General features: G+C 40.8%; 1 protein-coding gene across 1 annotated transcript; it reads left to right on the top strand.

The window, feature by feature from the left end:
- The first annotated feature begins 67,563 nt into the window (after nt 1-67,563).
- LOC139696364 (pleckstrin homology domain-containing family G member 5) lies at nt 67,564-285,900 on the top strand. Its single transcript, XM_071595108.1, has 19 exons — nt 67,564-67,629; nt 222,454-222,744; nt 223,995-224,092; nt 241,463-241,602; nt 247,028-247,107; nt 251,155-251,304; nt 252,113-252,266; nt 254,254-254,411; nt 256,322-256,579; nt 260,295-260,405; nt 262,202-262,351; nt 265,488-265,598; nt 266,658-266,804; nt 271,288-271,632; nt 274,078-274,460; nt 276,189-276,497; nt 277,220-277,761; nt 282,854-283,065; nt 285,223-285,900. Exons 1-19 carry the CDS (start codon nt 67,585-67,587, stop codon nt 285,445-285,447), a joined length of 3,909 nt encoding a protein of 1,302 aa, XP_071451209.1. The 5' UTR covers nt 67,564-67,584; the 3' UTR covers nt 285,448-285,900.
- The last annotated feature ends 2,458 nt before the right edge of the window (nt 285,901-288,358 follow it).

The following is a 288,358-nucleotide window of genomic DNA, read 5'->3' as shown; positions in this document are numbered from 1 at the left end:
AGATTATTAAGTAATTGTAATGATAACTGCAACACATTTTGATTTTTGGATCCAGTCCCGATACTTATTGTACGGACCCTCTACATATTACCTAATGAGTACTGAATACCGAGAAATGAGAGAAAATCAAAACAAAATAATCAATTTAAAGCTGAATAATGCAGAGCAAGAGAGCTACCACTGTCGAAAAGAAGCTTCTGACAATTAGAAACATCGGAATGGACGTGAAGAAAAAATTCTTCAAGACCTAAATGTGATTTGATAAAGAACTTAAGAGCTAAAGGAAGATCTTGAAATGTGGTCTTTCCAGAGAATTGCTAAACTATACTGCTAATTGCTAAACGGTTTAAGGTTTCAAGTAAAAAAACTTTTAAATGGAGTTTAAGGAAAGAGAAGTATTGGGTATAGAATGGTTAGGAGAAGAAACAGAATGACCAGCCGTATAATGAGACATCAGGGTGTCCTTGTGACAATGATTTAAGAGGTTGAGTGAAGAAAAGGCGATATTTGTCGACTAAAAAATTAAATAATAAATTTATAAATCGGCCATAGAAATGTATATTATTAATTCGAATCCCGATCGCAACAGATGAAGATTTGGCTCAGGGAAGAGAGGATTAGTGATGCATGTCCTGGCAGCCGCGAAATTGTGGGTTGTGGAGAAAAATGAGAGATGATGAAGAATTATAAAACCCTCAAAGCGATTTCCGAGTGCTGCATATTGCCTCTCGTGTCCATCCCACTGCGAGCTGCTTCTTAACTTTAGGCTGGGACTGCGACAGGGAACCCACAGGTCTTCCTGAGGTAACCCCCGGCGAGGATATTGAATGGGGGTCTAGGGGATGGAACAGGTCGTGCCCCAGCCACCCTCTTAACTGCCTCTCGTTAAAGATCCCCAGGAAAGACGGCCGAGAGAGCAACCTGTGTTGGTAATGGTGACCGCCGATTGATGTGGGAAACTTTCCACAAAAGCCCTAAACTCTCACCAATCTTTGAGAGTCAGATACATGTTGATGGAGAACTTTTGGAATATAAAAGTAAAAAGAAACTGCGTCGGTGGGTTCAGGTAAAGAATGACGTTCAAACTTGACGTAAAACGTCACGCAACGACAAGTTGACTCTTCGGCTCTCTCTCCCTCTCTCTCTCTCTTGATACATTTCCGCTGCTGCGTTTTTTGGACTTATTTCTTGCAGATTATGCAAAACTCTTTTTCGCCTCCTTCTGCAGTTTTCTTGTTTTTTGAGACAATTAATCTGGGAAGCATAAAACCGGGAGGAAAAGTGTTGCGAAATATATTTTTTATTTTATTTTTTCAAAAAACAATTTAACTTTTGCACATTGTCCAAAATTGTCGAAGACTTTTTAAATTTCATTTTCTTTATAGAACATATTTTTCACGAGATTCATGACAAAGCGATTCCAGAGATATTTTAGAGATGTTTTAAATGAATAAGATATAACTTCGACGATGTCGTGAGAAAATTAGGTGAAGTTTTTGAACGATTCTTTAATGAGCGTGCGGGTATATTCCATTCATTATTTTTTTAAATATGTCAATCCCTGCTGAAGTACAGTTGGAGCATCGTAAAAAACGGAAGTAACTTTAAGTGTTAACACGACGGTTACCTCCTTCCCTCGTCTGCCGTAAAATTAGAGACATTTTACGCCAGACACTGAAAATGCCTTCAACATTCCCAGATGGATAATATCGCAACCGCTTCAAACTTTCTCCCGTGACAAACTTTAGGGAAAACTGAAAACAATATATATACCCAATAAGGGTAAACTGTAATTCATATTTATATTACGAAGTCAATTGTAGTTTGCATGCAAATAGATACGTTTGGTTGATTTCGGGAAAGGGGGAAAGTTTTGGAGGGGCGAAAGGGCGTTAAGAGGATTAAAGGGTTTCCCCTGTAGGGGGGCAGGCAGCCGCACCCCTTGTGAGTTCCCTGGAAATTGGAATGGTCTGCTGCTCTGCTCCCGCTAAGGCAAGAGCGCCTAGGGGTGTCCGCCGGAAAAGGATCGGTGGAGGGGGTGGTAGGGCGAAGGGGGGAGTGAGTGGGAGGGAGGCTTGGGCGGGGGTGCGAAAGGGTTTTGGGGTTCTGTCCTCCTGTGAAGGCATCTCTCCCCCACCCTCCCTTACCCTAGTTACGGAGACTCCTTAGCCCCTCTTTGCTGAACGTACCCTTTCCCTCCCGTTTCGCGCCCCTTTCGACGGTCGATATCCCGAGTAAAAGCCTCAGTCCTCTCCTCCCCCGCCCACACCCTCTCTTTCCCCCATTCCACCCCTCTCAATCCCCTCCCAACCACCGCACGCCGTCGTCTCAGGGTGAGCAGTTCCGAATCGCGGCGCATTAGCCTCTCATTCAGTCAATTATATCATGCTTACTAAGCAAGAGTCGTTCAATTACAAACTCTGATATATATTGAAGCATAACTCAATTTCAAAGATACATGTCCCATACAGGCCTGTTGCGTTATAATTAGCAAGAGTTATCTACGAGTCAAAGGGGGTTACGAGTGCCGTAAATAAGTGATGTCCTTCTTCGAATCCCCATCTGAAACGACGTTCAATAAATAATCTATAAAAACTCTGAATTATAATAACTAGTTCCACCATTTTTCCTCTTTCCTTAATTCCAATATATTTTTCTGTTTCCTTTTCCTTACTCGACCACAGTCCCTTCACCTTTTCCCTTCCTCCACTGTCTTCAACATGCCCCTCGACCATTATTGCTGTCCTCTTCGTGGTAGTCACCCGACAACAATCGCTCCTCCTCTCCTGTCGTGCCTCGGGGGTAAGTTTTAATTGGGAGGAGGTTTGTCTTTATTTCTGTCCGTTCCGCTTTTTCTATCCTCATCCACACCTGTCTATCTAATAAATACGCGATCTGGCGGCCATGACGCAAATGGAGGGATGAATTCGGAAAAGAATAAAATAAATAAAAAAAGAAACCAAGTGGGAAGAGTGGTCTGGATTTGTTAAAAGAATTGCAAGTGAGAGAGGATAGAGGGAAAGATTGAATTAATAGTCTCACACGTGTTATGGGACACATTTCGAAATGGCCGTGACGCACCTACTTGAAGCCTAGAATGGTGAGTATTATTATTATTATTATACGTGGTCCACCCAAAAAATACGCGAACTGGTGCAATCTGGCGGTCATGATGCAAACTATTGCCCACCCACTACCGTCGCTAGTTGCCCGAGCCGTCTGTGCTTGGCGGATCGTCGAGCTGTGCGTATGGTGCCAGTTATGTTAGTTTCTGTTTCCCTTGTTTTTACTCTTTGTCGAAAATGGAAATTGACGAAATCACGGAGCGACGAATCAACATCAAGTTTTTTGGTGAAGTGCGGAAAAAGTTATCAAGAAATTACGGAAAGGATGACATCTGCTTACAGTGATAATGCTCTGATTAAAACATCCATTTTCAAGTGGATTAAATCAAACCAAAAATCCAAGACAAAATTAACCAAAAATCAAAGCCATGCTCCTGGTTTCCTTTGATGTCGAAGGTGTTGTCCATCATGAATTTCTTCCTGAAGGACAAACAGTAAATGCGGAGTTCTACCTAACAGTTCTCACCCTTTTGAAAGGTCGCGTGCGTCGTGTGTGACCTACCTTGACTCAAGGCCATGGATGGATCGTCCTTCACCATGACAATGCATCTGAACATTCAGGATTGATTGCTCGCCAGTTTCTGGCAAAAAATTCAATCACTACCCTTGATCATCCTCCTTATTTGCCAGATCCCCTGCGACTTTTTTTCTATTCCCAAAATGCATAAATGTGATGAGGGGACATCACTGGGAAGATATGGACACAATAAAGCAAGAAACGACGAGAAAACTGAAAATCCAAACTGCCGAGGACTCCCAAGGGTGCTTTATTAACAGTGGAAAAGAAGAAGATGGAATAAGTGCATAGCCTACAAATGGAAAGTACTTAGATGAAGGGGAGAAAATCGATGTTGACTATATTTTACAAAATAAAGTTTTCATTGTCTCAGTTCTCGTATTTATTGGACATACTTCGTGCATCTAAAACAGGGTCCAAATCCACACTTATCATCTTGCCAAAAAAGCAAGCTTCTAGCATGTACAAGCATCATGCATACCTTGGGAATGTAATTAATTCCAAGAACTACGTAAGATGCCTCAGCAGATAATTAATTTATTGTTCCTCATGCAATTGAAATTGTTACTTGCATGGTCATTCGAGGAGTAAAGCGTGATTTAATATAGATTTCATGTTCATCATAATTATTGATTATCAATACAAGATTTAGTTCAAGCAGCTCAACGGATTAATCTGTTTCCTACCAGTCTCTTTATCCTGCCATAGATGATTGTATCAACATTTTCCACTTGTAGCTTTCTCTTGGCTCCTTCGCGGTCTTCTTATTCAATTCTGCCCCAATACATTTCTTTCAGCTGCGCTGCTCATTTAACTATCGAGGTTCAGGGCGAGTTCGACATGCATCTCCCTCCTCTCCCTCTTGCAAGTGTCTTCTGTAGGTTTCTCTCTCTTAAACTCACTCTTCGAAGTACTTCTTCTCTCTGTCTCTCTGTTTTGTTACCCTCATTCCGGGATATATTTCCCCAGCCTCCGATCTTCTTTTTATTGATTCTCTCATCATACACGTCTCATGATCATTAAAAAGTAAGCACCATACTTTTTGGATTAAGTTACAGTGTTTTAAAATGGTCATCAAACGTGAAATCTGGAGAACCTAAGGGAGAGTATGAGTTTAAAATAGGAAGAGTTGCAAATATATTTTAATCTCTAGTTACTTCTTCGTTTTTGTATTTTTCACATTCGAATTCCACCCCAGGGTCGATACAGAATCGATATTGATGTCTATGAACTGTAATGCTTATGTCTGTATGACCAGTTCTGTCGGCGAATAGTAGTTGCTATTTCTAATAGGAAGTCTTTTTCACCATTTCTATTCTCCATGCAACCTCGCTTGCCCCTCCAATCGATAGTTATTTCAATGATTAAGTTTATACAAGGTCTGTACCAAAATTAGTACGACTTATATTTTCCCGAGTAGACGGACGGACGGGCGGTGTTTTATCTGGCAGGCGTGGAGGTTGGGGAGACTCAGGAAAAGCTGGAGGCCTGTGACTGTTGGTTCCCAACCTTTACGGTGAGCGGATCGTTCGTTTGCGAAACCTCCATAACGTGACCTCGTTACGCTCCGTCATGAACCGGTAATTGCATATCGCAACGCCATCAAATTGTGCGTGAAATTCATCATTTGAATTCAACATCGCGAAAGAGACTCATAGCATGCCCAAGGCAGCTTATGGTGATAACGCAATGGGTAATAGATCGGGTGTTTGTGAGTGGCAGGCGATGTTTAAGAAAGGCAGAGAAGATGCTGAAGACGTCGAACGATCAGGACACTTTTCAACCTCAAATATTGACAAAAAACTTGCAAGAGTGACGGTTTTAATATAGGTATTCCAGATGAAGTGTTTCCATGGTTTTTAATTAACTTGGCATTGCTAAATGTGATGTGCATCAACTTTTGTCCATAAAACGTGTGAAAAAGGTGTGTGCGAATCTGGTGCCGCGAGCGTACTGAAACGACGTCAGCAAGGCTCGGTGGAATCGTCACATCAGGCTGTGACGAGCGAGCTTAGCAGCATTTCGAATCCTCCAGAAGCGTGAAAAACACACGCCGCTGGGAGCGTTGAGTGGATGCAAAAGGATGATATCATTCTTCGAAGACTTTGGAGTGAATGTATCAATTCTGGCAACTATTGTTTTTATTGGGTCAGTCTCATTACTTTTGAGATTGCAAGCATTGCTGAGTGAATTGGGAATTCAGAGCGATACGATAGATATGAGATGAAAATATAGACTAATATAACAAAGGTTATGCGATTTTCCAGAAAGAAAAAGGCGGAGGTAAAAATTGAAATAGGAGGGCGAAAATAGAGTAGTTAGAATAGTTTACGTATCTCGGAAGTGTTTTGGACCAACAATGCCAAAGTTGTAGGGACGTAAGGAGTAGAATGTGAAGAAGTGAAAACTTTGACATGGAGCGTAGCTATGTACGGCGCGGAAACGTGGTCATTGAAGCAGAAGGATAGACGTAGACTGGAGGCTTTTGAAAAGTGGGCGTGGAGAAGAATGGAGAAGGTGAAATGGACAGAGAAGAAAACAAATGAGGAAGTACTTGGTATGGTGGGCGAAGAGAGGGGTTTGTTAATCATATCTTTTCTTTCTCTTTTATTAGTTGAATTATTCATAATAAAACTGGATGTAGGATTATTTATGCTAATTGTTTTATGTTCAATTTTGCCAAACAGTTTCTAAAGATAAAGTTACTTTCTTTAAGTCTATCGTTAAAAATCTCGTTCATGTGCCAATATTTGACATACGTAAATGTTTCGTCTACGATGGTGCTTTGTTTATCTCTGTTACCCTTCAATCCTTAACTGCAGAATCAATCTCAGCCCTAAGACTACACTTCTCCTCTCCCCTTCATCAACATATTTAACTTTATTCTTTTTCAACGATGCATTTGCCTTTACTCCATTAAAATCTTTCAAAATAACATTTTAACCTCTTCGTTTTGTCTTTGGTGTCTTCATTTAGACTGCCACTTTTGCCAGTTATAACGCTATTAGCATTTACTGTAATATCCAAATAATGTGATGGCTCTAAAGTTTTCTATGCGTCAACGTTTACTCTATTTTAAGCAAAAATTCTTTCCGGAGGTTCTTTGTGAATTCTCTTGAGATATTTGTCGCTTTTCACCTACTTGTATATTTTTAAAATTGTGAAATTTTTGCCCTTATTGAATACTTGAATTTTTCTAACTTCCTCTCTCTTTTATACCTGATTATTTATTTCGTTCTTCATGCAAATTAATGCAATAATGCCCCGAACAGGAGGAAGCGCATCGTAAAATGCTTACTCGCGTTATATTTCATGGAATTTAATCCCTCAGAATGGGTTTTGAGAGAATATTATCATCGTGATGCAGCAGGTCGTTTGAAACCCTTGAAAGCCTGTTATATTACTTAGCGAAGAGTTTCTCGTACACTGGTGTGTTAAATTTGGGCACCTACGACCTCTCTTGATGTGCACCGCAATTAGTTTTGCTTTAATTCAATTAAGTGTCAGGCACTAGGAAAGGGCTATTGGTACGGTTAAATAACATGAAACAGCATAGTGATTTGCGCGCCTTTGATTCGTCATTTCTGGCAACCTTATGCGAATTGGGAATATAAATTCTGGAGTGACCAACATTTATAATTTTTTATAAAAGATTCAAAAATGTCAGAAATTTAAAACTGCAGGTTTGAAATTAAACAAATGAGTGAGTATTAATTCCCCTATGTCGTAAACACTCCTGGGATATACGAATTACGTAACTGAACTAAATTGAGTAGTTTCAGGCGTGATTTGGTGGAATTAAAACCCATTACAATAAAGGTAGCAACAATTTTCCGCTAGATAAGTTTAAACTTATCTAGTGGAAAATGGTCACTATCTTTTTTTATTAATGAATGAATTAAATATGAATTTAATGAAAACAGTCTTTATCACTGGAACAAACTGAAACACCAACAAAATGAAAAATCAAGACTTACAGGCAGAATGAAATCCTTGAAAAGCTTATCGTACTGAAGGCATTTATAATAGAATGGGGACATTTAGTCGGGATATGGGAGTTATCTTCATTGACCTGCGGCAATTCCTTTACGGAAACTCTTAATTTCTCTCGGGTACATTAAACAGTTGAGGCATCGCAGGAGATAGCGCTTAGGATACAGGAGCATATGAGTTTAGAATAGTTGGCTGGCAGGTTTAGAGAGCAGACCAACTAATGGGTATTCACTCAAAACGTATTCCACGAATCTTTCATGTAAAAATTGCGATAAAAATGATGGAAAGTGTAATGACTGGTTAGATTTAGTAATCGAGAATGAGGAGGCAAATATAATGCGTAGAGTAATTACTTTCTGGAAGGAACTTCACAGAAATTGGTCTGTCGATGAAGCTATCTCCGTATTAGTTACCAACTACCTAATTTTGAAAAACAAAATAACTGAATTTTACCATGAGATTTAAAGTACCGAAGCCGATGTAATTATAGGATAAAGAGCTAATTATTGCAATGCATTGGAGATGAGGAGATTTTTCCAAAAGACTTAGGCACTCATAGAAGGGACAGAGGATAAAGGATTGGATGAGGAGTGTTCATAATTATTAAGAATGCTCACGAAAGTAGAACTAATTCATTCTCGAATAGTTGGAGAAAGCGTTTTCTTCTTACTTAATCCCTCCCAATTCCAGAGATACATCAATTTTAGAACTAGAAAGAGAGGTCCCTAGTTTAAATTCTCATCACAACCATATGAGAGTGACTTAGGCTGTCCAGAAAGTAACTTACGTTTTGAGTATTAACATAGGGACAAGACAAAGTTTTATCATATAAATTTAAACTGCAATTCTTAAACTATTTTTCTACAACGTCGCCATTTAATTTGAGGTATTTATTAAAACGATGAACAAGCTTTTCAATTTCGTCTTTGAAGAAATCTCCCACCTTACATTTTAACCACTTGTTCACACCAGCATGCCATTCTGCTGCGAATTATGTCGAATCGCTGCGTTGCCACGTGTAGCGAAAGATTCGTAATCGTAAATCGGCGATTGTCGCGAATTATATCGTTCATTTTCACCGTCATCTTATCTGTCACTAAGCTAGACCAACCACTGAGGTGCCCTCGTCGTGACGATTGGTGCGGCCCTTTTTAAACTGAGAATGCAACAATGCTTCACTCCGTCTTCACTCATTACTATACCGTGTGCGTACACTTCCCAAAGTTGTCTATGAAATTTCATTGGCTAACGTTAGTTTTTTGCCAGTAAAAACCCATCACAGTTCGTATTTCTGAAATCGCGGGATATCGCGCTCATTTTAACAGTTCGCAGTGTGAGCAAAGAAGAAGAACCACAGTCTCCAGACATTACCACAACAGGATGCGTAGACAGCGTAGGGACATTTAGACACCAAGGTGGTGGCCCTAGCCCTACCCACCGCCACGCTGGTCCGAAACATAAGTTACATTCTTGAGAGCCCTTTTATAATTGGAGGGGATTTCAATCTCCCCAACATGGACTGGAAAAAATCTAGTTTTATATCAGGAGGTAAGGGCAAGGAGTAATGCGAGTCACTGCTTCGTGTTTTTAAATCAAACTCGTGTAAACAGTTAGTACTAAAACCTATCAGGATAAATAATAAACTTGATTTGTTGGCAACATATTTATCGCAAGACGTTCCAAATATACTAACATTAGAAGGATATAGTGACCATAGGAAAGTTCAAGTTAAATTAAATATGATTGCTGAGAAAAATCAGCAACCCAAAGGAAAGATATACATGTATTCATGTTCTCCGACGTAACTTTATGTAATTTACTTAGCATACTTATAAGAAGTGAAATTATTGACTTTGAAATTCCACGAACTTTATTAAGAACACAACTCAGGTTTTGGGTGATGATGACGTTCAACGTCAAAAATAAGATACATTTTCCCGTCCTGAACAACAACAAGACTACAGCTAGCCTGATATCTAAATGATTTTCCTTCACTTGTAAACGCCCCGCTAATTTACCTGGCATATCGAAATCCACTAAGTCCTTTTCTAATTCCTCCGATACCCACAAAACCACACCGACATCTTACATTCGACCCAGATGCAAAACCTCTCTCATAAGCACAACTCCTTCCCTCCCCTCACATAGAATCAGTAGTAGTAATAGTTTTGAGGGGAGGCGACCGACAGCTGAGGTCATTTGCGCCATAGGGGATGGATAGGAAAGGATAAAGGGTGGAGAGAAACCCGGCGTCGGCGTTAGCCTACTCTTAACGAAAGGCGCCAAGGGGTTCGCAGCTTAACGTCCCATCCGACGGACGGCGTACTCACTCAAAGTGCCCTCCACAAAGCACCTCAAGCAGGAATCGAGATACCTCTGAAAAATATTCAACACCGCCGGGATTTGAACCCGGGCCCTCTGGGTGGGAAGCCAGTACGCTAGCCCCGCACCATCTCGATCCCCCCCCATAGAATCAGTTCTTTCCCATCCCAAACAGTCTCATCACGTACCTTCCACAATGTAATTTAGCAACTGAATTGAAGACTGCACCTCCTTCTACTTGGGGTAATGCGCAACGGCCTTCATCATCCACAGAAACAATGACCGTACCTCCTGCATCCCTCTTTCTAATCAGTATGTCTACTAGTTTACAGGGTGCGTTCCAAAAGTTTTGGAGTTATTTTTTAAAAGTAATTTATTGAACAGATTTGCCCAAATACTTAAAATGCTTCAAAGTAGTTTCCTTGGGCCTATATACGAGGGTCATCCGGAAAGTAGTACCCGTTCGTGCCGCATGAAGTGCTGACGACGCGAGTAGCCGCTGGACGAGGTCAGATAGCTTCAGTGGCTTGTCTGCCTTCTCTGAGCCAAGTTGCGTGACGCTAGCATTGCCTGTGTTGTTTCTGTGATTGTTTACAATGTTTAAAAAAATTGAGAACGCCGCCAGTTGTGAAGTGAGGGCAGTGATTAAATTCCTCAATGCAAGAAACGTTCGCCCATGTGATATTCATCGCCAATTAAAGGAGGTGTATGGAGACAATGTAATGGACGAGTCGTCTGTTCGGCGGTGGTGTCGCAACTTCAACATGGGGAGGGGGAACACACACGACGATGAGCGTTCGGAGAGACCGTCTGTCATTACAGACCAACTGGTGAGCACAGTTGACGAATTCGTGAGGAACGATCGGCGCGTCACAATTGATGACATCTGTGAGCATTTTCCCAATGTTTCTCGAACAATTGTTCATTAAATTGTTAAACACCATCTGCATTATGCAAAAATTTGTGCAAGATGGGTCCCTCGCGTATCTCAATGAGCTGGCGGCGAAGGACTATGCAGCAGGAATACAGAAACTTGTCACACGTTATGACAAATGCCTTAATTTGCTTGGAGATTATGTTGAGAAGTAGTTTAAAGTATCCTCTTTCAAATAAAATGTTTTATGTTTGTTAATATTTACTTTTGTGTCTTTATTTCACGAACGGGTACTACTTTCCGGATGACCCTCGTACATTTTTCCCAGCGACTCTGCCATGACCGGTACGCGTCCTAGAAGGCGTCTTAGGGGACCTCTCGCAAGGTCTTCGTCACGGCTGATTCGATCTATCCTATGGAGGAAAAACGGGTTCCTTTCAGGGTCGCCTTAATTCGAGGGAACAGAAAGAAGTCCACTGGGGTGAAGTCAGGACTATAGGGGGAGGGGGTGGGGCAGCGTTGGCACCTGGTGTTTGGTCGGGAACTCGCGGACTCGTAGTGCATTGTGGCAAATACTTTGGGCACGAGCATACCATCTCTCTCTCTCGTGTGTCTGCATGGGAGTAAATTTATAGAAAAGTGTTTTCGTCGTGTGGAATCATTTTAGTGCATCTCTTTTTAAATGAAGTGGGTGGCTGGAAATTTTTATTGCTATTAGCCATTAAGTGCTTCGGAGTCTACAGGCTGTTAACATGAAAATATATGCTGCGAGTTACATTGTCGTGTCGAGGTATTAGATAGACACTTTGAAAAAATCGTTGAATTAAACATCATAAAGGATGGTATGTTGACGGAATGATAGGCAGACTACTATATTGCGGAAGAGGATTTGAAATGAGGTGCGGTAATTGTTGATGCATATGGATTTGATGATTGGCTTATAGTATTACGTGGTTCACGGTATTTAATGTCATATTGGGTGGGAATTCAATGTTCAGCAGAGCGTGGCCCACATTGGTCCATCCTAAAAGATATTTCTATCACCATTGATATTTTATTCTGTATCGCAATTTGAGTTTTTTGTATCCAAACAAATCTTAAATTGTTTTAAATACCATTGTGTGTTGGTGAGGGCAATGGCCACTATATTACGTATATTAAGGCACAAAGTTTATACCAAACATAACCGTGATGAATATCCAAAGCAAACGCATATGAATAATATATAGATGGACCGTTTTTATTTTTATATAGGCCTTGTTTAATTACTTACTTCGGTGTGTATTAATGTTTAAAATGTGTTAATACTCGTAAAAGAGATGGAGAAACGGGAAATTAAAGTTGTTCGACATGTTCTCAGAATTAGCAACAACCTAAAAAATATGATGGAGGGGAAAATAAAAGGAGAAAAAAAGGAAGAGAAAGAACAAGAAATATGATATAAAAAGTACAATGAGAGTAACAACATACGAGTAACTGGAAAGAGCGGCATAGAGGCCAGTGGCTGCAATGACAGGACTTCACCTTTAGAAGATGATGGTGAATACATTACTTAAGTATAACAACATATTTTAAATCATTCACGCTGAAAAGAATTTTTTAAAAATTGATTGCTAAAAAAATTTTTCAAATACAGGGTGCGGCAAAATAATTTCCTTTTTTGAAATGCGCGCCAATCAAGCGCGCTTAATTAAAAGTTTCTGTTTTATAAAATGGGTTTAATTGCGTTCTGAAAAAGCAAGTTGTATTTAGAATAATGCTTTTTTTATATCATTGAAGAGAAAAGTTAATTATTTTTAGTATCAATTTCGATGTCGATCTAAAAATAATAAAAAATATTTCTGTGCATTTCATATTTGCGTGCTTCCCTTTGACATCATAGTGCTGACAACCCTTCGTATGATTTCCATGGATTTATTTGCCTACAGCATTTAATGGTAATCAAAACTTTTAAAATAGTATCAAATTCAAATAGCATTTCAGAATTTAATAACTCCTGGTGTTCCATATATATCATTTGATTGATGAGACATGTCGATTTTTCAGAAAAATAAATGATACTCATTGCAACTGGAAGAGCCGCATCCAGCTATGCAAAATCACAGTGCATCAGAGTTGTTTATTTTCTGCCGAATGTACAATTTAAATCAGACAACACACTCTTCCATTGCCGAAAGAGAGAGTTGGGCGGGCATTTTCCTCCCCCAGAGTGAGTGCTCGGTTCCAATTACGATATACAGGTTTCGATGTAATTGAATTCGAACGGTGTTTGTTTGTCCGAAAACGGGACTCGTCTCCGATAGCCGTTCATTTGTTTGATTCGTACATTAACGTCAAGAGTTTAATTATAGAATATTTCATTTGAATTTAATATTTTTGGGAAAGTATCCTCATATTAACATACGGAATACAATTATTTGTTTTAGTGAACAAAATACGGTCTAAATTATGGAATACCAAGCAGGGTCGTGGGTAGAAACGTTTAGTAAAATAAAATTTTCGCCTAAATTTTTAGACTCAGTATTTAGTATTTTCCTCTGAATCATGATGTCCCACGCCACTGTAGCCATTAGGAGCATTAGGCGTGGGGGTTTAACGAATATTTTTAAGCCTCACTATACCGAATGCTACATATGTATCCGATAACCGGTAGCAGAGTTTAGGTAATATAAGAGAATTACATCTGTATATTTAGTAGGTTTTACATATTTCTAAAAAAAACACCTTAAGACTTAGGAAACGAATCGTCAATATAGGTTAGCGGACCTCTGAATGAGAAAGGGCGTTGGTGGACGTACATCTTGAGAAACATTGGCGTATAAGAGATGCAATGAAGACGCCGAGAGACGAAGCCATAAGACAAAAGCGACGTTATGCTTGTGAGAAAAAGGAATATAGAGAATCAGTAATAATAGCAATCCTGAGGTACGTATAAATTGTGACTTCAACCTCGTGGTCACTGAGATACAAAAATAAGAAGGAAATAACCCACAACTTGCTATTCAACAAGATAACTTCAGGTAACTAATAGAGAAATATTTGCTGCAATAAGATATCGATGAGAAAATGAAGACAGGAGCGGAGGCTGTGAGGTTTAGGGCAAGGGTGGATGTACAGTGGATCCGCATTGATAGGAACAGATCTTGAAGGCACCGAACTGTCTTTGAACTGACACACTCAGCAGTAGTAGCAGTTTGCAGGGGAGGCAAACGACAGCTGACGTCATCGCACCATTGGGAATAGTTTGGGAGAGGGTAATTCAGCAGAAATAGGGAATTGAGGTAGTGTGGAGAGAAGCCAGGCGTTGGTATTAGTCTAATTCCAACGACATGTGGCAATATTTCAAATAATTTAACATCCCAACCGGTTTATGGCGTATTCCACTTGAAATTCTCTCCAAATAGCAACCAAAGTTGAGATTGGGATACCACTGCAAACGGAGTCCAACTGCAGCATTCAAACCCGGGTCCTCGGGAAGGGAAGCCAATACTTAAGGCACCGATACATTCCGATCCCCTGTCGCACCCCCCGAGCACACATTGTTTACATCTAAACACCCTCTGTTGAATGACTCACTCAGAAGGCAATGAATTTCCATTGCTTTGACAGACCACGAAAGTGGAAAATATAGATGACCACGCTGTTCTTGTTCTCTATTTAACATGTTGAAAACGTTTCTCATTCTGGCCACAGCAGTACCTTACGACACAGCTATCTGATTGTATGTCTTGTATTCGTAAAGAGCTCCTATTCCCAGTCCCGGAAGAAAATTGGGTGATCTTTGAACTTGAACGCATTTCGTAATTAAAAAGAAATAAGGAGATGAGAGGAGAATATAATAGGTTGAATACAGGCCTGCTTACGGTGGGTGTTAAGTGAAAAATGAGGAAGTTATCTGTTGGGTATACGTTTGGTAAAGGAGAGGAAAATGCGATATGAAACACAATACGGAAAAGGTAAATCGAATGGATTTGGTATCCCTTCGCAAGCAAACCCTCAACTCTCTTAGTTGTCCATCGAGAGCAGTAGTAGTGGCATTTAGGGGAAGGAGGTGACCGACAGCTGAGGTCATTTGCGCTATTGAGGGTGGACAGGAAAGGATGAAGGGTGGAGAGAAACCCGGCGTCGGCAGTAACCTACTCTTAATGTCCGCAGTTTAACGTCCCATCCGACGGACGTCGTACTCTCTCAAAGTGTTATCCACAAAGAACCTCAAGTGGGGATCGAGATAGTACTGAAAAATATTCAATTACGCCGGGATTTGAACCCGGTCCCTCAGGGAGGGAAGCCAGCACGATACTCACCGCACCATCTCGATCCCCCTCCGTCAAGACCTTCTGGAAGATGAGTTTAGTGCAGATATTTCGCATTGGTAAATTTTCTGTGACAATGGTGTGTGCACTGTCATCTTGTATCAATGCCAATACGATATGTCTGAGATCATACGCACACTTACAACCGACGGTCTGAATTCAGTACTTCACGTACACGCGTCAGAAGAAAATTGTCGCCGATACTTTTTATGCAAACTTTGTATTCTGTCGTACGGCCAACATTTCCACTTCGGTCCAAGTCTCCGATACCCAAGAGTGTCGAACTCCACAGAAACGCTCACACTCGGCACTTTTTGTTTCAAAACATCCTTAACTTTCCAGTGATGTTTTCCGATGTCATCCTTTTGAGGTTTGCTGGGTATTAATGCTAGGCATGTTGTCCCGCGACTTTCGTCGCAATGCATGCGCCGCTCTTTGACCTCTCACGGGTCAGTCCGGCTTCATTCGGAGGTGGAATCGGCCGTTTGGGAAGTGGCGGTGCACGGGAGTGGCGCGGGCAAGTCTCTCCTCTGACACAAGACGCGTTTTGCAGCAGTCGGCGTAACGATGGCAACAGCGGCGGACGTCCCTGCGGACACGCCGGCAGCAGCTGCGGTCGTCTGGTGAAGCGGGCCAAGAGTCAAAGGTCGGTGAGGTGCCCGCGGTGCGAACAGGGACGGCCCTGGTCACTGGACGTCGCGGCCCTTGCAGAAGAGGACGAGGAAGAGTCGGGGGCGGCGGCGGATGACGACGACGCACAGGTAGGAGGGCCCTTATCTCTCCCCCTCTCCCATCCATTCGGGTGGCTTAGGTATGTCTTGGACACATCCGGGGCAAGGCCAAGGCCATGCAGGCCGCGTTCCGGTTCGCCAGTCAGCGGGCCAATGGCAGACTTACCCTCGGCAAGATTGACGAGGGGTTTTTTGCGTCAAAATATGCAACCAAAAACTTTATTATAGCAGTTTTTATTCTGACCGACTGAAATTCCAAGTAAATAAATTTGCTATGGTACCTGAGTCGATTATTAGATACGTAATCACTCTCTTCAATTTGTTTAAAATATTTGGGAATCGAATACTTCCGTTTCCCCCGAGCAATGATTTAAAATCGTAAAGAAATAAAGTGGAAGACTCCAGCACTTGAAACTTTATTTACATTTTCTGTTTATCACTCTTGAAAGTAGTTTTTTGAATGAACCCTATGTATTCCCATGGTAGAAATAAATTTCTAGGATTATAAATAATGCGAAACTTAGCCTCTCGATTTCATATAGTTTGTTTTCGAAAAGAGGAAAGAGTTCGAAAAATATTACTGAAGTACTCTCGAAGCAAAAATGATTCATACACATCTTGGGCCACTAGTTATTTACAATTAGCGCCAGTTGTGAAGAGTAATGGAAGGGTCATTTGAGGAAATCATTGATATTCCACGTCTGATATTCAAGGCCAACTTTGGAGGTTATAGGAATAGGAAGCGGTTGAAATGTCTCATATAAAATATAATTTTTGCATACATAATCCACGAATACGACCTCTTTTGAACATTTAACAGCTGAACATTCTATGTAGCTTTCAGTTTTGCTGAGGATAAATAACAGCTTTCTTCATTTTAATGAAAATATAAAAAAATATTTAATCATAAATCATATTATTCTAGCAAACCGTGTGAGTTTACTGGCCAAAGTCGTGCGGCTGGTTGAAAGAAAGTATAATGAACTTAGGTAGATGGATTGCAAGCTGGAGTCGTTTGATTAATCTGCGCGTATCGTCATTTTCACCGTAGAGGAAAAATATATTCAGCTTGATTGAGAGAAATAAAAGTTTAACGGAGTAGTGACAAAATGAATCATGTCAAGACTTGTGTAAATATTACTGTTGATGAAATGATGTGTAATAATATTGATGAAGAAACCCTCGAGGGGAGTGACTCTCAATAATAAATTTCAATGTAAATATGTAAAAAAAATTCTCCCAGATGATCGATTTTATTTCATTTTATAAAATATGAAATTTCAGACGCACGGACTATGATCTAAAATGGAAATTTAGCTACAATTTAAGATTTAATATTTTGTTCATTTTTTTATCGTATATTGCTCTAAAATACAAATAAATCCAATTTAAACGTGCCCTTTTCGTGATTTTGATAGACATTTTGCACTCGGAGTTTATGGCTTTCGGATTGTTTTCTTGTGATGCATCGTCAGTATTTAAATGACAAAGGGAAAATAGCATAAAATGGCTTTGCATGATTATTTTTTTTCAAGTTTCTGTCCACATTAGATTTTGTATCCGCTGCTGTGAACAAATAATAGTTTTACATGCGAATTTTCAATGAAAACCGAATAACATTAATTTAAAGCGTAGTACATTTCATTTTAATATATTTAAAATACAGCTGGGAATTCTGTAAAAACCATCAACATTACAATTGTGTTTTTATAAAGAAAAGGAAAGTGGCAGTGAATTCAAAAAGAATAAATTGATATAAGAAATGAGATTAATTAATCAATTCCTTGTCCTTGAACCGAATAATTGCGAGATTGTGGGTATAACCATAAAGCTCTATCCCATCACCCTAAAAGATCATGTTTGCCTATCAGAATTATACCCTAAAAAGGGTGTAATCATCATTTCAATTAACTCTTCCCACTATGAGTGTGATTTCATCATTATGGACGTTTGTCTTTTTAAAAATAATCATAATTTTCAATTTCAGTTAGTATTTCATATATTTTGGTCACATATTAGTTTGTCTACCATTTCCCATTTCATATTTGATTGTGGATAGCATTTGACATTACGTAACTCTTCATATGATAATCGGGGAATGGTTGAAATTAAAAGTTAATATGACCATCTGATATTTTGAGGTCAAAATGACGGAATTTGTAATGTTTATCAATCCTTCCCTGCATATTTTTATCGTGCTTTCAAACTGCAAACACCCATTTAATCCTATGAATATGAACTTACAGACATGCGGTACTATCAATCAGAATAATGCAATTATGAAGAGGATAATATGACCTCACAGTCATGCGTTTTCTGATTTATAATGCATATTTCTTTCAACTTTGTATCAAATTTATTTATAACTTAATCTTCAATGAACACGATTAGGAAGGGATGAAAGATTGAAGGAATGATTTGAAGAAATAAGTGGAGGAAATGCAAAAGCAGAAATGTGGATGCCTGCAACCTTTCTAGTCAAGTTAAATAATTGGATGACTGACCTTATCGATCCACCTGATTTATTCGGATATATCTCCAAGCTCACTTGAAATATCCCCATGCAATTAAGTGGGGAGCATGGGTTCTTGTAAATTTACGGAAATCGTTTGGCGTACTTGCTGTGAAATATAGCCCCTAATTCATTTCCCACTCATTTAAATATCTCTCTCTGCAAGATAGAGGTAGTAACGATCGTCTTCATTGTTTGCGTATCAATTAAACCTCAAATGGGTTAAAAGGGTTGGTGGGGTGAAGGAATTATAAGCCTTTGCCAATATTTCATTCTATTTTCAAAGCCTAGAAATTGTGATAAAAATGAGAGGGGAGAATGGAGCAACTCAGGATTTCGACTGTCGCAATCTCAGCTATATGGAAACTTGAAGAGAAGAAGATATATCACCATTTAGTTAGTCATATAGTTTATATGCATTTAAGGCAATTTTACATTCCATAATTCAATTTTATTACATCGCATTTGAGTCAAAGTAATGGATTCCGATCTTTATTGGTCCTAAAATACAGAAATTAAATTCCCGGCCCCCTTTTTTAGGATCGACCTTGGAGGAGGGCGCGATTGGGGGCAAAGGGGGCGGCACGGAGTGCGGTAACGCTCTCAATCGCGACGTTAGCGCGCTCTGTCTGTGCGACGTCCGCTTACGCGCGCGGCGCTGCCAGCGTCAAATTCGCCCGTTCGACCTTTTGGAGCGTATGGATGCCACAGCCCCAACGCCGGATTTGTAATTTCATAACATAGCGGTAAATGAAAAAAAGCATGAGGTCTTAGGTGCATATAAGATTTTTAAGAGCCTTCAAATCGATTATTTATGTTGACAAATAATATAATGATATTTCAAATGTTTAACTCTAGGACTTATATTAGCGCTCTCCTTGACAAAAGGTACGAAACGTTTGAGTGACGAAACGAAAACTAAACTTAAAACTTCCCCGTTGAGAAAATAAGAACGGTTCTTGTATATCACCTAACTGCATGCATCATTACGGGCGTATATTTATGGACAGGGTTCACTATAAAAGTAATGCGCATCCTCTTGGAAAAATAGATATATTGATCGTACTTGTTCAAAGGCTTAGAAGTGTTCAAAATACTCTCCCCCTGCATGAATAGCACACTTACGGAGACGAGTCTGCCACGCCTGAAAGTCACCCTGAAACTCTTCAACGGGAATGTCTCTCACGAACGTTATAACATGCTTTTGGATGTTTTCCACGGTCTAAAATAAGTCGCAAGGAACTAATCGGGACTGTAATGGGGTTGGGAGACCACCGGAATGGTGCTCCGGGCCAGGAAGTTGGTAACGATGAAGGAAGTGTGGCTGGGGGCATGTGGCGTGTGGCTGGGTGCTTCATCGCGCCATGTAACAAAGTCGAAAAGGACACTTCATACGGAGGCATGTCTGTCCGCTCAGACCACAAACTGGTAACCGGCTGCGTTGAAAGGACGGAATCCTCACCACATTTCCTCAACGGTTTTACCGCGCTGCCATGGATGGTCGCGTTACAATAAAATAATGCGTATTATTTTCATTAAGGAACTATGCGGATACTAGATGCCAGATGAATCTTCTGGAGGAATAGGATTATAAAAGTCAAATTTGGCTGGTCCTGTTGGCAGCTGGGCAACGTCCTAGCCTCCCCAGAGGTTGAGGATTAGATTCTTTCCTAGGTGGGGTTTTACCTAAATACAGGGTTCGTCCGGAAAATAAGTGTACTGAGCTCAGGAAAAAAAATTTATTACACTTTTACATATCTTAAGCTAATATTCCTCAAAATAGGACCCTTGTGAGTCGATACACTTGTTCCAGCGGCGTTCCCATTCCTGGAACGCTCCCGCGAAGGCATCATCGGGAACCTCTCGAAGACTCGTCGTCGACCTCTTCTCTGCCCTCCACGAACATCTTGTGCCACCGAAAGATCATGTGTCTGGACATGGCTGACTCCCCGTAAGCCTGGTTAATCATACCGACAGTTTCGGTAGACGATTTCCCAAGCTTTACCGCAAATTTGATGGAATAACGCTGCTTCGGCATCGCGTTCCGTGACGTGGGTCGAGCGTGGAGGTTCGCGTTAACAGAGCTCCTCACTACACCACAGCTCAGAGCCGACTGCCTTTTTCAGCGTCGCTTGCCAACATACCCCCCTCCAATCGCAGCCCGTCAGAGCGGTGCTGGGCGCGCCTGGAGCGGCGCGCCCAGCCCAGGAGTCAGTACACTTATTTTCCGGACGAACCCTGTAGACCTTGAGCGTTTCTGGTTGTCCTAGTTGCTTTTTCATGTTTATAGCTCGATGTTGAAGGTCGAAATTGGGATGTTTTCTGATTAGTAACAAATAAATTAATCTATTTCATCGCAACATTTACTTAAACACGGGTTACACAACCTTATAATCCTTTGAATTCTTATTCAGGATTAGATTAATGATTTCCTGCCTCCCAATGCAATACAATATGATCAGTGCATGTCGCTTCTGGCTCAGAGGATGCCTGAGGATGTGATCGTTATTTCTACCAAACGTAGGTCAGTGCTCCTCTCACGGTGCGAGCTGGCGAAAGGAAGCCGGATGCAAACTTACAAAACAAAGAGCAAAGTTTGAATTGGACTTCTGTACGCCTGGGGGGCATTTGCGAATAAATGATATTTAAAAATCAAAGAAAGGTTCATAAATGCAATTGAATGGTAACCTTTTTACGAATTCTTCAATATTTACATGTATGTTCACGTATTTACATTAATATACAAGCACTTTAAATAATTTTTTTTTATTTTTGTGACCACATGATAAGGTTTCCATTTCCGGGTGAAAAAAATATTTTAAAACATTTCCATGGTTTTTTTATTTTATTTACACAATTACGTTGCAATTAGGCAAATTTCCTGGTGGCAACGGTCAGGTTAGGTCAAAGATAACTACTAACAATGAAAATTACATACGAACACATAAAAACAGATAAGAGACAAAATATTTTTACATAATGACACTTCCACATCACATACAAACAAACTTCCACACCACATACAAAATGCCGTCCACATCACATACAAACAATATTTTCAAAACTACAATGAAGTTTATTACCCAGTGGCTAGTTTACATTTCAACTTAAAACTTCTAAAATTGGATGGAAAGGGCTCAAACAAACCTCCAGGCAGCTGGTTCCAATCAATAATAGTTCTATTTAAAAAAGAGTATTTTTTTTTAGTTTTGAAAGTGTGCAAAATGGGTGACGACGTGAGAATCATGAGGGATCTTTTTTTTGGCCGATATAAATATTAGTTAATCATTTTAACACTAACTATGCGTAAGCATTGCATCTGAGGTCATCTTAGTTTGAAAATTACATTACATTGCAAGCCGTTAGGCTTTATTGCACAGTTACCGTTTGGACGTTATGGAATATAACGTGGCAGTGTGTTACAAATCTGCGCTGGAAATAATGCTTGATCGGCCTCATGATAAGTCATATGACTCTGAATACAATGAAATACATTTGAGTTATTACTTCTTGTCTCATTTCACAGAAACCCCATTCAACATTTAAAAAAATGGATTTGTTATAAATATTGCTATCAAATGACTTATAATATTTAATGGGAAAGAATTTCCATTGATGTACGCATGATATGTGATACAATGGCCTATAAATGGAGTAGTTTCTACTAATTTGCTGTAAAATTTAAAGAGGTAAAATCTTAACTATATCAACCTTTCTGGGTGGAAACTAGTGTTGGATTCAAATGAATTGATGTGTACGCTCCCTTGACTTTAAAATTGACGTCAATGTCCCTCAAGTGTGTGACCAAGTGTACTTGGCAGAGGTTTCTTGACCTTTAACCTTGCCCTACCTTTGCGTTTCAAGACGCTCTGATCAGAAAGCGCAAGGCGACCCTGTTCAATAGTTTAAGGGCACAAAAGCCCTCCGGGTAACTCGGTTAAGTGTGTTCATTTTCGTGAACTCGAAAAAAAAATACATGTTGTTAAGAAAAATCAAAGGGCCTAGTTCCAGGTAAAGATGATTATTATTCAGGGTTTCCATGGCGAGGAAGACTTCCTTTTGGCCGTGTTCTCCATCACCTATCTTTCCGGCACGCCCACTTGTGAGAAGCTATTGCCATCTTTGGGCGAGAATGATAATTAAGTGATCTGCATTGGTTGAGACTTGTGGGGCCTTCTTAACGAATTCATTTGGAGGGGGTTAATGGAGGGTGCTTTTGGGGGGGGGGGGTTCGTGGGGAAGTAAGAGAAGGAGGGAGACGGGCAAAAGGAGGTCAAAAGTGGGGCGGGAGGTTCCCTCCTTTGAGCGAGAGTTAATGGCTCTGGAGTGAGGGTAAGGGAGGCATTGTTAAAAGGGAGAGGTTTGTCCCAGTTTAATTCCCTAAGAAAGCGGCCACTCCCCTCTCTCCTCCCGCCACCCCTCCCTCCCTCCCCAAAGGTTGTTTGAGCACCCCCTTCGACGGCAACACCCGCGTCGGGATATTACGGACGAAGGCAGGGGGGAGGGAGGCCAAAGGGCCCTTCGTTTGAGACAATTAGCAGGGCTCGCGAAGAGAGAGCTCCCCCTTGACCCTCCTCCCTCATTGTCCCCCCGCAGCCCTCGCTTGCCCCCCGCCCCCACTTGCAGAAAGGAAGCGCTTATCGTTTGGAGGCTATGATGGCCATTCTCTCCTTTAGCTGACCGGATTATTCATAGTAACTATAGCCGTAACGTTACCTGTTCATTTAATAAAATGTTTAACTATCTTAATCTTTTCTAATTCAAATTAAAACGTAATGGTTTTGCGTTGGAAATTTAGGAATGTTAACATTTTTAATGGCGAGGTGTTGAAGTTCCCGAAAATCACTACTCAACATTTATTTTAATTATAATATTACTTCTCGGATAATCAGAATATTACACAATGCAAGACAAAAACACTGACTACCAATACAGAGAACACTTGGAATTATTTCTGAAATATTTTACGCGAAGGCATGAAGACGTACATCCCGTCCAAACTCAAATGCGACAGTAAGAAACCTAGATGGTACAACGGGGAAGTCAGATCGGCATCAAGAAGGCAAAGAAAGCTACAGTCAAATTTCAAAAAGAGTTTCAAAAAGTGACAATATAGTTTATATGAATACATCCGAAGAGCAACTAAAAGAATGTCGTAGTAAGACGAAAAGTATTATGCGCACAGAACTACACTCTTTTAAATCTAAAATGCTAAGCATTTAATATAAATGCATGCACATTTATTACCAACAACAGTGATAGAAATAAAATCCTATCCTAATTTCATATCCTAAAGTGTAGACAACTAGCAATTACACTATCGTTACGCAAAATGCATCCCACAGGATAAACGTAAACTGCTGTCGTACTTACGAGCACACTATTTCCTCCTGTATTATTGAACATTTCAACGCCTGATTGCTTTCAATCACTGTTATCGAATTCAATCTCTGGTAACATGCTGGTAATTTTGTATTCAATTAAATGCGCCCGTTTCACCGAAGCCAATTTTATTGGTCTCAGAGCGACGGGCGCTCTTGCATCAAGTTATCGGACATGAAAAACGTTAATGCGATAAGAGCTTTAATAGGATGATTGGCACCGCAAAACCAATTTTCTAACTGCGAACAGTCAAATAATAGGAATTGAAATGAAATTGTGAGGTTTACAACGGTTAATATACATACCGCGAAATCTAAAGAAAAAAAGTGAAATGGAAATTTATCGCAGAGGTAATATGCCATAATTATGAAATAAAAGGACTCATAACTACCGGTCGACCGGACGATTACAGGATTGATTCTCTCACCGCTATTACGAATTAAATACTCGTCTCCAATTAAAGCTTACTGGATACAAAGATTTAGTTTCTCGTTTGCTGATGTACTTGCTCTTCCCAAATTTTTTATCATATATTTCTGTCAATAATTACAATGCCGTAAAATCAATGAGGCGACTGGTTTTTTCTTAGAAGGACATATGGAATTCGTAGAAATAAAAAAATCAAAGATGGCTATTTCTTTTAGTATCAAGTCAAATTATATATCCTTTGCTTGACAGGAATTTAAAAGCTTTCAGTACCACAGAAGGTCCATTTAGTTATATTTCTACTTTAGATCCCGTTGGCTGTGCAACATACTATCAACGTCAGGCCATAAAATTAACACTGAAAACAGATGCATAACATTTATTATTCACATCACATAACTACGCATCTCTACCATTTTTTTTTGCATACATGCCAAACAGATATAAACATTTGTCATGCATCTGAACTAGTTTAGGAATTCCCTCATCACAAAATTCTGCCGCCTGAGATCTCAGCCAACCGACGACGACGCCATCTTGAAGTTTTTAGTCGGAGTCAAAGCGTTTGGAGCCGTGCCACTTTTTCATATTTTGCATCAGCAGATGAAAATCACTTGGCACCAAGACTGGGCTGCTTTCTGGATCCTGGAAAACGTCCCAGTTAAGCCTTTTCTTCAATTTTCTGGAGAAATTCATTGTTCACCATCATACGGGTGGCCACTTTTATCATCATCTTGGACATTTGTCCGCCCAGTCTTAAACTAAAGACACCATCGACGAGCAAAACTGGTTTCTCGTCACATTTGGTCCGTACAAAGCACGAATTTCAGCAGCTTTGAAGTTTTTTTTGCCAGTTAACACGGTATTAACACGGTATTTTCAATTGTATTATAGCTCATATAAACTCGCCACTGTAAACAGACCACAAGCGACGAGACCTTTCGTTCACTGCAGCTCAAGGCGCACCGCAGCCCTACGCTGTGCGCCAATACAGCGACCATTCCTCTAACACGATAATTCTCACGCCAGTCGAAAACGGAGTTAAGTTTCTTGACAGCTTTCGCATAAGGAGGGAATGAGACGGCACCTTAAAGAAATAAAATGAGTTATGAAGACATTTTAGCTTGGAGACGTTAAAAAACGTCTGCATTCAAAGAAAGTATGGAGAATGTCGCACCTTCCATTAGGCCACCCGCGAGTTAGTGCTTATGAATGTGGAGAATTTCTAATTTGAAAAATTGATCTACTTCGGTCGACGTTCGAACTTGGATCCCTCAATTACCAGCTTTAACCATTTGAATCGTAAAGACGAAACTCGGGTTACACGGACACTTAGAGCCATAGTGACTACTTGCTGGAAATTATTTGGGTGTATGTACTACGGATAATGACACCTCTGCGTATATTCAATACCCAGCCATCTGCTCAAAAGTGAATTTCATCGCTACTTTAGCATTGCCGCACAGTTTATTTCAAGGCAGAGAAAGACAATTCCTTCTCAAGGTCTCACTATTCCTACACATTGATATAATTTTTCATGTAAATTAAAACTAAAAAGTGCTATAGTATTTGCTTGCAGCAAAGAAAGAGCTTTATTACTTCGCCATTGAATTGTTTATTTCATGTCTCTAAAACTATTTTACATGAAAATAATAGTGTATTATTACGCATATCATGTGATTGATTGCAGGAAATATAATTTAACTAGTCGATCAATTATTTTTCTAGAGAATTTATTCTATATTCTAAGGCTGATACTTAACTGAGATAATAAATAATCTCCTCCAACATATGGTATACTTTTTTATTCACGCAAATTGTCGTACTGTTAAAATTGATTCGTCTGAAATATTGGGAGTTTTGAAAAACCAATGACGAAGCCTCGTAGCTTGGAGGCCAAGGGCAGTCACATGCCACGTCACAGATTGCCATAATCTTGAATAAGAGCTCCAAGTCATTATGCTGGAAACGAAATGCCGTTCGCCGTGAGGTGGTCTGTTCTCTCTCCGTCAACAAGGCTGGTGAATTTCTTCGCCAAACGATTCGCTAAGCAAGAGGGAAATATTGTGAAGCCGGTAAATTGCCGCCCTGGCGTGTCTGAAAGTGCTCTCAGAAGGATAGGGTTTTTATTACCTTCACCTCACCGTACTTCTCGGTAACGATTCCACAATTTGCAAAAGGGGGAAGTACTTTCCAGATTTTAACTAGTAACCACAACCAAACGAATGCATGGGAAAATACTGGAACGGAAAGGATAGAAAATGAAAAAAATTCATAAAATTACAAATAAATATATCTAATCCTAAAGTTAAACTCATGTTACAAGAGTTTAACTCTGAAGATATGCATAAAAATTAATAATCACAATTTGTTGATATAAAAATTATTTTTTTTAAATTAATCGCTAATGTACGCACGTTCGGCAAGAGATGCTAAAAATATGATTGAAAATAAATTTTTTTACCGTCAACTATGAGACTAAAAATTTTATTACATTTATGCATTGAAAAAACTCCGTACAATTTTGCAATCAAAGTTCAAAGTCAGAATCCATGAGAGCAGGTTTTGAATCAGAGTCGCCAAAAATGGAGACGGGGTAAATACGTCAACATTTGCGACGGGAACAAATAAAATCGATTGAAATGGGACGTTGCCGCTGGAGAAATTTTTATTACAAATTTACCGCGGATAATCACCTACAAATTTGCCTCCTGTGGCAACCAGAAAAGAAGAATAAATTACATAAAACATATCGAGTTATTATTCCGAAATACTTATTCAAGAGCGTTACACTTTTTTGGCATAAATACAGAATAAAAAGTTTTAAATGTAAAAATATAATTTTTAAGTCTTTTTTTAAATAGAAAATAAAAATTCAAAAATGAACGTGAGCACTCTTGCGGTACATAAGTAGGAGTAATTGATATTAAATGCAGATAAATATTTACAAGATGGATGTAATGAAAACAAATTCATTTTCTCAAAAAGCGTTGAAATCGAGCGAACAATATTCAAGGAATGCCATCTGTGTTGCCTAGCAATAAGATGAAATTGGTGTTTTTTCGTGGAAACGATCGAAATTTGCATTATTCAGAAAATTGGTTTATTTTTCGCGGTACCAACTTTTTGAAGAGCTGCCAATGTTAATTTGATATGGCGATTGAATTATAAAATTTATACCCGAGTTTGTTTGTATTAATATATATAATGCAATATACGAGTGCATGGTAGTAAAAATGCGCGTGGGATAATTTTCATTGGCTATCTTGAAAAAGGAAAAACTATCAACGGCGAGTATGAAGCAAACTTATTGCAACATTTGTGCGAAGGAATCAAGGAAAAGTGGGCGTATTTGGCTAAGAAGAAATTGTTGTTTCATCAAGACAATCCTACTAGCTCACAAATCCGTTATTGCAATGGCAAAAATTCATGAATTAAAGTTTGAATTGCTACTTAATTCCCCGTATTCGCGAAATTTAACCCCCTTTAAATTTTTTTCTGTTCACGTACTTGAAAAAATGTTATGTTGATCAAATATTTTCCAAACGTGAAGAAGTGATGTCGGTAGTTTGTGGCTATTTTGAGGAGCTAGGCAGTTCTTGTTATAAAAAAGGTATCGAACTTATTGAACATCGCAGGGAAAAGGGTATAGAGCTGAAAGGAGATTATGTTGAAAAATAAATACTTTTTTTTCCAATTTTTTTGTGTTTTCTTTGTTGGGTCGGGTACTTCTGGGACCACCCTTGTGTATAATTTTCATTCCAAGTATATTTTTACTGTGGAATTAATATAAAAAAAGTTTGAGATCCAAATGCAATATTTAACTAGGCGTACACTAAAATTAGTTGGTTTCTCAACCTTATGAGGTTTGTGGCTCACATCGGGGAATACTATGAAACCTAAAACGATAAACTTTTACTAAAAAAAAACAAGGATGATTAGTGCAAAAAAATTATAAAACGCATTTTTTTTGTTTATTATCGAAAAGGTTTTAAGCATTACCTAGTTCTATTGTTTGTCGAATCCGGAAAAGAAAAAGTAAAGGAACGAGTCAAAATTAATTTAATATTTAACTATTTGTAATATGAAAAAAACGTATAACCTGCATGTATATATAATTGCTGGCCATGTTGCCAAACTGGGTGTGGTCAGACAGTTGCCACTCTCACGCAAACAAGCCGCAAGCAAGCGCGAAAACGAACATTCCTAAAATTCTCAAACCGCGACGCAGATAAATTTAATGAAGAGTGCAAAATTCTCGTACTTTTGAAATAGAAACTCTTGTGCCTTTTAATGACTGCAAAACCATTAATAACTCAGTTGAACGGGTTTTGATCCCATCTCCTGGAATTAATTTATCAGCCATTGTAACGCTTAATATCTTAATGTATAAACTTATTACTCATTAACTGATAAAATAGTTAAATAGATAAACAGAAAATGCTTGCACCCCAAGCAAATTAACATAAACTACTTCAGCATAAATAGTACCAATAACATGGAATGTGATTATAAAAAATGATTGGTATGAAATTAAAATTAATAAGAATATTAATCATCATTTGTGTGCAATATTAATCATCACATTGAATATACTGGTTTAAAAGGGCGCTTCATCGCAATACATCTTATATCCAAAATTATCATCCAATCATCTCTGTTTATTGTAGCCACAACTGCTCTCTTCCTCCAAGTATATAATAATAGCTTCCACGAGTTTCTCCGCCAAAAGGTCCTTGATCCGATATAATTCTTCCACATTTATCCCTTTTTCACAGCATCTTCCCACCACGGCATCAATGCAAGACCTAGGGATTGAACACGAAACCATAGAGCATACTTTATTTTGCATATTTAATTGATTTGTGCAACCCTGTTCTTTACTCACATCGGTTCGAATGTATTGAATTTACAGTTTGCAACAGGACAGTAAAAGGAATTTCACCCTGTCTCATGCATATAGAAGAGATAATTACGTGTAGCGTTTCAAAAATTGGGCTTTTTGAACTCGATGAACTCAGTGTATGTGAGTGATTCAAATGCACCCTGGATGTACCCACATCTCCATTCACAGCTGGATCGAGATGATTTACAATGAAACAGTCATGCCTGGTCCTCTTCCTGTCCCAAGTCTTTGTTTGGGAATTCTAAATCTTTGGATAGAGTGCCTGTCTGTTGCCAAAACTGATTTTTCAGACGCTCTGTTATCCTCCGGAATTGCCTCTTTAATTAGCAAAATATTCAAAACATTCATTTTGGAGCTATGATTTTCTTCTTCCCATCGAATATGAGTATTAGTACATGTGAAACTGGGATTGATCACTGTGACATCCCGAGTGCAAAATTGAAAATTCATATTTTTGAAGCTGTTGAAATTATCCCATTTATCTCTAAAAACAATAACTACTAATTTACTCATTGACCGTGATATTACTCACACTAAACAAGTAATGGATCAGTATTCCATTAGCATCAAGGCTAATTTGTAAAACGATATGAAATATTTATTGTATAGTATAGTATTTCACGATTGAAGTCTTTTCCTTGGCCTTTGACCTCTCGCTTCCATACATATTTTACCGTGTGGTTAGCATCACATCAAACTTGATCGAAAAAAACACCACGCCTACGTCTCGATTTACTTGCATTTATTTTTAATTATTAAGAGGATAAGGTAAAAGTCTCGCGAATTTTCCAAGACTACAGGTTTATTTTTTAATTTGCAAATGAAGTGCGGCCCATTTAACCCCGTCGTCATTAGATTGAGGGGCTGAAGTCGAGAAAATCCCACAAATCCAACTTAAACTCTTCGTGTTGTTTAAAATTCGTACGAAAGAGGCTGTTCTATGTGATGAAACGTGTGAAATACACGGCGAATAATCCTTCGAGTGCATGAGTCAAGAATGATACGACGTCATCTTTTTTTCTGTGGAGGCATTACACATTTAATGCTTTTTCGTCTTTTATTGTTAAATTCCTTGACTAAATTGAAAAAAAAACATTTTTAGCACTTTCCTATAGGGATATTTTAAATAAACATGAATATTTTTTAAAACTTTTTTTATGAAAAACTATTATAACTATTCTTTAATTATGACTTCATTCCACCACATCAAACCAAAAACTGTAAATCCAACACTTTTGACCTCTTCCTCACTCATATCAACACAAATCGCTAGTTAATGCACCCAATTATTAATATATATAATAACATCGCCAGACTGTTGACATTCGAAAAAGTCTTAGGTGAGCCTAGGCATACGTAGGGGCCATATTTAAGTTAATTAGGGGCTTTGGGGTGAAGGCAGGGCTGTATCATGTGTTTCGTTGCGTTTCCTATTGTGAGATGTGCCAGAAAGTGTAGAATAAATCTTCAGTAAGGTTTATTATTTCCTTATTTCAGACATTATTTGTGAAGACAGAATTTTTAATTATCCTTGATCTTAAAAAAATTATGATTTGTGCGAATTCTCACTATTGAAAATGTCGCTGCAGAAGTATTGAAACATGTATCCAACTCTTTCTAACAAATGCCTTGGTAAAATTTTCATGACATTGCAATTCTTTCAACGCATATAAAATTGATCAGTGAACAATTACCGTGAAAAACTTGCTCATTAAGCTTGAATTCATATTTTTAATTCTCTTCATGTACACGCATATATGTGACAGCGCCAAATGTTACGTAAGGTTTGACAAAGAGATGGGGTAATATTTTAAGAAAAATTCGCCCGATGGAGGATTGAAATAGAGTTAAATTGAACCGAAAATCGTCTCTCGCGTGATTTTAGGGTGTATCTTAATCTTATTAATTGACAAGTAAGTGGAGTATTTAGAAGATATAAGAAAGATAAACTCAAAAAATTAATAGCGAGATGAAGAAGTGGATATTGGAGCAAATGACGCAGGGAATAGATTCCAATACGATTAACGATCCTTGAATGTATTTTGCGAGATTCTAACATTTTGATGATAGGCATTTGAATGCATGAATATACTAAAACCAGAAATAGTGAGGGTCGAATTGATTCCTTGATCTAACAGTGGTTTATCGTACGAATTGTCAGTTGTCAGTCACCAAAGGTCGTGCACTGCAGCATGGTATGTCAGCCAGGGCCCTGGGAGGGGGGAGATGATTGCACGGGTGCACGCGGTATGTCGCGCCGGGGTAGCGACACGAGAGTCCGCGATGTCTGCGGTGAAGCAGGAGTGGATCCGAATGGGAGGTGAAAGGGCCCCCTAAAGAAAGGAAGGGGAAAAGATTGAAGAGAACCAATCCGCTGGCTCAGAGCATATGTAAATCCATCAAGTAACTATGTATATATGTACATATATATATATATATATATATATATATATATATATATATATACATATACATACATGTATATACATATATATATACACATGTATAATTATATATATATATATATATATATATATATATATATATATATATATATATATATATATACACATATATATATACTATATATATATATCTTCGAAATAGAACGCTCTTCGGCGACGCACAAATATATATATGAACACTGACATAGATTTTTAAAACGTAGGTACAGAAACAAAGCACATTCACAGATGTAGTTTTGACGCTTCGAAGGCACGGCCATCCTTGTCTCGGTATTCGAAAATTCACATAACTTGGGTAGAGCTGCAGGTGCCCGGAGAGGCTTGCCCGGGAGTCGACCCGGGCCCTTCGGTCAGTAGTCCAGCGTTATACCCCTGGACTACCACTACCCACACTCACATGTATATATATAAATATAATAAATATGTAAATATATATATATATATATATATTTAAAACATATTATGTATTTTATTATTATATATTAATGTATACAAACATACATGACATATAGGATATGTTATTTTCCACTCCGTTGTGTTGGTGCTGCCCTCATTCACCAAAATCCTGCCTACTATATGCCTCCATTGAGGACTTTAGGGGGGCGTACGCGCGGACTTCTTCCATTGTACTTCTAGTATTAGTAATTTGGTCTTCATTGTCGTACCTTTCCTTACACTTTCCTTTCTTCGTTATGTGTATCTATAACCAATCCATTTCGTTTATAGGTGTTTCTGCCAAATCCTTTCGGCTCTTCCCTTCCTAATAGTGCCCTCATCGTCTTATTCGCCTCCAATCTTCTGCATACTTATTGTTTCTAACTTTTCCATCGCATCGGCCTTTTCCATCCACTCCAGAGTCGGATTTTAAATTACATTCTGCTACAGATCTTTTAATCGGTGCACATATTTAATCCTTAAAATTTGACAATCAAGCAAATGCTTTCAAATATGTTTTCTGTATTTATCGCCGCTTCTTATTTGAGCAATTGGTAACGTCTTCAACGTGAAAGCATCTCTTTTGTTTGGCCTCTAATCATCTTCAAATTTATCAACATTTTTCTTGTCCATACTATTCTGCGTCCAAAGTGACAAATTCCTTTCGTTTTTTTTTTTAATCCTCCCAGATCCATATCTGCCTTCAGATTCTCTTTATTGTTTACTAGGAATAACAGTTTCAGTCATATGGACATGCTCTCTGCATCTAAGGCTAATTTTTTCCAGTGAAGATCCTTGAGATCATTAATGCCGTGGATTAAATTACAGCTCTAATCTCATGAATGAAAATTGAAAGTTCAGAAAATTAATTGCAATGCCCAAAAAAAGCAATCCGTTGCGAAAATTGAGGGCTGAGATTTCATAACCGCGTTAACCTATTTCTCGTATTCTCGTTTTCCCGCATTCATTTTTTAAAAATAACTCGCGTCATCGCGCCCCAATAATGTCTCCACTTATTGTTCCGCCTCTTGTTTTTCCATCCGCCCCCTGCTATGATCGCAGTGGTTTTCTTATTTGCTTCTCTTGGACCGACACATTCCCCCTCGGGGGATCCCCCGGCTGCCACGCCTCTCCTCCGCGCTCTCCCCGGAGGCATTATCGATCCATTTCGCCGAGGTTCCTCCGAGAATTCTCACTCTCACCACACGCGGATCTAATAAAATACAATTTTTATATAAATTTCAACTGATAAAATTTCCCCATTCGAGTTTTTCTTAGAGAATATAACAAATTAATCGTCTTAAAATTGCATTTTAATTGATTGATATAAAATATTTTGGAGAATAAAAATCATTTGAAAAATGTCATACGTAAAGACGAACAAAGTGATAGCTACATGTATTATATCATTTGCATAACAAAGTCACAGTTTAGAATATGTTGGAGACGATGGGAAATCAATTTACCCGTAAGTTGGAGACGAAACTGAAACAAACCTGCCCTAATAGGTTCATATATTTGAAGGACGCGTACTTAAAATATTCTAATGTTCTAGAAAAACAGATTTTTAAATGCCGTTCAACAACTACAATACTTAACAATACATGGCTATAGACCGATTCTCCGTCTCCGATTGGAAGCACTGAATGAACGGGCGATTCCTTTCAGTGGTGCGGGAGCACCGGAGGCATCCGCCCGGCAAGTGGAAAGATCCAGAGTTCATGTCCCGGGTCTAGGAAATATTATTGCACTCGTGATCTGTTTAATTCCGCCTTCCCCATCTCGACTGTGTTTGTCCTTTATGTGTGTTCCTATCCCTTTTCCTTCTATATATTTCCATGTGAATGAATATTTGTTCGCCGTTTGGCGGGATTTCGTATTTGAATGTGTGTGTGTGTGTATATATATGTATATTTGTATGTATGTATATATATATGTATATGTGTATGTATATATATATATATATATATATATATATATATGTAGTTTATCTCTTTCTCTCATTCGTTCGGTGTATGCAATGAGCGACTTCTTCAAGGACCGCTCGCGATCGCCGTGAACATAAAACACGATATTTTTCGCTTCCAATTACCAATCATGCTCTGGAACCGTTTCTCATATGCGCCCTTGCCTCAATTAATGCAATTTTTCCTCATTCGAACTACGCGACCCCTTACGCGCCATTCTAACCCCTCAACCCCCCAGGGCATCCATAGGCCGTGGACGTGGCCTATATTCTGAATCGACAAACATAACGCCTTTGCTCATTCCGTATTCCCGTGCTGTCGTCTTCCCTGGAAAACGTAAATCTCGTTAACCGTAACTAAAATTGAATCGCGGCCTCTCTTCCTCTCCTCACTTTTGCGGTCGACGGATTCTCGTTTTGGGAATTCCGGAGATGATGCGTTTTTTTTTCTTGCGCGTCGAGGGAGGATTATACGGGATGAGCGCGCGATTTGCTTGTGACGCATTTTTCCGTCGCCCTTCTTGACGGTCGACTCTGCCAGAAGGATCGATTGTTGTCATCGGGAGAGGGAAAAATGAATTTCTGGCAACTCCCTAGGCAACAATGCGTGCCTTAAAGGGGGGAAATGCATAATAGGCTGAGGATTGAAGAAGAATCGGATGCTCTTGGGATGTCAATGGATGAGTATGGAAGGCGAAAATATTTTGGATAAGGATGACGACGACTGACGACGAAATTTTGAATATGGTGATAGAAGTTTGGATGAAATCAGAAGGCAGAAAAAGTCAGCGAAAGAAATATCGAGAGGGATGGAGACACTGAAGGCCGTGATGAAGAAAGGATTGGCTGTCGGAGAAGGAGCAAAGGGGAAAGAAGAGGAAGACTTTTTTGTCGGTATATACTACTAAGTGTCAAGAAATAAAGGATTAACTTCACATAAATCAAACTAGAATAACGGCTCGGGATATGTAAATATATATATATATATATACAGACACATATATATAAATTTATTTTTTTATTTCTAAACACAGATGTATATTTTTAAAGCATGACAAAAACCTAAAAATTTTACATCTAGTGTGTAAATAAAATTAAACGACATATGTAGAATTAAAAAAGAAATCAGAATGATTCCGATGACGACGGTCGTTCCGTCGAAACGTCAAAACTACATATGTGAGTGTACTTTACTTGGTACCTATGTATATATTTATATTTATTTATATATGTATCATATGTTTCCCGAGCAGTAGCCATTAGTTAGCAGAAAATATCTTTAAACTATCTTTATATCTAAATCAGCGAGATCTTTAATTACGAGGGTCATCCGGAAAGTAGTACCCGTTCGTGAAATAAAGACACAAAAGTACTATTACACTTGATGATAATACTTGAAAGTAATACTCAACGTGGCACTCAAACTCGAGGAATTTCATTCAATAGGTGGACTTAGTTAAGTACTATTGTGGACAACTCCATCAAGCATTGTTTTATATTGTTAACAGAGGTAAGTTAAAAATTCAGTCCAAAAATATAAAGAACAATTTACTTGGAAAAGAATTGACCTTCGGTATGATATTTAAGATTATTAAGCATAAATATAATTATTCCCATGTCACAATCCTATGCCATAAAGGTCCATTTTTAAAATAAAAATAAAAAACGGACGGACGGACCCCTTCTCTGATTTTTAGGGGGCGTGCATTGTTGAAGTTATAGCCTTATTAATCCCTATTTAATTGTCTACATTAATAAAATATTATTAATTCGAGCAATCCCTTTCGTCGGAAGAATTAACTTCCAGCTTGACATATTTTGTGTAGGTTTTCTTTTATTTTTTTCTAATTAAAAAACGATTCACGTGGGACACAAAAAATAACTGATGACGTGTTACCAAAAAATTAACTGTTCCATTGAATGTATAACGCAACACTAGTATGTCTGCTTGCCAGGCAGTATTTATGCACGGACAGGTGAATTTATCAAACGCAATAAAAGCGAGGGCATCCGTATATTCTGTGTTGGCGTCTGCGCTACACATAACGCGATGTTGGAGTGGGGATCACTCGAAGATATACCGTCAGTTGAATAAAATATTATTCCAATAGCAATCCGAGAGGATCACATTAGTCGACTATTGAGGATTCTTATAATAAGAGTGAGGGGGAGAGAGCAATACTATTATGTAAACTGATTCCACCGCCCTCTCACCCCAGAAGAACTCCCTTCCGGCAGAAGAGGAGCGTCCGCCGAAAGAAAAGACGGGAGGGAAAGCCCTAAAGTGTTTTTCTCATTTGCTTTTAATATTTTGCACACATAAATCTACCTGCCATGATTGGTTTTGGATTGCTCCAGGTTGTAGGAAATTCCACTCGTTGAAACCCACAATGAGTGATAATGAACACCCAAACACCGTATATATTAATTTGTACTAATTGGGTCTCTAAACTCCGACCTCCCTTCATTTCATTCAACATGCTACCATTCCTTCCAGGAAAAATGTTAACCAAAAAGTACAGAAAGTTAGTCATAAGCGAGGCAATACCATATAATATAGTGGCATATGATGAAGGTTGTTGTGGCACCGAAATATTTAAAAAATGCATGTATCCAATTGGGATATATATATATATATATATATATATATATATATATATATATATATATGTATATAAATATATATATTTCCATGTAAATATGCATACATATATGCATGCATGTATACGTTTCTTGATAATTTCGAAATCATGAAGATATAACGTGTGTTCTTTTTATGTGTACCTATATTGTTTGTGCTACACGATTTTTTTATTCAACACTGTGGCGCTACTTCGACGAGATCATATATATATATATATATATATATATATATATATATATATATATATGAATATATGATCATATATATATATATATATATGATCATATAAATATATATATGTATATATATATATATAATTATATATGCTCATACATATATATACACACACACGCACAAAAGAGGGTTCCTCCTTTCGAAGATAAAGGTGATTGTACCGGAATAATTCCGGGACGCACCCAAAAGTGGTAGGACTGATTTTTTTACAAGAATTTTATTGACGATATACTTACATCGACTTAATAATCTTCAAAGTATGCTCCTTGAGCTGCTACACACTTAGTATAACGTTGCTCCAATTCCCCGTACGCCCGCTGGAAAATTTCTTTGGGGATGCCGTTGATGACCCTCGTCGAAGCCTTTTGAATGGCCTTTATCGAGTCAAAACGTCGTCCCTTGAGCTGTCTTTTCATCAGGGGGAAGAAGAAGAAGTCCGGTGGTGCCAGATCGGGAGAATAGGGCGGGTGCGGCAACGTGGCAACGCCGTATTTGTCCAGGAGCTGTCTGACAACGAGCGCGCCATGGCACGGCGCGTTGTCATGATGAAGCACCCAGCAGTTTGCGATAGCCGGTCGGACTCTTTTCACGCGTTCTCGGAGGAGGGTGAGCACCTGCACGTAAAATTTCGCATTCACAGTCTCCTCTGGTGGGACAAACTCCTTGTGAACCACTCCATGACGGTCGAAGAACACAATCAACATCGTTTTGATTTTTGATTTGCTCATGCGAGCCTTTTTTGGACGTGGGGACGCGGAAGTGTGCCATTCCGCGTAATGTCTTTTCGTTTCGGGGTCATATTGAAAAAGCCATGTTTCATCACCAGTTATCACATTGTCCAAACAATTTTCATCTCGGTGCAAATTGGCTAAAACTTCTTCGGAAATGCGTACACGCGTTGCTTGTTGGTCGACACTCGGTACCATCTTGGCGCACACCTTGCGCATGGCCAAATCCTGTGAAATAATGCGTTGGACGTTGGATGCAGACAGACCCAACTGGTCTGCAATTTCTCCACTGGTTAAGCGTCGGTCTGTGTTCAGCAGTGTCCTCACTCTGTCCACATTCGTGTCGGTTCTTGCCGTCGACGGCCGTCCGGAGCGATGGTCGTCTTCAACGAGCCCCCTACCCTCTTTAAACAACTTGTGCCACTCAAATACTGTGGAACGGCTTAAGGCAGTGTCCCCATAAGCCTGCTTGATCATATCGAGGGTCTCAGTTGCCGTCTTCCCGAGTTTCGCACAAAACTTCACGGAATAACGTTGCTCTAAATTCAGATTCATTTTGTTTTTCGACGCGGACAAAAAACTTGCTTCACTAAAAACGGTGTCCTCACTCAACGACAGCCCGCAGGCGACTGAGGTTGGTGTCAGTCTGTTGCTAAGAGCCCCCTCCACCTTACCCTGCCAGGCAAACCCCCCTCCACCGCTCCGTTCGCGCCAGAGAAAATCAGTCCTACCACTTTTGGGTGTACCCTTTACTTATAATACAAAATTATAAGCACTTAAACTTTTTGTATTTTGTGCAATTGTTATGACTGTTGCGATGGAATTCTCAAAACTCATATTCAATTTTGTGCAAATTCGGTCTTTGAAATCCCATCGTTCCTCTGAATCTTCTTTCCCTGGATTATCTCAATCTCTCTCAGCAACCCTGTCTCTTCCCCCGTAGAGCCTAACACTAAGTTTACTTTAACTACAGTGCCTATGACTTCGCTATATTCTGACTTGTAAATTTTTATTTACATTTTTCTCCATCACACATGTGTCCAAAAAGTCTCAATATCTTCTTGCCTTATTATACCTTAATGTACCACTGCGCTCAATGCCAAAATTATCGCGGAAGCTTTTTTTCATCAAAACTCTCCAGTAAAGAATTAATTACTTAATTCAATTCGTCATGTAGGCTTTGCCTCGTGTCAATCATTGTGCGAACAATTCCTAGATTGATTCCTCATGTTCTTGATTCTTAACTCATTCATTTCTTACTAGCTCACGTTTGCGTCACAAATATATATATATATATATATATATATATATATATATATATATATATATATATATATATATATATATATATATATATATATATAAAATATATATAATATATTATATATATAATATATATATATATATTATATATATATATATACACGAGATCTGTCAAAAAAATACGCGTTCTGAGGCCATGAAAACTTTATTTTGCAAATTTTTGCTACTTCAATTTTGTCCCCTTCTAACTACGAGTACTCTCCATTCGTAGGCTATGCACTTATTCCATCTTCTTTTCCACTGTTCAAAGAGCCCTCGGATGTCCTCGGCAGTTAGGCTTTTTAGCTTTTAGTTTTTAGTCGCTTTTTGCTTTACTGTGTCCACATCTTCCCAGTGATGTCCCCTCATCACAATTTTTGCATTTTGGGGGAATAGGAAAAAGTCGCAGGGGACGAGATGTGGCGAATAAGGAGGATGATTGAGGATGGCGATTCGTAAGATTCTATTTCTCTTTCATTGCATTAGTTTTCTTTTAATCAATTCTGAAGTCATACCTGAGCCATTAACTCTGCAATACGCTAAGTCGTGAATGAAATATTTTCGTTAACTATATTACACTATATAAACTATTGACAGTTTGTCGAGAGAAAAGGCTCGCCTGCGGGTGCACTTTCCGTTCGTCCAATGCTCATCGGCGGGAGAATCTAAAATTGGGCGAAGGAGCGAAGGTATTGACCCAAGGGCGACTTCTAGGGAGTTCGTTTTCTTATAAAAGCTGCATCAAGTCCCCTCGGGAGATGCGAATCGAGAGAAGGGGAGGAGAGACCGCTCCGAAGCCCCCTCGATCGCATTCCCAGGAGTATGGTCACCTCTCGGCATGTCGTAAAATCCATTGTCGCCCTCGCCCCCCGGGACGGTCGCGAAGGGAACACATGCAGGAATCCTCCTTCACCCCTCCAGCCCCTCCGCCCCGCGAAAAAGCGCGACGGGCACATTACACTTTCCCGCCCTGGGTTGAACATGAGGCCACCAGGGAGCGGAGCGAAAGCTTGTTCGGTTTGCGCCAGACTACCCGGAGGTAGGATTTGGTTCAGAGGTTCCAGATTGAAACTTTTTTGTCGGACCGTGTCGTGTTACTTCTTGCGGCTACAAGGAAATCACCGTGGGCCTCCTTTCAGCCTACACCTCTGAGGAACCCTTAACATGATTATGAGAATAGGTCTCTCCCGTTCCCTTTAAGGAATAGGTTTACTCCTATTTAGAAGTGCGGGGATAATATGGAAGGTGTTTGGGGCGGAGGGGGAATGAAAATATGTGAAAATCGGGGTTATTAATACCTAATATTAGTATCTTACATACATTACATTTTTAACATAGTATACATACATATTATTAAGTTACTGAAATTGAAATGATGATATTAATTATATTGACCACACATGAGGAGTAATGTGACACATAACATTAACTAAAAAATTGATGCAAACCTCTACTGCTTGAGATGACAAAAAAAAGGTAGATACAGTGATCTGTAAAGCAGCTGAGTGGAATGACGGAGGGTATACTGGTTAAGTTAAGTGCCTGAGGAAAATGAACTTTTGAAGTGCTCTTCTAAATGTTGTTGTGGGTGATGGAGAGTTTTTTTATGTCATCTGGGAGAGAGTTCCCCAGACGGCATGCTGTGATATGAAAATATTTGTGATACTCGATGATGATTACATAAAATTCAATAAAGCAAAATATGAGCAAATTTAAAGAAATAATATTTCATTGGAACGACCATTTTTTTCAACAGAAGACTGAGGCTGATACGGGTGAAAGACAAGGCGGAATGGGAAAGTGCAGGAGAGAAGAAAGGGAGGTTTTTGGGGGTGATCGGTGAGGGTGGGGATCGAGGGGAAGAAGGGTGCTATGCGCACTAAATATTGGTCGAGGTTTAGAAGCGCGCCCGAGCAAGCTCCAAGGAGTGAAAGGCATGAACCGTCGATGGTTTTTGAGCTTTCGCGGTGCATCTGAGAAGTGAAGAGAGGTATTCATAGAATCATTCTAGCAGTTACTAAAGGAGACGCTGTAGAAGGAGGCTTGCTTGGGAACTGGTAGAGGGGTTGATGAGGAGAAGGAAGGGTTGTAGGGGGTGCGGTGACTCTTTTATACGGATATTGAGGGGTATGTTGGTCTACTCGATGTAGAAGGAGGGGCAGTACTTGCAATTCATTTGTTAAATTAAATTGGAGGCGGTACATGGGGAACCAGATTAGTATGGGAGAGAAATAGTCATCCATGAAGGGAAAGGAGTTTTAAAGATGGGGCACTATTTACATTTGGGTGACTGCGAGAATTTGTGTATGGTGGAGGATTTATATACAGGGATTTAGTGGGTTTCAATATGGAAGAAAAATTGGCGGGTTGTTCAAAATTGGAGGAAGGACTTTTGGGTGGGAAGATTTGCCGTCGTTGTTGGCCAGAAAGGTTTTTGAGGAAATTTTAGGGAAACAGAATTTCTGGGAAGTAAGTCGTGTGATAGCGTGGGTGCGCGAGTAAATTTCGTGGAAAGGTTTGGAGGCGTCAAAGTTTCCAAGAATATTCATTTTTAAAAGGGACGCGGCGTATGGAGGAGGGCGTCGCTTAAATTGGTGAAAGATTTATCGAGAAAGTTATGATTTTTACAAATTCGGTGCCCTCGTATGCCGAGAGAGTGAGGAAGGGAGAGAGGGCCTAGCGTTCGATGAGTGGCAGGTATTAATATGACATTACTATTGTTTTTTGTGTGAGTTTTATGTGAACAGAGGTTTGGAATTTTATATTGGTGAGTGACACATTTGCGTAGAAGAGAGAAATTTTATTTAAGGAAGAACTATTGGAGGTGAAGGAGAGAAGAGAAAGCGTTGACGGGATCATCAAAACATTCCGCATGAAAACGCTCCAAACGCCGAATATATATTCATACGGATACAGATACAGGGGAAAGAGATCAAAGCATAAAAAAATGACGAATACAAGGCGAGTGGGGAAGGTAGAATCGTACAAATTCAAAAAAGAAGACATTTTCCTCCGCTTTCGGTTTTTTTAAAATTACTTTCGACGGACGGATTTTCAACTTGGCGAGCCTATACTCTACCAATCAAAATCTAACAATAACCTCGATCTTGCCACTTATATCTCTATTAATTTATTGATTTATATTTATATATGTATATATATGTATGTTTACACACACACACACACACACACATATATATATATATATATATATATATATATATATATATATATATATATATATATATATTCATTTATATTGAAACAGATATAAGAAAAAGGGATAGGAACACACTTCCCGGTCTAGGAAATATTTTTACATTCGTGATCTGCTTGATTCCGCCTTCCCCACCTCTCATGTGCTCGTCCTTTATGTGTGTTCCTATCCCTTTTCCTTGTTATCTGTTCCTATGTAAATGAGTATTTGTTCGCCGTTTGGCGGGATTTCGTGTTTGAATGTGTGTGTGTGTATATATATATATATATATATATATACATACAGGGATAGGGATAGTGGGGAGGGAAGGGAAGGGAAGTGTGGAGTGTGTATTGAGGGGAGTGTGTATTGGATCAATGGTTGTTTAAGGATCAGGAGTGAAAGATGCTATCTAATGAGAAAGGTTTAGTCCGGGGATTGGAGGGATTCAAAAATATAAACGCTAAACAGTTTTACTGTCCTTAATTGGATTGGTGTGGCTCTAGACAGGAGGAAGGGTGTTACATGCAGTTAGGTTGTGGCAATTACCATTGGAGTTGTGGTGGGTAGCTGCCTGTAAGGGGAACTTGAATGGAGATGAGTGGGCAGGACCTTGGTGATCGTTAATTCTTATATTGAGGGCATGGCGCATTTGATAATGTAAAAAGCCAGGAAAAGTTAACAACAGAGGAGGCAGACAACAGTTTTTTGAAAGACGGGAGATGTTTGATTTTCGGAAAGAATTCCGCAAGTAGTAGAATGCAGATTTTGTGTACGGAGTGCGCGCGCGCTGGATTTTGAGAGATTTTGGAAATTCAATTGGATTTAGAAAGGTGCCAAAACTTTTAAAAGGTTTGCGGCACGTTTAAATGTGCCAGAGGAGCATTTGGACAGCGGACTAAGAGATGCTTTTGTGTTTGGAAAGGATGGAGAGAAGACCAACAAGGAAGAGTTTTAGAAGCCGCACGCGAGGGATAAACACGTAGTTTGTGCACACGGAGAGATGACCGTTTTTGTTCTTTCAGGAAGTTTTACGGGGCTTTGTGGGTGGAAATGTTTTTGAGCTGGAGAAGTACGTTGGGAATGCGGGTAATTGGCGGTGAAAAGGAAAAAGAGAATAGGTTGTTGGTGAGATTGTGTAGTGTACATAGGATGTTAACTATTGAGGTGAAGGAACGGCTCTTTGTTCTTTGATTTTGTATTCACTGTCCGGTGGAATTTGTTCTTGAGGAGAAAGACTCGGACATCTAGAATGATGATTTGGGTGGAGCAAATGGTGGGCATGAAAGAATTAGAAGATGCTACTCGGGTATTCCACCGGCTTAGTGTCTCCAATGCTACCAAAGTTTCGAAAACCGACTCGGTTATCGTCCTCAAGTCCTCTATCTGCAGTTTTGTGAGAATCTGATAATGATGAGCCAGTCGGTGTTCGAAACGTTGACAGCAATGGAGATATTAACCCGGTGGAAGATCCGAGAAAATTTCACCCAACAGATACCCCGGGTAAACACGTTTTTCATAATCAGAGTATTATTTCTTTTGAGGGAGGTGATAAAGGCTTAAGGGGAGCCATAATATGAAACCAAAGGAGGATTATGAAAATTCCATATAACTTGGCCAAAATAAGGTTTACAGGGAATGGAGAGAGAGAATATTTTGCTCGAGGAGGCTGGGGTAGAGATGGAAATAATATGCGGCTGGTCCCGATTCCCATGGCGCAACTTCAGGATTTAATATGGTGAATGCTGTAAATTTGCAAGAACAGCGTGTCATAAAGATTTTGAAAAGTTTTTGAAGGAAATATCAGCTACTGACTAGTGAAGTGGGGTGTTTGCGGAGGAGATGTTGTCGGGAGTCGGGTCCTTTTTCAAGGGAATTGATGCATTGAGGGAGGTTAGGTCAACGGTGGCTATAGTTATGTCCGGCGAAAAAAATAATCATATTTTGGTGAAAGACGAAAGTTATATTCATATTTTTCTGAGGGGAAAAAATAATGTAGTTTATCTAGGAAATAGTGCTCTTTATAGACAACTACAGGGACTTGAAAAGGATTTAGAATTAGTAGAAAACAAAACCGACAATTCGTTCCGCCAAGAGTTTTATCATTATTTCAAGTTTCCCCATGGAGAGATTCTCACATATCATAGCCTCCTTCCACTCCTTAACAATTCCTTGCTCTCCTTCATACTACCCTGTCGAATAAGTACGCGAACTGAGGCCATAAAAACTTACTTTTGCGAAATTTAGTCTTCATCGATTTTGTCCCCTTCAAAGTACTCTCCATTCGTTGCTATGCACTTATTCCATCTTCTTTTCCGTTGTTTAAAGATTCCTTGAAAGTCCTCGGCAGTTTGGCTTTTTAGTTGTCTCGTCGTTTCTTGCTTTATTGTGCCCATATCCTCCCAGTGATGTCCCCTCATCACATTCTTACATTTTGGGAACAGGAAAAATTCGAAGGGGGCGAAATCTGGTGAATAAGGAGAATGATCTAGGGTGGTGATTGAATTTTTTTACCAGAAAGTGGCGAAACATCAATGCAGAATGTGCAGGTGTATTGTCATGGTGAAGGATCCATTCGTCATTTTCGGTTAAAATAGGGTGAACTGTTGATTTTCCCAAATTCAGTTCATCAGCTATCATTCGGGTAGTTTTTCGGTATGGTCGAGGACCGCACACGATCAATGTTTCCGTCAACACAGGCCGTTGAAGGTCATCTCGACCTAGCATCACCCGTGGCGTCTTGTTGGCCATCATTAAAACGCAGAATCCACTCGAAAACGGATGTTTTCCTCCGAGCATTATCACTGTAAACAACTGTCAACTTTTCAGTAATTTATTGATAACTTTTATTACAATTCACCAAAAACTTGATGTTGATTCGTTGCTCCGTGATTTCGTCAATTTCCATTTTCGACAAACAGTAAGGACAACAGAAACTAACATAACTGGCACCATACGCACAGCTCGACGAACCGCCAAGCACAGAAGGCTCAGGCAACTGGTGCCATTAGTGTGTGGGGCTATAGGCCGCGTCTTTGCCACCAGATTGCACAATTTCACGTATTTTTGGACAGATCACGCACAGTGCAGCCGAGATCCCCTCAACCGTCTTCATTCCGTCTCCCAATTCAATTCTGTTCACGGCTAAAATCGACATTGCCCCAACTCTACACATTCATACCCTCGATCGAGATTCAGTTACCCTGCATAACCCCCCCCCCCCCAGTCTTCTCTCTCTCCAGTTGTCCCTTTTGCAAAGACTGAGACGCCTCACCTTCCTCCCACGGAGCCTCCACTCGATATTTCAATTCTTTCACTAACTCCAAACTATAGAGTTTGGTGAGAGTATTCGCGCATGACTCCAGTATTTGACAACCTATTCATATATTAACTGGAACCAACTTTCCTCTCGAGCCAAACTGCCAAAACACCATTATGGGCACAATACATCGACGATGACACTTCCCCCTTCGGTCCCGTGGTATATCTTCTCTGAATGAGTTAGTTTCTTGCCTTAACTCATTTCTCTCCATTAAGTTCACCTCATCCACTTTTGAATCCGCATTCATAATCCTCGAAAACAATCCTATTCACTTTCATAATTATACGATCAATGTATAGGTACACATAGTTACCTATAGTCGAAAAATCAGCAGCAATATTTACACTACAGTTGTGCAGTGGTCATAGACTCTCTTCTATCGGAAGAAACAGAAGTACCGCAGTATAGTAGGTACCGTAGTAATTAGTATACATATATATATATATATATATATATATATATATATATATATATAATTAAGTAATCTACTGGTTAAGGTAGGTTTTTGGATGGACACAGCTTCTAAATAAATATTTTGTGACTCCTAGCAAAACACAACATTCAGCATCCTACTCTACATTAGGTCCCTCTTCATCTCTGAGTACCTTCTTCCTCCCTTCATCCCGCCCACATCCCTATCCTGTTCCTTCCCTTTTCTCGTTTGCTAAACATTCTCCCCTCTATCACAGTCTTCAACATCCCACTGCTGGACAATACCGCCTTCAACCACTTTTCCAGCCTCCATAGGATTTCTCTGAACAAACCCCTGTCCTCGCCGACCATACCAAGTACTTCCTCATTTGTTTTCTTAACTGTCCAATTCACCTTTTCCATTCTTCTCCACACCCACATTTCAAAAGCCTCCAATCTACGTCTATCCTCCTGCTTCAATGACCAAGTTTCCGCGCCGTACAGAGCTACGCTCCATGTTAAAGTTATACTAGTCTTTTCTTAATGTCCTTACTCAATGTCCCTCTCATCAACTCCCTACTTGTGGTGAAAGCCTCTTTGCCTAGCTCAATTCTTCTCCTTACGTCCCTACTACTTTGACCGTGTTGGTCCAAAACAATACCGAGATACGTAAACTGTTCTACCTGCTCTGGTTTTTTCCCTCTCATTTTAATGTTTAGCGTAGCCTTTTTCTTTCTAGAAAATCGCATTACCTTTGTTTTATTAACCTAACTGATTTCACGAATTCCCCGCCCACTTTCATTCCTACCTCCAGGTCTTCCCATGCCTCTTTAATCATTTCCTCTGCATACAGGTTGAACAGCAACGGTGAAAATGGGCAACCCTGCCTTACACCTCTTCCTAACACTGCCCAACCGGACTCCCCGTTTCCCACCCTCACCTGGGCAGTCTGAGACATGTACAGCTTGCGGATTAGCCTCCTTTCCCTCCAATCTATTCCTATTTTCTGCAATATACTCATTAGTTTTTCCCAATTTACTCTATCAAACGCTTTTTCGAAATCTACGAAACAGGCAAGTACCTCCTGGTTGTGTTCTATATTCCTCTCGATTAATAATCTCATTACTGCAATGGCATCACGCGTACCTCTCCCCTTCCTAAACCCAAACTGATCATCCCCTAAGTAATCATTTGCCCTACTCTCTATCCTTTTGTTTATGATCCTGAGAACAACTTTAGCTGCGTGGGATATCAATCTAATTGTCCTATAGTCCTCACATAACGTGGCCTTTACTTTTTTCGGAATAGGAACTAAAACTGATCTCACAAAGTCTTCTAGCAAGATTCCCTCCTCATAAATACTACGGATCAGCCCATATAGCCTCTTCCTCCCACATTTTCCTAAGCATTTTAAAAGTTCCACGGGAATGCTATCTACCCCCACGGCCTTATTTAGTTTCATCTCCCTTAATGCCCTTTCTATCTCATTGTCTAGTATGCCTGGACCTAAGCTGTCTTCCTCTACGTCATTTTCTTTTTCAATGTCTAACTTTGTTGGTCTGAGTTCTTTACTATACAGTTCTTCTATATACTCCTTCCATCTCTCTTGGATCTTTTCTGTGTCATCTATTACCTTACCTGCCTTATCTTTAACTGTTAGCATAGCTCTTCCTTTCTTACTTCCCGATAAATATTTAACTTTCCTGTACAGCGCATCGATTTCACCCTTCCTCTGCAGACTTTCCATATCCTCGCACTGAATCTTCCACCATACTTCTTTTGCTTTATTTGTTGCCCGCCTCAATTAATTGTTTTATTCTTTGTACTTCATTTTGCCTAAGGAAGGAATATGGAAGAACTGTATAGTAGCTATATAGTTCTTGTATATATTCCTTCCATCTCTCTTGGATCTTTCATGCGTCAACTATTATCTTACCCGACTTATCTCTAACTGTTACCATAGATCTTCCTTTCTTATTTCCCGATAAATATTTAACTTTCCTGTACAGCGCACCTATTTCACCCTTCCTCTTCAAACATATCCTCACACTGCGTCTCCCATCATGCTTCTTTTGCTTTATTTGACGCCCGCCTAAATTTATTGTTTAATTCTTTGTACTTAATTTATCCGTGTGTGCATTCTTCCATTTCCTCCTCTCATCCATCTTTGTGATCATTTCATCCGTGATCCATGGTTTCCTGGTCCTTTTCGTGTTTACGGTTCCAATAGTTCCTTTTGCGGCTTTAGACAACCCTTCCTTGATACTTTCCCATTTTTCTTCGATAGTAGTTAGCTCTTTACCATCCTCCCTGATTTCCTCTACCGCTTGTTTTTGTTCCTTCCTTTTCAATCCATTTAATGCTTCTACATTCCATTTTCTAACTCGCCGCCCCTGCCTTATCTTTTTGAAACGTACGCTACATTTCATAACAACTAAATTGTGGTCAGAGTCCGCATCCGCTCCCGGGAATCTGTGGGAATTTATCACACTGTTCCTAAACCTGTGTCTAACCAGGATATAATCTAGCTGATACCTTTCTGAGTCACCTTTCCATGTATACCTGCGTCTTTTATATTGTCTAAACCAGGTGTTGGTGATGACTAACCCCTGTCTCCTGCCGAACTCAACTGCTTTCTCCCCGCGGTCATTCCTCGTGCCTAAACCGTAGTCCCCCACCTCATCACCATCTCTTCCTTCGCCTACCGTCGCATTCCAATCCCCCATCACTATCAAATGTTTCCCTGCAGGAATACACGCGATTATGCCCTCTAACTGATCGTATATCTTATCGACCTCTTCCTCCGTATGGTTGCTTGGTGGCATGTATACCTGAATAATAACCAAGTTGGTCGGTTCTGCTTTTATCTCTACTAGTAATATTCTATCCGTTACCTGTTCTATGTTGACTACGCTTCCTCCTATCTTTTTATTTAATAATGTTATGTTCCGGCGTATTTTTCCCGACCCGATTCATTTTTCTTTCGCGAGGAGGTCTATTTGTTTGCTGCGCAATTCACATGTTGGGATTTTTCCACGGCCTGCCATCCGCCGATGGTGGTGAGCACCCAGCATCCGGCATGAATCCGCTTCTACGGATGTGGCTGTAGCAACTGGGGAATTGCGTCGTCTCGAGGGATAAGGGGCAAGTACGCCACCACAGCTCATGAATACGACCAAACATTGTCCTAACCACTGTGTAATGTTCTAGAATATTTTGGGGCGCGGCCGGATGCCGCGATCTAATAAAACCTCTGCATCTCCTGGTTCGATGTCATTTCGTTGGAAGTCCGCGTACACGTCGGAGGGAAGCCGAGAACCGAGGAAGCGGGAAACTCTTCGATAGACCCGGGGTCTGCCAATGGACGAGTCACTTTTCCGGAGTTGCTTTAGAACAAATGCAATCTCTAGCGGAGGACCCCGTTCTTTTCATTTCGCCGTTCTGTCTCGCCGATTGGACCACCTTCGTCGTCCGGAGATTCCTCAGCGTTAGTCAAGATCCTTTTTTGAGACGTCCCTTGTCGCGCTGTCCTCGAGGGGACACGACAATACTATGGCAACCCATCGTGTACTCTCGTCCCCACCGCTGTATATTACTCTATAATTATCACTCCAGTAATCCCCGCCGCTATCCTTCCAAGTCACCTCGCATAGACCTAAAATATCTATATTTCCCATTTCCATCTCTCGCTTAATATTCTCCAATTTCCCTGTCCTCATCATCGTCCTAACATTCCACGTTCCTATCCCAACTAACTTGGTCTTTTTCTCTTGCGTCTTCTGTCCTGCTGCTGCTGGTTTTCCCTTGCAAGGGTTTCGTGTGATGAAGACCGCGGAAGCCTTGCCTCCCCCGCCGCCGGGCACGGCACACGGCCAATTTGGCCGAGCCCCGTAGTCGCCTGGACTCAAAATCTCTTAACCATCGTATTTATCATGGGAATGATAATTGAGGTGGTTTCCCTTTGCCTTCCTCGATAGTGGTTTTAATTGACACCATCACTTATTGGCCGCCCCTCTGTGGTCAGACGCCGTTGCAGCCGCCTCGCCGTGGAACAGACGCTGCGTGGGCCAACTTTCGTCTGACTCCTAACCTTGGACCTATCTGGAATGGGTGACCCTACTTGGAGCAATTATTATTACTCCTGCCAGCACAGCTCTGGAGGTCATCGGAACGCGCATGCTCTTCCACCACTTTAAGGTTGTAGTCCAGGGGAGGGATATATATATATATATATATATATATTCGAAAATCGCCACGGAAACGTGAAAACCCGGAAGATCTCTTTGAAATATTTTCTTCCGCCTACTGGGAGCTACTGTCTGTGCCCCTAAAATCATGACAGCAGACGCAGTGAACCTGTTCACCACCGTCTTTTCATCAATGGAACAAAATTGCAGTTTTATATCCAAAAATGTCAGATCCCGATTATCTATCAAAATAATTTTCTTTGCTTTTAACTTAAAATTTCAATTAATGTAGGATATGCGCTGATACCTCAAGCACAGTTTGGAAATGTATGAAAAATAGCGCTCTACAGAATTGAGGGAGCCATGCCATCTCATCTCATGGATTTCACATCAAAAGTGATGCGAAATTCGTGTGGTGTACCATTAATCATTCAAGAGACGAAGAAAATGCCGAGGAGAGGAGGTTCCCTCTGGTTGACTGAACACTTCCACTTTACGACGGTGGGTCGCGACAGGGTGCGTCCCTTTACGACGCACCCTGGAATGGGAACCTTTCAGGAGGCTCGAATACAGAGTGACTCCTTCTCGCGACTTCACTTGCGATGTCCCACTCCACATCGAACGGTCAGGCGGACTACAGGGTGGCATGAGAATCAAAGGTCCGTTGAACGTATGAATTCAGGGGTACTTTTTCCCTTCCGTCCCCTCGTGAGCAAAGGGCAAACTGAGGGAAGCACATATAAGTATGTAGACGACGTCTTTTCAAGGCCTCCTCATTCTCACGTCCAACTCATCTTCAAGGCATCTCTCACAACTGGGTTCGATCGAAAGTTGCATATTCCTTCGCGATTTTTGGTTCGCACGTAAGGTTGTAGACAATCTCAATTTTTCACTTCCGAAGTGCCGAATTTTCTCCCGAGTCAACTCGAAATACCAATATACTTAACTAACAATGAATGGTTGTAATATAAATGAGTCAGCATTTAGTTTCAAAAGGCGCATTGGGCGATGAATTAATTTTATCTATGGAATTTCCTCCACAGAAAGAATATTATTCATTCGGGGGAATAACGTATGGTATTTTTTCTGCGAAAATCAGACACTCTATAGACATGGTGCCAATATATGCAATTAATAATTCTACTCTTATTACAATGACTTCTCCTTGAAAGAAGAAAATAACGGCACTATAAAAGACATTTCATTCATTTTAACATTTTTTCGTACTATTTTACTGTGTTATCCTTTGCCATTCATTATGCCGTTATATTATCAATATCTTTCATCGGCAAGTCCCCCTTTCCAATCGGAGGCTAGTCATCGGGGGTCGATAGAATCCCGTCTATCGACGTACTTTCGATGGGTTTGGTATGAGTTCTGCATAATCAAATTTTAAAATTGCCAAATGGTTACCCTAAGGGCAATGGCACTTGTTCACTGATAGTTTTGGAGAAAACTGTTGAAAACGGGGTTCGATTTGTTTGACCGTCCTCCACTTCGTTTAGAGTAGGTTTCAAAGATGTGCAACTATCACAAATCACAGTGGGCCTTTTAAAATGTCTCCTTGGACACCCTTTATTCATTTCTTTATGCTAATAGTCAATGCTCTGCAACTAAACTGATTTGAACACCAATTGTAAAGGAGCAGTGAAGAGAATTTCATAAAACAGTACAAGCATAAAATGACTTAAAGCCTGCCTTTATATTTACAAAAATATTTTCACTATCCGATCTTTTTCCTCGATTGTATCTTACGCTAAGGCTATTAAAAGTTATAAATTTTACTTGGCCTATCTGATTTATAGATGGGGAATATGTAGACAAGCTAACAAAAAAATGATTTACAAAAATGATGTCAATAAAATGAGAGAGATTAAGTTTAGAAAAAGATGGATTTAAATTTCATTTTCCCAACGAACTTATATATCAGATCAGAATAACTCGGTCCGACCGCGTTAGAAGGGAGGCGCGCCGAGAGGGAAGAGTATTTTGTTCTGTTGTGTGTCCGTCCCTTGTCATACACCCTAGTGGAGGCTTTAAGTTATTATATAAATAATTAACGGCACGGGTATTTGGATCGATCATAACTATGATGAATGAAGCGAAGATTCTCCGTTAGTAGAAGGGTTAGATTACCATCAAGCATAATGACAAAACTTTAAGGTAATGGGACCACTCATGTAGATATTTTAGATGAAAAAGGAAAATAATGATTATAAATTTGTAAGAAGAGTTGCGTCAGCGAAAGAAGAGAATGTAATAGATGAAAGGTAAACTTAAGTAACGACGTGAATAATGGTAGTTGAGAGAAGGCATTGTAACAAAGGCATATATGTATATATATATATATATATATACACACATATATATATACATATACATTTGTGTGTGTGTGTGAATATATATATATGTATATATATACATATAACATATATATATATATATATATATACATATAACATATATATATATATATATACATATAACATATATATATATATATATACATATATATATATATATATATATATATACATATAACATATATATATATATATATACATATAACATATATATATATATATATATATATATATATATATATATATATATATATACACACACAAATGTATACTAACCAAAGGCCCAATCATTTCTTGTACTACGCCAAATTTATATATTCCCCAAGAATTATCCGTTGAAAAACGTATTCGTATGTTTCCCCGCCAAGGACGTGAATTTTAATGCAACAATTTCAGAGTGTAAAAATCATTCGCCTTGGCTGGGAGTCGAACCCAGATCCCTCAATATCCGGTCGAGTGCTTTAGCCACTTAAGCTACCGAGGCGTCCTCTTAAACTCTGAAATTTTGGGGCTTTTAAAGGAACAAGATGTGACGAAATACCGTACATACAATGTCACAGGCATTCGTAGTTTTGCGCGAGGCGCCACAGTCCACTCTGAAATTGTTGCATTGAAATGCACATTAGCGGATGACTCTGTTAAAGTTACTGTTGCGGCATCTCCCGCAGTTTCTTTGGAATTTGTTGACGTGAATTTTATTTGACGGTCCTTTCAGTTGAACATTTCATGCCCGAATAGTTGCCAAAGTGAAGAAAAACTTGTATTGCACACATTAGATTCACCGTTGGGGTCTAGAGTTGTGAGCAAGCATGTGTTTGCATTGTGATAGAGTGGAAACCGATTGATGTGTAAGCAGCGACAACAAGTGAAATATAACATTGGGAATGAAAATGGATGAGTATTGTCGGGATATCACTATTTGTGGGATTCGTGGTCGATAGAGAGAAATATAGATATTTTAGGACTCCACTACTTTCCCTATTTCCCGGGTTCGATTCCGAAAGACGCCTCTGTGAATCCGCAGCTTTCTGATACTTCATGTGTTTTTTTATCGGATGTGCCAAATCTTCGTGGGATCTTAGTGGCGGGATGCGAAATCGGTCTCCCCATTAATATCCCGCCATAATGAGCGGGAGTCTCACGCAGGATGTTGGTTTATATAACTGCTACGCGAGCTTTACCCTCCTCACCTATCAAACCACCCTGCGGGTTGGCGGTCTAATTTAATGACCGAGGCATCCAGCAAGGAATCAGGCCTAGGGATCCGTTCCTCAAAGAGTGGGGGTACACATCGCGACAAACCCCCAACCCTGCGGTGAAGGTAAAGCGGGAAGGAAGGGGAGGAAGAAGAGGGGGACCCTTCGCGTCTCCCAAGCTGAACACTTCCACTGACGTAATGCACGTGCGATCGACTCAGATCTCCCCACCCACACCTAAACCCGCCCCCCCCCCAACCCGGTTTACCTCCTCGAGCGACCATTTCCCCCCCCCCGACGTGCGCGCGCGCAGAACGAATGCCTCCTACCCCCATCTACACCCACCCCCGTTCCATCCTCCCCCTCCCCAGAACTCCCTCCAGTCTGCTCTTTTCCGCGCACCGGTGAAGGACTCCCGCCGGCCCTCGCCGCCTCTCGATCTCTCGTCCGCCGGCGCACGCGATAACACGTAATAAGTCGCCCCTGACCCGACCCCTGAGGTCGGTTCACGTGTCTCCCCTCCTACGGCCGGGCCGGCACAAGGAAGCACGTTCCACTCCTGAACCTCTTCAGTTTTGCATGTCGAGTGCCGGCCCTGGGTGGCCCATGTCCGCCTGCTTCCGACTACGGTGTCACCCAGGGGGGAAGGGGGGCGCATCTTAATCGCCTCGTGGCGACACCACTCCAGTTAAACGTTTCGACAAACTCGAGAGAGGCTTCGACACTTCTCCTTACGTGGAATAGGCCAGTGATTTCATCCTTTGTTGACAACTGGAGGTCCTAGTGATCCGGATACACTCCGGCCGTACGTTCACACCCTACCAGCCTGCCGGCCTGCCTGCCTGCTGACCTCTCCACGCAGACGTTGCAGTCACTTCGAAGTATTCTCCTTGGGAATACTTTCTCTGTAACGCAACCGGTTGAGCGTCGCTCCCTCCACGACATTTCGTCCCCGGCATCTCCCTCGTGACCACGGGCCGGCGAGGTGTCATCCGTCCCCCGTCGCAGTCGCTGTGTTCCGCGGCCCCCTTACTTCACACCCTCTCCTTTCCTTCATTTCCTTCATTATCCCGAGTGGTTTTTGTCCCCAGTGCAAACAGAAGTGAGGAAGTAAGCCTCTGGGACGTCTTCCTAAGTATATCAAGTGCTCTACTCATCGCGAGATATCATTATTAACACGTTCGAGTGCGACTTAAGAGTTTGAAAATCGGTCCTCCCTTATTGAAGACTTATTTTTGTGTCCCTTGAAAGCCTCTCTCTAGTGGATGAATTCCGGAGAATGGAGTAATTTATCGGATTTTGTCTTTTCCGGAACTGGGGTTTCCGCTCCTTTACTAAGACAACGAGCAAAGTTATACCTCGGAATTATTTCCCTCAATCATAAATGTTGTACTTTCTCTCAACTTTGTGAATTGCGCGCGCGTAAATTTATTTGCCGCTTAGTGGAGAAATATTTCCTCAAATCCTTGTTGTCTGAATTCGCAGTGGAGAGAATAATATCTATTCTTGTCGGGCGGAGATTTTTTTATAGAAATCTCAGCGAATTTCAAGAAAATAATTTTTTTTTAATTTTAGCCACGTCGTGGAAGAGTTACGCCCTCCGCTTAAAAGGAATCCACTTGGCAGTCTAAAAAAAAACCAAGAATCCACCCCTCACTACTTGCCTCAATGACGAAATTCACTTCCCGCGAGCGATGAAACGTTGCTGATCGTCTTCAATAATCAGATCATCATCGATTTCTGCAAAAGCTTCCGATTACTTAGTTTTCGCTTGCTTTAGTTGATTGTCTGTGGACGGCCTAATTACAAGAGACTATCAGGGTGATAAATTACGTCGACTCAAATGAATTACCGAAGAAATGAGAGAATCACCCTTGCCCAGTGCCAATTACCGGGGTAATTAAATGATTTCAATTTTAATTTCATAGATAAAAATCATAAACCTTAGTTTGGTGTCGACAGATAAATGTAGAAAACTTACCCCATGACCGAGCCATGATGCTGGTGAAATATAGGCATTGAAAGAGGACAGTTTATTTTCCCGTGACACCATTTGGTTCCTTCAAGGTTAAAGTAGTCAAAAAAAATCGCATCCATTGGATGAATTTAAATATTCACAATCACTAGAAATTCACGATTTATGACTCGAGAGCCTTAAACCCTCCGGTCAATAGCGAAACGGTTATCTAACTGAGTTATCGTGTCAGCATTTCTGCATATCTCCCGGTCCTCTTGGATTCCTCGGTGATCGACGGCGGATCCGCCGGTAGAACGTCAGTGGCGTGCGACCATCCACTCCCCTGTCAAAGAGGGGCCAACCTCCCACCCAAGGGGGAGGTCCAGCGACAGAGGGTGTGGAGTGATTAGCCGGAACGAGTTTCCCGAAACAACCCAATTTTCCAGAATCGAAGACATCGCTGGAATAAAGCGAAAATTCTTTTCGGGAAGCTTCTCAGCTATGGAGTCACTAGTTTGGTGCGGCTAAAAAGAAGATAGATAGATAAACGTCTTTATTCGGGCAAAATTGAGACCACAAGATCCTTTCTTCCTCTCAACCCTTAAAGAGAGAGATAAGGGGAGAGAAGAGGAGAAAAGGAAAAAGAGAGGAGAAGGAAGAGGGAGAAAATTTGATAGAGAGAGAGGATATATATATATAGAGATATATAGGATATATAGAGGTGTCCTCAAGAGAGAGATAAGGGGAGAGAAGAGGAGAAAAGGAAAAAGAGAGGAGAAGGAAGAGGGAGAAAATTTGATAGAGAGAGAGGATATATATATATATATATATATATATATATATATATATATATATATATATATATATATATGTGAGTATATAAAGAGAGAGAGAGAGATACTGAGTCGGAAGATACGTACGATTGGCACAAGAGGCTCGAAGGGTTGAGAGGTCAGGAGGGGGTGTCCTCAAGAAGTCCGCCGGCCCTTGAGAGGATGGTGGCGAACGAGGCGAGTCACCATTCGGGGCAATAATTGAATTGTCCCGAGGGCAGCGAGGGATTAATCCTCGGCTGGGGGGATTCGGGCCAAGTGCCCTTCCGTCCACTGGAAACCCTCTCTGGAGCATTCGATTAGGCTGAAAGGGAGGAGCGACGGCGCCCTCTCTCCTCCGCGGAATTCGTCGGGAGGTTGAGAAGTACGAGGAGGGCGTAGGAGGAGGGGATCGGTCGGGGAGGGGAGAGTCACCTCCCGTGGAGGGGGATATTCCACTGACCACCATCGTCCCCCCCCCGCAGGGGGTCAGGCGAGCTAGCATTGTTCCTCTCGCATCAAAACACAAAAGATAACGGCCTACCAATCACATTTGTTATTCCAGCACCAGAGGATATCTCCAATACGAAGCAAATTTGTTTAGATCTGGAGGGGCCAAAGCAAATCTCCCTTCCCCAACCACCGCGGAATTTCATTCACCTACGTGATGAATGTCTTAGATGAATGGATGGGGTACGCGTCACGCACATGCGTCAGAACAGACTCCTCGAAATTGATTCGAGTGGCTTGATGTACCTCATAAACATTTTAAAAAGATTAATAGACGTCAAATATACTTTTAAAAAATCTTTCCTTCTCTTATAAAAAGATATTTGCGCTGTCTGTGAGCTTGAAGTGTTAAAAACTAGGATCATAAACATCCTCTTTGAATAGGCGGTCGAAGGAAGCAAAATTATATTCCCGAAGACCAAAAATAAATATTTCAAACACCGTCAAGACTAATGACGTTAAGTGGGCGAAAGTCGGGTTTCTGGGAGGGAGATACTCCTGCTCAAAGTCGTAAAACTCACGACCGTACTCAAATAAAATATGGCCTACGTGCACAGACGTTTATATTTATACATACATTGCATTAGCAATTCTCTCTGAGACGGATAAAGGGGCGGTTGTAATCCACGACGTTTTGAGGGAGAGAGAGAAGGTGGAGTTGGGAATGATTTTGACAAGATCACAGGAGACTATTGTCTTTGAGACGTCGGGCAAGAACTCGTCGCTTTGGTGAAATTAAGGAGGGATTAAGGGAGTGAAGCCGCTTCCCGGAGTTCTGCTTTTTCTTCTTTTCCGCATGGTTGCCAAGGAAAGGGGGGGGGGAGGGGAATGGAGCCGCTGAACAGTGGCCCGGCCACTGACAATGACTCCCTCCGCCATTATCTTAGCACGACTTGCTCTCAGCGGTGCCAACAGAGTTTATTCCTCTCACAGAATACCCTCCGAATACACACAAAAGAAATAAAAAACCCGATCGAATAAAAGCCTCCGGTTTCCTCAGAACTAATCTCGAAAGAAATTACTTTGGCATTTTTACCCCATTCCAATTCTTCACAAACGAAACCATCTCTGTTTTTATTGTTTCGTCGAAAAACATAATGGTAAACTGTGTCTCCTTCAAGTCCAGTAATACTCCATAAATATTAGGAAAATCAAGCAAGAAATCTGAATATCTGAAATAGATTTTACATTTACGTTCTCTTACACGGTTGGTATCGATTAAAATGCACCGGCACGAAGACTGAAGTGCGCGAGAGGAAATAGTTATTTGCGAAAATAAGTATTCGCTGTACAACTTCAAACCACCCCAAATTTTCCTGTTCCCCGAACATCAAACAGAATATTATATTTTGCATTTACCCCGAAGATACTGAATTCGATCTGAGTGGATTTACATTCCAGAGCGATGGAGTTTTGCAGGCGGAGAGTAAAGGGTCCCTTCCTCACATTTCAATGATTGGTCGTGCTTTCGATGAGTCCTCGGTGTTCATATGATAGGTTGCCAGTGGTTACCACTCTTTCTTCACTGCAAATGTACCCATATACTGATCTTAAAGGAATAAATTAAACGCTCAGTACACAGAAATATAGGGACGCATGTATTTTGAACTTATCATAAAATAAAACTTGATTCGTTCTTCTTAGCTGAGAGCGGTGCTGGATTTGTTGCAGGTGGGAACAAACTGAACATAAAGAGTTTTCGGTTAAGACTCGAAAATTCAAGGAAACACTTTGCTCTTCTTCGTAGTTTAAACATGGTGTCTTGAGTGCCCATAAGAATATTCCACGGTGGTCGCACCAAATACACAGAAAACAAGGCGAGGCAAACGGGCAACTCATAAATAGGTGATGCGAGGGGGGTGAAACAGCAACGGCGGCTGCGAAACGGTTTTGCAGGACAAGTGGGCTCATGCTGTGGAACATCGCCGTCGCCATAGAGATAACGAAACCCGGCGCGTGGTTGCAAGAGGGCAGTGGTTGGACTAATGAGTTTTTATTGGTTGGTCCGCGGAGTGAATCACCACACCTTGACGGGGGGTGAACGTTAGGTGGGAATTATGTTTTCCATCTCGTTTCCGTTTTAATTTATCCCTCGGAATCCGCTCTTTGGTTTTGTCGAGCCCTAGTTGCGTATTCTGTGGCGGCTTTTTTGTGGATTTGATCGGCAAACCATTAAATCTTTTGATCATTCCAAAAAAAATAATCGATTGCTCCAGCGGTATTACATATGCGACAAGATAATTTTTTTTTTCGGATTTATTCAAAATCGCAAAATTTGAGGCCAAGATGTCAGGGCAAATGGCGAGCTACAGGCAACGTTGAAGGGGCGAGTTGAATATTTTTGCCTCAGCTGGAATATTTTTCTCGAAGTTAGCCTTGCTCGACTACTTGAGGGAGATAGAGAGGCCCTGTAATTTCTCGCCTCCTGAGAGTAAATCCACTCCAAATAATAATGAATTAAGGCTCATGATTAAACATTACAGTTCATAACTCGTGTTTTCTGCTTTTTCCTGGTAATATTTTCAGTGACCTTTGAGTCAATTAGATTAGAAATTTGAAATTGAGGACAGATCGATAGAAACAACTTTCTCTCTCCCGACACACATTTTTGAAGCAATAATTTTAGAGAAGGCTTTGAAGATCATGAGTTGAAGATTTTTAGAATCATATTAATGATAGTTAAATATATAATGGGCGTTATTTCATTCACTTGGGTTTAAGACTATGAAATAGTTAAAAATTTTGGCCTTGCAAAAAAAATTATTTATTATGCTCCATATCTCAGATTGAAGCAGCCGTTACTTACTGTAAGTTAGGTTTTCGTCACCTAAATATCCCCACATACCTTTATCTATCAGTTATATGGCATGGGATCAGAGAGGAATGTTAATATTCTTACTGCATCTATGCCCAGCGATCTTAAAAATAAAATAGGTTAGATTCTGTAGTATTAGCTGACGTAAACTTCTCGATAAATACTTTCCTCCGAGTTTCTTGTACATTCGAGTTCATTTTGGGATCGAAATATTTCTAAAATTCGAGAGAAAGAGCGAGAAAGGAACGGGACATCGAAGTCCGTTGCTGTTTTACGTCCGTCTCTATGCGTAGGGCAACGTGGATGGGATAGATGTAAACGGGTACACGTGCCCATGTGTCGACTTATTCCCTTCCGTCGTGCCTTTCGCTTGTCACTTCTCTGTGATTCAAGGCGTGAGTAAGAGGCGAGAGGTTCCCATCATGACTTCCTTCCATTCCACCGACATTCAGTCGCTAACCATTTCAGAAACGTCGAGGGAGTAGGCATTCATAGCAATCGCGTGAAAAGCATCTATTAATTTTTCTAGAGACCCCGTGGCGAGGAGTCGGATTCCTTCAGAACACAAAGGGAGGAAGCGGAAAGATCCACGTCCGCTCTCCTGCGGTGACACCGGAAATTTATGTCGAACAAACAAAAGAATATAAGCACATCCATTCGTCTCCGCGAAAAGAGAAGTATAGCGAGGAATTGAAGGTGAAAAGTATCATTTTTTCACAGCTCTTTAACAGCGGCGGCAAACCGAGGACCGGCTTTATCCGAGGGTCGAATTACAACCGCGCGCGTGAATTTTCACGAACATAGTGGAGAAGCGTTTTCATTCATTCATTCAGTGGTCCTCCACTGAAGAGGACACATACAGAGAGAAAGAAGCGTGAAAGGAGGCAAGTAGTATTTTTGCTTTTACTTTTTTCGGAAAACGCTCCTCGCCCCTCTTTCTTTCCCCCTCTCTAACCCTCTCTTGGGACGACGGTCCGAAAAAAATGCACACGTAGGGGGGAAAAAACAAAAGAGGTCTCTCATCCGAGAACTGCTGGAACTCTGCCCGATCGTCTTTTTTATTTCTACCTCACCCTCGTTCCCACCGGTGGAGGGGTGATCCCTCTCCCGGCCTGTGTCTCTGAGGAGGAGCGGGGATTTCGAGGGGGCGTGCATATTCGAGATAAATATATCGGCCGCGATCAGCTCATTCATTCGACGCCACCTCCCCCCCCCCACCGATCGGGGGACTGTCGATAGAGGGCGCAGCGAGCGAACTACACGGGGTCGAGCTTCCCCCCCCCCCCGTTGGAGAGGAAGAGCCGTTTTTCTAGGTCACGTCGGATATACACACATACATACACATAACATTCCTCCCACGAGGAAAGTTTCCACATTCCGGGGTGTCGCAAGGGGTTCCTAGGCGGTAGTGTGGCCCCTTGGGCCATCCCCTCTCCCGACCGGTCGAGTCCCCCAAAAGGGGCCAAGGTCGGAGAAAGAGATACCCTCCCCCGGAGGAGCCCTCCGTCCTCTCCTCATTCCCCCACTCATCCCGAGGAAAACAATTGATCGCTCGCCAGGGTTTGCAGGGTCGTCCTTCTTTTCAACCCCCTCCGTCCCTTTGACTTGTCCACTTGGAGGGCGGGCGAAGAGAGGAACTTTCCCCGTTCGCCGCCAATTATATACCTCTTTCAGCCCCCCTTCTCCCTCTCCCTTGGACGTTCATGTGTGCATGCACGCTCACGTTTCCGCGATAGGCACTCATGATTTTATTTTTAATTGCCACCCTCATTTGAAAGATACTCGTCTTTGGTGAAATTTTATCCCGCTCCTCTAATGAACATCGAATGAATCCCACTCTCGATCGTTATTCCGTTTATAATAGTAAGTACCAACAAAGCATGTCTTTCCCGATGGAAACGTTGGATGCAAATTCTTTCGCACATAATCTTGGATGATTACGCGATTCTAATTTGTATCCACTCATCATTTTTTCAAATACAATAATTCAATTATTTCCGTAAATAAGATTTTGAGATATCCGATCTATAAGTGCGTAGCGTATCCTCGTCTGAATTTTCACAAAACTCACTTTAGAAGTGTTTAAATAGTGGTAAGTTAGGTCGTCAAGACATAATAAGGTACACATGACCATATAAAACATCAAAGAGTCAGATATTTAGGATTTATATGAATCATTTTTAGTGGCATCGATCCTTCTCAATACATTTTCATCTTCCCTCTGGGTTTACTCAGCCGCACGACGGAAAGAAAAAGTTTTTACCTTCCATTTTAACAGATATTCACATAAGCGTACGTTTATCTTCATCTTAACTCAATTATTCCAAAAACTATTTTGGAAATCCCCTCCAAAACTTTTTGCCGTAAGCAACGGAAATTTAGAGCACTTTAAATCATCAAACTTAAAAGTGATAAATTACAATAATATTGCTTTGCATTCTTTCCAGAAATAATCGAGTTTCGTTGGCTAACTTCTTTGGCTTGAGAATATTTAAATAGATATACATAGAGAGCGAGAGAGAGAGAGAGTAGGGGCTGAGTCTCTCGTCTCGCCTCCCTCTGCCGCCACCCGACCGAGAGGTTCATCCCCGCAGGAGAGGGACGACGTGAGCCGATAACGCGCTTCCTCCTCCCGCCACTCCACTTGCTCGCGCTGCGATTGCATCTCCGGACCAGCCTGTCCCAATTTCCGCTCTTCCCACCTTGCAACGCACCGGGGTACGGCGCTAACAATAAATATGACTGAAAAGCGACGGTAACGAAGGGAATCGATCGACTGACTCCCTCAATCCAGAACAGGATGACGTCTCGTTTGTCATGTCGTCGTCTTCCAACGCCGTAGCAGTTATTCATCGGCATTGGGAGTTGTCGTCGCTCCGTCGCCGTATTCTGAATCCCCGGAAGTCTCCTCCCCATCGTCGGGCGTTCGAACAGCGAGCGAGTGCGCTCTCTCCAGTGATAGGACGAGCGTCCTGCGTTGTCTCACGAAAGGACCTTCGGACGACTGCGCGCGGCGATCGACGAGGAAAAACATTCCTCTCCTTCGATAATCAAATAGTGTGTAGAAATATTTTCAATTGAATATCCCTAGGAGTTTAGGTCATCTTCTAGGATAGTTGGACGAGGAAAGAAATGAATATTCGAGGGGTTATGGGGAATTAAGTTTACTTCTCTGTGCTCGCTCCCTGTTTTAAGAACGTTTGCAATGAAGGACATATTCTCACACCTTGTTGGACACTGTAGAGATATTTTAAATAGTATGCCCGTGGTTTTTTTACCTCTTGGGATATCCAATCGTGGGAAGAAACAAAATAATAAATAAAAGAGAGGCTGTTGTTTAGGGGGTCAAATTTTAGAATTCCCCGGTTTTCGAACTCATTACCGTGAGGTAACAGGAGGGAATTCACTTCTCCTCGTCCCAGTTTACATTTTTAGGACGTGGAGAAAGGATTGTCATCCATTCAATCCTCTCCGTAGCTTATTAAATGTGATTAAATTATTAGTGCAGGGGTTTGTTCACTTCTCGTGATTGACGTAATCTTGGTTGAGTACTTGTGTGTGTTTGTGTGTGTGTGTGTATGTGTGTGTACTTGTGACTGGCGATCTGTTTCGCATTTAGTCATAGCGATATGTGGTCTTCAACACAATAAGCCGCTCGCCCTTCCCGTTGGTGGCCGCTTCTTTGATAGCGAAACGTTGTCTTCCGAACTATAGCCTTTTCACTTTGGATTTATTTACTCTCTAGAGTATAATTTATTGTTTCAATGTTTTTCTTCGATTAATACAAGCTTTTTGAAAATTTGAGATTCTGATAATATTTTGAAAATTCTTATAATATTTTTTGTTATATTTCCTCCTTTAGGAAACAATAAAAAACTATTCAAGCCTTTTTTACCTTTGGGTAGCCAATTCTGGTGACCAACGAATTTGCGTTGGTCTGCTGAAGGATTGTAGATTCAACTTCGCAGTTTCTTCTTAGTTAATTACCTTTAGGATCATTGCAAAAATATCTTTTTTTATCTTTAGGCGAGGTGTAAATTAGTTGATAAAGTTTTCATTTTGATTGAGTAGTTTCGTATAATTTTTAAATTAGTTTAGTTATCCATGTAAAATTTTCATATTTCAATTTATTGCCTCTGTGAGTAGTAAAATAATTTTGGACCGACTAAATTCTCAAAAGTGATCCTGTCATCTCGTGTTTAGTTGAATAGAGGTACAAGGATCACACAAGGAAATTAAAAGTGTGATATCGTAAAAAAACAATTAAATAAAAATTCGTTTGAGTGTTTTTGATGATTTAGAAAATCCATTAGGCAGAGCAGTTTTTGAAAACTTAGGCAATATTCTCACGGAAAAATACGATAGTTACGGCTTAGATTGAAAAAATAAAAGTCTGCAACGCTTTGATTGTAAAATATGTCGCTTTCTACCAGTGAAGGTAGTCGAAAGAATTTATTTCTTTCGCGATGGAGTACAAACGGTGATGACTGAATCAGTGTCATATGACATAGCCAGTGGAAAAGGGGAAAGCGGCGTTACAGGAAACGTGACTGGCTCCATAGTCGGCGCCACCGCTTGGCTCCTCGTCCCCCTCGACGATAGAGAGCCGAGGGGAAACGACCAAATTTGGGGAACATCTCGCTTATTCAGGGTGTACTGAGGAGGAGTTATCTTCCTCGTAAAACCTTAACTAAATAAATAGCCTATCGTTTGCTTTCTCTTGCTTTTACCTCGATGTTTTAAATAGTTGTGGCATCGTATTTCATTCGCGTCAATTGCGCAATATACACTGCAAAGTCACGAGAATTCGTCTGTTCCTTTCTCTAGTCTTTCGTGTGATAGACATCTTGATTATTCCCTCTGATAACTGAACTTTAGTTCCTCTCTGACTTGGCCTACTACTTTCTTGCATTTATAACTTGACCGTGTCGTTGTCACCCGTAGATTTTGATCTAGTCATCCGCGGAAAGCATCCCTCTCCCACACACACCCGCTTCACTCATCCACGCAGCTATCTTTATTGAGTCGATTAAGGTTAATTTAATTTTCAGTACACTTCACCTACACTCGTTGCATTTCTTCCAATTCACGCATTCGTCAAGGGTAACCTTTTAATGTTTCAGGCATCGACTCCACGCCGAAACTTGATTGGTTGAACACGTTCGGGCCCGACGTCATTATTCATCGCTGGGGCTTCCAGCTGTTCCTAGAACAACTCACTCCTTTCTCTCCTCTTTCATTCCCATGTGCCTTGAACGGTTGAGCTCTGTTTTTTTTTTTAAATTCATACGCTCAAGTTGATCATTTCGTGTTTCTTTTCTCTTCTGTAGAGTCCACAGTGAATCTCCTTGAGGGACTTGCTCTTATCCGTCGCTTACGTCGCTCTAACTCCGCTTAAGATAGGAGAGGGCACAGAGGGGCCGTGCGTGTTTTGGATGCCCTCTGACCTAATCCACGACTTCAGATGCTAATCGAACTTGAGATTCCAATTTAAAATAAGATTAAAGATACAATAGTGCTTGACTCAGCAGTATTTTGTGATATTTTTTCAGTCTTGAATACACTTTGGCTATTTTGGACAACTAATTTAAAAAAAAAAGATTATTCTCACTCATATGCGTACCCATTTTGATTATAGAAATCATTCCGCGTAAGAGAATTCGCTGACAAATTTTGCACTTTTAGGCGACGGCTTTTTTGTATCCCAATGTTATGAACCAGTGAGCTGGCTAGTTAATGACTTCAAATGAATGTGCAATTCATATGTTTTGATTTGTCTGATCGTTGTTGATGGATGTTTTCTTACGCGTGGATTCTTATCTGAGAGTGTTGCCAAAGGAAAAATTTGTAGCATTTTTTTCCTTCCTTCAAAGAGGTAACTGAAATAAAACTTTGTGGACCACTGAGGATAATTCAAAACAAATATTTTTTTTATTAGTAGGCATAGAAAAAAGTAAGTTTACTTTTGTACTTATTTTTAATATATTTTGTGGGATGAAATAAACAAAAATTCTCCTTTTGGATATATGAGCGTTGTTGAGTCGAATATCTGACTCCTGTGTGAGATGAGACAGCCTGGACCGTGATCCGGACGAGGACCGTGATCTCTGAGGGCAGTAAGAAGGAAAAGAAGTAACTTATCGACGGTGGCTCTCCTGAAACTAAAAGCTCATTACTGGCCTACGAACTTATTCTCTCACTGGAACTATTTAGATGCATGAATACCCCAATTACACTGAAGAGTGACTCGCGAATTATTTTCTTCTGAGGTAAAATTTCTAAAATATGATGACCAAACAATAATTGATAATTATTATTAATCAAAATTAATAAGGCATAATTTGCGACGGTTCCTTCCGAGGGTAATCTCCTGTGATGTTCAGAGATTTTGGTGGGATTTTCCAGCGTTCATATGCCCTACTCTTAAAAACAACCCCATATGATGTACAATAACTTCCCTCATTTAGAAAAAAGATATTTTTCCGCTCCTCTATCGCTTTCGGTGCTATCTTTCATTTGAAAAGATATACTGTGTCATTTCTTGAACAAATTTGATCTATATGAGTACTGCTATTTTTCAGCGTCGTATAGAATAGTCGACGAGGTTGATTTTGATTCCAAGAGCAATAACTAGTGTAATTCACGTTTAAAAAGTAAGTGATAGACAGCAGTTTTGGTAACGAACGATTCTAATAAACATTGACGGACGGAGGCATTTCGCCACCACTTTCCGGCGCAGCGGGCCAATCTCTGGACGGAGTGGATTCTAGGCTCGGCCTTGCGTCACCAACGTGTCGTGCTTCTGGTCGGTCGTGGTTCTTCAACACGCTCGTGTTTTCTGCGTATCCTAGGCAGTAGAGTAGGCCTCGTGTGTCGACTCCCGGCGAAGTTGTGAAATCACGTGGTCCACCTAATGCCGCTGGTTGTGGAAACACAATGACGGCAGTATATTGACGTAAGACTATAATGCTAGCATTTTTTCTACTCCCTTTTTTGATTTCGCGGTCGGAACCAACATGTTCCGTCTGCAACCAAGGGACTTGTTTGCTCCATGAGAGAGTGGCATTGATTGTGGTTCATTCCCGTTCCGTGTAAACTAACTCTCTTAGGGAAAGTGACAGTGACTCTGATTGGTGCTGCGAAGTGAGCTGCCTTCTACTGTGGGTTAGATAAATTCCAAAATCATGCTTTTATGCAACTCATTGACTGAAAATGTTTAATCGTTCGGGGCTTTGCTTTGCTTGATGAACACATTTAGTCATTCAGGCGTTATATCGATGATTGAAAAAGTGCTCTAGGAGCACTTGAAAAACATCGTCCAACAAATTACTTCGAAACCATAAACCGCCGTGGATATTTGGGCGTCCCGATCGCATTCGGAAGCAAACGCGGAATCACTTCGGTGAGCGAGTGAGATATATCATCCGATGTTGCCCCCCGGGGGGGGAGAGGGGACAGGAAAAGGCCCGGGAGGACCGCAAGTGTCCGCTCGTACTTTCGCTGACGCGTGAAGATAGTGTGGTGTTCTTTGTGTGTGTGTGTTTGTGTGTGTGCGTATTTTCGTGTCGCCCCACTCTTACGAAAGTGCGCTTCCCACTCTCCGTGAAGTCCTCCCCACAGACGCCGCGATAGGGGGCCGGGGGGAGGAGGGGGCGAGGGGGGGCGGCGCCGTGGGCCCGGCCCTGCAACTGGTGCAGGACTGGCGCCGCCTGTTGGACAGTGTGAAGAGGCGAGTGAAGGCGGCGGGCCGGGCCGGAGATGGAAGCAAAGGGGGGGGGTCCTCGTCGGGGGCAGCGGGCGGGGGGCCTCCGCAGCCGCCCTCTCGACCCCCGGGGGGGGCCGGAGTCCTCCCGCTCCACCACGGCCGGGGTCGGACGCCTGCAGATCCCGAGCCCTCGCCCGACACGGTGGCGGCCCGGGATGACTTCCTCAGGGCAACCATGCGGATATTCCTCGTGGTGTCGCCTCCAACCGGCAGGATCCAGGTAATGAACCCTGCTGCGGAATGGTCATCGAAACACACCCACCGCGCTTCGGATAGCATATAAATATGATATTAATAATACTAATATTACAGATAAAATACCAGTTTAAGTGGGTTTTGGAGGGGCACAACTGCCAAATAATTCTCTTTTTTCTCCTTAAAAAACGCAACCCAGCATCCCAATCTACAACAAGCCCGTCTTCATCCAAAAATACTTCCCTCCTCACCTCCTCCCATCCAATATTCCTATCCTATTCCTGCTCTTCCCTCGTCTGCCTAACATTCTTCTCTCAATCACAGCCTTCAACATTCCACTACCGTTACCCACGAAGAAGTAATCAAAGACTTTGCGTTTCCACAGGAAAAATTATCCGATTCCTGTGGAAACGGAAAGTCTGATTCTTTCTTTGTGCGTTACAATTGGATTTCCACAAAACATTGGCCTCAACCGTCTCTCAAATCACTCTGCCAATCAATATCCCCTTCATCCACTTTTCATCTGCCTCCTTTTGATTTCTCCCAACAAACCCCTCTCTTCGCCCTACTTCCTCATTTGTTTTCTTCTCTGTCCATTTCACCTTCTCCATTCTTCTCCACACCCACATTTCAAAAGCCTCCAGTCTACGTCTATCCTCCTGCTTCAATGACCACGTTTCCGCGCCGTACATAGCTACGCTCCATATCAAAGTTTTTACGAGTCTTTTCTTAACATCCTTACTCAACGTCCCCGTCATCAACTCCCTCCTCCTTGTGAAAGCCTCTTTGCCTAACGCAATTCTTCTCCTTACGCCCCTACTACTTTGACCGTGTTGGTCCAAAACACTACCGAGATACGTAAACTGTTCTACCTGCTCTAGTTTTTGCCCTCCTATTTTAAAGTTTATCTTAGCCTTTTTCTTTATAGGAAATCGCATAACCTTTGTTTTATTAATACTCATTCTATTCCCATATCTGCCGCACTGAATTTCCAATTCACTCAGCAATGCTTGCAACCCCTTGGCTGACTGACAAACTAAAGCTTGGTCATCAGTGAATACACACACAACTGATTTTATGAATTCACCGCCGGATTCCATTCCTCTCTCCTATTCTGAACTCCACAAATGTATACGTTGAACTACACACACACACACACACACACACACATATATATATATATATATATATATATATATATATATATATATATATATATATATATATATATATATATATATATATATATATACTAGTATATATTTATATATATATATATATATACTAGTATATATATATATATATATATGCCACTGTCGTAAAAAGTCATATATAAGTTTGTTATTCAACTTATTATTATAAGAGATTACTTCTATCTCTTTCGATGAAGACGGAGTTAATTCCGTCGAAATGATCAAGAAATAACGTGTGAGTGATCTTTTTATGTGTTCTTATATTGTTTGTTGCTGACCAAGTTTTTATTTTTTATATAAGTTTATGCATATACAATTGAAATATACATGAACGAGAGTGGTCTGAAAAGTTTCAGACCTAACAAAGATACAAGACATTTTTTCTGAAATTTTTGAGGCCGGAAAAATTGTTAGGTCGGAAACTTTTCAGTCCACCCATGTATACATGCGCATTGAAATGGCGCCGAGCACTTGGATGTGTGAAACCCTGGAATTCATTCTTCCGTCTATGCGTGTCAACTCGTGAGCAATCGTGCATCGCATAACTTACCGGTCACCCCCTAGCATGGCCCGAATAAAGATTAACAAATTTGGAAAAATTCGAAAAGGATATGAATTCGATGGAAGGACCGTCGGACACAGTAAATAGATCTAATCTGTGGGATCAATAGGTCGTCTAAATTTAGAAATGAATAGTAACAGCGTCACGTCACCTTCCGTGGATGGACAAAACATTCAATTTGTGGCGTGTCACGGTTTTGTCGCAATAAAAAAAATATTACATTTTTCGAATATTTTTCAAAATTTTATTGCTACAAGTCATAGTTTTGAATATATTTAACGACTAAACCCTTGGCGTATTTTTCCGCTCTTTGCAACTCAAATGATAACTAATTTCACATTAAATGAAGTATTCCATAGTCTTAGATCCAGTGAGTCTATTTTGGGGGGACATGACCCCGTGGTGACCCCACTTTTTAATCCCCCACTGCTCTCTTTGGCGGCATTCAAATCCCGTGTCTCTCAGCATTAGCGAATCAGTTCGGATGCGAGTAATTTGCAAACGATGCATTCACCAGTGAACACGATATAAAAACCCGAGTTAAGTTGTAATATCTCTGTTAGCGACATATGATTACTAGTTACTGACGGACATTGACGAAATTATAAACATTAAAAGCATCAGAGCATAAACGAAGTATAAATCATCATATATAACTAATAGATATAACTTGGATGCAAATGGAGAATGATTTTCAGAGCTTTCAAAAATTTCATTAGATGCATACATACACGGTATTCTTTTAAGACACCGCTTGGGTGTGTGGCAGGGGGTGATTACATACCAGAGTACTTTTGACAAAAATGCTTCCCCCCCCAAAATACGGTCAATTAACGTCATTTTGATCCCTAATCGTTTGTTTGAAAAATAACCTCTTAATTTTACCTGTTCAATACTTAATCTATCCAATTCAACTGATAAAACCTTTTCAAAATCATCGCTAGAATCACTTTCTTCGATGCAATATATTTTATATGAAATTGCAGCTTCGCTCCGGGAGTGATTCCCAGCCTAGATCCTCTAATAATCTTGATACACGGCACAGTTTCACACTACAAGGTACTACAAATCTAGCTCCTCTACGCTGCCCGCCATCCGATTTGGCAATCAATCGAACTCCATAAGGAGCCCATATGCTAGCAGCATATTCTAAATGAGGCCTAACTCGTGAAAGATAACATTTCTCTTTAATCTTTTCATCACATTTACCCAGTACTCTTCTAATATATCCTAATTTTTTTTAGTTTGTCCCCATATTCCCCGTATGTACTACTCCCAGGAGAGGTTGTAGGTGAGGGTATAGGTATGATAGGCCTAGGTATTTAATGGAGTCTACACATTCCATTTAGAAGTTTCCAATGCAGTGGGCGATCGGGAAGGAATTACTCTTTTTCCGAAAATTCATGACTACGCACTTTTTTAAGTTTAATTTTAACTGCCAGGCGCATCAGCGTTTGATAGCATTAAATCAACCATTGAACTTGTAAATCCTAATTTTTTGTTATTCGTCAACATAATCCGTGCATATTTTTAACCCAGGATAGATCGTAAATGAGGGCAACCCATAAGCCCTAAGTATTTAATCGAGTCTACGTTTTCTATTTCGTCTTTCCTGATTCAGTAGGCTTTCGGGAGAGAACTGCTCCTTATTCCATATATTTATAACGCATTTAAGTTTAATTCTGATTTCCATATGCCGCACATGGAAACTCACATGGAAATCAGAACCACATCTGTTCTTGTTGTATAGTGTTTTTAGTTTATCTGCTAAAGCTATTGTGTCCTAAGAATCACGGATATCTCTGTAAAACAATACATTGTCAAAATATAAGCGTATATTTGCTATTTATTAATCAAGGAATTAATGTCGTTTACGAGATTAACGTTAACGGCGTTTATGTTTTTTTTTCATGCGAGGCGCGAGTTTAATGACGTAAACCCCCATCGATCAATTCCCAATCCCAAGAAAAGTGAAAACCTTCGGTGTTTCATAAGATCTCAAAATCCTTCCGGATCTTCACTCCGGATGCGAACCCAGGACTCTCTAATGGGAGGGTTTTTAGACCATGACCTGACAGCTTTGGTAGCGAAGTAAATTTTGAGAGTTTAACTTCCTTCTACTCCACCCTGTAGGGAGGAGTAGAAGGAGGAGAATGACCACTTTAGGGTGGATAGGTTTGTTACTAATAAAGAAATGACCACACAAGATGCCAAAGGAGTAACTAAAGCAACAAAAAGGTTGTTGCCTGGATGATTACACAAATCCACGTGTCGCTTGATTTCGCAAATGATTTCAAACACAAGCGTTAGACAAAGGGGATGAATGTATTGTATGAAATTGGAGTGGGCTATAATCCACTGTAACATATTCGACGCATGCAGTTGACTTGTATTACACATTAAGGGTATAGGAAGGAGAATTAAGATGACAGAGAGAGAGATGTATGTTCGTTTTTTTGCTTCAAATTCCCAGCCATATGGCTGCCCCCGCACTCAGCCAATCCTATCTCCAAAGGGTGTCTTCACATTATCGTGAGAGCGCACTCCATACCTCGGCTACTCACGTTCTTCAGGTAGGCCATCATCGTCCACACTTTTCCCAGAGAGGCTGACTGCCTTGTTCCGGGGAAAGGCGTCGTGTCCAATAACATGTCCCAGGAGCTTAATGTTCATTTTCACACTGACTTCGATAGCTTTCTTTCACCACCATTCAATTCGTTTTACAAGTTTCGATTACTTAACTCATCAATCTAAATTGTTCGTGTCATCTTTCGCCCCCCAATCCACATTTCTACGGCTTCCTGTCTAAGTCTTTTTCGTTTACGATGCCCTGATCTCGGTCGTCCATTCCAAGCGGCCCATGAGCCCGAGTGCTCTCAAGAATGATTTTTAGAAAAGTTATTTTTAGAAGATGTATTTTATTTTTAAGTACTTACATCGCCATTTCTATTCCTTTCTTTATATCAAAAATGTTTTCTGCGTTAATCACGCTAAATAAAATACAGAATTTTTGTGTAGTTCTGATCTTATTTTGTTCATAGAGTTGTTTAAATATTTCCTCTATAGATATATGCCTGTTGCTATTTCTTCAATGATGTGCTTTATTGCTTTCAATTGAGATTTCTCCTGGGTTTCGTTTAGTATTTCTATCCATTTCAAGTACGATCGGTATCGTTGGATCACCTATCCACGACGTAGCAAAAAGATGGAAAATTCTGAGTCCTGGAAAAATCTAAGATAGAGAAGATAGTGATTGAGTTTAATTCAAATATTTTGATAATCAAGCTTTTGTTATCCACTTGATCACGTTACCACAACCTCTACAGAACGAAATACAGTACTTTATTGAATAAAAATAAATCGTATTCGTCTCAAAATGAAGAATACATCAAAAATAGGAATTGTATCGTACACATCAAAGTAGAAAGTCCAAGTTTCACCTGAAATTATTTAGTATAATTTGTATATTAATTCAATGGATCAATAATACATTCGGGAACTATTTTTTGAAATATATGGCTAGATATTTCAGTAGGTATTTAGGTTAATAATCCGTTGTTTCTAATTGTATCCAAAATCACGTTGCTATTTTTACTTTACTGACAGTGGATTTCCACGAACTAAGCCTGAAAACATCGAATATAAAATGGTAGAGATTTTAATGATATGAAATATATTTAATGAAACACAATAAAGCTTTAGGCTTTTAAAATGTGTAAGTGGCGAAGGTTTGAGATAAAAAAAGTATGGAAAATTGTGCAGCACCAAAAGCCTAGTTACATTCAATATTCTAGATACATTTTACATGAGCTTATTCATAGCCCTAGTTGTTCGTATTTCAAAGTAATACTTACCTCAATGTAAACACCTACCTTGCCACAATTTTTCAAAGCACTTCCGTGATGAGGTGGGAAGGTGAAAGTCCAATGAGTGCGACTCTCAACATTAAGTCGAAATGGCGTTCGACTCTGGATTTTTAACATATGCAGCGAACTCGAGTGGGGACGCAAAACGCGAAAGCGTTTGTGAGGATCTCTGGCAGGTCATTCATCTGAATCTGGAAGTTCGCTTGAGAAATGGCGTGCTTTGTCGCTGTATGTGTGTGTGTGTGTAAGGTCTCGGAGGAAAGGAGGAAAAGTGGCTGTTGGTGAAGGAGACGGAGACAAGGAGAAGTGAAGGAAGGAGACTTGAAGGAGACAGCACTTGCTGAAGTAGCCTACTCATTACATGCTTGCTTGTTTTGAGAATACTCACAGTAGTAATTGCGTAATACCAAACTCTTCAGAAAAGCTCCCTCGGTAAAGATTTTAATGCAACGTCGGGCAAAAGAAGACGTTATTTGGAATTTAAATCTCCCATGGAGCAATAAGACATATAATTCGAAATAAATGTCTTTCTTTGATGAAAATAATTACATTAATAAACACGCATGTCAGGTGAATCAATACACACATTTTGTACACGCCCAGAAACCTATTCAGGAAATTTTCTGGGTAGGAATAGAATTTACGAGGAAGCTAAGGTGATGCATCTTAGTTTAATTTTAGTAACTTTTCAGATAATTATTTATTTTTCATGGATATTGAGGTATATCTAAAGTAAAGGCGGATACTTGGTGAAATTATAAGAGCTGTTCAGTAATTTATTTTACTGAAAGTGGAGATAATTTAATATCTATGGCTTTACTTTATTTTACATCCAACTCATGCACTCTTAAGATTTAAGCAAAGGAGTGGAGCAAGAATATCCATGTCGAGTCTGTAAGACCTAGAATAGTTACGTAATGGCTACATACTGTCTTTGGGATTCCCACTGACTCCAACGAAGAAATCAACGTGAGGAATCGCGAGCGAATCGAAAGTTTCAGGTCAGGCCATTGCTCACACTGGTATTAATTATTTAATCAATACAAAATTTGTTTTTTAAGTTTCATTTTATAAACTTAACATATTTGAAACCTAGTTCTTATGCGCAAAATATCCCTAAGCCATTTGAAATTCGTCAGTTTTACTTCTATCACTTCCCTAAATATTTCCTCACCTTCCTCACCCGTCATTCATGGTTGGAGGGGAATCGACGTCGGCCATCACTTTGTCTGTTTACTTTAGAGAGACATTTCCTTACGAAAACTACGTTGGATTGAGGGGTTATTGAATATAAAAGTTATTTGCCAAAAAATTAAATGTATTTGAGTAAAAAACTCTGACCGATGCAATTTACATTTAACTAGTTAAAACAAATTTTAATATATTTTCAATTAATCTGTCACCTCTGGAATTAATGAGGAAAAATCATAAATATATAACTGTCAAACTATAGATGTGAATTACATTTCTGAACCGTCTCGAATAAAGATAGAAATCTAAGTATGATGGATGGGTATAAAATGTAGCCCCTTAAATGACCGGTGATGGAAAAGATTGATAAAGAACACTCTTAACTGGAGATAATTAGCACAAATATATTGGAACAGGTTTAATATGAAATGGCAAGGCTTCAAATATAAAACTCACTTTGGATTTTAACCAGTGTATTGATAAATATAATCTTAATTTCATGGAGATGAAACTGCTTAGATGGCAATGGACGCATCAAACTAACAGACTGAGTGAATATATGGACAGTGCAACACCATGACATCTTTCGCGTAAGCGTAATTCCAAATTATCACATACATTAAGACTTGTTAAGCTGCACGTCATAATATGCCAATACTTTTGGTTAACTCAGTGTGTAATTAGCGTAGGAAGAAGAATGAATTAATACACTATACTAATAAAAATAAAATTAATTATTTAATCAATACAAAATTTGTTTTTTAAGTTCCATTTTATAAATTTAACATATTTTCAACCTAGTTCTTATGCGCAAAATATCCCTAAGCCATTCGAAATTCGTCGGTTTTACTTCTATCACTTTCCTAAATATTTCCTCACCTTCCTCACCCGTCACCTATAAATATCACCTTCCTCACCTCAGTTATTGCTTCTTAGCGTGCCTAAATTTAACAAAATTCATCAAATATAAACCCGCATCATGATTTAATTGTGATAAATTCCGATTTAAATTCATCTTCAACTCACGGGGTCTTTAAAGTATTCCTCCCTTTGGATTATAAAATCGTCCTGATTGGATGTAAAACCGACTGGCCGCTGCCCACCGTCCCGCGATGCCACTTTCATCTTCCATTGACCAATCAACTATTTTCCACTGTGTGTTTAAAGGTATCGCTAACTCTCCACCTAGGAAGAGACTGACTATTGTGCACAAAGTAGATTCATGTTCAGCGAAATCAATATCTAGGCTGAGGGAATGAATATTTTCGTCTTATTCCGATTGGTCTTGGTGGTGATGCTATATTTCGCCGTGTACCCTCAAATCAAACTATTGTTGGAGCGTCTTGCCCACGCCTCCGCGAGACGTGACCTACAGTTCGGCACAAATTGTTCATTCTTCGGAGAGACCCAAGTCTACCTCCGCCGCGGTACTGATCACGTTCACGAGCTATTCGTCAGGTCTGTGGAAGCGTCACGTGGCGTAGGCACGCGTGAATTCCTCTCGCTGACTTTTATTTGCGAAGTCACCCAGGATTGACTCCGTTCCCTGCGACGAAGACCCTCGATTTCGGGAGGCAAAGGGTACCGAGGTGACTTTGCGAGGATTCGATGTCATTATGTCTTCCAGGAGGAATATCTCTCCAGCTTCACGATGCGATGTATCCGGACTGAAAACCCTCCCAACCCCCATGCAGCAGCAGGTTGAAGCATCACACCTTGAATTGAATTGCCCCGACCGATTCTGCGAGGACTTTGAACCAAGTTGTTCGCTCTGAGGGCTCTTCTTCTGGGAGGGTACCTTACAGTATTTCCGGGCTCACTCCCGACATTTTCCGTGCTTCCTTAAGTTATAATACCTAAATCGTTTCTCCACAGATTTTTGAGTGTGATATCCATTCGTTTGAAGCAGAAATTTGAACCAGTTTACAATCAAAATTTTGCAAATATATTAATATTTTTCTCCAATTATTTTCCACTGGATTTCTAATTCTGTTTACATTATCTCCATTTCCAATTTCATATCTATTTCCACTGGATGTCTAAATAAGTGGTATAAACATAAAGAGAATAAGTTTAAATTTGCCATTACCTCCTAAAGATTGAGCCCTGCCTGTCGTTGCAGACATATACTTCTCTCCATTGCTGTTCTTTCCTCTTCCTTTTCGTCCAAGGAGTTTTTCTTCCAATGTATTTTATATTTAGTTTGTTGCCTCAAAACATGTCCAGCAAATTTAATTTTTTCCGTCAACTCTTAAATCAAATTCTTCTCCTCTTTTTATCTTCCCTTAGCACTTCTATGTTGTTTTTATTATCTGTCCAGCGTTTTCTTGTAATCCTCCTCCAAGTTAACAATTTCACTTCTCCCGATCGAGGCTAATAAATCTTCCCTAATGCCCCAAATTTCACTTCCACATAATGGGGCATTTTAAATGAGAGTTTCTGCGAAGTGTCTTCTCATGTACCTGTTCTTGTGTTTGTTTCCTCACACATTATTTTCAATTTTGTATGTCTTCTTTGCCAGATTAATTCTTCTTACTGCAGAGTTGCATCTGTTGCATTCTTTTGTAATTACACTATCTAGATTGAAGCATATTTCTCCTGCTTGGCTTAGTTTTGATGTTTCTACTGTTAACTTATCTGGCGTATGCCCCTGTTTTTATTAATTACCGTAGCTTTAGCTTTCTTCAAATTTATTTTCATTTTGTCACACCTGATGGCCTGATTCTGAACATTCTCTTCATATCTTTAACTAATTTGACCAGGATGACGATATTGACTCCTTCCATTAGCCTTTATGCCATTTAATATTCTCCTTAATTGCCACTATAGCTTCTTCAATGGTAAATAGAAATGGCGAGAGCGGACAGCCTTATCCAAATAATTGTATAATTTTTCCGATAGCCTGCATCTTGTTTTCTCATATGGTTACATTCTTCTATTTCCCGTACCCATACTTTTGTCCATCTCTTCATTTATTTTCTACATTTGTGTTATTTTATTATGCACTCTCTTAATTTCTTCCACATGCTTTTTTCCTGTCAACTTAATTCTCTTCTCAATTACGTACGTTCAGAAATTTTCGATCTTCCATGTTTTTCGAGGTCCAAGTTTCTTTTTCCTAGCTCGTTATCAGCTACCTCTGCAATTCCATATTTCAATTTATTTAAATTCACCCTAATCCGGGGGATCGAGATGGTGCGGGGGCTAACGTACTGGCTTCCCACCGTGAGGGCGCGGGTTCAAATCCCGGCGGTGTTGAATAATTTTCAGAGGTATCTCGATCCCTACTTGAGGTGCTTTGTGGAGGGCACTTTGAGTGAGTACGCCGTCCGTCGGATGGGACGTTAAACTGCGGACCCCTTGGCGCCTTTCGTAAAGAGTAGGCTAATGCCGACGCCGGGTTTCTCTCCACCCTTCATCCTTTCCTGTCCATCCCCTATGGCGCAAATGACCTTAGCTGTCGGTCGCCTCCCCTCAAAACTACTACTACTACCCTAATCCTCAATTCATCAGCTGTTTCACTCGTCATTTACTTAAGTGTCGTCCTTTCTGCATCTTTCAATTTTTCCGATAGACACTTACTCAACTAACTTTTTGATTATTCCATGCTTTAAGTTTCACTTTGCCATCTATATTTCGTGAGTACCGACCACTTCAGGCGCTGGATAACCACACTGAGATTTTATTTGACTGATGATTCGTGTTTTACTCTAATCTAATCAACCTATCATCATTTTAGGTTTCCTGATTCTTCCCAAGGGTGCCACAAAGAATATATTTGTGATAAACATGCCATGTTGTTCAAAGAATACCTTCAGACTTTTTTCTTCTACGTCTTTGGTGTTTTCTCGGGCAATCTTCCTCGAGACATTCTCCTTATTTCGATATCCAACAGCGGCATTAAAACTCCCCACCATTACGGTTTTATCGTTTTCACCCTTATTAACTTTGCATATCCTCATACTTTGCTTAATTTCTATATAAATATTGATACGGTTTTTGGAAAATATGTTTTTATAATCAAAGCAGAATTGTAGGTATTCTTCTGACTTCAGCCGAAGCCAATCGATCATTTACCTTAATTCAAATGGATACCTGTTCCGCTCAGTTGAATTGTTATATTCGTGATACCTCATTCTTTCCTCTCCTCTCATCTCCGCTTATTAACTTACTTAGTGCTATAAATTTCATAACCTCATTGCCATCTGGTTTCAATACTCACTAGTGTGCCAAGAGGATTGTCTTCCTTTAATTTATCGGCCTTGAATAGACTACTGCTCTCTATTTTCTGGTTCCTGTTCCAATATTTTCCTTAATCTTTTTGCTGCAGGGAATCCGCTGGGTAATGACTAGAAAAAACACCCTGTTCCTTCTCCCGATGCATTTCAGATTTCGAACCCAATACTATTATTTTGCATATAATTGAAAACCCTTGTCTGTCTAACCCGAGATATCCACGTAGATATTAAATGGATTGGTTTCTCTTCGCCTTCTCCGCGTCGTATTTGGCCATCTTGTGATCCACCTATGTCGTGCCTCTAGAGCAAGAAGATGTTCCATTCCCATCGAAAGATGGAAATCGAACCTTAGACCGGTCTTTTTTGGTTCTTAAAGCCACCTTAGCCACCATTACCTGCCCATCATCAATCAAGAGCCCTTTTTGGGACTTGTTCTCTTTAATGAGCGGTAATAATTACTTTTCAGGATATTTAGCAAAAATATATGCTTGAATAATTTAATCATATCCCTCATTAAAATACTTTTACACAGGATGCGAGTGATATCTGACATCAATCACTTTGCATATTTCCCACGGCGATGTTAGTTGCAAAAGTGATAATTTTGGCAGCGCTGAATGGTCATTGAATGCGATATGATGTTTCGAGCGTATAAATAAAGGCAGAGGCGATCATTAGTACAGCTATCCTACACATATGATTTGCCTTTATGATGGCCATACCACACTTTCAATCACCAAATGTGGATAGAATAGTTTGAGGCGTCCTCTTTGTGGAAGCGATTCATATCGGAAAAGAAAATACTTTGTTCTTCCACATATATTTTACTATTCACGACCTGAGTTCAACTTACACCTGATAATGAATTTGTAAGTCGAAACCCAGGTCGTGAATAATAAAATAAATGTGAAAGAACGAAGTATTTTCTTTTCCGACACCAAATGTGGACTTTTACATGGCATTTGCACTGCACATACTCAAAAAATGAAGTGTATCTCCGCCAATGCTATTCCTTTAGTTAGGTTTTCCACGTCTCTCACCTCCTCACGTCCAGTACGAGTCCCCTCCTTCCAAGGATTCGGCAAAAAGAAAAGGCGACCGACCCTCAGATGCACGTGCCGACGTTATTTGGACGGTATCGAAGCGAATCCACTCAAACTTTGCGTTTCCGCTCGGACGTCAGCTATGCGACGTGATGAAGCATTGATTCCGCCGCCTTCAGGGCTCCGATAAAGTTTTCTATTAATTCGCTCCGCCGCTCCCTTCCACTAGAAGCCCACTCCATTCGGTGAGTGTATGGGCCGTGGAGTGACCCCGTGGATTGATGGGCAGGGAAGCGTCATTATTATTACGTAAGTGACGACGAATCGAACTTGCCGATCTGTGAAGGCGTGTCCGAGAGAGAGAGTTCCGTCAACGAGAGAGGGTATTTTATTTTTTCTATGGCGCGCCAAATTGCGTCCATTCAGACGGAGACGGATTCCCGGAGCGGTCTCCGCAAATTGGCAGAAGGGTCGAGTCCGCGGTCTCCGGGAGTGGGGGGGTAGATGGGGGTGTGTGGTAGTTCACGCCCTCCGGAATGTTTTTCTTCTCTGTTATCTGCGGCGCTTCAGTCGCAGGGTTATTGGTCCATCGTGATTGCCCGGGTATTACTGTGACGACGCTCTCCGGGTTGGAAATAGTTGAAAAAACGATCAGCCTGGAATAAAAGTACTACCATACTGATCGAGCGAATGATATTCAAAATTTTTACGCAAGTACTCGAAGAGTTCGGATAAAATGTGCGTCTATAAGGTTGACCAATAACGTTGCGATCTCATTTAATTTATTTATTATCCTACAAACTGGTAATGGGTGACGTTTCCATCCAAGTGTGTGACAAAACCATCCATACCATTCATTTTTTCATGGAATCAAAATTTTTTTTTAATTGAATCAAAAAATTCAGATTGAACAAATTTTAATCTGGAGTCATTAATTTTTAAATCCAGGCCACCTAATTGCCGATGGGTGATGCCTTTCAATGTCCATAAAAAAAGGATACATATAATATATCGGTTCGGCTTAATACGCAAGAGTATACTCTTGGGCGAATTTGTTACGGCAAAAAAGTGATTTGTGAATGCATGAATTTACCTACGTCTTTATTCTCAGATTTTTCGTGGTATAGTTTGATATCAGATCACGTTTTAAACTGTGGTTGAGCCATAATATAAATTATATCCACGTAATGCATAACGAGATTATATATGTGTACATATGTATGTATATATGTGTACATATGTATGTATATATATATATATATATATATATATATATATATATATATATATATATATATATATATATATATATATATATATATATATATACACACACACGAGGGTCATCCGGAAAGTAGTACCCGTTCGTGAAATAAAGACACAAAAGTAAATATTAACAAACATAAAAAATTTTATTTGAAAGAGGATACTTTAAACTACTTCTCAACATAATCTCCAAGCAAATTAAGGCATTTGTCATAACGTGTGACAAGTTTCTGTATTCCTGCTGCATAGTCCTTCGCCGCCAGCTCATTGAGATACGCGAGGGACCCATCTTGCACAAATTTTTGCATAATGCAGATGGTGTTTAACAATTTCATGAACAATTGTTCGAGAAACATTGGGAAAATGCTCACAGATGTCATCAATTGTGACGCGCCGATCGTTCCTCACGAATTCGTCAACTGAGCTCACCAGTTGGTCTGTAATGACAGACGGTCTCCCCGAACGCTCATCGTCGTGTGTGTTCCCCCTCCCCATGTTGAAGTTGCGACACCACCGCCGAACAGACGACTCGTCCATTACATTGTCTCCATACACCTCCTTTAATTGGCGATGAATATCACATGGGCGAACGTTTCTTGCATTGAGGAATTTAATCACTGCCCTCACTTCACAACTGGCGGCGTTCTCAATTTTTTTAAACATTGTAAACAATCACAGAAACAACACAGGCAATGCTAGCGTCACGCAACTTGGCTCAGAGAAGGCAGACAAGCCACTGAAGCTATCTGACCTCGTCCAGCGGCTACTCGCGTCGTCAGCACTTCATGCGGCACGAACGGGTACTACTTTCCGGATGACACTCGTACCTCACTCCTCCCTGATTCGTATGGATATGAAAACACTGAAGAGGAGGCCCAGAAACAAGGCGGGAGAGTGGTCCGCGTGCGTGATACCAGGCGAAGTATTGACATTCTGAAATTACGTAATATCTTCCATGCTTGTCAGTGTTCACTTTGGCCATTGTGGTTACAACATTAAGATGTGCCAGGGTGTATCGTAAAGTCGTAATTATTACTCAAAATAATAGATGTATAAACTTAGTTTTTATTTAATGTTCTGGAGACTTCTCTTGAAAGTCACTATCCAAAATTTTAACATTCCCCCGTCGTTTCCTGACCTTTCGAAGACCGTCTTTGCAAAAATCAGCAGATTGCATCGGAAAGCGTTATTGCACCTCTTGAATGTCGTAATTTGTGTTGCCAAATCCTCTTAAATGTCTTTTTGAGTTCTGTGAATAATAAAATGTCACTTGGGGTGACCTATCTACCCTAATATAAGGCTTCCTGAAATCAAAAAAATCACCACTGTGATAGATGTAGTTAAAAATAGTCCGAACATGAGAATCTATTGATATACAGAATAAATTTTATCCAGTTATCTCGGTTATTTCAGGGCAATGATTATTTAAAAATTAAACCCCCACGTGCGATTGTTAATTGAGAAACGTTTCGCTCTGACAAAGTAGGGGTTATTATAGTATGTATGAGCGGATAGAAGTCCACCAGCCTAGGTGCACCTAGTCCAGTCAGTCAACCGTGCACCAGTCATGATGCGGGGAAGGAAAGGCACGTGAGATGGCCCCCCTAGTTTCCCCCATTTTTAAACATTTTTTTTCAATGGAATTTACATTGGTTTTTTCGGAATCGCGAATCAATTTATTATCCCTCGGAAGATTGCCTCGAATTTATGTATCCATTTAAGAGAGGCCTTTGAATGAGAGGGCCCTCGTACGCCTCTCTCATCTGTCACCACGATCCGTATTGATCGGGACCGTGTCAAATGCCGCGCGCGCCCGTCAAAACCCCCACCCCACCCACGGCCCCATTAAACCCTTTTATAAACGGGACACAGCCACCATTCTCCCAAATCCTCCTCCCCTCCCCGACCACCTCCACCTCGGGCGCCATTCTCTCGTCAAACGGCATGCTTAATAAACCCACCCGTTCTGGGGGGAGGGGAGGGGGAGTATCTACTCTCGTAATGAGTTTAATAATAACCCCGGCGGATGACAAGTCTCCCCACATCCACCCCTCCCCCACCATCCCTCTAACCAACCTCCCTAGCAGGCGCGCGCGTGGTCGGATGCATTTGTTTATTATTAGTTTCCGGCCGCGTTGTTTCATCCGAGTGGACGTCGGAGTACTTGGCTTCCGCTAAATGATTCCGTTTCTCGCCAATGCTATCTATAGTCGGTCCGCGTTCACCTCGGGTCGCCTATACGTCACGCTAAGGGAGAAGTACGCTCCGGAGGGGGTGGGCTCGTGATTGAGGACCGCGTGTGCAATGCGCGGCGATATTCATAGGACGCCGATCGTCGGTTCAGTGGATGAGTCAAGGTTTACCACGTATGTTGAGGGGGATGTGTATTCCATGTATGTATTCTATGTAAACATCAAACAGCTCGCCTATTGGGTTGATGATGGAAGGGATGGGACCGATCGTCCTTTCCTCAACTGAATCGGCAGTCTTCCCTCCGGGTGAGGAGCATCCCCCTACCCCCACATTATTATTGTTATTGACCGAGATGGACTCTACAACCGCCCGAAATGCAGACCTGTTTATTCTCAACAAGTTACACTCGCTAGAAAACTATTTTTTGCCCTTATTCCTTTTTATATTCGTCACGGAGTGAAATACTTTCTTCATTTACGTAGTAGCAAACATTTCCGGACTCGGAGTAACATTCACGTGCGCAAATACGAAAAAACGTTGTACTTAGCGTAGTTTTCCAGGAAATGAGTCCGTCTTTCTACCCTCTTTGTACTCATGCATATTCATCTTAAATCAATTGACATTATCTAGTTCTTTTTTTAATATTATTTAGCACTCAAGTGTAATTATGAATTGATTGAATGGTATTTGACGATGTGTTAGATAGAATAAGGGGTTGCCACAGTCTTAATCTCGCCAGAATAAAACCGAATAATTATTATTATTTTGGGTGTTAAGGCAATTCACGATCAGGGTCAGATAGGATTTATTGGTGGGTTACACTGACAACTTACCAATAAAAGAGGTCACCAGTAGTTAAGATGAAAATTATTGAATTCTATTTTTGCCCTTATATTTATTTGTTAAGTTCGGTACAATAACTGAATAGAGTGGAAAGTAAGGGTTCATGGTTAATGTTACTTTCAACGAGCGTTAAACTCATTAGAAATCAACTAATATCTATGGATATTAATGGCTCCGGTGACAATTAAGATGTCCAAAGCCATTTATCATAATCATAAATATTGGGTAAAAGCAAAAAAAAACATTTTATATTTTGCTGAGGTCTCTTTCTTTTCAATCGATAAGCTAATCATGGAATGATAAATAAATTTCAGATAGAATGTATCTTTGTTACTCCAATTGATTAAATTCAAGGAGAATATATGTTTTTAAATCAACTGAGTTTATCGTAATGCAAGGTACATAGTATATCAACTGCGTTTCAGTCGTCAGAACTTCTTGACACATACCCAATTAGAAAAATCCTTGTCGTCATGTGTCGATTAATGAGTTTGTATCGTGAGTATAGAAGATATCATTTCACTTATTATTACATCCCGCATTCCCTCACGAGTGACCATGCGTCCATTTGCGTCCATCCGCCCGTCTTCCTCCCCAACTCGACGCAAATCCATTCCGACTGACACCGGCCCACCACGGCCGGGAGCTGCCACCGCATCGCTCGCAGGCTTACGGCGGTCCAGCTGAAAAATGTTCTGTAACTCGACATGACTCCCGTTGTCAGGCCAAATAATTCCAAAACGATATTTGATGTTACTCAGAGCATTATCCACTCGAAATTCAAGGGCTGGCGTCGGCGCCATTTTCAGTAACATCTTCATCGCATAGGTCAATTTTATCTGGGTGATCTACTGGGTTAATTTCACGACACGCGCGTAATGTACTGCCTCGCAAAACGACGATAGAATGCCGTATCCATTCCTTATATTATTATATATACAATCAGAAACTTCTTTTGGAAAAAGCTGAACAGTTATAACAAAACCCATCCGTGAAAAATGAAAAAAAACCTTTTTGAGCTTTGTAGTTGTTCCCAATTTGATTGGTAATTATATTACATATATATATATATATATATATATATATATATATATATATATATAGAGCACTCACACGTTATGTCTTAATAATTTTGACGGAATTTAGCTCCGTCTTCCTCAGATGAAACAGCAGTACAGAGTAAACAGGAGTACCACTGTTTCTTCCGAGGAAGATGTATTCTTATATTTTAACAGATGTGGTTGGATATTTCACAGATGATATTGATTGAATATTATATATATATATATATATATATATATATATATATATATATATATACATAATTTGATTTAAACATTTATCAGTCATCGCCAAAACCGTCTTTTTCAAAATGAAGATGACGACCGTTCCGCTTAAGCGTCAAAACTAGATATGCGGGTGTCTTTTCTCGGTGTTTCTGCGACTAAATATTTTCATCACAGTTTTTATAGATTGTTCTCGTCACTGAAGAGCGTTCTTATTCGAAGATACTCATATATATGTTTGTGTGTATATATACTGCATAATATCCCTTACGTGATTTCTTTCTTTAGCGCTAAGCATACACTTCTCTCCCCATATTCACGGAAATTCTTTATACATGTCTCTTCATTAGAGCATCAATATAGTCCTCCATTACACGATTGCATTTGTTATGCCTCAAGCTATATCCTTTGCTCCCCTGCTTACACTGTTCACCGCCCTCACCCGTCAATATGAGCACTGAACGCCGAATTCTGAGTTAGAGAAATCATTTACTTATTTATTTTCCTTTGAATGTCTATCGCTCAGCGATTTAAACCTTGGGATATCATTCAACTGTGTAAGGTTGCGCTTGGAGATTCTCAGGTGGAAGTACACTCTCGTGTTCCAGAAATTACCGCCGATGGCGGCGACTTCCGGGTTTCTGTCACTGCCCTCCAATTCACACGTTGGCGAGTAAAGCAATCCGCCTGGATGAACGACCTTTCGTGAGCAATGATGATGACCTTTCCTTGGAACGTTGACCCATGTATTGATTTGAAAGCCCGTCAAACCCCTCCACATGATTTCATTTTTACAGAATATTATCAAGCCTTTACTTAAAAATAATTTTTATGGGAATACTCCTCGTAACAAGAATCAAGTTCATCCACGGAGGCGTGTTTTGGTGGGCAATGTTCACGTGACGGCGCGAGGACACAGGTGTCACTCCATCACGAGTCGCAAAAATGCGCAGTCCGTCAATAATTCGTTCTGCCTCACCCGATGAAGATTGACCTTCCTCCACGCTTTGCTCGTTCTTGAGGTGTCTTGCTTAATACGATAAAGGTCGTTGATGCCTTCAGTTCCTCACTTTGCACTGGACATCATCTCTCTTCCTTAGGACTGAAAATCACCGAATGCGTTCGTGCCTCGTTGTCCGCCTGAGACGAAGTGCGCAAGGGTGAACCATAAGGTCACCACTTGCCATTTCTCTTTTGAAAGGCTCCATGCGGCATCGATGGACGAAAGTTGACCCGTCGAAGGGAAAGCACTCAACGTTTTAACGCATGAGTAATGCCCACGAAATTATCCAAATAATGTTTTGACCAAAACAATTTCGTTTCTCCAAAAGGATTTTTGAAATCATCTACTAGGCAATCAACGCCTACCATATTACTATTACATCGTGATATAGCATGCACAGCAATTTGTCAGGATATTGTGTACATTGATGTGACCTTAGGCAATCGCAATGAAGTGTGACACTTTGGTAGATTAACTGGGAAAAGCACTCAACAGTAAATCGATAGTTAGGATCCCAGTCTAGGACAATCGATTTTTTTACCCGTAGCATTGTCTCGTATTCAACTGCTTTGAACAGTTTCTTTCGCTCCACTTCTCATAGTGTCATTGGAACATCGAGACGGTGAATGTCTTAGTATAGGGAATGTAAATTTTCTCCATCCCACCCAACAGATGTGTATTAGCATCTTTTAAGTTTGGTATAAACATATTCATCGTAAAACATGTTTTTATTGAATTTTTTTAAACATACCCATCATTGGTTCCTCAATTGGAATTTGCATTGTCTGTTGATTGATACCCAGTGTGTTCCTGCTGGCACATAGTTCTTTCAATCCCTGCGGTGAATGTTCTCGACCTCTTCATCTTTTTTTAAAAATACATACTTTCTTCTCCTCTTTACATTATATTACATTACTTATTTGTCTCTTATCTGTCTCCACTTGGTCTTCAGTATCCACCATCGACGTCAGGTACCGAGTATTCCCGTTTATCTCTGGTGAAGTTTTTCATTTACCTGTGACCCTTACCTATGACCACAGGACAAACAACTTTCAAAATTACCACATTGGATCATGGATTATAGAAATGTTCAGCGTAACGCCTGTCGTATTATTTAAGACATCCATAGATTTTCTCTCATTCATGCATGCCCTATTTTTACATTGGCTAAACTTAAGCACAAATATGCATCGCAAAATTCAGTTTTTTAATCAATGACGAAGGTATTTGAGATGAGAAGATGCCAATTTGGAACGCCAGCTGAACTGTCATCTATCAAGTTCCTTCAATACGGGAGGAATTTGAAAGCCCTTCAGTAAGCTTATTGACCATCGCACGTCATTGACCACTTCATGGCTGACGTAGTTTCAGTTCGTGTGCATAGTTGGGCGGGCGCGGGACTTTTCGATGACCAAAGGAGGCATCCGGACGCCGACCCGCCACGATCGATCCTCGGTGGGACTTTCATTTCACGTGACCCCCGATTACGAAGTCAACTCTCCATCACTGAGAAATTATCGAAATTTTAACATTGATACAATGTATTTTATTTGTCGCAAACGATTTCTGAAGTATAATATAAATAATATGTAATCACATATAAAATATGTGATATGATTAATATATTAATTAACTCGATTTCTCATCCATTGACCGTCTGCTTATCGTCGTTTTTCTCTTATTTCCCTATATCCTTTATTTACTTAGGAATTTGTACCCGCCTCTCATTCCGGATTGTAGTTGATTTTCTAATTTGCTCAAAATTAAATGATTCACTATGTAGGTACTTAAATTGTTGTACCTAATTTCTCTCTTTATTATAAATTAATAACTAAAATAGTAAATTACTATAATCAGACGGGGTGAAATGTTATTTCACAAAATGTGTATTCATAAGTAATAAAGTAAATATTTAGGAGAATAGTTAAATGTAAATTCTTGTTAATTATAACGAAGAATTTTTTTGATATCAGAATGTACGCCCTCGTTCAGTGAAAGTGTCAGTGTATTCCATGGGTAGAAAATGAATTGGTCAAATCCATCTTCATTGCCTTCTAGACCCAAGCATTATGTAGAAACAGGAAGGTTGCATGTGTTTGATGTTAGCGCAAACGGTGGAGAATGGTATAAAGCTCTGAAGTATGGCAATCGGTCCGCTTCGAACTTTACGAGGAAAGGCTAGCGCGGCAACATAATTGCTAGAATTTAATATGGCCTAAATTTCCAATGGCATCGGGAGATAGTAGCTAAGTTATAATATTCATCTTTTTCCTGCGGTTGAAGATGAACAATGCTCTTGACAATTGACTCTGTTAATGAAGGGCATTCAAAGTTGTAAAGGGTGTTAATTCAATGTGTATTAAGTGAAAGATATATTAGCTTTCATCTTAAATTATTGCTGTCAAATTTAGCAAACGTCAATACACCGTGACGCTTTAAACGGTATAAAAGATTATTTTTTACGCACAAATGTAGTTCACCAATAGGACAAGCGAGGGTGCTTGAATAAAATAAAAAAATACATAACCGACCAATACAGGAATAATTATTTCCAGTGAATAATTTTTAAACTATCTTCAAATTTGTATCGTTTCGTAAGTAGTAGTATTACCTAATCCTCACCTGATGATGATACGCAGCATCGTAACCATGGCCGTGAAATATTAAATCTTTATTGTGGAAGTGTTAAGTTTATTTTTTACCCTCATTACCAAATCCTGATGGCGACATCGTGTACTACCAAGTGTAAAGTAAAATTAATCCGGCGTGTATTCACCCTGTGCCACACACCCTAGCGGTGGCTTGCAAGGTACTAAAATATCAAATATATCAAAGTCACCCTTTCTGTAAACCCGCTCCATTACAAAGAAAACATTTTACGTGCCAAATGTAGGACTTACTCGATGCGGTGTTTACGTTTCCATAAATCCGTAACTAAGGAGTTTAGAGCAATGTACGTAAAACGAAAACGGCGAAAAAAACACGCTCTACCACACCTTGAAATTACTCAGAGTCTTCGCGATACATCATTAATAATAAGTGAAGCGAGAAACTCCAAAGTTTAAATGGAGAGCCTATGATCTTGGTGAGTTTGAGCAGAGCTGGATTACAATTCATTCCGCAACGTAATTGGCTATGGGTGGTTGCACTGATTGAAGTAGTAGGTGGATCCCCGGGGGTTCTTTAGTGGCGTAGGAGTCCCCTGGAGAGAGAGAGAGAGAGAGAGAGAGAGAGAGAGAGAGAGAGGTCGTTGTGCATCGCTAGGGTGCCCACAGGGTGCACGTGTGCTTGGGGGCCTTGCTGTTTCGTGCGGCGCTCGAGCCAGCACGGAATCATGACGGAGTCGTTGGAATGTGCGCGGGCGGGGGCGTGGGGCGGGGAGGGAGGGAGGGAGGGGGGCGGGGGCAGTCCCTGGCCTTTGAGCGGCGAGGGCGGCCCTCTGCGGTCGATACATGATGCACTGGTGAGTCTTTTTGCCTCCACTCGTCCCTCAGGGAACGCCCCGACGACTTTACACCACCTGCCAACCTTCTTTTTTAAAGGCCGGCTCACGTCGGATACGAGGCTATAAGAAACGCGCCTTAATTTGGAGTTGAACATGTTTCTTGGGGGCGAGTCCCTTTTGCTCTCCGGTTGCGACTTCTGGCGAACGGAAGTCAATGCGGGAAATTACATAAAAATACCTCAGTCCTTTATTAGACCTATATTGGTCAGTGTAATCAGTTGAAATCAGTGGTTGAAGCTTCCGTGCAGCAATAATATTCTTCTTCCAAAATATGGATGGAGATTATGCATACTATTCTGGTCTATGAATACGCGAACTGAGGCCATTTAAACTTTGCTTGGCAAAATTTAGTCTATATCGATTTTGCTATCGTCAAAGTGCTCTCCATTCGTTGCTATACACTTATTCCATCTTCCCTTCCACTGTTTAAAGCACCATTGGAAGTCCTCGGCAGTTAGGCTTTGTAGTTTTATCGTCGTGTCTTGTTTTATTGTGTCCACATCTTCCCAGTGATGTCCCCTCATCACTTTTTTGCATTTTGGGAATAGGAAAAAGTCGCACTGGGTGAGATCTGGCGAATAAGGAGGATGATCAAGGATGGTGATTGAATTGTTTGCCAGAAACTGGCGGACAATCAATGCTGGATTTGCAGGTGCATTGTCATGGTAAAGGATCCATTCATCATGCTCGGTTAAAATAGTGTGCCATGTTGATTTTCCTAAATTCAGTTAATCAGCTCGTATCATTCGGACAGTTTTTCGACGATCGGTAAGGACAAGGGACCGCACACGATCAATGTTGTCGTCAACACAGGTGCGTGAAGGTCTTCCCGGCCTTGCATCATCCGTGGCGTATTGTTGGCCATCTTTAAAACGATTATTCTACTTGAAAACGGTTTCTTGTGATAGGGAGGAAGGATTCGACAGGTTGATCGCAGGTGCTCCTGGAAGAGATTATTTAGTAGTGAGGTGGATAGGGGAGGGACGGTAGTCGAGGGAAGAGATGGCAGTTGGGGAGGGGACTTACGGTTTAGGAATCTCCCATCCTCCAATCTACTTCTATTTATTCGTGAATTATGCCTAATGCTCTCCATTGAACGCCTCGAAAGCTACAAAACAGACAAATTCATCCTCATTGTATTTCCTCTCTATTGGTGGCCTCAATACTCTTGCCTCATCACTTGTGCCACCCTCCTTTCTGAAACCATACTGATCCCTGAGTAATAATTTTCCCTCATCCCCATCCTCTTATTTATGACCCTAAGTACCATCTTGGCTGCATGTAACATCAAAGTATTGATCTCTAGTCCTCAAATACGGGTCTTTACGGAGGAATACGTCCTCCGTAAGGAACGGGGAATGAGCGTGCAGAGAAAGCAATATATTTATGCGGGAGACGTTGTTCAAATAATACAGGGTTCGTTCGGAAAATAAGTGTACTGAGCTCAGGAAAAAAAATTATTACACTTTTACATATCTTAAGCTCATTAAGGGAGATGAAACTAAATAAGGCCGTGGGGGTAGATAACATTCCCGTGGAACTTTTAAAATGCTTAGGAAAATGTGGGAGGAAGAGGCTATATGGGCTGATCCGTAGTATTTATGTGGAGGGAATCTGGCCGGAAGACTTTGTGACAGCAGTTTTAGTTCCGATTCCGAAAAAGGTAAAGGCCACGTCATGTGAGGACTATAGGACAATTAGTTTGATATCCCACGCAGCTAAAGTTGTTCTCAGGATCATAAACAAAAGGATAGAGAGTAGGGCAAATGATTACTTAGGGGATGATCAGTTTGGGTTTAGGAAGGGGAGAGGTACGCGTGATGCCATTGCAGTAATGAGATTATTAATCGAGAGGAATATAGAACACAACCAGGAGGTATTTGCCTGTTTCGTAGATTTCGAAAAAGCGTTTGATAGAGTGAATTGGGAAAAACTAATGAGTATATTGCAGAAAATAGGAATAGATTGGAGGGAAAGGAGGCTAATCCGCAACTTGTACATGTCTCAGACTGCTCAGGTGCGGGTGGGAAACGGGGAGTCAGGATGGGCATGGTTAGGAAGGGGTGTAAGGCAGGGTTGCCCATTATCACCGTTGCTGTTCAACCTGTATGCAGAGGAAATGATCAAAGAGGCATGGGAAGAACTCGAGGTAGGAATGAAAGTGGGCGGGGGATTCGTAAAATCAGTTAGGTTTGCTGATGACCAAGCTTTAGTTTGTCAGTCAGCCAAGGGGCTGCAAGCATTGCTGAGTGAATTGGAAATTCAGTGCGACAGGTATGGGATGAGAATCAATATTAATAAAACAAAGGTTATGCGATTTTCTAGAAAGAAAAAGGCCAAGCTTAACATTAAAATAGGAGGGCAAAAACTAGAGCAGGTAGAACAGTTTACGTATCTCGGTAGTGTTTTGGACCAACACGGTCAAAGTAGTAGGGACGTAAGGAGAAGAATTGCGCTAGGCAAAGAGGCTTTCACGAGGAGGAGGGAGTTGATGGCGGGGACTTTGAGTAAGGATGTTAAGAAAAGACTCGTAAAAACTTTGATATGGAGCGTAGCTATGTACGGCGCGGAAACGTGGTCATTGAAGCAGGAGGATAGACGTAGACTGGAGGCTTTTGAAATGTGGGTGTGGAGAAGAATGGAGAAGGTGAAATGGACAGAGAAGAAAACAAATGAGGAAGTACTTGGTATGGTGGGCGAAGAGAGGGGTTTGTTGGGAGCAATCCTATGGAGGCAGGAAAAGTGGATGAAGGGGGTGTTGACCGGCAGTGGGATGTTGAAGACTGTGATAGAGGGTAGAATGTTGGGCAAAAGAGGAAAGGGAAGGAACAGGATAGGGATGTTGGACGGGATGAAGGGAGGAAGAAAGTACTCAGAGATGAAGTGTGATGAAGAGATGATTTTGTGTTTTGTTAGGAGTAATAAAATATTTGTTTGGTAGTTGTGTCCATCGAAAAACCTACCTTAACCGGTAGATTACCTAAAAAAATATCTTAAGCTAATATTCCTCAAAATAGGACCGTTGTGAGTCGATACACTTGTTCGAGCGGCGTTCCCATTCCTGGAACGCTCCCGCGAAGGCATCATCGGGAACCTCTCGAAGACACGTCGTCGACCTCTTCTCTGCCCTCCACGAACATCTTGTGCCACCGAAAGATCATGTTTCTGGACATGGCTGACTCCCCGTAAGCCTGGTTAATCATACCGACAGTTTTGGTAGACAATTTCCCAAGCTTTACCGCAAATTTGATGGAATAACGCTGCTCCAAAAACTTCGGCATCGCGTTCCGTGACGTGGGTCGAGCGTGGAGGTTCGCGTTAACAGAGCTCCTCACTACACCACAGCTCAGAGCCGACTGCCTTTTTCAGCGTCGCTTGCCAACATACCCCCCTCCAATCGCAGCCCGTCAGAGCGGTGCTGGGCGCGCCTGGAGCGGCGCGCCCAGCCCAGGAGTCAGTACACTTATTTTCCGGACGAACCCTGTAGCTAACACTAAATTTAAACACCAAGAAAGGCTTAGGAAATACTCGATTTTTGACAAATATATCATTTAGACCATTTTATTGTTTTGCAAAGTTTTAAAAATAGCGATATTCGCACAGCTTATCGGGTGCGCATGAGGCTTTAGGCCATGCATGGTGAAGTGTCATGTAAGGCAGAAAAGGATAAAAGAGTGAGTGTGGTTGAATAAATGGGACACAGAAGCATCAATCTGACGACATGAAGGAGAACCATCAGGCTGTAGGGGAAATTATGAGTGAGGACAGGAAAACGGTGCCATAGGGGAAAAATAAAGGAAGAGGGAAGTAATAATAGGGACATTTAAATATATATGTTGAGGAGAGACTCTTTGAGTTTTGACACAGAGTGTGTTTTTGTGCGAGACAAAAACATGATCATTGAAGCAAGATGTAGATCGGAGGTTTATGAGATGTGGAAACGGAGAGAGATGGAAAAGGTGAAATGGACAGAAAATAAAAAGAGCAAGAACGTGTTGGACATGGTGGGAATGGAGAGAGGATTGATGGGAGAAATACGAGGGTCATCCGGAAAGTAGTACCCGTTCGTGAAATAAAGACACAAAAGTAAATATTAACAAACATAAAAAATTTTATTTGAAAGAGGATACTTTAAACTACTTCTCAACATAATCTCCAAGCAAATTAAGGCATTTGTCATAACGTGTGACAAGTTTCTGTATTCCTGCTGCATAGTCCTTCGCCGCCAGCTCATTGAGATACGCGAGGGACCCATCTTGCACAAATTTTTGCATAATGCAGATGGTGTTTAACAATTTCATGAACAATTGTTCGAGAAACATTGGGAAAATGCTCACAGATGTCATCAATTGTGACGCGCCGATCGTTCCTCACGAATTCGTCAACTGAGCTCACCAGTTGGTCTGTAATGACAGACGGTCTCTCCGAACGCTCATCGTCGTGTGTGTTCCCCCTCCCCATGTTGAAGTTGCGACACCACCGCCGAACAGACGACTCGTCCATTACATTGTCTCCATACACCTCCTTTAATTGGCGATGAATATCACATGGGCGAACGTTTCTTGCATTGAGGAATTTAATCACTGCCCTCACTTCACAACTGGCGGCGTTCTCAATTTTTTCAAACATTGTAAACAATCACAGAAACAACACAGGCAATGCTAGCGTCACGCAACTTGGCTCAGAGAAGGCAGACAAGCCACTGAAGCTATCTGACCTCGTCCAGCGGCTACTCGCGTCGTCAGCACTTCATGCGGCACGAACGGGTACTACTTTCCGGATGACCCTCGTATATATATAGGAGGCTGTAAAGTTTTTATAAAAAAACAACAATAATAATATATAAAAGAAAAAAAACAGATAAAAAATAATAAAAGACTGAAAAAAAATATATATATATAACTTGTTTATGCAAAATAGAAAAAAAAAGTAGTTTGTAGACCAGAGTTATAGTATGATGTTTGATCTTAAAAGGTTTAGGATTAGTAAATATGTTACGTCATGCTGACGTGTTAATGGGCAACATGTTCCAGCCCTTAATTTAAGGTAATTTAATTTAGTTTCTCTTCTTAATTTACGGCCAATTGCCAACCCACTAGTGGTCTTTCTTTCAACTTCTCCTTCACTAACACTGGAAAGGTACACGTTCGTCACTTACACTTTCTTTCGTTATTATATCCTATGTGCATATTGCACAACCACTACAGCTGAAGGGGTGGACGAATTCGCACCGAAGCAGTTTTATAAGATAGGGCAAACGCCCAGACAAAATGGGGTTCTGGTCTGGTCTGGGATACAAAACATTTTGATTGCCGGTGGGATGTTGAAGACTGTGATAGAGGGGATAATTCTTGGGAAACGAAGAAGGGGAAGGAATGGAATTGGGCGGAATAGAGGGAGGAAGGAAGCAATGGGAATTGTGAGAAGGGTTTTATTGAAATAACGGATGTTAGGTTGTTTTTTTTAGAATAGGTATGTAAATGAAATGTTTTACCGTTGTATAGCCTGTATTCATCCAAAATCTATCATAATTGCTAGAATATCATTAATTATATTACTAAGCATATATTCACAAAAATAAATTCTTTTCGCGACATTCTGACTTCTTAGAATTCTAACCGAAATCTCTTTCTGTTCCTTTCTCTTGTTCTATTCTTCTCTAATGGCCGCCAAGAGCATTCTGCTCTGCACATTGTGAAAGGGAAATGCAGGTAAAGCGTTGGTATGCAATCCATTTATCACGCACGCCAACGCCAAATATCTCGCCCTCCTTTTTGGCACAATTCGGGGAGCAAATTGAAATATTCAATGGCATTCCTTTCCTTATTCTCAGCTATCTACCTCCGCGAAACTTTTATGATGAATGATACTTTATCATCACGGGATTAATTCATCTATTATCTCCGCATGGTGGAAGTTTGGAGGCGATGATGTATGTGGTTGACCTTTGGTTTTGCTCAGCATTCTCTCACAAAGTAATATGACGACAAACAAAGTATTCCATAGAGGTTTATCTCATGCTATGGAATCATTATTCCTGCTTAGCAAAAAAAGTTTAGGTAACAATAAGAGGAATATGGGAAAGTTAGGTAAAAATAAAATGTACCATGTAGTTTTGGAATCACGCTATTTTTTTCTTATTTGTTGAGTTTTGTCGGTATTTATGTGGATGATCATTGACATTCATCCTGTTAGCGGAAAGCTTAGTTTTTAATAATTTTAAATTTTAATCACTTTTGCGGAACACCTGATATGAGATTAGAGGTATCAGAGATAATATACGAGTGGGAGTACAAGCAGTAGAAACATGGTCATTCACCACCAACAAAGAAAGTAAAGTCAATTAGGTCGGCCGGAGAGGTGATGCCTTCAGTTTCCAGGGATTCTGCAGATAAATTATCTTCAAACTGGTCAAACAATTTACTGGACAATACTCCGCAAACATCCTGGATCAATGAAAAGAAAAGATACACGAAAAAAAGGCCAGATTTTGTAATGAAGAAAGTCCTCTTTCATCATGACATTGCATGCCCACACACAAGTGCCGTAGTCATGGCCAAAATACTATACGTGACCTAAGATACGAATTATTGCTATATCCGCCTTATCACATCTATTCTTCTACATTACATTTATATCTACAAAGTACCCGTAGCTAATAGTAATACATTCCATTACCTTATATACGCCTGATATGAAGGAGATAGGACTGCATATACTCCGTTACTTCCTACAAATTTAATATAAATTTTAATTGTAGTTTTTTTATCGAAGTTATTTTCCAGTCTTTGGGTACACTGTGATTCTCTGGAGACTCAAATAAGAGCTTCAAATATAAATTGTCGCGGATACCATTGATTTATTCATGAAAGATGGTATTTATTCAGACACTGAGGCTTTATTGTGGGTAATGGTTTCAAGTGGGATTTCAGGCATTCTGTTCTCTGAGTGAATTACTGGCGTCGTTTGAAAAAATTGATCAGATTGGAAATGTATTTGTTGAAAAAGTTTAAGGGAGTTTAAGAAATTGAAAATTTATAAATTTCACGTTTTTCCCTTTTATTGTGTTTGAGTGCGATCAATGCTGAATTATGGCTCTGAAACTCTCTGACGAAAAAGAATTAGGCTTACAGTTTTTGGTCTTGTCTTGAATGTTTATTTTCTTAAAAATCTCTAATCGCTTTCAGAAAGACTTACTTGCTGTTGAGCCATGACAATTTAGAATACCGATTGACCGCTTTTGATTTGGAAATAGAGACACTTCGTGCTCTTTTGAATTTCAGTGTGACATGAACTCTGGCACCATGAACTTTTCCTCACTTCTCTCTTTAGCGCATTGGCTCAGCTTACTCTATTATGATTGACCTGGAGCACTGTGCGTGAGCTTGAGGTATCCAAAGTACTTCTGCGTGGAATATGCGTTTGAAATGTCCAATGATATTTTTCCGACGGCTATTTCAGATAAATTATTTTAGCTAGAGTTATCATAAAATGTATCCAAGTGAAAAAATATAAACACATTTTCATTGAAAAATCATGTATTTCTTTTGTTTTCTATTCATGATCATACTCAATTAATATTCGTTGTCCACAACTCTGTGATAACCAACTCTTTAACTATTTCCGAAACTCGCTCTGCTAATAAATTTTCCCTGGGTTTCGAATTGATTATTTGAAGCAATATTTTGCGTATATACATATAAATATTTCGGATTTAATGATAAATTTTTGTCTTTTATAAAATTATAAAATGGTTACTTCATCAAGGGGTCTTTGAAATCCCCCGAAAATGTAATTATTGTCAAATTGCTTCTAAGAGCCCGAATTAATTCAATATTTTTCCATCATTATCCATTGTAAAATATTTGTAAAACTTTGTCAGCAAATAACACTGTATTGTGCACAATTACTCATACTAGCTACTCTTTTACGATCATACTGATCGGGAACGATAGCAACCTGAAAATGATCAAATTCAAATAGTAGATAGGATCAAGTTATATTAATTAACTTGACATAATATTTTTTTATCGAAATGACCACAATTAATAATCTTGTTGCGTCTTTTCTGCCTCATTTACTGGGTTTTTCAATTTTACCTTCATTCGCACATTTTCCCTTAATCGAGTAGGAGTGGTTTTTCATTGGAATCAGTTCTTTAGATGGAATGGAATAACGCTATTTGAACTCCGAAACCCAGTCACAGAGGGGGAACGGGGCGGAAATTTTTCAAGACACAATGCTCATATTTTTTTCGCTCCATCTTCCGGGAAAAGAGAAAACTAAATCCCCTCACCGTTTGCTCTAAACCGTTGGTCTCTCCACTCTTTTGGACTACGCATTTATATTCGAATACCAGCGGCATGCGCTCCCTCCGTTCGCGGGCTTCGCCCTAAGCCCTCGTCAAGAGAATCCTTCCTTGGGAAGTGGCGAAATATGTATGCGCCGATGGAACGCCATTATCATTTTCATGGCACTTCATAATATGCAGCTCAAATTTGTTGCATTTTGCTAAAGCTCTGTTGTACAAGTACATGATTTTTTTGAAAAACAGAATTTCAACTATTTTCAAGTTTATGAGTGCTTTTCATGACGAATAGACAGGGGCTGTGAGTTGGAAAATACGAGACATTCACTGAAATTCCCACAGAATTTCAAGGTTTTCATATGAAGTTTTCACAATTTTGAATAAGAGTGCAAACAGTTTTACTGATGAAACTAATTTATTGGGATTCAGTTTTGCTGAAGCATTAATTAAAGCACAAAATGCGAACAAAATATTTTAGAGTTATGCCAAAAATAGCTCTTCGGAATGTTCGAAATTTACGTGAAATGGTCTAGGGTACGACCTTATAGAATTGATTCTAGGGTGAACACAAGGTGAAAACCTCTTTGCTGACCTCTCCCTCCCAGAGGTGTTTGAAAATATTTATGCTTCGTATTATAGCTGTTAGAGTGAGCGAATGATGCTGGCGATGCGATGTCCCGAAATTTAGTGGCTTGTTCAATGGTCAACTATTTTACTAACAAAATCTAATTACTCTGTTAATTATTATTTCAGTAATACTTTAATATATGATTGTTTATGTTCAGATAAATCCATGAGTATTAATAAAATTCTTTCTAAACGGTCTAATCTCCAAAAGTAAATATCCCATGACGCATTAGGAGAGTATACAAACCAAAGAGTTTGCGTACACCAATAAAGGAAGAAAAGAAATTTAGCGTATAATACGAGAATATAATAAATATAGTAAACATATATATATAGCAAGATAAATAAATATAGTAAGGTATATAATATATATCTTCCAATTTTACCAGGGAAAATTTTTATGAGGCATAGGTAAAGCTTTTTTAATGAATTTTGGGTTGTTATTTTTGTGTTTAACTGGAATGAGGAATTTAAAAAGAGACAATGAAACAATATAAAATGCTAGTAATTATAAAATTCAATAACAATGGTATCTTAACGGTATCTTCTACTTAGTCAGGGCACTTAACCTCTCTCTCTCTCTCTTAAGTCCTGCCTTGCTTTTTTTTTAAATTTGCAAGCATTTAATTTAAAAGAGCAACTCAGGAAGAATCAACAGAAATCATTTAGCCAGCGCTCATTAAGCAATTTGTTTGCTGACCACAAAGGTACCGCCGCAGGTTCCCCTTCCCCCTAGTCTCATGGCTAAAATCTGCTCGCATATCCCCCATCGTGACCCCGAGCGGAGTACTCTGTCGCCCCTGTCCCCACAACCCCCTCCCGTCCTCCGTAACTACTATAGATTTAAGAATACTCATGATTCTGGGCGAAGAAAATGCAGACGACGACTCATTTTCATTTCTATAATTATAACATCTACCATGCTGAATTAATTTATTGATTTTCGTTTTGTTAACATTTGTATTTTATAGAAATGGATGCTAAACATATTGATCGGCAGTGAGATTTTGAAGACTGTAATAGAGGGGAGAATGTTAGGCCAACGAGAAGAGGGCAGTAATAGGATAGGATAGTTGGACGGGAGGAAGGAAGTACACAGAGATAGAGACGGACTTGTTGAGTATGATGTCAATTATTTGTTTGTTGGGTCCATCCAAAACCTACCTTAACTGGTGGATTACCCATAATAATAAATCAAGTATATCGTCATTATTCATTTAATACAATCTTATTAGCCTAGTACAATATTTGCACTTGATTAACATCATATGTTTTAGTAATTATTACTTCAATCACATGTCTCCATTTATTTGTTATACCGTGTCTCAAATATTTTGCGACTCTTTGACGGTTGTTATTATTCTGTAATATTTTCTATGACTTATCATGAACATATAGTATGTGTAGGCTATTTTAACAATTCATACTCGACGGATAGGTAGTCTGTTAATGTATTTTTTTTAAATACACTGAGGAACGTTTGACATTGATTAAAATTTACCGATAAATTAAAATAGAATCGCTGATTGTTTCCAAAGATAAATCGAATCTGAATAATTTTGATAAGGCCCTTGATTATTATGCGAATATCAGCAGTCATGTTTTGGACCAAACCATTTCCGCATGAGATAATATTACTTATAAACTTATTAATTCTCGGGTGTATATATATATATATATATATATATATATATATATATATATATATATATATATATATACTATATATATATATATATATATATATATATATACTATATATATATATATATATATATATATATCAGTGAAACGACGAGAGGAACAAATTCCAAGTGAGCCCGTAGTGTTAAAAACCACTCAAATGTGCCGTACTCTGTAATATTTCAAGCGCAAATATCCCATTTCCGGTCGCCAGGAGTGCGCGTTATAACGTAAACGCGCTCGCCAGAGGAGGAGTCTGGCGGGAGGATGGGTGAGGGGGAGTGCGCCTGTCTGCCATGCTTCCCTGGCCTCCTCATCCTCCGAACCCCCCCCCCCACCCCCGGACAGCGCTCTCATCGAAGGAGGGAGGTTGGCGGGGGAGGAAAGGAGGCTCAGAGGGAATTATGGGACGCGCGGTCGGAAAGTAGAGACGTTCCATCGTATTCTAGTCTTCCCCCCCTCAAACCACTTCCTTTTTTTATATCTGCGGCCCTGAGGGGGTGGAGGGGGGGGGACGTGGACAAGGAAAGAAGAAAAAAGCCGTTTCCCGTCGACCCACATAAACGAAGGGAGTTTTCGAGGGTTGGACATTAAAGCGAGGCGCGTGTCACACATCCCGCTTCTCCTCCCTTTCCTCTCGCCCTTTTCGTCGTCTCATCCCCGAGGGGACACAAAGGGGCGTGCGTTCCGGGGGAGGGGGGGTCGGGACTTGCGTGCGTTTGAACACGAATAGTTTGGCCTATGGTCGCGCATGCAAGTGGAATAATAAGAGAATGTACGCGAAATAAATGCAGGCGAATGTTAAAGTAGTAACGATAGAGCCTAAAACATTTCAATGTAACGATTTCAGAGGGTAAAAATTTTTCGCCATGATTGGGATTCGAACCCGGATCCCTCAATGTTCGGCCGAGTGCTTTAGCCAGTTAAGCTATCGAGGCGTCCTCTTAAAATCAGAAATTTTGGTCAAGGCGAATGATTTTTACACTCTGAAAATGTTGTATTGAAATGAACATTAGCGGATGACTCCGTTGAAAGTTACTGTTGCGGCATCTCCCGCAGTTTCTTTGGAATTTGCTCGAACATATCTTCGCAAAAACTTTACTGTGCGTCTTTTGAATTTTTGGCTCTGCCATCCCGCATTCCATAATTCATTTCCGCCTCCGTGAACAGCTCTCCTCTGCATTCTCCTCCTTCCATTTTCTTTCCACTGTGCGGTCGACGTTGAGTCTAAAGTATAATAAAATATGAGTAATACATTCCAACTAGGTTTCGTTTTTTTAACAAATTTTATCTTTGCATATTGTTGGGCATCTTCAGGCATTTCCGAGAAGTAATTGAACTTTGGCGTTCGTTCGAAGGTTTGTTGGAGATATTATAAACGTTCTAGATGACGTGGTCGTGAAATTATTGAACAATATATTCCATGTTTTCAGGCTTACCTTTTTGGAAATATTAAAGTTACTGAAGTAAAAAAAAACAATTTATCTTTTTACTAAAGTTTTAATTCTGTACGACTAGGTTCGACGCATCGGGCGTCATCCTCGGATACGAATCCTCCTCGGGTACTTTGCATCTGAGAATGACACCGATGCGTCGAAACTTGATGTACAGAATAAAAACTTAAGCGGAAAGATATATTGGTTGTTTTACTCCTGTTATTGTGCATTATTGGCATCGTCATTATTTTCACAATTTAAATTGTTATTTAACTTTAATTTATTGTGATATACGAGGTGTGTCCGAAAACTATCCGACCTGTGTTCATAGATCTCCGCATTGGTGCTATTCTATCTTGGTCATCCCGACCGTGGCATTATCCTTCCCAGTATTCCCAATTTGATTGAACCACACGCTCCCAGCGATGCTTCTTCCACATCTTAAAGTAGTCCTCGAACGCAGATTTTGGAATGGCCTTCAGCTCGCGCGTCGCATTACTCTGAATTGTCTCGATGTCACCGAACCGCTTTCCTTTGAGCGCCATTTTCAATTTTGGGAACATCAAAAAGTCGCAGAGAGCTAGTATGTCGGAACTGTACGGAGGAGGCCGGCGAAGCTGTGTACAATATCCTGTGTTTCGCCAAATATTGCTGCCCTAGGTTCGATGAATGCGCTGGTGCATTATCGTGGTCACCGCTTGACCAGAGACGCGGTCGTTTTCTTCTCACGGCATCACGCAATCTTCTCAGAACTTTAATGGAATATTCTTCGTTGATCGTCTGACCTGTTGGAGCAAATTCGTAGTGCACAATAAAGTCACAATAACAAATGATATTTAAAAAACGCATGTCGGATACTTTTCGGGCACACCAACACACATGCACCACACCACCTTCTGTTCACACAGCAGAAGAGAAGTTACGGTTGACGGACAACTAGGTTGACATTTTTCACGCCATTCCTGATCCATCATCAGAAGGTCTTCAAAGAACCAAATGCTTGCGAAGACAGCAATGTAACTCATCAGTCCGACGAATGGGACGTTACATTGCTGACCTCATGGTGCTTTGTTTTTTAAAAAAAAAGAAAGGATGTGGTAGCAGTAGAGATATCCAAACCAACCCTTCCTTGTTTATTTAAGAAGTAATACAGCACTGCTGTATGTTGATTGAGGGGATACCTGCTCACGCTTAAATTTCCCTTTTTGTCTTCAACCGCCCATGTTATCCAATATGAGATGGTGTTACAGCCATTTAAATAAGCTCTCAAGTATCAACGAAATATAATTAAAAACGAAGATCGGTTACTTTTCGGACAAACCTCGTATTTCTTATCTTTCAAGTGGTTCTGGTATATAGATTTTATAAATTCCAAAGAAACTGCGGGAGATGCCGCAGATCCCAGTCAAGGCGAATGATTTTTACACTCTGAAATTGTTGCATAGATTTTATATTACAGGTATATAGATTTAGACATTTAATCTAATTATTGTGCGGGCATCACTATGAGCAAATAAAGTTTTGGGATGCGATCCCTCTTGGTGCACCGGGACGGATGTCTTTTAGCGCCGAGAAACACTCCTAAGGCCCATTCACAAATCAACTAGTGAACACAACGTTAGAGCTTAAGAGGGGCATCCTAATTTGGAGTCAAACACATCGATATCTTTGGGGTCTGATCACTCATTGAAGGGTTCAATGTAACTCAAAAGGAAGCCCGCGTTCCAGTTGCCAAGTGCGAGAACGTCACGCTCTCGAGTCACGCGAATCATGTGCGATTTTTGGTCGCTCCTATGCTTTTAGAGTCTAATAGAGAGTCAAGAGTTTGTGTTAGATTTTCTTTTGGCACATTATAATGTTATATCCAAAAGAAATTAACAAAAAATTGAGGAAACTTTCTTATTGGTCCAATTTAAAAAAAGGAACGCTTGCTAATTAATTAACCCTTGAAAGACAAGAATTATTTGGAAATGTGTGATGGACTGAGCTATATGACGTTCAATTTCAGGTCTGCAGTTTTTATATTCAGTGAAAAAATTGCCTTTGGGACGTCCATCACTAAAACTTTGTAGTTTTCGCAAGTCTTGGATAAGGGCAAAAGTTGCAAAATGGTCCCATGCGGCCGAATCTCCGTTACTTCGATGTCACCATGACGCCATTATTCTGTGGAGTGGAGAGGCGGATGCGTTGTGTAGTTGACACCTTCATTAAAACTGCAGGAGTTGCCAAATTGTTGTTTTATTTATGTATAAACCTGTCATTTACTGAAGTTGCGTTTCATCTAATTAAGTTTACGGAGCTAAAAATAAGCATCACGCCGAGAGACAGAATTCGGTGGGAAATAAACTTGCGGAAAAAACAGAGTGGATGATAGGGTAGAGGAGGATGAAAGAATTTCAATTTCCATTGCGATGCGAAAGAATCAAATTGCTCGGCCGAATATATTTTCACACCAGGAGTTGGTTTCAAATTTTCAAATGTGATTTTCGTTAAAGATTTACAATTCTTTTTTCCTATGCACTTTCGCTGTGGTAAATTTTTAAATGCAGTGTACACTGTATGTAAAAATGTCCGTCCAAAAAGTAGTAGGACTGAGTCGAATAAAAGAAATTTATTACCATAATTGATACATTCACCCAAATGTTTTCGAAGTGGAACCTTTGTGCGCCCACACACTGCTGCCAGAGGGTTTTCCACACCTCGTACGCCTTCTGGAAGGCGGCGCCAGGAACGCTGCTAAGCTACCTCGTCACGGCCTGTTGTAAAGCTTCCACCGAGACATCAGGCAGACGGCAGAGATCTGCTTGCGAGTTTCATTTTGTTCGTCCGAGAGCCCCCGCAGCACCAACTTCGCACACACCTTTCTCATGCCCATGTCTTCGGCCATCAATCGATGCACGTCACTTGTAGGCATGTCGAGTCCATCAGAAACCATACTAGCACTTAATCTCTAACCTATAAAGCCTTCACTACAGGGTTCGTCCGGAAAATAAGTGTACTGAGCTCAGGAAAAAACATTTATTACACTTTTACATATCTTAAGCTAATATTCCTCAAAATAGGACCCTTGTGAGTCGATACACTTTTGTTCCAGCGGCGTTCCCATTCCTGGAACGCTCCCGCGAAGGCATCATCGGGAACCTCTCGAAGACTCGTCGTCGACCTCTTCTCTGCCGTCCACGAACATCTTGTGCCACCGAAAGATCATGTTTCTGGACATGGCTGACTCCCCGTAAGCCTGGTTAATCATACCGACAGTTTCGGTAGACGATTTCCCAAGCTTTACCGCAAATTTGATGGAATAACGCTGCTTCGGCATCGCGTTCCGTGACGTGGGTCGAGCGTGGAGGTTCGCGTTAACAGAGCTCCTCACTACACCACAGCTCAGAGCCGACTGCCTTTTTCAGCGTCGCTTGCCAACATACCCCCCTCCAATCGCAGCCCGTCAGAGCGGTGCTGGGCGCGCCTGGAGCGGCGCGCCCAGCCCAGGAGTCAGTACACTTATTTTCCGGACGAACCCTGTAGTGTGATCGGAGACCATGATTATGGTTAAGGATGCTTATTGAGATGCAGAAACGTCCCAAGTTATGGTTTACTGCTTGCGCAAGTTGTTCTGCGAAGGTAACGAGGAAGTTAACGATGAGGAATGCCCTGGATATCGATCAGCAACACAGAGTGATGAAAATGCGCAAAAAAGCGAGGCACATGCTGAATTTTTATTTTACCTCCGTGTTTCAGGATGTGATAGCAGAAGAGTGTAATATAGTATTCAGAAAACTACAGTGTATTGCATTCTTACAGAAGATTTAGACATGAGAAAGGTGCGCCGAGATGGTCCCCAAGGTACTCTCCGAAGACTGCTTGTGAGATGATCTTATCTTAAACCTCTTGGACCACCATGAAAGTCACACGAATTATTTAGAACTGATGATGGGACGTGGACCTTTGAGTACGACCCAAGTTTAATCCCTTTGAGCACCTTTTAGCGCCACTGGATTATGTCAAAGAGGCCATGACGAGGTGCCTGAGCGTAGGTCCTGCTGATGCCTTACAGAAATACCACATTGGGAGGAGGCACTGGCATTGGTGTGTTGATACATAAGGGTACTTTTACGAAGAGCTTTAGTAATTTATACTTTGATCTACAATTACTTTTTTCCCAGATTTATTCTTCTTGTCTGAGGAAGAGGATATAATTCACGAAACAATGTATACCAAAGACAGAAGTGAAACAGGCATGAAAAGGTATGGAGGTAACTGGTAAAAGGGAGTTTTATTTTCTGTGATATGCAAAATGCCGGTAAAGAACTCTGTGGCAAAGGAACTTTGCTCCATGATGAAAAAAATGAATAAACATTCCTTCTCCTTACATCGTGCCCCTCCATATCTTTCAACCATTCCATAAATTCTGAGAGGCATATAAAAACCTCAAGTCCCTCTTTCCACCCCGGCGAGCCATCCGCATTCCTCGCCCTGAAACCGACCAAGGTCCAAATGTTGACCTCATTTCCTCTCCCCGAGTTTTTTCTCAACAACTAATGCCAAAGGCCACTTGCCTTTCAAGTAATATCACATGCCGCATCACTACCCTCTTATATCCACTTTTTAATAGGCCAATGCACCACACCGCCCTTTCCATCAGTGTCAAGAATCTCCGTTGCTCCAAACAATCACCCCCATTCCTCAACTATGAGGGTTATAACTAGTTGCCAAAATTCATCCCTCACCACTGCCGGGACACCCCTCTACCTCTCTCTTCTTTTTACCACTTCTATCCCTAAACCTCAGCTACCACTCAAGAGCGTCATTGCTCTGCTCCTGGCGATGGTGGTCTGACAACCTAAGCGTAAAATACAACTCTCAATGTCATTTTTATCTTCATTTTTTGATATCCTTGTTTGTATATAATTTCTGTTTATTATATATATATATATATATATATATATATATATATATATATATATATATATATATATATATATATATATATATATATATACGATTGTACGGAAAAACTCACACGAGCGGCACAATAATGGGCTGACACAATTTAACACAAATAGAAAAGAATAGACACATTTAAAAGAACACTCACACGGTAAATTGTTCGAGCTTTCGGCCCTCTCAGAGGCCTTCTTCAAGAGAGACTGAGTCTCTCTTGAAGAAGGCCTCTGAGAGGGCCGACTATATCGACTATATATCGACTGCCACCCTCCACATGGACAACTATCTTGACATAATATAAGGGCTTGCGAGTTGATCTGACAGCCCCTAGAACTGTGCCATCAGGAGCAATGACATTTGTTCCTGGTGGGCTCACTCGTGCCATGTAGATCGAAGGATAAGAGGCAGATGAAAGGTAGTCCGTGCAGCGTCTATTCCACATGGAGGCGGCTGCAAAGTCGTCGAACCCCCATTTGGGTGGTCATTTTAGGTATGGCGTCATCTTTAAAGCATCCTTCAGGTAGGCCACAGGAAATTACCCCTATAATTTTTCCTAAGAAAGTGGGGGTGGACAATGTGATCAAAATGAGTCCTGGCAACTATGAGACGCGTCCCAATCGGCTATGTGTCATTCCCGATAGCGGGGGAGGCTAGACTTACAGGGTTATCATCTCACTGTGTCCTCACGATGAGAAAAGGACCTCATGAGCAGAAAAAACTCTGAAGATGATCGGGAATCTTAGATAAGGGACTCGGAATCGAGGATGATGTTGAGGGAAGGAAAATTAGAGAATATAACATGAGGGAATGAGAGAGGAAATATTGATGCTTAAGGTCTGAGTGAGGTGGGATGAAGGGATAGCGGGGATTAATATACTGCGGAAGGGAAGAAATCCTTGCAAGAAGGATCTAATTATGAACGAGGGATGGCATTAGTAATGAATAAAAAGGTAGAAAGAAGCGTGGTAAAGGTAGAACAAGCAAAAGATAGAATATTGCTAGCAAGGGTAAAAGTTGAACCAACTATTGAAACATTAAGCTGGAGTATAGAGTCATCAACCGATTAAACCCCAGGGACAAACCATTTAGGAGGCAGAGGATACTGTCTCAGGCTCAACTAGGCGGAAATTTCCATATTCCAAGGAAGGGTAAAAATATCCTGCAATCCAGCAAATTATGAAATTTCAAACTTCCCTTTCATAATTCCTTGGAAATTAAGGGATACGTGTGCCATGGAAGTGAGTAAACAAATATAATATGTTCATTGTCGTGCTTAGTAAGCGCTGTTTTTTCTCACATGTGCCACTAAATAAAATTTAAATTGATGAAAAGTATTCTCAATGAGTATTTTGGTTGTTGATGAAACTTAGCGGGCTGAATGTGTTCCTGATGAAACGAAGGTTTCATTTTGTGTTATCACACCTTGAATATCGATCCATTTTCTCAGGGCAGAGTTGTCGTTAAAAATCGAATAGTATATGAAATCGATTTCGTGTATTTATTCCAATCGGACGACCTGTTTATCGATGGTTGATGAAAGAGTGCTTTCTCCGATGTATCTGAAGAGGGAAGGCGAGCGATTGGATGCCCTTGTCGGGCGGCGGGAGAGTTCAGGGCAGCAGTGGGTCGAGTATTGGGGCGTGAAACGGCTCAGCGACGGCGGATCTATTGATTGACCCTACAATACGATGGACTACAAAGTTTGTATAAAAAGTTCGGGGAAAATTTCGGAAAAATAAACTTATTTCATATATTGCTACAATGCCTAATAATTATTCAAAGCACATCCCTTGAGCGTCGAAACATTTTTACCCGCGGCTTTGCCACGACTCCAAGGCTACCTGGCGGGCGGATTTCGGAAGGTTCTTAAGGTTACGCGCGCAATCTTCTTGGACGGCACTTTCGTGTGATGGCATGGTGATGTCCTTTATTGGATGGTGGAATTCACTTTTGGGAACAGTTTTGGGAACAATTTTCAGTGATAATGGCGTGGGCGTGTGCAATGTCCCCTTATCAATGCCAATATACGATCTGCAATCATACACACCCTTTAACCGACGCGGTCTGAATTCAGCACGTCACGCACACGTTACACGTTCTCGTCGGTTCTTGACGTCGACGGCCGTCCAGCACGGGGCTCGTCCTCCAAACTCTCTCGGCAATCTTTGAAGAGCTTGTGACACTGAAAAACTACAGTTTGTGACATGCTTTAAGCCTTGAACATTTGAAAAATTTCGTTTCCGTATGCCATTTCCCAGCCCAACATAAAATTTGATGGCGTACCGCTGTAAAATCGTTCGCTAAATTTTATGCTTTCACCGAGTAACTCGACGGGGGTTTGGTATCAACACGATCTAGCCAAAACGAACGCTTGCAGGCGTTCAGAGCTCAAAGCGTGTTGAAGGTTAGACCCCGAGCCTGCGGGGTGCGATGTATCATGTCATGGCCTGCCATGCCATGCCTGCGGGGTACGAGTCATGTCAGGAAAATATTGTTTCCGATATCTTTGATACAAACCTCGTAGTCTTCAATCGCACATATATCAATTGCCTTCATTTATTGCATCCAACATGCTTAATCCTTTCCACCCTCTGGCTCCGAGCCGGCTCACATTCCTACACCAAATTGTAGTCGACAACAATCCACTCTGCCTCTCAATATCTCCTCACAATTCACTCTTCGTCCAATCTATGCTCTTCCAACAATATCCTCTCCCCTGACATGTCTACCATTTCTTTCTTCCTTTCTTTTCATTTACGTCCAATTTCTTTTTTTCATCCATGTGTGTCGCTTGATTTGTGCGTGGTAGTTCGGAGACTAGAAGGGTCAAAGAAGATCACGTCTTTTCATCGCTGTTTAGTTGCCGTGGCAACGCGCTCCGGCGGCCGCGTCAACCCCCCCCCCTCTCTCTCCCAACCCCTCTCTTCAACCCCCTCTCTCCACAGCCCTCCCATCCTCTTACCCCATCGCTTCCGCGACAGGAAACAACGGCACGGTGCTGCGCCAATCACTCGGGAAAGAGGAATGGAGAAGGGGACCTTCCCCCTTGTCTCCCTGGGGGTTGGTTCCGTTGGGGAGGAGGGGCATGCACACATGTGGAGCTGGCGGATAGGGAAGGCACGAGGGCGTCTACGTAATGGGGTGGGAGGAGTCGTGCCCTCCGACCCCGTGCCTTTGGCGAGGGAGGCGGAGGGAGGGCAATTTGGGGATTCCTTCGATCGTGAAGAATCCGCGTGGCATTTCGGGAGACGGGGGGGGGAGGGGTGAGGTTAAAGGGAAAGAAGACTGAGTATATGAGCCCGAGAACTTGCCCCTTCCACCCCCCACCCCTTAATTCCGGCTCTCTCATCCCCTAAGCCCTCAGATCCTCCCTTCAAGGGAGACGGGAGGGAAAGAGTGATGCGATGCTCCTTTCTTATTTGGAGCACAATACTATGCGTATATATTCTAGCTACTTCAAAACAAGGCGAGTAAAATGTGAAAAAGTACAGGGGCCGTTTTTAATCGGAATTTGTTTTAGACTTTCACTCAGACCTGAAATACCTGTATACTACCTGCACACCCCTTAAATGTAGGGTTAGCTATGTGAGTCATATACGTGTGTGTTAAAAGAATTTTTTTCAAGCCCAAGAAAATTGTTTTCTAATAATCCGAATTTCTTGTCTTGCTCCATGGATAACATATGGCAGGTTATTTTTTTCATTTAAATTATTTTAATATGGTACTTTTGGTTTGAAACTCTCGCTCATGCACTGCGTTCAAGGTTTGTTCATTTAATTAGGGTCTTCTCAGTCTGCTCTCCAATTAAGTTAAGTAGTATCCCTTCACAGGATTATTCATGGCTCCTGGGGAAACACAACTGTTTCGGATCAATCTTTGGATTAGCGTAGCGGTTTCTGTTATGGGTAGAGAATTATAGTCTATAAAGGTACCCGTGTGCTGAAATACGTATGTACAGGGTTCGTCCGGAAAATAAGTGTACTGAGCTCAGGAAAAAAATTTATTACACTTTTACATATCTTAAGCTAATATTCCTCAAAATAGGACCCTTGTGAGTCGATACACTTGTTCCAGCAGCGTTCCCATTCCTGGAACGCTCCCGCGAAGGCATCATCGGGAGCCTCTCTTTGACGGCGTCCAAAGTCCCGTATCGCGTTCTTTTCAAACTCCTCTTTATCTTCGGGAACAGAAAAAAGTCCGGTGATGCCAAGTCCGGGCTGTAGGGCGGGTGCGGCAGCGTTGCCACGCCGTGCTTGGCCAAGAAGTCCGACACGACAAGCGCGGTGTGAGACGGCGCATTGTCGTGATGCAGCCGCCAGATGTTTTTGATCGCTGGCCGGACGCGGGCGACTCGTTTTCGTTTTTACACTGCTCTGCTATCATCCGAACACTAAGACGACGATCAGAGTTCAGTACATCGCGAACTTTTCGCACATTTTCGTCAGTGAGTGTCGTTGATGGGCGTCCAGGCCGTGGTTCGTCGTCGACCTCTTCTCTGCCCTCCACGAACATCTTGTGTCACCGAAAGATCATGTTTCTGGACATGGCTGACTCCCCGTAAGCCTGGTTAATCATACCGACAGTTTCGGTAGACGATTTCCCAAGCTTTACCGCAAATTTGATGGAATAACGCCGCTCCAAAAACTTCGGCATCGCGTTCCGTGACGTGGGTCGAGCGTGGAGGTTCGCGTTAACAGAGCTCCTCACTACACCACAGCTCAGAGCCGACTGCCTTTTTCAGCGTCGCTTGCCAACATACCCCCTCCAATCGCAGCCCGTCAGAGCGGTGCTGGGCGCGCCTGGAGCGGCGGGAAAAAATCAGTACACTTATTTTCCGGACGAACCCTGTATGTATAAATCGCTACCTTTTGAAAAAAGAAATTTTTAATCCTTATTTAAGAAATTTTAAACGAAAATGACACTTATGAAATTGGTTCTTCTACATTGTAACCTGCATTACAATAACCCATTCTTCAGATCGGCTTGCTCCTGCCTCCTTTCATTCCATCCAAACTTTCTGTTTATTCCTGCCTCTGCGTCGTAAATTCAGCACGCGGCTACCACCACCAACCACAGTCTACGGCAGTCCGATGCTGCTCAATAAGCCATTTATCCATTTTTCCTGCCTTTTACTAACTTCTCCTAACATTCTCTCCTTCCCATCATGTCTAGCACTTCTTCGTTTGCTTTCATTTCCGTTCATCTCTCTTCCCATCGCCCTCCACGCGTACATCTCGAAAGCCTCCTGAGGTCGTTTATACTCTTGCTCCAACGACCTAGTTTCCGCGTGGTACAAAACCACTCTCCATAGTAAACTTTTCCCTAGGCTTCCCTTGAAAACTTTCCTTCCTTTTACAGCTCCATCCTATTTGTATAAGCGTCTTTGCCAATGCAATTTTTCTTTAAACGTCCTGACTTCATTGTGCCTTTTTGAAACACTTTTGAAATAGCTAAAATTATTTAATATGCGTCCCCAAATGGTTATCTTAGTTTTCTTATTTCGTGAGAATTCCGTCATTTTTATTTTTTTCTCTAATTAAACCATTTAAAACAATCATCAAACTGATTTTCTAATGCTCTCCGTAACGATTGCTGGATTTTTTAGAAGACTATGCACTATACTATGCACTTTTAGACGGCGCGGGGGTGCGTTCCAAAGCGATGCCAAACTCCCATCATGGAGTACCATAAATTTCTGCTTAGAACTCACACCCAGATCACATATTTAAAGGGCCTCTTCTTGACTGTCTATTTGGCTTGGTTTAACTATTGAATATTTTACTTTTTTTACTTCCAAAGGCTTTTTGTGCTCTTAAGCAGATGCCCGTTCCCCACGCCTTCCCAATCTGCTCTATCTCCTTCCTTTTGACTGCGTTTAGTCTTCATTAGAGGTATCCCGGCCAGCCCACGTTGCCATGGTTCATCCGCGCTTCCTGCTTCCCTCCTTAAAGGTATTCTGCCCACTAAAGGTCGGTTTCGAACGGCCTCTTGCGACTGCTGTCATCCAAACATCGCTCGAACATCCATTCGTTTAAGCACTCTTTATTTCTTTCCTAATGTATTCATACTTCCCACCGGCCTTAATTGCGACCACTAAACTTATTCTCTCCTGTCTTTCCTCATCACCGCTCAATCGATGATTTCCCTTCCACCATTGTCCTCAACCCCCCTTCAATGTTCGATGAATTTCATCACCACACAACACCCGGACAACATACGTATCGGAACTGATTCAAACTACTGCCTACAGCAAAATACGAAATGGAATTGCTAGCTATTTCACACGGCGTCTACTCACTGTTGTGTCAACACGAGATGTAAAAATGTCATACGAGTAGTTATTGCCATCTATGGGTGAGACTGGAACTTTCACACCAATCTCGTAAGCGTATCTTACCCTCATTATCTGCCTCCTTCGACTTTCAACCAGAAAGACTTTCTCTTCTTCCAACGTATATAAGACTTGGTCTTTCGTTTTCCTCTCAGCCCAACATTCTTCTCCGCGCCCGCATCAACCCCTCGAAAGCCTCCAATCCAAAACCACGCCCCCTTTTTGCCTCAAAGAACAAGCTGTGGAGTCTCACGCTCCGGATTCAGGTCTTTAATTAGCGTGACCGTAAACCATTCTCTCCTTCTTATTAATATGTCTAGATATTTTAGTACCCTGCTAGCCACTACTAGGGTGTGTGGCAGGGGGTGAATGCACATCAGAGTAATTAAAATTTAAACCTGGATGGAGTAGATCATATTGAAAATAGACTGAAATTCCAAAGGCCGTGATTAAGTGGAAATAACGTTGAGTAAGCAGGATAGAGGAAGGAAAAGAAAGTACTTTAAAAATGGTCTGAAGGAAGGATGAAATTAGGAAGAAATGAAGGCAGAAATAACAAAAGACCAGAGATTAAAAGCTTCCGAGATGCGCATCGCGGAATATTCGTCAGAGCACCTAGAAAAAAAATGGTCCCGTGATAAAGGAAGCAAGTGTCGATGTTAGCATTTCAGGGGATAATAAAAGAGCATTGCCACCGGTCGTCCGAGATGAATGCAACGGGAGAGGAGAGAGCGTAAGCCGTCGACTGGTGGGCGCGACGGCGAACGTTGTGGCGCCCCTTCCGATCGACGCAGCCGTCGTGAGGGAGGGGGGGTGGTCTGCCCGCTGAATGGGGACATTTTGCAGATTGGAGAGATATGGCGCTCGAGCGAAACGGCAAACACTCAACAGTCCAACATAATGGAGGCTACTTCGGAGATTGGCCGTACAGTGGCGCTGCTTTTTCGCAGACGAATGCCTGTAGCGCACGGCGTCAACAACGATGGGGAAAGTTTATGCGATTAAAAGCCCAGGGTTGACTCCAAATCTCCGATCAACTAATTTCAATACCGATTTTAAACTTATAATGAGTTCCGGGTAAAATGGAACACGTATACTCAATAGAAGGGAATTATTATTTGAATTAGCTCATTTCCCATTTAATTTCACTCGTAACTACGGCAAGATATCTGAGATCAAGGAAGTGAATCGTTAAAAATCAAACTTAAGAAGGATACTGAACTAAAACTGTATAATTACTGGAATTCTGCAGATAAATGTGTAGGTTTTGGACGGGCACAGCCTATACAATTGTACAACAATACAATTACCAAGTTTTATGCCCAACAAGTACATGATTGACATCATACTCTAATAAAAGCCTCTCCTCATCTCCGTATATTCCTTCCTCCCTTCATGCCATCCAACATGTCTACCCTGGTCCTGAATCTTCCTCTCTTGCCTTATGTTTTCCCTTCTATCACAGTCTTCAGCATCCCATTACCGATTAAAACACTCCGCATCCATCTTTTTGATTTCCCCCAATAATCTCCTCTCCTCCTTCACCATACTCGAGCACTTCACTAACTGTTTTACTTTCTATTCATTTCACCTTCACCGTCCTTCTCCACTCCCACGATAATCCTCCAATCAACGGTTATCGTCGATCTTCGATGAACATGTTTCCGCGACGCACAAAACCACGCTCCACATCAAATTCTTAACAAGCTTTTTCTCAACATCCTTACACAAAACCCCCGTCATCAATTCTCTCCTCCTTGTGAAAGCAAGTTAGAATGCAACAATTTCAGAGAGTAAAAATCATTCGCCTTCACAGGTATTTTAATCAATATTAGCGGATGACTCCGGCAAACATTTACTTTTGCGGCATCTCCCGCAGTTTCTTGGAATTTTTTTCAAATGTAAAACACCTCTAGTGTTTAAAATTTGGCTGTAACCTCGTGGACTGTGGCGCTTCGTGCATGACCACGAATGCCTGTGACATTGTATGTACGGTATTTCGTGACGAAATCTTCTTCCTTTAAAGCCACCAAAATTTCGGAGTGTAAAAGGACGACTCGGCAGTTAAACTGACTAAAGCACTCGAATGGACATCGAGGGATCCGGGTTCGAATCCCGGTCAAGGCGAGTGATATTTTTACACTCTCAAATTATTGCATTGTATTGCGGGATGACTCCGTTAAAAATTTACTGTTGCGCCATCTCCCGCAGTTTCTTGGGATTTGTGAAAGCTTCTTTGCCTGACGCAATTCTTTGTCCTGTATCCCACTATTTTGACCATTTTGATCCAAAATACATTGGATTTTGATCCGAGATGAAATAAAACTGTTTCACTTGTTCTAGTTGAAGAACCCCTACTTTAATATTTAACTTGGCCTTCCTCTTTCTATAAAACCACATACAGCAATGCAATATATTTTTCCCTCATGCTATATGCAATTATTTTGCCCTCATAATATTATAATTGAACGGTAACTTTGTTCATGCGTTGTCATCGTGCGTATACAATATCAACGCCGTTAGAATTCACAACCGCAGAAATCTCTGGAGTCGCCAATAAGCCACAGCAATAATCTAATAGTTTATATCATGGCCGGGTCGATGGCCCGTCAAAGGAAGTGGAATATAAATAAGAGTGTGTATCCCGATTGTCACTTTGATTCTTTTCAATTGTGCTGCTATGTTTACCAAAGTTTGCGTCACTGTTGATGTGAACATAATTTTTTTCAAACCGGTAAATTGCATAAAATGACAACGATGTATATTAATCCGGACAACGCTGAATGGAAATGCTCACAAAAAGGTACCATTAAACAGTTGTCTTCAAATCTTATGATAAACCTTTTAAATATTTAATCTTAGATTTTGAAATTAATACAGGTTCATATAAAGCGGCGATATGTTTCCCAGAATGTATGTCAAAGGTGATTTTGAGCAATAAATCAATGATGAGGAAATAATGACTTGTGGGATAGTACAAGGGAAACATGTAAAGGAACGGCTGCATCAAATATGGTCATCGAATTGTATTGGCTGTGTGCGGAGTGAAAGACATTCCAAGAGAAACGGAGACGCATTAGTTTAATAGAGGAAACAATCGGATGGCAACAAAAATGTGAAAAAAAAGAATTTGCCGAAAATGTTTGTTTTCAGAAAATGGACGCAGCAATCAGACGAAGAGGAAGGGGAATAATGGGGAACGGATGGGCATTGCCAATCAGTCGTTCGTTTTTCCATCATGCGTGGAATTGAGGATTAAACGGTCTCTCCGGCGTTGTCACGGCAACGGCGCGGTCGAGTGGTCAGTCGGTCGTCCTCCCTTTCGTTTGTGCGGGTGGTCCTCGCTTGGACGCAGGGTGGTGGAAAGGGGGAGGGGGCGGTGGCCATGTCCGCCTCCGTGCCTTGAATTATGGGAAATTCCTATCATCTCGAAAAAAATCTGCTTCTTCCTCCAGACATTTCGTTCTCAGCAAAGGAAATCTATAATTCTTCCGCCTGCCATGGAACCATAACATTCACTTACAGGGTTCGTCCGGAAAATAAGTGTACTGAGCTCAGGAAAAAAAATTATTACACTTTTACATATCTTAAGCTAATATTCCTCAAAATAGGACCCTTGTGAGTCGATACACTTGTTCCAGTGGCGTTCCTATTCCTGGAACGCTCCCGCGAAGGCATCATCGGGAACCTCTCGAAGACTCGTCGTCGACCTCTTCTCTGCCCTCCACGAACATCTTGTGCCACCGAAAGATCATGTTTCTGGACATGGCTGACTCCCCGTAAGCCTGGTTAATCATACCGACAGTTTCGGTAGACGATTTCCCAAGCTTTACCGCAAATTTGATGGAATAACGCTGCTTCGGCATCGTGTTCCGTGACGTGGGTCGAGCGTGGAGGTTCGCGTTAACAGAGCTCCTCACTACACCACAGCTCAGAGCCGACTGCCTTTTTCAGCGTCGCTTGCCAACATACCCCCCTCCAATCGCAGCCCGTCAGAGCGGTGCTGGGCGCGCCTGGAGCGGCGCGCCCAGCCCAGGAGTCAGTACACTTATTTTCCGGACGAACCCTGTATTTACGTATCCCGTGCATCTGACGAAGATTTTCACTCTGCGTAATTTCGCTCTTGGGAAAAAAGGCGTTGTTGATTTTTAGTGAAACTTTCGCTTTTCCACTTTATCGTGGAATGCTCATTTCAGTCAATCATCAATGAAAATCATGATATATAAAGGTAAAAATAAGGAGCCCGTTCCACTTGATGGGCTGTCCCTTCTACCACATGAATTTGTGAATGAAACCCCGGTTTGTGTCCCAAAGGAGTCAGTTCGCAATCAGGTAGCAATATTCGCATTACATATTTTTTAATCACCGAGGAGGAGTTTTACTTTTCCGCAACTTAAGGATGCAAGTGCTATCAAGATGAAGCAATTAATGCCAACCAAATCGCTAGAGTCAATATCGTAGAATAGGATGACGCGGGAATGACAGTTACCCTATATCATGGTGTTAAATCTTTCAGACAAAGATCAGTGGGAACCTTAAGGGAGTATTTGTGTGAATTATAAAAACGTTTATAAATAGAAAGATGCTGATATGAAGGATATGATTAATGTAGAGAAAAAATTAGTGATAATTTTAATATGAAGCATTGGTGTGGACGAAGGGGAAAATTAGGATTGGCGGCCATTTAAATGCAGACATGGAGGCGGATGGAAAACATCGAATGAATCGAACAGGAAACGAACGAAGTGCTGGGCATGGCAGATGAAGAGGATATATAGTATATTCGGGAGTAAAAATAACAGAAGGCAGGAAATTAAAATGCGGGGCATGCTAATTAGTGATGAAATTTCGAAGACCGTTACATGTAAATGGTATTTATATTTAGTGTGCTCTATCACCATTAAGTAAATGCATACGCACAATATTCCAGTTGATCAGAGCAGATAGTATTACACATGAAAATACATTGGCACAAGGTATTGGCATAACATTCAGCATTACCCATACTAATAATAATGGAAACATTATTGTAATTAAGATTTGGTGCTTTCCCGGCGTATCTGTTTGATGAAGTTTTCTCGGGTCTTCCACCGGGTCAGGGGTTCCATTGAATATTAAAAATTATTGTAATTCATGTTATATTCAACAGATTCTGGCGAGATGTAGTCGAAGTTCGTCATTATGAGGAAAACCAAATTTGCACTTTTCCACGGATTCATTTATGATGTTCGACGCGTTTCAGTTCATCCAACAAGACCATCTATACCACCTTATACCTGAAGATGGTTCGATGGGCTGAAACGCGTCGCACATTATAAATGAATCCGTGGAAAATTGCAAATTTGGTTTTCCTCATAATTCACGTTGAGTAAAATACCAATACAATTTGTCTTTGATTTTAAAGAATCCAAGTTTTGCAATAATTTAGAGGCTGAAATAAGAAAGGATGTTTGATATAGATTGATTCAGGGTATTGATAATTGAAAGAATTAGTGGAGTGCGGGATGCCTTACTTGTAACAGCTGACCTAGTCTTAAGCATACCAGAGTTATAGTTTGGAACACCTTCGCTAAATAGAGTGAAAAAAAGAGCCTAGAAGGTTTTCTCTTGTAAATATTCAGCTAGCCTGAGCTAAGATATTGTGGAGGTACATGGGCATCCTTTCGTAGGCCCAAAAATAAACCTTCTTAGCCCTTTAGGGATATCGTTGAAATCAAAGATACAGCAATCCCGTATGGTACATTTTAAAAGAGAGATCAACATTTGTCGGGGACTGAAAAATCTTAGTGAGCCTAACCCATTTCTGTATTACTTATCCATAGAGATTATAGAGCTAATTTTGGAGTTTTTACCAATTAACATTGTGATCTGTTGCTAATATTGTTCCTATTGCTATTTTTTTTACCCTAACAAAAGACTTATTATCTTGACTTTTTTGTTACCTTCCAGCTTCAACGTATTAACTCGCGAGTGACTACTAGATCCCTTCTTTTTTGCATTTTTGAGGCTGTGTTTGGGGAGTGCGGTTTTGTAGTTTTAGCTAATAGGGGACTCCATTGACTTATTTACTGGTATTATTGATGTGATAGTTACAAGAATTTTTGTAAATAATAATTATGCCCAAATTTTGAACTGGGTCATTACATATTTGTTATAGCCTAATTAAGATATTCTAATTAACTTTATTAAGGAGTCTTGTGTTCTATATAAGAATAGCCTTGGGCATTTCACTAGTTAAGGACAAAGGCGCTATCTTTAGTCCTTCTTTCAATCTCACGTTCTCGCTCCATGTTACCATGCAATCGGAGATACTTTTGATCTCGGAGGGAATACTAATTTGAAGGTCGTCTGCATGTATGCGAATTTAAATCGTTTAATTGAGTTAGACATATCACTTATTTAAATGGAAAGCAGAAGGGGCCAAAGAATAAATCCCTGGGAATCCTCGCTGGAGATCTGAGCCCAAGCAGTTAAAATGGCCCATAATCACGTGAGTTCCTTGAGTGTTGTTTTTTTAGTTTTTTTTATTGTTTGGTTGTTGTATTCCGCATCCGAATTATCTGTCAAAACAGTTGAAGGAATATGAATCCATACTTCGGTGTGTCCTTTCTGAATCATCTCTTTAAATTTTCCGTTCATTTCCTCCAGTGGCTCGCCATTCTCCAAAACTGTCCCTCAAAATATCTTGAAGATCTTCACTCTTCCCGTGCGCCAATCGACAGATTTTCTTTTTGTCCATCGTGCCTTCTTTTACCGTTCAATGACGACCCATTTAAACACAGAGTCCTGCGCCCTCATTCATTCCAGGAGAAACGTCCACACGGACAGAAGGGCTGAGAGTTAAGGCCAGTCAAAAAACAGGGAGGATATTTTCACCCCCGTTGCCCTCGCGAACTACTCGGGTAAATCCTTCATTAATGAAGCAATTAACCCTGCTCTTGTGCCTGCCCACCACTTCCAACGTTGCCAGATCACGCATTTCTGGTAGTTTCAAATCTCCCTGGATATGAAGATGTGAGCTCGAGGGTTTTCATAGGGGATTACCCTTGAGGATCTCCAAGGAACCAGGATGATCTTCGCTTAGGTTTCTGCACACAGCAATTGCTCTCGGCCATTTGCTATATTTTACTTCATCGCATATCATTATACGCATAATCTCACAGTTCGTTCTTTTCAAATCTAAAGATATTATTGTGCTACTACTAACGCATTTAATATCCATTCACCCCTTCCACCTCAATATCTTATATAGACGTTGCATTTTGACGGAAAAATTTTGGCAATGTAATTTGATTCTTGAGTCAAGGAGTCTGTGTCAATTATGATGCTGCGTTTCCACGCACCTGCAAGGTTTGTATAAAAAGTATCGGGAAAAGTTTTGGAAAATCATATTTATTTCAGGTATGGCAAAAATGCCTCAAAATTCTTCAAAGTAAATCCCTTGGGAGCGTCGACACACACTTTTGCCCTTGTGGCTTTTTAACTACTCGAAGGCTCTCTGGTAGGCGGATTCCGGAAAGTCCTTAAGGGTGGGCGTGAAAGCTTCCTTGACGGCACTTAGGGTCCAATGTTGGTATCCTGCGGGGGAGGATTTTACTATTTGGAATGGGAAATAACCTGTTATTGTCCAAAAACTCGGACTCTTATTGAACGCGTTGCAGAAGGGCCTCGCAATCAGACACCTTTGCCAGCTTTGCCAGCGAACAGCCTTTGGTCGTCCGTCAAGACCTTTAGGGCGAGTTATGTATATCTTCCGCATCGCCAAATCAGCGATAATAGTGTGCACTGTCACCTTACCAATGCCAATACGATCTGCGATCATTAACACCATAGCATCATACTTGACAACCCACGGTCTGGATTCAGCACTTCACGCACGCGTTGCACGTTGTCGTCGGTTCTTGACGTCGACGGACGTCCAGCGCGGGACTCGTCCTCCACACTCTCTCGGCCCTAAATGTTTACCCTTTCTCTCATCCCTTCTACATCTACTCTAATGTCTCGTGATCCGCCAAATAGGTGTGTAGCAGAGGGTGCAAGGACCAGATGGAAAGGATAATGTGGTAAGGATGGTGTTTGTGTGATTAGGGAATCCACTCCAAACCTTTGAAAATATATGCACGGTACAATGCATATATATATATATATATATATATATATATATATATATATATATATATATATATATATATATATATATATGCATGCTTGTGCTGAAAACTTAATTCTAAAAAATGGTTAATTTGTACTCACTACAGAAGTTCCCAGGTACATGGGATAGGAGGGAATTTAAAATGAGTCAAAACCTCTTAAAAGAGAGACCATCACCCTACTAAGACAGGTCATGCCCTTTAACACACCCCCTTCTTCCTAAACCCTTACCTTTCCCATCCAGTTCCACCAAGAGAGCACTAAAAGGTGTATTTTTGTGTAGAAGTTCATCTCACTAATCCAAACCTCTCCTATTAAGCTGAGTACCATCTACTATACACTTGACTTGCGTTTGTTCAGTGGACAGGTTTTTATCAAAAAGGAAGAAAATGTATTCGGCAAATCCAATCTATTCCCTAATTGTATATTCTGTTGTCTCAAATATCTGTCCGGCATATTAGTCCGCTGATAATACTTACATGCTACCCAGTCCCTTAAATAAGCGAACTGAGGCCATAAAAATTTTATTTTGCAAAATTTCATCTAAATCGATTTTCTTCCCTTCGAAGTACTCTCCATTCGTAGGCCATGTACTTATTCCATCTTCTTTTTCACTGCTCAAAGCACCCTTGGAAGTCCTCGGCGGTTAGGCTTATTAGTTTTCTCGTCGTTCCTTGCTGTATTATGTCCACATCTTCCCGGTGATCTGTCCCCTCATCACATTTTTGCATTTTGGGGGAATAGGAAAAAGTCGCAGGGGGCGAGATCTGGCGAATAAGGAGGATGATCAAGGATCAAGGTGATTGAATTTTTTGCCAGAAACTGGCGAACAATCAACGCTGAAAGTACAGGTGCATTGTCATGGTGAAGGATCCACCCATCAAGTTCAGTTAAAATAGTGCGGAGTGTTGATTTTTCCTAAATTCATTTCATCGGCTATCAATCGGACAGTTTTTTGAGTATCAGTAAGGACAAGGGTCCGCACACGATCAATTTTGTCGTCAACGCAGATGGTTGAAGGTCGTCCCTGCTCTGCATCATCCGTGGCGTCATGTGGGCCATCTTTAAAACGCTTAATGCACTTGAAAATGGATGTTTTCTTCATAAAATTATCACCGTCAACAGCAGTCAACATTTCAGTTATTTCTTGATAACTTTTACCGCACTTCACGAAAAAACTTGAGTTCGATTCGTTTCTCCGTGATTTCGACAATTTCCATTTTCGACAAACATTAAAAACAAGGGCAACAGAAACTAACATAACTGGTACTATACGCACAGCTCGACGATCCGCCAAGCACAGACGGCTCATTGCGTCTCACTGCAACTTGCACCGCTAGTGGACGGGTATATACCTGTAGTCCGTGTCATGGCCGCCAGATTGCACCAGTTCGCGTATTTATTGGACAGAACGCATATTGACATTGTTTAATGCCTTCACTGGTGCCACACACGAGTACCACACTAGCCGGACAGCGTGGTCACTTCTGATGCCGCCGCAGGCAACGTTCAACGTTTGTGCCGATGCACGAATTCACGACTTCCTCATCTCGCACACCCTCCCCTCAATTTCGTGCTGCGGTTGCTCTGCCCTCATGCCTGGGAGGGAGGTTACTGTCCCTCCACCTTCCTCTAACACTTCCTCACTGATTCCTATCCTAGAGTCCTCCACGATCCATAGGCTTGCTTTATTCTCCTTCAATTTAGATAAGTTTTGGGGCACATGCGGCCCTTCCCTTTCTTCACCTGCGCTGCCTCCTCCACACCAATCCGCACGCCGGGGTTTCTTCAGCAATCTCAATTCCGTGCCTCCTTTCCTTCTCCCGCTTTTCACAGCCTCCAAAAATTCACACATTCACACACACCTGGGTGAGATGTAAAATTTTCAATTTCTTCCTTTAGGGCTGATATAGCATCGCCAGACGTCTGCAGGTCCCTCCTTATCTTACTAATAATGGAGCCCTTCTTGCCTGGTTATTTTGTGGTTCTCAGTTCACATTCTCCGCATTTACAACCTTCTTGAGCCCAAGCGCATTAGGTGCAGAGCGTGTAAAAGTTATTGGAAATCACCCTCATTTAATTTCCTCGGTCACCTCCGCAGACGTGTTCGCCTTGATTCACTTTTTACACAAATTTCACTTGTTACGAGCGATGGATAAGTATGTCCGTGTGAAGGGCGTTTGGAATGACAAACGCGTCTGTTAGCAAAAATATTTAGCACATTTCAATACGCTGACCATGAAACAAACAGGTTTAAGATTGCTACATAAAGAGCTGAAAGCCTAATTCCAACTTTTGTTTACGAGAGCTTCTTGGGCACCAAAGGAGTCAGCACTTAAAAAAGAAGGTGAAGGAGCAGCGGAAGACCTTGGGAGGTTGAACTTATACATGGTGGAGATATGAAGTAATCGTCATAAATAAAGGGGAATAGGAACCTAAGAATGACAAGATGCTTATCTCAAATCGTCAACCTATCCAAGCAAGCAAGTATATGCTTAGTGGCTGTGAGGTCCGTTGCTTCATTAGGAACAGTGTTTACAGTAAATAGAGTTTTGTGCATCGACACTATTCTAACTGCTGTACAAAAGGCCAGCACTGAAATAACTGCTATTAATGGCAATATATTTTGATGAGATGGCTATTTGCAAAAATTCATTCTCTGTGTCAGTAAGAAGACACGTTTTTTTGAGATCCGTACACATCACAGAGCACTCACTTAAGAGGAAGTTATATTGCGAATTACGAGGATTATAAATTCTACTTTGAGAAAATAGATGCCCGGGGATCTGTTATCTGGGTCTGGGGGCGCTGATATTGAGGGTACCTAGACACCAACTTAACAAACAGACAACCACAACACCTTTGCCAGATCCACCACGTCTACTAAATAAATTAAACCCATCTAGTTTAACCGCTTCATCAACAATATGGTCTTTAAACCAAGTTTGAGACATGCAAACAGTATCAAAATACAATTAAGGAGAGCATGGCATTTGGGCACTTGGGAGTCCCAGAGGAGTCTCCCGCGAGTCTCAAACATCTCGTGGGAAGTGTTGACGTAGTAGTCTCCCAAGGCCGGGAGGCAACTGTAAAGGTGGCCCTGGGTGTGTTTTATGCGGGCCTTAAGAGTGTACCGCCCGGTGCTTGGGCCTATCGCAAGCCTACCTCAAGTGCCGGAAGATTACTCTCTTTAATTCGATGGCGGAATCAACCACATTAACCCAGCAGCTCGGCGTACAATAAAATATTCAAGATTCAACTGTAACTCCATGTGTGAGGAGCGAGCGGTTATTTAAGTTTGCGTCGAAGTGTACGTCACGCAAACAAACAAATGAGGAAGAAGACTCGTGCTCCAAGGCTATCTCTTCCTGAGCGACACCTACCGTTGACAACAAACTGTTCCCGTATTCTCGTATCTCACACGACTAAATGACATTTTTAAACTCGTCAGCTTTTTTTCAATATAACTATGAGTGTCTCCGATTCTTACCAAGCCTTGTCGCCCGAAAAAACATTGAAATTTGCTTTTTTTTGAGTTCGTTTTGTCTTCATTTCGGCGCGTGAATGATAGCGAGGAGTGTTTATTATAAAAAGGGGTAAAAGGAGGAGCCGAAATAATTGCCTTCAAAATGGACGAGTTCAGGGGTTTGGGGTGTGGACGTCATCAGAGCCATCTCTTCCGAGGTTCCTCTTCCTTCTTCTTTCAATGGCTTCCATCCCCGGTGCTCAGGAGGAGATTCGTGCGTCCTCCGGGAGATGACTCCCTCCGTCTCTCCCTCCTCGTTTGACGCGTGTAATGAAGATGGAGTGAGGGCAGTAAAGGGGGCCCCGAACCCACACTTCGGCGGCGGTCTCTCCATCCATCCCCCTCGAGGGGCGCTGCGGAAAAATAATAATGTGGGGAGGCGCCGAGGAGGGGGAGAATATGGGGGGAGCGCATGCCACGGCACTAACTCACGTCTTATTTTCTATCATCTTTGCTCATTAATGTACGTATTCATTAGTGCGCCTCATCAAGTCACTACGCGGTGAAATAGTTGGCTTGTATGTAGTTGTAATACTATAACTATTTATGTGAATGAAAATGCATTACCTACGTCAAAATAATCGTATCTTATTGCACCGGCCAAATACTCTTCAAGTTTATTGCATTAAATTGATTCAATTACTCTGATATTTGTGCATTGATTTCAAGTCCCCTCCACAAAAGTATTTGAAAACGGCGATTTTTTTTGAGTAAAATGAATTAATTATGCATTTCAATTTTAATTTTCGAGTCATTACTGAGTCATATGATATTATAAAGTAGAAATTTTTCGGTGACAGCATTATTGTCGGTGTCTCACACAATTATAAATTTTACCTAGTAGTAATAAAGTTATTTACATTTATTAGTCACCATTTTATTTTTAATTACTGCATATCAGTGGAATACTCGAAAATAAACGTATAGGAGAGTTCTTATTTATTGATTAGTACGCTACACACAGTAGTGATCTGGTTTTTATGAGGGCAGATGATAAATTTTGGAATGTATATGCATACATATCTATGAATTCATTGTAATGTACCTAAACGCCCTCTAGGGAACGTTTCAGGGGGATATTGAAGAAATTGTTGAAGAACTCTCCCGGTAGGACGTTCTTATCGTCTGTCTTTTGATTTACGGAGGATTATTTTCCTTCATTATCTTTCTGCCGCCTAAATAATATCTCAAACGATATGCCCCTCTTTCCACAGAAAGTGGGTTTCGCGAGTGTCCATTTGTAATATCCTCAATTGATTGCTTGCATTTGCCTCGTTAAAGATACCCCAATTTTTGGTGTGTCCTCCGCTGTTTAAAAGTGTTCCAATCCAAATATTTAATCATTTTAGTGACACCGTAGTACCTTTTATATCCCATAGCCACAGAGTACTAGTACCAATAGAGTCAGGCAAAATGAAGTACATACAATTAAGCAATAAATTGAGGCGGGCAACAAATTAAGCAAAATAAGCATGGTGGAACACGAAGTGTGAGGATATGGAAAGTTTGCAGAGGAAGGGTGAAATTGGTGCGCTGTACAGCAAAGTTAAATCTTTATCGGGAAGTAAGAAAGAAGATCTATGCTAACAGTTAGAAATAAGGCGAGTAAGATAATAGATGACGCAGAAAATATCCAAGAGGGATGGAAGGAATAAATGGAAGAACTGTATAGTAAAGAACTTAGACTAACAAATGTAGATATAGAAAAGGGACATGACGCAGAGGAAGATAGCTTAGGTCCAGGTATACTCGACGATGAGATAGAAAGGACATTTAGGTAGATGAACCTAAACAAGGCCGTGGGGTGGAAAACATTCCTGCGGAACTACTGAAGTGTTTAGGAAAATGTGAGATGTCTGTGTCAAGAAAGGTGATGGTGGAGTCTGAAAACAACAAATTCACCGCTTCAGTACACATCAAAGCCACTAACCATCAGCAATACCTACGCCACACTAGCTGTCATCCTCAACACACGAAACGCTCGATTCCTAACTCTCTCTCTATCCGCGGACACCGAATTTGCAACAACACAGCCACTCTCAACAAATACCTTGACAATCTACATCTTGCACTCCTCAAACGCGGTTACCCAGAAAAGCTACTACAAAATAAAATCCACCGCTCCACCCGACCACACACACCACACAAAAACAAGCCCACATCTCACGCAGGACTCAACCTTTGCACCACCTATTTCCCAGGATCACACAGACTGATAACCTTCCTTAAAGAACTGTTTCCTATTTTACATGACAATGACGCGACCTCATCCTTACTACCCCAATGCCCACCTATCTCATACAGACGACCCGCCAATCTCAAAAACCTTCTGAGATCCACCAACCCTTTGGTGCCCCCCCGTGAGAAATTTCCTAATATTTCCCTTACTTGGACTGCCCCCGATGTAAAACCTGTCTTCTAATTAGGTCTTCTCCCCTCTCCCTACATCCCCTCATTGCCCCCTCACCTAGTTCCCACGCTAATTGCCTCTCAAAAAACATTATTTACCTTTTGTCATGCAAACATTGCGCTTCCTTTTACATGGGCGAATGCATTACCCCCTTATCTATTCGAATGAATAATCACCGGTACTCCTGCAATTCTGCCTCACTCTCTTCTCTTCCTATCCCTTCACACGCCAATTCCCACAACCTTTCATTCGACCAGTGTTTTGCTCTCAGCATCCTATAATCCCTACCTGATTCAGCCACCAACATAGAGGTGAGAACTCATGAATCCGCCTACATATTAGCTTTCCGTTCTTTCAAAATTCCCACCCCTAACCGCCATCGTTAATTTCCCTCCCAGCATTCCCTCCACACCTCCCCTCCCCGCCCATACCCCTTTCCCCTCTCCGTAGCAACAGCATATTTTCAGTCTCACTTGAAGAGGGCCGAAAGCTCGAACAATTTACCGTGTGAGTGTTCTTTTAAATGTTGCTATTCTTTTCTATTTGTGTTATATTGTGTTAGCCCATTATTATATATATATATATGTATATATATAATTTTTATATATATATGTATATATATATATATATATATATAAACCATAAAACCATAAACACAGTAATCAACCCGAAGGTCGGTTTAGTAGGTGATGGTAGAGATCACCCAGTACTAAGCCCTATACGGTGTGTGAAAATTCACACATCAGGGTAGGGGGGCCAGTTCCTTTCCCTGTGCCGGTTATGGTTTCCCAGGAAGACCTGGTACCCGAAAAATCACTTTAGCTTGGGTGGAGTACTGTACTGTAGTGGAGACTTGGTATATATATATATATATATATATATATATATATATATATATATATATATATATATATATATATATTCACACCCAACAAGTCAACAAATCGAAGGCCAATGGTGTAAGTTCTGAACAAGGAGATTTTTTCCTCTTTAGAATCCAAACCCATCTGCTTTCCCCACTACCCTCTTTTTTATCTTTTAATGCAATTTTTTAATCGCCCATTTTCCAGTAGTTATATCCGTATTAATATATTATTAGTAGTGAATATGAATGATTTTCTCAGAGCCTTAACAATTTGAAATTGAAAATAATTGGGAATGTATAGTCATAGATACACATTAATATGGTGACAAAATATTTTGTTTTTATAGTATTACATAACTTAAATCATTTGAACATGAGTGATTAGGTTGAGCGGCCATTTTTAGAGTTAGCAGTCCTAAAAGTAGAGCACTTTGGGGTTGTGGTATGCATCGAAACTGTCCACTGTCCTTTCAATTAGGTGCTTAGCTTAATATATTAATGGCTAATAAAGCAAGAAAACATATGTAACCATAAAATAAGATTAAGCACGATGAAAATGAATCCCTGTCATAAAATATCTTCTCCAAGGAGTAGCCCCACGTTTTTGTCTACAATACCCGTGGGGTACTTCGTTTTATATCAGAGATGAACCATCGGAAAGTGGGAAAAGATAATGGGGTCGGCTATATTTAGATAAATCAAGGTCGATGAAAGCAGCCGTCGAGGGTATTACGAAAATGTCTCGCGGACAGATATGGAAAGAGACGCGCCGGGAGAAAGACGAACCCTGCTTTATATTCGATAACTATATACGGGCGATTAACCCCCTCTCTCCACCACTAAAATAAAATTCACAGTAGATTAAAGAGCAGAAACTAAAACCACTTATAAATACGAAATCAAATTGCAGATGTTGTCTTTTGCATATTAGTAGCTCCCTCCCTATAATATCGGTATTGACCCTCACCCGTAAAAAACGAAAAATTGGGGTTTCAAACTTAAAAAATTTTTGTTATAAATTGTGCACTGACATTTCGCCCAAAGTCGCATACGAGTGCATGTGTACAAGAAGTGATTCTCTTTTCTTAAGAATGTTATGTTGAAATGATGTCACTATTGAATACCAATACATCAAAGGAATTATGTGTATTATTAAGCGCAGAAAAGCGCGTTTCTTCCAAAGAAGGCATCTTAAAAATGTTATTATTATTATTTGGTTTGCTGGTCGAGGTAAGATTTTGACAGTTGAAGTACTGATGCATATACAAGTTCCGCTTAACTTTCCATCATCACACGATTGTACGTGAAACAATTTTTTACATCCACATACCTTCCTTACATCGCTTCATCCGTTTAGTATACCTAATATTTTTCTCCGCGACTTTTTCCTTACTAGCCTATAGTTCTCCCCTGGACATCAGAGTCCGGAACCCTTATAATATTACCGCTCTATATTCCTTGAATTCACTTTGCCTGCCTTCATCGAATGTCGTCACCAGCTTGCCTCATCTACCACGGCGCTGCCTTGAACAATTTCGTTCATTTTCCTTCCGTGCATTCATTATTTTTATCCTCCACCACACATGCAGGGTTCGTCCGGAAAATAAGTGTACTGAGCTCAGGAAAAAAAATTTATTACACTTTTACATATCTTAAGCTAATATTCCTCAAAATAGGACCCTTGTGAGTCGATGCACTTGTTCCAGCGGCGTTCCCATTCCTGGAACGCTCCCGCGAAGGCATCATCGGGAACCTCTCGAAGACACGTCGTCACGGCCTCTTTGACGGCGTCCAAAGTCCCGTATCGCGTTCCTTTCAAACTCCTCTTTATCTTCGGGAACAGAAAGAAGTCCGGTGGTGCCAAGTACATCTCAAAGCTTCCAAACTACTCTTTTCTTTTGCTTCAATGACCTAGTTTCGGAGCCATAAAATATACTCCTTGAGTTTTCAATGAATCTCCTATGTGCGTTTTCACTTTAGGACCATATCCATCAACTACTTTCTCATTTAAAACACCATTACCAAACGCAATTTTTAAAATTTTTCTATATATTTTGCCTTTCTTATGTTAAACCCTTCATTTAATAAGTTAACCGTTACCAAACGTAATTTTTTAAATTTCTATATGTTTGCCTTTTTTTATGTTAAACCCTTCATTTAATAAGTTAACCGTTTTTTATCCTCAGCAGTTAATGCTTCTTTACTCCTAGTTTGCAATTCTACGCATTTTTTTACTTCAAATGCGGCGATTAGGTGGGCATTGCGTTGATTGAAAAACTCCTGCATGTTGGCGAAGAACTTATTTTCTCGTTTATTTTTGGATATAATTGATGAATTTACTGACGCGATATGTTTTTTTTTTAAAAAAAAAGAAAATTTAACTTTCTGGAGAGAGAGAGTACATTTCCACTGTAGGGAGAGAGTGTAGGTCTGAGAGGGATTTTGGCGTTGGAAGGCGAGCCTAAATGATGAGAGATGATAGGGTGGAGGGTTCGTGGGGGAATAATTGCAGGGAGAGAGGGAGGGAGGGAAGGGGATGGGGACTGGGAAGGTGAGACGACGGGGTGGAGAGTGAGCAGGGGATAATGGGGGTAGGGGCGGACGCGCGGGGCCGGAGAATGAAGGGTCGAGGGACACGAGGAGGAGTGGTGTGTGATGAGAAGTGGATGCGACCTTTAGTGTGAAATATTTATGCCCGAGGGGTTAATGGCTATGGGGCGGGGGTTTGGGTGAAGGGTGGGGAGATTGGGGGGTGGGGCCAGTCCGGACTTCGATGGACGGCGAGTTAATGGGGAGGAAGGGAGAGTGCGAGCGAGCGAGTTGGAGGAGGAGCGGTCGCCGTTTGAGTCAGTCCGTGCACGTGACTCTAAATCCACTGCACACCACTTGATATCCTGAAAATCACTGCTCGTGCGTATTGAAGGGCACACTACACCATCCAAACCACTTTGCACACTGATAAGTACTTGAGTGGCCATTCCCTCGATCTCATAATGTCAGCATTAAGTGGTATAAGGAGCGACATCGATTCAGACCGGTCGTGCACGGAAACAGTTTTATTTTTATTTGTACTCACCCATCTATTAATTAGACGACAGCATGTTCATATCACGGGGATCAATACTCACGGTCTATAAGGTCTGTCTAAAAAGTAATAGGACTGAGTCGATTAAAAAAATTGTATTGCCATATTTGATATATTCACTCAAAAATCTTCGAAGCACGATAGCATCCTCGGGCGCCAACACATTGTTGTCAACGGGGTTTCCACACCTGATACGCCTTCTGGAAGGCGGCACCCGGAATTCTGCTGAGCTTCTTCGCCACGGCCTGTTTGAGTACTTCCCATGAGCCGTAAAGACGTCCTTACATCACGGATTTGAAACGGGAAAAGAGAGAGAAGCTTGGTGGGGCAACGTCTGGGCTGTAGGGTGGCCTAGCCATGGTCGAGAAGCTCTTGGCAAATCCGTGTGCGAGTTTCCATTTGTTCGTCCGAGAGCGCTCGCGGCACCAACTTCGCACTCACCTTTCTCATGTCCATGTTTTCGGTCACAAGTCGATATACATCACTGCAATGGTTGCTAAGTTCATCAAAAACCATACGAGTACTTATTCTACGATTCCTACCCTACAAAGCCTTCGCTCTTGCAAGATGTTTGCCAATTTTTGAGGTCGAAGGGCATCCTGGTCTTTCGGTATCTTCAACAACTACTCTGCCCTCCCGAAAAAAACTCATTTATTTATTCAAATGTACCCTGCAAGACACCGTCAGGGTGTGTGGCAGGGGGTGAACACACCGGAATAATTTTATATGGACATGACCTTACTGCGTTCGAGAATTATTATTATGATCCCCTATCGTTCGTGGAAAAAATGACATCTTAAATCTATCCGTGCTACACTTCATCTCTCTAATGTTATTAGCATAATCTGCCTTAGTACAATGGGATTATTAGTAAATTCTCAACATCACTGCTAAAGAGACCTCAACTTGTGCTGCTCAAAGACACCGGCTCTTCCCTTGGCGTTATCCCCATAGGCTGTCTTGAGTATTTCACGAGTCTATTTCCCGGTTTAGCCCAGTTTCACGCAAAATTTGATGTCGTAGCCCTGATCCAATGACCAGTTCATGACGGAGCGTAACAATGTCACTTTATATAGGTTTCGCAAACAAATTATCTGCACTTTGCAATGGCTGAGAGCTAACTGCCACCGGGCTCCAGCCTTTTCTGAGGTTCCTCTCCCTCGAATCCAACCAGAGAAACCGCCTTCCGTCCGCCCGTGATACAAATAATCCGGGGAAAAATAAGTCATACTAATTTTGGGGCAGGCCTCGTATTTCTGGGTCACGGGAAAAAGGTATTCTAACTACTGCTACCTACTCTATGCTGCGATCAATAAAGCATTTAAATACTATCGCCAAAATAAATCTCATTTCGATTTATACAAGTATATGGGATTCAACATATTAATTAATCTTTGATCCGTGAATAATGACTGTCTAATGCAGTTCGGCGACTACGCAATATTTTTCACAACAACGCTTCTCAATCTTTGAGTGGCTGCGTGGCTTAATGGTTGCTGAATTTGAAATGGCGATCAAATTTCGTATTTTGTACCGAATCTGTGGACTGTACTGAATGACTTTCTGAAGACGGAAAATCGTGGTTTGAATGTTGTTGATTGCTCCTTCGGTGAGTTTCTACTCGCTCGGCGGATCGAGAAGGCGCCGAAACTTGCCCACGACCTCTGACGTCACGAATATTCAAGCGCGGAGGACGGCTCCCCTGCCGTCCCTTTTGCAAAGGCCAATCAAACGTTTCAGTGGCCCCTTAAATCTCATTGTTGGTTAATGATGATTTTCATTTTGCATCATGTTGCTTGGCTCCCTACTTGAAATATTTTTAAGTGAAATTCAAGTATGTATATAATTATTACTCACGTAAATAGTTGAAAAATGAATTATCTCAATTAACGAGACGTAAAAAATTGTTCACCACAACATCTCGAATGATAAAAAAATATTTTGTGCGCGTTACATTTAGGATCCATAGGATAGACGTTTTAAAATAGTATAATTTTTACAAAATTGGCTCAAATAAGATCTCTTGAGCCGCCAAAAAATAGTTAATCATTTATCGTAGTAGTAGTTTTAAGGGGAGGCGACCGACAGCTAAGGTCATTTGCGCCATAGGGGATGGACAGGAAAGGATGAAGGGTGGAGAGAAACCCGGCGTCGGCATTAGCCTGCTCTTTACGAAAGGCGCCAAGGGGTCCGCAGTTTAACGTCCCATCCGACGGACGGCGTACTCACTCAAAGTGCCCTCCACAAAGCACCTCAAGTAGGGATCGAGATACCTCTGAAAAATATTCAACACCGCCGGGATTTGAACCCGCGCCCTCAGGGTGGGAAGCCAGTACGTTAGCCCCCGCACCATCTCGATCCCCTTAATCATTTATCTGTCATTATAATTGCTGGAGAGTTGTTTACAATATAATGATTCACTTGAAGTCATAGATGCGAAAAGTTAAAAGTGAGCCGTAAAAAATCCAAATGTTTGTTAAATAACCCTTAAGTACTTGTAAGGAAAAACTTGATAAAAGTTTGAAATTTGGTGGTGATAGAAAAAGTACTCTATTTCTGGAGATAAGGTGGCCATGGCATAATTTTGGGAGTACATTCTGTATGTAATCCTACAGGTTAATAGATGAATATTTGAAAAGCTAGTTTCTTAAGCGTATCCACAGGCGCACATAAAAAATATTACTTTTAGACACATGTGGATAAAAAAAATGCCATTTTGAAAAACTAAAAAGACAAAACTTTCTGTTCTATTTTTCATCCGTCGATAAAAGTCGATTGAAAACTTTTATTTCATAAATGGTAACTAAGGTTTAGTGGTTATACGCATGTGATACCTGGTCACGTGGGAGACTACCACTTTGTTCCATCTAATCCGAGTCTTAAAGTATACACCATTCTATGAAGGTAAGTCAAGTGGAAGCCTTAAAACTGAGCTTAATTTTCGAAGCATCGTTCCAAAGTCCATTTTTATTGTCCACAGTGCTAGCCATGGCTTTGATGAATGGACGGTTACTGGCCGCATGGTACCAGAACGCGACAATACGGCGCAGCAATAGTGTAAGCATGGCCACTTCACATTGAACATACACCACAAAGAAACAGCAATCGCTCTTTCGTTTCGATCAGTAGAAAAGGGGGGTGTATCTAAATTAATGGACGGATGAAAGTTCATAATTCAGTGATTCACATATCTCACTTAAGCGATGAAATCCGGACTAGAAGTTCATAAAGACTGCCGTATCCCCTCGACGAGGCCAGGCACACACCGTGTTGTGACGGCAGAGGCTTTTAGAGCAGTTATGGTTTATCTGGAGGTGTCCGCGAAATTCTGAAGCGCTGAGATACTTCTATTGTACGCCAAGAGGACTACATGAATAGAATAGTTTGAGGCGTCACTTTGCAGGAAGCGATCATATCGGAAAAGAAAATATTTTGTTCTTCCACATATATCGTGGGAATCCACATTCATTGCGGGAATATAACGAACAAATTATTTTCTTTTCCGAAGAGGACTACACATGAATATAGTATGAATACCTGTATTATTCACGAAATAAAAAATCCTTAATTTTTAAGATTTTAATTTGATAAGCTCTTATCGCTGAAGTTACGGGCGCATCGGGAAAAACTGCCAGATCCATCGCAAAATATGACGTGCTCACGAGGTTTAAGAGTATCACCTCGGCAATCAACATCCAGGGGATGGAATTAGATGGACACGCAAACAATGCAGAGGCACACAAAAGGGTTCTATGGCCCCCTGTGCACTTTTGGGAAATTCTACATTGGTCAAGCTAACAGATCGCCCAAACACCGTTTGAAAGATCACCAGAGAGCGACCCAGGATAAAACGTTCCATACGTCAGCCACCTACAGAAGGCGCATGAGATTGACGTGTGAAAACCATCAGATTTGAAGGTGTCAAAGTCATCTCCAAAGATGTTATGCGAACAAGTTACGCGAAAACCCTGGTGTAAACTCTTATATCAGTGTAACCAAATTGTGACCTTTTAGTTTCCTTCTAGAGCTGGAAGCCCTATTGTCATGAAGCATGGTGATTTTTCATGCAGTAAGCTCATTCGGGTTATTGCGAAGGAATGTCACTGTAAATAGAAGTGTGAAAACCATTGATAACAGTCTCTGAGAAGTTGCCTCTTAAATTCTTAATTAAAATCCACAAGCAAAAAAGTTATTAGAATTTAAAAGAATAAAAAAATATACGAGGAAAAATGAAAAATTAAGGAGCAAGCAAATTTGTATTAAGTCTAAAGCCTTTGTTATAATGAGAAATTATTTCGAATATGATCACTGCAACGAGTGTTTTAATGAAACTCCGTGGATACTCTTTTCTGGCGCGAGTAAGCCATTAAGCGAGTTTTAAACTATGAGAAACTCATCGAAAAAAATTTTAGAAGTTAGGGCAAGAATCATTTGGTACTGATTTTGTTATATAATTACAAAAAAGAGAGAAACCTTTGAAGCTCATGGTTAACAGCTGCATTTTATGTGCCCTAAGTTCAGAAAATTGAATAAATTATTTCTGAAGTTTTTACTTTGATGGAAAAAAGGAAAAGGTCATTCGTTTTCGTGTTAAATTCTGATGATATTTAATTTACCTCTCATATTCCTTAGATTACGAATGATTCCTCCTTCACTTATTCTTACTAAAATCTTTAAGAACATCTTAACATGATGTATAACTGTTATTTATATTAAATTTTGTAATCCTCTTCACTCAAAAACTTGACACGCCCAATGCGATCAACACTCAGCCTTCAGGCACTTAACCGTTTGCGTTGAATGACGATTTTCACACTGGCCCACTCAATCATTCCCGTAATTAATACATGCTGACGATAAATGGGATCCTAAATGTTTGAAATAAATTTAAAATGAAATATTTAGTGATAAGGTTCAGCTTTTTGGTTAGGACACGCGGAGATGAGGTCCCGGAGGAGTATTAAGGGAACGGCCAAAGGGAATTAGGGCACGAAGGGCCCGCCCCTTCCGATTTTATATCTTTTCAGGGCTAAACGTGGTATAAAGGTTAATGATTCACACCGACGCACATGTATTTGTGTGTGTATGTGTGTGTGTATATATATATATACATACATACATATAATGAGAGAGAGTCGGAGGGTAAGGCATGGGAAGAGGGGTTGGGAAATATAATGAAGAACATACCCTTTATCCTGCCTTTCGATTTTCTCAAAGAGGTTTTCTTTATTCTTACGGCATGGGAGAGCCCTCTAGTGGAATGGGAAGGGCCTCTATAGGTTTTTTCCCTCGGGTCTAGTTTTTATTCTCATTAAAGGGGAAGGAAATGATGTAAGGGGAACAAGAGGAAGTCGATATAAAAGGCCGTTTAAAAAGTCGCGTGTGACCGCCGGAAATATGCTCTATTGGGTAGAATTCCAGCGAATGAATAGCGGTTGAAGGTTGTTGGAGTGACCACGTGAAAAATTTTGATTGCAATAAATAACTAGTTTGATGTAGGTCAACTGTTTTGCTTCGGCTATATTGATGGAGTCGGGCATCAAACGGCTTCGTGATCCACTGTCGCGCCTTGCCTGTAATGGACGAAGGATGAAGCAAGCGGAGAAATCAAGGCACGAGGTAATGAGAAAGGAGAGAAGTTCGCCGCCTCAAACAGCTCCTCATGATTCCCTTAAATTGCTCTCGGGTTCAGTCCCCTGGGGGTAAAGTCAACAGTTTGTATGAAAGTCGTTGACTCGATGATTTTCTTCACAAAAGTGAGCGTTTGAGTTAAAGTTTGAGGTTTCTGAACCCTGTAAATCTTGAAGGCTGACTAATCATCGATCTTTACAGTTCTGAGCACCTGCAAAACAAACAGAAGCTGCAGAATGTACATTACATTTAGATACGTCAGGAAATAAAAATCTACAAAAAATAGGTATTTCACGTATATTCGATGTATTCAGGCTTGATTTTGTGGAAATCCATTATCATTGGAGTAAAAAGCATTGTATCTTTCGTCTTTTAAAACTAGTCGTCGGTAGTAAAATATTTGGTGGAAATACATATAAATATTTTACTTCAGTGAAGTATTTCACATATTCAGCGCACATTCATGCAGTATTATTGATTTAATCGGACTTTTTAATGGTTTGATAATTGATTGAATGAGATTTTTTAACCAACTTATTCTTTTAACGTTCGTTCCAACAAAAAAAATATGGATGTCTCCATTTATTGCATGGTTTGTATAAAAGTTATCTGGAAACTTTTCGAAAAGATAGATTCATTTCAGATATTACTCGTAAAATGCCTCAAAATTTTCCAAAATACATCCCTTGAGCGTCGACACACTTTCGCCAATGGCTTCCCCACAATTTGAAGGCTCCCTGGTCGAAGCATTCAGGAAGGTCCTTAAGGGCACGCGTGCAAGCTTCATTGGCGGCTTGACTTAGGGCCCCATGGTGGTGTCCTTTAAGGGATGATTTCACTTTTGGGAATAGGAAATATTCTGCTGGTGTCAATTCGGAACTGTGAGGTGGTTGGGGAATCGTCGCGATGTCGTTGCAGGCGGTATTCGCTAGCAGGCACTCGACTCTACTCTTGGTCATTCGTCCAAATACCTTCCGGACGAGTTTCGCGTTTTTCTTTTGCATCTCCAAATTGTCAGTGATAATGGTGGGTGCGCTGTCATCTTATCAATGCCACTACGATATCTGTGATCATGCGCACACCTAGCCGACGGTATGAATTCAACACTTCACGCACACGTCAGGAAAAAATTGCTATCGATATTTTACATTTAAACTTTATAATTGCTCTCTAAAGATTGTTACTCTTAATTTTTTCTGATCCTAAACTATCCTTAAATTCTTCGCACCAATCCAGAATTTTATGAGAATCGCGTGGGAGAAGATGCCGCTGTCTTATTGCACTTTTTCGTATACCGCGGTGTCGTTGGCAAATGTTGTTGCACACAAATATATATATATATATATATATATATATATATATATATATGTAGGGTCGCGGTAGTCCAGTGGGTAGATCGTTGGACTGCTGACCGGAGGGTTCCGGGTTCGATTCCCGGGCAAGGCACTCTGGGCACCTGCAGCTCCACCCAAGCTGAAGTGATTTTTCGGGTACCAGGTCTTCCTGGGAAACCATAACCGGCACAGCGAATGGAACTGGCCCCCCTACCCTGATGTGCGAATTTTCACACGCCGTATAGGGCTTAGTACTGGGTGATCTCTACCATCACCTACTAAACCGACCTTCGGGTTGATTACTGTGTTTATGGTTTTTTTATATATATATTTATATATATATATATATATATATATATATATATATATATATATAATATAATATATATGTATATGTGTATATATATATATATATATCTATATACCGATCATTACCGATATATATATATATATATATATATATATATATATATATATATATCGGTAATGTTCTATTTGCAATGCGGAGGGCGTCTCACACTTCCTTAGTGCTCTGCACCTGTGCATGCGATTCCACGTGCAAATGATCAATTCCTTGCACAAAAGCTGAACGCAGAGGAAGAGGAGGGGATGGGTCAGTGTCTTAGAGGGACCTGTGCCAAGATAAGGCTTCAGGGCCCACAATACCATCTTCAGAAGGAGCAGGAACTATTTTAGTCGCACTGAACTGTAAAATTTTGTAGATAAATGTTGAATGATTTGCGAGGATTCAATTGGCATGAACTTCGGTACGTAAACTCGCTAAAGTGGTGGCATTTCCTTGGTGAATCGCGCACCAAATTCCGTAATTTAATACGCTTCGCGGAATTATGTTCAAGTTGCGAAATAATTGGAATATTTCTTCTCTTTACAATGGGGCACTTTGGCACGAGACACGTGTGCCAGAGGTACGCCTTTTGTGCCATTTCTTTCCAAAAATTGGGAAGAATTTACGATTCTACAAGCTTAGCGCGCGCTGAAAGAACGGCCAAATAAATTACGCAAATTCTTTCAGGTGATGAATAGAGCACGTGGGTTAAGACGATATTCTGTGAAGGCACAAGGACACTGATTGATTTAAGTCATCATTGTTGGGGGGGCTCCCTCCCCCCCCCTTCCCTCCACTCGCCTCGAATATTCTTCGTCTATACAAGTGAGGTTCAAGGGAAAATCAGCGGCCAGATAGGACAGGTCTGGGGAAGAGACTCGACGACAAAGGCGCACAACGCAGACGATTTCTTCTGATACGCGACTATTTGCATACGACTGCTGCAATCATCTTGACCCTAGTTCCGAATGGTGTGAACTATTGAAATACATCAAGCTAACAGACTGAAGAATTTTACCGTGATTTCGTGTTGTAGCTGCATTTTTGAAGTAAAATCTCACGTATTCTGAAGACACAATTCATTTGGAGAAATTTATTGTTAAATTTATTTTTGAACTTAAATTATATATTTACATCAGCTTCCATTTTTGAGGATTAACTATCTTCCAAATTTATTATTTTCTTCAAAATAATATTTACTTCAAAATGGTTATCAGTTAGTTACTCTTGAACTTTTAAATTTGCATTGCATAACAGAAGTAATGTACGTATTGGTAGTAAGATGTATCAACACTTTTTTGTCCAATTTTTTCACGGTGGACCGATTCGTAAACATTTTTTTATTTAACTTACATTTATTACTGTACTCCTATCTGGTTTCTATGAATGAAGCCTTTAAGCTTTCATCTCATTGATCTCTAGCGAAATGGATGAATCAATGAATTTTCAATTTGCACTCTATTTTTCTCTTTGGCTGTAATAATGGTTCATTCATTTACAAATAACTCATCCTAGGAAATCATGAGAAAGATTTAAAGAGAAAAGAGGGCTATCTTATACAAGTACATCCATGTATCGTTTAGTGTATTCAGTCGATCAAATTTAAATCTCACATTCCAATGCACATTTTTAGAACTCGCACGTTTGTTCTTGATTCTCAACAGAAATCATTCTTAGTTCCTCAGTTGCCATCAGGATGTAGAATTTAAAAAGTTAAATTCTTATTTTAAAATTTATCAAAAACTACGACTCTTTAAGTTTCTTCCAGATGTGAATTATAAAAAATATAAGCCATTAAATGAAATGAGAATTTTGGCATCCTCAAATTTCTCATGTCTCTCTCATATCACTTAAAATCTAGCGTATTAATTCTGCCACCCACCCTGTCATCATTTTCATCTAGTTTTCCATCATTATCCCCATCCTATTCGTTTGCCTATTAGTGCATGTGCCACCTATTCTATTCCTTCCCCTGTCAACGTAAATGGAACAAAGCAAGGCCGACTCTCTCTCCTCGCTGTCTCGTGTCTACCCCCCATGAAGGTGAGGGGAATTTCACCGTTAAATTATGAATAGTCATCGCTCAACCAATTTTCATCAACCACCTCACACCTTTCCTTCTTCTCGCCCTTTCTCCTCCCCCTCCGCCTCCCCACCACACCCTCCGCCCTCACCCTCCGCCCCAACCCTCCGACCGACGCCCTCCGAGCGGTGACCTCAGCCCGATTCATCCGCGTTCCGAACCACCCCCTGTCATCCGCCGCCCTGTCCTCGCACCCCATCGGCCCCGTCGCTCGCGGGGAAGGACTCTCGGTAAAAAAAAAGGAGATGGGCAGGAGGGGGGAGGGCAATGGGGTGAAAATGGGCATGACGGATGGGACTGCCATCTATCGCGAGCGAACGCAATCACGAATACCGACGACCCTCGGACGCAACCTGGAAAAAATCCCATCTCCCTTAGTTACCACAAATTATATGGAATACATGTGTTGAAACCTTGAAAAATGGGGCTGAAAGTTTAAGCTTAAAATGAGTAAATGTGGCTGAATAAGTAAACTTTAGTTCTACGGCCTTTTAAAATGACAAATTAATGGAAAATTCCTGTAGCCGTAATAAGTCGGCGCCTTTCGTCCCACAAAGAAAACTTTCTTTACGGTACGAGTGCGGCTACCTTTATATGGCGATAGGAATTTTCCTTTAATTTGCTAAGAATTATAGAGTATTAATTCTTCAATTAATTCAATTTATGTTGCATATGTACTCTGTGGAGTAGCGGCGCTTGCTCATACGAAGAGAAAGTGGAAGGCAGAACAGAAGTTACAGAAGAGGCAGAGGTTGATGATGTCTTGTGAGGTGTTGTTGACAAAGGAAATCACCGCATCCTTCCCCGGAATCCACAAAATCAGATACATTACACGCAAACTGTACCCAAGTTTTCAAAACAATCGGTTAACATAACTTAAATTCCCACATTGCCAATGAATTTAAGAATACAAAGTAACTTTCCACTGTCCTTTATTAGCGTACAATTAGTTTCAACGCTAATAAAGGACAGTGGAAAGTTACTTTGTATTCTTAATTTCATTAAAATGAATTTCCACAAGGTTGAGCCAGGAACAATTGAATATTCCCACATTGCCCTTCGACTAATTTCAACGCTCCTCGAACTTGCGGGACTGTTTCAAATCCACATCGCCTCTTCTCCACCCGGCACCCCACAACCGCCCACGCTGCAATTGCAGCCATCTTATTCCACCCGCCACCCCCCTCTATACCGAATAACGACCCGTGATTCATTCATTTGCCAAGTGTACTTCATAAAGTATTTACTATCGCCCCTTCCTGTGACTTCTGCCTCGCCTTCCTAGTACGCAGGTGACCACCTTTTCTCTCCACATGAGCCACTAACCACCGTCACTCCTCTCAAGCTCCCAACTTTCTGTCCACTCTGTGTTCATTTGCTGTGTAAGGAATGAAACAAAGATTTGTAAATGTTTTTGTGTCGTCACAGAAGAGCTAAATCCATTATAGGTATGCAACCAATAGCCCTGATTCTTTGACTAAGAGAATGCGGACATCAGCGTCAATTACTTTTTCTTGATAGCTCAATTGGTCGGCTTGCCGGGCCGATGCAGACCATCGGTCCGGCAAGTCAAAGATCAGTGGTTTTGAGCACCGGTCAAGGAAGGTTTTTTGCCCTTGTAATAAGCTCAATCCCACCTTCCCCACCCTTCTAGTGTTTACGCTTTATGTGTGCCCCTATCTCTTTTCCTTATATCTACGTACAAAGTCTGTCCCAAAAGTAGTGAATGTATGATTTATTTTTGCTCGAATAGACGCACGAACAGCCGGTGGTTTCTCCTGGCTGAGTTCGAAGGAAGGGGGTCTCGGGGAATCCTGGAGGCCGGTGGTAGTTTGATCCCAGTTTTTTTTGGAGTGCGGAGCGTTCTTTTGTAAAACCTCTTCAACGTGACCTCGTTACTTTCCATCATGAACCGTTCATTGGATCAGCGCTACGCCAATAAGTTTTGCGTTAAACTGGTCAAAACCGGGAAAGAGACTCAAGGACATGCCCAAGGCAGCTAATGGTGATAATGCCATGGGTGATAGATCAGGTGTTTTTGACTGGGGGTTTGAGAATATTTTGACGACGCCGAACGTTTGGGACGCCCTTCCACCTCAAAAAGTGAAGAAAATCAAGCAAGAAAGAAGGTTTTGTTGGACAGGGATCGCACATTAAGTTTTCGCATGTTTTTTGATGAACTTGGCATCCCTAAAAGTGATGTACATCTACTGGTGACCGAAAACATGGGCTTGAGAAAAGTGTGTGCGAAGTTGGTGCCGCGAGTGCTCTCGGACGAACAAAACGAAACTCGCACGCGGATCTCTGCCAAAAGCATCTCGGCTATGTGATTGAGGATCCAAATTTTTTGGACAATGCCACACCAGACTTCGACCTCTCCCCCAGTCGAATAATTGTCCTGAAAAGACGTCACCACCGCTCGAAGGAAGCGTTACAACTGGCCGTGACGAGGGAACTCAGCAGTATTCCGGATGCCCCGCCTTTCAGAAGACGTACGAGGAGTGAAAAAACCCGCTGGCAGTGGCGTGTGGGCGCACAGCTGTGCTACTCTGAAGACTTGCGAGTGAATGTACCAATTTTGGCAATAGTTTTATTTAATCGACTCAGTTCTATTACTTTTGGAGCAGACACTGTGCATTCAGGGGAGTGAATATGTGCTCACCATTTGCGGGAAGACGGGCACAAAGCAGCGTTTCTAGCCTTCTGAGTAATTTTAGAATATTCAAAAAATTCATTTTTCTCCTTCATGTGTTCGTATGTGGGTGCATGTGAAAACTTACAGTCATTAGTTTAATTAATCATTATATCCAAGCGAAATCGCCAAGGTGGCGAAATGGAAGTGAAGCTGAAAAACAGCCACTGAATTGGCGAGTGACTCTGATTCCACGAGAGAGGGTGAGGACTTGAGGGAGAGATGGAGGGGTGAGGTAGAAGGGAGATGGATAAAATAAGATTGATAAGCACTCCCACGAGCGCAACCCTTTTTTATCTCTCGAGGCAGGGAGAATGGAAGGCGGGGAGCGTAGGGCCGAGGGGCATTGACGCCCACCCCCGTTGATCAGGGGTGGGCGGATACGAATGAGGGGCGCATTTTTTAAAGCGGGTGATCCTCGTCAAAGAAAGAAAAAGAGATGAATTTCGATGCCAAATTTTAAGAGAAAAAATAGTAAAATAAATCAAAAATCTTGAACTGCTTTGCCATAATAATACCTTAATCCTTCTTCCTCATCTTCTGGAATAAATTAATTTCCTTCACACGGGGTGCGAAAAATCCACTGAAGAACATGGCTTATACTTCACTCAAATTCTAGCACGGTTAAAAATTTATTCCAAGTTCAGCCAATCAGTTCTCCCCTTTTGCGCCGACCAATAGGATCAATGGAATCACCTGACGGTTTTTGGAACCCACAGTGTAAATGTGAAAAATTGTTAGCTGTTTAGTTTAGGTTTTGTCTTTGTTTATCGTGAATTGTTTTTATTGTCTGCGAGGGATGACCCGTAATGAGAGAGCAATAGAACCCTCTCTATCTCTTGAGTGGTTAACCTCGTGACTTCAACCTGAAGGATAAAACACGTACTATATTTCGCGTGAAGTTCTAAGAGGCGCATTGGGGGGAGAAAGGGGGCGACTCCCATTAGAGTGTTTGACTCATACTCATTGATGCCCGTCATACTAATCCCAAGGATGGCTCAACCTCACGGTAGGTCACATAACGATCTTCCTTGACTAGTTCTTTCATTGCATCTATGTTTTCTAACCCAACAACTGATTTTGGACGACCTTCACGACTTTCGTCGCTGAGCAAACGGCGGCCATGATGGAATTCCTTATACCAGCGTTTTACAGTGGCAAAGGATTGGGCCTCATCGCCAAAAGTGGAAGTAAGTTGATCGATGCACTCCTGTCTTGATAATCCACGTCGAAAGTCGTGAAAAACCATCGTACGAAAGTGTTCAAATGTTATCTCCATTTTTTTGCTGAGACAAAATTTTCGAGTCACTCTAAACAAAACAATTTATGATCAAGAAAACGAAATGTTTTGAAGAAATTTAGCGTTAAATGGGTCAAACTTTCAGATGGAAACGTCAGATGGCGCCTAAAGCATTTAGTGCTGTCAAGGCTGATAATATAAATAGCTACCCGTAATTTAGTGAAAAGTTCTTAAGTGAAACTCATGGATCATTTTCTTTCGTTCAAAGCGAACTCCTCCGATCTCTTTTCTTTTATTTAGAAGTATTTCATTTAGGGCAATACGAGGATGAGTCAAATGTAAACCTTAAAACTTAAATTTTATATTTAACTCTCTTATATTCTTGAATACTAAAGATTTTCAATCACCCAACTTCCATTTGTAGTCCTCTTAGCGGGCAAAAGACGTATCTAAAATAATACTAAGTACATGGGATTCTCACAAAGTTGGATTGATTACCAAATTGGACCTTGTGTAGCGCAGGGTAGCAAGGGTTGTAAATCGTTATAATGATACACCTAGTAGCGTAACAAAATTATTAGAGCAGCCAGGCTGGGTATAACTCACGGAGCGAAGGCTAAATTACAGATTGAAGCTCTTGCAAAAATTTGAAGGGCGTCTCTGTAGCAGTGAATTTGAAAATGTGTTATTATCGCTATCGTACTACGACAGGAAAGATCATGCCATTAAAATTAGAGAGATTAAGTGTAGAACAAATAGATCTAAGATGTAATTTTTTCCACGGACCTTGGGGATCATAATAGCATTCTTCGACCGCGGTAGGGTCATGTTCGGGTAAAATTATTCTGGTGTGTATTCCCCCCTTGCCGCACACCCTGGCGGTGGCTTGCAGGGTATAAATAAATAACAATAAATAAATAGATAAATAGCTTCCACTGCTCTCCAAGTCCCTGCGGTCACAATTCGGTACGTGACCTGACCTGATCTAGGAGATACGGAAATAACACTGTTTAAGAAATTATAGTCCAGACGTCATTGGTATCAAAGTGAAATGGGGGAAACACCATTCTGAACTTTCATTCGTCGATGAATTTGAATGTGTTTCACCTTCCCTTAAATACTGAATAAACGAATGAGAGATCGCCGTTTCTCTACGATGCATGTAGAAAGTGGAGCGGCCATGTTTAAACTATTATTGCGGCGTATTGTTACGTTCTCTTATCATTCTGCCAGTTGTAAATCAATTATCAAACCATGGATTTTACCGTGGGGAATCAAAAATTGGCATTTGCACGGTGTGTCGAAATTTTTAGCGCAGTTAATAAGGTTTTAACTCGAATCACTCTCATAAAAGGGGAATAAAATTTAACCATTTGGATAAAAAGAATCGCGAAATAGCGCCATGGATAATTCATAGACCACTTGCCCACTGGTTATACTGCCGGCGCTGAGTGACGCCTGCCCACCCCACTCCCCCCAACGTCCGCAAAAATCCCGCGCCCCCATTTCCTCGACCCTTCGCCCTTCCCTCCATCGGGCAAAAGGGTTTCAGCCTAGGTGACAGTCTACCTCGGGTGGACGCGAATAAGGTCAGCGCCACCATCGGGAAGATTGAGAGTAACCGAGCGCATGAAATAGGAGCCGATGAAGAGTTGGAACCCTTTCACGTCAGGGTCTCTCATCCAGGGTGTTATCTTCGAGGGATCTGACAAGAATGAATCCTACGGAATCCTTTTTTTGTTTTTTTGTGTGCGCATGATAAGGGAAGGAGAGATAGCCGTTGGGAGGAACGGGTCAATAAAGGGCGGATGCTGGATCTAACATTGAGTGGCAATGGAATTTTGAGACCATTAATGTAATGAGTAAGAATGTGATGGGTAAGAGAGGCTCAATTAGCAGGAAAAGAAAAGACATGTCGCACGAGATGGAGGAAGGATGTGTTGAGGGATATTATGCTTAGCAATAGTTTATTTAGACTCGGCCATATGTGTTTAGCGTATTTGCTGTAATTTAGAAGGACGTCCAATATCAGCAGCGTTTATCAGCTTGATGTAATCCAAAAACAACTTTGAGCGGCCGACTACGGTTACCAATGATTTGGGGGCTTGAATGTGAGGATTCAATGATAAGATAATTGAAGATACCCACAGCAAAGAGTAAACACATTTTCACCTGACATTTCTGGCATGGTATCTGTCTTTGATTTCATGTTTATCAAAAGAGGCCGAAATAATGGCGGAAAAAATGTACTAAAATGCTGGTTTGATAGAGAGAATACATAATGTCCGAAATGCGAATAAATATAAAATATTTTTGCACAAAATTTCAGCATCACTGACATCAGTAGGAGTAGCCGTAAGGTTAATCAGCTGGTATACGAGTAGGGAAAAATAAAAACGTGGGAAGAAGATATAAATGTTTGCCAAACTCATATGAACTCACTTGGACTACACTTTTCTTGACCAGTCTCCTTTTTGCCTCCTTGGACATATGAAATGGGGCGATGCATACAAAAATTAGTGGTCTTACTTAATAACCGATGGGTGGTCAGCAACAGGAATAAGGGTCACAGCGACACTCAACACCCTCATTCAACGAAATCGAGGCTTGGTTGGAGAAGAGATGGACGTCGTCAGTATAGAAAGACGTGGGGGGATAGCCAATCCACTCCTATCGATGAGAACACGGACACGAGGTACAAACAACCTCAATTAAACATGGAAAATGATAGCCATCTATCGAATCCCAAGGTCTTTGTGAATATGTGGTCTAATCAATGACTGAGTAGGTTACAATTCATTATAATAAGAAACATAAGAAGTCGGTCCAATAAATACACGAACCTGTGCAATCTGGCGGCCATGTTGCGGACTATAGCCCCGACACGTCCACTAGCGGCGCTAGTTGCCTGAGACCCAATAAGCCGTATGTGCTTGGCGGATCGTCGAGCTGTGCGTATGGTGCCAGTTATGTTAGTTTCTGTTGTTTTTAATGTTTGTCGAAAATGGAAATTGACGAGATCACGGAGCAACGAATCAACATCAGTGTTTCTGGTGAAGTGCGGTAAAAGTTTTCGAGGAATTACTGAAATGCTGACAGGTGTTTACGGTGATAATGCTCTGAAGGAAACATCCGTTCTCAAGTGGATAAGAAAAAACCAAAACATCAAGAAAATGCCGATAGAAAATCAAAGCCGTGCTCCTGTTTCCTTTGAAGTCGAAGGTGATCGTGTGGGTCATGCACGACTCGTAATTTTCGACACAAAGTCTGAAAAGATATTTTTCTTGGTTCTTATTACCTTAAAATCATTCTGGATTTTTTTAGGCTCCTATAATTCATGTCTTTTCCTTACTTTATTCCGTGACATTTATTCTTTTCAAGAATTTGTTCGCCTTCGACTGTCACCCTTCTCCGATTTGACTTTATTCCGTGAGCTCAAAGAATGCTTAGCCTCTTCATTCCAACCAAGGAATGAAAATGCGAAACACTGTAAATAGAAGTTAGAGCTGTGATTGTGTGTTCCATTGCATCATCTTTCATTCTTCCGATCACGACTTCGACACACACACACACTGCCTGCGATACTTGAATCAATCAATCAATCATTTTATACTTTCTCAAACATTAACCACGGTTCCATTTTCAATATAATCTTCCCATTAACCCTCAATCAAGTCAAAATTTCTCTTAATCTTGTAGAAATACTGATTTCTAATATTGTGGTTTGGTAAATATTTTACTTTTTCAGTATATAGTTTCGTTTATTATTTAATTGCAATGAATATTAATTGAAACTTACAGCTGCTCACTTTTCCCACGCATCCTATTCTGAAATTACTGAAAAACATTTATTACCTCTCAAAGTCCTTGCCTTATTAAATACACTTTCAATCTGCCATTACATTCATTGAAGCCAAAAATGCTTCTGGATCTAACTGCGTAACTCTTTTCCATACCAACTATAATGTTTAATAGATTTGAGCTTAAACCAGGCATTTGAAACCATAGTTTATTATACAGGGTTCGTCCGGAAAATAAGTGTACTGACTCCTGGGCTGGGCGCCCAGCACCGCTCTGACGGGCTGCGATTGGAGAGGGGTATGTTGGCAAGCGACGCTGAAAAAGGCAGTCGGCTCTGAGCTGTGGTGTAGTGAGGAGCTCTGTTAACGCGAACCTCCACGCTTCGACCCACGTCACGGAACGCGATGCCGAAGTTTTTGGAGCAGTGTTATTCCATCAAATATGCGGTAAAGCTTGGGAAATCGTCTACCGAAACTGTCGGTATGATTAACCAGGCTTACGGGGAGTCAGCCATGTCCAGAAACATGATCTTTCGGTGGCACAAGATGTTCGTGGAGGGCAGAGAAGAGGTCGACGACGAGTCTTCGAGAGGTTCCCGATGATGCCTTCGCGGGAGCGTTCCAGGAATGGGAACGCCGCTGGAACAAGTGTATCGACTCACAAGGGTCCTATTTTAAGGAATATTAGCTTAAGATATGTAAAAGTGTAATACATTTTTTTCCTGAGCTCAGTACACTTATTTTCCGGACGAACCCTGTATTACGTACTCACTCAATAGATATTACACCATTTTTATGCACTTGAGAATCACTTAGACGAATCTTCCTCATTTTTGCAGGAATCTTGGCCACAAGAGTGGCCAATTATGCCCCGTGGAATTATTATTACTATTCCATAAGAATCGCCATCATTCGAGATCATTATTTCCTAGAACTCATGGATCACTCCTTCAATCGCCCGTTTACCGTATGATTGAGTAACATATTGCATAAAAATGCTTCCTTTGCATCTCTACGACTCATAACTTTCAGCAGGAGACAATAGGCCTTGTTTTTTGGCATGTGGTCCATGTCTTCTCATTCATAATGCGGCCCATCACCCTGACGCATTCTCCCCATCCTCGGAAATTCCCCAGAATCGAATCTCACGATAGACCACTCAACCAATTGCCACTTTCCTGAATTACTTTGTATCGCAAAGTGGATATTTTGTTCTTAAAAAAACAGCGTATGGCATGAGAACACAGTGATATGATTATAGAACTATATTTCGTTACTAGTTACGTTATAGGCTTTTCTTATTAATTTTAAAAATTTGAAAAATCCTGCGTTGCTAGTTACCTGAAGTTCAAGGAAACTGCGGGAGAGGCCGCGACAGTAACTTATTTTGACGGAGTCATCCGCTAATACGCATTAAAATGCAAAAATTGGAGAGTGTAAAAGCCCGGTAAAGGCGAATGATTTTTACACTCTGAAATTGTTGCATTGTAATACCAGTAGTTCACTATAGACTTTCTATTGATTCTGAGGTGGTTTCAACTATCTTCCATGACCCACTTTTGCAAATGTTGCTTCTCATACCACGAAACCCCTTTTCTATTTAATATCCGTCAGTTTGGGGTACATATCAGGGTGATATTTTTAAAAGAGCAAAGTGGAGCCTACCATAGATTGCATAATTGGTTTCGTGATTTTCGTCTAGAGCTACTTGATATTGATTCCATTACTCTGGTGAGTCATTCCGTTGAAAATCCCCGCTCCGGCATCTTCCCTCACGTCCAGTCGTTGTATTGCTTACAATAATACATTTACGAAAAAATATTCAAATGAAATTTTAATCGTATCGAAAACTTCTGTAGCTCTAAGCTATTGGTATTTATTGCATATTTTTCCTGGTTAATCACAATTATAGACATCCACAGGAATTGTTTCTAGTACTTCTTAATTTTAACGAAACGTATGAGCTCATCATCTTTCATTTTGCGTTGGAGTTAATTCTGAGAAATGTTCAAGTGCGCTTATCATACTCAGCGAGGACGAATGCCAGAGATGGCATCAGGTGCGCATCAACCCATGCCCCATTTCGAAAACCTCGTTACAGTACTCTTTCAATCTTCCCGGACAAATTATACAGGGTACGCTCCAAGAGTAATTCAATTATTTTTTAAAGTAATTTATTGAACAGATTTGCACAAACACTTGAAATTCTTCAAAGCACTGTTCTTGGGCCTCTACACATTTTGCCGCGCCCTTGAAGACGTCTTTGGGCACCTCTTGCAAGGTCTTCGTCATGGCTGATTGAATCTCTTCTATGGACGAAAAGCAGGTTTCTTTCAAAGCTGCCTTAATCTGAGATAACACTGAAAGACGTTTTCTGAGGCGACATCAGGACTATAGGGGGAGGGGGTGGCGCAGCGTTGGCACCAGGTGTTTGGCCAGGAACTCGCGGACTCGTAGCGCGTTGTCGTGATGGAGTTGCCGGGTAGCGGATCTGTCTTTTCTCGTCCTGATGACCGGTTTTCGGAGTCTTTCCAGCACATCCACGTGGTAGGCAGCGTCAACTATCCGTCCTTGAGAAATAACCTACTTATGGATCATTCATTTACTGTTTAAAAAGACAATGAGCCTTGTTTTCCACTTTTGATTTGCTCATTCTTGCCTTTTTGAGCTTGGGAAACTGGTCGGTTTGCCACTCAGAGCTTTGGCGTTTTGTTTCTGGGTCGTATTCGAAAACCCAGGTTTCAACACCAGTGATTACGTTTACCAAATAATCAGGTTCATTTTCAAAACGTTGCTAGAGTTCACTTGAAATTTCCGCTCGGTGTGGTCTTTCGTGACACGTTCTGCGCGCACATGTTTACAATAAATGACGCTCTGCCGCTTTTACCGGTTAAAAAGCACGAAGACTAGTTTTGTGGCAAAGCTTAGCGTTTTTCCCACCTAATGCAAGTAATTTAATCCCACTCCGACAAATAGGAGGAGCGCGGGAAATTTAACGGAATTAAGTTTGGAACGCACCCTGTATGCTTCAGGTATTGACCGAGATGGAAGAGAGCAACGGTTTTACAATCTTTAATGTCTTAAGCTTCAAATTTACTTATTATTTTCAGTAGTGTGAAATTCCTCATTCTACCTGTATATCCAGGCCAGCTGTGGTCAGCTTAACCCCAAGCATGCAATTTGTTGTCTCCGATGAAATCTTATGGCATTTATACAACACATTAAGACGATACTAGTAACTTTGTGATTCCAAAAAATCCACATTTGATTTGTGTTAGGAATTACAAATCTACTATTTCAATACCCTTACATACTACCCTGCGCGTTCCTCGGTCTTTTGATGGCTTTCTCGTTTTCTGTAAGCCTGGTTCTTATGGTTTAACTTTTCTTTTCCTACTTTTGGATGTTTTTAAAACGAATCGTTAAATTGAACTTAAGTAAAAAAGTGAGTGTTGACTATTTCTCTCAAATACTAAATGACAACGTTATCAACCCGCATGAATTTCTGCCATTGCGCCGTAAGGCCTCATTGCTTCTCGCAGATGCCCCGCACCTGCCGGTGTCACCGCTCCGTCGCGTGCGCTGCTGCATGGCGTCTGACTTGCCATGATCTGTCAAATCATGCATTACAATATGCGGCTGCCTATAGTATTTTTAAATGTGTATGATTTTGTGAGTTGAAAGCCTCGTAACTTACATCGCGATATTTTTGTAATACGTTTTATAATTCAAATAAACCATAAACCCAGTATTGAATAAATGAAAAACCCCAATAGGGAAAGGGGTGAGAAAGGTGACCTCACTTCGACTTGTGTTGTCGTCACGATTCACCTTCAGTACGCTCAAGAGGGCTACTTTTTGGCCGAAATACGCGTATTCGTACTCACCTTTCCTATCCCTTTCCTTTTTACCTTTTACCCCATCCTTCACTCGTGGCGTTAGCCAACTAATCTCATTTATACTTTGTTTAGAAAGGTTAACTGTTTACGGCTATTGAGATTTTTCATTTATTCACTACTACTAGCCGTAAGAGCTCAATTCTATCAATGCATTAAACCAGTAATCAACCCGTTGGTCGATTTGATAGGTGATGATAGGGGAGTTTTCATAATACTATGCCCAACGGCGTGTGATATTCACACATCAGGGGACCGATTCTTTCCCTGTGACAGGTAAGGTTTTCCACAGTGTTTTGATAGCCGCAAAATCACACGGCTCGGTTAAAGCTGAGGGTGTCCGGAGAGGGGAATCAAACCCGGCTCCTCTATGGACTACCACGTCCCAATACATTTTATAATAGAGGTGACCAAAATATTATTTTAAATCAAAATGAAATATGAGCCTCGGCAAAATCAAGAGATTACATCTAGCAGCGAGATTACACCGCATCTTAATGAGCGATGCTCGAGTGAATTATTTGCCACGGACAGAGTAGGATTTTTTAGACGCATAAGTTCCATTTATTTTATCCAAAATTGCCGAATTAGTAGCTAAATATAATTTTTCAGGTATGAAAAGGATTGAACAAAAGCGTTATTGCAGTTGCTGTGCCGAAGACAATGCCGATCGTCTCGGAAATACGTATATATGCATGAGGGCAATTGACAATCATATTTTTACATTTTAATGTTCCGAAAGGGGTAACTGTGGGTCGTTCGTTCCTTATTGCTCCATCGGCAAATTATTTCATAATCTGGGGAAACTCTTAAAAAATACATATATACTCTTAACCAGAGCTCTCTCCCCGTACACCGGGGGCTCGTCACCGACATTCACTCACTATACCGCCAGAGAGTTTGGGTAAGCAAAAAAAAATATGGTAGAAAAATAACTTCATGAAGTACTTTCAGTCATTACTTTTATGCTTAAATAATCACAACTTGAAAAAGGTCTTATATTTCATCCAACACTTGATCTTTTTTCCATGGTCTTCCTGCTACCTGTGCAGCATAAATATACAAAACGCATTTTGAAAGTCATACTTTTCATTACGCATTATGCCTCAGTATTACCTATTTTATTCCAAAAAAAGTGCAAAAAAGCCCTAACTCCTGAATAACAACTGTGACAACGGTGACCCTGGAGACGACAATTGCCGCCAGCATGTATCTCTCACTACAAGCTCCGCAGCGCCGCATACAGGAAGATTTGAGCCCGCGTCAAATTTAGCTCGAAAAGAAAAAAAAACCGTCCAACAAACCATATGAATAACGTCCACCTAATCTCTACAGACCATAATTTTTTTTCTCGGACAAAGAGTTCCAGATTTTGGTTTCAGTTGCATAAAGAACGAAGTGCGAAATAATTGTTTAATGTCCGAGGGAGGCTGGGCGGTATTATGGTCCAGCCGGATGAATGGGCGGAGGAAGATGGCGGGAGGGAGGTGATGGATGGGCGGGACCCAGAGAGAGATGATGGAAGGGATAATGGCGTCCCCACCCTGGTGGCTGGTTCCCCTCACGGTCCGTCGCCCCTTGGCCGCGGACATCCATCGCCTTCCGTTCGAAGCAGGCGGCGGATTTCAGTGTTATTTTGTGTGAGAATAGAGTGAGCGGTGAGGGCAATGGCAGGGGGTGTTTTTCGGGGGAGGGAGACTCTCTCCCGAATAGGCGGCGAGGAGGTCCCGACATGGAAACGGGGTTGACAGATGGCGTCCCAGGATGGGGAGGGGCAAACGATCAAAGAGAAGAGAGTAGCTGCTGCCCAACGGGGGGAGGGGGGGGCAAATGGTCAGAGGGAGGGAAGGCATGGGGGGGATTCAGTTTGGACGCGGATGGATTTATCGAAAATTGCCATCGACCCAAGGAAGCGAAGCGAACCACGCATTTCTCCGCTCAGAGCTATCGCCGAATGGACACCCACCGGGTGGGAAGAACTCTTCCCTCCATTTGTTTGCGTTCAGTCCAAGCGGCGACTCCTTCTTGTAGCCGCATCCGAATTCGTATCTGCATCTTTTCATGCAAAGTATTCTACGTACCTTTCGGTAAAATGGGGAGGGGGGACAGTCGATTCGGTGTCAGTCTTTCGCATTATCTGCGTATTTCCACTCTTCTCCCCAAACCAGTGCTTTAACTACAGCAGTGAGAGAAACGTATTCCGAAAGATGAAAAATATGAATTCAAAATAAAAGAGAAGCATCAAATATCTTATAAACGAACCGTATAGTTTCAGGCTTAAACTTTATGAAAAATTTCCATGCTGGATCTAAATTATAATTAAACAATTGTGATTTCTATTGCATAAATAAAGTAAAAACAATAAAAATTATAGAATAAAAATTTAAGAATTAAAATTGAAAAATAAAAATAATAAATAGAAATGAAATGAAACGATTTACTTTGTAATTCCACACACTGTATTTTTGAAAAAAAACGACCCAGGTTTCGACGTTGAACGTCATCATCAGGTCGGCCCTGATAAAGGCGTTCAACGTCGAAACCTGGGTCGTTTTTTTTCAAAAATACAGTGTGTGGAATTACAAAGTAAATTATTTCATTTCATTTCAATATGTTATGCAAATTCAATAAAGTTACGCTTGAGACAACAAAAAAATATGAATAATTATAATAAGTTGAAATGTGATTTCTAATATATAAATAAAATAAAAACAATAAAAATTAAAGAATTAAAATTGAAAAATAATAGATTTGAAATTACAATAGTTCATTATCATTTCTCTTCATTTGTGAAAACTATTAGCATGGTAATTATGTCAAAGATATCGACAATTTTCCAACTTTGACCATTAAATTGATTGAACTTTGATCAATAAATACCGCCACTCATCTTATCCTAACTAGGACAGCAACTGACGAGCGGGGGGCGCAAGTTTCCCTAATGTTTCCTACAGCACATCTCGTATGCGTAGGAAAGTGTATCTCACTTCTAAAATGCGGCAGTGCGTGCACTTTTTCAATTGCATGATCAGTCTAATTTGATTTGTTACAGAAATGCATTGAAATTAAAATTTAGGAAAAACTTCATTCTTGATGTTTAATGACAGATATGCAATCACCCCCTGCCACACCCCCCTTTAGTGGCCAGTAGGGTACCAAATAGAGAAGGGTGAAGCGGAAGAAAACGCTGGCAGCAAAAATAAGAAAGGGATTGTTGCTCAGAAGGAAGCAAAGTCGAATGACCGGAATGGGATCAGTCAGGGAGGGTCGATCTATCTGTCAAACGTGACGGGCTTTTGGTTTAATGATAAATATGAGTTTCTGTCATAGACTCAACTTGCAATTTTTGCAATATTTTGTAAAAATTGCAATTTTTTCAGCAAGGGCTTAAAGTCTTCTGCTTTGCACTGCAATCATCTTGTATTTCGAATAACTTGCAATAAATTTGCGAAATGAATGACATTAAATGTACCATTATGTCCGAGTGAAAGATTTTTTTATTTTTGTCTCACAAATATGGATTACTTTCACTATATCAAATTTACCTCTGTGAATGTCATTTGCGGGGTCAACTCGTAACAATAAACTTATGAAAATAAATTGAAAAAAACTTCAACCTAAAAATGGATAGGTCGAATTCATTAATTTTGGGAAAAGCTCTCCGCAATAATGAAGAACTTTTGATTGTGAAATTCTTTTGTTGGCTTTTTCTTTTATTGTAGTTTAGTCGGAAATTTTCTTCACTTTACTTCTCGTGAAACCTAAATTCGTTCACGTTTACGGCTAAGTTCATTTAATTGCATCCTTTCTCTAGAAACAAAACCAGTCAATTTTACATAAAATTAATTCTCTAGGTCTTCTCAACACGATAAGCCCTACACTTAGCTCAGGGCTAAAGTTATGTAAAGTTCGTTAATTCATTTCAAAATTTTGTTTAAATAAGATGATGAGAATACGCTGGACATAAGGAATGAAATATGATGAAGTGTTTGATTGATGTAGTAGGGGTGTTACTGGTGTAGTAGGGCTCTGATTTAACCTTCGTTCTGTGAGTGATTTCCACCCTAGCTCCTCTTATATTTATGGATACGCTTCTAAGTTTATCATGACAACGTTTTACAAATCCACCTGCCTCTGCGCTGCACGCGATCTAAGCCAGTAATCAATCGAACTCCATGATGAACCCATATATTAGCAGCATATTCTAAATGAGGCCTAAACAATGAAAGATAACATTTATCTTTGACCTTTTTGTCACATTTCACCAATGCTCTTCTAAAACAAATCTCAATTTTTTGATACTTGTCAACATATTCTCCGTATATGTGTCACTTAGAACGTATTAGGAAGAAATGTGCATTTCCATAAGATGTTCAGTGAACGCTTTGCCGTAGAGAGTAGCTCTAATGGATCAAGCATTACGGATATCGACAAAAGATGCAACATTCTATGGAATCGAAGTCATGGATTTGCGTCAAACTCCCTGAAAGAGATACTCTCTCAATAATATTCCACATGTCCAATCGTCAATGACTCGCTCACGTTGGAATGTCACGTACGTGCGACCGCAGGCACTCCACGATCATCGCCATTTATTAATACCGTATATCCGATAATCCTCAGATTAGATGAAAGAAATTTCACAAGAATTATCGCACACGATATTAATTCTTTCATCATCAGTTGCCCAATGAATGACAAGACCTCCGGATAGGGAGAGATGGTGACCGAAATATTGAAGTTGGGGTGACACTAATACTGTCTATCGCCGACTTGGCTACATGGTTTTATTCGCGCTCCTTAAGAGGGCTTAGAAACGTCTGCGAAGTATCAAGCAAGTTTCAGGAAAGGATGTGGTGGCACAGAATAAAATTTGTCCATGAAATAACTAGCAGGAAATAGGGCCTGAAGAACACACGGCAGTCGCATCAATAGAGCATACGATTCTGCAGACTGGAAAAGCTCGCGATGAACCCGAATGACAGGGGCCTTAAAGGCACCACACGAGAATCAACTGCTAAAATTCTGACGAACTTCAAGGCAAGAGTGACGTCCCTAAAGGCAAGAGTGAAGGGGAGCTCTATGAGATGAGATAAAAAATAACGTAGTGATAGATGGAGTTAGCTCAAATTCAGAAGAAGTTACTTCAGGTGTTCCCCAGGGAAGTGTCATTGGACCTCTTTTATTCCTAATTTACGCAAACGGCATAGACTCCGTAGTCACTGGTAAAGTAAGTTTATTTGCCGACGATGCAGTGGTTTACCGTGATATCCGTGATCCTGAGGACAGTGCTATACAACGCTGGTGCGACACTTGGCAATTAGAATTAAACTTAAAAAAGTGCGTAGTCATTAATTTTTGGAAAAAGAGCAATTCCCATCCGAACGCCTACTGCATCGGGAACACATAGATGGAATATGTAGATCAATTAAATACTTGGGCGTTACCCTCACTCATTACCTCTCCTGGGTGAAACACATACGGGGAATATGTGGACAAGCGAACAAAAAATTAGGATTTATTTAATAGACGAGTATCGGGCGATTGTGATGAAAAGCTCAAAGAGAAATGTTATATTTCGCTGATCGGGCCTCTTGTATAGAATATGTGGCAAGTACTATATGGGATCCTCACGAAGCCGGATTGATTGCCGAAATTGATCGCGTAGATCTTTGGGGAGCTAGATTTGTAAAACATTGTTATGATAAACTTAGTCGCGTATCCAAAATATTAGAGCTACTAGGCTGGGAATAACTTACGGAGCGAAGGTTAAATTGCAGGTTGAAACCTCTTGCATAAATTGGAGGGAGGTCTCTTTAGCAAATAAGGTTGAAAATGTGTTATTACCCCAATCGCACCATATAAGAAGAGATCACGTCAATAAAATGCGAGAGATTTAATGTAGAAGAGATAGATTTAAGATGTCAATTTTTCCACCCTTGGCGCCTTTTGTTTGCAGTAGGCTAATGACGACGCCGGGTTTCTCTCCACCCTTCATCCTTTCCCATCCATCCCTAATGGCGCAAATGACCCCAGCTGTCGGTCGTCTCCCATTAAACTACTACTGCCACGACAATGGATCATAGTGACATTGTCCGACCGCGGTAGGGTCATATTCGGGTAACAATTGTGTGTATACACCCCTGCCACATTTCCTAGCGGTGGATTTTAGGGTTCATAAATAAATTAAATAAAAATAAATTACAATAACAGGAATATGGGTTATCACCGATGCAGTTCAACATATTTTGGACGAAGTGATTGGACAATGGAGGACATAAAACAAAAAGATGGAGATACCAAGGGAACACGTTGGGGACAAAAAGGATAATATGGCCCGGTGGTATGAGATGTCTTTTTGAACAAAATAGAAGCGGTAAGCGGGCGTAAACAATAAATAAGGAAGAGGTAAAATGGAAATAACTTGACAGTATGTCTATGATTGCCAAAAAGGTTGGCTTAAAGGTTGCGCCTATGACAAAACAAAACAACACCAGAACACCTATGGGCCAAAGGGAACCGTACAGAAGGCAGATACATTTGAACCCCATGAAAGATACCATGAGAAAGTCGAGGGACAAGGAGGGTAAAAAATAGTGGAAAAGAAGATGTAATTGGCCTGCTTAGCTACTATGAAAACTTAAAACAAAAACGTTCTCATTTGCGTGAAAATCAGACTACAAGGCAACGCCGAGGAACCCGGTTCTGCATGAATCCATGACGATAGCGGTAGAAAGATATAGAGTAGAAATGATGGATATAGAATAGGGAAAAATCCTGGAGAAGACTATGGTAGCAAAGAGAAGAAACTATTGGAACGAAGATCAAGTGAAAAATTACACTTGAATATGAAGAGGATCTTGGAATAAATCAGATTGAAAAGGACAAGATATGGTGGACATGTGTCAGAGGTGGACGTGAACAGATTGACCAGAAGTGTATGGGAGACATCGGGTTGGACGAAAGGAAAGTTAGCAACCAAGTTGTTGGTCGTTCAACTCAGAAGGGACTGAACTGAGATGGAATCAAGACTGATGGAGAGGAAAAGAGTGAAAGAAGTTCGTGCCGGCTGATATATGATTAAGACGCCAACGGCAAAGAATGATTCAGGCAAGAGACACAACCATGGGGGGGGGGGAAAGGGAGGATCATGCTAAAAAAGCTCAAGGGAAGAACGGGAGATGAGGAGGAAAGAGATGAAGTGGCTCTGTGAGGAGAGGAGAAAAATCAAATAAGGACAGATCCGAATTCTGACGGCGAGGCTAACCTAGCCACTCAAGTCAACATTTTCCTGTTTTTGCATCCTCTCACATCCGTCACCCCTTTCTTTGTCTCTTACCATCTAACTTACAATGGTCACTGAAATGCCTCCAAAATGAATAGATTCTTATTTTTTTCAAAATTAGAGGCCCCTCTTATAATTTGTGAAAATAGATGGAATTGGAACCAAAATATTGTTAATAATATCATAAAATAATAATGATAAACGTGCATGATTGGTCGTGATTAGCAACCATCGAAATTGTAAGTAAATCTGTCAAAGAGGGTAAACATTACTAATGGCGAGTTTGAACAAATAATAATATATGTCATACCAAATGTCATTAGCAAACAATTACAAAATAAGAATGATCTGGTACTTTCCCGGCGAATAATGTTTTCCAAGATTATTCGGGTCTCCCACCGGGTCCAAAATACAAAATAGACAACAACGTACATACTTTTAGCTTCTTTTTAACTTTACCTACTTTTACATGCATAGATATTGCTTTTAAAACTAAACGTAAGTCGTCAAAGCTATAAATATAGATGAAAATACGAAGAAGGTGAATTTTGAATTATTATGAAAAGCAGAAACATCCATCGAATTGAAAAAGAGTAAAAAGATGCCGAACAGAATGGAAATAACAACTGAAAAGAGGTATTTCATGTTAAAGAAATCTTTTTATAATATTCTTTCAGTCGGCAATCGGGTTCGTAATCACAACGGTTCTCTCCTTTAACAAGAAGCAAAATGATGACGCGTCAACCTGTGCGCATATATTTGTAAAAATAATAATTCAGAGTCAAGAGCCGGAAGAGAATTGAAAAGCATTATGACCCCAGCGATATCCACGGGAAGCAGAAGGTTTGACGGCGAAAGCGTTTCAAGAGGCGGGAGTATGTGCAGTAAAAGACATTTCCCCCTGAAGCCCCAGTTGGGTTTATAACTGCATCTGCGTGACCGCTCTGCATCCATCGATACAACATAAACAACTATCCGTTGCCTGGGGAACACAAAGGTCGGTGGCGGAGGGGTTAAGTCCTCGCAGCCCAGGGGTCGCGGGTTCGATTCCCATCCAAGTGGAGTTTTCTCAATCGAGGGCTTGGGAGTTTATTATTCATTATGTTGTTATTCCATTTCTAAAAGTCCGATGCAAAGACCAATGCGCTGTTTTCGGCTTGATATAGAATAAATAAAGAAACAAAGGCATTGCTGAATATCTTGCCGCGTGATTTATTACATAATTGGAATAAGAAGATCGATTATCAATCATTATTCAAATTAAATTATGGGTGGAAATCGTAACACTTATGATTTGCACCCGTAATATAAAATACTGTGCACAACAGCATATTTAAATTTATGAACACATTTTATTCCTCTAATTTTAATAAGCAAGAAGTGTGATAATCCACCATGGGAATAGAGTTAACAAATATCTCTCTTTGGAACCAAGTAAAATCGAATGTTTTATAATTGACATTAACGGTCCAAATTCGAAACAGAAAATTGCTCGAACTTTCTAGTATAACCAACTTGATTAATCCGATGTTAAACGCTCGATTGGAGAATTGAAAAGGAAAACGAAAATATTCGAGGTCTGTGAGTCGCTGTCAACGAGCTATTGCCCCCCAGTCGAAAGGGGAAGAAAATCTCAAAACGGCGGGGCACAAAGCCCTTCCGCCTCTCCTCGATTCTCGGATGACAGGCTGATGTGATGTCCCCTCTTAAACTGTTTTCATTTCCAGCAGGGAATCCCACAGTCAATGCTAGTTCCCTATCGGAAAATGGGCCGTCTCTAGTCCATCATTCCTCAGTCCCAGTTCAGCGCTCTTATGACTCTCCGGTCTTCAATCTCCTTCAATTCTTTTTATTCTTTTGCCTTCTTTACGAATAACCAGTTCTTTCTATTGATCCTTATGACACATTACCAATATCTGCCCTGGAATGTGGTGCGTCTTAGGCTTTCGCAATCATTTGAGGATACAATGGACTATCGAACAGAAGAAAATAAGCAACTAAATTAAAGGAGGAATGGATGATTGAAAAGAAATAATTTGATAGAACTGCATCGATATATGTGGAGACTGATGGATTAATTAATTGGTGTTTACAATAAACTACCCTGTCCAATAAATGCGCGAACTGAGGCCATTAAACTTTATTTTGCAAAATTGAGTCTACAACGATTTTGTCCCCTTCTTCAAAGTACTCTCCATCCGTAGGCTATGCACTTATTCCATCTTCTTTTCCACTGTCTAAAGCACCCTTGGAAGTCCTCGGCAGTTAGGTTTTTTAGTTTCCCCGTCGTTTCTTGCTTTAATTGGTCCACATCTTCCCAGCGATGTCCCGTCATCACATTTTTGCATTTTGGGAATAGGAAAAAGTCGCAGGAGGCGAGATCTAGCAAATGAGAATGATCAAGGATGGTAATTGAATATTTTATCAGAAACCGACGAACAATCAATGCTGAATGTGCATTGGTGCATTGTCATGGCGAAGGATCCTTCGAATCATGTTCGGCTAAAATAGTGTGCCCTGTTGATTTTCCTAAATTCAGTTCATCAGATATCATTCGGACAGTTTTTCGATGATCGGTAAGGGCAAGGGACCGCACACGATCAATGTTGTCGTCAACGCAGGTGGTTGAAGGTCGTCCCGGCCTTGAATCATCATTCGTGGCGTCTTGTCGGCCATCTTTAAAACACTTAATCCACTTGAAAACGGATGTTTCCTTCAGAGCATTATCACCGTAAACACCTGTCAGCATTTCAGTAATTCCTCGAAAACTTTTACCGCACTTCACCATAAACACTGATGTTGATTCGTTGCTCCGTGATTTCGTCAATTTCCATTTTCGACAAAGAGTAAAAACAAGGACGACAGAAACTAACATAACTGGCACCATACGCACAGCTCGACGATCCGCCAAGCACAGACGGCTCATTGGGTCTCAGGCAACTAGCGCCGCTACTGGGCGGGTATATAGTCCGCGTCATGGCCGCCAGGTTGCACCAGTTCGCGTATTTTTTGGGCAGACCACGTATGTATTTTTAAGTAAATAAAGAAATATATACACGTATATACATGGCCAGTCACAAGCGTGGGAATATCATATAAAACTTAGCAACGTAAAACAAAGGGATAAAGTTTGTTTTTTTTTATATTCCAATGGGATAACCACTATTCTCAACAAAAAAGGAAGATAACTTAGGATGCGGGAGATGGACAAGATGGTTGATGGAGAGCGGGAAGGGGAAGTGAGGGGTTTGGGGGTGATCGGAAGAGGGAGGGGTCGACAGGAAAGAAGAGGGTTTACACCCAAACGGGCAAGGTTCCGGATTAGATTGTGCCGGCGCCAAGGAGTCGGATATATATCGACTCAAGGGTTTTGAGTTTTAGCGGTGTGTCTTAGGAGGAAGGGAGTAATAGACACGTTGAAACAATCGTTAAATTAAACATTATAAAGGGATGCATGTTAGGCCAATGTTGGAGAGAGGCTGATTCAGGAGAAGGTTGAAATGTGGTGCGGGGATTGTTGATGCGGATGTTTATATGGGGTGTGTTGCACTGCCCAGCGTAGCAGGATGGGACAGAGTTTGCGGGTAAGTTGATGGATTATGGTTCGGGATGTGTGATTCGTGAATAATATTCTACAAATTGAATATAAATATATTTGCAGACGTGATGATGGTCTAAATTACTAACACACACAAAAAATTTAAAAAAAAAACAAGCCAAAATAAAAAAGCTAAAACAAAAAATTCATAAAAAAGGGTAATAGCGATTTTGTTTTTGTAAAAAAAATATATGGAACGACCACCTTTTTTACTGGAAGGAGGGCGGGGGAGATGGTGACGGGCAGAATGGCGGGAGTCGGGGAAGAAGGGTAGGAGCAGGGTTTCTAATAATTCAGGGTTGTTGCCTCCCTACCGGCTGATGTGGTACCCTCTCTCTCACTCTCTCAGGGTCACTCAATCCTCCTCCACTCTAATTCTCTTTTTCCTTCCTTTTATTTCATTTGCATCCTTCCACTGTTTCTCAACGTGATACCCCTTGAATGTACATCAATTGAAACCCAACTCCCTGTCTTCGCAAATATTATGCTGCTCTATTCCGCTTACATGCGGGAGAATACCAAGTGATTTGCGTACACCAACGAAGGTATTTCATGCGATTTTCTTTCGTACCTCGCGCGCAAATTAAACTCTAATTTGGATATTTTCATATATTCAACAGAACATTATTCCCCAAGTAAAGCCCCCTGATACGTACGTACGCTTATTTACAAAAAAATGAAAGACTAGCTTGTCAAATCAAATATCGAAATTATTTTTCGACCCTAAAACCACTTTATAGCACTACTATCGGTTTCGACGCATAGGCGACATCATCAGGTATAAAATCATTCATGGCCAGGACATTTGTGTACAGGCTACCTCGTCACGGCCTGTTGTAACGCTTCCACCGAGACATCAGGCAGACGGCAGAGATCTGCTTGCGAGTTTCATTTTGTTCGTCCGAGAGCCCCCGCAGCACCAACTTCGCACACACCTTTCTCATGCCCATGTCTTCGGCCATCAATCGATGCACGTCACTTGTAGGCATGACAAGTCCATCAGAAACCATACTAGCACTTAATCTCTAACCTATAAAGCCTTCACTACAGGGTTCGTCCGGAAAATAAGTGTACTGAGCTCAGGAAAAAAAAATTATTACACTTTTACATATCTTAAGCTAATATTCCTCAAAATAGGACCCTTGTGAGTCGATACACTTGTTCCAGCGGCGTTCCCATTCCTGGAACGCTCCCGCGAAGGCATCATCGGGAACCTCTCGAAGACTCGTCGTCGACCTCTTCTCTGCCCTCAACGAACATCTTGTGCCACCGAAAGATCATGTTTCTGGACATGGCTCACTCCCCGTAAGCCTGGTTAATCATACCGACAGTTTCGGTAGACGATTTCCCAAGCTTTACCGCAAATTTGATGGAATAACGCTGCTTCGGCATCGCGTTCCGTGACGTGGGTCGAGCGTGGAGGTTCGCGTTAACAGAGCTCCTCACTACACCACAGCTCAGAGCCGACTGCCTTTTTCAGCGTCGCTTGCCAACATACCCCCCGTCCAATCGCAGCCCGTCAGAGCGGTGCTGGGCGCGCCTGGAGCGGCGCGCCCAGCCCAGGAGTCAGTACACTTATTTTCCGGACGAACCCTGTATCTCCGTCTGGAGGGGAGGCAGGCGTTGAAACCGGTAGGTAGTATGAAAAGTTTTTTTAATGAAAATATACCAAGTTTATTTAGTCAGCTAACATGAATGTTCACAAAGTAAGAGCCTCAAACTATCAAATTCATCGCAACTGTAATCGATAATCGAAAACCACTTGGCACGATATATATCAAAACATTTCCGGATAAAAATTATCGATATGAATGTGTCAATACACGTTTCTCTTCCGTAAGTGCTCTTTAGTCTTTGAAAATAAGGCGCACGACAATGCCACCACCTTCAAGAGACTCCCAAGGGAAAAGATCAGCGGTAGAACGGGGTCAAAGAGAAACGGGCACACATTACCGTGCTAGGCGCGACTTGGAGAGTCGGTCGGCAGTGCTTCACATTACAGGCGTATTAGTGTGTCTATTCGCCCATCGAAATACCTCTCTTCCCGGCGGACGTTTGAGAACAAAACGAGACGTTCGGAGTCTGCAGGGACTCAGGAGTGGTATCGAGGAAGCCGTTTCACAAACGGTTTTTTGAGCAATATACATTAGGCGAAATTTATCTCGGGCATAGAAACTCGCTGGCCTGCCAAACTCTGAAGTTTCGAGCATGTTATGCAGGAGATCAATGGGGAGCGCCATCTGGCGCCAAGAAACGGGAGAGAGCGCCAGAGACGAAGTAGAGGGAGAGGGAAGGGCTGGAGAAAACAACTCCATCTTCTCGTATTTCATCTCGTACGCATTAAATGTTTACCACTAGAAAATGCTAAGAATAAGAATCAATAGTGAAGGATGTTAATTTTCGTGACGGTCACTCCGTATGAAGTACACATGGCGTTGAAAAAATATCCTCACTACTTCTTTAGACTGAGCCGTTTTTGAATAAATGTATGTGTAGCCAAATCCTGATTCACGAAATGCTTCGACGAAGAAATATATTGTCCACTTTGTATCACCGTCGTATTAGTGAACAACAATCTCCATCTTTTATTTGAATGAAGATTTCTTTTAAGGCAAAAATCGAACTATAGAGTGAATAGTTCAATATTTTGTAAGTAACAAGACGCAAGACTCTAATTGTTTTAAATTAAAATATTTTTATCGTTGACCATGACAAAAGTTTTGCTGTATCCTAAAATACCAGAGTCATTATCAAATCTATTATTGCAAAGTAAGGCTAAAATAACCAAATTATGCAATGGATAATGGAGAGAGAATTTTAATGTTATGCAGTTTTTCAATATCGAGGATTGAGTATCAAATCATCGCCATAGGTCATCTGCCGTGGTTGGCCACGTGTCCATGGAGGCCTCTTCTCCGCCATGTTTTCCTTTCCCATGTCTTTCTCTTCGTCTCCTCATACCCATCATCATCTTCCTTCCACATCCTCTTCCATTTTTATCGCCATTGACTTTTAATTTCATTCTGCTCCGGAACATAAATTTCTTCTGATATCAGACTAATTAGCATATTGAGTACAGGATTTATTGAGGGAAGCTGGAATGAAACTGGAGAGAGTACAACATCAAAGAGGCGCAACGCCCCCTCAAACGTATGGTTGCTGCATTTCACCTTTGAACCAGGTCTTTAAGTGATGATTGAATGTCAATGCGAGGGCTGCAACCATTAATGCCCACAGACGGGGTCGTGCAACCTCTACAGAGAATGTTAGCAAGTGGCATTTGATGAGGGATTAGTGGCGGTGGTCGTGCCTCCATCATGGCTTAGGACAGCTTCGCCACGTGATACAAATTAATGAGCGAGCCTGGCCTTCTATTGGACGCGTTCCTTCTAAAGCTTTCTCAGGATTATTCAAAGTGACCGCTGGCGATGCCGCGTACATTAACTTTTAACGGTGTCATAACGTTGGCGCCTCGATAACTTAACTCGATAACTTAACCGAAGCACTCGGCCGGATATCGAGTGATCCGGGTTCGAATGCCGGTCAAAGAGAATGATTTTTACACTTTGAAAGCGTTGCATTGCCCCCTCAAATTGTTTGAACCAGGCGTCTGCTAAACGTTATTTTAAAATAATAGTGACGTTTCAACATAAATGAAACTTTTCACTTTGTTCGCACAGAAAATCCTGTTAATTTACAGGCAACCACTATTTATCACTATATTCTACTGTTTTAAGCTTCACTTTGTGGAAGTATATAAATTATCCATGCTAAAAAGACTTTGTACTTTTCAACAGATTTTTATTATATGGTACAACGCGTTTCGCCGTAAGTCGGTGAAACGCGTTGTACCTTATAATAAAAATCTGTGGAAAAGTACTATGTCTTTTTAGTATGGACTATTAATCAGAGTTTCTGATAGCTCGAGTTTACTTCAGCACTTATCCAGCCCTACCCATTGAATCTCTTGCATAAATTGGAAGGAGGTCTCTTTAGCTATGATGCTGAAAATGTATTATTACACCCATCGTACGACGGTGGGAGAGATCATGTAAATAAAATTAGAGAGATTTAGTGTAGAACGGATAGATTTATGATGCCATTTTTCCCACGAACGTTAAGGGATTATCAGAATAACATTTCCCGACCGCACTAGAGGGGAAACGTGTTTTGTGTCAAAGGCACTCTGGTGTGTATTCACCCCCTGCCACACACTTTAGCGGTGTCTTGCAGGGTACCATGTATGTATGTATGACCTTCCATGTTTCTCGCATTCTTCGGCCTCCTCCATTTTGGTTTTGTTATTGAACGAGTATACTTCGTGAAAGCCTTCCCCGTACTCTAGCCGTAAGATATATATTTCAACTGATAGGTTTCAAGTTGTTATTGATAAACAGAAGCTACTCATTCGCATACTTGTTTTTCATATGTTTTTCGGTCACGGGAGAGTTCCGTGGAAAGAGGGGAAATTGCATGAAAACCATTTTGTTTCAAAAGAGAAAACACTGACGAAAATTTATCTACCAACATGTAAACGTAATCATATGATTCATGTTTATTTAAATTATTATTAGACTATCTATTTTATTTTATATACTATATTTATTTATCAGTGCATTCCGAAAAATGTATCGACAAATACTTACAATATTTTCTTCCTCAGAATATCAGGCATTAATAATAATCGCAGTACTTATGAAGAAATCTAATAGGAATGTAGAATCATGTGTTCGTGTTGGGAAATATCCCATTGAGTTTTGACTACAATTGTTGGGAAGTACTCATTCGATTTGATTACCCAGCTTCGAACAGACAGCTTTGTTTCATTTATATATTGAATCAAGTTTTCGTTCTCTAATCCTTTTCTTTTGTAAAATGTTGCTAAATTGTCACCGTTCTAATTTGAATCTCGACTACAAAGCAACTCGCCTACGAATTTAAAAGCAGTAATTGAGCCGCGATATAAAAATATCGGTTGATCATGTCACTCAGAAAGAAGAGTGGTGTCCCTCTAATTCGAGCAAGTAAATGCCGACAGCTGATGAGAAAAAGTCGGAATGTGGAGAATAGTTTTTGAAAGTAATTTCACATCTATCTGGAGGTTCTACTTGGAAGTAGGCGGCGCGAAAAAGCTATAAAAATAAATAAAATGAGTTGTGCACGATACTCCGTGTCTGCCAAGTAGTTGAGTTTTATTTAATTTTTATGGTCGAGAGTCTGGAGTGCACGAGAGGCTCCCTTAACGTATTCCTTCCGCTCCCTTCGTGGGTCGTAAAATGATATGGAGAGGATGGGAACTGCGTATCGCCATTGGCATGGCGGTGGGTTGTGGGAAGGACTTGAAAGGGTGGAGTCGGGGGTTGGGCGATCATCTCGCGGCGCATGTAGGAGGGAGGGAGAGAGAGGGAGGAAGGGGGGGAGGAAGGGAGGGAGGAGAGAGTAAAGGTGAGGAAAGGGCGTTCAATTGGATTTTTATGGCCAGGTGATTTTTATGGTGGGGAATAAAAAAAAGGCAATTGGAAAACATTAAATTCCTAACCATTTTATTTTAGATATTTATAAAGGAAACACATGCTAAACTTTGTCATGCCATTTAAGCTTTGATTAAAAACTGCTGGGCGCTTGTGATTTACTTTTCTCCCTTATCAAATAATTCGAGAATCATTTTGGTTTTATATTTTTTTACGTTTTAGTGCTTTATATTTTAAACTTTATAAACACGAATAATCGTCTGGATTGTTGATTGACGCTTTAAAATAACCCGTAGAGTTGTGCGTTGTAAACTCAAAACTTTGCTGTGATGATTCACCCAGACGATGAACGAATTAATTTTGCGGAATTCTACCAATCAGGCTCTTGGTCCTTCTTCCTCGTTTGCTATTAAATGGAAAAGGAATCACAGATTTACGTCTTAAGGACCAAATATTCGGGACCGATGGCACAATGAGTGCTGCCTGTTTTAGTAAGAGTCTTTTTAAAAAAATCGACCCCACGATATGATATCTTATTTTTCATCGGTATGACATCCGTCTCCTGTGTGGGCCACACGGAATAGCGTCTTCATGATTAACGACACCTCTCTCATATCCTATCTTCCAAGTATTGCCTCATTCTTTCTCTCCGCTACCCCCCCCTCTCTCTCTTTCTCTTTCCTGTTTTTTCTTGCCGTCTCTTCCTCGTTCCTGCTGTTTTCTCTGCTTTTTTCTTCCGGTCATATCCCACTTATTTCCTCGCCTCACCTCAACCAGAAGCAAATATCATTGCTCCCGCCAGCACAGCTCTAGGAGTCATTAAAACCCACAAGTTCATCCACCGCGTCAAGTTTGTATTTTCAAGACTTAATTTCATATTGACTAATTACTTGCCATGGTTAAATTCATTGAGTGTTAAAATATCGTAATAATTTTATTATAATGATATGTTTACCGCTGGCCAACAAATTCATTTGCATGACCCGATGGAATATTTTGAATAACTGTACTTTTTCCTTAATCATTTACTACTTGAAATATCCTCTGTCTCTTCGTATTAATGTGTCCATTAAAAGACTATTTCTTTAAAATCTGGTGTTTAGTATTGATACACGCATGTTACTGGAGTAATGATGATTGTTAACCAAGAATGAATGGATGTTTTATTAAAATGAAAATCAAGAAAAGGAAAAGACAATATATTATAAGGATATGTGGCAAAGAACCAACTTTTTATTTTCCGTAAAACGAATTGGGAATTATACTGCCTAATAAAAGGTGACCATATCATTTCAACTTGCTGTGAAATGCTGGACGAGATGACTCTGGTTCAGAGCGTTACAGCGCCTGTACCTCGGCGACATATTCGTGGAATCATATCGAGGAGCTTAGAAGTACAACTATTCATCGCGGACTGGAACTTGCTGAGCGAATGGACTTCCAGATTTTAATACGACTTGTCTAATATTCAACGACTCTGGATTCATATCAGATCACAACGCACTCCGTAGCCTTTACATCACATTTCAACGGGCCTATTGGTTTGAATGAAATCATATGGGACCAGCTTTCAAACTGTGCAAGGAGCAAACTTGAGACACTTATTTGTACGAGGGTAGGCTGAAAACACATGCTTATAGACCACAAACAAAATGGCCTTCAGATGCACATTTAATGACATGTGGAAGTAACATTCCCCCTCAACACGCATGCGTAGGTTGGAGGTCGTTACGTTCATTGAGTGAATTTGAGAAGCGGAATGTGGGTGTGTGTTCTATTGCTATGTCAACACGAGTTAAACAGCGTGTTGTTATCGAAATATATAACTGCTGAATAAGTGACTCCTACTGAGATTCATCGTCGTTTAAAGGCTCTTTATGCTGACGATGATTTTTATAGGGCGACTGTAAATCGATGGGTAGTAAAATTTCGTGGTTGTGAGCCTGAAAAAGCCATAATTGTTGATTACACTTCTTCTTTTGACTTTGTTTTTGGATGCTCACCGAGTTTGTGTCCGATTTTATGGAACGAGGGGCAACGGTAAAGTATTCTCAGTATATACAGACTCTAAAACACCTTTGACGTCGAGTTTGTCGTGTTAAAGGCAGCAGCCTGGCGCCAATTATCTTGCAGCATGACAACGCTCGTCCAAACACCTCGCACGTAAATGGAGAGGCTCTGCGAAACACGAAATTTGAACCGATTCTACACCTTCCTTATTCCCCCGATCTTGCGCCTTGCGATTTTTGTTTTTTTCCTCAACTTTGCCAAGAGACACCTCAAGGGTAATCATTGCATCTCGGACGATGGGGTGAAGGCAGCTGTCATGTCCTGGATTCGAGAAAAGTCGGGAGAGTTTTTCAGTGATGGAATGAAAAACTTGTTACAAGAGAAGAGACATGTGTTAGCCTTAACGGGGCCCATGTTGAAAAATAAATGTATGATTTTGAGACTTAAAAATTGTACTTTAATGTACTTTTTGCCCGATATTTCTATTTGTTTTTGTTCGCGCTCTGCAAGTATGTGTGCATTACGTTTCAGCCTACCCTCGTATTATAAGTGGATCCCCTTTTAAATAATCCTCAATATGCAGCAATCCCAGCGCTTCTGCCACGAGTCAAACACTCTGAGAAAGTTCTATCGTCAGAGATTGCCAAGAATTGACAGCGGATCCGTTCTGAATGTCTTCCACGGCATCAAAACGTCCTTCTCCCGGGTTCTTAATTTCAATATTTGGGAACGGGATAAAGGCGCACGTGATGAGTCCCACGTGTGTCCGTGTCTGCGCCCGGGGAGGGAGGGAGGGACTCCTGCGGGCACTATGGGTCCGTTTTGCCACTCCATCCACCTTCATCGCACCCCCTTCCACCCCTTTGAGGGAGAAGTGGGGTTGGGGGGGGGGGTGAGGAGGAGGTCCTTAGCCGCAGGGTGCTCGGCTGACGGAGAAAGATGCTCCCCCGTCGACCCCGGACGAATTAATTAATCCAAACCCGCAAAGGTTTAATTAAAACCCGTCCAGGCAGACAAACGCACGACGTACACGGAGTCGCGCGCGCCTCAGCGTGACAAACGCCCTTCCCTCCCCCTCCTCCAATAACCCATTCCACCCCCCCCCCACCCTCATGACGTGCCTCTATGTGCGTAAGCCAGCGAAACTTATAAATCGCGAAAAAATGCAAAACCAACCTGCTATGAGGAAAAAATCTCTTGCCCCTCCAGAAAATTTGTATCCACGTATTAACACGGACGATCCATTTAAAAAAGGGTGGACATTTAAAAAAAAAAGACTTAAATATTTCACTTAATAATCAAGAAATCTAAAAAAAATTGGATCCGCTTTAAAATGGCCAGGCGTGTTTTGCGAAAGTATCGTTATTGTGTGTGTGTGGATTACAGAATATTACATGCATAGATCATCACGAGAGTATAAAAGGGAATCCTATGGATGTGAATTCAATATGAATGGAGGTGTAGTCAAGGTGGAATGAAGACATGTGCTCATTTTATATTTATTCGTTACCCCTGTTTATTTAAATCCATATATTTTGTGTGAATTGAATGATTGCCAACTTAACCCACCTCCTCCTTATTTATCACAATGACGTGTTACACCGTAAAGCTACTCTTAGGCCTGACAAGGGGTAATAAGTAAAACTCATGTCCAAAGGAGAACCTGAGATGTGTGGATGTTTATTGCGGTCCCTTGAGATTCCACAATGAAGTAGTTTGGCTATATATTACGTGTTCCCGTCCCTTCCTTCTATTAAGCATCCCAGTCCCTCAGTAATATGGTACGCTTTCCTCGTGACATCATTCCTATTCTCCCGTCATCAACGTGCATGACCCCGGACTCATCTCTTTCTCTCTACCTATATCTATATCCATCTCTCGCCACCTCCCTCACCCATCTCCCTAGTTTCTTTATTTCTCAGTCATCTCAAGCTGTCTAAACCTCGAGACGCAATGGTATTCTACCATATGAAGTAGATTTTGGATATAAAAGCCTTCATCACGGTACGAAAAGACATATCCTTGCCTCCACGAACCAGAACCATCACCTGAAATCTGGAATTACAGTTAAGTCCCTCTTCAATTCCGCGTTATTCCCTCCACCCTTGATTCCATTTAATATGCCTATACTATTCCTAACCTTTCCCCGCTTGCCTGTGGTTCTCCCCTCTATCACAGTCTTCAACATCTCATTCCTCTTAAAACGCTCAGAATTCATCTTTTCTTCCTCGCTTGGATTTCCACCAGAAATTCACTTTCCTCCCCCCCCCCACTTCCTTGCTTGTTTTGCTTTTTCCTATTTCATCTTTTTCCATCTCCAAGACTACATTTCAAAAACGTCCAATTTACGCCTATCGTTATGTTTCAACGACCATGTTTCCGCGCCGTACAAAACCAAGCTCCATATGGACGTTTTAACGAGTCTTTTCGTAAATACTCCTTACTGAAAGTTCCTGTCATCAATGCGATCATTAGATTCTTTGCCTCATGCAATTTTTCTTCTTATTTCCCTGCAACTTAGACTGTTTTGCTCCAAAAAAAACTACCAAGGTAAGTAAATTGTTCCACCTGCTCTAGGTTCCTATCATCAATTACAATTTTTCAACTTTTTTCTTTATCTGAAGCCTCAAAACATTTATTTGTTTACATTCATTCTAATCTCTTTAGAATATGCCGAAGGTGTTCATTAATTCAATCAATTTAATCTATCAACCGCCTTCTCGAAATCTATGAACCAAACAAAATCCATTTTCTTCTCTATTAGTGACCTCATTACTACTATGGAAACATTTGTGCTTTACCCCATTCTGAGTACATACTGATTTGCCCCTAATTTATCATTATCCCTCCTCTCCATCCTCTTTATATACTAGTATGATCCAAAGCGTAACGTCAGCTGCCTACGAGATCAAAATGTTTTATCTGTAATCCTCATACCATTCTTTTTTGTGATAGGAGCTAACTTTGACCTTACGGTATTTTCCGGCAAACTCCCTTCCTTATAGATGTCATGGACTAGTCCATAAAAAGTCTTCCCTCCCACTTTTTCCTAAATCCGTAAGCATCTTGGTAGGAATGTTGCATACCCCCATAGTTTAATTTGATTTCTTCTTATGTCCTTCCTATCCCACCATCAAGTAGTCCTGGACCTAAGCTGTCCTCGTGTAAGCCATATTTTCTTTACATGTCCAAGCTTGTTGGCCCAATGCCTTTACCGTACAGTTCCTCTATATGTATATTCCTTCTATCTTGTTTGATTCTACCCTAGTTTAGTTGTTAATTTTCCGGACTTTTACTTGATTCTTCGCACCGTTATTTATTGATTGATCACGCTGTTCCTAAATATGTGTGTAATAGTTCAACTGATATCTTCCTGAATCGCAGGGTATTTTCCATTTATACCAGGGCTTATTTATTTTACTTTATATTTTGGAATTTTCTTCCCCTTAACACAGTCCGAACATTTTAAGTCCCTAGTCTAACTGACTTGGTCCTCTTTTGGGTCTTCTATACTGCTCCTGTCGCTTTCCAAGAATTTCGTGAAATGACAACCGCGGAAGCCTTTCCTCCATCGTGGCCAGGCACGACACGCCACATATTGTGTCCATCATTCAATTCTTGGGAATGATAACTGAGGTGGTTTCCCGTGTCCTTCCTCAATAGTGTTTTTAACGTGACACTCAATGGCCGCCGCACGTGGGTCAGACGCCATTGCAGCCGCCTCACAGGGTGAAACACGCTGCACAGACTGTCTTTCGTCTGGCTCCCAACCTTCGACCCATGGGTGACCCTGCCAGGATCAAATGTCATTGCTCCCACCGCCACAGATCTAGAGGTTACATATAGAACGCATTAAATTAAGGTTGTAATAAAGCGGGAAATACTCAGCTACATCCTACGCAGTTTCGATTTAAAATCAAATAAAATTCTCAACAAATTGAATATTATACAGCAGGTATCAATTACAGAAAACATACATTTTTCTTGTCCAAAATCTTTTGTTACATCATTATTCATTAGTTGGTAAATCTAGGAGTAACCCGCTCCTCGGGAGAATTCTTCGAAATTGAGCGTTAAAAACGGAATTTTTAATTTTTTTTGAGCAAGACGTAAGAAAGCGTGAATGGGATTAAAAGATATGAATGTAGTTAGAGCATTTTAGTTTGTCCAATGGCAGTAGAGTAATTATTTAGTACTTTGAAACGAAACGAAATTATTTTAAACGGAAGGTTTGCTTCTTCCATTCTTAATTATTTCTAAACATAATTATTTCCACGTTGAGCGCTCTCCAATGTGAAAGTTTCCTCTTTCTCTTGAGAATTAAGTTGGGCAAGAACTTGCCCTGGCCAGTGCCAGCCAATTTGAGCCAGTTTGTAGCGCTTACCCTCTCCTCCACCCTCAGTCCATAACGCCCTTCGTTCCGATCCCAGACTCATGGACTTTCTTTTCCAATCCGATCCTCCAAACCCACCCACGCCTTACCATCTCCGCCGCAGAAAGTCAACACCAACATGGCCGACGGCCGAAAAAAGTGCCGAGCAGCACCTGAAAGCAAACAGCCGTCGCCCCAACTCACCCACCAATGAGCTCCAAAACACCTCTTCCGCGTGTCTCCACCCCCCCCCCCTACCCTCCCACCCGCTTCCCAAGAACTTTAATTAAAAACTTTGTCGGCCGTTGAATCAACCAAATGAAATGTAAAGCTGAAGCGAATTGAGGGGGTTGCCATTCGCCAAGAGGGAAAAAAAATCACCCGTCGTGGGAATGGTCGGATCTTTCGAGGTCGCCGGAGATGTGGGCCCCCCGCGTATCGGCTGGCCAGTCGGATGTGGCCAATATAAACAAGCCCGTCGTTATTAGCCGGGGAATGCAATTTCGCGGCGTTCGTTATCGCAGCGTGAGGATTATGACAAAATTAACTCTAATATCTGCCGCTTTATGAAGTTTCATTTACACAAACACACACACGTACATGCCTGCATACAAGTAGCCACCGCATTCCTAACTGAATCCTTTTCTACTTATTTTCCTTTCCTAAGTGCTATCTGATAATAGGGAACATTTTTGATAGTATCAGACATGACTCCGTGGGAATCAAGAATATCCATTATTAAAAAGTAATCTAATGGTACCCACACTTCTAATGGTGATGCATGGAAAAAGTCGTTGTGCTACGCTAAAGCAGACTCGAAAGTGTGTGCGAACTGGTAGCGTGAACGTGCGACGGTGTGGCGAAATGAGTTGCGACACGAACCTTCTGAAAGAATGCGGAAAATCACATTGTCATTATTTTCAATAGATGAAAAATTAAATTGATTCGTGGTATTAAAGACGATGGGAGTTTTCCAAATAAAATTAAATGCCCTCAAGTTTAATAGATAAAAGCAAAAGTAGGGAAAAAGAAACCGCTGTTGAACTGTTTGAAATGTATTCGGTACGGTCTCTAATCGATGAGATTGATGACAAATTATCAACTTTGTCAAGAGATAAAATTGCTCAATGAGGTTTTGTAGGACTTACAGGAATGAGTAAACTTTCATTCATTCATTCGCGTTGTCTCTCAATTAAAAATGGAATTAAAGTTTGAGCGATCAGCAATGGTCGATCGCCTGGCAGGTGAAAAACTAAAACAATTTTTTTCGATTTTTTAACGATTCATAAGATTATAAATTAAGTATTCTGATGATTAACCTTTATTGTGTCATTCAGTCGAGGGGTTGAAGGCATTGCTAAGGGAATTGTAAATTCAGTGCAATAGATATGAAATTAGAATAAATTTTTATAGAATGCAGGTTATGCAGTTGTCTAGAAAGAGTAAAGCTAAGTTAGATGTACAAATTGGAGTTCGTAAACTATTGCAGGGGGAATATTTTACCTATTATTATTAATATTCTGGATCAAAATGGTCAAGATAGTACAGGCATAAGACGAAGGATTGCGTTTTCCTAAGAAGCTTTCACAAGGAGGAGGGAATTGATGGGAGGGACGTTGAATAAGTATGTCAATTAATTGTTGCAGGCGTAATTTTGTGGCATTGTTCCATGATGAATAATGTCAAAAATAAAACTTCTTTAATCCACATGAAAAATGTGATCATCGCTCTGATGATGCATTGAATTTTATTTTTTATGTGAATTTTGACATTATTCATTGAGCATGTTAAAGAAGAGACTCGTGAAAACTTTAATATGGAGCATGGTTTTGTACGGTGTGGGAACATGGTCACTGAGGCAGGATGATAGGCGTAGATTGTAGGCCTATGAAATGTTGGTGTGGAGAAGGTGAAATGGACCGAAAGGAAAACAAATGAGGAAGTGCTAGTAGCATGGTGGGGGAGGAAAGATGGTTGCTGGGGAAATGGAAAAGGAGGCTGGAAAGATGTAATTATGGCGCTTTGATTGGGAATGGGAAGAAGTTTAAGAGTGTGATAGAGGGGAGAATTATGGGGAAACGAGGAAGGGGCAGAAATAAGTAGGATTGGCATGTTGAATGGAATGAAGGGCGGAAGTAAATATACAGAGTTGAAGAGAGACCTATCGAAAGGTTGGATGTCGGGCATTTGTTTTGTGGAGAAAGACAGGAGAATTGTCGCTGTTCCATTTGGTGGCATGTGTCCATCAAAAACCGAACTTAAGGGTAACTTGCCAGTAATAGTAATTTCGTAAGAGTGTGCCGCTGGAAGTATCCAGGGTTTTTACCACAGGGACGAACTTATATGCATGCAGTTTGCAACGTGCAGACATTCCGAAAAACAAATAAGGCAACTCTTGGAATTTCGGCTGGAGTTATACCCTTGAAACACCGCTGGCGGGAGCGGTGCTCTCGGCTTGCTGCGGAAATATAGTAATGCTCGAGCCATGGGGGGGGAAGCCACGTGATCCCATCTGGTGCGGGGTGCCATTCTCGCGCCAATCCGCGTTGTTGGGAACGCGGAGCCGTGAACAAACGCCGCGCGGTGACGTCAAGAGTCGGATCAACGATGTCCATTCCGCTGAGAGGATTTGTTAACACGAGTAACCCGGCGTCACGCTTGCTCCTCCGTAAGCTGAAGCCATTTTAAATTTAAGTTCGCACATGACAAGCGTATTAAGTTCCTTTTGCTGTTGTCATGTATATTTTAAAGACATAATAGTATATTTTAATTTTTAATTTAATTTAATTCTAGCTCGGTTAATCCCCTCCTGTTTCAATACTTGACGCGGATTTCCGTCATTAACCGATTTGAAATTCCTCTCCAATGAGGTTGACTACTAAGTCGAAAGAATCGGAAATTTCGGGAAATTCTTTGTTTTGTATGTATTCCTAGAAAAAAAATCTATGAATGGGCACAAATAATTTAAAAAATTCAGAAATGTGATATGAGATTTTAGAATTCAACTTAAAGTATTGCAAGATAGTTTTTCACTATTTTTGCGATGCTGGAACATGTTTAGGATACATTATTTTATAGAGAAATTTTGAATGTTTAGTTTCTCCATCGTATTTTGGTGATGTTTTCGTGCCAAACTAGGAGAATCTATTTGCATATGCTTGCTCCTCCATCTTATGTGATTGGTAAAACCAAAGGTTTAAACGGAACTTATCTCCTGATATATCCCATTCTAACACTATCATGAAAATGAACGCTCTACTTTGATTAAGCGTTAATATTTTCTGTTTCTTCTACATAATAAGGGTAGGGTTAAGGACTTAACCCTGTGAGTTTTGGACCGAAAGAGTAATCATCACTTTTGGTTTTTTATTCAAATTTGGGAAGAGTGTGGAAAATAATCCTAGTCGCGCTTTCCGAGATGCGGTGGATATGTTAAAAGCGTGTTCGGAATACGTGTTCAACTGGTTTATTCAAATTTCAAATTTGATTTATTCAGAAGTAGGACATTACTTCCTTCTACATTGAGCATGGAAAAGTTACGTTGCGTGCAAGTAACTCGAGTAACTTCAAATTTGATACAAAAATAAACAATTTAATGAGTGTTTAAATGGATTTTTCATGAGACGTTTTATAAAAAATGTATTACACTACTCTACCTCTTGATTGTATCTTTTTTGCACTCTTATTCCACGCAAAAACACCCTAAAAATATTTCTTGGCAAAAGTATTGGAGTAGAATCCATTAAAAGCTCAATCTTGCCGATGGCTACTTGGGTTAGCGAGAAAAATTGGTCTCGTTTTTTAATTTTACCTTCCGCCATTTGCTGACCGATTTTCAAAATCTTCTTGCCCTCACGCAGGCCATACTCATTCTTTAATTGCCCCTTAATCTTCTTCTCTCTTCCACACACGTTCCTCCAAAGGTTATGCTTCAAAACAATATCTTATGCCTTGACTAAGCCTTTGATTACGTTCCCGTGGGGTGGATGTCTTATTTCTGTGCTCGCTAAACCATTCTTAATTATGAATCCATTATCCTTAGTGGAGTATTGATGTCTAGTTGTATTCACGTTAATAAATGACAGTTATTGCTCACCCTCGTACTATTCCCTTGTGAATATGTTTGATGCGAATTTACTCGACTTTAATTTGTCTGAACATTTCGCTGGAACTTTTGTCTGTACCTTGTGCCTGTACCTTGTGTCGCTCTTCCGTTATTTAATGTTACAATGGTGTGTAATACATTAAAGATTGTGATAAATGAATTTGTATATTTTTTTAAGAAAACAGATTTTAATTATATTGAACGTTTTTCAATTAGTAAATGGTTTTGTCATTGAACATTATCTCTATTTTGGTGGGGTAAATTTTAAAATATTCTTCGGCAATAAGTGGCTTAGGATTTGACTAAAAAACATATATTCTAGGCTTCCCATAAAACTACAAAGAAACTTATTTAAAGAATTCAATTTCCATTCGCTTATTTTGGAAATAATTAGATGGCTTATCTTTTTGCGTAAATGTTTCAGCATCTTCACATTTCCGAGAGATTTTTGCTCCTTGAACACATTTCCCCGTGCAACGCTATTGCCGTTTGTGACCATGTTCGAAGGATCAGCAAAGCAAAGGATTTGAAATCTGCGAACAAGAGATCAACGCAAATTAATTTCAAGCTATTCTTCACTTCATAGTATGCTAAAGCATAAAGTGAAGAGACAAACATGCAATGGGAATAACATGAAAGCATACTTGTATTTCATGATTCGCTTTTAGAAGTTTAACTAAAAACAGATTTAAGTTACGGTGTTGGAGGGAAATAATGCATTCGGGGTTTAAATGGTGATCATTCTATCTCGGTATCCCAATCGTTCGTGTCACAAATCATATAGAAATTCAAAACTTTGACTGATGTCTCAGACAGGGAGGGAAATTAAATGGACGGCAGATTACGACGAGAGGACCAGTATCGGGGGGGGCGAAAGGAGGAGCGAAGGGAAATAAAGAGCTTTGTCAACGGATAAGTTTCCTTACATAAATGCGTTTATATATATATATATATATATATATATATATATATATATATATATATATATATATATAAAATTATGTGTATATATATATAATTATGTGTATATACAGGTATATATATATATATATATATATATATATATCTTTATATATATTTATTTATTTATTTATTTATATCCCGTACCGCAAGGCCTTGGCTATGTGTTTAACAGGATCAAGGAAATTACCTCGCGGCACCCGATGTCTTCAAACGGAAGTCCTGCTCCGCTTCCAAATCACCCGCAACCCCCCCCCCCCCCAATGCATTGCGCAGTTCTCCCACAAGAAGAAAAGCTTCATCTGGCTGTCAAAGATGCTAAAATCATTTAATTGGTATAGTTCTCAGAAAGGTATACGTATTTGACCATATTTTAACTCACATTGCTGATTTGATACCCAGTTTAGACCAGAATTAATTATATCTGAAATGTATAAATAAAAGTATGATTGCTTGAGCGCCTTTTATGCTGAAAAACAATTATTTCTCTTGCAATCTTTTATATTAGCAATTTTTCTATTCTCCATTGAAATTAGAAATAACTCAATTGAGCAATCTGGTCCAATTTTTGTGATCGCATTATTACGTATCATATTTATTGATCGCTAAGTATACATGGTAAAATGTACCTCAAAAACATAATACAAACAACACAGGTATAATTAATGGATACATCAGAACGTAAGATCGAAAATATTGTGAGATAAATATTCATCTACTCAATATGAGGCATTCGATGCTAGCCATGAGTACATCAATGATCTGAATTTGGCAAAACCAGGTATTTATGCAGTTTCCAGTAGATAATTAAATAATTTAATTGTTTTATATTTCATTTAATAATTTATTATATGTGGGTCCCGGGTTCGATTCCAAGGCAAGGCACTCTGGGCACCTGCAGCTCCACCCAAGCTATGTGATTTTTCGCGTATCAGGTCTTCCTGGGAAACCACTACCGGCACAGGGAAAGGAACTGGCCTCCCTACCCTGATGTGTGAATTTTCAGACGCCGTATAGGGCTTAGTATTGGGTGAACTCTACCATCACTTACCAAACCGACCTTCGGGTTAAATACTGTGTTTATCCTTTTTTTAAATATGTTTCATGTTTACTCACAATACTGAAATTGCATAGATTTTCGCCGTCAACTGAGCGTACGCTGATTTAGTAGTAGCTTGAAAACGATTAGAAAAGAAATCAGAAACATGTCAATACCAAATTTGAAGTATTCTATTGGTCAAAATAGAACCTAAAATATTGATTACATTTTTTTAACTCTATACTGCAAATTGCAATAGCAACTGCCTTCACAGACCAGCCTCAAACAATTACGTACTATAGGACTTTTATCCAAAAAAAGTGCGTCTTGGAATGAAAAGTACTTGCAGCAAGTGCAATTTGAACTGAAATGATCTTTAACATGCATGCGAAGCAAAATTAGACAGAATTAAATATAAAGTTGAAAAACGACAAGGAAGTTAAATTACTGACAAAATAACAAGAAAATTTAAAGCATTTCATTTTTTACTAAACGTTGATAGGAAAGTAAATTTTCGAGCAGAGATATTATTATTATAAGGTAATCTACCGGTTAAGGTAGGTTTTTGGATGGACATAATTACTAATGAAATAATTTGTGACCCCCAGCAAAATACAACATCCTACTTTACATCAGGTCCCTCTTCATCTCTGAGTACTTTCTTCCTCCCTTCATCCCGTCCAACATCCCTATCCTGTTCCTTCCCTTTCCTCGTTTGCCTAACATTCTCCCCTCTATCACAGTCTTCAACATCCCGCTGGCTGTCAATACCCCCCTCAGCCACTTTTCCTGCCTCCATAGGATTTCTCCTCAAAACTGATCTCACAAAGTCTTCCGGCCAGATTCCTTCCTCATAAATACTACGAATCAGCCCATATAGCCTCTTATTCCCACATTTTCGCAAACATTTCAAAAGTTCCTCGGGAATGTTATCCACCCCCACGGCCTCATTTAGTTTCATCTCCCTTAATGCCCTCTCTATCTCATCGTCGAGTATGCCTGGACCTAAGCTATCTTCCTCTACGTCATGTTCCTTTTCTATGTCTAACTTTGTTGGTCTAAGCTCTTTACTATACAGTTCTCCTAAATATTCCTTCCATCTCTCTTGGATCTTCCCTGCGTCAACTTACCTTACCCGCCTTATCTCTAACTGTTAGCATAGCTCTTCCTTTCTTACTTCCCGATAACGATTTAACTTTGCAGTACAGCGCACCGATTTCACCCTTCCTCTGCAGACTTTCCATATCCTCGCACTGCGTCTTCCACCATGCTTCTTTTGCTTTATTTGTTGCCCGCCTCAATTTATTGTTTAATTTTTGTATTTCATTTTGCCAAATTCAGTATTTACATTCTTCCATCCGTGATCCATGGTTTCCTAGTCCTTTTAGCGTTAACGGTTCCAAAAGTGTCTTTTGTGGCTTTAGACAACCCTTTCTTGAAACTTTTTCTGACCCATTTTTCTTCGATAGTACTTAGCTATTTACCATCCTTAATGATTTCCTCTACCGTCTGTTGCCACTCCTTCCTTTTCAAACCATTTAGTGCTCCTACATTCCATTTTCTAACTCGCCGCCCCTGCCTTATCTTTTTAAAACGTACGCTACATTTCATAACAACTAAATTGTGGTCTGAGTCCGCATCCGCTCCCGGGAAGCTGTGGGAATTTATCACACTGTTCCTAAACCTGTGTCTAACCAGGATATAATCTAGCTGATATCTTCCCGAGTCACCTGGCATTTTCCATGTATACCTGCGTCTTTTGTGGTGTCTGAACCAAGTGTTGGTGATGACTAACCCCTGTCTCCTGCAGAACTCAACTGCTTTCTCCCCGCGGTCATTCCTCGTGCCTAAACCGTAGTCCCCCACCTCATCACCATCTCTTCCTTCGCCTACTGTCGCATTCCAATCCCCCATCACTATCAAATGTTTCCCTGCAGGAACACACGCGATTATGTCCTCTAACTGATCGTATATCCTATCGACCTCTTCTTCCTTATGGTTGCTCGGTGGCATGTATACCTGAATAATAACCAAGTTCGGCGGTTCTGCTTTTATCTCTATTAGTAATAATCTATCCGTTACCTGCTCTATGTTGACAACGCTTCTTCCTACCTTTTCATTCAATGCTATGGCAACCCCTCGTTGGCTCTCGTCCCCGCCGCTGCATATTATTCCATAATTATCACTCCAGTAATCCCCGCTATCCTTCCATCTCACCTCGTATAGACCTAAAATATCTATATTTCCCCTGCCCATCTCTCGCTTAACATTCTCCAATTTCCATGTCCTCATCATTGTTCTAACATTCCACGTTCCTATTCTAACTAATATGGTCTTCTTCTCCTGCGTCTTCTGTCCTGCTGCTGCTGGTTTTCCCTTGCAAGGGTTTCGTGGGATGACGACCGCGGAAGCCTTGCCTCCCGCGCTGCCGGGCACGACACGCGGCCGATTGGGCCGAGCCCCGTAGTTGCCAGGACTCAAAATCTCTGTATTGTCCATCATTTAAATCTTGGGAATGATAATTGAGGTGGTTTCCCGTTGCCTTCCTCAATAGTGTTTTTAACGTGACACCATCACTTACTGGCCGCCCCACTGGGGTCAGACGCCAGTGCAGCCGCCTCACTGAGGAACAGACGCTGCGTGGACTACCTTTCGCCTGGCTCCTAACCTTCGACCTTTCTGGCATGGGTGACCCTACCAAGAGCAATTATTATTACTCCCGCCAGCAGAGCTCTACGGGTCATCAGAACGCACCAGCCCTTCCACGACGTCAAGGTTGTAGTCCGGGGAGGGATATATATATATATATATATAATATATATATATATATAATATAGTATATAATATATATATATATGTATATGCATACATATATATATAATATATATATATGCATACATATATATATATATATATATATATATATATATATCTGTATATATATATATATATTTACATATATATTTATTTATAGATGGGGTAATCATTAAATTAACAATGAGAAGTTCACGTAGATTGCTGTTCATGCATTGCTATGAAGCACATTTTCATCGTTTTTATTCTTATAGTCGCACAGTCATAGAGTGCATTTAATTTGAAATATATCATTTTGGAATAAATATGCGTGCATTTTTAAATACGTGATTTTTCCAAATTATTGAGTGGCAGACAATTTTGTGTGATTCTTAACTTTCGAGAAAACACAGAATTATTTAGATGCGACAAAACTGTAACAAGCGGAATGCGAGGCGTGTTCAGCCAAGGACGCGAATTTTGAGTTATTTGGAAAGAATTATTCTATTTCAATGTCGTCCCCTTCAAATTATTCCCTATAGATACTATACACTTAAGCCGGCGCTTTTTTCCAATCGTCGAAAGACCTCTGGGACTCGATATTTGGCGTAGCTTTTAGCGTTCACGTCGATGCGTTTGAAATCTCATCCACAGACTTGTATCCTTGCTGCAAACCGGCAGGCCCTTAAGACTTTCTTTATTTTATGGGAACAGGAAAAAGTAGCACGGAGCAACGCCTGGCAAATATGGAGGCTGGGACATTATCATTTTTACGGTACTATTTTTGGCCAAGCATTCACGGGCAACAAGAAGGGAGCAGCAGGTGCATCATCTCGTGGTAGTACAAAAGCCATCAATTGTTTCGCCACGAATACGGGAGCTTTTTTCGCATTGCTCCACGCAAACGGCGTTGAACTTGTAAGTCATACCCTTTATTGATCGTTTGACCTTGTGGCAACAACCCACGGTGTGCTATTCCGTTGAAATTGAAGGAGACAGTGCGACAAAATTCCCGTTACTTTTTAGCACTCCACACACATATTAGAAATGAGGTCTCGTGTCGGTAGTTTATTCCAATCGATGAGTGTTTTCGCCGTCGCATGGTATATCATGTGTTGTGTGTTATTTCAAATGGTGGTGTTTCAGTCGTTCAAGGGTATAAAAGGGAAACATACAACTGCATTACTTAGGAAGTATATATGATGTCCACAGTAATACTCCTTTGTTAAATTTGATTGTACTATAGTTTTTATGCCACCCAAAAAAATTACTTCTTAATAAATGCTGTTAAGAATATAGTTTAATTAGTATGATGCTAGACAATCACGTATGCCCTATATCACATGCATTTTCTCACCAACTATTGGCGTGGCTGGCACCGAAACGATTTAGTCCTTTTTGAGGCAAAACAAGGAAATCCCTCGCCGCATGCGTGGACGACAAATATGATTCCCCGACATCGGTCGGCCTTCCCTCGGAGAGGAAACCGAAAATCGGTCGACGGAGGGAAAAAGGGTGCCCCGTACCCTGTTCGATTCCGGCATCAGGGTTTTGGCTGACAGGAGTGAGTGTGCCACGGAAAGGGGGAGAGAGTTGTGCGCACACAACGGGGGGAAGGGGGGGGGTTGTATCAGGGTAGAGGAGCTGGGAGGTGTTAGCGAAGGAGCAAGGGTCTACGTCCAAGTTCACCCCCTTACCCGAAAACTCAGCACCGGCTGTCGCAGGGGTTGCCATGCCCTGTCTCCCCTTCAATCCTCATATCCACCGAATCGATCCGCCCGCCAAACCGTTAGGCAGATGTCACCACTGACGCGCGCATCCCTTAATCTAGATATGTACGTATGTGCGCGAATGTGTTTGTGTGTGTGTAGTATATATATAGCATATATATATATATATATATATATATATATATATATATATATATAAACATATATATATATAAACATATATATATATACACATATACATATATACATACATATATATATATACACACATATACATATATATATATTATATATATATAATATATATATACGAGTATATATATTTATTTATATATATATATACTATATATATCTTGAAGGAAAGTCTCACGGATGTGAATGATAATATAAACGGAGAAGCGAGATAGGACTAGTGAACAAAAACAGAGAACCACACACATAAATGGAACTCATATTCCGAATTGTTGGTGGCTAAACCACCAAACCACCTTCCTCAAGAGAGAGAAGAAATTCATATATAGTAAGATTGGAAACTTTTATTTTCATTAAGCTTAAGCAACACATCTTAAGTGAAATCTTGCTGGATATGACGCAATCTTTTCCAGATTTTGAAACTTGAAATTTTTCCTAATTTTTCGATTAAATATCACTTTTCTACTATCCAAAGGGTACAAATTATATTTTGGCAATAATATATTTACCCCACCTCAAATAATTTTTCACACAACTTTGGCATTGCATTCTCAGAGTGTCGATAGAAAAATCAAATGTTCCAAAGCTATAGCCGAGGAAACAATTGCATCATTAATCGGATACACTGTCCATGGAGGCCCGGCATTCTTACCCAATTGTACGCCAAATGTATCTTACTTCCTCAGTGTCAATTTCATTACTGCTATCCTTTTTTTAATGTACGCACTCCCAGATGGCAGCTACAGCATACTGGTGTGTATGTGTTAATTCATGAAAACACTTGAATTAAAATGCATTCCATAAAACCCTAAAATATTAAATCTTAGAGAATCTAATATTAAAATGTGGAAACCTTCGCTAAACTACATAGTAACTGTTGGTTATGCAGAAAATTGAGAATTAATTTAAGGAATCACACCACACCACCGTTGAGGGGAAAGAGTTTTATGTCTCCTGCGATAAGAAATTTAACTGTAGATCAGAAGCCTTTGATAATTAAGAGTATTTTCTCGAAGCAGTGCCAGTGAACTATCAGGCAAACCCCCTGGTAGTTCCATTTTCATTTAAAACACTTGGCAAAACACTATTTTGTACCAATCAAACATCAATTTTACCAAAAATGTACGATTTTCTTGATCGCTCTCGCATTATATCCAAAATGCGAATTGGAAGAAAAGAGTTATGGAAAAGTAATGCACCGAACTGAACTCCAAGTGTCATTAATACACGTTGTAATGTCATTGAGGTATCTCTTGCGTAAAATTGAATTTCAAATTCTAAACATTTGATGAAGGACCGTAAGATAACCATTAGCATTTGTTAATTGATAATCAGGAAGTCAACGAGTAGAACTAAGAGATGTTCCAGAGTAAATTGTAACAATACGGAAAACTTTGAAATTCTTTTTTTTAAAGTGACTAACCATCAAAAATTGCTGGTGAAATATTCGTGGATTACAATACTAATATAAATATAATTGATGAAATGCTGGGGTAAAGGAAACAATTTAACAATCAAAAGATGAGTTAACTAAGACATGTTCTTACACTGAGCAAATTCACACTCTTTCAGTGTCACCTCAGTTTTTCTCCAGAAAAGATTATGGTGGGAACACTTCTGGTATAGTGAGCCAGGTGAAGGAGCTCATTTTGGAGCAGAGAATATATCCCGTGCATTTCCAACTCAAAGCGTGGAGACTCATGCAATCTATGCAAAATGGTATGCGGGGTCAAGGCTTTTTTCTTATTTCCTCTCTAGCAGGAAAACGTGTTAAGCCCAGTTAACTTCGTGAGTGAAAGAAATGAGTCCTTCGAGTTTAGATAGATAGAGGTCTTTATTTGGGCGAAATTGAGACCAAATGGTCCCTTCTTCCATTTAACCCATCGTCGTATACATATTATATTAGGCAATACATTTATAATTACAAGCATATTTACACATAAATACATATAGACAGACACAGACCCATTATGAACAGATTTGCACAGCGAAAAGAAAAGGAAAAAATTATTATATATGTATATATAAAACCATATATATGTGCATATACATATATAAATTAAGTATACACCTGCACATGCATACATACTCAAAGTAAATGACAGTGAATAAAGAGAACAATAAAATAAGGAAATTCTAAGCAAAGAATGAGGTTTGTGGAAATATTGCTAGGGAGAGCGTGGCATTGCTCACCTAGTAAAAACCCACGCAGGAAAACACCCACGATGATAAGGGTGGAGTGATAAACCTGCGAAAACCCCATTTAATTAAAGGAAACATACATATACATTGAGCAATCATTTTTACATAGTATACATATTATTAAGTTGCTGAAATTGAAATGATGAAATTAATTATATTGACAACATTGAGTTTACAGAAAAAATTAGTGTTTCCTTTGACCTCGTTTGACGCTTCGGTGCGTCAAACACCAAATGAAATTTTTCATCTTTGCAAATATAAAAATACGTCTTGATGGAACGAAAATTTCTTACTCTGCATTAACTGGGCGCATTGGTTAAAAGACGAGGCCATTTAAAAAATCATTGAGCATCCAGAAGTGCTTTGTCTCCTTTGAGTTTGAGGTTGAGTTCTTTCTCCTGAGAGGTTGAGTTCTTTCACCTCAACATTGCTCTGATCAGGGGAGGACTTATGTCATGGCTTCCGTGAAGCAACTGTCAAAGTGTTGGATTCGGGAATGGATGTATTTTTGCCATTCGGTGATGGAGAGGTATTGCTCAATATCCGTGGTTATTGATGCGAATGAAAAGGGTGGCTGTGGCAATCTAAAAGGGGAAAAGAGGGAAAGCTTAGGTGCGCGAGATGAGATTCCGTGATGCTCAGGTGGCTGCTGGCGAAGTTTTCTTCTCGGAAGAGGAAACGAACGACCCTGGGATCAGGTGAGGGAGGGGAAGAGCGAGAGACGTGGACGACTCCGCGTCATATCAGAGCAAGTAACGGCCTCGCATCTTTTGCTGACTCCTTCGTTTGAGAACCCAAGAGTCGGGCTCCAAAAACCAAGAAATATGAATTTGAAGCCCGAGATCTGTGACGGTTTTCGAGATATTTCCGCTTCAAAAATCACTCCCAAAACACGAGGTAACTTAATATTCGAGTTCGCCTAAACTAATCGCCGCGAACAAATATTTTATTCTTTTCGTCAATTTGGGAAATTTGGTGACTCATGCAACTATTGGCTGATTAAAAAAAATCATTTTCCGTTGTCAGGGAAACGGTATCCAAGGGATTGGCAAACAAAAAAAGGTATTAATGAGCGCTGTGCGCCAGGTTTGTGGCTCGCATTTGGATTCCGAAAGGGAAAGGCAGGCGAGGGCATCTAGGGCAGGTAATTTATGCTTCCCGGGCAATTAACATTCAGGAGAGATGTATGGTAGTCAATAGGCGGCGGAAGGACTTTGCTTCCGAGTGTTTTTGAGGATTCCCACGTTTTCCTTAGGCAGGAAAGTGGTGGAAATGTTCAGGTATTTTCCCGAGTATGTAGAGCATTTGCAAGCACGGAATAGCCACGGAAGCGTCCGCGTATTCTGAAGTCCTGAACGCTAAAGTGGCGGCATTCTCCGGAGTTTCTTTGAATAATTATATTTCATAGGCTCGCATTAGAGAGTTTTTTGTTCGTCGCCAGACCTTGCCACTTCTCCCCGCTTGCCCTTGCCTTCCGAGAAGGGAAGGAAGAAAGGAGGGAAGAGTTATCTTTAAAAGGCCCCGCAATTACGCATTGCAAGAGGACGTCTCGGTAGCTTGAACTGGCTGAATCACTCGGCCGGACATCGAGGGAAACGGGTTCGATTTTCCTTCAAGGCGAAAAATTTTATTTCATTCTGAAATTGTTACATTGTAATAACCGGTTTTATTTATCGATTCCTATGCAAATTTAATGTAAGCCTAGATTTTGAATAATCATCATTTAAGAACGTGTATTGGTTCAGTGAGGCTACAAAAGTTAATAACAAGAATTATTATTTCCTTTTTTTATTCCAGTTTGATTTTAATGTTTATTCAAAGCAATAAATAATGGATGAATCGAAAGCGGTTTACATTAGCGCGAAATGTTTCAATATCAGGCGTCGCGAGCCATCCTTGCCTAATAGGTTCACGGGAGTGCCAAGTTCTGCCTCCTTCATACAACTACCTTGACAAATAGACAGTGTGGATGGATATTACATTTAAGTACCCAAATTTAATACATATGCTCACCCTTCCTCAACGTACCAATCGAGATTTACGCGAAATGGCAAAGGCTGTTTCGGCTCCCGGCCCCGTTCCGCACAACTCTCTCCCCCTCCCCCTACTGGCTTGGATTTGCGCGCGACTGTAACGGGAGCCGGCTTCCCCCCCCCCTTTCATCCCTCTCCGCACTCCTCTTGCCTCCCTCCAACAGAACGTGTGATTTAGCAAGTTTCGCCGTCCCACAAAGAGAGACCAACCATTCAGCGAAGCGTGCGAAGCACGCACCTTGCCCCGCCCCCCCCCCATACCCTTGCCATAACATCCAAACCATTGAACACAGATATATATATCCCGCGTGAGAACCCGTAGAATGGTTTCACGAGTTTAAAAGGATAAAGCCGTGCACACACACACACACAAACACACATTCGAAGGAAATAATAGTTTCATTACCAATCCCATATTTCGAAAAATGAAAGCCCTGAAATGCCATCTTTAGAAATTTATGATCGAGTATAGAATAGAGGGGAACGAGTTCTTCACAAAAGCGTACGTACTCGTATCACTAGTTCGAAAAATCACTGCTTTCGCTTGACATTAAAAGCGTAGTGGTCATCAAGTAAGGATTTAGTGTAAGTCTTTATAAGCGATCTGTGCAAGTAGCTATTAACGAAAAAATACGAGGTATTTCCAATGAATACACGAACTGAGAACATAGAAATTTAATTTGCAAAACTTAGTCTACATCGATTTTGTTCCATTTTCAAAGTACTCTCCATTCGTCGCTATTCCATCTACTTCTTTTCCCCTGTTTAAAGCACCCTTGGAAGTTCTTGGCAGTTAGGCCTTTTGGTTGTCTCGTCGTTTCTTTCTTTATGGTGTCTCCCACATCTTCCCAGTGATGTCCCCTCATCATATGTTTGCATCTTGAGAATAGGAAATAGTCGCAGGGGCGATATTTGACGATTAATAAGGATGAGCATTGAATTTTTTGCCAAAAACTGGCGAACTATCAATTCTGCGCGTGCAGTTGCATTGTCATGGTGAAGGGTCCATCCATCCATCATATTCGGTTAAAATTTTGTGCAACGTTGATATTCAGTTCAGTCAGCTATCATTCGGACAGTTTTTTGACAATCGGTGAGGACAAGGGGCCTCACACGATCAATGTTGTCGTCAACACAGGTGGTCAAAGGTCGTCCCGGGCTTGCATCATCCGTGGCGTCTTGTCGGCCGTCTTTGGAACCCTTAATCCACTTAAAAGAGATGTTTCTTCAAAGTATTATCACCGTAAACAGCTGTCAACATTTCAGTAATTTCTTGATAACTTTTACCGCACTTCATAACAAACTTAATGTCGTTGTTCCGTGATTTCGTCACGGAACTCATTCATTGGGTCTCAGGCAACAATCACTGCTAGTGGGCGCGGCTATAGTCCGCGTCATGGACGTCAGATTGCACCAGTTCATGTATTTATGTTCGCGTACTCAAAATGGTCCCCGTTGAGGGCAATGCTTACCATACATTTTTTCCCATCATTCAAAAAACGTGCTGGAGACTATCTTCGTCAGATTCTTCAAAATAATTTCGACAACCATCACCGCTGATTCTGAAGATGAAAAATGTTTTACGCGAATGTGTTTTTTTCTCATTTTGGAACAGAAAAAAAGGCGCATCAAGCAATCTATGGACAATTGAGAGAACGAGAAAAGCACTTTGCAATGATGACCGCGAAAATATAGATACGGAAAAGGAATAAAATAAACACGGGAGAAGTATTTGCTCCAAGTGTTTGTATATTGCCGTGGTTCAGTATTCAGACTATTGCTATGAAATTTGACCGTTTTGACATTAATATGGCGATGAATCGTTTTGAGATTGGCATGGAGAATAGTCAGTAAGTTCCTCCATTTGCAGTCGTGTGCTTGCTGGGGTGACTTGTCGATACACAATTCCCTGAATATTGAAAAGTATGTTGACCATAACTTTACCAGCAGAAGCCACAACTTTGGCTTTATTTGGGGTTGGCAATGCCGGAGATGACCGCAGAACTCTTTTCCAGCTCTCAGGATATACACGAGGAGTGTTGGGAAACTATTCTATTTGCGTTCATATCTCCGCATTGGAGCTAATCTTCGTCATCGTAGCCCTAACATCCTTCCAAGTAGTCCCCATTTGATTGAACCACATTCTCCCAGCAGTGCTTCTACATCTTAAAGCACTCCTCGAACGCAGTCCTCGAACGCAGATTTTGGAATGGCCTTCAGATCGCGCGTCGCATTACTCTATGTCGTCGAACTGTTTTCCTTTGAGCGCCATTTTCAATTTTGGGAACATCCAAAAGTCACAGGGAGCTATGTCGGGACAATACGGAGGAGGCTGGCGAAGCTGTACAATCTCCTGTGTTTCGCCCAATATTCCCGCACAAGGTTCGATGAATGGCTAGTTATCGCGATGTAGAAGTCAGTCACCGCATGACCAGAAACGCGGTCGTCTTCTTCTCACGGCATCACGTAATATTCTTTATATAGAACTTCAATTTAATATTCTTTGCTGATCGTCTGACCTGTTGGAGCAAATTCGTTGTGCGCAATGAAGTCACCGTAAAAAAAATAATATTTAAAAAAAACGCAGTTCGGATACTTTTCGGACACACCCGTACGATGCAGTCAAATTCCATCTGCACTGATGGCCTTCGAATGAAACTCCTCAACTTCAACTGCGAACCAGCGTTCCTCCTTCACGCGGAAGTTACCTGTTTTTTTCGAAATTTTCGTAGCCCACCGCGCCCATTAAGCTTTCTTATGCAATTTTCTGCACGCCAACTCCTCGTCAGATTCAAGGAAAGTTTGCGCAATAGATGGGAAAAATCCATCACTGCCAAACACATATAACTGATGACTCCATATCTTCCGCAGACTTGAATTTCTGAAAGAGTCCTCCTCCCCCAACAACCATCTCCGTGACTCTTAATGATTGCATTCCCATCCGCAAACCGGAAAATGGTTTGTAAATTGAGACCTGGGCCCCATATTCATAAATATATCCTCACGAGTTTAACCCTCTTCCTTCCCCTCTCCTCCAACGTCTCTACTTGGGCAACATTTCTGTTGCATCTACCGAGTAACACGAATCCTAAAGTATGCATATGGTACGCTATGGGGAAAAATCATGATCATTCATCTTTGAAGAGCAGTAGTCATGGATATAGATAGTCTGGCCAATAAATACGCGAACTGGTTCAATATGGCGGCCATGACAAAGGACTGTAGCCCCGCCCGCCAGCGGCGCTATTTGCCTGAGACCCAATAAGCCGTCTGTGCTTGGCGGATCGTCGAGCTGTGCGTATGGTGCCAGTTATGTTGGTTTCTGTTGTCCTTACTTTTACTGTTCGTTGAAAATAGAAATTGACGAAATCACGGAGAAACGAATCAACATCAAGTTTTATTCCTTTACAAAATTTTGCAAAATAAAGTTTTTATTACCCCAGTTTGCGTATTTATTGGACAGTGTAGTATGCTAGGTATGGGTTGAAATTTCCATAGCAGCACTTAGTTATTAGGAGGAAGGGGACCGACAGCTGAGGTGATTCGTTCAACTAGGGATTAAAGGGAGTGATAGCATCAAATAAATATCCTACACAACAAAGAATACTTGGGAAGGGCAAGGTTTAGAAAAAAAATGAAATTTACATTGCTAATCTTGGCGTATCTACGTGAGATTTGTCCTTAATTTTGATTACAATGAGCAAATGCTAACATCATGACGAAAGAATTTAAATCAGTGTGCCGGTTTCAAATAAGTACCTATACAAACTATTGCCCGTACACTCGTAATCCATTTCCTAATGGTTTTATCATCACTTGTATCCATGAAAGTTTTGATCACACGAAGAAGCGGAAGATTTTGTCATTTGACAAATGTGGCGTGGGCAGAGGTCGGCATTCATATGCGCGTCGCGCCCCAGAGTACAAGGAATGGGGCTCGCCGTTTCATTGGTGCCATGTCATACACTGCCGTGGTGCGCCCTTTTGTGGTGCTTGGCTTTGATGCGCTGCGGGTCACAGGGTGTGCGTCTGCTCTGGCTAGCCAAGTGCTGCTTTACCAGGAAGTCGGTTGAAGCTTCCCTCCCCCGCCACGGGTGGCGCACGTGCGTCCAGAGCCAGCTTTTTATCCACTTGGGTGCGATGGGTGGTGACGGGGGGTCGCTCCGGAAGAGGAGAGGGAGGGGGAGGGGGGAGTGGAGGGGAGGGGGAGAAAGGGTGCGAGTGATAAGGCAAGGTTCAGGTATAATATGAAGTGGGCGGGGATGGGAGGGATGCTTTGTAATTTAAAGCCGGCAGTGGTTGAAAGGAAGGGGGAAGTTGTTATGAAAACGGAGAAAAAAGCGTAGTGAAACGAAACACAATCTCCAGCGCCGGCGTCCCTTTGGACGTTTTTTTTTTATAGAGGAGGAAGCCGTTATCTTCAATCCTCTGAAATACGCGAGAGAGAAAAATGCAGAAGGGAACTTTTAATGCAATGCAAATTGTCGTACGATTCATTAATTGCGCCTTCACTGCTTGTTTTGTCTACGAAGTCGTTGATTACTTGGCACACTCATTACCTCCCCCCCCACCCTCCCAATTTCTCAAACTGTCTTTGAGAATTTGATTCAAGAAAACTTTCCCTGAATCGACGGAAAAAAAGGCTTGGACCATTCCAGCTTGGAGATAATTATAGTTATGAAAATTTTGTCGTGAATTGGAAATGATTTTCGCTGTGACTCGTTGAAATGCTACATGATTAAAATAATGCATTAGCCTCCGTAGCTGCAGAGTAAAAACCTTCGACGCACGACCAAGTTTACGTTTTTGCGCAATATCTCCACCGAAAGATGTTGCAAGCAACGAAACTTAAGTCAGTTCAATGAATATTGTATTATCGAATAATTACTTTAATGTATTTCAAAATGCAGTTCGAGTATGAAGCTAGTTTCGGAAATAATTTCATTTAACTTTCCGTAAAACGAAATTAATACTCCAAAAGATAAATTTACCATTTTCCTCCGAATATTGAATTACTCCATTCAGTTAGATATAAGGATTAGAATTAAACGGTATCTCGCCCCTCGTCTTTCAATCCTTAAACGTGATTTCATCTTAAAACTATAATGAGCCTACGATTTCATGTTAAAATCATCCTCGGATTTAAATTCTTTTCAAACGCCCGGAATTTGCCTTCCCCTCCCAATGGTTTAATCCTCCTTGACCCCGAACTTTTTTCCATGACCATTCAATTCGTCTTTTGCTGCTTTTTGGATAAATAAATTGGGAAAAAAGATCCATGCGATCAAAAATGGTCAGTGCCTTGTTTGATCCGGTGGCAGAAAATATCACGTTTGGAGAGGGACGTTTTACAGGCGTAGCGTAGTAACGATTTACAGAAGTTTTCTCTCAGTGAAGAATACGTGGTCTGTGCAATAAATGCGCGAACAGGTGAAATCTGGCGGCCATGACGCGGACTATAGCCCCGCCCACTAGCGGCGCTAGTTGCCTGAGACCCAATGAGCCGTCTGTGCTTGGCGGATCGTCGAGCTGTACGTATGGTGCCAGTTATGTTAGTTTCTGCTGTCCTTGTTTTTACTCTTTGCCGAAAATGGAAGTTGACGAAATTACGGAGCAACGAATCAACATCAAGTTTTTTTTCGTAAAGTGAGGTAAAAGCTATCAAGAAATAACTGAAATGTTGACTGCTGTTGACGGTGATAATTTTATGAAGAAAACATCCATTTTCAAGTGGATTAAGGGTTCCAAAGATGGCCCACATGACGCCACGGATGATGTAATGCTGGAACGACCTTCAACCATCTGCGTTGACGACAACATTGATCGTGTGCGGTCCCTTGTCCTTACTGATATTCAAAAAACTGTTCGATTGATAGCTGATGAACTGAATTTAGGAAAAATCAACACTCCGCACTATTTTAACTGAACTTGATGGGTGGATCCTTCACCATGACAATGCACCTGCACATTCAGCGTTGATTGTTCGCCAGTTTCTGGCAATAAACTCAATCACCATCCTGGCTCATCCTCCTTATTCGCCAGATCTCGCCCCCTTCGACTTTTTCCTATTCCCCCAAAATGCAAAAAAGTGATGAGGGGATATCACCGGGAAGATTTGGACCCATTAAAGCAAGAAACGACGAGAAAACTAAAAAGCCCAACGGCCGAGGAGTTCCATTGGAGCTTTAAACAGTGGAAAAGAAGATGGAATAAGTGCGTAGCAACGAATGGAGAGCCTCAGTTCCCATCTTTATCGGGCAGACCTCGTATACGAGTGAGCAATGTCACGAGGTCAAGTGGTAGGATAAATAATGCTGTTGGGTTGGTGGGTGGAGGACCACCATAGCCTTTGCGCGCGGCGAGGTTGTATTCCCAGCGCTGCTGGGACCTAGCGGCCGAACTGCGAATCATTGTTCACTTTGCACTTTAACTACGCTTCGAGGTTGAGTTCGTTCAAATTCGCCCAAACGGAAGCGTCGCTTTGTAAGCGTGCGGTTGGCATGCTATTTGAGTACAAGATGTTTGTCGGTGCTCATTCCGCCGATTTGCATTTACGACCCTGAGATGTCCGTGTGCAGACCCCTGGAGAACATTACTTTTGTCCACACCATATGTGTACTCCTGAAGGCGGCAGGTAGTCGCCGGAGTTGCCGAATTCAAAGAAACGTACATTCGCGAATAGATTTTTGCATTAGGGTTACCATATGCTCAAAATCCTCTCCACAGTTTTGAATAAATGGAGCTGCAAATAAATGCGAAGAAAACCAAAACTACATGTATGATAGTTTGTAGAGACAGGACAGGCCCCCATGTCAATTTGATGATAGGAGAAGCAAGGACCAGCCATGTAGAAGAGATCTGATTCCTTGTGAGTTAAATTATAGGAGACAACAGATGCCCGTTTGCAGGGAAAAGAAGGTTAACCTTGGCGAAGAAGGCATATGAAAACAAAAAGAATCTTTTAGGAAACAAACGCATGAAATTTAAATTTAGAAAATTCTTTGCAAAAACGTGTATTTGGAGTACGATAGTATATGGATACGAAACTTGGATACTAGGAAAGAGGGAAAAAGCTCGGTTGAAAGCAATGGAAATGTGGATTTGGAGAAGGATAGAACACGGATAGATGGACGGACAAGAAAGAGGTAAAAGACATAAAAGAAGTACTGAGAGAAATTAAAGAGGAAAGGAATCCAATAATAGAGACGGAGAAATGGAAAATTAAATTCGTTGGGCATGTTCTGAGCCATAACATTCCTGGAAAATATAATTTAGGGAAAAATAATAGGAAAAAATGATGTGAAAGGCCTGGATATAAATTTATAGATGATATAAAAAGTACTAAGAGAGTAACAACCTACGAGGAACTGAAAATAACGGCAATGGAGAGAGAGAGACCAATGGCTGCAACGAAGAGGCTTCACCTTTAGGAGATGATGGCAATGGTTCCCTCACACTTGGTTGTTTTACGTATCAAAGATAGAATGTAATGAATGCCACATAAATATTCAGTCGTGGTTGGATGTAATCGTGTCGGGGTTTCTACCGGGTGAGACGCACCATTTCTGCCAACACACATCCGTCGTAATCAGGGTTTCTGAGAAGGGCTTTTAAGGGTTTGGGCGGGTTGAGCATGTCGGCGGAAATGGAGTCACTCTTCCGGCGGCGGAAACCCAGAGAGACGATTGCTGCGATTCGCAGTCTACGCCGAACCAATCGTTGGTGAGGTGAAAAACGTGTGCACTGAAGTCAAATCAACTGAAAAGTTTAATTAAAACGGAAAGTGATTCGATTTTCAAGAGTTATGAATGAAGTTTTGGAGAGCAATAAAGGTAGGGGGGGAAGAAATCAGGACAAGTGGAAAAATTTCCTTCCAAATTGATGAAAAATGTTGTCCAAATATTCTAAATCACATCACGGAGTCGTAATTTTGAGTTATGGATGCACCAAAGGATGAAGAGAAGGCATTAAATAGTAAGCATGACACCTGGTGAAGTGTTACACAAAAGTATTAGAAAGGTAATTGATGGGGGTATTATTAGAAGGATTCCAAATGAAGATAGCGTGGTATATATATTTAGAGTTGGCGAATGTTTCCCAATGGGAAAGGAGTTTTTGCGAGAGTTTCATTAAAACATAATGAAAATCTACACTCATGGCTCGTACAATTTGGCAATGAAAAATTGAATTATATTGCTTTCTAGGCATTCCCTGAATTATCTGATACATATATACTCGCGTACTTGGTTTTTGAATTGTGGTTGGGGAGATGAATGATGACAATAAAACGGAAGGAAGGAGAAGAGAACAGGAGGGGAAATGCTAGGAATGGAGAGAGAGGGAAGGGAGAAGGTTGCTGGGAGAAATTCGAGGAAGGCCGAACAAGTGGATATAAGAGAGGTATTGAGCGAGGCAGTGAAGCGGCGGAACGGTGATATCGAGGGTATAATGTTGAGTAATCCAGGGAGAAAAATGAAAGGAAATGAAATTTTGACATAACTAAGGCAATTAGAAAACTTGAGTCCTTAAAAAAACGACTTACTACAATAAGACATTTCATTTCATTTCGTTTTAGGAAGTACTTAAATTTACAGCAGTGCGTAGAGTATTAAAAAAACATCCCCTAAGTAGGCTACTGGTATCATAACGCGCACACATCCACACAAGACCCCGCTAGGGCGTGTGGCGGGGGGTGTTAGGTCACCAACCATGCATGCACTATCCCAGTCATGTTTCCTCTACACAAATATTGGTTCGAACATGAACTCAAAAAATGTTAATCATACGAAAGAAGGAAATAACGCACGCAACAATATTCATAACAGGATATATTCAAATGATGCTGTAGAACTTTTAGAAAGAAGGAAGTAGCCCCCGTGGCCTAATAAATAAAATAATAAAATGCAGGATATAGAAAAAAGGTAAACTGCCAGTTCTAATGATCTCCTACGCTATTGCTGTCATGTCTATTCTGATATCAAATGGCACGAGGAAAAAACTAAATTTTAAATCCATCCGCTCTAATAGAAATCTCCCTGATTTTACGTACATGTCTTCCGTTCAACCGTGGTAAGTCGGGACCTGTAATGTTTTTGACATCCTCGGATAAGTAGCCCACCTCAAATGCACGTAGTAAATTTCACCTGTATTTAAGCCTTTAAGTCAACTGATGGCTCCCATCTTAATTTTTCCAGTATTTTTGTGACACTACTGCCTTGTTAAAAGGAACTTTTCACAAATATAGCCGCTCAACATTGCACTCGAGTAGTAGTAGTATTTAGGGGAGACCGACCGACATCTAAGGTCATTTGCGCCATAGGCGATGGACAGGAAAGGATGAAGGGTGGAGAGAAACCCGGCGTCGGCATTAGCGTACTCTTTACGAAAGGCGCCAAGGGGTCCGCAGCTTAACGTCCCATCCGACGGACGGCGTACTCACTCAAAGTGCCCTCCACAAAGCACCTCAAGTAGGGATCGAGATACCTCTGAAAAATATTCAACACCGCCGGGATTTGAACCTGGGCCCTCTGGGTGGGCAACCAGTACGACATCTCGGTACCACATTGCACTCGATCCAAATTAAGCCTACTTCGTGAGGACCCCATATGCTTGCAGCATACACAATGCGAGGCCTAACTAACGTGAAATAACAAAGCTCCTTTACCCTCTCATTACAATTCCTAAGTATTCTTTTTATGAATCCTAACTTTTTATTCGCCATTCCACAAACATCACGAATATGTTTACTCTTTGCTACTGTCTCCTTCGTGATAAGCAAGTTTAAAAAGTTCTCACTGTAAGTAATCCCAGTGAAGTTACCGCTTTCACATTTTATTTCTTAGTTCTCTGCGTTTGCATTCTTCTTCCTTCTTTGTTTATTGCTATCATTGTGTCACACTCCTTTCTGATCTAGAAACTTTTCCTTCGTGTTCCTCGTTGCTGAAATTCCTCGTCTACCACCAGGTTCACCTTCACCGTCCACCCCTGTCTCTCTCTCAAACCACAAACCACCCTTCTCTCCTATGTATCTGCTCTGTGATTTGACTCTCGGCACTTCCATCTTCAACGACCAAACCATCGCATCACACTTACTTCTTGCTTGTCCGCTATTGACACGTACAAATATTCACTGTCCGACACCTCGCAAGCTTTTCTCTACAAAAGAAAGCAGATGCTCTCTTCAATAGAAAGTAATTCACAGTAATAATCTCCAGAGTCTGCTGAAAACTGCGCGTTTTAACGAACTGCGCTCATTGCCAGATGGGGAAACTTTCGGAGCTTAAATTTGGCAAGGGCCTCAATCCCCGACAAGAATCATTGAAATTGCAATATTTTCTTAACCGCAATAACGGCAAAGGCTGTGGTGTTCGGTAAAGGAATTCGAATTAATAACTAATTCATTTATATGAAATCACCAAAGTATTTTCTTATGGAAATACAAAATTAATTCTGTTGAAATTTTCATTGCTACAATGCATGGACAGTGAAGTTAGATATTCTCTTGAATGTGGACAGAGCAATATCTCTGTCGTAACTCTCCTTGTTGAAAACGAAAATATTCAATTAACAGAATATTTAAAATATCCATTCAAGGATTGAATTGTACGACAGTAAATATCTTAAATGAATGATTGCCCCCACAAACCTTGACTTATATCACCACTACCCCCAAAACCAACGGCGATAGACTTAAACAATGCCACTTGGTGGAATTGTTCCATATGATAGTCATACTCGTATATGAATACATTCGTGGTCGACAAATTTATTTAATATTCACGACTTACGTTTCTTAACGTCGCGATAGGCTCACGTTTCTTCTTCAGACACAAGACTTTTTTTCAGGATTTTCAGGATGGAATTTCGTCCAGTAATCAGTGGAGATGTACCGGATGCACTAATTTAAAATTGCATTTTCGTGCATTAATGCACGGAGCATAAGAATTCGCTCTGAATGACCGAGAAAGAATATTTTCAACGTGCGCTCGCTTCACCGTGACATTCTCTTTAAAATCCTTCGGGATTTACTTTTTCAAGAATGTCGGAGTTTGTTCAAAATTTAAGGTGGAAGGGTTCCCAGGAGGCGTTGATTTACCCGTGGCTCTCTCGTAAGTAATGAACTTACAGGAGAGGTCTTGCAAAGGGTCAAGTAAAGTCCTTGAAAAGGAGAACCCCTCGGCAATATCCTGAATACAAACGACCATAGAACTGATAGCCTACGTACGACATGAAAATTACATTTCCTAGAATGTCGCTCAGTATTATCAGTGAGTGCAGCAATGGGTTTCCGGCCAGGGGGATTTGATTCGATTCCAGGTGACGCTGTTTTAGTCCCTTACGCTTCACTCAAGCGTGACTTTATGGATATGGCGGGCGCATTCGTGAAAAAACAGCAGGTGACGCGGATTAAGGGACTGGTCCCCTTTATTACCCTTTTAATGCCCGAATTTCAGACGCTCTCTGTTTGGGCTAATCCGACCCTAGCCTTCTCACCTCTCAGGCCAACCTCCGGGTTGGTTATGCAGTGGTTCCTTCACGTGGTGGGGGCGGAGGGGTCTGTGGCGGATGGGGGGGGGGGAAAGCGATGCGCCCGGGGAGAGTGAATTTTCTATTCGATCGAAGGCTGCTGCATGAGGGGGTGAAAGTCCAACCCCCCCACCCCCAAACCCCCTTTCGCTACACCACGTTTCCACGGCACCGTAGACTCTCCGGATCCACCGCAGGTCCACGGTTGAAGGAAAATAAAAAAAGACATCATCGCCATGTCCCCCCCATAGCTATTGTTTAAAATGTCTATGAGAAATTCCTTCGGAATGTGGGTGAAATGCGTGAGGTATATTTTTTTCCGTTCCTGCCATGTTTGTGTTGCCACGTGCAAGTTGTTGTGTGCGAGGGGGTTAGGGTGGGGGGTTGAAGGGATGCATCCGCCTTTTATCATCTCCATTGTTATCTCCACCACCCTCCCTCCCTCTTGAGCTCGAAATGACGTGGGCGTTCGTGCGTTCGCAAACGGAAACGCACGCACACGAAAGCCGAAGGTGGTATGAAAAATGCGCGATGGGGCGATTCCCCCGATGACGTCACGGGCCAGGAAGTTTTCGGGAGAGGAGGGTAAGAGTGTGTTACGTGGGAGGAGTTGGGGGAGGAGGGAGAGGTGGGGGTGGGGGGAAAGGGGAGGGGAAGGGAGGGGTGGGCGCACTCTCTCTCTCGCCTCTTCTTGGCGCTTCCCGATTCCGCCACCAGGTGCCAGGGCTAACCTCCAGGGTGTGATTTTGCGGAGGCCATCAAACGAAACGAGAATCGATTCCTCGAATCGAAATCGCCGCGGGGCGTACTCCAGCGCACCGCTAACTCTTTTCTCTGACGTTTTCCGTATGATTTCAAGAAATAGTTAGTTATATTTAAAGGGTGAAAATGGTGTCATTAACTGACGTAAAATTGACGGCGCAGAGAGAGCGAGAGAGAGATTGGATCGCGTTAAGGCAATCCAGGAGGAATTATCAATCGCCGATTCTCAGCGCAGTGGCGATGACTCGACTGCAATGGGCGGGCGAGTATCAAATTCAATTCCATTTTCAAATCCATGAATTTTGACGCGCTTTCCATTCGAGAAACCTCCGATGTGCGTCTATTCCAATAAACGACGACGGCCGGTGCAAAGAATTAATTCTGGGAGAGACGCAAGTCAAAATACATGTACAAGGTGTACCCGAAAAGTATCAGACCTGCGTTTTAAATTTTGATATTGTATTGCGTTGAAGTTTTGAAAAGATTGCGTGATGACGTGAGAAGAAAACGACTGCGCCTCTGGTCAAGCGGTGACTGACTTCTTCACCACGACAACGTGCCAGCGAATTCATCGAACCTTTTGCAGCAATTTTGGGCGAAACACAGGATATTGTACACAGCTTCGTCAGCCTCCGTACAGTCCCGACATAGCTCTCTGCGACTTTTGGATGTTCCCAAAATTGAAAATGGCGCTCAAAGGAAAGCGGTTCGGTGACATCGAGACAATTCAGAGTAATGCGACGCGCGAGCTGAAGGCCATTCCAAAATCTGCGTTCGAGGACTACTTTAAGATGTGGAAGAAGCACCGCCGGGAGCGTGTGGTTCAATCAAATGGGGACTACTTGGAAGGATAATGCCACGGCCCGGATGACCATGATAGAATAGCACCAATGCGGAGATCTATGAACACAGGTCGGATAGTTTTCGGACACACCTCGTACTTAATTATCACAAGAACTTAGGTGACATTTTCTCTTAAAGCTTTTGAGATTGTAGCTTTTTTTCTCCTTCCGATGATTGGATGGAAAATATTGAGAGGTTTTGAAGGAGTGGTACCCTAGTGAAAAATTAATAACATCAGAGGACGAGTGGGGACAGTATTTTAATGGTATGTCTCAGGAAAAAGTAGTATTATTTTAGAAAAATTGTCCAGTGCAATGAGCATAGAGTGAGTATAATACGCATTCTAAATAATCTTTTAATATGTCAGAGGCGAGCAAAGAATGCTCGGACTAGGTGATTCGAATTAAATAATAAAGTCTCAATGCAACAATTTCAGATTGTAAAAATCATTCGCCTGGACTTGGACTCGAACCAAGATCCCTCGGTATTTCGTCACAACATTTTGTTCCTTTAAAAAGCCCCAAAAATTCAGCGTTTAAGAGTACGCCCCCATAGCTTAACTGGCTAAAGCCCTCGACCGGATATTGAGGGATCTGGGTTCGAATTCCAGTCAAGGCGAATGATTTTTACATTCTGAAATTGTGGCATTGAAATGCACATTAGCGGATGACTCCGTTAAAAGTTACTGTTGCGGCATCTCCCGCAGTTTCTTTGGCAAAATAGAGAGTATTAGACAAAAGCGATTGTCGGTTAAATCCTCAAGTAAGGATTATTTTGACTCGCGAGGGGGTGAACACTTGACTTAAATGTGAACATACCTGAATGTGAACTAGATTTTAAGTGAACTGTGTTCGCTTTAGGGTAGTTTATGAAAACCTTTTTCGCAGGGTAGTGAAATTTATTTGGTGTTATTCAATTCCCGCCTACGTTCACCTACCCTCTTTCCGTCTCTTGTCCAAAATACTTTACATATTTCCCTCCACCCGTCGCTCTCACCCTCCAACATCCATCCTCCGCTTCGTCTCATCCTCCAACATCCCACCCACTTATAAGTCCGGATATTTCCTGTATCCACTCTCATGCTTACTTCGACTTTCTCTAGACAAATTAGCTCTTATATCCCACCAATGGCATGCCCAGTTATTTTGTTCAATACATATTTCTTCTCGTTTTTTTCATTTACATGTTTCTCTACAACCAACTCATCAATCATAAAGTAATGCTGGGTGATACCATTATAAACACCGTAGTTGGAAAGAAAAGGAGACTGCCATCTAATTATAAACTTGAAAAAAAGAGGATGCCGTTTTATGCATACATTAATTCAAAAATAAAATTTTCATCTATTTTCTGGATTAATATTGAATTTTTCTGTACTCACGAGAAAAGGTTTTACATGAAATACGATGGATATGTACATATAATGCCTTACCAGCTGATGATAACGAGATCTTATTATCAGATGGGAAATGGAAATTCGTGATAAAGCCTGTCATTAAATATTGAGTATTACTGTTGTTTGCTGTTGCATGACATATATGAAAACAATTACCAATCTCTTTAAAAAGGCTACAGTTTTTCTTCAAAACCATAACGAAAATTGTTGCAAAATTATTCTCACGTCCACCTGTCCTCCTCCTTAGGATGTTTTGTTTCAAACAGGATGCATTTAAAAAAATAACTAATTCTTACTGTAAGTTCGTAAGAGTATCGTCGCCTTTTTCCCATAAAATTTAATAAATTACTATATATTATAAAATGATATATATATATACGAAGGTCACCCGGAAAGTAGTACCCGTTCGTGAAATAAAGACACAAAAGTAAATATTAACAAACATAAAAAATTTTATTTGAAAGAGGATACTTTAAACTACTTCTCAACATAATCTCCAAGCAAATTAAGGCATTTGTCATAACGTGTGACAAGTTTCTGTATTCCTGCTGCATAGTCCTTCGCCGCCAGCTCATTGAGATACGCGAGGGACCCATCTTGCACAAATTTTTGCATAATGCAGATGGTGTTTAACAATTTCATGAACAATTGTTCGAGAAACATTGGGAAAATGCTCACAGATGTCATCAATTGTGACGCGCCGATCGTTCCTCACGAATTCGTCAACTGAGCTCACCAGTTGGTCTGTAATGACAGACGGTCTCCCCGAACGCTCATCGTCGTGTGTGTTCCCCCTCCCCATGTTGAAGTTGCGACACCACCACCGAACAGACGACTCGTCCATTACATTGTCTCCATACACCTCCTTTAATTGGCGATGAATATCACATGGGCGAACGTTTCTTGCATTGAGGAATTTAATCACTGCCCTCACTTCACAACTGGCGGCGTTCTCAATTTTTTTAAACATTGTAAACAATCACAGAAACAACACAGGCAATGCTAGCGTCACGCAACTTGGCTCAGAGAAGGCAGACAAGCCACTGAAGCTATCTGACCTCGTCCAGCGGCTACTCGCGTCGTCAGCACTTCATGCGGCACGAACGGGTACTACTTTCCGGATGACCCTCGTGTGTGTGTGTGTGTGTGTGTGTGTATATATATATATATATATATATATATATATATATATATATATATATATATATATATATATATATATATATATATATATATATATATATGTATATATATATATATATATATATATATATATATATATATGTATATATATATATATATGTATGTATATGTATATATATATGTATATGTATATAGTTGTGTGAGTATAATTTGAAATGTACATAATATAGCTCTATTTAATTTAGTATTTATATCCCGTTAGAGCAAAATTTGTATAGGTTCCTTTTGGCCACCTCGTTATCACCAGATCCAATTGTCGAGTTGTAATTATTGCATTAATAATAATAATTACTCTAAATTTATGGTTTAGCAGAGTATGCAAGGTCACCCGTTTCTCAAATGCACCCGTGTCACGTGTGACAGTCAATGCCAAAAGTTATTCGCCCCCTCCTGTCAGTTTTGGCAAACATCCTTCAGTAGGCAAGAATAAAAAAATGCTATAAAATTCCCTCGGATCCACATAAATTATTACTATCAAGCCGTTATTCTTTCCGAATGGAACATCTTGATAGCCAGCACACCATTTGCACACGACCCAAGGCTACGAGGATGTGCACAGACGCATCAGGATCCTTGGCATGGGATTCTCAGGAAGTGAAGGACGTTCCTTAGACAATAAATGAATGTGTTATACATTGGATTGAGATAAATGTAAAAGGAAGAGCATTGTGCAGTTAATTGAAGAACTGGAGTATGTGTCCTGCAACAATGCTACACCATCAGACATCACTTGCTTCGAATGGAAATGGCGTGGAGGGTGCATGTATATATAGTATATGCATAAATGTGACGTAGAATTACTCACGAGAGCATTATAGCAACTTAAACTTCAAAATAGAACACAAAAATATAATTAGAAAACACGTAAAAAGTAACTCACCATAATAAGAGTTAAAGCTTTTGGCCATATGCATGTATATGTATATATATATATATATATATATATATATATATATATATATATATATATATATATATATATATATATATACACACACACACACACATACATACCCATACATATATATTTTTATACATATCTATTAAAATATATAATTACTTGTAAAATTATTTTTACTTAGACCAGACTCATCGTTTGCCACCGTAAATATTTCAAATGTTTTGGAGCACTTAATTCCATTTTTACAGAAAATGTGATGCAAATTCTTTGATCCGTTTTTTTTATAGCAGAAAATCGCCGAGCACACAAAACACGTCTCAAATTTGTATCTGTCAATAACAAAGTAAATATGCTATATTGTTAAATCTGTAAAAAAATGTCAAGGACATGTGTACCAAATCAGCAAAATAAAAAAATCGAAAATCAAATGTATTTTGCCATCATATGTATGAAATCTGAAATATCACCTTACTTTTTGAACACACCTCGTGTGTGTATGTTTATATATGTATATATATATATATATATATATATATATATATATATATATATATATATATATATATGTTTCGAAATAGAACGCTCTTTGGCGACGCACAAATATATCTCTTGGGGGAGTACAACATAGCTCAGCTCATTTTAGGTCACATGAAACGAAAATATTACATATATACATACTTGTGTATTTATATAAATATATAAATAATATAAACGTTGATAGATTTTTAAAACATAGAAACACAAAGATAGGACACTCACATATGCAGTTATGACGTTTCGACGGCACGACCGTCATCATCAGATGATGATGTCCAGATGGTTCTGATGGTGGCGGTCGTGCCGTCGAAACGTCAAAACTGCGTAAGTGAGTGTCATTTCCTTGTGTTTCTATGTTTGAAAAATCCAGAACCATGTTCTTATGTATGCGCACGAAAAATAGATAATTGATCAATCTTAAAAATGATGTGTATATCATAGGATATAAATGGTTTTATCTATTTCTATATAAATGGAGACCTTACTTTTGGGATTACCCTCGTGTATATAAATATACTCGTACATATATGCATACGCATGTATGTACACATGTAATATGTCCATTTCATGCGAGCTAAAATATGTCCCTGAGCAATAAATGTCCGCTTTCCTCTGCGCCGGTGGGAGTCGGGAGGGGTCCCACCGCTGCTCTGGGAGTTGCCGGGTGTCCACTGCCGCCGGCGCCCGTCCCATCACACATATAAAGGACCAGCAGAGTCCGTGTTCGCCAGCGATCCTAATTCCCTCAATCCCTCCCTCTCTCGCTCTCTCTGCCTGTCCTTCCGGTTGAGGGTGACTCGGAGAAGCGCCGCGAAGTGGAATCACCCATTGGTGCGTGCACCAAAGCGACAAGTTTTACTCTGGATGAATTATCAGCCTGAAACCAAGCTACTCACTTGAATCCATCGATTTTTGGCCGAGTACTTTCGGTGTGATACACAATCGCTTTGTGATTCCGATTCCGTCTCACTCATGTTAACATCACTCCAATTCAGATGGATGTTACATCATATTACTTTACAAAGGTGACAGCGCTATATTGCCATGTTCACGACAAATCTGAGTACATTATTCTATCAAAGCATAGCCTTTCCTCTCTCACTTCATTAGGTAATGAATATATTGCAAAACCTTCTGAAGAACATTGTATCCTCAAATAGCGTTCATACATTCCTTCACCGCTAAATATTTTCTTTGCTGCTCCTTTCGTCAAATTCGCTGAAAATACACTTGATGCTCGAGGTCTGTGCAATTAATACGCAGACTGAGGCCATAAAAACTTTATTTTGCAAATTTTAGTCTACATCGATTTTGTCCCCTTCAATGTACTCTCCATTTGTAGGCTATGCACTTATTCCATCTACTTTTCCACTGTTTAAAGCACCCTTTCTATAGTCCTCGGCCGTTTGGCTTTTTAGTTTTATCGTCGTTGCTTGCTTTGTTGTGTCCCCATCTTCCCGGTGATGTCCCCCCATCACATTTTTGCAGTTTTGGAATAGGAAAAAGTCGCAGGGGGGGCGAGATCTGGCGAATCAGGAGGATGATAAAAGGATGGTGATTGATTTTTTTGCCAGAAACTGGAGAACAATCAATGCTGAATGTGCAGGTGCATTGTCATGGTGAAGGATCCGCACACGATCAATGTTGTCGTCAACACAGGTGGCTGGAGGTCGTCCCGGTCTTGCATCATCCGTGGCGTCTTGTCGGCCATCTTTAATACGCTTAATCCACTTGAAAACGGATCTTTTCTTCAGAGCATTATCACCGTAAACAACTGTGAACAGTTCAGTAGTATCTTGGTAACTTTTAACGCACATCACCCAAACACTCGATGTTCATTCGTTGCTCCGTGATTGGGTCAATTTCAATTTTCGACAAACAGTAAAAACAAGGGCAACAGAAACTGACATAACTGGCACCATACGCACAGCTCGATGATCCGCCAAGCACAGACGGCCGCTTTGGGTCTCAAGCGACTAGCGCCGCTAATGGGAGGGGCGAAAGTCCGCGTCATGGTCGCCAAATTGTACCAGATCGCGCATTTATTTCACGGAACACGTGTGTGTTAAAACGCATGGCTTCCTTGGGTTACGACAAAAATAATATTTCAAGTGTTAATAGTTATAAATCGTATCGGTTAAGATCAACTATTAGAGTTCACCACAGAGGAGACATGTGTTCATCTCCAAAACTTTAAGCGTCATGGCCTTGATAGATCTTGAGTGAAAGAGGAAAGGAAGTCCTAATGTCGAAAATGCTACTATGCATAGAACGTGAAAATTTCTTTTGAATTTGTGAAAAGAGGTCCTCGTAATTCATCCGCCTACAATCACTGTAACTCACAATGTTCTCACGTGTCCTGGTCCTCGCGAGAGCGGTTTCCGCACCTCTTTGGATTAAGCAGATATTTCAAAGGTGAAGTTAATACTTTGTAATTTGATAGTAATAAAATCATGAAGAACCAAGGGAGCAAAACCGAAACAGGATCCAAAGAAAAAGTTGAGTCCATCCAAACACGTTTTCCCGTATTCCGGTTGTTTTAAAAAAAAAGATAAATCTGTGAACAAAATAGGTATTTAAACTGGAAGTGGTGCTAGATGCTATTTTTGCAATTAGTTATATATTCAAAGATATTTTATGAGATAAAATTACCTTTAGTATTTTTAGCTTTGATAGAGAACCACAAATTCCCTGATAAATACATGCGAGGGGTTCTTTTTCACCCACCCTTCTAAATTCTGCCCGTACCATGTTCACCAAATGCCTCAGCTCTTCTAAATGAACGCCAAAGGGTTATTAGTGTTTCGGGTGATGACGTATGGCCTCTCTGCGAATGTGTTCCTCTTTGTATTATATGATGCACTAATGGCGGCATACATTGTCATGAGAGACCTGTCCTAAGACCTAAGCCATGATAAATTAGTGTTTTTCTAAAAGTTACAATTTCGAATGACAAAAAATTGAGAATAAAGAGTCAAATCCATCTAATGTGATCCAATTTAGGTGTCCTGATTTGGATGCTAATATTTTTTCCAAATCCATTATTTCTGCATAAAATCATTGAGTCAATTTATAAAATTGACATCGAATAAATTGCAACTTTTTTTAATGAGTCCCACAATTACGTGTACAATAAGTGAGTCTCAAATACCGTGGATTGTATTGAGCGAGAAATACGTTCAAAAACGAACGGAAGAGCAGGATTCTTGAATTCCACTTGCGTATTTTTCTTCCAGTGGATACATTTAAAATTATTTAATATTTTATGGAGCCAATTACATCTGAAAAATTAGTAAATATACCGCAAATGTTACATGAGCGTGTAAAAACCATGGACGGTAGGCTAAAATCGAAAAGAGTTGCCCAATACCCTTAAAATGTTTTTTTTTGTCTGCGAGGCACAATTTTCAATTATCCCTATCAAATAAATGCTTTATTTGGTGACACCAGTAATTTTTCTGGTTTATTAGATTTGTAAAAGACAAATGTTTGATGCCCAACCATGTTAGACCTAAATGTTATGGTTGGATTTCTTGGTGTTGTCGATCAAATATCCACGAAGTTTACTCCTCAACTGCACAGCACTCCTTGTTTCCACCATTTCGGAGAGAGGGCGGGGGAAGTTCTTAGATCCTCTTGCTCAGAAACCACACTCTCGTTCGCATCCTCCATTAGTTAGAGTGCGGAAGAAGATGAGGCAGGCGGCCTTCGAGACACTAATGGAAATTAACAACACTGCACCGACGAGAGGAAAAAACTCAAGTCGAGAAAAACCGACCCTCCCAAAGACTGAGCTGTCGGCTCCAGAATCGATTGCTTCCGAGGTTTGAACGGAAAACCAGAACATAGCTCACCGGAAGTCGTGGGTATACATCATATTCATTTATGTCAGAGTGAGGTGGGCTGAAGACGCCCAAACTGTAAATTAAATTCACACAAATATGGAAGTACGGTTATGAAGGAATCTCTAGACAGTCTTAGCTCAAGAAAATGTGACAACGAGGAGGAATATCAGTCGATTTATGTCGATAAACTCTCAATTGCCTCTTCTTAAAATAAACGAAGTAATTCGTATAAATTCGTATTGTATTCCTTTCCTTAATTTGCTTGAAACAATACGTAATAGAGATACGTAAATGCATTCCTCTAATGTTTTCTTATTATAAGAGAATAAACCTGAGTAAATCCTCTTCCATCGTCAACAATATTTAGTGTATATCAATCTGTGGGCTCAGGAAACGATGGATAGTGCTATAAGAGAGGGCAGTGCGCGCCTGCGAAAGCAAATTGAGCAATGAAAGGCAGTCGGTGTGGTAAATCACACTATTAACTTTCTCCTGTTGCTTACAATGATGAACGCAACGTTAAGAAGATACCAGATATTTCCTATGCAAGTGGAATCAAAGGTTTGTTAACTGATCGACGGAACTTATTCATTTATGCATGCGGCGCATTGACGGAGGAGACTGCAGTTGTAACAAGTTGTGTTTGACAAATGAAAAAAGCTCGGAAATTGACAGTTTTGGAAACACGACCGGCGAGTAGAAGGGGACAAATGCTCATTTGGAGTAACAAAATTGCATTTCTTTATTAGACTTTTGATTGACCTCTGACCTGTATCCTATGGATTGGAATTAACGCAATGCCAAGTGAGTGAGCATGTTTGATGATTACGAATTTTACCTATGAATATATGCTATTACTTAATTACTAAATTTTCCATTCAGGCACGTGATAATAAAAAGTAACACCAAAAAGGGAAATATATTGATGTAAAATGCCTTACGATAAAACAGAGGATTGAATATCGATGTGCCCGATTGGGAATCGAGAACAAAAAAATCATAAATGTATTTCAAGAAGATAGTTTGAGAATCCTAGGTTAGTAGTTAAAATGATAAGCACGCAATCAATCATTTCGATCAATGAGTGATTCTACAATCTTCTAATCAGTAATTCTAGCCTTCAGAATTTATTTAGGCAAAATTAGTATATAGTTTACTTTTGAAAACTAGATTGCCTAATTTAAAGAGGGGTTACCCTCTTAGATATTAAAGTAATATCATGAGTAGCTTCTCCAACGCATAGAAGACCTTATCGATTGGCCTACAACAAATGCAATCGGTGCGGAGTGCTTCAGAATCGTTTGTGTTGGAAATTGAAGGGAAACATGTACACAGATACCAGTATGAATAGTGGATCATGGAAGAATTTGTGTTGGATGCTCCAGCGATATGCGTCCGTAGAGCGTACATACGGATCTGAAGAGCATGCGTGATAAAATACGTGGATGTGACGATGGGGAAAGAAGTGTTCAAGTTCCTATCAAGGAAATTAGTGAAACGAGGTAATTTGGATGGTTCCAAATTACCATGAGACGAACGACCCCATGGAATGGAGTGGCGCAAAGGGTATGAGCGCATAAATATAAAATGGAACACATTTTCTAAGTGTGGCTGACCTCAACCGCCCATCATGTACCCAAGAGACTTTGTGACTGCAACAGCGTAAAAACAATATAAAACTCACATCACTAAGAATTTTCCCCTTGGGTAATTGTGGACGAATTAAATAGATATGTAGCGCAAGGCGAATTTAAATCACGGCAGTTTTTTCTACATGAGTCCTTAAATATTCTTATCAAGGCGGTATGCAAATTTGACAGCAAAACGAAAAATGGACATGAGTAGACATACATACAGGGTAGTATCAAATGTATTTGGAATTTTAACACTAGGGCGCCCAGACGGGTCATTTTGACCCAAACACGTGTTTGAAAAAATTTTTGTTAAACTTTTTAAAGAGAGCAAAATTTCATTTAGTGATTAAAAGTAATGTTTATACAGTGCAGCAAATTTTAGTGTAAAAAACACTCACCTTGACCATGAATCATTCACTGCCTCCATCCGTAGTCACAAATTACTTTCGCGGCATCTCTAACAGTTTCTTGGAATTTATCAACGGTAAAACACCCCTAGTATTTGTATTTAAAGTCAGCTCTAACCTCATGGACTGTAACACGACTGCGAATGCCTGTGACATAGTATGTAAGGTAGTTCACCACGACATCTTCTTCCTTTAAAGCCACCCAAAATTTCGGAGTGTAAGAGCTCTCGACAGTTTTACTGGCTAGAGCACTCGGGCGGACATTGAGGGATCAGGGTTCGAATCTCAGGCAAGGCGAATTGATTTTGCGCTTTGAAATTGCTGCATTATAATGAACATTTAGCGGATGACTCCGCTAAAAGTTACTGTCGTGGAATCTTCCGAAGGTTTTTAGAATGTTCTTACATTTGTTATATTCAGAAAATTTGATCATTTTGAATGCATCCATCATGTAGTTATTCCCGACTTCAGGAATAAACCCGAATGGCCATTTTGACTCATGCATCAATTTTAACTTTTCATCTCTAGAACAAATTACATTTCGCACTGATGTTTCTATAATTATGCTACGTCGTTGTCTTTCCGAGGGGCATCTCCTGGTTCACCCATAGTTCTGGATTCTCATGCGCTCCTGTCAAACTGCCCGAATTCTCCTCGTATTTCTAGCTGCCCCTCTCTCAGCATCTTATTTATTCCCACCACTGCATGTTGGACTAAGTTGTCTTTGTTTTGTTGGCTCCACTGTAGGTGATCTTCCTTCCAATTAAGATGGTGCAATTCCAGTCTTCCTATTAAATCCAGAAGGTTAATTAATTGGATGAGTGGCTGGGATTTTTTAGGCGTTGTTCGGCTGTATTAGGACTACCATAGGTAAACTTTGAAGTTACCAGGGTCTTGAAAATGTTTCTAAGGCGTGTATTACACCATACTGAAATTCTTGCTGAGCTGCATACTGGTTGCGTTCCAAAAGTGAAGCAATTATTTTTTTTTATTTTGAGTTATTCATTGAACAGATTTGCAGAAACACTTGCAATTCTTCAAAGTACTGTCCTTGGGCCTCTACACATTTTTTCCAGAAACTCCGCCATGATCGGTACGTACCCTGGGAGGCGTCTTCGGGGATCTCCCGCAAGGTCTTCGTCTTGATTGATTGGATCTCTTCAATGGACGAAGAACGGGTTCCTTTCAGGTCTGCCTTAATCCGAGGGAACACAAAAAGAAGTCTGCTGGGGCGACGTCAGGACTATAGGGGGGTTATGATTCAGAGAGTTGTGTACGACAGTGAAGAGTACTTATTAGACAATTCAGAGGATAATTTGGTATTAGGATGTTTGGAATGGACTGATCTCCAAAGAGTTAATCAATCCTTCATATACATGCGATCTGATTAGCTATCATAATGGCAGGAAGAATATATCCCAATTTGAACTTCTCATTGGAAGTAAGTAATTATTTCATTAACTTTTTCAGTCGCTGAACAGCTCATTTTGGTTTTAAGGTAGAACTGTGGTCGATGTTGATTTCATCTCGATAGCATGGGAAGAGGTGCGTCCTGACAACGCCGAGATGCAAATAAGAGTGACGACACTCTGGAAGGGAGCGAATGAAAAGGCGATTGCCGTTGATGCCTCGTCTACTCGATGATGTTCCATGAAAAACACGCCGAGGGAAGCGCCAGGAGACAAAGAGTCCATTCTAAGTGATATGTGAGGAAAAAACGAAGTGCTTGACGTTTGTTCATATAAATATAGATCCTGTCCCAATAATTAAGTAAAGCGATTTTTCCTGTCAAAGCGGTCGACTGAAGTGGGACGATTAATGGCGAGAAAAATGGTGACAGATCTCGGAAAAGCAACGCGACCCGCGTCAGTTATCTCCGGGCCGTTACAGTCCCCCTCTCCTTCTCCCACTCCTGTTCTTAATTCTCATCAGAGTTATGATCATGAGTGAAAATGCCTCAATCTGGGCGATGAATGATGTAAAGTCCGGTTTGTCCTAGACTTAAATATTCTGCATTCGTTTGTGGGAGATAAAAAGACTTCGGATTTTTTTCATTCAATTCAATAACATGACGACGAGACAGCGAATTTTTTACGGAGGTTTCCATGACCTCGACCGCTCACGAGCTTTTGCCTCCGTCCGATTCTGTGCTGTGTCGGCCTCGTTTTATTCTTCGCCGCAAATGTTCACGAGCTCGCAATAAAAGCAACCTCCAGAGCAGCAACACCCCTCCCTCCCTCTCTCAATTCCTCTTACTCTCGTCGCATCCCTTATTCATGGCGGCAGTGACGACATCGTGAACTCCCTTTATTGTTCCACGGTCGCCTTCCGTCCCCCCACACCTGACGCCCGCCATTAATCAACGCTTATATTATGTTTCTCCGTAAGGTATAAACGTATAAAGTTGTTGTGATGGATTATCCTTTATCTCTCAAAATTATCCTAAATCTCTCAATATTATCCTTTATCTAAAAAATTATCTATGCAAATGATTGAAGCGTATTAACAATATGTATTCAACTTCATAAATATCTCATTTTGAAATTCGTAAAAATTAATCATTTACCTTCGATTCTCTAATGAAATAAATGTTCTCCTCTTTTTGCATATATTTTTTTGTTTGTTATTCTATGAACTAAATAGTAAAGACACATGTATATAAACAAGGTATTCTACTTGTTAAAGATAGGTCTTTTGATGGTCAATAATAGTTATCGATGTCAATTGCGTATGATAAGAGTTTCAGAATCTCCATTTGTATTTTTCACGTGAAATATAATTGAAAATTCAGTTGCATGGGTAAGTTCAGTGATACTTTCACCAAACTTGTGCAACTATTAGACAGATCGATTAATAAGAATGTAAAATCAATTCCAGATGGTTATTTAGATTTAAAATTTTCCTTTTAATGCAGGTAATTTTGGGGAAAACTCCCCACGTTTTCTCTGAAGAAAATGTACCCTAGGAAATGTTGAGTGAGGCTTGAATCACTCACTCTACGTGTATGCATGAAATCAGAAAATTGTGATAAGAAAAATGATAAGTTAAAATGACGAAAATAAAAAATAACCATTAAATAAATATATCTCGATGGGTTTTTTCAGGCGTAGTGTCGACATTTTTGTTTTAATGGCGCCGTTGAGTGACGTATAGCGCCGAGGAGGGTGAAGGGGAGGGGGGAAGGGATGAAATTAAGGCAGCACTGGAGGATTTAGAAGTACTACGTGGAAGTCGAGCGTCGGTAATTAATCTGCTAGCTGTTGAAGAGAAAAGTCACCGCGGCTTAGGCCATATCGTCGGACTGCTGGACACTTGGAAGTCTCATCGTCAGACTCCAAAAGTAGGGAGAAGCAGCACAACATAGCGAGCTCGAGCACTGCTTACCACGAGGGGGAGGGAGGGAGGGAGGGCGGGGGGGGGGGCGGAGGGAGTAATGCCGCGATAATATCTTCATTGCGGATTAACTTATGAAGAGCGGAAGTCGCTGTTCCTTTGTTTGACGCAAAATCCTACCCCAATGTTGAATTTTGAATAATCTACACCGGTCAAGGGCTTTGAAAATTAAATTATAATTTCCTTTGTACACCTCAACTGAGTATCAATTAGAGTCCGTCTAGCTCTATTTTGCTCGAGCAGCGTTGAGAAGTTCCTACGCAAACTTTTTGTCAGCCTGCTTTCCGATTTTACCGCAACGTTTCGCCGAAATTTAGGAGTTTCCTTTTCCGCGTGGTTGAAGGCCATCACCAATTCGGGGCAGCAATTCGCGTATTCGCTATTCACAGAGATGGGTCTCCTTATTTGGTAGTAGTTTCATTTCTTTTATGAGACCATGTCTTATATGTGAACTCGTTCTCGGAAATTATTTCCCTCTGTAATTCAAGAGAAGTGAGTGTTATGAATATTTCTGCCGCAAAAATTAACTCACAAATGACAATGGATTCATTTTCTCATAAATCATCTGTAGGGCTTTAAAACTCTAATGCGCCATGAAAGAATATAAAACTGTAAGCAAATGACGATATAGGATATAACTAAAAAAATTGAGCCACGGTTAGTTTGACGTGTAATGTTTAAATAATTGCGAATTAAAATAGCATTTATTTCTCTCATTAGCCTCTTTCATTTTATAGAAAAGTTTTGGTACCCAGATCTTTAATAGCCCATGTACTTTATCTAATATTGTGTTCAATGCCTCAATCGATATTTTTTGTAAATTTTAGAAATTCATTTGTCCACTAGATATCCAATGAATGCCGTGGTTTGTCGTGTGTGTGTGTGTGTGGCTCGCGTTTTATCTTCTACTTCTCATCGATCCGAGGAGCATCTCTTTGCCTCTCCATTTAAAGGGAGGAGGACTTTAAATTAATAATTTAAAAGGGTATCACGGGTATTCGATGATCATCTGTTACCTCCAAGGACTATTTAAAGAATTTAATAATAAATGAATGCATTAATTGAATATTTCGTGGTGTAAAAACACAAATTCTTTTGAGGCTAAATTAACATTTCCACAAAATTAGGCTACCCATGCATAAATTTGATTTCGGAATTAAATCGAGTTCAGCGGAGGGTGGCTAGATTTGTCAAACATTGTTATGACCAACGCAGTAGCGTAAATACTTTTCTATAAAATTTAGGCTGGGATTCCCTTACACAGCGGCACTAATTTATCGTTGAAAATGGCTTTATTGTTTTTCGAAGTATTCTCCATGATAATCAATACACTTTTGCATGCGCTCTAACCAATTATCGTAACACTTTTTCCACTCCGATTGAGGTACGTACCTCCAAAACGTTATTTGAATGCATCAACGGCTTTTTCAGGCGCCGAAAAACGTTGGCCATGCAATTTTTTCTTGATAAATGGGAAGAAAAAGAAGTCGTTTGATGCTACATCAGGGCTGTACGGAGGATGACTTATCCATTCGACGTTTTGGCCAGTCAAATAGGTAGTTGTTTCAGCGGATCTGCGAGAGTTTGCATTGTTGTCATGATGAAGAATGATCCTTCGTTGCCGCTTCTTTTTTCGTATTTCACCAAGCACTTCTGGCAAACAAATGCTCATGTACCATTCAGAATGAATTCACGTTTGGTTCTACGTTGCTCTAACGGTACGGTTGCCACATTTCCAGTTATTTCGAAGAAACAGGCGCTCGTTTTCTTCGAAGTCTTTCGTGCACGAATCACTTTTGTCGGATTTGGCTCGTCTTGGAAGACCCGCGCAGTGGATTGCTGTTTTGTCTCGGGCTCATACGCATAGGTCCAAGATTCGCCACCCGAGTAGATGTTGTACACAGTTTTTGATGCACCGCGATTGTATTTCTTGAGCATTTCTTTAAACCAATTGACACGAGCATCTTTTTGAGCTTTTGTCAAAGCATACGGGATCCAACGCGAACAAATTTTTTTCACAGCTAAATGTTCATGCAATATCTTATTGATGCTCGTCATACTTAACTCCAAGGATGCCTCATTCTCGCGATAAGTCACATGACGATCTTCCTTCTCTAGTTCTTGCACAGCATAAATGTTTTCTGGCACAACAACTGATTTTGGACGACCTTCACGACTTTCGTCGCTGAGCGAACGGCGGCCATGATGGAATTCGTTATACCAGCGTTTCACAGTTCCAAAGGATGGCCATTCATCGCCAAAAGTGGAAGTAAGTTGATCGATGCACTCCTGTCTTGATAATCCTCGTCGAAAGTCGTGAAAAATCGTTGCACGAAAGTGTTCACGATTTAACTCTATTTTTTCACTGAGACAAAATTTTCGAGTCAGTGTAAACAACTCAATTTATGATCAAACGACACAATTTTCTGGATAAAATTGGCGTTAAAAGGGTCCAAATTTCAGATGAAAACGTCACATGGCGCCTAAAGCGTTGCCAAGGCTCAATATATAAATAGCAACCCTCGTATTGCTTCCTTCACCACTACGCAATTTGAAGATAACTGACTTGAATGACATCATTTACCGTTTGGATCGTGACTGGATGCCATTGCCCCGCTTCAACACCACCTCACAAAAGGACGGAACTGCAATTAACCAAGTAGGGGAGAATTTCTTCAGCCAGTACGCAGTGAAGTATACTCGTGAAGGCGAAGAGTTTCCGGAGTCGTTTTGAATAAACGAGTTTAATGCGTTTTACAATAAACGTATTTTCCCCCAGCCATACTAATATTCGTACGCCATCACCATTCAGCAAGCCTAATTTAGCATAAAATTGACCACATATTTCCAGCCGTAACCCGGGGGGCAAGGGTTGGAAATATCCCCCCCCCAAACCCTCTCGTAAAATTCACGTCACGGTATTATAAATGGGTTTTTCTGCGTACCCTCCAAAGTTTCTCCCTTAAGATTAGCTCATCCACTTCCTCCAAACTTCCTCCGTCTACGAAAACATTTTCTCAAATTTGCAATTAAATAAAAAAGCCTATAAAGTACCAAAACACACCTTATCCTCCAGTTCTTATTTTGGAGAGATAAGTAACTCCTTCCCTCTTCGTAACGGAATATACGTAAAGTATAAAAATCAAGCATAGTATGTCATATTATTTCTACAGTAATTGGAGTCATGCATAAGGAATTCTGCATTTAATATATGATAGCGTGGGACGATATACTCGAATTTGAGTCTAAAATCTGATAATTTTCAACGCCCCAATATGACTCCGTGTTTCAGAAGATAAAAATCAACGCCAAACTTTAACCGTCTCGTCGGAAGCGAAAATTAACGAGTTTCAGAAACTTCTCGTGCAATTAATTCATTTTCGTGGACGGGGAGGGGATAATTTCTCGGACCCAGCTTCTACGACGCCCCCGCAGCGTTCTTCCTATTTTTTCCCCCTTCGGTTCAATGTTCGCGCCGAAGTTGAGTCTCGAATGCCTTCCCCCGGTCCATTCCGCCCTCGGCCGCAGCGTAGCATCGAACACTCCCGCACGGGTGCGGTGCAGCATCAAACTATGTACTTGGTGATCAAACTACCTACCGCCTTCTCAGTGATTTTCGCAATTTGCTTCACTTTAAATTAGTGGCGGGATATCTTATTCTTAATAAATATGTTAACGGCCGATATTTTCGTAGTTATAGAAGTAAAGGGATGTGTAAAAGAAGCAAAGATAAGAAAAGGAGTATGGCAAGGATGTCCACTTTTTCCATATCTATTTAACTTATGTATTAATTAAAGAGGTTAGAGAGACAATGAAGGAAAAGACAAATGGTATAAAGATAAATGGAAGAAAGACACAATGCATTAGGTTTGCGGATGCTATTGTGACCCTGGCAGCCTCAGCCAAATATGTGAATAGAATGCTCAAACCCCTGTCCGCAGCTTTGCATAAATAAAAATTGGAAATAAATGTGAATAAAACGAAAGCTACATGTATAATAGTTTATAGGAACAGGGCAGAACACCCTGTAAATTTAATGACTACCCATGAAGTAGTTCTGCTAACTTGAGAGTGTAATTGTATGAGATAACAGATACACCTGTGCATTGAAAAGACATATGAAAATAAATATTAATCTTTTAGGAAACAAACACATGAAATTGCAAATTAGATAATTCTTTGCAAACTTTTTTATTTGGAGTACATTATTTTATGGTTGCGATACTTTGACATTAAGAAAAAGGGAAAAGACTCGGTTGGAAGAAATGGATGTGTGGATTTGGAGAAGGATAGAACACGGAACAAGATGGACGGATAAGAAAAGCCCTACGAGAGGTATTGATAGAAATTTAAGAGGATAGGAATCCAATAAAAGAGATGAAGGAAAGGAAAATTAAATTTGTTGGACATGTAATGAGACATAACAATTTCCTGGAAAATAAAATGGAGGGGAAAACAATGGGACAAAAAAGATGAGAAAGGCCAAGAAAGAACTTTATAGATGTACAAAGTGCTTTGAGAGTAACAACATACGATGAACTGAAAATAACGGCGATTGAGAGAGAGACCAATGGCTGCAACGACAAGGATTCGCCTTTAGACGATGATGTACTTGTACGTGGGTGTCTGAGGTAAGGCGTGGGAGGAGGGAAGGGGAGAGCGAGGATTAGAGGGGGAAGTGTTAGGAGAGAGAGCCGACTGGAAGGGGGAGGGTAACCCCTGGTGTGCAAGGCACGGGCCCTGTTCCGAGCTTGCTACTGCTAGGAGTCAAAATCACCCCACCTCAGGGGTTTCAGCCATAGTAGTGTGTGCCTGAAGAGGGAATTAAAGGCAATAATTGAGACATTAGAAAGATCATTGAAGAAAACACCGTGGAGGGAATCCTTGTTTGGCCAATGGTGGAGAGGCTAATACAGAAGAAAGGGAATTAGAAGGAAAAGAAAAATAAGGAAATTTAGTGGGAGGACTTTGTCGGGAAGATTCCGCAAGTAACAGGATTTATGTTGCACGCATCTAAGCTGGTACTCGGAATCATCAATAAATGGATGGAGAGGAGGGAAAACGTTTACAAAGAGGATGTTTAGTTTGGATTTAGGAAGGGAAGAGACACGCGTGATGTCATTGCAACAAATTGAGCACTAATAAAGAGGAACATTGAATACAATTGGGATGTACTTGCCTGTTTCGTAGATTTCGAAAAAGCGTTTGACAAAGTGAATTGGGAAAAACTAATGAGTATATCGCAGAAAATAGGAATAGATTGGAGGGAAAGGAGGCTAATCCGCAACCTATACATGTCTCAGACTGCACAGGTGCGAGTGGGGAACTGGGAGTCCGGATGGGCAGTGTTAGGAAGAGGTGTAAGGCAGGGTTGCCCATTATCACCGTTGCTTTTCAACCTGTATGCAGAGGAAATGATCAAAGAGGCATGGGAAGAACTCGAGGTAGGAATGAAAGTGGGCGGGGAATTCGTAAAATCAGTTAGGTTCGCTGATGACCAAGCTTTAGTTTGCCAGTCAGCGAAGGGGTTGCAGGCATTGCTGGGCGCATTATAAAGAATCAGTGTGATAGGTACTGTTACTCCATTTCCTATCGCATTGTATATGCATAACCATATTTTATTTTAATGTACTTCGCACAGTTATGTGTGTATTTATTGTACTTTGTTTATAATTCTTTTTCTATCAAGCAGGGTTTCCGCAGGTTTTCCACACCCCCCTTTCTTGTGGGTACTTTCCTGCGTGGGTTTTTACTAGGTTTTTTAGACCTGATTTCCCTAGGTTTTCCCCACAAAATTACATCTTGTGCTTACTTTTAACATTCTTTTCTCTATCTCTTGAAACGCTTTATATATTACCTTTCATTATTATTACTATTGACATGTACTTTGGAAGATGGAATCTTATGCTCTCTATTGCGCCCGAATATAAACGCTTATCTATCTAACTGTGCGACTCAATGCAATTAAAACAAATGTTTCGCATCTTGGCAATGCATTTCCTCCTCTCTATCTTCGCCTTTTTGTCTCCCTTCAGGGTCGTTCCCGGAGTCTCCCACACATTGACTCCCTTGACCCGAGCATGCTGGTCAAGTCGGCGGCGGCGGCCGCGGCCTCCGGCAAAGGGGAGCGCGGGCCTCCCGACCCCGACGACCCTACCGTGCCACTCCTGCTGGACAACGGCGGAGGGACCCTGTGGCCCTCCAAGCACCTCTCGGGGTCCGCGGAGCTGCCGGCTCCCAGTGACCGCCTCTACGTGCCCGGAGGCCGTGCCGCCTGCGGGCCACAAGACTCAAAGACGCGGCGACAGAAGCTGACCAGGTCACAGGTGAGAAAATCCCGCAAAGTGGCACCCCTGCCAGCGGTTGATAAGGTACAAATGTTCAAGATGTTTCCCAATAGTAGTAGGACTGAGTCTTTAAAGAATAACTAGTACCAGAATTGAAAAATCCACTCAAAAGTCTTGAAAGCAGCACCCTGGTGCGTCCACACACCGCTGCCAGCGGGTTTTCCGCGCCTCGTACGCCTTCTGGAAGGTGGCGCCCGAAATGCTGCTTAGCTCCCTCGTCACGGCCTGTTGTAACGCTTCCTCCGAGCCGTGGTGACGTCCTTTCAGCACGGACTTGAGACGGGGTAAGAGGAAGAAGTCTGGTGGGGAAACGTCAGGGCTGTAAGATGCCTGAGGCAGGGTTGAGAAGCTCTTGGCAGATTCGCGTGCGAGTTTCCATTTGTTCGTTCGAGAGCACCCGCCGCACCAACTTCCCACACACCTTTCTCATTTCGATGTTTCCATTCTCGAGTCGATGCACATTACTTTTAGAGATACCAATTTCATCAGAATCCATGCGAACACTTAATCTGTGATCCCTTCTCTACAAAGCCTTCACTATTGCAAGATTGTCGTCTTTTTTGAGGTCGAAGGGCATCCTGAAAATTCGGCGTCTTCAACATCTTCTCTACCTTCCAGAAACAACTGTGTCACAAAAAAACACCCGTTGTGCCCATGGCGTTATTACCATAAGCTTTCTTGAGCATACCATGAGTCTCTTCCCGGTTTTTCCTAGTTTCACGCGAAATTTGATGGCGTAGCGGTGTTCCAAAAACCGGTTCATTACGTAGCGTGACGATATCACGTTATATATGTTTCGCAAACGAGCGTTCGGCACTCCGCAAATGCGTTTATACCAATATCAATTAATTTAACAAGCTTCTTCAATTAATACCTTTTTTCGACGTTCAATGTAATCATTAGGTATCTCACATCTACATCTACATCTACATCAATACCCTGCAAGCCACCAAAAAGGTGTGTGGCAGGGGGTGCAGCACCAGGAGAAAGGGTAAGGGATGAGGGGATTAGGGTTTTTCAAATGGATGGGGAAAGGTAAGGGGAACCTGCAAAAAATATATATATATAAAAAAAATATAAATTCACCGATAAACTCACCGATTTATACTAATGATAAATGTGTGCTTTGTGTGCGTGTGTGTGTCCCTGTGTGTGTGTGTGCAGAGGAGGTGACCTCAAGTATAATACGATTTTGTGCCTTTCATTCTCGGTCGCGTGGCGGCGCGCAGGTCTCCAGCTCGGAATATTTCAGCGTCAGCTTCGAGTGCCTGGAGGACACCGGGCAGGAGGAAGAGTTTGTGCCGGCCACCAAGGGCAGCACTCTCGCGTGAGTAGCACCTCGACCATCGCGTGCCCTCTCCCCGTGACCCCCTCCCGTAGCCCCGGGAAAGAAGCCCGCCCCATCTTATCCAATCCGTCGCTCTGCGGAGTGTCGCAACTGGATCTCGAGGAAGAGGGCGTCCTCGGATCGTGTTTCCGAATTAAGACGAAACTCAATCCGTTGCTCCTCTGTGGACCATAAGTATGCGTTCAAACTAACCCCCTCGTGACGGATTGAGTGGCGGAGATGAACATTGACAGGCCCGGTTGTTTTTTTGAGTAATTTTAGTGGTCAAAACTTCACAAGACGCCTAGCCGACAATTTTCATTTGCTCACATTTGTACCTTCAAACAAATTCTCACCAACCTGTAACCGGACAAAAAGTAATAAAAGTATCCATACTTTTAACGACGGATATTTGTATTTGGATTCAAATTACCCTAATTCTCGTGCAATTCAAATTGGCTTAGTTTCTAAATTTGCATGTCCGTTCGTGGAATACTTACCAAATAGGTGAAACACGATCAGAGGGGGTACATTAGTCGTGGAATTCACCCGCGTAGTACATCACTGAATTAATCTCATTTTTTTATCCTAGGCGCGTTTGTGAAAGGATCGATGGTTCCCCAGAAAATGACACTAATTACGAGGTACAAAGCCCAGACTCCCCGAGAGAGGATGCCTCCGTCGCTAACTCAGAGGCGGCGGTGATTGTGGGGAGAATAATGACAGTCGATATTTCTCCGTGCATCCGCTATTCGAATCGGGAGGAACGAGCAACACTACTTAACCACCGATGCATTGCACACTTTATCCGCTGGAGGATGAGGAATACATTTTTCATTCTTTCAGTGATTTTATTACGTAAAAAACAAAAGTAAAATAAAGAAATACCCGAGCTAATAAGCATTCATTTTTTGTAATATTGAAACGTTAAGACAATGGATGGATTTTTTTTTTAATTCATCCAATATATCTATATGAACGTGAAGTTTAATAAATTTTTCTCGGGTCTTTTGGCAGTTTAAGTTCTCTCCATCTCGCTGTCAACGTTTCGACGACCAGCTCGCTCATCTTCTTCATCCAGAAGCCCTGAAGAAGGTAACGAGCGAGTTGCTCATGGAAACGCCGACAGCGGATGTGGAGACCCTAACCCGATAAAAGGCCCTCCGACAGACATATATTCAGCAGATACGTCAGGAAATGACAAGATCTCTCACCACTGTTCCTTCCATTAGTTCTTAAAAGGTTTTTGCCACTATTCCCAAAGTGGCCAGTGTACTGGCTCCCCACATCGACATCTCAGGGTAGGAATCACAAGGGAGGCTGAAATTTTCAGATGCACACGGGATATCCCGTAATTGACTCCTTGGGTGCCCTGTGGAGAGTAATTCTCAAGTAGATTGGGACGTCTGTCGAATGCTATACAATGCTGGAGCGACACTTAGCAATTAGAATTAAACTTATAGGTCGTGATTAATACTTGGAAATAGAGCAATTCCTTCCCGAATTCCTACTGTATCAGGAATGCCGAAATATAAAGTTTAGACTCGATTAAATGCCTGAGTGAAACACAAAAGAGTAATATGTGGGAAAGTTAACAAAAAATTAGCATTTATTGCAAAAGTTCTAAGTAATTTGATGCAGGTGTTATGATTTTTTTCGCTGGTTGTGCCTCATTTAGAATTTACTATTAGTATATGGGATTCTTACGAAGCTAGATTGATTGCCGAATTTGATAGCAAAAAGCGTGGAGGTGCTAGAGTTTTAAAGCGTTGTTATGATAAACTTAGGAGCGTATCCAAAAGATAATAGCAACTAGGCTAGGAATTACTTAATGAAACGAAGTTTATATTGCAGATTAAATATATTGGAAGAATTTCTCCTTGGCAATGATGTATTATTACCCCCATCGTTGTATGGTAAGAGAGATTAAGTCAATAAAATTAGAGAGTTTAAGTGTAGAACGGATAGACGTAAGAAGTTATTTTTTTCCACGAGCGACTAGGGATCATATTAAATATTGTCCGACCGTGGTAGGATTCATATTCGAGTCGAAATTAGTTTGGTGTGTGTCCACCCCCTGCCACACACCCTGGCGGTCGCTTGCACGGTACAAAAATATCAAGGTTAACTATGGTGAATGGAATTCACACGGGGCACTAATAAGGGGTTCCTCATTCACTGCCACTGCCTGCTGTTTCCCGGGGAGAGATTTGATGTACATGTATTTCCAAAAAACTATGAAACTTGTGGGTGAAGGCCCGAAAGTGCCCATAAACGTCACACGGGGTCAAACCCTGACCTTTCGAGCACTCGACCCACTGGACTTTCACTTGTTCCTCGTCGGATGAATGTTACGTAAAGTAAATCACCAATTAAATGAGATAAGAATCTTTACAAATCAATCCAATATTTACGAAATGCATAACATAGTCCTGATTTAAACTGCACTGTAGTTGATATTCTACTGTTTCAGGCTTATTTTCGTGGAATTATTTATTATCCATTCTAAAAAGACTTTTTACTTTTCCTCTGATTTTAATCCAGATTCCAAATCTATGGAAATATACAAATTCTTTTTAGTATAGATAACTTTGCAGTAGTCATTATCATTTATATACTAAATTAAGCTAGCTCGTTTCAGTAAATGCCCTTCAAGTAAAACGTTTATTTCTTATAAATGGATTTTAATTAAAGATTTCGCACGACAAATGGTTGCGGAATTTCGGTTACAATGTATAAGATTAATGAGCCATCATGATTGACTCAAATGTACGCTGTGCGAGCTCGCATTAGAACTTCGTCCCCGCGAGCAAACCCCTTGCGGAAAGAGCCACAGGTGGCGATGCAGATGCTGAGCGACACAGACTAAAACATAGTGAAGGTTAAGTTCCTCAAAGTAGGTAGTTCAGATTTCTGGTCCTCCTGGGTTTGGTCGCTGCTGACATCATATACCCTCGGAATTGTGGTGCCTCCAAAGAGATGTAAATACGTAGCGTGGAGCCAACCTACAGCCATAAATAAAGACCTGACCGCAATATGTGGAGGTTTACTAAAAGAAGAGGAGCTGTTGTCTCGATAAGTAAATGAGGAAACGCAACTGAGTCATTGAACATCGATGTATTTACGTACTAATTTGTTTTGCAACACACACGCAGCGTCCGTCCCAAAACGGAAGTAAAACGATTTTTCCCCAGGCGAAACGGACGACGAGAGTTTGACTATTTGTGTCGGGAAAAATTATGAGAAGTCTTGGGAAAGCAACACGACCCGCGACAGTTGCCTCAGGGCCGTGACAGCCTGCATATCGCTGCTAGACTAAACCCCTGTTCGAGGGTCGAGTCGCAAATTCACGATGCTACTTTCCATGGAACAATGATATGCGATAAAAATTTGTACTAAACTCGAAAAATCGAATTCGGAGACCATGATTATGGTTAAGGATGCTTATGGAGATATGTCCCAAGTGATAATAGTGAGTGATGGTTTTCTGCTTGGAAAGGATGTTCTGGGAGGGTAACGAGGAGATAGACGATGAGGAATGCCCTCGACTCATCCATCCATCAACACAGTGCGTTGAAAATGTGCAAAAAGTGAGATACATACTCAATTCCGATTGGCCCCCGATTGTCAGGATGTGATAGCAGAAGAGGGCAATATTCAGAAAATCACAGTACATTGCATTCTTACAGAAGATTTAGCCATGAGAAAGATGGGCCAAGGTGGTCCTCAGGGTGCTATCGGAAGACTTCTTGTGTGACAATCTTGCCTTGGACCTCTTGGACCACAGTGAAAGTGACCCGAATCATATAGAAGAAGTGGTTACTGGTGACGAGACATGGGTGTTTGAGTACTACCCAAGTACAACCCATTTGAGTATCATTTTGGACCAATGGTTTACGTGAAAGAGGTCGTGACGAGGTGCCTGAACGAGGGCCCCGTTGATGCCTCACAGGAAGCGTCCCAGAAGCATTGCAGAGGCGCCGACATCGGTGCGTTGATGCTCAAGGGAGCTGTTTTGAAGAGTTTTACTAATTTGTACTTTGATCTGTAATAAAGTTTTCCCCAAATTCATTCTACACATTTCGAACTTAATACTGACCCAGAGATGTCATAAAATTTCTTATCCTCTAATATTACATTTATCGGCGAAACCACGACGAGAAGTAAGGAAGGGGGTTGAGTAACGAACGGGCTGGAGGGACTGTTGAGGCACGGAATTAGTTCTCCCTCTCACAAACTCGACATTAGACTCACGGCAAGCTGACCTTGGTGCCAGGGAGAAGATACGAGGGCTGTCTGGATGCAGTACAAGTTACTTCAGGTGTAGCCCAGGGAAGTTTTATCGGACACCTTTTATTACCACTTTACATTAATGACACTGACTCCGTAGTCACGATTAACATGCGTTTAGTTGCCGGTGATGCAGTAGTTTACCGTGGTATCCGTCATCCTGAGGACAAAGCAGCTTTATCAGATGACCTTAATTCTGTACAACACTTGGAAATTAAAATTAAACTTAAAAAAGTGCGTAGTCATAAATTTTTGGAAAAAGAGCAATTCCCATCCGAACTCCTCCTGTATTGGAAACACCGAAATGGAATTTTTAGACTCAATCCTCAATTATGACCTTTCCTGAGTGAAACACTTACGGGGAATATGTAGACAAGCTAGCAAAATTAGGATTTATTAGAAGAGTACCGGGCAAATTATATGAAAAAGTCAAAGAGAATTGTTATTTGTCGTTGGTTATGACTCCTTTAGAATATTCTGCAAGTACATGGGATCTTCACATAGTTGTATTAATTGCAAAATTGGGTCGCGTGCAGCATAGAGGAGGTAGATGTGTCAAAGGTTGTTATGATAAACTTAGTAGCGTGTCCAAAACATTAGAGCGGCTGGATAGTTCTTGCATATATTGGAAGGAGGTCTCTTTAGCAATGACGTTGAAAATGTATCATTACCCCCATCGAGATACGGTAGGAGAGATCATGCTGGTAAAATTAGAGAGATTAAGTGTAGAACAGATAGATTTAAGATGTAATTTTCCACATGAACGATAAAGGATCAGAATAACATCGTCCGACCGCGGTAATGTCATTTTCGGATAAAAATCATTCGTGTTCGAATACGTAAATATCGTTCGATAAATATCGTTCGTGTACGCACGTTCACCCCCTGCCACACACACTAGTGGTGGCTTACAGGGTATATATAAATACAAATAGATGCCGTCATAGGTTGGCTGCAAACTCAGGCGACAGCATTTTATGCTGAAGGAATTTGAAAACTAGAGATATGAGAAGTGTTTGAATCTGTTCAGCAAATGTGCATAAAAATGGTAGAGATACGTAAATAGTTTCGAGATGAAAATAATAAATTTTCTGTGTATATATTCCAGTGTATTTTTTTTAGCAAAAGGGAGATTACTTTCTGGACAGCCCTCTTACGAGAAAGTGACGCACAGATAGCGTCGGGCGACACTTCCCCAAACGCACGTCACTTGGGGAGCCGACGCAGGGCTCACCGAGTCGGCACTTTTAGCGGTTCCCCGGGTGCTCACATCGGCGGGGAGAGGAGGGCGTTGCTCACTTGGTCGAAGTGAGGAGGGGGTGGGGGTGATGAGGGAATTTTTCCGGTTGTGTTCCGTAGGGTGGAGGGGGGGTGGGAGGGGGTGAAATGCTGCTGCTCATAATTCAGCGACCCTCTAAAGCCACTCTCCTCCCTCGTGGGTGCCAGGTGCGCGTTCAACGCCTCCTCTGACGTCACACTCCTCGGAGCCTCCCCTCCGCACCCCTCCCCGTGTGCAAGGACTCCGCCCAGACCCGCCAAACACTTGCGTCGCTCACAATGACTCGATAACTTCAGCCAATCACTCTCCGTTTCTTTTATTCTTACGTTGAACAATAGCGACCTCTCGTCTCATCCTTGATGTTTTGTTTTATATCTTCAATGGAAACGCGGAATGCTGTTTACACTCCCGTTGTCCTGAGTTTTGATGAGAATTTCTATCGCGCTCCCCTTCTTTTTAAAAAGTTTTACATTAATGACTGAGCCTTGCTATTTTTGTTAAAATCGTAGTGCTGGAAGAGTCAACCATAACCATCCGTGATGGGGGAACTTAAAAGCTCACATTCGACTGTAATTGCGCGACTCAAAGATTTAAAAGGTGAGCATGAGTCATTTACCTTATTAAGGCTTGACGACAATGGGCCCATGGACACGACTATTCTCGTATTCTAACTGAGATGCGTTTCTTAACTTCACCTCTGATATTTTGCCATTGGTGCTGGGGGTGTTGAGCATATGAGGTGGCAGACGGGGGAAAGTTGGAATGCCGGTGGATGTGATTTCGAATATCATCCAACATTGATGCATCTAGTACTTTGAGGTAATGTTCCTTTTGCGGAAGCACCACGCTCGCACCTCTTGTATTTAATTCCAATATATTATTTTTACACAGTCCCGAGTCCCAAGCAGCATCCTTCTCAGATACTCTAGATTAGTGAAACGAAAAATATATGAAAAATATGAAAAACTTAGTAGCGTATCTAAATTATTAGAGCAGCCAGGCTGGAAATCACACAGAGAAATTGAAAATGTATTATTGCCCCCATCGTACTGCGGTAGGACAGATTTTGTTAGTAAAATTAAAGGGATTAAGTGTAGAACAGACAGATTTAAGATGTGATTATTTCCACGAACGAAAGGGGATCATAGTAACATTATTCGACCGCGGTGAGGTCATGTTTGGATAAAAATCGTTCGGGTGCGTATTCACCCATTGCCACACACCTTGGCGGTGGCTTGCATGGTATGTATAAATAAAAAAAATAAAAAAAAGATATTCCAAAAAACGAGATGAGGATTTTATTCCATGACAACAGTTTTCAACGATCAGGTGGATTTATTTTATGCTTTGTCCAAATCAGAATTTTCATCAATTCGAACATTCGATTCCCGAGAGTCTTCGGTGCTTTTTTGTGAGTTCTTCGATAGTTTAATAAAGGATTTGAGACGGCGCATGAATCATGGGCCGAATACATTTTTTACATTCGCACCTCTTTTCCTGATTACTAAATTTCTTATTTTGTGAAATCAATCTCAATTTAAGCAGCGCCCATTCGTGAAATATTAATTTTACGTCGTAAAAATTTGACAAATTTGCCTTATACGTACAACGTTTCAACTTTAACTAAATCTAAATCTACAGAAAGTACTTACATGCAACAATGTCCAATAACAGATTACGTATGTTCAATCATACCTTAATACTGTTAAAAAGATCGGACTATTAAATAGAAAAATTTTAAAGGCAGAAAAGGACATGCAGGATATGTAAGAAATAGATAAACTGCCAATTCTAATTATCTTTTACGCAATTACTATCATTTTTATTTGGATATCTAATGGTAAGAGACAATTTTAATCCATCCTTTCTACACTCGATCTCCCGGATTTACAACTTGTATTTGCGTGATCTGACCTACAATGGTAAGTCGGGGACTATTGTGTCTTTAACGTCCTAAGATAAGTAACCTGCCTGGGACTACATAGCAACAGTTCGATTGAATCGAAATTGGTCGATAATAGGGAAAGGTTTGAATGGAAATGAGATACATAGTTTCCATGGAAATGTAAACCGGAGGGAAAAAATATTTATAGAGATAATAACTGTTCAATCCTCGTCGTATAACGTCTCAATTATTGGGATAGAAAGCGGTAATAGTGGTAATTCACTGATATTTTAGACGGTGAAATTTTCCCAAAATCCTTTTCCTTTTAGAGAAATGACAGAACAAATAGATTCGGGGGTGATTTCATAATTGCAGTTAAAAATTCTTGCGTCAGCAGGACTGAGGTAATTCGGGGTAATGGTTTTGAAAGCGTTTTTGGCTCAATTAAAAGTCATCAAACCAAAAGAATGTATGTATGCGCATTTTACAGACCGCCAGCCGACAGAGACAATTCAAAACTAGAATGAGATCGGCAAATCAAAGGTTTTTTATCCCTAAGCAATGATCGCGACGTTATAATCAATGAGGATATCAATGCCCCATCTATTGACTGGAACAAATATATTTTTAAAAACGGGCGATAATGACAAAGGTATCTGCGAATCGCTATTAAATTCTTCGTCGAACTCATTGAACCGAATTATCACTTCACCAACTAGGGGCGACAATATCCTAGATTTGTTAGCATCGAATATTCTCGAAAAATTCTTCACTAAAGAAACTATAAAATGAACTAGTGGATGGGTATCGTTGTGACTTCCCACCCATAGGGCTCGGGTTCAAATCCCGGCGGTGTTGAATATTTTTCAGAGGTATCTCGATCCCTACTTGAGGTGCTTTGTGGAGGGCACTTTGAGTGAGTACGCCTTCCGTCGGATGGGACGTTAAGCTGCGGACCCCTTGGCGCCTTTCTTTAAGAGTAGGCTAATGCCGACGCCGGGTTTCTCTCCACCCTTAATCCTTTCTTTTCCATCCCCTATGGCGTAAACGACCTCAGCTGTCGGTCGCCTCCCCTAAATACTACTACTACTACTGGAACTAGTGACCACAGGGCAGTAAATGCTAAGTTTTCGCTTCATGGGGTCCGAAATAAGAAGCTTAAAAAGGGAACATTTACTTGTTTAAAGTAGGGGACTACAATGGCCTAAAGTGCTCGCTACAGAATCAATTTGCAAGTTTTAAGAAAGATAGTAATCACCGAAATACTGAGGATGCGTGGAATCACTTCCTTGAGATCACGCGCTCAGCAGTCAACAAGTTCATTCCCTAATAATTTATAAAAGATAAAACGGAATCTGGATGGCGCAACGCAGATTTTAGAAAGGCATTACGGCGTCAAAGGCTATTTCACGCAAAGGTGAAAAATATTAGGGATGAATTCTCTAGCGACAAAAAGAATGAGATCACTTATGATTACAAGATATCTAGGGCGAAGGCCAAGAATGAATTCCGGAAAAGGTTTAGGGAATTTGAAAGGAAAAATTTAGCGGAAAATTTTAAAAGGAATCCAAAAGCATTTTGGTCATACGTCAGAGAAGTTCAGGGAAATAAGTCAAGTGCTAATTCATTCAAAAGTGATAAAGGCGAAAGAGTAATTAGCAGTTTGGAAAAGGCTAACTTATTAGATTCCTTCTTTCAAAGCGTCTTCACTAATATCTCACAGAATACCCCCAATAACTTACAAAATGGTACCTATCAACCGATGCACAAAATTGAAATCTCATGAAATGGAATAGAACTTTTGCTGAAAAATAGCCTAATAAATCCTCCGGCCCCGATGAAATAACCGCTCGTATATTTAAGGATCTAGCTTCGATATTTGCGCCGTATCTAGAAATAATTTTTCATAAGCAGCTGATAGATTACAAGATTCCCAGAGATTGGAAAAGGGCTAACGTAACACCAATATTTAAAAACAGAGACATGGAGGAACCAAATAATTGCAGACCTATTTCCCTCACGTCCATTTCGTGCAAGGTTATGGAACATATACATTGACAACATTGACACCATAGTCACGAGAAATATGCGTTTATTTTTGCAAACTATGCAGTGGTTTACCGTGATACCCGTTATCCTGAGGACAGAGCAGCTTTGTCAGATGACCTAAATGCTATACAACGCAGGTGTGGCACTTAGCAATCATAATTAATCTTAAAAAAGTGCGCTGTCATAAATTTTTAGAAAAATTCCCTCCCGAACTCCCACTGCATTGGAAACACCGAAATGGAATATGAAGACTCAATTGAATACCTAGGCGTTGCATTCACTCACAACCTATCCTGGGTGAAATCCATACGGGGAATATGTGGACAAGCTAACAAAACATTAGGATTTATAAGAAGAATACTGGATAAATGTGATGTAAACGTCAAAGAGGAGAAATGTTATCTTTCGCTGGTTTGGCCTCATTTAGAATATGCTGCTGGTATATGGGATCCTCACGAAGTTGGATTTATAACTATTTTGTATCGTGTGCAGCGTAGAAGAGCTGAATTTATAAAACGATGGTATGATAAACTTAGAAACGTATCCAAAATATTAGAGCAGCTATGCTGGGAACCACTCACGGAGCGAAGGTTAAATTACAGATTGAAGCTCTATCATAAATTGGAAGACCTCTTTTGCACCGATGTTGAAAATGCATTGTTGCCCCATCGTACTACAGTAAAAGAGATCATGCTAAAACATTAGAGAGATTGGTAGTAGATTAGTGTAGAGCAGATGGATTAAGATGTATTTTTTTCAACGAACGTTGGGGGATCATAATAGCATTGCGCCAACGCGGTAGGATCATGTTCGGATAAAATTATTCTGTTGTGTATTCACCCCCTGCCACACACGCTGGCGGTGACTTGCAGGTATATATAATTAAAATAAAAAAATTAAATATCTCCCGTCCCCTCAGGCTTCTTTCTTCACCTCGAACAATGTCGTATATCTCCTGCAACGCACCTCTGTCCAGCTTTTTCATTGGATGATGAGCCACGCCCTTCAGTATTATATTTAATAACCTCCGAGCATTCTGCAGCCCCCCCCTGCCCCCCTCCCCGTCCGTAACCCTCCCAACCCACCGACACGCAGCACCCCCCTAAAGTAAATCCTTTGATAATTGCTTCAATGTAATCATTAGTTTCTTCCTATCTTCTAGAGCCACATCAATCCAATTAAGGACAATAGAAGAGATATGCATTTGGCTTTTTAAATCCTTCAAACCTTACAGATTAAATGTCTCATTAACTAGCATTTTCCCTCCATGCACCCTCACCAATGTGGTAAATCTCTTTATCCTTAACTTTCCCCGCCCAATTTAAATTTTTTCTTCTTCATCTCTACCCTTTCTGTCAGTAACTTTACACAAATGAATGGCTAGGTCCATCAATATCTTGAAAAAATTTCAGAAGTAGTCCGTTTTCTTTTAAATAGACATTGTAGTGCCTTGCAATCCACCTCTAGGATGTGTGGCAGGGGGTGAATTTACAAAAGACTAATTTTGACCTGAACATGACCCTAACGCAGTCGGACAATGTTATTCTGATTCCTTTTGTTGCTCGTGGAAAAAATGACTTCATCAATCTATCTGTTTTACATCTTAAATGTATCTAATTTTATTAACATGATCTCTCCTACCTTAGAACGATGGGGGTTCTAATTCATTTTCAACATCACTGTTGAAGAGACCTTCTTCCAATATTTGGAAGATTTAAACTCTAATTTAATCTTTGCTCCGTGAGTGAAGGTTACAAGCTTTTGCGTGTGTTCCTTTTCAATTTGTTAATCATTTAAATGATCTAAAACGCAAAATTGGTGAATTTCCATAAAATAATTATATGCATAATACTTTTCGTAGTTAAGATATTTATTTAATAGGTATAAAACGTAGTTGAAAGTGGAAGCAAAAAGACAGAACACTTACCAACATAATGATGTTTATAGGGGAAATCCGTCATCCTCAGAATGGTGTACTCGGGAAAAAAGAGAACATTTAGGTTTATAATACGTATATAGGTTTGAAAGGTAGGCAAGGGATGGGTGGCGATATAACGAGCTGAAGAGAAAGCGGGGTTATTGGATGGTTTTAGAAGGTGATATTAAACCCGGGAGGTTTGAAGACTGTTAAGCACCCATATGTGTGCCATCTCGCGTGTTCTCATCTCCATGCTGCCAGCAGTTTTGGGAAGGATTTCAATCACCGACACAGAACTAGTTGTCCTTGTGATTGGTCGTGGTAAGCAGCTTGAGTAGGGATGTGATAACTGAGACAGTAGATTTATTTGAGTACCGGTGGTTTTCCATGCGGAGGGCAAGGGTGGTGGTGGTGGAAGGTTACTTAGCTACTTTGTCTTTTATATGTGTTCCTATCCATTTTCCTTATTTCTCTTTTCATGAGAATGAATGTGCGCTCACCACTTGGCGGGTTTTCGTGTTTGAATGGTGTGGGTGTGTGTACACACACACACACACGGAGATTTTCCAGGCAGTAACTTACGTTTCCACCTAGCGTGGCCGTGGGTAAGGCTAGAGCCACCATCTTGGTGCCTAAACGTCCCTACACTCAGTCTACGTATCCTGCTGCGGTGGTGTCTGCAGACTGCGGTATTTATACTCTGCTCACTGCGAACTGTTAGAATGTGCGCTGCATTAGAAAACCCCTCGAGTTGTGCAGTGCGATCTCTGATAGGGCTTTTACTGCTAAAAAAAACCACAAGCCAATTAATAAAATCCATTAGCACCTTTTGGAAGTGTATCGTACGGAGAAAGAATACGAGTGAAGGTGGAGTAAGATTGTAGGCCATTAAGTTTCTAAATGGCTACACCAATATTTACGTCAAGGACCGCAGTGGTCGGCCTAGCCTTGTGAATGGCGGCAGATGGCTTCATAGACAAAATTGAGTTTGTGTATCGCGGTGATAAACGTCTCAGTTTCAATGTTAACGATGCAGAAAAATAGTTAAAGAATTTGTTTTTTATATGCATAAAATAAAACGTTTTGTCAATAGGTTTATATTTATTCCAAAACGTAAGTTACTTCCTGGGTAGTTTTAGTAGATAATTGTGTGTGTGTATGTATATATATATATATATATATATATATATATATATATATATATATATATATATATATATGTAGATATAAATGTATATATATATGTATCTATATATTAATATATATATATATATATATACACACACACACGAGAATTCATTGCGTGCACTTGTGACAACTCGACTCTTTTCCAAGTAGTAAATGAAGATTATTCGTCACGAATCCTAAAAGAAGCCAGCACATTCTTCCCGGCTGAGGAAATACAGGGTCGCACCCAAAAGTGGTAGGACTTATTTTTTTACAAGAATTTTATTGACGATATACTTACATCGACTTAATAATCTTCAAAGTATGCTCCTTGAGCTGCTACACACTTAGTATAACGTTGCTCCTATTCCCCGTACGCCCGCTGGAAATTTTCTTTGGGGATGCCGTTGATGCCTTGAGGTCGATGGTCAATGGCTTGATGGTCGTCCCTTGAGCTGTCTTTTCATCAGGGGGAAGAAGAAGAAGTCCGGTGGTGCCAGATTGGGAGAATAGGGCGGGTGCGGCAACGTGGCAACGCCGTATTTGGCCAGGATCTGTCTGACGACGGGCGCGCCATGGCACGGCGCGTTGTCATGATGAAGCACCCAGCAGTTTGCGATGGCCGGTCGGACTCTTTTCACGCGTTCTCGGAGGCGGGTGAGCACCTGCACGTAAAGGTTCGCATTCACAGTCTCCCCTGGTGGGACAAACTCCTGGTGAACCACTCCATGACGGTCGAAAAACACAATCAACATCGTTTTGATTTTTGATTTGCTCATGCGAGCCTTTTTTGGACGTGGGGACGCGGAAGTGTGCCATTCCGCGGATTGTCTTTTCGTTTCGGGGTCATATTGAAAAAGCCATGTTTCATTACCAATTATCACATTGTCCAAACAATTTTCATCTCGGTGCAAATCGGCTAACACTTCTTCGGAAATGCGCACACGCGTTGCCTGTTGGTAGACACTCAGAATTTTCGGCACCATCTTGGCGCACACCTTGCGCATGGCCAAATCCTGTGAAATAATGCGTTGGACGTTGGATGCAGACAGACCCAACTGGTCTGCAATTTCTTCACTGGTTAAGCGTCGGTCTGTGTTCGGCAATGTCCTCACTCTGTCCACATTCGTGTCGGTTCTTGCCGTCGACGGCCGTCCGGAGCGATGGTCGCCTTCAACGAGCTCCCCACCCTCTTCAAACAACTTGTGCCACTCAAATACTGTGGAACGGCTTAACGCAGTGTCCCCATAAGCCTGCTTGATCATATCGAGGGTCTCCGGAACCGTCTTCCCGAGTTTCGCACAAAACTTCACGGAATAACGTTGCTCTAAATTCAGATTCATTTTGTTTTTCGACGCGTACAAAAAACTTGCTTCACTAAAAACGGTGTCCTCACTCAACGACAGCCTGCAGGCAACTGAGGTTGGTGTCGGTCTGTTGCTAAGAGCCCCCTCCACCTTACCCTGCCAGGCAGACCACCCTCCATTGCTCCGTTCGCGCCAGAGAAAATCAGTCCTACCACTTTTGGGTGTGACCCTGTAGTCCTTCGTCTTTTTTGGTGCATACTTTCCGCTGGCAACCCATTACTTTGGCTGTTCCTTGATTTCAAGGAATTAGCGGTGTACCCATATTTCGTCCATAGCAAGAAAATGATACCCTAAGTCCCGAGGATTTCACTGAAACAGCTGCATGCCGGCCTTGGACCATGTCACACGATTCAGCTTCTCAAAGCGATCCATCTCGCCATTCATAGCATGCCCAAACGTTGATGCACCATATTGTACAATATTTTAATTCGAGATTTCTACCGCATCCCAAAAAGCCATACCTCACCTATTATCCACCTCCATATTTTCCTGTCTCTACTGCAAGTATCGTCCACAACTAAACAGGTTTAACAAGTACAATCTACTTAAGTCTTTTAGTTAATCACTATCTAGCGTTTTTTTGATTTTAATTATTCTTTATTATTTGCATCCACCAGTTTATAAATAACTTCAGATCGTATGTTTAAGGAAATGAAATGAATATATAAATAAATGGCAAGAGGGCAGAGGTCATGAGAGGCGTGCATTCCACATGCTGTCTCTCCATCCGCGTTCGCGCGTCCCTCGTCGATTCCCTTATGTTTCAGTTACATTGTGCTCCCCCGTCCAAATATATCCACCTTGCTTCTCTTTAATGTAATGCGGCGAAGAAATCAATACGCTAACAACCCAAGCACACAGCGACAGATACACACTAATCCACGGGGAGCCTCCGGCGATCCTCCTGACCCAGCTATGGAGCAACCAACCGGTTTCCCCGTCCGAATGGAGGGTATTTGCGAATCTTTGCGGATCATTAAAACCAGCCCGAGGTCTTTTCGTGTCGGCCAATCGACGAGCAGTCTCCGATTCTAAACCGCAAGCGAAAGATCCCCAGGCATTGGCCAAAGACCCAGGAGAGGGAGCGGAAACACCCACCCCCCCCCCCCCACATGCAGCGCGGAATTTTTCCCCAAAACCTGGGAAAAATAAAATAAAACTAATGTATGATTTTTAACTACTTTAATTGTACAGAAGAATAATTTTCTCTGTGTTTACCGCAATATTCACGTGATTTGTACCAATTCCAGAGTTGCTACGTCAGGTCAAATCTGGAGTTCTTGGTCGTGGAGACGACCAGATACAGAGGTCCAAGTCTTTATGGAACTTTGCGGATTAAATACAGTCCCTCCCTTTCCCACGGCTACTCACTCTCTACTGATGGCACTCAATGAAGAGCTAAGCTTTCTTCTAAGTAGAGTAAAGTTTGCAGAATGCATAATGTATCAGGAGGGAATTAGGTGTTACTTATGCGCATCTTATACTCATTGTCCTTTCAATGGAACTGAAAACTAAAGAACGTCTTCTCGACGCTCTACCGCATCAGACACGCCGAGAGAGTAAGAGTAAAAGCACAGTAGGAGAGGTCATGCAAATAAAATTAGAAAGATTAATTGCATAACAGATCAGAACAAACCAGACTCATGGCATTAGTCTGTTCTCAGAAGAGAACAGACTAATGCCATGTTTCACCAGAACTAAAAGGGATCATGATAAAGCTATCCGAATGCGCTAGGGGTGAAATTATATTGTGTTAAAAGTAGTCTGGTGTATTATCACCGCTTGCCACGCACCCTAGCGGTGACTTGCATTTTATTATATTATTATAGGTAATCTACCGCTTAAGATAGGTTTATATGGACACAATTATCAAATGAATATCTTTCTCCTAAACAACCACAACCCAACATCCTACTCTACAATAAGCCCCTCTTCAACTCTATGTACTTCCTTCCTCCCTTCATCCCGTCCTGTTCCTTCCCTTTCTTTGTTTGCCTAGCCTTCTCCCCTCTATTATAGTCTTCAACATCCCACTGTCGATCAATACGTCCTTCATCTATTCTTCCTGCCTCCATAGGATTTCTCCCAACAAACCCCTCTCCTCGCCCGCCATACCAAGTACTTCCTCATTTGTTTTCTTCTCTGTCCATTTCACCTTCTCCATTCTTCTCCACACCCATCCCACCCATCACCATCTCTTCCTCCGCTTATCGTCGCATTCCAATCCCATTATCACTGACAAATGTTTCCCTGCAGGAATACTCGATTTTATGCCCTATAACTCATCGTATATCGTATCGACTTCTTCTGCCTTATGATTGCTATATATATATATATATATATATATATATATATATATATATATATATATATATATATATATCTATATATATATATATATATATATATATATATATATAAACACGTACATTGACGCTCAAATTTCGGAAAGTTTGCTCTTCCAGCCTTCTTTTAGGCCTTCTTCAGGTCTGCCCTCAGACCTGAAGAAGGCTTATTTATTTACGATTGAATATTGCATATCAACGAAGGATAAAACTTACTAAAAAAATTCAATGAATTACGTAATGCACATTGCTCCGGATGGTTTTCAATTGGAGTTGAAATTCCAATATCGTGTGGATATTTCGCCTTGCGCGACTCGTTTCCAGAATCTCAGATTCCATACCATTCTGCTCTCCAACTTTCAAACGGACACAATTCTATGTGCGTGAGCTACTCTCTTTTACCAACGTTGCTGATATAAAAATTCTTCAAATAAATCGGGGGAAACTATCACTTTTTAAATTTTTACAAATGAGAACATTTAGGACGAATTCAATGGTCTCGAAGCCTTGTAGAAAAATATTGTGTCGGTAAAAATACATTATCCATGAGTGGTTAAACTTTGCATATTTTCAATTTGAATCTATATCTGTACCTTATCGTAATTTGTATCTGTACGATATCGCCATCACTTGGTATTTCAGGATAGGAAACCGGTAATGACGAAATGAATTTATTGTGGAAATATACATAGTTTGATCAGTCCGTGAAATTATGGAATCCTACCCTCTCGTCTTACCCCATAGCATTTTTCCTAATGCCTCAATTCGATGTGTTTGTCTAATTTGTGACCCTTGAACTTCCAAGTACCTTAAACTCGTGTATGTTATTTCCACATTCTGATAAGCAATGTAGGACCAGCAGATTCTCTGCGGAGGACCGCTGGTGCTGATGCGTTTCTAAGCAAGAGGTACCATCATAAATATTTTATTTTTGAACCAATTCATGTTTCTCCTTGAGCATTGATTGATCTCTCGTGAACACTTACGTTCATGAGTATTCACGGACGTGACTCTTCAATGCATTTTGCCATACTTACCCATGACTAACGTTACTCTGTTCACTTCCGCAGTGAGGCGCTGAGCTTTGTGTGCTCGAAGCGAGGCATTGACCTGTCGTCGGTGTGCGTCTATCAGGAGAGCGCCAGAAAACCGCTGGCCGTCTACAGCACGGACGCCTCCCGGCTCGGCGGAAAGCACCTAAGGATCAAAGGTAAGGACGGACAATGCGACTACCAGTACTTTGACCATCGACGGCTTTGTTATATTTTACGATTTTAACCAGCGTTTCAACTTCATCTTAAACCCCTCTCTTTTGGCATGCACACGTCCCTGCAATGGCCGTCGAAGTGCAAATGGTCCCGAATCACACGTCCGTGGTGTTGACGACGGTTCATATGCGAACTACAACTAAAATGAAAGAGCCGAAGAATCGAAGCGCAGACGAAGGTGGTCGATGATTGCCGATGTTTTTCACATTGTTTCATTTGACGAAACAACTGTAGGACTTCATGCGAACGTGGGTAAAGGTAACGGCGTGCGCAAGGTATAATTTACAAAGACTACCTTGAATAGGGAAAATCTACCAGTAGCGAATATTACATTGAGTTATTGGTGCTTTTGAAGGACGAAATCACTAAAAAACGACCGCACACGAAGAAGAAAAGAAATCATATTTCATCAAGAAAATGCACCGCGGTGCCACAAGTCAATGGAAACAAAGGCCAAATTGAACGAGTTGGGCTTCAATCTGCTTCCCCCCCACCCACCATATGTACTCTCCAGATCCGGCCCCCAGCGACTACTATTAGCTGTTTGCTGATCTCATAAAAGATACCCCGGGGAAAAAGATTTAGTTCGAATGAAAAACAAATCGCTGATCAACTGAAGGTTATTTTGAGGAGACAAGGACAAATCGTTTCCCAAGCATGGTATCGAAAAGTTAGAAAATCATTGGAATGATTGTATTGAAGGTGAATATGTTAATGAATTAAAATTAATTTTGCGAAACAACTGTTGTTTTCTTAGTTTTACCCGGGCCTTATTGTACGATGCCCGGAACTTGGTAAACGATGAGTTATGTTACATGCCTGGTGTGTAATCATTCCCTGCCACACATCCTAGCGGTTGTTTGCGGGGTATCAGGAGGTAGATAGATAACGATGGAGAATATGAAGAAGAGTTGAGGTGGCTATCGGTTGGTGTTGCTATGTGTGCTGGAGGACAGTGCGCGGTGTGAATGGATCAATGGTGGCGGGAGACGGAGCGAGAGGAGGGCGATGATTTGACGAGGGGCGAGAAAGAGAGTTGCGGGCCGCTGAGGGCGGAGGTCGTGATGGCACTGGGGAGTGCCAGAAGGGAAAAGCATTGGAGTTGAGTGGGTGGAATCGCGAGTCCCATTGATGAATTTGTGATCCTACTCAATGCATGTGGTTTAGTGGATTGAAAATGGAGATTAAAGACAGAATGGCATCAGTATGGCATATTGATGACATTGGGGTAGGGAGGGGAAGATGCAGTTTGTTATTTTAGCAACGAAAGCAGTATTAGTAAAAACACTGTTAAGAACTGAAAGACTCATGCGGAGATGAGATCGACCAGATGTGGAGGCGATGAGTAACGGATAAAGCGCGGATATGAGGCAGCAAAGAGTTGAAAATTTTTAATATAAAGCTAAAAAAGACCTGTGATATCGATAGGGGAAGCAGCAGAAAAGATCAGGGTGCTACATATCTTTGATCTTTGATAATTAGATAGTTATGGAAAAGGCAAATTGAGTTTCTTATCTTATCATGAGTCTCTTTTTAGACTGACTATATTAGATAATACTTCCTTAAGTTTTTTACCATAAAGGATTTTAAGCCGTAAATCACCACACCAATTTTCTTGTCGCCTCCTTTTTTGCTTTTACAGTGGTGTAAAAAACCCTTCTCGGCTTACGGAAATATTATTTAACATACAGGGTTCGTCCGGAAAATAAGTGTACTGACTCCTGGGCTGGGCGCGCCGCTCCAGGCGCGCCCAGCACCGCTCTGACGGGCTGCGATTGGAGGGGGGTATGTTGGCAAGCGACGCTGAAAAAGGCAGTCGGCTCTGAGCTGTGGTGTAGTGAGGAGCTCTGTTAACGCGAACCTCCACGCTCGACCCACGTCACGGAACGCGATGCCGAAGTTTTTGGAGCAGCGTTATTCCATCAAATTTGCGGTAAAGCTTGGGAAATCGTCTACTGAAACTGTCGGTATGATTAACCAGGCTTACGGGGAGTCAGCCATGTCCAGAAACATGATCTTTCGGTGTCACAAGATGTTCGTGGAGGGCAGAGAAGAGGTCGACGACGAGTCTTCGAGAGGTTCCCGATGATGCCTTCGCGGGAGCGTTCCAGGAATGGGAACGCCGCTGGAACAAGTGTATCTACTCACAAGGGTCCTATTTTGAGGAATATTAGCTTAAGATATGTAAAAGTGTAATAAATTTTTTTTCCTGAGCTCAGTACACTTATTTTCCGGACGAACCCTGTAGTCAGTCTGGGTATTTCTAAGTGCTCTATGAGTGTATTGCATCATCAGATGCTCCCAAAAACGTATCCTATTAGTGTTGTTCCTGAGTTAAGCATTTATTTCCAGTTTAGCCAACTATTTCTTGATCCTGAATTGCTAGATCAAATATCCTAGCCAATTGATATGCCATGATTCGTGTTTATTCAAATAGATCACCGGGTTCTCTTATTGCCCACTTGATGAATGTTTGCTGTTATCGGTAAACGGTAAGTTTCAGTTGCTTAAATTGCGTAATCAAAACTTAAAAAATTATTAAAGCAGTTAAAGATTGGCAATTTGGCGCCCATCGCTTTTCGTGGCACCGAACCTCGGCATGACATTCATTCAGCGTTTCCAGAGCAATTAACTGAGGCAGCAAATCGATCTGGCCCCCAGCACCGCTTCTCTAAATGTTATACGTTCCAAATGGCAATCCATCCCCCTCTTAACACACCTAGGAACGATGTCGTCATAAAATTCCCCGCTTTAAGCCGAGATCAAATATTCGCACGCGTCCCCTTTGCCGGCACAACCAATACAATCATTTCCAGACAAAGAAGTTCTTTAAAACTTCGTGCAAATGCGTGGCAAGTTCAAGGGGTTAGAGCAGGGGTGGCCAAATCCCGACTCGCGATCCACATTGTCCTCTTAAATACGGCTCCCTCCCATCAACATCCGATAATTATATTGAGGTGCTGATGATAATTTCGGTATTTTTCTTACTCTCTGAAAAATTGACTCGAGATATGTTTAGGCCAATGATTTTTAAATATTAGTAAAAATATCGTGGTGGAAGTAGTTTTTCCTTTCCTTATTTATGTTTCGCACCCAGGTCCAGTTATCTCTCCACTTTCTCTTATCTTATGGAAATCCATTCCAATCCATTTGAAGTACGTCTATTCTAAATGCAACAACCTTTCTCTATCAGCGTGAGGCAGAATAGGTCTGACTATAAGGAGAAGGCACAGAAATTCTCACGTAATATTGTAATGATCGGGGATATCAGGCGTGAGATTATTAGCAATTTAAGGGGAAAGGCAAGGAGTGATGAATTTGGGACATGTATTATATTTGTTAAGGCTAAACTTTGTGGAAATTTAGTGTGTCACTGAAGTAAATATTTCCACCAATTTTTTTTATTTGGTACTTTTTTAGACAAGTACCTAATAACTTGGAATATATTTCACATGTCGGTGTATTGCAGGGCAAGGATATTTTAATAAGGGCTTAGTGAATTTCAAGATGTCCGATGAATTTGCGTGTCGTTTAGAAGTGACCGAGGGGCATTCAGGTAATTTCCAAGGAATTTAGTTTCTGAAATATTTCCTGCAAAATAAGGAGTTAAGTTCACAATGAACGGTTGGCTGTTTATGACACAACTGAAACGTTTGAAACGATTTCGGACTAACAATAGACGACTGCAGTGTACCGATATCAGGATTATCTCAAAACGGTGCTTTAGCTTAGCTGTCTTTCTTTGGCAAATCACAGTGATTAACGGGAAAATAAGGACAGCGGCTACTCACTGACCATTTTGCCAAGAATTCGGAAAGGTGCTAAGAATGGGGGTTAGAATTAAATTTCAGAATAGGTCCAACGCTTAAGTTTTGAAATAAAAGAAAAAAATATACGATACGTCACTTATGAAATAGATTGGATCTAGTTAGGTATTTCAGAAAAGGTCAAATACTTGGGTGTTGCTCTGAAATAAAACCTTTCATGAAGACACCTCAGAAGAATAAGAAGGAAACCTAATGGCACTTGAAATTCATTAGAAGCGTAGTAAGAAAATGCAATGACCTTGTGAGAGAAAACTCTTTGGTTAACTTAGGTTTGCTTTAGTTGGGTTACATTTGAAATACTTGGCCAGCATCTGGGGTCCATGGGAGAAAACATTAATAAAAAAGTAGATAAGGTTCAGAGGAAATCTGATAGGTTGGATAAAAGTCATTGCAATATGCTCGTAAGAATTACGGGTGTGCTGTATGGTTTAGCCTAGTAGCCTTTTATTTCCTTCAAGAGAGCATGTAATTTTTAAGACTTTAAGAAAAGCACAGGGCACTGAATTTTTTCCTGCGGCACAGATGGCATCGAATTGTACTGTTAGATTCGACCACCGGAATAAAATAGAAGAGAAGAAATACGCCATCATGAACAAATTTTAAAGTACTCGTTCCTCCCCCGCACGATACTCAATCATAACAAAATCGGACCAAAGAGCCTTTAAAATATTTAATCAATTAGAAGACTGAAATTTAATGAATGGGTCAGTCGCAACAATCATTCTATGATTTAATTGGACATGCTAGTGCGCAAACGGTTCGTTTGATTCAAATGCATGCATGAACTAATATTCCGGTATGTATGACTGGTGCTCTAACACCCTCCGCTATACGCCCTCGCGGCTGCTCTTGGGGTATTGTGTAGATGTTAGATGGCATATGAATGGCACTCTACAACGACGAAATCTCAGACCTGACGGGTCAATGACCTTGTCAATGACGTGGCACTGTCGAGTTGTGCGCAGGCAATGTACAGCTAGTTAGTTTCCCGATTGGTCGTTAGCAGATGAACCATGGCAACGGCATCTGGAGCGCAGGATCACTCGGGCCGCATCTCGGCGTTCCCAATCCTGATGTCCGTTCAATACCAACCAGAAATGGCGTCAAAATGTTGCCTGGACAAACAAGAGATCCTATGAAATCAAAAATATAATATTACACTCACGATAAAGGTGGAAAGCAACAATGAGGTTTGGCGTTTTGAATTCGGAGTGATTAATATCAACGAGACGTCGGATCTCATTTGACATTAAATTCATTTAAATATTAAATGGCAACATTTTCAACAATCTTAAATCGATTAGTTCGGCTTTCAACAATTTTTAATCGGACATATCACATTAGTTGCTTTCTTGCTTCTTAAATAGTTGAGATGACCGCAATGGCGATTTGGCGAATCGCTGTTGTCCTTTGGATGACAAAGAAACGCTATTGACTCGTGGAGTGAAGTGCGGCCTGGGTTTGTGACAGTTCCTTCCTTCGACACCATAGAAATATAAATGATAACAACCGTGTCTCTTTGTTTTTTGCATGTTGGCAGCCAAGGAGGAGAGGAGTCCCTCGCGGTCCTTCAAGGGGTCATCGTCTGGCTCCCAAAGTCATTCTAGGAAGACCTCCGGGGTGAGTGACCTTGGCAAATGAACATACGGAGGGAGATGAAGACGTCTAAGGAAAAGATTTCAGCTAGACTTTTTGCTTTGCAGATTAATGACTCCCAATGAGATTGAATGCTCTTATTATATATTTAACAGTGATCTGTGATCGTTCCGAATGATTAAAAAAACATTAGATACCTGCAAACGCCGTGGACTGTTTCAGTCTCATCATCAATTTCTCTGAAACCGCTTTTCCAAAGCTGCATCATCGCGTCGACGTCAGCACACTTCGTATGTGCGCATCACAAAGACATGTGCTAAACTTATTGATTGATTTGAGTATTACACCTCAGAGTTTTGCACTAGCAAGGACATTCGAGGTTCATTTCTGAGAGTTGCTATTATCATGTGCAGAGAGTACATAATCGCCTATCTGATCTTGATTATATTTTTCCATATTTCATCAGAATGACCATCGAGAACACCAATACAATCCAGCTGTGGATATAGTATTTATGGTATCATTGAGTGGCGAATGACGTTCGCTGTGCAACAGTATGTTCTAAAGAGCTGTCAGTCCAATTCTGAAGGACCCAAAATACAAATAGCACGAGTACTCGTGGCAAACGTCGTTCTTACACATTTTTTGAGCACCAAAATTCATTAGTTTTACGAGGATCGTCCAATAAATATCGTGAATTTGAGTGATTTGGAAAGAATTTAATTTTATTCGTCTGTATCAGTTTTATTCCCTTCGAAGTAGTAGTCCCCAATTCGATATTACACACTGATGCCAGCGTTTTTTCCACTTCTGGAACTCTGATATAGCTTTCGGTTCTCTCAGCGAGCGGACATACATATAGACTTTTCATACCATTTCTCCCTGGGGAGGAATGAATGAATGAGGACCAATGAACGCTTTCATAAAAATAAATAAACTTACTTCATGTTACTAATTCCCTACGTTCATTTCATACAAGCATTGCCTCAGGATACTTTTTTCCGTTTCTATTACACATGAGCACATCGTTCAATATGAATTTTTTCACCACTTCGTTCACAGTCCTCTTGTCCTTCTGTTCCTATTTGATCTCTATTACTCTATTATTCTCTGCGCTGAGAGTCCCTTCGTGACTCGAGATGCACCCACGTGACTAGCCCTCTCCACCACTTCCTTTCACTGATTTCCAATCTAACTCCTTGCGATCATCCGCTCCTCTTCTTATACGAGTATACTTATACCATTCCATCTGTTCTGTTTCCTACTCTCATTCATCCTCCCTCTCCACTTGACCACAACAGCGAACCACTCTCCATTGCCCGTCCCCAACTGGGGCAACTAATCAACTTTCTTTCATGACCCACTCATCTCTCAACTTATATTTCTTATTTGCCACAAATAGTTTGCATCTACCTCAAGCATTTGCACAGCATGGTATGCTTATAAACTGACAATCGCAATTACATCTGTAGAATAATATTTAAGGAGGAGAGCACTATAATATACACTGCCATTTTTAATACCTTACGCAAACGTTCATCGTGTAATACAATCCACATACTGTCAATAGAATTCCTGCCGGCATGAAAACGCCCATTTTTTATGTCATCGTCATTTGTGTTGCCATATTTTGCAAGTAATTTGTCAATGTAATGCAAAGTAATCAATCCCCTTGTTTGGTTATTTCGTCGCATGCAATCGCAATGCATTCATCGTCCTTATTAACAAGGATTGACACAATTTAACCTTCATTGAAATCTTATCGTCACGTTCACTGAGATATCTGGGTCATTCTTCTAGACCTGTTCGGCTTCCTGTCAAGAATATCCTACCATATATGTAGAGAAGATGAGGTACATTTACATCTTCAGTTGTTACACCTGCCTGATTCATGCAACCATCCTTCACATGTTCATTTATAAAAAAACACTGAACAGCCATTTTGTCTCAACTTACCCTTGTTTCACACGCCGTGCTTAATTGAAAACCTGTACTCAAATAGATTTATACATTCCTGACCACGCCGCGCTATTTTCTTGCATCGCTTTTATCTTTTCCTACAATTCTGCTCATTTACCCCACATTTTTCCAAAACTATTCTCTCTTTACTCAATCATACTATATGTGTTCTCCAATTCGCCAAAATTTAATATTAAATTTCTTCAGTACATTTCTCAAGTAGTTAATAAAGTGCATGCAGATTTTGCTCATTTTCATAGGCATACACTTTCAATCAACACTTTGACTAGCACATTCTCGCTATAGTCAATTGGCTAACTTTTGGAGAGATACTTTAGGCCAACGCTTTGAGGAAATCCATTTGTTAAGCACGAAGGGAAAATCAAAGACTTCGCGTTTCCACAGGTAAGAATTTATTACTTTCGAGTAGTTTCCCTACACTTAGGCATCATCTTGACTCTCTACAAGATGATTCCAGATGATGAAGGGTCCAGGTGATTCTGCAGTGTAGCAAAACTGCTCGACAGTAATGAATTCTTACCAGTGGAAACGCAAAGTCTTTGATTCTTCCTTCGTGCTTTAAAATTGACAAACTCTTTCGTGAAACTTATGAGCCATATTACCTCCCTACCTCCCTTCTTACAAAGCGGTAATTACTGGTCTCAGCCAATAGCTTTGCACAACTTAAGATCGTAAGCATACGTAGGAAAAGGGTACAGGCGAAAATGAAGTAACTCGCTCTCACATATCAACATTCTACTAAATATGTCATATTTTGTTGTCCTTCTTACCTTTTCCATAGTTAATTATTATTCCATTCAAATCAATCAGCATTTCTTCCCCTTCTGCCTGTCAAATTTGTTTCACTTCATTTCCTAACACTTTTTCATTAATTCGTATTCTAAATGCAGAAATCATTATTGTCTCTTACGAGCTTCCTCGTCTTTAGTTGCAATCATTTCCTTTTATGCCTCTTCCTATGCACTCACAGAATATTCCACTTCATAATATCTACATGCATTACATTTTATTCTACTGGCTACGTGTTTCCCATATTCTCGTTTGGTAAAGAATTTGATATTAAAAGTATTGACTTTTATCTCATGAGGACAAGTGATACGTCCTTCGTGAATGCCCTGCGTGACCATCCTGTGACCTTGTATGACCTTTGGATAAACCTTCAACTGTATTAAAGTTTGTACAAACTATTATAACCGTTTCATTATCGATCGCTCAAAAAATTTCTTTTGCAGCATTTGTTATTTTTATGAATTCTCTGGGGGTTTCTTTTGTTCGCAGGTCGCCACAAGGCACTTCCTCAGAAGCATTTTTTTAATTCCAGAAATATCGCGTCCACAGAAACATTATTTTCTCCGAGCACAAAATATTGCAAACGAGCTGTATGATTTGGATTGTCCTTCAGGAAATCTCACTAATTTTTCCTTATCTAAACCTACTGTTTGAGATCCTCCTCATGATTTAGCTATTCATTCTAGAGTTCCGCGGCATTGCCTGAAACGAATTTGATTGAGTTCTATAATTACTATTGGAACTACGTGGTGATGACCTAAAATTTTAATTATCACATTAAAGTCATAACTTTAATCACTAGAGGAACTTTTGAGTGTGTTCCTTTCGTTTGGGAATGACATTAAGTTAAGACATCTTCAGGATTTTCTAACTTCAATTTCTTACCATCTACTTTCCGTGATCTCTTTTACATGCTTATCTGTTATGAACTCATGGATTACTGAGAGCATGATTTTAAATAAATAATTCCATGAGCATTATCTCAGTAAGTCCTAACTTACGTTTAAATTAAGAAATAAATATTGCAACTCACTTTTTAAACCAATTTACAGGTTTCTTTTATTCCAAATTTTTTTCCTTTTTCTGTTCATATTTCTGAATGAACTCAAGATGAATCTTAAAGCACAATTGTCACCGATGAGTCTCATTTAGTCTCCCTTCCAGGCAATTTAAAATGACTGCATGAGGTCAAAGGCTCTTCTTACTGGGATTGCGGTCACGTGGATGATGTCCCCCCCCCCCCCACCCCCCATGTCCATTTGTCTCCCCTCTGACTTCCCTCTTTTTCCTCTTTCGCTGAAGAGTTGCAAGAGCTACAAATCCGGGAAGTTCTTCAGCGCCAGCACGGAAGACCCCAATTACGCATCGTCGGAGGGACCCTCGGAAGCCAAGGGCACGTCGTCCAAGGGCTCGTCCAGGCAGCGGTGGAGCGCCATCTTCGGGAACAACAAGGCACGTATGCGACGTCACTTGATGAAATCTAGCTGACTTTCGGGCGAAACGTTTTCATGCTAACAGGCAAGGGATATGAAGTCTACCACTTTGAGTATCCGGATGGAAGTGGTTCACGTGAGCAAGGTGAATTTGTTTTTGAATATCACGAAGTCTTCTGGAGAAACTGTCACCTTTGTCCGTGTCCACGTACTCACAAATCCGCTGATGGTTCTGGAATGGTCGTAATTTAAACTAAGTGACCAAAAAAATTTGATTCTCCTTCATATTGTCTCAAGGAAGTCAGCAATTATTGCTAGTGTGGGTAGAATATCTTTATTATGTTGCTATAAACAAATCATAATTTAAGTACTGAAGGCTGTGCGACGGAAAGCAAAACGAGAGAAACATGCACTACGATCCTCAAGTCTGAAGTCACGAGAAAATTGATTCATTGTACTCATTTTATAGAGTCGTTCTATAACGAAGGCATTTTATTATTTGTTTGAATTTTGAAATAATAATTTTTAATGCACTTCTCAGTAGATGCAAGGGTTTTACGCTCACGGGTGATGGTAAGACAAAGAAGGATATACAAAAATGGCTCTAGTCACAAGTAGCGGAGTTAATTTAGTAGTAAATTTGGGTAATAGTCAAAAAGTACTCTATTTCTTGAGACTTCTTCTTAAAATAATTATCGTGGTCAAGAACTTGCTATTATTGTACGGTCATTGCCACTGATTACTTGTGAAAGAATCGGGCAAGAAAAAGACGAAAACGTGGATGATCATAATTTAAATTATTTCTTTCCCTATCTCCTCCTCCGTAGGACACGAGAATGGGCACCCTAGCGGAGACCTTGGACAACTACAGTAAGAACGGCATCCCGATGACCTTCCGAAGTGAGGTCGACGGGTCATCTTCGTCCAGGGTTTCACCGGACGAGGAGAACGCCGATCATGGGTCGGACCTGGACAGTGAGGGTGAGGGTCACACAGGGGTCACTCGAGTGGAGAAAGTCAAGTGACCAACCGGACAGGATTCGTGTCTTCGGTGTTATTGACTTGATGCGCCTTCTTTTAGACTGTCTAGAACATGAATCTATTCGAAATGACTTCATACAGTGCAAAACAATGACAATTCGATGTACTTCAATCAATCTTTTTTGTTTGCAGAGAAGATTCGGGTTTATATTTTCCTCCTCAGTTAACCATAAGATGGGAGAGTTGCCCGACCGACTTGGCTAAACTTTGAATACTTTTTCAGGATATTTGATTATTCCCTGTCATTAACTGCAGCACAGGGTGCACCAAAACGTGGCACAGGCCCTTGCACAAGGCCAAACTCTCCAACAAAATCGCCACGTGATTCATGTTATGGTATAATCTCAATCAACTCAAGATATTAAGAAAATTACATTTCATTACATGTGAACAAGGACCCTTACTCGATTTGAAAAAACTTCACCATTTCAACGAATGATTAAACGCAAACTAAAACTTCATGTCAAAAATTCCTAATCGTGAACACACTTTGTGTGTTTGTTTCCTCCCTCAAAAAAAAACAAACATCTCGGACCCCTAATACCAAATATAATTTAGATATTCTTTGCCATTTCCACATATAGAGAGAATCATTAATTTCCAGTTTACCTTCCAGTTTATTAAACATTAATATCTGTCACCGTACTCACAATACATCTGTACACAAGCCAACTTAATTAGATAGTCTCCAGGGCGAATGGCACCGGACCCTTTTATTTCCTGCGTAATCATTCCGCTTCTTTTTGTGTGTCTATTTTGAATTAATTATGACCTGATTGTTTAAATGAATGTAAAGTTTGTCCATAATTTATGCTTAAGCAGTACAATTGCATTACAAGCAATAATTAATGGATATATTATTACCATTTTCATGGATAGAATGGTTTGAGGCGTCACTTTGTGGAAGTGATTCTTATCGGAAAAGAAAATAATTTGTTCCACCACACATATTTTATTATACACGACCTAGATTTCGACTTACAAAGTCATAATCAGATGAAGTACAGAAGATACGTAGCTTTATATACTCCAGCGTAACTTATTGCCATTTTCCCTCTGCCAAATTTGCCATTTTATACACTTTTTAGTGTTTTGGTCCATTTTCTTACCTTTTCGCAGGGAGTCTATTGCTGAAAAAGCATCAGTAATGCTATATGCTGGGGCTGCTCCAGTTGCTTTGTTCCTGAGATTCTACATTTAGAGAAGAAAGGGTTAGATTAGATGCCTTGGAACGTTTGGAAATTTCCAAGAACCCTCATTATAAGGGTTAATTGGTTAATGACCTGATTTGTTCCTCCCGCTCCTCCCTCCTAGACCTCCCTCGGTTCCACAGCCCCTCTCCTCTCCCTGATGGCATACCCAACCGCCCCCTCCCCCTCATACCATTTTCGCTTCTCTTTCCCCTCCTCCCACTTCACCAACACCTCCCCCCTCCTCTTCTCTGTCTACTATATAAAGCTGTGTGTCCTCTATGCTTCACCCGATGATAACTTTGCAAGTCGAAAGCAAGGTCGTGAATAATAAAATATATTTGGAAGAACAAATATTTTCTTTTCCGATGTTATTTCACTGACGTAAAATGCGTTAGGAAAATAAACCGCTCTTGGCAATACGAGTTGAAAATGGCCGAGATCATGTTGTCAGTTGCATTAAAGTCTCTCGGTTGAGATTTCTTAAACACAATTTGGGGGAAAACTTGACCGCGTGAAAGGGACTTAAACATGGAGAACACCGTTCCTCGTTCATATCCACTGAGTGTCCCGATGCATGATGAAACTCGTGTATATCGTCGAAGTGCGTGAGTTGAACTTGCCGTGAACCGCCCTGGTCAAGGTGGCCAACCCGTTTTCGAAGTGCATCCCATTCGGGAATAGGCTATATGGTGCTCGGCGAGTAATATTTTGTGTTTCTCGTTCCGGGCGTTTAGAGGCGCTGCTTTACCTGGAGGACGATTGGCGCGAGGTGACCGGTGGGGACGCATGCGCCGCTCAGCTAACTGAGAGGGAAACCCAGCGACAGACGGCCATCTGGGAGCTGCTGACCACTGAGGCTGCCTACATTCGAACTCTCAAGGTCGTCACCGACGTGAGTAATCATCTAATGTAGACGAAAGATCTTTACTTCGACCCTTAAGGGGCCAGAGGCCCTCCCACTCTGCATCCAATCACGCCACGCCGCGTTTCCCTCGACAATAAACATATCAGCACCAACATCTAACCCTACAAGACGCCACGGGAGTGGGTATGGAAGTGGGTTTTAGGTCACTCTATTAGGATATTTGGTGATTGACGGCATTGGGTTAGTTCAAGTAGTCCTACGTTTCAGAATACATGTACCCTTTTTATGGTCTCTAAATGTCGCAGGGGCAAACGCTTCGGAAAATATTTGGAGTCAACCCATAAAGAAACGTTTAGTACGGTATTTCTGTTAAAAATTCCAGTATTATTTGTATTTTTTAAACTCATTGTTTACTGTTTGTTAAAGAAACCACCAACAGGCACATACCAAACCCCTTTGTGACGTCTACTTCTCCAGTTATTTTTCTCCAAATTTAAGAAATAATCGAGCATCATTTTCCTGATTTTATTGCTATCTTTGTTGGTTACCATGCCCTTCCGAGATATGTCTTACCATGGTTGTCAAATCGCGCTCGTATTATACACACCTGATAGCAAAGATATATGGCCACAATCATGAGGCAACACCTTCTCCCTGATTTCCAAAGAAACTGCGGGAGATGCCGAAACAGTAACTGCGGTTGCGGAGTGCGGTTGCCTACGGTTCACCTTGCATGCCTTGCGCGAAATTATCAATATTTGACTCGCGTGCAGGGTATTTTCGGCATAATTTTATCCCACTAAAAGACTCAAATCACTCACAAGCTTAAAGGTAGAAATATAGATTATTTTCCCTTGCCGAAGGTTTACCTACATCACCTGGAAAGCTACAAATGGGTGCTTAGCTACAAGTATTATGGACCTCCCGCACAGTGCGTGGGTTGGGTTGATGGAGGGCATTAGTTTTAAGCCGTCATTTTGATTTTTCCAAGTTTCTCTATCCACCATGATACACCGACATTTTTGTGTGGGCATAAGTTTCAAAGTCACCTTTAAAATCGTGTTTTCCAATTCTTCAGCCCACTCCGGGTTCACGATGATGATATTTTAATAACTCAAGATTCCTCCCATTTTGTTTTTTTTCCATTTTCTTTCATTCATTTTTCGATAATTTCGTGTTTTTCCCCACTCAACACCTGGTTATCTCCGTTAAAATCACACACAAGAGTAGGAAAAATCCGTTATTATTATTCTAAATTCTCAAAAATTAAAATGATATGGAATGTCGTCAACCACCATATTACCCTATAGGCTGGTGACCTCCCCACTGCCATCCCGTGACGATTTGCGGTGTGGCATGTAGAAGACGATGCCGGACACTGGTATGGTCAAGCAATAATATTAATTAAATTCCAAAGAAACTGCGGGAGATGCCGCAACAGTAACTTTTAACGGAGTCATCCGCTAATGTGCATTTCAATGCAACGATTTCAGAGTGTAAAAATCATTCACCTTGACTGGGATTCGAACCCAGATCCCTCAATATCCGGTCGAGTGCTTTAGCCACTTAAGCTACCGAGGCGTCCTCTTAAACTCTGAAATTTTTGGGGCTTTTAAAGGAACAAGATGTTGTGACGAAATACCGTACATGCAATGTCACAGGCATTCGTAGTCGTGCGCGAGGCGCCACAGTCCACGAGGTTAAAGCCAACTTTAAACACTTATGGTGTTTTCACTTTGACAAATTCCAAAGAAACTGCGGGAGATGCCGCAACAGTAACTTTTAACGGAGTCATCCGCTAATGTGCATTTCAATGCAACAATTTCAGAGTGTAAAAGAGTGATTTTTACACTCTGAAATTGTTGCATTGAAATAATATTAATCTTCGTGCTGGACCTCGCTTATACCAATTTCTTCCTCGCCGGCGTCACATCCAGCTGTTCCTGGCCTGCCTGCTGAGCCTGCAGTCCTCCACCAACATTCTCACCGAGGTGGACACGGAGTCCCTCTTCAGCAACATCCGGGAGATCCACGCGGCCAACCTGGCCTTCTGGCGGCGGCACCTGCTCCCGATGGTGCGGGAGGCGAGGGCGCGGTCCTCCACGATGCAGCAGCACCACCACGCCATGCCCTGCAACGGCTCCCCGCCGCCTTGCATCCTCGACCCCAAGGCCATGCGCGAGGGATTTCTCAAGGTATGCGCGGGGAAGGAGTGGTCTCCGCTGACCGACGTACAATGGTACGTCATTTGTTTTAAGTGCTATTTGAGTTTTTAGCTGCCTAATCATTTAATATATGAAGAGGATAACAATGTAATATCAGTGCTCTGTCATCATCCATTGACCAATGTAATGATTGTCAACATAATCACAAAACTTTCTGGAACGTTTTTCGATATTAAGTCAATGATCATCAATCAATACGATAGCCCGGTCGATAGTCGATCGTAGTGAGCAAAATATAAAGGAGCTCCCAATAGTCACGTGAATCCCTTCGTGGTAGAACTAATGTCGCTCTTTGGGCTAAGGTTTCCGTTGGTTGTATTTTTAAATTCCAATTTGACTTCAACAAGGTAAAACATATAACATTAAAATTTCATACAATCCTAAAAAGTAAAAAAATTAGACAAACATATGTTTATGATATAAAAAGGTGATCTCGAATCCTGAAACTGGTGGTGTTAATTTTAAATCGCTGATTATAAAATAAACTCCGATATGCTTTTTATCTCTCGTGAAAGAGACTAATGAACAACTTCTTTCGCACTGGCAAGTATGGCGTTTTTCAAGTGCTAAATAAATGGTAACACGCCGGAAGGATGTTGCAGAAATTAAAAATTATATTTCAATTCCTCCGATCCATTATCCAGTATGCTCAGCCTGACAAGACGCGGTTATTGAATCATCATCTACATCTTCAGGTCTTATGGCTCGCTTCAAGCATTAACCTCTGTATTTTGCCGGGATTGTCATTCTAATACCGATGTAAACCTCTAAAAAGCCAATGAAAAATGCTTCCCCAAAACATACCTCCGAAATATTTGCTCGGCTCCTATTGGTGGTTTGAATCTTATGTTCTAGGGAAACCTCTCAGAACTTGCATTTCACTCCTTCAATCTTCCGGAATATACTGCTTTTCATGGAAGTAGTACTAGTAGTAGTGGTTAAGTAAGGCGACCGGCGTCTGAGGTCATCTGCGCCAGTATGACTGCATGGGAAAGGAGGAAGGGCGGAGGGAAGCTCGGCGTCGGCATTAGTCTGCTCCTAAATAAACGTGCCAAGGGGTCCGCGGTTTAACGTCCCATCCGACGGACGGCGTACTCACTCAAAGAGCTCTCTCTCTGCAAAGCACTTCAGGTAGGAATCAGGATATAACTAAAAGAGATCTGCCGTCTCCAGGATTCGAACCCGGAAGCTATAAGACAATGCGTTAGTCACCGCACCAACCCGATCCGCTCTTCTGCATATCGTGGCGAGAGGAATAATTTGATGAGTTTCATCGCAGAACAAAAGAGAAATTTCAAGGGGGCACAGTCGGACTTGATTAATATCTCATGCAATCTGGTTTACGTGCTATAAGGTTAGGCATCACTGCGTTCGTTGAAGTCACCACGCTGCCAAGTGAATTAAAAAATGGAAAACGGAGATTAGTTTTTTCGGTGAAAATTTTTTGTCGTACAAGAAAAGTCATTATTATAATAAATTGCATCGCTTTAGCTTAAGTAAAACTTGAACAGATTTTTTAAACTTTTATTATAATGATGATAGTGTTTAATTCCTTTTAATTTATTGCAATATCCACAAATTCTCCCCATGCAAAATATTGCAATTGCGTAAGTTATATTCTGAGTGCCTACCCATATTTATCTGCTCCATTACTTTTTCCTTATTATTTGGCACCCATAGTCGTCTTCTTCGTTGGTAAGCCATTGATTCTGGAGACTTCTGAAATGAAATTCTCAATGGCAAATGAGGAATTAAAATAGAAGTTTCTCGATGACTCAAGCCGGCTTAATAATTAAAACGAACGTAATTATTTCAGTGCTTATTTTTTTATTATTACTCAGCAAACAAAAAAACGAGTAAAAATTCTAATTTGATATAGAAAATGTTTAAATATTTAGTCTTTCTTAGAGAGCAGGAAAAAAATAAATGTCGCACTCACGCCATGTGCTCATCTTATTATTCCAAATCTAAAGCCATAAACACTCAATACCTTGTATTAATTAAGTCCAGAAATGCTAAATTCAATACACAGGAAAGTAGCCAAACATAGCCAAAAATAACTCTTACAGGGTTCGTCCGGAAAATAAGTGTACTGAGCTCAGGAAAAAAAATGTATTACACTTTTACATATCTTAAGCTAATATTCCTCAAAATAGGACCCTTGTGAGTCGATACACTTGTTCCAGCGGCGTTCCCATTCCTGGAACGCTCCCGCGAAGGCATCATCGGGAACCTCTCGAATACTCGTCGTCGACCTCTTCTCTGCCCTCCACGAACATCTTGTGTCACCGAAAGATCATGTTTCTGGACATGGCTGACTCCCCGTAAGCCTGGTTAATCATACCGACAGTTTCGGTAGACGATTTCCCAAGCTTTACCGCAAATTTGATGGAATAACGCCGCTCCAAAAACTTCGGCATCGCGTTCCGTGACGTGGGTCGAGCGTGGAGGTTCGCGTTAACAGAGCTCCTCACTACACCACAGCTCAGAGCCGACTGCCTTTTTCAGCGTCGCTTGCCAACATACCCCCCTCCAATCACAGCCCGTCAGAGCGGTGTTGGGCGCGCCTGGAGCCCAACCCAGGAGTCAGTACACTTATTTTCCGGACGAACCCTGTAGATAACTATTCTAGAGGATTGTTCCTAGTGTCTTATGGCGGGAGAAAACTGTATAACAATGCCTCCTAATTGTGATCGAGATAGCAAGAAAGATATAAATCTGAAGATGAGGCCTCTTTTGTTAGTGCGTTCAGGGTTACGTTCAAATTATTTTGGTGAGCACATTTGATAGTCCTTCTCATTTTTTTAAGCTTAGATGTTATGAGAGTATGAGTTGGTGAACCTGGCAAAAAGATATCCAAATAAGGAGTAATTTTAGGGGCGGACCAAAACTAGTTAGGTCAATATAACGTGAAATAGTGGAATTCAAGATTGACCTGATCCCAAAGCGGCTCCTGCAGCCACTTGCCGGCAGTTATTGGGTCGTTTGGAAGCGGAAGAGAACGTATTTGATTGAATCATCACCGGGGATGAATTGTGGTGCTATGTTTAAGACCCGGAGAACTTCTAGAACTGCTGCTGCTTGAACTTCTGCCGCAGCCGTCATCGCAGTAGAAGTTCAAGTTAACTCCCCTCGCCCGGCCCGGCAAGGCAAATCGACCGTTGTAATTTTATTTGTTTCGACGCTCGCGGCAATGTTCACTCTTGAGCATGTCTCCCTGGGCATCAAACGGCGAACGAAGTCTTCTATCTGAGGGTTTGGAGCCGGTTGCGCGAGCGTGGTTTTGGTTGAAATGGTTTTGGCGGAGTGATGGATTCTTTCTTCCACCATGAAAATGCTCCAGTACGCACAATCATTTTTTGCGTGATTTTTTGGTAAAATATCGCTTTCTCACCATAAAGTTTTGCTGACATCTCGGTAGTGAGAAGGGAATCAAAGGCGGCGCTGCCGAGAGGACGAGTGTGCACAAAAGGTGAAAAAAAGGGGAAAAAGTGGAACGAATGTATTATTGTAAATGGATAGTGCTCCGCAGATGATTAATGTTTTTAACTAGAAAAAATATAAATTCTGTATTTTATAAAAATCATGCCAACGGTTATTTTTGGGCCCCTCCCTCGTAGTAGAGATGGGACTTTACAATTGGAAGAAATCAAGATCAGAAATTTATTTTCTTTTTGGATTATAGTTTGGTGAAATGTTCCAGCCATACCTGAAGTACTGCGGAGACCAATCGCGATGCCAGCGCTACTGCCGGGAGAAAATCCACGAGAACGAGCTCTTCACCGCGTACCTCGCCGTGAGTTCAATAATGCATGAATGCAATTGGCCCTTCTTCCACCCTGTCCTCGTACCTACCCTCCCCCACTCACTCAATCTCGCCTCCAGGGATAGCCGAACAACATCACGGTTTTTTGTCACTCGAACATGAGAAAGATCCCCACAGAGAGAACAAGTATTCACAGATACAGACGTTACTTAACAGAAATTTCCTCATATCCATGATAAAAATGAGCTTTGTACCTCTCCACAATTTTATCGGTTGGCATCAAGATGGGCTCCACTGCACTGATGCTTTCTTATGTACTCATGTAGGGTCGAACAAGCACTAGGTTTCTGTTTAGCTGTATTGAAGAGCGAGACAGAGGTATAGAGTTCAAGTCCCCTGATCCCGTCCTCACTCCACGAGGGCTGAGGGAGAATAGTCTCCTGTTTGACTCTTAACTCTTCTGAGGATGAAGTCTTGCCCACGAATCCTTAATTTATTTCTAACTACGATCACTTCATCAAATTATTTTGGGGATTCAGTTGAGTTTATAATGAATCATATTAATAATACCTCTGTTTCTAAGCGTTCTCACATCCCATTGCTTGAATTATCACTCATAGGGTGTGAGATTCCAGAGAGGAAAGCGGGTGTTTTCTGACTAGACGGGTCCCGGGTTGGAATCTTAATAAATACAACTGTGTTGACACTACCAGATTTACTCAAGCTGTGTAATATACGACTATTTGAGTATATGAGATATTCCTGGGAAACTGTTGGCGGCACACAGGATATAAGGACCTACCCCTGTTCGTATCACTCTACTAATATGTGAATTTACCTCTCCATATTTGGGCTGATAGTAGTTGAGCTCTACTCTTACCTATTGGAAGCCCTGCGGTTTGATCTGTCGAAAATCAATCTAAACGCTCCTAGGATCAATTGCAAAACTAATTAGAATCGTTAGATTTTCCACAGTCTCCCACGGAGGTGTATATTTAGACGTTATTTGATGGATATTTTTTTGCAAACCAAACCAAAATTACTTCAACCGAGTGCAAGCAAAAAACTTAATAATTACAAGTGGACCTAATTATTATTTATTTTTTTAAATTATAAGTGCACCTTAAAGGCTCCGTCAAACGCGCATTGACTGACTGAATAAATTTAAAGTCTCGTAGGTAACATAAAACACTTCCTTAAACAGGGCGTAAGCTTCTATGTGTCACGGGAAAATCCAAACGTTAATAGTTATGCCATTTTTTTGGATTAAAATATTCCAGTTCGCTGTAGAATCGTTCTCAGTCACCGGTGAAGGCGGGACGTAGGGACCCAAACTAATTTTACGATATAGTTTTAAAAACTTTGCGGTATTTCTGTTTAATTTTCGTGAATTGAAAGTCTAGGACTTCTTTAAACCGATTCAAAGGCCACGTTCTGGGTATTTGTCAGTAAATCTATCATTTTGGTACCTGGTTTAACCTTTTCAGAGTTAAAATTCGATTGAAAAATTCACTGAATAATTTCTTAAATATGTCATTAATCTTTCATATTTGTGTTCAGTGTAACCTAGGTTAATCTAATGGTTGCAAAATATACTTTCCTCATTTTTTTGCCATCAGTATTAAAATTATTAAATTCATGCGAATTGCAAGAATTTGGTAACTTACTCTTGCTTTGCGAAATAATTCCCGGGTAATTACAAAAATAAGCTCGTTTTCTGCCTTCGCCTTTTTGGTTACACTGTGTGGGGAAATTCTTTCATGTTAAAATTCATGCAAATGACTCACCCCTGTGTTTTTGACGCCCTCGTGTTTGCCCTTTGGCAGTGGTGCGAGACGAGGAAGGAATGCAACCGGTTGAGGCTTCAGGACATCGTGGTTAAGCCCATGCAGCGACTGACCAAGTACTCGCTGCTTCTCAAGGCCATCCAGAGGCACTCGGAGTGCGCGGCTGACGTGGAATGCTTGGACCAGATGGTAAGCGCAGGGGACGCGGCCTTATTGCGCGCCCTTTCATTCATTTGGTCATTCCTTAACGAGTTGATTTGCCCTTTCGCCCAGCCACCCTCTCATGCATTTATTCGACCATTTGTTTCGTTTAACATAAAAGCCATTTACCCCTCACTTTTCCACTAACTCTATTGTTCGGTTATCTCTTTATACAGGATGCGTCCCATAATTTAATGCAATTAATTTTTTTTAAATAATTTATTGAACAGATTTGCACAAACACTGAATACTCTTCAAAGTACTGTTCATGGGCCGCGACTCATTTTTTTCCAGCAACTCTGCCATTAGACAACAGTAGACGACAATTAAAGTTCATTGACAGCCATCTTGATACTCAATCGACGGTCAGAGTCCAACAATTGTCGAACATGAGCCACATTTTTGACGTTTTTACTCGTTGACGGCCGCCCAGAGCGTTGTTCGTCGTGAACCTCTTCCCGGCCCTCATTAAAAGCCTTTAACCACCTCCTTTAACTTGTGAGTAGGGCAGAGCAGAGCCCCGTAAGCCTAAAGAATCATTTTGTTAGTCTCCTCAACGGATGTATTTTAGTTTAGCACAGAAATGAGCACACGAGTAACGTTGCTCGATCGTCGATTCTATTGTTTTCGTGACATGGCCGGCAAGCAGAGGTTTAAAATAACTGACGTCCTGCCGCTTTTACAGCTTGGAGATCACTGAATTTGGTGGCAAAGCTTAGCATTTACCACACCAACTCCAAGTGGTTTGATTCCACTCCAACCAATAGGAACGGCGTGAGAAATTTAATTGCATTACTTTCCGAATGCACCTTGACTATTACCATCTGTCCATGGTTACTTTTTCCTTTTGTGATAGAAGTAATTTTTTTTACCACAAAAATATTCGAGGACGGGATTAAAACGATAATTATTGTAAAGATGTCCTTTGAGTACGTTTTGCCCTTTAACAACTTTAAGCCTCTCTTTTCATCAATGACACTATGTTTTCTGTGGCCAAGGAAACACATATATTTCACTTGTGAGCAGCATAAAATTTTATTTTTGACGTCGCCAATAAGAATAAATGAATTTATAAATATTTTCTCCAACATTTAATCAACATAAGAGTCAGCTCCGGCCATATATTTAACCTGTCACACTCACGCCGCCACCTAAACCACGTAAAAGGAGAAAGAAAGAAAAGAACTAGTGTTATGAAACTGGTAAGGTAATCCGTGGAGAACACGTTTATTTCTCTCATTGAAATATGAAATAATAGAGTATTTAGTAAGACCAGAACCATTTCGGAGCGGATAGAGGATTGAATTTCTTTATCATATGTCCACCATTTTCATATTTTTAATAAACCCGTAGCCCGCGGTGGCTGATGTTGATTTTTTTAATTCCAAAGATATTTAAAAAGTGGCATTATAAATGTTTTCCGATCAAAGTAAATAGCTTGTCTTTGGACACGTACAATTGATTATATCATTTCTTTAGTTACTTCATGCAGCTAGTAATAACATAGCATAATTAGAAAAATGAACAAGGTATTCAATTGTTACTAAAATTTTCCTAATCCGACCGAAAATACGTAAAATAACTGCAAAGGCCCGATGATGGTAAAATTTTGCGTGTCACATTCTTTCGCTATTTCCGCGAAATATTTATTTTTGAAAAATCGCTAAAATATGAGTTTTTCTTACGGCTCATATCAACGTGGTCAGATAGAAACTCCTCCATCACAGCCTGGTTAACTCTTCTGAATGGAGCGAATTGAGTCCATGCCAAGGAAAAGAATTTCCGACGACTACTTATTTGAAATTTCCCTCTTTAACTTAGCGACCTAAACGCCGAGATTGGTAGACTCACCAACGATGGTTAACAGAGATATCCCTAGTCCTGGGGGCACGGCGGCTTTAGCAGATAACCTAAATGCTAAACAACGTTGGTGTGATGCTTGGCAATCAGAATTAGACTTGAAAAAGTGTGTAGTGATAATTTTTTGGAAAAAGAGCAGTTCCCTCCCGAACGCCTACTGCGTCAGGAATACCGAAATAGAAAGTATAGAATTGAATAAATACCTAGGCGTTACCCTCACTCACGCCCTCCCATGGGTGAAAGATAGGGAATATGTTGGCATGTGTATGTGTTACAAAAATTCAAGATTCATTAGAAAAGCACCGGGTAAATTTGATGATAACGTAAAAAATAAATGTTATTTCTGGCTGGTTAGGCCTCATTTCGAATATGCTGCAAGTATATTGGATTCTCACGAAGTTGGATTAATTGTCGAATTGGATCGCGTGCGGCGTAGAGGAGCTGGATTTGTAAAACGTTTTTATGGTAAACTTAGTAGCGTATCCAAAATACTAGGGCAGCTAGGCTGGGAATCATTCACGGAGCGAAGGTTAAATTATAGATTCAATATCTTGCATAAATTGTAATGAGGTCTCTTTAGCAGTGATGTTGAAAATGTATTGCTACAGCAGGAGGTATCATGTAACTAAAATTACATAGATTAGGTGTAGAAGGAATAGATTTAAGATGTCAATTTTCGGATTGGTCCGTAGCCCATATGCTGATTTTACATCCAGGGTTCGAATGCTGCAGATGACAGATATTTTCCAGTGATATCCCGATTCCTACTTGAGGTGTTTTGTGGAGAGTACTTTGAGTGAGTAAGCCGTCCGTTGTAGGGGACGTTAAGCTTTGGGCTCCTTGGCATTTATAGTTAAGGGTAGGCTATTGCCGACGCCCGGTTTCTCTTTACGCTTCCTTAATTTCCTAAACATCCGACCCCGACTAAATTACTTTATCCCTAATGGCGCAAACTTTTTTAGCTTTAGATCGCCTCCCCAAATAGGTAATAAACTAATGAACATACCATAAGGTAATGCAATGTGTTAAGGTAAGTAATTTAAACATTTTCCCTATCTCCGGCCTTCCAAAAGCAAACCGGATGAAGATAAAGAAACCGTTCTCGCCGCTTTTATATTTTTCTTTCGAGAGATGGCTAAAAACTCATCCATGCCATTCCCAGCACTCTGGTGAGGTTTCAATGTGCCGGGGGCGTGCAGTGCTGGCCCGCCCGCCCCCGCGTGCCTGCCTCCGGTTGACCCCGCCGTCTTCCGCTCTCTTCCAGATAAAGGCGGTGGACGAGTTCGTCAACGGCGTGAACACGACGCTGCGGCAGCGCCAAGAGCAGGAGAGGCTCCGCGCAGTCGTCGCTCGGATAGAGGCCTACGACGCAGTGGTAAGCGCCCTCGCAACCCAAAACACCACCCACCCTCGGATTTCTCACCATCTTCACCTATTACAAATACGAAAACATTCACGTTAGATATAGATTGGCAGAGTGACTTCTCTCCTACCTCCCTCAGTCTCCTACTTCGCCGGGGCCGTATAATTTAATGTAGACTTGTTTGAAAAACGAAAAGTTTCACTCAATTACTTATGAATTTCGCATACTCAATTGTGTGATTAGCCTTGGCGCGGAATCTTAAAAAAAGTATACCTATATTTTTTATCATGAATTTCGCTTCGTGTGGATTTGGAAATTTAAAATCCATCTATTCCTAATCAAAATGTAGCTAGAGAAAAATGTTTACGTAACTTGATAAAACAAAACAAAGCTTTAAATGAATCCTGTAAACGCAAAACGACAAAGGTTGCAGTGAGCAGATGGATAGTGTTTGTTTTGAATGTCTCTTACTGGTTTGTTTAGCCACTGAGAGAAATATCAGTAATGATGGCTTTAGGATTTTGTTAACATTCCAGTTCAGTTCAGAAAGGATTGAAGAATTTCTCAGTTCATTAATTGAAAAGGTAAACTACTTTTAAAAAGGAGTATGGTCACTGACAACCTGTTATGTATTGAGCATACTTAATTTTGTTTTTGCTTTATGAATTTTCTCTTTCAGGTTCTTCTTGACATCGACCTAACTTCATTCCCCCTAATAAGCTCAGTCCTTACTTCCCTATAGCCCAATAGCCCAACATTCTGTCCATCAACATCCCACTGCCTCGCATTTATCCCTTCCCCACTCACTTCCTCCGCATTTTTCGGATATCCCCCGACCCAATTCCTCTTCACCCTACCCGATTGAAACCTTTAAGTTTAACTTACCGTCTCTTCCACACACTCTCTTAATCCTTAATCGAATCACGTTTTGTCTCGAAGCCTGTACTTGTCCAAGCTAAGCACAACGCTTGTGTTTCGTCCGTCTAAATTCGCCTGTGTGGGTCCCTCCCGCCTCCCGAAGAACACTCTTGACCACTATCATTGAGTTCACTTCCGTATCGCCCTCGGCAGGAGACCAAGGACGACGACACGGAGAAGATGGTACGTGCCTACAGCGACCTGAACCTGACGTGTCCGATGCCCGGGTGTACGGAGAGGGAGCGGCGACACCTGCTCATGGAGGCGGACGTGCGCCTTCGGGACTACGCCACCTCCAAGGTGAGCCGTCACCGGTGAGATGGCGGGGACGGCGGACGGGGATGGAAATGGAGGGGACGGCGGAAGGGCGGTCCATCCTGCTCCCTTCCTCCTAGGAGAAACTTGGTCGTCACGTGATACGCATATTATGTGCACTGAGAATGTGTAAAATCGGCAATTGTATAGAATAAAGAAGAGGCATTGGAAGGCGGCAGTATGCGGAGTGAGAGATGATCAGTGAGGGAAGACGGTTGAGGTAATGGAATATTATAGAAGCATTAATCGGAACGATAAGTAAGTAATAACAGCAGGCTGTAGAGAAAATGATTGGCGAGGACAGGGAGCTGGATACTCGGATGAAAAATTGAAATGTATCAAAAAAGGGATATCGGATAACTTAAACGGAAGTATGGGAACATTAAATAGGAAAAAGGCAATAAAACCATTGATTACAAACGAGATGATTGGGAAGATAGGCAAGAGGAGGAAAAGATATATTGTGAAAAAAGGGTTGAGTTGGAGGAAGTGTAAATAGTTGAATGATAAAGCGAAATAATCGTGGAGAAATACGCTGTGTAATGGTATGGAATGTGTACAGAGGGAGGATAAATTCGGTGTAATGTACAGGAGGGTGAAAGCACTGTCAATAAGTAAAAATGGAAAATCTGTACAAAAAATCAATGACAAGTCTAAAAATGTATAAATTTCTCTAGAAATGGTTCAAGAGAGATGAAAGTAATATAAAAAAGGAATTATATGATACAGATATTAGGCCGGCTAGATTTGACATAGAAAGAGAATTTAACGTAGATGATGATACCTAAGATCCAGGCAGGCATACTCAACGGCGAGTGAGAAACGGTATTGAGGGAATTGACATCAAATGATGCCGTGAGAGTCGACGGCATTCCTACGGAACTAGTAAAAGATGTAGGAAAATGTAGGAGGAAGACTCTATATGGGCTTACACGTAGTATTTATGAGGAAGGAGTTTGAACGTATTATTTCATTAAAGTAATGTCATTTCCGATTCCAAAAAATTAAAGGTAGCCTAATGAGAGAACTGCTTAACAATAAGTATGATTTGCACGCCACTATCTGATTTTTTTGATCATCAATAAGAGGATAGGGGAGGAAAGAAATAATTACTCAGGGGATGATCAGTTTGGGTTTAGGAAGGGGAGAGGTGCGCGTGATGCCATTGCAGTAATGAGATCACTAATCAAGAGGAAAGTAGAATAAAATCAGGATGTATTTGCCTGTTTCGTAGATTTCGAAAAAGCGTTTGATAGAGTGAATTGGGAAAACTAATGAGTATATTGCAGAAAATAGGAATAGATTGGAGGGAAAGGAGGCTAATCCGCAACCTGTACATGTCTCAGACTGCTCAGGTGCGGGAGGGAAACGGGGAGTCCGGATGGGCAGTTTTATTTTTTTTTATTTTTATTTATTCAGTATTAGTCCGAAAACAGCACATTTTGGCCTTTACATCGAACTATTAACACCGATAACAATTTACATCGATAACACATTTACAATCACCCAAGCCCTAGGTGAAGGAAAACCCACCCAGGCGGGAATCGAACCCGCGACCCTTGGAATGGCAAATGAGGACGTTACCCCGCCGCCACCGGGGTCGGTAGGAAGGGGTGTAAGGCAGGTGCCCATTATCACCGTTGCTGTTCAACCTGTATGCAGAGGAAATGATCAAAGAGGCATGGGAAGAACTGGAGGTAGGAATGAAGGTGGGCGGGGAATTTGTAAAATCAGTTAGGTTTGCTGATGACCAAGCTTTAGTTTGTCAGTCAGCCAAGGGGCTGCAAACATTGCTGAGTGAATTGGAAATTCAGTGCGACAGGTATGGGATGAGAATCAATATAAATAAAACAAAGGTAATACGGTTTCCGGAAAATAGAAAAGATAGATATCAAAACATGAGTTCATAAACTAGAGCAGGTCGAAATGCTAACCTATTTTGAAAGTGTTTTGGACCAAAATATTCAAAGTGCTCTAGGCATAAGAAGAAGAATAGCACTAGGCAAACAAGTTTTAGCAAGGAGGGAATTTTTCAGTGGGGACGTGGAGTAAGGATGTTGAGAAACGGCTCATTAAAACTTTGATATGAAGCGTGGTTTTGTACTGCACGGAAACGTGATCATTGAAGCAGGACGATAAACGTAGATTAGAGGTTTGTTCAAAGATGGACGGAGAGAACGATGAAAAAGTTTAAATTTCCCGAAAGAAAGAGAAACGAGAAAGTGGTGGGGTGGGAAAGGTGATTTTTGGGAGAAATCTAAAGGAGGAAAGAAAGATGGATGCAAAGCATTTTTATTGGTTTGGGGTTGTTGAGACGTATAATACAAATACTTTGATTGGAGAATGTTAGGTAAAAGAGAAAATGGTCGAAATAGTGTCGGCCTGAAGGGCGAGATTAAGGGCGGAAGGAAAAATGAGAAATCGAAGAGGAGTCCATTTCAAGTGTCGGATGTTATGTTGTGTTTTGTGAGACATGAAAGTTAATGTACCGCTGGGCCGTTGCGTTATCTGTGTCCATCCAAAAAACTTATCTTAGCCGGTACAATACCAAATAATAATAATATACTATGTTCATGTGCGAATCGAGCCCTATGTGAAACATATCTTCTTGACTACTGTCTCACGTGCATCCCGTATTATAATATTTGTAATTCACCAACTTGTAGAATGACTCACGAGATTAATATAACATTTGGACGGCACAACATAACACAAAAATAAATGGAAAACACGTGAAAGGGAACTCACATTTAAGAAAGTTAAAATTTTCGGCCTTCTCCGAGGCCTTCTTTAGGTGAGACTGGAAGGTACGTACACTTGGTTATGTAAGATCTGGTGATGAACAATATGACCGCTTATCAGATCTGGTCTCTTCTCCCCACATCCCTTTATTGCCTCCCCGCCCCGTTTCCACGCTAATTGCCTTTCCAAAAACATTACCAATCTTTTGTCATTCAATCTACCCTCTTCATTTTACATAGGCTAATGCGTTACCCCCCTTGTTCGTCCGCATGAACAATCACCGTTACTCCTGCAATTCTACCTCACTCTCTGTTCTCTTCCAATTCCTACGCACGCAGATTCTCACAGCCTTTCCTTCGACCAGTGTTTTATCCCTAACCTGGAATTCCTTCCCGATTCTAACACCAATGTATAGGTGAGAACCCGCAAACCTGCGCACATATTAGAACATCGCGAACTTTTGAATTCCCCGGTCTGAACCGTCACCACTACATCCTTACCGCTTTCCTCCCCCCTTTCCAGCACGCCCTACACTTCCCTCGCCTCAGCACTCCATCCACCCAAGACTTTCCAGTCTCACCTGAAGATGGCCTCAGAGAAGCTCGAAAGCTTTAAATTTCTAAAATGTGAGTGCTCTTTTACGAGTTTATATTTGTGTTCTATTGCGTCGTCCAAGTGTTATATTGCTCTCGTGAGTCCTTCTGCATCATCGATATACTCGTGTGTGTATGTGTGTATATATAAATAAATAAATATATATAAGTATATATATATATATATATATATATATATATATATATATATATATATATATACACGCAATAAATCGTGGTATGTATATATATATATATACCACGTGTGTATATATATATATATATATATATATATATATATGTATATATATTTCCACGATTATACGGAAAAACTCGCACTAGCGGCACAGTAATGGGACGGCACAATAGAACACAAATAGAATAGCAACATTTAAAAGGACACTCTCACGGTAAATTGTTCGAGCTTTCGGCCCACTCAGAGGCCTTCTTCAAGTCCACGTGTGTGTGTGTGTGTGTATATATATGTGTGTGGATCGCGGTAGTCCAGGGGGTAGAGCGTTGGACTGCTGACCGGAGGGTCCCGGGTTCGATTACCGGACAAGGCACTCTGGGCACCCGCAGCTCCAGCAAAGCGATGTGATTTCTCGGGTACCAGATCTTCCTGGGAAACCATAACCGGCACAGGGAAAGGAACTGGCCCCCTTACCCTGATTTGTAAATTTCACACGCCGTCGGGCTTAGTACTCGGTGAACTCTACCCTCACCTACCAAACCGATCTTCGGGTTGATTACTGTGTATATGGTTCATACGAGTACATCAGAACATCCTGCCCCGTCAACCCATTTGCTTCCTTGCCTTTTCATTTTCTTCTTTCGAAAAAGGCATAGTTTCACCGCCAAAACACTCGAACAAACGACCGTCCGACCGTTGTTTTCTGTGTCTTAATGCTTAGTTGATTGTGTGCGTATGAGCTATAAGTCCTTTTGCTCCATGCATCGTGCCTTCTCGCTCCCCAGCGCTCTTAGGAATAGGAATTGAATTATTGAGGAGAAATTTTCAATTCATTATTTTCTTTACTTACTTATTCTTATGTTCAAAATGGTGCTTGTGAGTGCCATATTCAATGGGCTTACGGTAATGAACGGACTGTCCTCCCTCTCTCTCGCGACAGACGGACGCCCACGTGTTCCTCTTCACGGACATGCTGCTGCTGTGCAAGGCGGTGGGCGGTTCCCGGCGGAGGGAGGCGGCGATTGCCGGGGGAGAGGGGGCGGGGGTCGGAGGTGGGGCCGACGGTTCGGGTCCCCCGGGGCTGACGGCATCCGGGGGCCTGACCCCTGCCGGCTCCTCCTCCGACCTCCGCACGCTCAAGGTCATCCGGCCGCCGTTCGTCGTGGACCGCCTCCGGATGAGGGACGCCTCCTCGGGCAACGGACTCGCCTTCGTCTACCTCAACGAGTTCCACACCGCCGCCGCCGCCTTCACCCTCTCCGCCCCGGAGCCCAAGACAATCAAGGTGGGCGACTACCCGTCCCGAACTCTGGTCCTCCGAGGGCGTCAATGGCGCCCGGTGGCGCCTTCACTTGGGAATTGCCGATGGCGGAATCAATCTAAGACGCACTGATTAGCGAAGTTTTCGTTACTATGTATTTTATCCAGTTCACTTGTGCCGAGACCTCCCCCAGGGGTCACTGTCTCTCTTTGTGCCCTTGACGCGCCGTTTATCCATACCATGTTGCTTCTTCAAGATTGCATTTTATATTTGTACTATTACAATATTATGGTATTTGCTTCAATGCGTCCTTACTGGTAAAATGTTTATCTATTTTTGTCGGTTCCCTATCCAAATTTCTATTGCAGTTTTTCTAATAATGTTATATTCTAAAAATTTTTTCCCGATAAAATTATTTTTAAACTGAAATTTCTAAATTAAATATTCCTAAGAGCATTAAATAGGCAAATTTTCTTAAAACTTTTTATTACTAATAGTATGTAATTAATCCAAAGTAATGGTATTAGCCAGTAGGGTTAGATATTATGCAGTTCGATTTCCATTCTTATAAATATCATATTCAGAAACAATAGAACCCAACCCAACTCTCGCGTTACATTCTACAACTTAAGAACATTTGCAGTGCCAGCAACCGTTTAAAACTGTTACCATGTAGCAAAGAAACCAAAAATAAAATCACTTATTATATGCATACTTGTATATTATACGCTTATTCAACAAATTTAGTTTCCACATTAAAAATGTTTTTCGTATTTCTAGGTATTAGAAAAATTTATTCATTAGAAAAATAAAATTAGAAAGAATTTATTAGGAAAAATATGAGAAAAAAATAGACTTTAGAAAAATACATTATTAAAAATTGTGGTTTAGAAAAATTGCATCATAAAAATTGATCGGGAAGGAATTGTCCATTTCTTGCCATTACTTCATCAACTGTTAACAGTCATTTTCTACTTCTCCTACCTAGAGTGAGAGGAATCTTCCCAGCCTTTGAAATTTTACAGCCGCCATTTTCGTTATTAAAAGCTGTGAGGCTTTGTAATTTTCATTGGAAATGTTGAAAAGCAATATTGCGCATGATAAAATAGAAAGTTCTCATTTGATAACAATTTTAAAAGATAAATTTTCAACAATTCCTACAGGGTGTGGCGGTTATCTCCCGACAAATTTCAATTCGAATTTCCTACAATATCGTAGTTTCCCTGGTAGTTTTGATTGGTGTTCTTGAAAGCTTTAGGCATTTGGTAAACAGTCATATCCTCAAAATGGCCGAGATGTTACGTACAAGTGAATAGTACAGTCGCAGAGCCGCTAATATCGAAAGTGTTCGCGCTGGGCATTATATTTTGAAATAGATAGTTCGATTCTTCTGGTACCCCAGATCATCTGTTTGGGATATTGTGGCTAAGTATAATGCTTCGGAGACATCTGGGTAAGGTTTCGCTAACCCGGCGAGGAAACTCCATTCGAGGAAATTTTCAGGTGCAGATTTCATAGGAATTTTGTAATTTTTTGCGCATTTGCAAATTTTGAAGAATGTCGTGAAACCGTGTAGGCTCATTTAGTCCAAAACTGGCTCTCAGATAACATTTGCATGTTCTGGTCAAAGGAGTTCTTGCCCCCAGTATAGCCCGGACTTGATCCCCCTCGACTATTATGTTCGCAGCGCGTAGTCAAAAGAGTTACCAATAAGTCAAGGCACCCTAATGTCGTATCTAAAAGTACCGCTATCGTAGCAGCATTTGCGAAAATGAACAGCGCTGTTTTAAAGAGCGCGTGCGATCGATTCAGGACAAGATTGGAGGCGATCATTGCAGCTGAAGGGGGTTACATTGAGTTATGTTACTCTTGACAGATACTATTATTTGTATATAAAATGATTTTCATTTTCATTTGTATTTTTTTTAAATAAATTTGCTTTTAAACAAAAGTTTCATTTGTCCAGATTTAGGTGTCGTACCCTGTATAGAGTATTTTATTCTATTAATTCCATTTGCGTTTTTAGAATTAATGCTAATAGAAGAAATCATTATGCAAATGGTTAACACTATATTTCATATTCAGACGACGAAGATTTCAAGAACTTAGGCATAGACTCTAGGAATTCGGCTTCAAAATAATGCTCGGGTGAATTTAAAATGCAGTTTGAGCATTATCATGTGCTAAAAATATGTAAAAAGTTCTTTTAAATATGTTGCAAACTCTATAAAAACAGGTTTGTTTTATTTTAACCATTTCCTGGCCCCTTCTACATGGCTATCTATCCCCAATGTCCGCGATCAAATACCATTAAAAATGCTCGTTCACTCCTTACCGTAATGAATCCGTAATGTTTTTCGCAATGAAATTAATAATGCCGGAGCCATACTTGCGCCTCCGCTCCCGGGAGCGTGGCCAGTAGTCGTAGTCTGACATGTCGCTCACACCGAGTCATTTGTCATTTTGCAGAGTCTCAGTGACGCGTTGAAGCGAGCCTGCGAGCAGTACGGCCTCGCCAAGAAGAAGGCGCGGCAGGAGTCAGCAGATGAGGCGACGGCGGCGGCCCTGGCGACCCTGGCGAGCACCCCTGGTCAGCAGGGTCCGCCTCTCACCCCATCGCGCCACGCGCCCAAGCTCTCCGCCCTCTCCTCCCCCTTCGACTCCACCGGAAGCACGTGCTGCCTCTGCTTCTTGGAGGACTCCCCGCACGGCGGCGGCGGTGGTCTGGTCCCTGCGGGCGACGGCGGCGGTGGCCTCAGCGCCGGGGGCGGCTTGGCCCCGTCCTGCCCCCGCAGTCCCCGGTGCAGCTCGAGCCGAGGCAGCCGAGTCTCCAGCCTCGTGCACTCACACAGGTAAGCATCAACCACTGGAGAGACGATTCCCCACGCCACTAGTCCTATTCCTCGCCCTCTTATGCCAAGGACAGAGGCGACTTGTGTGGGATAATTATACGCAAGTTGTGATAGGTTTTTTTATGGGAATTCACATACGAGTTAATGGCAAATTAATACACTACTTAAGATATTTTATTGCAGATGTTTTATATTGTATCATATAAAAAGTTTGTGTGCGTAATTTCTTCACTAAAATGCTTGGCCTATTTGTGAAAGGTCCAAATTAATTAAATTTTGCTCTATGGTGACATTTATATGAAAAAAGAACATCAAAAAACCTCTCGGATTGTTTTATACCCTAAGGTAGGAAGAGAACAGTCTCTCAGGAGAAATTTCAGATTTAAACTACGAGAGGACTTCAAAATTTGGCTTTTTAAATTAAACCGGCAATATTTTAAAATATCGTCATAATCAATTTTTCTTTGCGCAAGAAACATTGACCTAAACTGAAAAATATATTCGTGCTTCGAGGTGATAACCAATGTAAAGTTATCCAATTATTACCTACTTTAAATTTACACATTAAGTTAGAACCAAGGGAAAACTGGATACAGGTTAACATAAAGCAATCGTATTTGAGCTTCGGCATTATATGGAAGAGGGATTAAAATAGGAATGGTTTCTTGGAAAAACCTCATCGAAGTCCAGATAGTTTGAGTAAAAGATACCTTGAAATCAAGGCATGCAACTTAATCAAGTCAGAATACATTTAGAGCCTGTGAGGAAACAGCATTATTTTCCTCGTGTGAATATGAAAGTAAGTAGTAGTACGAATTAAGTAATTACAGGTATATTAAATCAAAGCAATTTCAAAAGAGAAGTCCACGCACGGAATATCTTGTGACCATGTATTTATTGCAGTATGTAAGATAGCGAGTAATATGATTTATTATGTAATTTGACCACAATTTTATCATCTATGCAAGTTTACTTCATATTATTCATCTAAAACTTGGTGGAAATATTTTTCTCCCTGCGAAATATATTTCATTTTCGTACCTTGATGAAATTTCAATAGCTTCATTTTCCGAACGTCCGCGTTATAGAATGATTATAAAACACAAAATGTAAATTCGCATTTTATAAAACATACTAAAATATTCATAATTTTACCAAACATGCCTTACTGTTTCATACTAAATATTTGCAACCTTTTTGTAAAAAAACTAATTAAAAATTTTAAAAATTGAAATATGTACAAAATGTAGTGGCTTCTGAGGTGTCTTAAGTACTTTTGATCCTTACCCGCCCTTTCCCTTGATGGCTGCCCAGGGACCCCTCCAGGGGTTGGAAGTTCTCTCGGTTTGAAGTTTTCCGCTTTTGGTGTAATTTCGAAAATAATTTTGAATCGGGTATTGAATATTTTTTCAGACCAAACATATTCAAATTCTCTTTCATACTCCGGACGAGCCAAAACTTGAGCCGAGAAATTTTCACCTCGTAGTCAAAATATGGAGTCACCACATCCATTTACGAATCTAGGGAAAAATGAAAATTATAAATTTTCCACGACGAACGCGGACATCCACCGTTGTGAACGCCATTCTGTGAGGTGGTTATAGCGCCAATAAGGTCACGAATGATGATCCTCCTGCGATTTCGAGCACTCTTTGATTGGTTGACATGTTTTTTTTCGGTCCTATCCCTCTCACTGATGAATTTCTCTCGCCAACCTCCCCCCCGCAGTGGTTCCATGGAGATGGCGGAGGGCATGGGCGGAGGAGGGGGTTCGTTGGCAGGGGGTTGGTGCTCGCAGTGCCAGAGCCGGGGGGTGAGCGTGGAGACGACGGACCAGCGGGGGTCCAGCTTCAGCTCGGACGAGGGCTCAAACGCCGCCCACTCCGACTCCACCGGCACCAGCCTCGGCAGTGGGGGACCCGGCAGCGGGGCGCACAACAGGGCGGCCCCCGTGCCTTCGCCCACCATCCACCCCCAGGCGTCGAGCACCCCAATGATGATGGCGCCGCCCCCACCCACGTCGCCGAGGCCCGAGAGGTGAGATACCATCACGTACCACAACCGCTTCCAGCGCGGAAGATTTCCCCTTGGAACCGAGGGTTCCGCCACCTCAAATCTCCCGCAACTCTTTTTTGAACTGTACCGCGTCATTTCCTCAGTCGATCGAATTTCATTCCCTCGCTTGTACTTTCCAACATTTTTGCGAGATGAAATACGTCATTTGAGAATGTAAAACTTTAGTTGTGTCCTGAGATTGCCTATAAATTAAAAATGAAGGAGTGAATCGAGAGTGGTGAGGCAGATATAGAGACATAAGAAAAATATCACGATGATATCAATGCATTGGATTTTCAGATATGAAAATGAAGAAATGGAAGTAAAATAGGCTGAAAAGTTTAAGTGCAAAATGTCTCTATCATAATAGTCTGAACAAATAACGTATGAAAGTAACTTGAAGTGAAAATAAATACATTTTAGATAAATTACGTTGAATATGTATATACATATATAATTAAAGTATAAATAAATATTAAAAAAATTTCAAAAATGTTTCATTGGTTTATGATAAAACTTTCTCTAGAAAGTTGCCTGCTGACTAGAACCCCTTTAATCGGTTGGAATGGGTTTTTCAGAGTGGTAAAGCAGCCGCAATCGCTTTGCGAAAGCGGTGGTAAAGTTATGAACGTATGAAATGGTTTATCCAGCGTGGCCTTGTGTTCAGAACATGTCCCGATCGGTGTTCTCTTTTCGCCCGGCAGGAGGGCCGTGCTGTCCCGTTCGCCGACGCCGAACACGCTGTCCGTCACACTGCTGCCGTACGGCTCGTCTCCTTCACCCTCCCCCTCTCCCTCGCCCTCCCCCGGCTCCCTGAGGGCGGCCTACCTGGGCGGCCAGTCCCTGCCCAACCTCGCCTCTCTCGCCCCGCCCCCACCAGGGCGCTCGCCCCCCTCCGCGGCCCCCTCCTCTGCCGCCGGCGCCTTCCTCGCCCCACCGCCCTCACGGTCTCCGCCACCCATCAACCAGCGCGGCATCTCCTACCCGCCACCCTCGCCCCCCCGGCCCCTACGTCGGAGCCACGCCATCTTGGTCCCGCAGCAGTCCGCCTCGCAACCCCCGCCGCCCCTGCAGAGGCAGCAGCCGCCGCCGCCCAGGGCCGCCCACCCGCCGCTCACCAAGACGCGTCACGTGGGCTCCCTGATAGGGCCCTCCGCTCTGCAGTCATCCTTCTCCATCGCCGCCTTCGGGGCCCACGAGGACCCGGCAGCCGTCAGGCCGGACCTCGGAGTGCCAGTCATCGGAGGTGAGGCTCGTTGCCACCCGCAGAAAGCCAATGCCTCTGCTTTTATGCGCTTTTTCATTCATTGTACTCTTACATATTTAGATTGATCAATTCTCTTCCGAATTAATCAACTGCGTTTTAGATTATTCAATTGCATTCCAGATTATCTAACTCTTCTTCAGAATATATCAACATTATATCAGGTATTTCCATGTAGTCTATAAACTATTAGTCAAAGTGAAATTTATTCAGAGTTCTCTATTTCACTTCAGAAAGCGTTGTTTGATTTTCTAAATTCATTATTGGTGACCAAGGAAACATAATTTGGTGATTTTTTTCCAGCACAACAAGTGTGCTGGAGTCTTAGCAAAGTAAAATTGAAATTTTGACGGAAAAACATCCAAATTACCAACTCCATAAACAATTTAAGCTTTCTGGATATTTTGGCGTGACTACGGAAAGGGTTCATTTTTCGATAAATCACTTCATTTCCACATGAAATTATTTATTCCGCTAGCTAAGTTCCGGCTTATAAAGTCTTTCGTAGTTGACTGTGTAATTAAAGTCTTAAGACGAATCAATGATGCATTTTAGCTACGCTGTTTGCAAAGTCCGTAATATCACAGAGCAGAAATAGAAAATATGTTTCCCTGTAAATAAGGCAAAGTGTACTGAGTCGCGTTTCTGCTTTTCAATTAAACATTTTCTTTTGGGTCTTCAGTCATAAGAACTGATTTATTTGGCTCCCGCGTCATTTTTTCTCACTGAGAGTGTATTCAGACCCGCAATTTTTTTTACGCCCTCGCAACTATATGATTAATGGGTTCAGAATTGAGGGACGAATGAAAAATTGCATTCATATCGATTCGCGTTTAATATTCCAAATCCATGCCCGGAGTGCGGCACTGTTGAGGGTCCGACTCTCCTATCTCATCACGTTTGATCGCTTTGACCGCAAGTTTGGCTTGCCTTTGCATCAGGAAGTTTGCAAAGCAAGTGTGTCGATTAAAATTCAATCCGGGTAGACATCGATCGAAGCTCCGTAGTTAAGTAAACTTAAGTTATTTACTCCAAGTTCTTACTAGAAATAATCACTTGGGATTCATGCGGTGAAGTCTATGCGGATTTTCCATCGGGTCGCCAGAGTATCAGCTGCCGACATTTCAATGACTACCTCCATCTTTGTCACCATATAACATCCAGAGGACCAAAAATTATTTCAATGTATCTTTAAATAACCTGAGGACGATAGTGGAGTTAATTCATCAGAACGTCGTCAGCCGACACCCTGATCATCACATGGAAAATCAGCGGAGACTTCACCGTAATTTGGATTATGGTCTTAAATGTTATTGATGACAAAATATAATGTTAAAAACTCATTCCTGACTCTTTTTGATTATGGTCCTTGGAGAGTATATTTTCGTTCTGATTACATGGGTACTATTGCTAATCAACTCCTTACCTCTGCATGATTTGCAAAAGAAACATATTAACATTTGAATTTCATTAAATAGCACAAGGTGGAAAAATTGAATTTGTCTCCTCCTTCCGTTTATTGCTGATAAAGGGTCACTAGTCGGAGGAAACAACTAAGTTATAGAGTAATTTATTTTTTTGTTTGCCACGTAGTCTTAGAGAGCATCTTCATTGCTATACGTAATCTCTTAATGCAATCTCTCTGAGGCAAATTCTTTCCAAAGGACCATTAGCAGCTGTGTGCGTGATTTGGTGCGGATCGATTCGTGAATTACGGAATTCTCACAAATGAGTGATTCCCTCTCCTCGTGAGTGAGGGACCTCTTCCCAGCCGAGTCTCCAGGCTCTCCCGACAACGTTTCGCCGGCTGTCTCTCGCAGCAACTCGGTCACCACCTGCAGACACGTTCCGGGTGGAAAGCGCTTGGAAAACACTCCGCTAGAGGGCACCACATCTCTAATCTCCTGTCAAAGCATAGTTTTTTTAATCCGTCTCATTACTTCTCCTTTCAAGATTTAAGAGATGCCCTCCGTTTAAGACTTAAGCCGATTTAAGACATCCCAATGTTTTTCTCTGGACTGAGAGTAAATATTACTTTTCTCCAATTGGGTGGTAATAAAATACATTGCTTTAATTGATACACATTGTGATGGCGTAGTGGATGCGTGAAAAAATTCGTTCGTGGGTGCGTGACTGTTGATCCAAATATGACCGAAAGTCGCGTTACAAAAGTTCCTAGAAGCCTCGGCCATGAAGTTTCTCTGACTTGCTAAATGGTTGAAAAGAGACTCCACCAGAAGGGTTCTCCAGTGTCCGTGGAATTATCTCGCCGACGTTGCAAAAAATGTGTACGTGTACAGAAAGCTTATAGTATGCCGAGAAGTAACGGAAGTTTCTACTGCTGTCCAATATACGCAAGTAATTCACGAGAATAAATTAGGACACCTTAGATCTTGAGGTCCCTTGCATGAGTAAAATCCTTACATGGTGTGGATTTGTGGAATATCTGTGGCAAACCTCTGAAAATTCACGGCCAGTGATAGTCGGGAGGGTGGAAAGACCATCGCGCGGAGGCCAACTGATCATTTTCTCTTTGAACGTGGGCACATTTTAGGCGCCGTGAATGCATGCAACCGGAAGAAACATGACAGTCGTGCGAATTGTATTAATCAAGGATACACCTTACGCTTGGACTGGACTCGCATAATGAATCGGCAGTTGGGCACAACAGAAGCGACACATGCGTCATAACTGAGTTTACGTAAAGCAGATTAGATTGAAAACGGAAACATAACAGATTAGTCCTGATACGTGCCATTTCCTTCCAAAAGCTGGAAGGAAATTGTAATGCATTGCTTTCCGGAAGGTCTTTTGATCGCTAATCTGATTCCTCTAGAGACTAAATTTTCTCATATATCCTTGCACTTAATCAGCCACTATATTTCAATATTAGGAGCGTTTTTCCCTTTCATTATGACAAATGAATAAAGGAAAGATAAGGTCAGGATAAGAGGGCACCTCCAAAATATTATGCCGAATAACTAACAAGGGGAAACAACTGGAATTTTAGGTGCCTTGGAATATATGTATATCTATGGCTCTTTCCCTGGTAAAAGAAACCTCCCCATGCCATTAAACCTTGAAAATAAGTTAAATCAATTTTTAAGTGATTCTTAACTAATTAATCAATATTCATCCAAGAATTCTGCGACTTCAGCGCATTAGAATTTGTTTCTCCTTTGTTTATTTTGTGCTTTATAGTTGCAGACATAATATATTCCGGGATGGATTATTTTCGATTGATTATTTTCGCAGAACCTTCAAAAGATTCATTCACGAGAATCAGGTATTGCCGAGAATTACGAAAATTCAATACAAAAATGAAAGCTTACGTTCAGCAATTTTATGGACTGTTAAGAACTACAAATGTATTCAGATGAATCGTGGAAATATATTAATACAAGTGTGTTGGTTTATTTCTATCTCCATAACTTGTTTGAGGCTTTATCATGGGAGGCATCATATTGATTACTATTCTTTCGGAATTATTTCGTCACGTCAGTTCATGTTCTTCAAAATACCTTATGTATATTGGATTGAAATGAAATAATTAACTTAGTAATTCCACACACTTTATTTAATAAAACACGACCTAGGTTTCGACGTTGAACGTCATCATCAGGTGGTCCTCATAGAAGCACGCTGGCTATACTAGTATAGTACTATATAGTATTAGTACTATACTAGTAGTAGTATATACCTTCTGATCATAGGAGGGGGGGTTAGTCAGAGAGGGAGGTTGGAGGGTTAAAAAGGTTACAATGTAGCTAAAAAGAAAAGAGAATTACATTTTTGACTCAGAATAGTGGGGAGTTGGAGGGGCACAAAATTTGGTTGGCAAGTTCATCTTTCCAACGGACACATTTCAAAATTTCTAACTGCTCCAAAGCATCGAGCCTTTGACCTTTTTCTTCAAAATGAATCATTTTTGCCACAAAGTCACTTTTGTGGTCACTTTCGATGAGGTGCTTTGCAAAGAGGGATGTTATGTTCTTATTTTTTACACGTTTGGTGTTCTTTAATTCTTTCTTTAAATTTCCGTCCTGTTTGCCCATTATACTTTGTGCTACATTCTGAGAAATTTAACTCATACACTCCACTCCTCTCGTTTTTGGGAACTTTGTCTTTAGTGTGAGAGATCAGGTTCTTAAGGCATGAACCACTGTAAAATGCACATTTAATTTTTCCTTTAGGAAAACTTTAAATTACTTTTTGAGAAATAGTCCCAAGATATAGTATTCTCCGCCATTTGGTAGTGGGATCTTTTAAATGTTCGGGGTTGTAAATGTGGCTTAAGGCTATTTTTGTAAGTTTATTCCGGTTAGGTTTGTTAATTAGATCTTCTGAATAACCACTGTTTACTGCTAACGTTTTAATTACATTAAGTTCCTTATTTACATTGAATTTTGATATAGGGATAGCGGTCAATCGGTGGATCATTGCATTAAATGCCGAAAGCTTTTGGGTGAAGCAATGCCTTGAAGAGGAATTAATTAATTGGTCTGTATACATTTCTTTCCTAAAAATGGAAGACTGTAACCCGTCTTTATCTTTAGAAATGGATAGGTCGAGGAAATTCAGGGAACCTTTTTCCTCTTTTTCACACGTGAATTGTACATTAGAATTGATAGAATTTAGATGTGCTAGAAACTGATCTAGTTGCCTATCAGAACCTGTTCACACACAGAAGACATCGTCTACATATTTTAGCCAACAAAATACATTATTAATGAGAGGGTGAGCTGAGGAGAACAAAACTTTTTCAAAATTGTCCATATAAATATCGGCCAGGAGTGGGGACAAGGGACTGTTTGACTGACGTGCTTTAAATGTGATAAATATTAAATCCTAACGTTCAACCATATCAATTGAAGAAATACGGTAATAATTCGACCGTTTTTCACCATCGCTAAATGTCTGACAGTAATTTTCTTTTTTTTTGCATTCCCAAAAATTTCAATGACACAGGTTTCGTCATAAAACACCCCCCTCCCTTCAATTTCAACTCAAATGTATTTCTGCACCCTTTCGTTTTGCCTAATTCTTCCAATTGCGTCGCCTTGTCCGCCGTCAGGGGTACTACCCCCTTCCAACGAGGGCAGTGGCGAGGAGGCGACGCTCCTGCTGCAGGAGCGCGAGGACAGCGGCGTGGTGTGCGGCGAGGGCAGCGGGTCAGAGGTCATGTCCGCCTGGTGCCCCGAAACGGCGGTAGAAGGGGACGAGACTGCAGAGGACCCCGGGAGAGGGCAGCACGCTGGAGGAGGAGAGAGCGGCTCAGAGGAGAAGGTGGGCAGAATCGATTAATCGCGTTAATAATTTCGCTCTCTCTTATTTTGCACACATTTGGTGCACCAATGGTGACGCGCGTAGGGCGACCGAGGGCAATCAACTCAAGCCGCTACAAATAAACAGGGGGAACTAATTGAAAACTACAGTGACTTGTATCTCCTACTCACTTTGTATCTTGATATTTATAAAATGCTGAATATTAAGATATGGTGTATGTTTACTGTGTTTCCAATGAAACTGCTGCTGTTGCTAAGTACCAGTGACATTTTCATGTTCACAGAATTGTGACTGCACAAGGTATTATCTAGGTCTCCAAGCATTGCATGATAACGGCGCATATCTCAGTGCTCACTTGAACCCGGCATTATGTGACTGAGAAAGGAGTATAGTTGAACTGTTCCAGTGCTGTTTATCGCTTCTATTTGGTCAGGTACAGTGTTATGGTTTAAATATATATATATATATATATATATATATATATATATATATATATATGTATGTATATATATAATATATATATTATATATATATTTGTATTTTTCCATTTTTGTTTTCTTCTTTCAAAAAAAGCATACATTCACTGCCAAAACACACTCAAACGACCATTGGAGCATTGTTTTCTGTGTTTCAGTTTTTAGTTGCTTGTGTGCGTATGAGTCATTTCCCTCTATGCATCAAGCCATCTCGCTACCCAGCGCTCCCAATAATAGGAATTGAATTATTGAGAAGAAATTTTTAATTCATTATTTCCTTTACTTACTTATTCTTATGTTTGCCAAAGTTTATTATATATATATATATATATATATATATATATATATATATATATATATATATATATATATATATATATATATATAAACCATAAACACAGTAATCAACCCGAAGGTCGGTTTAGTTGGTCATGGTAGAGATCACCCAGTACAAAGCCCTATACGGCGTGTGAAAATTCACACATCAGGGTAGGGGGGCCAGTTCCTTTCTCTGTGCTGGTTATGGTTTCCCAGGAAACATATACATATATATATATATATATATATATATATATATATATATATATATATATATATATATATATATATATATATATATATATATATATATATATATATATATATATATATATATATATATATATATATAAAATTATAAATAATAAATTGAAATTTACAGGAAATGGGATTTAAATAATGAGGACACATACAGTGCATACATCCTGGGCCAGTTAGAGTTATAAAAAGTACTCATTTTCCCAAATGATGTGATAGAATTTATATTCGCTGTGAAAAATTGGCCCAAACAAATGGTTTCAATTTTTTTCCACCTAAATATGCTATGAAAGAAATTTAAAACCTTCATACAAAACTCCAAGAAGTTGCCTTACGTGAAATAATCAAGGACATTGGATGTCCTAATATAGTTTCTAGGAATTTTGGCAAAGTAATTTAACCCTTGCCATATTTTCTGGAATATGAATGAAATAACCACCATGAATAGAAAGGGCCTAGCACTGATGTCATTGTTGCTATGCTACTGACTAATGAGCCATGTCAGATATTATTTATGCAATAAATAATATGGTGTCCACTGATTTTCAGTTCTTTTTGTCGATTTTGGCCCGAGTTGAAAATCTCATTGCATTTGGAATTAACTGCTTGGTAATCACTTGTTCCTTTTCATTGACAATACCTTCTACTATGCTAGCAGAAAGGTTAGCCGTTAATGACTTCAGTACCTTATTTTCAAATTCAAACAGGGTGTTTTCATTAAAATACCATGGTTTAGTGGTAGTTCAAATGTAGCGGTGCCATATTGACTGCTTTCTCTTACCCTAACAGCATAATGTTAATCTGTGACATCTAACCACTGCACATTTCATTTCTAGCGTCATGGAAGAAAGTGCCATTGGAGGTTTTAAAATTTATTTTTCATTTTAATTTGAATAGCATACATTACCAACTGTTAATAACAGCAAAAATATTTATTAAAATATAAATGATATTACGCATTTTAATTTTTTTCATCTCTCAGTTTCAAAGTGCTCTCAGTTTGTTTCATGTATCATTTTCCTTGTAAATGCTCATTTTGGGCATTCAGCTGAGTGAATACATGACTCATTTTTCCCTTTCCATTGTTTCCCTCTCACCAAAACAGGATGGCTCTGGTTGCATGAGCGAACTCCCTGCCTGCATCCCACCTCATTTGAGCAAAGAAGATGTCAGGCAGTCGTCGGCCATGACACAAGGTGAAAACTCCTCAAATCATGCCGGAATGCCAATCAATAGTGCCAGAATTGAAGAGGACAGTGTGAGTGATTTTGGCGATCCCTCGACAATATGCCCCTTGCATGGGATGCCCAAAGATAGCAGTTGCTGCTGATTGAGACGGGAAGTGATCACCGACAAATGATGCAGGCCATGTGGTGGCAGTTCATTCTCCTTGAGTGTCATTATCTTGACTGGGCAGTCAGCCCATTGAATGAAGCTGTTGATTCACCAGTGGAACAAAATGTTCAAATAGAATTAATGCACATTCTCAATATGAGTATTTTCCCTCAAAGAATAAACAAAGAAAATGAATACTGATACTATTTTAAATTATTCCAAGGAATCGTGGTCCATAAAATTGTAAAATACTTCATGCAAATTGTGAAGGAGTTGGCTCTTTGAGTGATGACATAATTAAATATGAAGAGCAGTAAAATGTTTTCTCTAAGGAAACATTCTGGTTTTAAGAATATTTCTTGTTCATAGAATAAATAAGCATATAAATTTGAATCAATTTTCCATTATTTGCCTTAACAGATGTATTTTAATCACCAGATGTTCTCAATCTCACACCTACTCTACATTTTATTCCCTCATCAGGGTCTGATGAAAACATCAACAAGAATCTTTGGTGGAAATTGTATTTTCCTGATGCAAAATTTATGTAAATTAAAAGGTGATATTTCATTCTCAGCTGGTGTTACTTAGTACTAGGGCTAAGTTACTAATGAATTCTGATATAAATACTGGTTTATAATCAGATATCAGTTATCCAGTATCAATATTGTAGACTCTAAATTTTTTCTACAGTTTACAAAGATTTTCTCTTGGGTGTCTATGTGTTGAAAAAACACTCAAATTTCATTGTTTTGTCTCACAGAGTAAATGCTTCAGTAAAGTATTTGGTCGTTTGCTATGGGATTCCTATAGAAGAAGAAAACTGGAGCAATCCAACACATTCTGACATTTTCTTCAAGGGCTAGGTAACTTCCTGAGTTCATTTATGCTTCTTTAAAACCAGAGACATAAATAATGTCTTCACCTAGACAGGTTTCAACTCTCCTAGGACTTATGATTATCGATTTTATATGTTTATCTAGATGGAATGTCAAGTGAACTGTAATAATAATAGTATTTTATTTATCCCATGACTTGGTGCATTAAATATAGAAAATGTCAGACCAGTACTATCTTTCACATTAGTGGCATGAAATCAAGTCTCTAAGAATTTTTTTTACAGATTAGAAGCAGTTTACACTGATGTGATCCATAGCTCTACTTTTATAGTTGAAAATAGTAAAATTGTTTCTTTATTTTTATATAAATACAATAAAATACTTTACAACCTCGATTACTTGGACTTAAGGAGAATATTTTCAAGTTGTGAGGAACTGTTCCATAGTCAGTTCCTTTAATCTGTACCATGAACAACCATGCTGAGATTCGTGAGAACATTATTGTGTTTTTACATGTAAAATTAATTAAAAAATATAAATCAAGGTAGTGCTAAAATGTTGCACCTTTTTAAAGTGTGGTTTACAGCTTCTTTTTTTATTTCCATTGGCAATAATTCTCTTAGCCCATTCTTTCTCATTTAAATAGGAGTGAAGAATGGAATGATTGACCATAGATGAAACTGTTCTCGGGAGATAAAAACTTGAAGCAACCTTGGAACACAAATGGACTAAATGGTCGTCCAAGTTTAAACACTCATTAATATTAACCCTCAAAATCTTTGCCACAGTGTATCTCTATCTAGTTTATCATGAATTTTCAGTAGAGTATTATTCAATATCCTCTTGGGACATTGAAAAAAATGAGTACATTTTTGTGTGGTTTATCGTTTAACCCTTGATGGAACCCTAAGGAACCAGAGTCAATTTCATACTGAAGCTCAACAGATATATTTTCCAAGTTATTTCCAAATGTAATTAGATATAGATTGTCAACCAAGAAAATCAATCTAATATTGAGCCCTGAGGAACACTCTACGGAGCACGGCGCTCAGAAATTCTATTCATAGAGCAAAATTAAGACTTTACTCTGACAATCTGAGACTGACCAGTTGAAAAATCTCTTTGCCAGTTGTTGCCTGTACGTGATCAACAATATCTAGCTAATTTTGACTGGAGGATTTCACGGCCTACTTAATCAAAAGTCTTATATAAATCTAGAAGATGACAAATGTGTCTTCAGGTCTGTCAATGCAACGTGACAATGACTCAACAACTTTGTAAACAGAATCTTCAGTCCCCTTCCCCTTTTTAAACCCACACCATGAGGATGATAATCAATTAAATCTATCAGTGAATGATATAAGTCAGTGATACATGACTGTTTCAAATAACCGGAAAACACAGAAAATGCAGAGATTGATCTTAAATTAGCTAACATTAAGTTCATTGCTGCATTCTTTGTAGATTGGGACAACTCAAGCAACACACAAGGAAACAACTTGAACTAAGGAATTTATTGATCAAATGAACCAGACGGTGAAGATTATATGATTTGACATCTCCTTTCATGACTAAATAAGGAATGCCATCACATCATGCAGAATTCTTCATGCTAACTGGTTTTGATATTTGTAGATTTTATTTAGAATTTTTCGGATGTATAAAATTGAAACGTCAGGATTACAGGATGTACATCCATGTGACATTTCATCTAAAGAGGAAATATTGACTGAGCCTTTTCTGAGATCATAAATAAAAAAATAATTTAAACAGTTAGGCATTACAAAAACAAAAAAATAAATTTAAAAAATTATTTTTTAATTTAAACATTTTTGTACCATCAGAACTTTATCATGACTGTTTCCCTTGCATGAATTACCCCTGAGAACTCCATATTCTTCTTTAAGGTGAGCAAAGACATGGGTTTTACTATGCAAAAAGTAAGTCGTTGACTATCAACACTGTATTATTTAAATGGGTGTCATGTGGCAAATAGAATCCTTATCATGGCACAGACCAGTACCAGGGGTACTATGGCACCAGAATTTGATGAAATAAATGAAGAAA

Source organism: Hetaerina americana, unplaced genomic scaffold, assembly GCF_022747635.1.
Source record: "Hetaerina americana unplaced genomic scaffold, ioHetAmer1.1.p SCAF_7, whole genome shotgun sequence".
Lineage (NCBI taxonomy): Eukaryota > Metazoa > Arthropoda > Insecta > Odonata > Calopterygidae > Hetaerina > Hetaerina americana.
Note: the sequence above shows the minus strand (reverse complement) of the source record. Positions and strands in the feature narration are given on the sequence as shown.

Bases quoted from the DNA above. Each gene is read 5' to 3' on its own strand.
- LOC139696364 (XM_071595108.1), top strand. From the start codon at position 67,585: ATGCGGATATTCCTCGTGGTGTCGCCTCCAACCGGCAGGATCCAG. The intron at 241,603-247,027 runs GTAAGGACGGAC...GCATGTTGGCAG, and splicing joins AAAGCACCTAAGGATCAAAG to CCAAGGAGGAGAGGAGTCCC. The intron at 252,267-254,253 runs GTGAGGGTCACA...CCGGGCGTTTAG, and splicing joins GTCGGACCTGGACAGTGAGG to AGGCGCTGCTTTACCTGGAG.